The sequence below is a fragment of the Rhipicephalus microplus genome, chromosome 3 (genome assembly GCF_043290135.1).
Source record: "Rhipicephalus microplus isolate Deutch F79 chromosome 3, USDA_Rmic, whole genome shotgun sequence".
NCBI lineage: Eukaryota > Metazoa > Arthropoda > Arachnida > Ixodida > Ixodidae > Rhipicephalus > Rhipicephalus microplus.
In genome coordinates this window covers 117631279-117910589 of record NC_134702.1, presented here as the reverse complement: position 1 = coordinate 117910589, position 279311 = coordinate 117631279, and the positions used below count along the sequence as shown (strand labels likewise).

The window sequence follows — 279311 nt, the reverse complement described above, 5'->3', positions numbered from 1 at the left end:
TTTGCATTTCTGTGGGTCCTACAACAATGGATCTATTCCCATATTTCAAAAACAAAGGAAGGTTTGGAAAAACTCTGCTGTTCTTCAAATAATACTGTAGCGAATGAGCGGAAGACGGGACGGCTGCCAACGTAGTCGTGTCGTTCTCTCGCCACTTTATTCCACGCCTGAAGCGGAGCCGCGGTGGCTGTCCACGTCCGACACACCAAGTGCCTAGCTTGTTCTAATCCTCGCGCAGCTCGAGCTCGCATCAGCTGCGCGAGAGGCGCGGCGCGGTGATTGAAAAAAATTATGATGATGATCATGCACTACAGGGCTCCCCCCCTAGCGCTTTGCGCGATTTGAAGTGTATATAACAAAGAAAGAGAAAGAGACTATATACATGAACGACAATCCGCAAGGTGTCCGTTTAGGAAGTCCATTTTGTCAACGTGTAGTGACCATCGGGAACCAGTGAGTCTCTGGTGGGCTACACTGGGAGTTGCGCAGAGGACGAAGAAGTAAGCGTTCGGAAACTGTATTTGCACACAAGTGGGTGACAGGATGACCAGCTGGGGCTAGCTGTGAGCGCACAGGGTGTCGCGAGTGAGCATTGCAGGTAGAGAAGCGTTCAGGGTGAGGTGACGACGGGTGCACAAAAGCTTATTGGGCCCCTCCCTTCGCGCGAAGCAATTAGAAGTGGCGTAGTGAAGTCTTGCAGACCACCCATCGACAAGCAATGGCTTTGACGGTGCTTTCGCGGGCGTGCACAGCACTGGTGCCGATGTCGGTACGCAGGTGTCGTGATGTGAGTGGTAATTGAATATGGGTGGACTTGACCACTTATGTTGGCAGTGAGTAAGTAGCATTGTACACGTTGGGTGGAGGTGAATGACGTATGCGGCTTGTAAAAGGTTGTGCCTACAGCCCAGTTACACGCCAGCTCGCCTACAGTTTCCGTCAAGAACTCAGTAGGAGGCGTGTCATGGGATCCAGCAGATATGGACTCTGGAGGAGGCTCAGTGGGCGTACCTTGACTTGGCGAAACACCTTCAGTAGTCGGCGCACGTCGGTTCGTGCGCAGGTTGGTATGGAAGATGTGTGCCTGTATGCCAGGCGTGAGATGTGCGGTCTGCTGTGACATAGGCAGACCAGGCACGACGTCCTCAGGAGCGTCGGTCAGAGTCGCAACATCTCGGAAGTTTGGCCGTGGTTGACAGCTTGTGGCTCCAACTTCGCCTGCGAGAGACTGCGAGGGCGAGGATGGTTGCTGCTGGCAGGACACGCAGATCATTGAGGTGAGTGGAGAGGCACCTTCGGGCATTGTCGACACTGAAGCCTTCACGACCGGGGGGTGAATAGCAGGCGTGTCGATGTCCGTAGTCATGGTAGACACCAGGGCGTTCGGTGATGTTGCCGTCGTAGCACCTGACGTGTCAGCCATGGAGGTCGGCCGAGACGAGCCGGTGATAAGCATGCCTGCAGTGTCGTCGGCCGAGGACGATGAAAACACAAACCCCGTGGCTGACTGGTTGCCTTCAGCCCAAATGTCGAGAACCATGGTGGATGGGCAGTCGGGCGCAGGATACGCGTCGCTAGTGGCCAGACGAGAGGTTAAGTATCGTTTATTGGACGTTGTTGAAGGCGAAAGCTTCGAGGTCGGGAAGTCAATAACGGGCGAAAGGTCACCTGTGTCAGACTCCGAGGCGGGCGGCAAAGTGGTCGCCTTGGAGTCTGGTGGGGCCACGGTGTCGCCTGCCGTAGCTCTCGTGGAAAACGTGCAGGTAGCAAGCGTGCCAGAAGGACCATCGGCCGAGGACTTCGAGAAAACGCACTTCGTGGTGGACAGGTTGTCGGCAGCAGGAACGACTTCAAGCACCTCGTCGGATCTGTGACCGGGTGCGAGGATCACTGCGCTAGTGGCCGGACCCAAGGTGGAGGGAGACGTTGCCGGGGAAGTTAGGTTGCGGTCAGATGAGAGCTTCGGGCCGGAGGGTCCAGCACGCTACGACGCAGGGAAAACCTGAAAGTCGCGGGTAAACGGCAGCGGGTGGTAGGTGAGGCCATAGCTGGCAAGCACCGCAGAGCAGAGGTCATCGTAAGGCTGCTGGCTGGAGGTTGAAGTGCCAGAGAGATGACGCAACTCTACCGGAAGGGCGTCTTGAAGAATGGCGTGCATCAGCGGCTGGTCCGTGACTCCATTCAACGCCAGAACGGCATCGAGCTGCATGAACCATACCTTGGGGTAGGTTGATTGGAACGGCGGCACTGGCGGGCAGAGTTGCGGGAACATGGCCGCGGGCCGCTCGGCGAAGGGCGTGTTCTCCGGGTCACCAATGTAGCGAGTGAGCGGAAGACGGGACGGCGGCCAACGTAGTCGTGTCGTTCTCTCGCCACTTTATTCCACGCCTGAAGCGGAGCCGCGGTGGCTGTCCACGTCCGACACACCAAGTGTTGTTGTTGTTGTTGTTGTTCTCCTATTGTTGGTGGCGCATACCCACTGTGGGGGATCGGCCAAGAATCGAGTGGCTTTAAAATTTACTGTTCAGATTTAGAATGATGGAGGTATAACAGAAAGATTACCGATAGCCTATAGGCAAGTGTGGTGCCTAATGTAATGCATACAAATATTTACATAAACAAATTTATTCTTAGAATAGACCAATATACTGATTTTATACGTATATAATTATGTGGACGTGTTAAGATAATGAAACTGGTTAATTAGTCAACCTATTAGTTTCATCAATATAGTCCCGGACCGCCGCGCATACTGTGCCATTAGAGAAACCAGAAATGGAAGCTCCAAAAGACAAAATGACAGGCAGAGATAAGTCCATACCAATGCCACGCAAAGGTAGTTCTAATAGGGTTTTTCGTAATGTGTTAAACCGCCTGCAGGTCAAAAAGAAATGGTCTATTGTTTCCAGTTCATCACAGAATGCGCACAGTGGCGAAGGTGCCTGAGCAGACCTGTGTTTGTAGAAATTTAGATTTGGTACCCGGCAACGCAGCCTTGTGATAGCTACTTCTTGTTTTCGAGTGCGGCAAAAGTCTCTTCGCCAGGGATATAATAAATGGCGATATTCTGTAGAGTTTGTTAGTGCTGAACCTTTAAAGACTTGCATAAGCGTACGTCTACGGAATCGAGCAGCAGTCACATAAGCGGATGATGGACAGTGCGGTAAAATTGGTTCGCTGATTGACGACTTAGGTAAGGAATCGGCTATTTCATTCAGAAACAAACCTTTATGTCCAGGCACCCAAAATAATCGAACATTTCTCAAATGCACAGGTACTAGTGCACAAAACGCCCTTGTTACGTGATTATCAGCACCAACAGAAAGTGCTGCACAGAGAGATAGGGAATCTGTTATTATGACAGCTGATGTAATTGCTGTATCTAGCTTGCGTAAGGCGAGCACTACTGCCAGAAACTCAGCCACAAAAACGGGTATGAAATCGGGTAGTCGAAGGGAATAAATCCAATTTAAAATCGGGCTGAAAATACCAACCCCTGACTTTTCGTCGTATTGCGATGCGTCTGTAGCAATAATAACGTTCGTTGTAATACGGCGCAGGTGATCTTGTAGTAAACCATCCAAAATATTATGGGGAAGTAATTTGGCATTATTAGGAAAAATGTCGTTGAATTGAATTTCCACCGGGGCTGAATTATAACGACTCGGCATGATGTCGCATATACGTAAGTTTAGAGGCTCCAGTAAATTTTGCACAAATATAATTTGTGGCGTGTGAAATCGCGGCCATCTAGCAGCAAAAAATGATTCCGGGGTGGAAATCAAGGCTGTTTCTGAATGTCGTAATGGTGATTCATAAATTCTTATGAATGTCTGAACAGTCAGAAGGCGAATTCTACAAGAAAGCGGAGGGACCCTCGATTCGAGATACAACACATTGTTGGCGACTGTTTTGGGATGGCCAAGGCATAAGCGCAAAGCTTCTCTTTCCAGAAGAATTAGAGGCCGCAACTTGTAAGCTGGAACTCCAGAGAAAAGCACACAACCAAATTCCAAAATGGGACGAACATACATGCGATATATCATTAATAATGTGTCTCTTCTCATACCTGTGCGGTAGTTGCTTAGCCTACGTAATATGCCAATGGCCCGCACACCTTTTCCGGCGATATATTCGATATGAGATTGCCAGTTAAGCGATTTGTGATAAATTACTTCAAGGTATTTAACAGATTCCACCTGTGGTATATCCTCATGATGGTAAGACAGAGAGATGTTCACAGGGTATTGCAGCGGGAAAACAAGGAGGGCACATTTACTCGGATTAAGTAAAAAGCTGTTGCCATCGAGCCAGCTCTCCAATATATTAAGGTAAGTCTGCAGCCGTTCATATAAGGTCTGAATGTTATCTGCCATTGCAAAAAATGCGATATCGTCTGCATAAACATAAGTTGTTATATCCTGTTTACGTGGGATGGTGCTCGTTAGTAAATTAAATAGCACCGGGGAAAGCACCGAGCCTTGCGGTACTCCCCTCGTTTGGGTATGAGTAGATGATGAAAACCCATCTTTAAAACAATAAAATTTTCTGTCTGCGAGAAAATTGTGAACCCACGCTACTATGTATGATGGAAAATCAAGGTATTCTAATCGATCTATCAAAATACAGTGCTCCACGGTATCATATGCTTTAGCGATGTCTAAGATAACTAAAGCAGCATATTTTTTATGTAGCCGAGCTAATTGAAGCCTACTTTCTAAGTCAACGTGGGCATCCCAAATTGAACAACCAGTCCTGAACCCAATTTGACAGGGACTTAGAATAGACCTCATGTTAATGAATTCATTAATTCGAATATTGATGGTTCTCTCAACCAATTTCACTAAGTTTGATGTCAGTGCGATCGGCCTTATGTTATCCAACGTGTATGCATCATTTTCATTTTTTAGCAACAATACAATTTTGTCAAGTTTCCATTCTGGAGGTATCCATGCATTCCCTAAAGAATAATTCACTAGTTCTAGCAAACGATTACGCGATTCCTGGAGTAAACATTTCAACATAGAGTTCGTAATCCCATCTGGTCCGGGAGCCGTCCTCGGTAAGCATAATACTGTCTGATTCAATTCAGCTAAAGAAACTTCTGGAAATTCATGCAAGTTTACCAGAACGGACTGAATAGCCGAAAAATTCGCAGTGAAGCGGCGTTCTAAACCTTGCGCTATGTCTTCTAGAGAGGTGTTCATTTCTACTGGCGTCAAGACACATGACTGCAGCGTTAAAGGAGCTGGTAGTACTTTTCTTGTCCGAAGATAAGCGAACAAAGCACGCTTATTTTTTGATTTAGAAAGATAATCAAAATGTCTACTCTCGTAGTCTTCTTTCACGCGGTTCACTGTACGCCTAAATACGCCAGCAAGGAATTGATAGTCTTTCCAGTTTGTTGGGCTCTGATTAAGAAGAAGTTTTTTCCAAGCGGCCTTTCGTCTTCTATAATCGCGCGTACACTCATCGTTCCACCAACGAGAGGAGGATCGTTTATTGGATGGAATAGAAAATTCAGAATTTTTTCTAGATCCCTCCAGCATTGAACCAATCGTAGATGCAATCTCCTTAGTACTGGCATTTTCAAGCTTGGAAATGGCAGAACGGAGGCAGGCTTGAAATTTGCTATGGTTGATGTATGTGCGTTTTGGCTGATCTAAAGTTATTGTTGGACAAGTAATGTCAAAAACTACAGGAAGATGGTCACTGTTAGTTGCCGAATCCAGAACAGCCCATGAAAAAATCTTGATTGCATTGGAGCAAAACGTTAAATCAAATACTGAGTTAGTTTGACCTCGGACAAATGTTACATGACCTTTATTCAGACAGGAAAGGTTGTGATCAATAGTCCATTCCCACAGTCGCCTACCACAAGAATCTGTCCTTAAACCCCAAGACAAATGGTGTGAATTAAAGTCTCCTGTGAGTACAATTTCCTTTCTACATGCTACCAAAACGCTGTCAAGATAACGCGTGCTTTGCACACCGGAGGGGAAGTAACCATTTACGATTGAAAAAGGGTGGTATCCGGGAAGACACAAGTCTAATGCTAATAATTCACAATCCAAGTCTAACATTCTGAAAGAAATTTTCGCCCTATGGCATAATTTACTTGATACAAGGATCATTAAACCACCACCACGTGATGGGCGATCTAATCGAAAAGAACGAAAACCTGCAAGATGGAAATTTTTATCAGGTGTAAGCCAAGTTTCTTGGACAATTATAATATCAAGATTAAAATTATTGCAAAAGTAATGTAAGTCGGTTGAGGCTGAGAATATAGAACGGCAGTTCCACTGTAGTACCCTCAACTGACAAATGGTGTTGAGCGCAACGCAGAGGCGCATGTCGCGCCCTTGTTAGCATCTTCACGCGAAATAGCTGATTCATTCCGTTTAGATTTGGACTTGAGATCGGTGAAGATAGGGGATCTGGTACGTTTATTAGATCGTATATCGAGTTCCATATCTGTATCAGTACTTGCACTCGGCCGAGGCGAATGTCGGTCTAAGTGCACCTGTGTTCCTGACTGCTTAGCCTTGCCTGCAGATGCAGAAAGTTCGTCCATCACTACATTGCGTAGCTGTGTGGCGTCACTGGAAATTTGTAATACTGCAGGTTCTGTACTAGTCTGTACTGTTTGTCCAATCTGGCTTGAAAGAATTTGCACTAAACAGTCGGAAAGGTTAGATATTAGTTTATCCATTGCCTTACTCACTGCCTTTTCCACAGCAGTTTCAATAGCCTGCGATAGGGTTGAGTCCATACTGGAAGTGCAGCGCGCTGTAATACCAGAAAAGCCCTGTCTCTAACTATGTCAATGGCTTCCCTTCGAGAACAGCGGCGGCGGTCAATAACTTCTAGGATTTGAACCTCCCGGGAACGAGCGGAACAGTCAGAGTTGTCGGCGCAGTGACTGCCCCCACAGAGACAACACTTTTCCACTGTTGCAGTACCATTGCTTGAAGGATGACTCTCTCCGCAGGTGCTACAACGAACGTTAGATTTACATCCTCCCGCACTGTGGCCGAATCTCCAGCAGTTCTTGCACTGAATCGGACGAGAAGCGAGGGGTTCTACTCGGAAGATCAGTGGCCATCATTTTATTTCTGACGGGCATTTTGTGCCCACAAATGTCGCGATAACAGATTCGGTTGGTACCCTCTGGTTGTCGACTAGGCGATTACACCGGTAAATTGAAATTACGCCTGCTCCAGAGAGCCTGTCTAGGGTCTCAGCTGGACTCAGCTTCGAGTCGACTCCCCGTACAAGGCCTTTGGTACATGCAAGGTGTGGCGGAATAAAAGCACTCACCGGGGTAGCAGCAAACGAGGTGCATTTGAGAAGATCCTGCACGCAGGTCTGATCCGGCGACCTACACACGATACCTCCTCGCCCAAATGGGCGCACATCTGTGATGGTCTGGAAATGATTTGAAGTTGTCTTAAGTTCCTTTTGAACCACCTGAGGGTTTGAAAGTCTGATGAAGCCTCCATTCGTAGGTACCAGTGCTACAGGAATGCTGTCGATACCACTGCGGAAAAAGGAGTCTAGCGGTAATTCATTAGACGGCAGGGACGCTGACCAGGCGGATCGCGCCTGGCCAGGAGAAGTAGTCGACATGGGCACTAGAGATATGGTTAGACTCAGGAACAGATAAACTATAGAATCGGACTCTAAGACAGAAAGTTAAAACCACTCAATCCTCAGCCAAGAACACCCCAGCAGGTTGCGCACTGATGACCAAGGCTCGGGATGACACGGGAGCTTCTGGCAATGACCTTGCGCGTGACACGCGTTCGCACCAAGTGCCTAGCTTGTTCTAATCCTCGCGCAGCTGCGCGAGAGGCGCGGCGCGGTGATTGGAAAAAATGATGATGATGATCATGCACTACAATATCAATAAAGCCTACTTTTTTGTCGTGTGTGCACGCAGCCACAAGCAATGAGCCTTTTATTTGAGTCCAGCTTTGGGGTTTTACGTGGAATGGACCAAGAGTTCTTCATTTTGTGTGCACCATATTCCTTTTTTTTTGGGGGGGGGGGGGAAGGTGGGCGCTTCCGGTGTGTACCGGCCAGCTGGTTTCTCGTCTAAAATGTGTACACTTTAAAAATTTAAAAAAAAACGCGCTCGTTATATTGTACAATGTGCTATGCTGCTTCGGGCTGCAGTGCGGTCAGCAGCAACTTCAATAACAATGATGTCAATTAACCGTTATTTGCACGAAAAAGGGGAGGTATGTGAATAAGAAAAAAAAGAGGAGATCATCTTCACACTAGGCGCGACAAAGAGGTACCAACACGTACGCGGAACGCCTGCCAGCCATCCGCCCGGGTAGATTGGTCGACGCCAGCGCCACCGCATCATTTCACGCCAAAACAGCCGCTCTCAGGCAGCTGCTCGCGCCACTCAAAAGCTTCTAGTACACTCTAGCCCCAGTGTTGGCGCATTTTCTGCCGCGGTGTGAACAAAATGCGGTGTAAAAAGTGATCGCTGCCTAGGGTTTCGCCTAAATTTTCCAATGTAGCATCGCGGATGTGACGGGTGAGGGAGAGGTCGGGGCATGTGTCTCGCGTGACCGAGTTGCCGGAACGTGTGGGTTGTGCCGGATCGGTAAGAAGCGTGAGGCTCAGCGAAGAAACGAGCTCCTTGAGCTCTCTGCCCCGGGCCTTCTCGTAGTGTTAACCCCAGTGAGGGCTGGGGGCATTGAAGTCCCCGACAATCACCAGTGGTTGTCGAGCCGCTATACGCAGCGCCCGATGCAAGAGATGCGCAAACGAAGCCCTCGCAAGGGGAGGGGCACAGTACACGTTCAAAATATGTATTGATGGTTGGCCCCTCCGCTGAGACAGCACTGATATCATGCAGTAGTCGTAAGGAAGATCCAGATCGAGGTCAATCTGTATCGCCGTGTAAGCTTTATGCACGAGGAGGCATGTGGTGGTGCCGCCTACATAGGAGCAGTATCCAGAAAGGGATGGAGCAGGGCCAGATTCTTGGAGCGCCAAGACGGCCGGCTGAGAGCCAAGTGAGCTGAGGAAAAGGGAAAGATGTGAACGCTTTCACCTGTTCCCGAAGCCTCCAGGGTTCCACTGTATGATCTCGAATTTAGACGCAATGTTTGAACAGGACGTACGATTGGTAGCCATCGTGACTGTCTTAAGTTTTATATTTGGTCCTCCATATCCCGCTCGGAATCCTCAGAGGCAGGGAGGGGCACGTAGGCCGGATTGTCCAACGGCAGGGTGGTGGTAGCCACCTTACGCCGACGCCGTGGAGCTGCACGCTCCCTGCTCACCGAGCAGGAGCGGGAACGCGATGCCTTGGGTTGAAACTGGGTGATTGCCCAGGCTTGAATAGCCTGGGTAACCTCTACTACTATGCTTTGGACAGAGAAGCTGGTGAGGAGGTGATTAATCGAAGCTTCGACGCGCGTAAGGCGTTCCTCTATGCGCGGGGCGCGCTCCTTGCTAGGGAGAGTTTGGTTAGCGGGCAAGAGAACCTGAGGTGCCCCAGGAGCCTCAAGAGCTTCTCGAGTAGATGCGGCACCGGTTGCGAGTGCTGGAGTACACATGGCTGCTTGAACCGGCGGTTTAATGGGAGAGGGCTTAGCGCGAGGACTAAGCTTGGACGTAGCTGGCGTAGCCGCCTGGACAGAGGAGGCAATACCGGATGGCCTTGCAGCACACTGTTGTTGGGGTTGAAGTCGCTTATTTAAGAGTTCGAGTTGTTTAGTTGAAAGAGAATTTTGCTTTTGAAGTGCCGCAACTTGCTGGCGAAGGGCCGCAAGTTCGGGAGAAGGCGGATCGACAGAAGGGGGTGAGAGAGGCTTAGAAGCAGCATTCCCTGCCCAAATGCTCACCTGAGGTACCGCCGCTGGTGCTTCGAGCGGTGGGAATGCCTGAGTGTCGGCGTGGAGTGGTGGAGCCGACTGATGCAGGTTGGTGCCGCTGTCTGGCTGTGACGAATATGAGGTGGTCCCTCGAGGAGATGTTGAGGGCTGCTTGTGTTTCCGATATTTTGCCGTGCAGCCACTGGTCCCAGTCTCATGGGCGCCGTGGCAGAGGAGGCACTTGGGGGGGCAGTCGTGGGCATTGAGACCTGCAGGTGCAGGGGTTCCACATTTGGCACACTGCGTTGGAGCGGGGTGAGGACACTGAGGTGGTCGATGGCCGATGGTACCACACTTGGTGCAAACCAGGACCGTTTTCTTGTAGGCGCGGATATACGTCGCCACGCAGTGGTAGAAGAGGAAGCGGGGTAACTTCGTGCCCTTGAATGTCACCACCGCCGCCGCGGAATCTCCGAGTTTGCGGACCGCGAGGATAGTACCTCGAGGCCAATGCAGTTCAGACTTAATCTTCTCCGGGCTTTCAGCAGGGTTTATGGTGATGACGCCCTTGCATGTATCCCCTGGTGCCTTGGCATGGCCTCGAACGGGCAGCTGCTGATCCCCCATTTGCAGCTGGAAGTGTCCGAAAAGTCGCTGTGCCATAGGCAAAAAGGTGGTGCTACAGACTAAGACGTTTTGCTCCCAGATCGGCCATACTTGAATTTGCGTGGTAGTCCGGTCGCCGAGGTAGCTGCGGATGGCGTCGCCCGCGCGATCGGCCGGGACGAATGTGCGTAGCTCGCAGAGAACGCGAGAACCGAGCGATCGCGTAAAAACGAGCTCGTGACACGTCGCGCGAACGCCCTGTTTCGTCGCTCATAGCATCGCTCGTCGCTGTCGTGTGATTTTCGCGCTTATGAGGTTTGCTCTTTAAATCGTGTAACATCCAGTCCCGTCCCTGAATCGACGTAAGATAAATTAGCCAGCGGTTGCCGAAGTGCACGCAGAACAGCAGGTCCATTCATCTTCTCTCTCTCTCTCTTTGTTCCCTCTCTGCCCTTTTCCCCTCTTTCATGATATAAGTTCCCAGCGGTCAATAAACGCTGTCTTCTGCCTGGTGACAGCGACTAGTTGTTGTCTCCGGTGGCGTCTCTGCCGCCAACGCAGCAGTGGCAACGAGTTTATGCGACCCACCGAAAACGCTTATGCCGGCGCTAGCACAGCGTCGCTGGCCCTTCAGCGCTGACTGTACGACAGGAGCTCTGCAGCGCCGACTCTGCGCTGAACCCAGTGACGAACATCGCACACAGACTCCTGGAGTTCGATCAGGAAACAGATAAGTCGAACGCTTATCTTGTAAGCGTATTTTGAAGAATTAAGTTACTGATGGAGCTAACAAGAGGGCATTGCTGGTCGCTGCGTTGGGGTCAAAGACGATAGAAGTCTAATGCGGAAGAGTGGCGCCGCGTCTGCCAAACGCACTCAGCTACAGGGTAGTGGTAGCAACGCTGAATGACTCTTATGCCCCAACGCTTGATGAGATCTCGGAGAGCTTCAAGTTTTTTCACCGTAAGCACGAGGAAGGGGACTCTGTGAAAGCGTTCATTTTTGAAATTAGAAAGATTGCCCAAAAAAGCAACTTTTCGTTCATGTTAAACCGAATGCTGAGAGACGGAATCGTATGTGGTGTTCGCTCGAAAATTTTGCAGAAACAGTTGCTAGCGAAACGTGACCTGACTCTTGAAGATGCACAAGCTTTTTATTTGGCTGCGGAATGTGCAGAATACGGTTCGCAGCAGATAGATAAGCACATGGGTGTTTCGATGGTTTTGAACGTTAGCCAACGGCACGCGTCTGATACCATTACGAAGGAGCAAAGAAACGCTCCACGGAAATGCAAATGCTTCGGCAAGTACAGTCACAAAGCTGTTAAATGTTTTCAAAATAACTGTCAATGCTACAGTTAAGGTAGGCAAGAGCACCTGGATCGCATGTGTACAAGGACAGACGGCACCGGGAAAACGCTAGCTTTAACTGCAGGAAATACAGACCATAGGAATGACAGTGACTCTAGCGCATAGCAAATCTGGTCCGTAACTGGTACTGAGCAGCTGGTTACGCCCATAAGGCAGTTTGTCACATGGAATGGTGTTACCATAAAGATGGACGTGGACAAGGGTTATCCTGTCTGCATAGTTGCTAAATCAACGTATGGGACACATCGCACTCATTGGCCTCAGCTGCTAAATACCCATTTAAATCTTTCTTGTTACCTGGGCAAACTACCTGTGTTAGGCACAATGGCAATGAAGGCAAATTATATGTCAGCGGAGGTTGAGTGTAACCTTGCCGGGTTAGATTGTGAAGGTCTAAGCCTGTGTGGACGAGACTGTTTGGAGAAGCTTGCAGCAAAAGGAACGCCAGTTCTGCACGTCTCTACACCACCCAGCGTGGAAAGCCAACAGAAGGCAGCAGGAACTGGTGCCATGATTGCCGAATATGCAGACGTATTCACGGAAGGTCTTGGGTTAGTCAAGGGCCCACCAGCTAAACTCTACATAAAGGACGCTGCAGTCCCGAAATTTTGCAAGGCTAGAAAGGTTCCTTTTGCGCTGATAGATGAGGTATCTGCTGAGATAGATAAACTAGTAGAATCTGGCATATCTCCGGTACCATTTGCAGAATGAGCGACACCGATAGTACCAGTAGTGAAGAGCAACGACGCTGTGCGCATTTGTGGCGATTTTAAGGTAACAATACACCCTGTGTGTGAAACAGAGCGATACCCTTTGCGAGTCATTGATGACATCTTCGAGAATTTGTGAGGCGGAGAAAAATACAGTATCTTAGATCTGCGAGACGCTTACAACCAGATTGCATTGGACGAGAATTCGCGAAAGCTGGCTGTCATAAACACACATAAAGGGTTGTTTTGCTACAACCGGTTGTCCTTCGGAATTGCTTCAGCGCCGGCAATATTCCAGAGAACGATGGAGTCCATACTACAAGAAATATTTGGATTGCAAGCATACTTGGACAATGTTTGGATTGCGGAGACTGCAGACAAGCCCTACGTAAAGCTTCGACAGGTTTTCGAACAATTCAGAAAAACGGCAATAAACTTCGCGCCGACAAGTGCCGGGTTAACGAGGCTTCGGTGGTTTATGTAGGTCACCAAATTGACGCCGCAGGGTTGAACCCAACAGAAAAGAACGCGGAGGCTACCAGACATGCTCTCGCCCCTCGGAATGTTACAGAGCTGCGATCTATTTTGACGATGCCAACTTTTTATAACAAATACTTACCGAACTTGTAGACTCTACTGGCCCCACTGTACCGACGTTTGGGCTACCGGTAGCGCACAAGGCTGGACTTATCTTTTCCGGCAAGGAACCATCGCAGCGTCTCGGCCAAGCCGACGGAAGACAATGATTAAAATGCCGCACCAGGGCAATTTGTTCATGTGCGAAATTACGGAACGGGTGACAAATGGACGCCGGATAGGGTAAAGGCCATGACCGGTGCTCGACTTTTGAAAGTGGAGACTGAGGCAGGGATCGCCCGTCGCCATGCGGACCAAGTACGAAAGTGCGATAAGGAATTGTTTTTGGAGAGCAATTAAACTTGGGAATTGGCAATACCCGACAACGAAGTGACGGCCGAAGACGCTAAGAACGCATCTGCAGTATCACAAACAATACAACGGTCCACGACAAGAAAAAAAATGGCAGCATATTCACGGAGTGAATCATGGAGAGTGGGCCGAAGCATTTGTCTGTCCATTAGTTCTTGCTTCCTTCCGTCCATGCGTCCGTCTGTGTGACCGCCCATGCGTCCATCCACCCGTCCATGCATGTGTCTGTTCGTGCGTCCGTCCCTGCGTTCGTACATGCATCCGACCCTGCGTCCGTTCATGCGTCCATCCATGCATCTGTCTGTGTGTCCGTTCATCCATCTATTCAACACTGCAAGTGCCACTATCTCGCATCGTTTCATCATATAATCCCCATATAGAAGCACCGCCATCCAGCGGACATTCCAAGGACTAAACGAAAGGTGGCACACGCACACTTTCTTACGGCTTGTGCTTCGAGTCTACTTCCCACCTTAAACGACCTCGAGTTCATGGTATATACTAGTTCACTGTATTCATAGCACTCGGCCCAACGCTCGCTAAACCTTTATAAAACCAAGGAGGTTACGCCCAGCGAGTATAACGTACCAAGCTTTTCCTGTCAGATAGTGCTCAATGCACATGCCAATGGCTGCTAATGGGAAATGAGAGACAGTAGAGTTCGGGTTTTACTTTTTTACGGCTTGCGCTTCGTATCTACTTCCCACCTTTAACCACCTCGAGTTCATGGTATATACTAGTTCATTGTATTCATGGCACTGCGGCTCAACGCTCGCTAAACCTTTCTAAAACTAAGGAGGTTACACCCAGCGAGTATAACGTAGCAACCCTTTCTTGTCAGGTAGTGCTCAATGTACATGCCAATGGCTGCTAATGGGGATCGCAGCGTGCGCGTTAACTAAAAGCCGAATGCTGATGTGTCTCATTCCCCAGTAGCAGCCATTGGCATGTACAATGAGCTCTATTTTTTATTGTTCAACAACGCACAGAAGAAATCTCCCATCGACACCACCTTGGAGGTCAAAATGTAACAATTGTTACACACTACGAGTACGAAAGAGGAAAGATGAACGGGTGCCGCTATGAGGAGCTTCACCCCTAAAAACCGGTAGATCATTATGGTTACTGAGGTGGAGGAGGATACAACTTTATTAAAAGAGATTTCATGGGTTTCGAGATGGCCGCTTGTCTGCGGTGACGTCTTGTGCCCATGCAATGACTGCTTTCTGCAGTTTTTCGTCGGGGGACCGTATTAAATTCTCCCATGTCGTTTTGGAAGGAACTGGCAGGAGCTCTCTGGGTGGGGGAAGGCCCTCGCATTCCCAGAAGATATAACTCTAGTTTGCTATGGCATTTTTGTCGCAATTTTTGCATGTTGACTCAACCTCCCCACCTGTGAATATCGCTAAGTTATAAGGAGTGGTTAGGCTGTTCGTTTGAATTCGGCGGAGGATAGTGGCCTGTGCTCTCGTGAGGTTGCTGTGCGGTATGGGATATAATCTCCTGTCATCTTTATACATATTTGTAAGTTCGTTATAGGAGGTAACTGCCTCTCCTATCGGGAAGCCCGGTTCCAATAAAAGCGCGACCCGGTTTGCTGACCATCGGGCCACTTTTTGCGCTTTCTCGTAACCAGGGTTTCCCGAGTGGGCGGGGACCCAGACGAGATTGATTTTGATTCTATCACTCTGATTAAAGTTTCTCAGGACCTTGGCTGTAGTTTGTCCCACACTTCTCCTTACAAAGCTGAGAATAGCGCTCTTGAAGTCGCTAAGGACATTGTGGGTGGTTGGATGCCTAATGGCCAACGCTATGGCCATTTCTTCAGCCTCTTTGATTGATGCGGCTCTAATTGAAGCCACATTTACGATTTTAAGTTCTCAGTCCACGGCACTCAAGGTGTATGTGTTGTGTCTCTGGTTGGCGGCATCTACGAAAACCACGGTTTGGTCTTCCTTGTGCTTTTCACTTAGCCTATCTGCTCTGGCTTTTCTCCTAGCGTCATGTCTGCCTGCCAGGCTTTTTTTTGGGTATTCGTTTGATCTGTAGGTAATGAAGGATCGCAGGAGGTAGTGTTGCTCTGCCTCCCGTGGTGTGTATGGGCTGAAACTTCAGTTTATGCAGGATATGTAGTCCCATCATCGTGTCTGAAAGCCGTGATATAAGTGCTGTTTTGTGTGCTTCGATCAGCTCCTCTAGGGTGTTATGCATTCTAAGTTGGAGGAGCTTCTCGATGCTGGTATAAACAGGCAAACCTAGAGCCCATGTATACGCCTGTAGAATTATAGCTTCAATTTTATCTTTGTCTGATTTCCTGAAATGATAATAGGTGAAAGAGTTTACTATGTGGCTGATTAGGAAGGCCTGAATGAGTCTACACAAGTCCATCTCCTTCATGCCTCTATGTCTGTTGGCCACTCTCCTGAGCAGCCCACCAATTTGTTTGGCGGCGTTCTACAATATTGTGAGGGTTATGGTACTTTGCGTGTTATGTTGAATAAGCATACCCAGCACTCTAATAGTCAGAACCGGAGGAACCGCGCCACTTTTCAACCTAATTTTTATCGGTGCTTGTTTTTGGGCGTCCGTGCCTGGCGTTTTTTTTTTGGCTTTACTGCTAATGATTAGGAGTTCGGATTTCGAGGGGGAGCATGTTAACCCGTTGTGTCTAACATAGTCTTGCACAACGTTGGCTGCCTCCTGTAACGCGTCTTTTATCGCACCGTCCGAGCCACTGTTCTTCCAGATTGTACCATCGTCCGCGTATATGGCATGTTTGATATGTGGTATCCTGTTTAGCCGTTGTGGTAAGTACATCATGGTGATATTGAAGAGTAGGGGCGAGAGGACGGCACCTTGCGGGGTTCCTCTTGTGCCTAGCGTAAACTTTTGACTGCCGACTTCACTTAGTTGGATGTTGGCCGTTCTTTCTCTGAGAAAGTCGGAAATGCAGGCAAATGTTCTTTCGGCTATGTTCAATTGTGATAAGCCATTTAAGATGGCCTGATGCGCGACATTGTCAAAAGCTTTACTGACGTCCAGGCCCAGTATGGTCCGAGTGGCTCGTACTGGGCCTAGGTCAACGATGTCTTGTTGCAGTTGAAGCATAACATCTTGTGTTGATAGATACTCTCTGAAGCCGATTAGGGTGTGAGGTAGCAGATGCTCTTTTTCAATGTAATTGTTGAGCCGGATTATTATGATATGCTCCATGACCTTGCCTAAGCAGGAGATGAGAGAAATCGGTCGAAGGTTTCCCAGTTCGAACTTCTTGCGCGGTTTCGGAATAAAAATGACGGTAGCATGTATCCAGCTAGGCGGAGCTTTTCCATCAGCCCAGTAAGTGTTGAATAGTTTAGTGATCTGGCTGATCAAGTGGTCATCTGAATTTCGGAGCATTTTGTTTGTTATTCTGTCTTTCCCCACTGCGGCAGTGCTTTTATTCTGGTTGAGGACTGCTCTAACTTCAGCTTCGTCTATATTGCTATCTAAAGCTGGATTGATTTCTCATTCGTATTTAGCCGGAGTGGGCATGTCCGTGTTGGTGTTGAAGTATTTGCTTTGCAGTTCCCGTATTAGGTCATTCTCCTCCCCAGGATAGTAATGGATTAGTTTCTGCAGGTTCTTACTTGCATTAGATTTCGTTTGTTTGGTATGTATCAGATGTCTCAGTAGAAACTAGAAGTTTTTGTTAGCTAATTGGCCATTGAGCTGGTCACACATTTGGTGGCAGTGTTCTCGACTCAACGCTTGTGTATAATTCTCTACTTTTTTGTCAATTTGAGCTATCTTCTTTTGTAAAGTTCTGTTGTGTTTTTGTGACATCCATCTCTTCTGAATACTTTCCCTAGCCTCCCACAGGTGTATAAGCCGTGAGTCAGGGGCCGGGTGATCCTCCTCGATCTCGCCTTCAGTGGTGAAGTGGGACACTTTCAGTGGCTCTGAAAGTGTCCCAATCAGTATGTTTTACTCTGAATTTTCCTTTCTTAATTTTACTGTGTAGGAATGTGGTAGCTATGATGTAATGATCGCTGCCTGCATTAGTTTCTGTGTTTTCCCATTTGGCGAATTGAATGTTTTTGATGATTGTTAGATCAGGTGATGCGTTTCGACAGATGCTGTTAACTACTCGGTTGGGGTGCTCGGGGTCTGTGAGGAGGGTCAAGCCCAGCTCTAGTGAGGTTGTCCATAGGCTGGTCCCCTTTTTGTCACAAGACTTATAGCCCCATGCCGGATGGTGAGCATTGAAGTCACCTACTATGAATAGTGGTGAGCTTCTGGCATGTTTCTGCGCCCTTACAATAAGCTTAGAGGCGACGATGCCTCTGTTCTTTGGTGGATCATATGCGTTTAGGATGTACATTATGGAGTAAGTTTTTTTTCTTGGGGAAGATTTCTACAAAGTTGTAGGCTGTATCCTCGATTGCGAGATCTATCGCTTTAGCAGTGAGGTTTCTATGCATCATGAGTGCCATGGAGGGATTAAAGCCTTCCGCCACTGTAGCGTTGAAGGTTGTGTAGCCAACAAGCTTGGCTTTTACGCCAGTTTCCTGTAGCGCAATAACATCAGGTTTGAATGTAGAATGATGTATCCTATATTCAAGATCACATCTTTTAGCTCGGAACCCTCTGCAGTACCATAGCCAGATCAAAATTTGGTCGCTGGCCATCATGAATGCTTAGGAGTTTCTGCACGTGGTCTGTGTATTCTGATTGGGCCTTCCGCTGGGGGTCGTTGATCTAAGCTAGTATTGTTGTTAGGTCCCTCACCTCTAACTAGGAGGGGTAATTGTGGAACAGGGCTTTGGTGCTGTTGCTGCTGCTGTGTCAGTGCGTCTGTGTTAGCTACTTTGAGCTGATTAAGACCTGCCAGCATGTTTTCGATCGCAGCTTCGATTCTGGTGACGCGAGCCTCAGTGAATGCCTGAAACTCACCCTGTTTGGCTTCTAGCTCTTTGAAGCGCGCGTTTATTGCATTTTCTAGCTTGACTATTCTGAGTGTCCAGTTTTTTACTTTTTTTGATTTTTCTTCTGTGGCAATTTCTCGCACTGGGTTAGAAGCTTTGCGCTTTTCTCCTCTAATTCTGTCAGTTTCCATGTTAGTTACCTCATTGTGTGCGCATGCCATTTGTTCCTCAGCCGCGGGTGGGGTAAAGGTCGAATTGGAATTGTTTTTCAGTTGCCTGATCTGTTCATTGGCCGAAGCCAACTGTTGCTGTAAAGAGTTTACCAGCTCTGTCAGTTCTCTCTCCTGATCGTCTTGAGGTCTTGCCGGTGGCTGTGTCCTTGATCTCGAACTGGATATGGAATGGCCGCCTCGAGTTCGGGATGTTGACTGGTTCCTGGTCTTGCCCCCTTGTTTGGTGTTAGATGCTAGCTGAGTAGTTTCCGCTTTGCTGGTTTGCCCTGGATTGTCAGTACTCCAGCCTACGCTCTTTGGTGGGCCGTTGCTCCAGGCGTTCTTGTTGTTGTGTATTGCTGGCATAGAAGCGGACGTCTCCTGACTGGGACTACAGCTCTTCTGTGCAGAGATGGAAGAATTTCTGTTCCTGCTCTTGCTTCTTTTTCGCGACCTCGATCTTGATCAACGGCCGGCTGATTTTGATCTTCCTTCCTCATTGGTGCTGCTGGAAGACATCGATGTCTTCTTGCTGTTATTAGGTTTGACAGGTGTGAAGCATAGCATGCAGCTCCTCCTGCCAGTGGGATGTTTGCCGAGACAGACTACACACTGGGGTGTACATGTTGGATGTTCTCCCAGTGGCGGTGGGGGATGTTCTCCACCGCATCTTCGGCATTTTCGTATGCCAGGGCCGGGCAGCGGGCACACATCTGTGTGGTGCCCAAGCTTCCTGCAGTTGAAGCAGGCCTCAGGTCTGTCCCTGAAGGGATGCACTTCTAAGGTGAAACACCTGAAGTGGATCGTGGCAGGAAGCTTGTGTCCGGCGAAGGTGATGAACAGGTGTTTTGATGAGCCCAGTCTCCTGGCATTTACCATGGGGATGTCAGGGTTTTTCTTCATGACTTGTGCTTGAAGATCGTGGTCTGTTTCGCCCGTGTAGGCCTTGTAAACTACTTCACGGATGGAGTCGTCCGGCGCTGGTACTTAGGTGGCCATTAGCAAGTTCATATTGTACCTCTGACTTCTGAGCACTTCCAGTGAGTGGTAGGCTTCTGCCCTGATTCTGACGGGTGTACTGATTGTAAGAGTATTTTAATAGGGTGAATTCTCATTTGGTCTTCTTCTTCTGCTCGGGCCGGGCCGACTTTGGCAGTGTTTTGGATGGCTTTCATCAGCGTAGCGAGGCCAATGTTCGACAGGTTGATTGGGTGTCTGGGTGGAATTACAATTTTGCAATGTTCGCTTGGCAGCCTCGGCAAGGGCCTCCGGCGTGGAAGCTGCGGCGGGCGCGCTGCTTGCACGACGAGTGCCGCGGTACTGGCGTGTTCAGGCATTGCCTTTGAGGGCTTGGGCGCAGCCGTTCTGTACTTGTGCTGCAGATCTAGGAGGTCTAAGCGACCCTGCGTCGTTTATTGTGACCCAGGTGCCGTCTTCGAGCTCTGCTGGGTCTAGTTCAACGCCTTCTACAGCGTACTGCATAATCTTCCAAACGTGGCGTCTGCCACTTTACGCTGCCTGATGGCTGGTCGCGGGCGAACGTAAATGATTCTAAAAGGCTCACCACTGGCACTTGTGGTTTCCGAAGTCAGTTTCGGTCCATAATTAATCGTCACAGGGCTCAGGGCGTCCCTCGGCATCGTTGCGAGCTGCCGCTCATCCATCTCGTCAACGCAACGCCGCCGGCGTCGATGCTAGGGTAAGCGTCGTGCTCACTTGCAGCCGGTTTACTTTCGGTGAATTTTCGGAAGTGGAGACGTCCATGCCCGAAATATTGATGTCGTTGAGTTCCTCTTCACCTTAGGAAGACGATAAGCACAATTTTGGTTGTTGCACCAGAAGAATTCACACAAAGACACCCAAAACGCAGGAGCTCATTGTGAGCGCCTCCTCACTCGTGAGCGCCTCTACTAAGGTGGAAGAAGTGTTGCAACGCCAGCGATTGCCGAAGTGGACGCAGAACAGCACGTACATGCGTATTCTCTCTCTCTCTCTCTCTCTCTCTTTGTTCTCTCTCCGCCCCTTTTCCCTTTTTCATATTTTAAGTTCCAATCGGTCCATAAACGCTGTCTTCTGCCAGGTGACACCGACCATTTGATGTCTCCGGTGGCGTCTCTGCCACCAACGTAACAATCAACTAACAGCTTATAACGTCTCATGTCACCGGTATAAACCGAGTAATAACTGTTGACAGGGAAAATATCCCATAACAAAGATTTATAACATCTTTCAGTGTGCAACGACGTGGAACACACTCACGAGAATAAAATCATGTGACAACTAGTCCTCTCCCTAAAATGACGTAAGATAAATTAGCAGCTCGTCAAGTGATTGAAATCACATCTACTTGAGTAACGTCTAGTCACGTGAGAAGACATGAACCATTACGTACAGCCTGGTATCGTAAAACGTTCGCACCAAAACACCTATGTAATCCCCGAGATAAAATACCAACAAACACCTGTCACGTGCATGTTCCTGCCATAAAGCACCTTGGTAGCCGTAAAACACGTAGAAAGTTAGATGAATTAAAAAATTGGCAGATCCCACGTACAGTGTGAATTGATGATATGCGTAGCACGAATGATAAATGTGTATATGTCGTTTTAAAATCAGCACAACGTTATAAAGTGGAGTTAAATGATGCTGTACATGACTTCCGTGTTATGGTTGTCATGTTCGAATGTGTCGTTTACCTTCGTTATCTATTCACGTTACGTGATACCAAATTTAGTATATGTGGAGCTATCGAAACGGCTGCGAGCACGCTGTGAACAATGTACGTTGTCATGTTCTTACATAACATGCGTGTCAAGATTATTATGTTTGCACCAGTCATATATTTTGTCACCAATTGACGTCCCGTAACACCAAATTTGGTATATGTGGAGCTAGCAAAACGGCCGTGAGCGCATCATGAAGGGCCCAGTATACTCCAATGTAGCGTTGACGCGTGCGCAAGCTGGGCACAGAGACGCTACGTTAGCAAAACGCGAGCGCTCTATAGTCTGACGCCAGACGCGACCAGCGTCCATCGGCGCAGCCAAACGGCAATTGGCACGAAATGCGACATGCTGCATTTCGCGCCAAGGCGTTACACAGACAACACTGCGTCTCCCTCTTTTCGCGACGGAGGGACGCCGGACGAACCGGGGCGCGCGCCTGCGAGTATATGGTAGGACCGGCGCCTAGCGTGGCAACGCTGGCGTGACGCGGCAAAATGAACGCCGGCGACAACGCGCACCGCGTCACGTCGAAATGAATTGGCGCCTTGACTGTGGCATGTAGTCATGTTCTCACAGGACACGCATCTCATGCTTAGCATGTTTACATCAGTCGCACACACATTCGTCATTCATTGGCGTCACGTAATACCCAATTGGGCATATGCGAAGCTAGCGAAACAGCCGCGAGCGCATCATGAGTCTGGCATGCAGTAATGTTGTTACATTACATGCATGACGTGATTATCAAGTTTGGATATGTCATTTACATATGTCGTCCGTTTACGTCCGTGATTGATTGATTTGTGGGGTTTAACGTCCCAAAACCACCATATGATTATGAGAGACGCCGTAGTGCAGGGCTCCGGATATTTTGACCACGTGGGTTTCTTTAACATGCACCCAAATCTGAGCACACGGGCCTACAACTTTTCCACCTCCATCGGAAATGCAGCGACCGAAGCCTGGATTTGAGCCCGCGACCTGCGGGTCAGCAGCCGAGTACCTTAGCCACAAGACCACCGCAGCGGCGCCCGTTTACGTCCATAATACCGAGCTTGGTACATGTGAAGCTAGCGAAACGGCCGCGTGCGCATCCTGAGCGTAGCATGTATTCATGTTTAAGTGACACGCATCTCATGAGTATCATGTTTGAACCAGTGTCATCGTCATTCAGTCATGGTGGGTAATACCAAATTAGGTATAAGTGAAGCTGGCGAAACGGCCGCCAGCGTATCATGAGCTTGGCATGTAGTCATGGTGTTTCATGACACGCATCTCATGATTATTATGTTTGCACCAGTCACATACCTTCGTCATCCATTCACGTACTTTTAGCTCTTCTAGCTGTTTCAATTCTGGTATAGATACCAAACTTGGTATGGCATAAGTGTAGTGTTTTCAGTTTCGATTTCCTTTTAGTTTATGTTGTTCTTACTTGCTATCAGGTGACTTCTGGAATTATATCCATACGTCTGAATAAAACTTGAGTTCTCATTCTGGATCATTGACGACAGGGGTCGCTTCGTCGTTCTTCCTCGGCTTCCACCACGATACAACAATAATGACGAGGGTGGGACCAACGATGTCAATGACGACGGGGATGTGTCTTTTTCGGTGGGAGTAACCAAGCCTGCACCTTTTCGACGCCATGAGCTGCATCAGGCTCGCTCTGCCGCCCCTGTTCCTGCCTGAACCCAGCCACCCTACCATTTCGTGGATGAAATGGCACCAAATCTTCGAAAACTACCTACTGGCATCCGGAGCATTCGACTTCCCGCCTGAACATCGCAAGGCCCTGCTGTTACACAGCCTCGGCATTGAGGGTCAACGTGTCTTTTCCAGTCTACCGCTTCCAACTGATGCCTCTCGGATCGGTGAGTCAACCGCCGACGACAAACTTTCTGAAACCAGCAAGACCGCCACCGTTCAGCCTTCTGTTTACGACGAAGCTGTAGCGACTTTAACACAACATTTCACAAGCTCAAGCAATGTCGTCATAGAAATGCACCGCTTTCCCCGTAGCGTTCAGCACCAAGGGGAGTCTGCCCAGGAGTACGTTGCAGCCCTACGTGCACTTGCCGCTGCTTGTTTTTTTGCTTCCCCTGAAGACTCGCTTCGTGACCAATTTGTGGAAGGGGTCTTGTCCTAGCACATTGGCAAACACCTATTTTTTTAGGGTTCCACAATTTCGTTCTTCCGAGCAATACAATCAGCGTCAACAAATCGAACAGGCTATTGCGGACCTTCGAGAAATTGTTTCAACCACCCTGCAGCGTATATCAAAAAGCTCTCGCTCAACGCAGCACGATCGCAGTCGAAATTAACACTGCTGTCATCTTTCGCATAGCGACACGCCTCTGCCTGCACCTCGCACCGAAACGCGCCCGCTTCCTGACAACCACCAACCTGCTTCCTGTGTGCGTCCACTGACTTCATCCTCTTACTGCTACCATGGCGGATCCCACCAGCACCGTGCCACGTCCTTCTACTGCCCAGCGAAAGGCCAGAGTTGCTATGATTGTGGGCTCATTGGGCACATCAGTTAGGTATGCAGAAAGAAGCAACAGGGCGTTAGTGCTCACGAGCTTAGCGACTAGAATTCGCCCGACGAAGCTATGAGAATTCTGTCGTTTACCGCATCCAGCCGCGCCGGAATTCATGTCGAGGTAACAGTTGGGTATGCGCTGTTACCATTTCTTATCGACTCGGGCTCCTCGGTTTCCATCCTGGCAGGTGATCTTTTCCATGGGCATTTTGCCAGCCATACGCTGCTGCTTGCGTCCCGTGTGAAGCTGCTAGATTACTCGAAACAGCTTATCCCTGTGCGAGAATGCTTTCTATCGAAGGTCGTATACAAGGAACGCGAAGCATCCATTCTGTTCTACGTTGTTTCGCAAGGCACATCGCTGCTAGGTATTGACGCCATTAGGGCCCTTCAGCTCCAGAATGATGGGTCATCCCTCTGCTGCCTTGAGAATACCGCGTCAGCTACTAGTGCTACCAACGTACAAGCCCCAGGCCAGCAAACAGTTTCAACTGCATGCCTTCCAGCAGAGTTGCGCAGTGAGTTTACGTGCCTTTTTGAATCCAGCCTCGGCCTAGCGAAGGCTTTTGTGCATCACGTCAAAGTTCAACTCTCAGTTCCATCTACTGTAGCAAAACTGCGCCGCCTTCCCCTTTCACTCCGAGCTCCAGTATCGGATGAACTTCTTCGGCTCGAGCAGTTGGATGTCATAAAGCGCTTCAATGCTTCAGAATTGGTCTCCCCGATTGTTGTTGTTCAAAAGAATGGAGGCATTCGTGTTTGTGTCGACTTGCGGGAGCCTAATAAAACCGTAGTTACAGAGTGAGTGAGTGAGTAACAACTTTATTAGTCGAAGGGGTGAGGGGTAAGGGAGGCTAAGCCACGAAGGCTGCCAGGCTGTGCTTCTCGATGACTTCTTCCGCTCGTTTCAGGACCCGTGTCTGGATGTCTATGTCGTTGCTGGAGAGAAGGGCCTCCCATTGTCCCTCGGTGGGGGGTGAGCAAAGGAGGTCGGCGGGCGGGGGATCCTCCGGGCAGCCCCAGAGGATGTGGTTTAACGAGGCAACGTTGCCGCACAGGCAGCAGCGTGGATCGATGGCACCTGGGTGCATGTATGAAAACACGAGGGGGCACGGGAAGGTGCGGGTCTGTAGGCGACGCCAGGCGATCTCGGACCGCTTGGGAAGGCTGCTGTGAGGATGTGAATAGAAATATCGCTCGAGGCGATAGTGCTGAGTGATGTCGTGGTAGGTGACCAGGGGCTCCGGCACCAGGGCGTCCGACTCTGAGTGGCCCACCGCTCGGTCGACGAATCCTCGAGCGCGTTGGTGAGCTGTCTCGTTGCCGGGGTGACCCGAGTGGGCGGGGACCCAGATCAGTTCTATGCGGCACTGCTCATCTTGCTGCAGTAGGGGCCGAAGTAGCCGTAAGGTGGTAGGCGAGACGAGACCTCGCGCGAAATTCGAGATGGCTTGTTTCGAGTCGCTGATTATGACGCTTGCGTCAGCCGAGGTCGCGGCCAAAGCAATGGCCACTTCCTCCGCCTCGACGGCGTAAGGCGTTCTGACGGTGCCAGCCGTAATGGTCGGCCCCAAAGGAGCTGAGGAGGGCGACACGGAAACGACTACGAAGGCGTCCCTGCGTGCATTGTATCGGGCCGCATCTACGTAGGCGACGGCCGGGTGGTCGGCGTACTTTGCGTGAAGCATGGCGGCACGGGCTTGGCGGCGAGCGTCGTGGTGGCCCGCCAGCATATTCTTAGGTAGCGGCTTGATGTAGAACGCCGCTCGAATAGCATGGGGTAATGAGACCAGATCCGGAGGGTGGGAGGAGGTGTCGTGGCCGATGGAGGAAAGGATGTGGCGACCGGTCGGCGAACGGTAAAGGCGTTGCACTTGAGCGGAGCGGTGAGCCTCAATCAACTCGTCGAGCGTGTTGTGTACACCCAAACGGAGAAGACGATCGGTGGACGTGTTGGGGGGAAGGCCGAGGGCAGTCTTGTATGCCCGGCGGATGAGGACGTCAATTTTATCGCGTTCCGATTTTAGGAGACGTGTATAAGGAAGGCCGTACGTGAGGCGGGAAACGACGAAAGCGTCGACAAGGCGAAGTAGATCGTGTTCTCGCATGCCCTCACGCCGCGCACGGACACGGGCGAGCATACGTGCGGTCTGCTGCACCGAGAGCGAGAGCTTGTCTATGGTGTGTGTATTATGGCGGTTGGACTGTAGGATCAGCCCGAGCACGCGGAGATGCGAAACGACGGGGACAGGAGTAGAGTTGGCATGAACCGTGATGGTGGGGTGGGGAGTTTTGTAGCGACGCCGGTCGGGAGGCCGCATGAGAAGAAGGGCCGATTTGGCCGCTGAGCAAGTAAAACCGGCCGCGTGCACGTGGGACGTGACGACGTCGGTTGCGCGTTGCAACGTCTGCTCGATATGGCCGTCAGAGCCCGACGTGACCCAGAGAGCAATATCGTCCGCGTACAGGGTGTGTTTAAGACCGGGGATACGGTCCAGCTTGCCAGGAAGCGAGCGGAGGACAAGATTGAATAGAAAAGGCGACAAGACGGCGCCCTGAGGGGTGCCACGAGGGCCAAGCTCGTACGTGGGAGACGGGAGGTCCCCTATGATGATTTCGGCCGTGCGGGCGGTGAGGAACGCGCGAATGTAGTTGTAGGTGCGGGTGCCGGGATTGAGGGCTGCGAGTTCGGCAAGGATAGCCGAATGGGAGACGTGGTCGAACGCCTTGTGAAGGTCCAGGCTAAGGAGAGCCTTTGTGTCTGAAAATGTGGGTGGGTCGAGGAGATCATGGTGGAGTTGTAAGAGGACATCTTGCGTGGATAGGTGGGGGCGGAAACCAAGCATGGTGTGGGGAAGGAGATGGTGTGCGTCCGTGTACGTTTGCAAGCGAGCGAGAACGACATGTTCTAGAAGCTTGCCGACGCACGAGGTGAGTGAAATGGGCCTGAGATTCTCGATTGTGAGTTTCTTGCCCGGCTTGGGGATGAAAGCCACGCGAGCGTGTTTCCATGATTGGGGGAGGTTGCCGGAGCGCCAGCACTCGTTGAGGAACGAAGTGAGGGTAGCAGCCGAAGGGGCGTCGAGGTTTCGGAGGAGCTTGTTGGGGATGCGATCTGGGCCGGGGGCGGAAGTGGTGCGGAGCTTCTGTAATGCCGCGTAGACCTCCGCTTCCGTGATATCGGCGTCCAGTACTGGGTTGGGGGCCCCAGAGTAGGACGCGAGAGGGGGAGGAGGTGTGCCAGGAGGCAGAAGCTGAAGGTATTTGGCGGACAGGTCTGCCATCAGCGACGGAGTGTCGCCGGGGTAAGCCCGGACCACTCGTTGTAACTGCTGCCGAGCGACCAACTTGGCAGAAGCAGGGTCGAGGAGGTGGCGGAGGAGATGCCAGGACTGTTTGCAGCCCAACTGACCAGAGAGACCCGAGCAGAGCTGCTCCCACTGTTGGCGGGCGAGCGCGGTGGTGTGTTGCTCGATCGTACGATCGAGGTGCGCAATGCGGCGGCGTAAGCGACGGTTGTGACGTTGCTTCTGCCAACGGTTGCAAAGGCCGGTGCGGGCGGCCCACAGGTGGGCAAGACGGGCGTCAGTTGCCGGATAGTCCTTCGTGGTGGGGATCGAGGCGGTGACTGCGTCGAGGTCCTCTAGCAGCTGGTCGGTCCACGTCGAGAGGTCCTCGATGTTGGAAGTGGCGGAGTGCAACCGGCGTTCTCGGAAAGCGTCCCAGTCTGTATAGCGGGCCGTGTGTGGGCGCGGCTTGCTGGGGGAGGTGAGAACTTGAATGGTGAGGACATAGTGGTCACTGCCGAGGGACTGATGCGTGTTATACCAGCGCGCGTCGGGCACGCTGCGGCAGAAGCTGAGGTCCGGGGTGGTATCGCGGCACACACTGTTGCCGATGCGCGTTGGTTGCGTGGGGTCGGTGAGCAGGGAAAGGTTGAGATCGTGAGCGAGCTGCCACAGCCTCCTTCCGGGGCCATCTGCCTTCGAGTAACCCCAGTCCGGATGCTTGACGTTGAAGTCGCCGAGAATAAGAAGGGGTGATTTGGCTGCTTTCGCTGCAGCGGCACGGAGCAAGGCTAGGAGAGACGCGTCTTCAGTGGAGCGAGGGGGGTTGTACACGTTGAGAATAAACAGAGAGGGCTGTTCACGTTGCTGAGGTAGTGTCTCGAGGAAGACGTGATGGACTGCAGGGAAGGGTAGATCGTGTCGATTGACAGCGAGCGTCCGCCGGGTGAGGACGGCCGTCACGGGATGGGGCAGAGGATGGTGAGTTACTTGGTTGTAGGCGACGTAACCCGAGAGGGAGACGTCGGCGTGAGTTTCCTGTAGTACGATGATATCAGGCGCGTCCGAGGGGTCTAGTTGTTGTAGGTGGAGAAGGAGGTGGTTACGCTTGGGACGAAAACCACGGCAGTTCCACTGCCAAATGGTGACGATGGATCGGTCAGCCATTTTTAACAGCGGAAGATGTTGCCTCGACCGGTGTTTGCGAGGTTCGGGCGGCGCCGGAGGAGGTGGTGGTGCGGGCATGGAGGGGTAGCTTTGCTCGGATGCTTCCAAGCATGGCAGTTTGTAGGCTATCAACTGTTGACTGTAGAGATTGGAAGGACGTGGCGGGGGGGTAGGCGGCGAAGTCTGTGCGCAGGGAATTTAGAGCTTCGTGCTGTGCAGTGAGAAGCTGGTGGACGGAGTTGAAGCGGCTATCCAACCGCTCTTCAAGATCCACCAAGGCCGTCTTGATGGATACCTGGACCTCTTCAGAAAAGTGAAGAGATTCAAGGGGAGTGTTGGGTCGACGGCGCTTGCCAGTGCATCCTTCGGGAGTCTGAACGTCCATGTCGGAGGAGGAGCAAATGGTAGAGGGCAGAGAGGATTTCACTGTGATGGCTGATTCCAGCTTCTCTTCAAGAGCTTGCAGTTTCGCTTGGAGGGAATCAATTTGGGTCTTCTGAGCTGCAATTTGAGCGCTTTGTGCAGTGACCTGCTGTCGGAGGGAGGCGTTTTCTTGCTGCAGTGCAACAACCTGCGGCTCCGAGGGCAAGCCGGGGGCGCCGCGGGGCCATGTCGAATTCATGGGCTGTGATGTGGGTTTAGGCACCGCTGGTACGGGGGGCGGAGAGGCAGTAACCGACTTGGGCGGTGGAGCTGGTGAGGGACCACTTGCTGCTTGCTGGGAAGAGCGCACTACCGCTGCGGGCGGAACAGGCTGTTGTGGCGGGGGGTGTGTGTCAGGTGCCGGGGCCTTCTGGCGTTGAGGGCGCTGCACGTAGCGGTGTTTACAGTTGGAACTGTACGTGGAGTGATTCCCATTGCAGACGATGCAGCGGGGGTTGCAAGTGGGTGGCGATCCTTCGGGCGGTGTGGGGTGAGCAGCGCCGCACCGATGGCACCGCTCCTGCCGCGGCTTGGGGCACACGTCGGTCCGGTGGCCGGTCGAGCGGCAATTGTAGCAGGCTTCCACCCTGTTGCGGAACGGAAGGAGGCGAAGCTGGACACCGTGGTAGAAGATCCACCGCGGTAGTTTCGGCTCCATGAGGGTGACCAAGATGTGAGGGGCCTTGCCCATGCGGCGGCCGCCCACAACAGAGAGGGTAGGATTGCTTGCCTGAAGGTCTTCAAGGATGGCTTGGTCCGTGAAGTCGTCGAAGGCGTGGTACAGTATGCCCCTGAGGGCATCGTCTGGCGGTGGGGCGTAAAGGTGGACGGTGAAAGTGTTGCCGGAAACCGTGAGGGAGGTGATGCGGAGGTATGCTTGTGCACGAGCCGAGTCCGCGACGCTGAGCGTAAAAGTGTTGTTGACGGGGTGGATCCGCACCGTGTCGCGAGATGCGGGCGGGAGGTCTTGCAGGAACGCTGCTTGCAGCAAGGCGGTGTACAAGTGCCAAGGCTGTAGCTTGGTGAGTTCTACGGGGCTTTTTGGGCGGCCGACGATGTGAATCGTGTCCGCCGGGAGACGAGGGAGCGGAGCGCGGCGGCGGTGCTGCGGAGGCGATGTATTTACCCGCTTCGACGAGGGCAGAGAAGCCGGCGTGGTGGTGGGCTTAGTTGCGGCGGTGGCAAGGCGCAAGGCTGCGCGGCGTTGCTCTTGGGCGCGGAGGCCTGGCGACTGCCAGGATTCGTCCGAGAGTTCCTCGGGGGACACGTCCTGTCCTTCGACAATATACTCCATAGCGGTGGACAGCTAGGAGATGGGCGACGAGGCAGCGGCGGGCGGCCGGGCGGTCGCTCCGTCTGTCAGCTGATGTGCAGGCGGCCGCACTCGAGCTAGGCCTAAGAGGCCTAGGTCGGTGCACGGCGTGGTCGAAGGCTTTCGAAAGCTCTCCCGGGCCACCCCGGGCGAGTTTCGCAATAAAGTGGGTGTCGAAGAAATCCAGACAATGTGCTCCAGCCACCCGTGAAGAAATTATCCGGATAGGGTCGAAAGGACCGACGCGAGGGCCGAAAATTGGCGGAGCCGAAGTGAGGTGCGACTGCTCTCGACGGTGATCCGCCCACCTCCTCGTAGTTACAGATAGCTCTACCATTCCACACTCCGGAAAACTCCTCCATAGTCTCGTTGGGGCAACTTATTTCTCAAAGCTTGATCTCGCATCAGCCTACCACTAGGTTTTGTTCGATCCCAAAAGCCATCATTTGACCACTTTCATTACTCACGATGGCCTCTTTTGCTTTAAACGAGTGTGCTTCGGGTTGGCGTCCACCCCCAGCTGCATTTTAACAGATGATGTCCAAAAGACTTCAAAGATGCTCTGGTGTTCTTTTCTATATAGATGACATCATTGTGTTTGGGAAAAATGAAAAGGAACACTTGACCAACCTGATCGCTGTACTACGGCGCATTAAGAAATCCGAGCTCAAGTTAAACGACAAGTGCGTATTTGGCGTACAGGAACTTTTCTTCTTGAGACACAAGATCACAGCACAAGGCATTTCTCCACTGCCGGAAAAAATTACTTCCATTATAAATACTCCTGCATGAACTGATGCTACTAGTCTCCGTTCATGTCTTGGTCTGGTCAAGTATTACGCCAAGTTTGTTCCCAGTCTTGCTTATGTGGTTGAACCTATGCGAGTTTTTCTCCGCAAGAACCAACCATTCATTTCGGCAGATGCGGTAGATGCCAGTTCCACCAAAATGAAGTTTCTGCTGTCGTCCAGCCAAGTTCTCCAGATGTTCGATGCGTCCCTTCCGGTCGTAGTGTCCACTTTTGCGTCCGACTGCGGACTGGGTGCTGTTCTTCAACAGGCAAGATGGCCATAGGTTGCGAACTGCTTCCTTTGCTTCGCGAACGCTTTCACCTGCGAAAAGGAAATACGGAGTGGGAGAGCGTGAAGCGCTAGCGTGCGTTTAGGCATGCAACTACTGGCATACGTACTTGTGGGGAAGGCATATCACGTTGCGCACAGACCGCCAAGCCTTGGTCTCTCTCCTCTCTTCACAAAGCACTGGCCGCCGCCTCCTTCGCATCGCACGCTGGTCTGAACAGCTGTTTCGGTACAACTATACTGCAGAGTATCGGAAAGAGTTCAAAAACCAGGTGGCAGATGCCCTTTCTCGCCTTCCAGTTCTGTGACCGTCTGAAGATGCTTCATTCGAGGAGGTTGTGTCTTTTGTTGAATTACCTTGCCTCACCAAGGAGCAGTTACAACAGGCACAGCGTCAAGACTTCAAGTTGGAGAAAGTCGCGACTTATGTCGCCACGACTTGGCCTGCACATAAGACGCTCTGAAGTGAACTTCAGCCTTTCTTCTTGGCGCGTGAAGCATTGTATGTTGTTGACAACTTGCTCCTGCGCGGAGAATGAATTGTCGTTTTGTTGTCTCTCACGCCGCAAGTAATCGCTTCTGCCCACGATGCTCACTCGGGTATAGTTCGGAGAAAATATCGACTAAGAGAAAGGTTCTGGTGGTGAGGCATGGATAGACAGGTGGAACATACCATCCAGAACTGCAGAATATGTCGGATGGTTGACAAAAGTGCGAAAACTGCTGCTACTCTTTTGCAGCCAGTACCCTTTCCAGAACGCTAATGGAAGAAGCTGGCCATTGACATCGTCAGCCCTCTGCAAAGAGCGCCGAAAGACTGCAGATATGTCATTACACTCATCTACTGCTTTTCGAAATGACCAGAAGTTCAATTCTGCAGTGAATTGCATCCCACACCGTCATGAATTTTTTGCTTTCGGTGTTCTCACGTGAGGGTTACCCGGACGTAATAGTATGCGACAATTGGCCCCAGTTCGCCTCTGCGGAGTTCACAAAGTTCCTCAATGATCGCACCATCCGCCTCGTGCACTCTTTCGTTTACTATCATCAAGCGAACGGACTTGTTGAGCGGCTCAACCGTGTATTCAAGGATTTCGTGCAGGTTACAATGTTAGAGCAGCGTCCGCTTCGTCAAGCGGTAACAGATTATTTGGCTCTATATCGCTGCACGTCACATGCAACTACGGGTGTTGCACTATCCTTTCTCCTACACGGGCGGCTACCGAGAACTCGTCTTGACGTTGTGGGCCAACCATCACCAATATTCTTCACTGATCCTGCTTCCGAACTCTGTCGTCGACACGACAACGCGTGAAGAGCAAACAATGTTACAGCAAAGATTACATAGACCATCGCAGGACGGCGAAGAAGACTACAGTGTCAGTTGGTGATTTTGTGCGAGTTAAGAAACCTGCAATATCCGCTATGGGCGACCTCGCGTTTAGCCACCCACAGAAATTTGTCCACCAACAAGGCCTATCCACGTTCCGGCTTGACGATGGACGAACTTGGAACACTTCAAGGTTATCGAAGGTACCTGTGCCATCAGCCGCGTGGAATCCGTATCAAAATGCTGCCTCCGAACCTGCGACCCCGCCTTCGGTGCCTGAGCGACCCAAAGATTGCTTCTCCATAGTGCACTCCGAAGCGTCACCAGATACGCCCGAGCTACAAGCAACAGCGCCAGTTGCATCGAAGCACCCGGGACCTCAACGTCGGGTCCAGCCACCGAGGAACAGAAGACCTCTGGACCGATACCGGCACAGTGTGTAGCTGCTGTTTGCGTGTAAACTGGTGCAGTGACAACTTGAGTGCTACGTAGATTTTAAGCAGAGGTTACAGTTATTCTGCAAGTGTTTTTGTTTTTGGTTCCTGAATTGGTTTGTTATGTAGCAGTCGACGAATGTATGCTGCACAGTTATAAATCAGACACTTTGTGAAGTGCACATGCATGTGTGGTTGTAAATATTTGTATATATTGTGTATTTTCGTACTAATAGTAATCCCCTAACTATTACTTACACTGCTGTTTCTCAGGAGGGGAAATATGTAATGTTTTCAGTTTCCGTTTCCATTTAGTTTATGTTGTTCTTACTTGCCACCAGGTGACTTCTGTATATATATGCCTACATCTGAATCTGGCTTGGGATCGTCGACGACAGGGGTTGCTTCGTCGTTCTTCCGTGGCTTCCGCCTCGATACAACAATAACGTCACTGTATGACAAGTGTAAGTAAGTAGTCATAGCATAAAAATCATGATATGTATGTCATGAAAGTCATAGTTACTGCTTGAATCGTTTGAGTTCTCCTTTGACGTCATCATGGTTACTGAAACCTGGTATCGCCATGAATCCGACGTTCTCCGTATACCTAGCTATGCCACGTATTTCTTGAACCGCAGTGATAAATTAGGTGGTGGTGTTATGCTCCTGGTCAAAGATGTGTTTGAGTGTGAAATACTCGAGGCTTTTTCTGTGGTTACTGACGATTATGAGATTATGACTGTAAAATGTTCTTCGGGTATTTTTTCTGTGGTATACCGCCCCCCCAAATGTAACATGTGCAACTTTTTTACGTTTTTAGACACTTTCCTGTCGTGGGTCAATGAAAATGGTTACAATCTTACTATCGGGGGTGACCTAAACATTGATATGCTAACTTCCAGCCCCCAACGTCTTGAACTTTGCAATATCATGGAATCAAACGCATTTAAAAATGTTATAAAACACCCCACTCGATTTCATGCCCAATCCTGCACACTTATCGACGTCATTATAACAAATAGCACAAGTGCACCTCTTTGCTCGGGTGTCCTTAAGACACATATTAGCGACCATTTGCCTGTTTACTCAATTTTAAGTCAAAAGAAGCTTCAACTTAGGGATGCAAAGCCACCGCCTACCCCATTCCGGTACATATGTCCTAGCACAATTGATATGTTCGCTGCATATATATCCAAGATAAAATGGGACGCTGTTTTCCGTGAAACTGATGCAGACACAGCGTATAATGTTTTCATCGAACGTTTTAGTGAAGCCTACAACAAGTGCTTTCCGCTCAAAGCAAAACGCAGACCACGCAAGGCAAGAAAGCCTTGGATTACTTCGGAATGCCTTCAAGCTATAAAAGTAAAAAATGCACTTTACCAGAAATTTCTAATATCTAGAGACAAAGAAGACTTGAAGACATTTAGAAAACATAGAAATACTACAAACTCCTTATTAAGGAAAAGCAAACTTGAATATTTTAGCAACCTTTTCAGCCCTGAAAAAACCAAAACGTCCGAAGCCATCTGGAAAAAGTTAAACATGTTGCTCCACCCACACTCGGATGATAGCACATACCCGACTAAACTCATTGTAGACAACCGCGTTCTAACTGGTGATGACCTTGCTGAAGCTTTCAATAAATTCTTTACCTCTATTGGAGAGAGCTCACACGACAATAATTTTGCGCGATTCATGGGTTCGCAAGTAGGCGAAAGTGCATTTCTATTTCCAGTGACTACACAGGAGGTTACGGCAGATTTCATGTCACTAAAGAATAGCAGGTGTTGTGACGTAGACGGCCTGGAAATCCGTCCAGTTAAGCATGTTATTCATGTCATATCTCCTATTTTAGAATACATCATTAACTTAATCTTCTCATTGGGCACGTTTCCTAGTCGTCTTCAGATAGCCAAAGTTTCTATTATTTTCAAAGGTGGTGACAAAAATAGCATGACCAATTACAGACCAATTTCTATTTTACCTGTATTTTCTAAAGTAATTGAAAAGTTGTTACATAAACGAATAGTGTCATTCTTAACCAAGCACCACATTATGACGCCTTTTCAATTTGGTTTCACAAAGCAGCGCTCAACAGAAACTGCCCTACTAATGCAAAAAGAAATCATACTCGATGCATTTGAAAAGGAAATATATACACTTGGAATTTTTGTAGATTTCTCAAAAGCATTTGACAGAATCAACCACATTACATTAATTAAAAAACTAGAACACTACGGTTTTCGGGGGAACTTTATAAGTGTCATAAAAACCTATTTGAAATACCGACAGCAAAAAGTAGATATAAATGGCTACGCATCTAGTTTTAAAAAACTGTCACATGGCGTGCCCCAAGGAAGTATTCTGGGTCCCCTGCTTTTTAATCTGTATGTGAACGACTTGACAAACATCGATAACAATACAACATTTATTATTTATGCAGATGATACCAGCTTATTTTTTAAAGACTGCGATTTGCATAAACTAGTTGACAAAGCAAATAGTGTCTTGAAACTGCTGCACATTTGGAGCATAAGAAATTCGCTAATTATAAACACCTCAAAAACAAAATCTGTGCTCTTTCGTCCAATAAATAAGCCCGTAAACTGCGATTTATCATTAGTGATTGGCTCAGAATCTATAAGGATTGAACCGATAGTGAAAACTCTGGGAGTTTTTTTCCACGAAAACATGCTATGGAAGGATCAGGCTGAGTTTGTCCATGCTAAACTTTCTCGTACTGTAGGTATCTTATCGCGCTTACGTTTTCTCTTGCCACAAAAAATTAAACTCTTACTATATAATTCGCTATTTTTATCTACATTAAGCTATTGCTATCTAGTATGGGGCACCACATCGGAAAAGAACTTAGGCCGAATATATAGATTACAGAAAAAGGCTGTGCGCATAATTACAGGTGTTCCTCGCGATGAACATTCCAAACCCATTTTCGAAGCCCTTAATTTACAACCAATGCCTGAGATATACAATACAATTTTAATGAAGCGATATCGTACTTCCTTAAAGAATCACGACTCTTTTCTTACTGATTTAGCGCGTTTGACACCCTATACCTGCCCCTATAGCACACGAGCTACCGATGACTGGAAAATTCCTTACACACGTACTAACTATGGTCGCCAGATGATGAGCTACTTACTGCCACTAACCTTAAACAGTTTCTTACAATAAACCATTTATACTGCTCCGTTCTGTAAATGTTTTTCAACATGTTAATAAAATGCAAATCGGCATGACCTTGAAGTACATGTTTTGATATTGTATAAGAACTGATGATCTCATGCTGCTGTTGCTGTTGCTATGTTGTCAAATGGTGCGAAAGCCTTCGTCAAGCCTTAATGGCTTTTTGCTTTCGCCCCACAGCATCACTGTTGTGACTTTTGTAATGTCTCCTGTGATGTCGGAATAAACTGAATTGAATTGAAATTGAATAGTTTACATTTCATGGTCTTGCAGCTCTCGCGGCGGTTTCGTTCACATTACATGTTGCGAAACTGGTATGGCCTGACATGACTGCGTGGAGAACGCAAGCGACATACCTTAACGTAGAAATCATGATATGCATGTCATGTCGGTCATGAGTAATGATTACACGCCACACTCGTGGTGCGCTTGCGGTCGTTTAGTTAGCTTCACATATACCAAATTTGGTATTACGGGACGTGAATAAATCACCAAGGTATGTGACTGGTGCAAACATGGTAATCATGAGATGCCTGTCATGTAGAACCCTGACTACATGCCACGCTCATGATGCGTTCGTGGCCTTATACCTAGCTTCACATATACCAAACTTGGTATTATGGGACGTGAATGGATGACGAAGGTATATAACTGGTGCAAACATGATAATCGTCAGGTGCGTGTCATGCAAGAACATGACTGCATGCCTCACTCAAGGCACCAATACTCTTCTACGGGAGCAGGTGCACGTGCGCGAGCGTTCGTGTCGTCGCGTCATGATGGCGATGCCACGCCAGGGGCCGATCTGCCTGCCTTATACACAAAGGCGCGCGTCGCGCTGCGTTGCTTAGGCGCATGCGTGTGTGAGAGCGGCGGGCGTCCCTGCGTAACGAAGAGAGGAAGACGCAGTGCTGTCTGGGTAACGTCATCGGCGCGAAAGCACTATGTCGCATTTCGTGCCAGTTACCGCCTGGCCACGCTGACGAACGCTGGTCGCGGCTGTTTATAGAGTGTCAGACTATAGAGTGCTCACGTTGCTAGCGCAGCGTCAAGTCGGAGGGTATTGGGTCATTAATGACGCGCTTGTGGCTGTTTCGCTAGCTCCGCATATACCAAATTTAGTATCAGGTGACGTGAATGAATCACGAATATAAGTGACATGTTCAAACAGGATAATCATGACATAGAAGTCATGTACGGCCTATTTTACCTCCACCTCATAACGTTGTATTCATTTTAAAGTGACATATCAACCTTCCTCATTCGTGTTTCGCATGTCATTCATTCCCTTTTTACGAGGGATCTGCCAATTTTTTTGAGTAACCATCAAATCAATTCACTGGGAAACCGTATTACCTCACAAATTCAATGCCGGAAAATTTTAAGAATCCGTGCAGTACAAGTGAAGTTAGAAAAATTTTTCACGCGCTGCAATCACATCTCTCTTCTATCGTCCCGACGGAAGCGTTGGAAGCTCAGCAGAGAAGAAGAAGGGGGGGGGGGTGTACAAAAGAAGTCCCTTGCGCCTCGTGACCTTGAGCATTTCTTTCTTTTCTTTTATTTGAATACGCGGCTTTTCAGTGCGATCAAGTCCGCACGTGTGGACAAGTGACGGCCTCTCGCGGCAACCCCTGTAACTACCGAGTGCGCCATGTTGAAATTAGCCAATGGCTGATAGATGGGCTTGCTGGGCTTAACTCCGTGATTTGTCGAGAGAAAGCTGTTTTAGCTGACTTCGATAATGTATCAAGCATTCCAGGCTGCGTGCTGCGCTATAATATTTGGCTCGCGTGTTCCCTGTAGCCTCTACTATCGATCGGCGGCACTTTCTGACCTTGCTTAAAAAGTGTTGCAGCACCGTTTAGAGAACCCGGTGGTCGAAATTTCTAGAGCCCTCTACTACAGCGTTTCTCATAATCATCTGGTGGTTTTGTGACGTTATACCCCACATATCAATCAAATCAATTTGCGCCAACCATATTGAGAATAATAGGTAGCCATTTTATAGATATTACAAAGGAGGTTTGAGAAGCATCATTATATCAAATGATGCGTTTTCTAATGAATCTCCTAACCAGTCATCTGTGGCAATTTTTCATGGGTACTAATTTTGTGATCGTCCCGCCGCGTTGGTCTAGTGGCTAAGGTACTCGACTGCTCATCCTCAAGTCATGCGATTGAATCCCGGGTGCGGCGGCTCCATTTTCGATGGAGCCGGAAATGTTGTGGGCCCGTGTGCTCAGATTGGGTTCACGTTAAAGAACCCCGAATGGTCGAAATTATCAGAGCACTTCACTACGGCATCTCTCATAATTATAAGGTGGTTTTGAGACGATAAACCCTACAAGTCAATCAATCAATTTCAAAGGAGGCAGAAATTTTGTAGGCTCGTGTGCTTAGATTTGGGTGCCCGTTAAAGAGCCCCAGGTGTTCGTAATTTTCGCAGCCCTCCACTACTGCGTGTCTCATAAACATATAGTGGCTTGGGACTTAAACTGCACATACAATCATTATCCTATTTTGTTATCGTCTTACTTTCATAGCTAAGAAGACGATACTTTATGGCAATTGCCTTAGCCATTAGGAGTGCCACCTGTATTGTGTAATTCATCTAATTCATCACGAATCCTTAAAACAGAATGGTTTATCTATTTTGGTTATATACTTGTTTTTTTCTTTATAGCGATTTTTATAGGTTTTCATTATTAATAAATGCCAAGTAATCGTAGAGCTATAGGTGGCAACAGCGTGACTAGCAGCCTTGTTCCACGATGAAGCCTGCAACCACTTTTCATTGAGACAGATCATTTCAAGAACCAACAAATATTTGAATAAAAGAATTCGGGTGCAGTTAAGAAATTTTCTAACCATTGTGCTTTTGCACACGCGTTCGCTACTGTATTGTGGAGATCTTTCACAACAAACACGCAAAAATATCGAAGTATCTATAGGATGCATTAGGAAAGTATTATGTAGGATACACTTTTTCCGCTGTAGCATGTATCGGTTGGTTTCGGTATTTCGTATTTTATCACGATATATTTTCAACATGTCTTTGCCAAGCCCTTTACACTATAATATATTGATGACGAACGCTTCCTCACCCAGTTATTGATTGAAAGTGAGAACATCGCATGAAGTGATATTATTTATGCGAATTGAAATATATTGTATCTAGGAGGCTGCATTGCAATGGACACGAATTTCTATAGAAGCTAATGTACCAACAGTTGCGTTCATGGTAAGGAAAAATAGGCGGTCTAAATTTCTGCAGAACTGTATGGTAAACAAAGACTACACAAACATACAGGTGCGAAATATAACAGCAAGAGAGCTAAGATGTTCCGCTATAAAAGAAGTTTCAGTAATAGCCATATATTAGAGTGGGTGTTATACATTTTCCAGGGATATTATCATCATTGAAATTACTAACCCTGATTTCCGAACCCGTCCAACTGTTGCAGCGTTCGCTCTAGGTGACTGCCAGTTAGCGCTCAAGAAGGACGTCAACTACTGATTATCGCCTTTGTTTTTTAATCCCCGGACGAATTCCGCTGAGACATGGTGATGTGATGTATTTTCTTACAGATTTGTAGAGCATGAACTGTACTAGCGCTAGTCTACGTGAATAATATTGATATCTGGGTTCGAACGTTCCAAAACCCCAATATGATCATGACAGCCATCTTGCTAGGAAGCGCAGCCACTGTTACAAATAACACACAACACAAGCGCTTGCGTTGTGTGTTCATTGTAATAGTGGCTGCGCCTTCTAGCAAGATGGATCCTTACCAACTGGCCCAATACAAATTTTTACTGATCATGAGAGATGCCGTGCTGAAAGGCTCTGGAAATTTCGACCACCTGGGGTTCTTAACATGCACCTAAATTTGAGCACATTGGCCTACAACAATTTCACCTGCAATGATTTAGGTGAATGAGGCTAAACAAACTTTTTTCAATTAATCATCAGATGCTAGTTTAGGAGGCACGAGGTGCTAAAATTGAGAGCGCCAAGCCTAAATAAGGAAGAGTATTTATTACGCACAACGCTCTAGCTGGCAGTTTTTGTAGGCACAAAAGTTAGTCAATACAGCATCGCCCGGGCTGCTCGCACTTAAAGCTACATACGCGCATACTTGGACTTTTTTCAGGTCGCGGTCTGTTCCCCGCGTGCTGCCTCAGTGGCCTTTCTTTTTGATGGAGGCGCTGGTGAAAGAGAACTGTCGCAAATATTCAGTCGCATGATGAAGCACGTTGAGTCGTATAACACACCGGGAGATTACTGTCCACAGGCGTCGTCTTCGTTGGTTGTAAGCGAAAAATCGTCTCTGCGTCTGTGACCGAAAAATCAAGTTACCGAGATAGCCGCGCGAGGCCGCTACTTGTTCACGCTTGCGCGCGCGATGACGCTGAAAAAGACGCCCATCTGAAGAAGAAAAAAAATGTGCTCAAGGTGATGAAGCACGGTAGTTCCTTTTCTCGGCCACCTCTCCTTGCGTAGCTTCCCGCGCTTATGTCGGGACGAGAGAAGAGATAATGCAATCGCAGCATGCGACAAACCATTGTAATTTCACTCGCACTGGATTGATTCTTAACATTTTGGCGGCGGTGAGTTCGTGAGACAACAACCTCTTCTAGTGAATTCATTCCATGGTTACTTAAAGAACTGTTTAACGCCCCTTTAACGCATTTCGTTCGACAGGTGTCATGACGAAAACGAGCCCATTCGGCGATAATAGCACGCGCTGGTCCAATCTACTGCGTGCATGTTTGTGTGTGTGCGTATGCATGTAACAAAACATATAAGTATGAAGTTAGCTGTTGAAGGGTGCACTAGGGGCCAGATTTTGCTATCGCGTTTAACTCTTGAAGGCGAAGCTGAAGGGTCCACATTTTTTTAACCAGGCGTCGCTCTAGATCCCCACCCAGCCACTTCTGAGACTCCCTGCTTTGTTGTTACACGCTTGCTTCGAAATGTCCTCGCTTGCCATACATAGAAGATCGTCTTGTAGCCGCAGTTTCATACAGGAACCTATTTCGATTTATATGAACATCGACGGCCACACCGTGGCACATTGGCGTTGCCGCGGCTTCCACAGCAGAACACTCTTGGCAAAATCACCTTCTGCAGCCACATCCACATAGAAAAGGTGAACGCGCTTCGTCGCTGGATGCACGTGATGCGCTCGCATTATGCGTGTCAACACCCCTAGTGAATGAATATTTCAGAACTATAAGAACCTGCAATCGTTCCTGTCCCTTCCTTCATCTATTGCCTCGCCTGCTCTCCAGGTCACCAGCGCCTAATGGGGAATGCAGCCTCGAACACGGTGGTCTGAGCACTTTTTCACTGGGTGCCCTAATACCTGCCACAGCAAGGCAGATATCTACCCATATTCGAACTTATTACGACATATTTAGAAATATTCTGTGTCAATACCCTCCCTTGCAAAAGGTGTGGGAAATTCTAATCAATGCCTCCTTTTATTGCTTATTGTGCCCACACAAATGTTGTTGAAGTAAATCTGAAGGCAGTATTGCTCTATTCAAGAACGGCTTTTCTCGTGCGACACTATTCTGACACGTGAAACCACCAATCAGAATGTATATACTAGAAGATAATTTTTGCACAACAAAACTCTCTTTGGGGAAATGCGACTCCTTCGTGCTTCCGCTCGTGAGTGCAAAACAGTCCCTGCTCACGTAACATACGTATGCCTCAAGTTACAACTAAACTACGTCAGAAGAACAACCACATAATTTTCGTAGTAGGCTAATTCTGAATTGCACTGAACTCTTCCTTTCTGGAGTCCTTCCTGTCTTAAGGTACAAGTTAACCATACTTCGTACCATCAAATTGTGCACACGTCCGCCATGGTGGTCTAGTGGCTGAGGTACTCGGCTACTGATACGGCGGTTGCGGGATCAAATCCCAGCTGTGGAGGCTGCATTTCAGATAGATGCACATTGCTGTAGGCTCGAGTGCTCAGATTTGTGTGCACGTTGAAGAACCTTAGGTGGTCAAAATTTCCGGAATCCTCCGATACAGGGTCTCTCATAATCACATGGTGGTTTTTACTTTAGATGTTAGACCCGCCACATCGTTATACTATGCAAACGAGTGGAAGTTGTAGTAATACAAGATTCCTTTATACTTGTTGTAGTCATAAAACTATGCCTAAGACTATGGTCTATTTTTATACGTTGTCCAGCGCTGCACTAACGTAGCATAATTATGCCACAGAGATGGAGACCTACGATGGCGAAAGCGTTTGGCGTGAGGGCTGGCGATTACATTTAAAAAAAGAACCAAATGACACGATTGGTTTACCGAGTAATGCAGCCCCGCAGGGCAAAGTTGAAAGTGTTCTCTTCCATTGGTGAATTGTGAAGACAACAATTTTGTATGAATGCGCAAGATTATTTCATCATCATCATCATCATCATCATCATCATCATCATCATCAGCCTGACTACGTCCACTGCAGGACAAAGGCCTCTCCCATGTTCCGCCAGTTAGCCCGGTCCTGTGCTTGCTGCTGCCAATTTATACCCGCAAACTTCTTAATCTCATCTGCCCACCTAACCTTCTGTCTCCCCCTAACCCGCTTCCCTTCTATGGGAATCCAGTTAGTTACCCTTAATGACCAGCGGTTATCCTGTCTACGCGCTACATGCCCGGCCCATGTCCATTTCCTCTTCTTTATTTCAACAATGATATCCTTAACCGCCGTTTGTCCCCTAATCCACTCTGCTCTCTTCTTGTCTCTTAAGGTTACACCTACCATTTTTCTTTCCATTGCTCGCTGCGTCGTCGTCAATTTAAGCTAAACCCTCTTTGTAAGTCTCCAGGTTTCTGCTCTGTAGGTAAGAACCGGCAAGATACAGCTGTTATATACCTTCCTCTTGAGGGATAGTGGCAATCTACCTGTCATAATTTGAGAGTGCTTGCCGAATGTACTCCATCCCATTCTAATTCTTCTAGTTACTTCAATCTCGTGGTTAGGCTCTGCGGTTAATACCTGCCCTATGTAGACATAGTCTTTTACAACTTCAAGTGCACTATTACCTATTTCGAAGCGCTGCTCTTTTCCGAGGTTGTTGTACATTACTTTCGTTTTCTGCAGATTAATTTTAAGACCCACCTTTCTGCTCTCCTTGTCTAACTCTGTAATCATGAGTTGCATTTCGTCCCCTGAGTTACTCAGCAATGCAATGTCATCGGCGAAGCGCAGGTTACTAAGGTATTCTCCATTAACTCTTATCCCTAACTGTTCCCATTCTAGGCTTCTGAAAACCTCCTGTAAGCACGCGGTAAATAGCATTGGGGAGATTGCGTCCCCCTGCCTTACACCCTTCTTGATTCGTATTTTGTTGCTTTCTCTATGAAGCACTATGGTAGCAGTTGACCCACTGTAGATTTCTTCCAGAATGTTTATATATACTTCATCTACGCCCTGATTCCGCAGTGTCAGCATGACGGCTGATATTTCTACTGAATGAAATGCCTTCTCGAAATCTATGAAGGCTATGTATAGTGGTTGGTTATAGTCTGAGCATTTCTCTATTACCTGATTGATAGTATGAATGTGGTCAATTGTTGAGTAGCCTGGTCGAAATCCTGCTTGTTTCTTTGGTTGATTGAATTCTAATGTTTTCTTTACTTTGTTAGCAATTACCTTTGTAAATAGCTTGTATACTACAGAGACCAAGCTGATCGGCCTGTAATTCTTCAAGTCCTTGTCATCTCCTTTCTTATGTATTAAGATGATCTAAGCGTTCTTCCAAGACTCTGGTACCCTTCCCGTCAGAAGACACCTCGTAAACAGGGTGGCTAGTTTTTCTAACACAATCTGTCCTCCATCTTTCAGCAGATCTGATGTTACCTGATCCTCACCAGCAGCTTTGCCTCTTTGCATGCTCTCCAAAGCTTTTCTGACTTCTTCAATCATTACTGGTGGGGTGTCATCTGGGTTACTGCTAGTTCTTATAGTATAAAGGTCGTGGTTGTCTCGGCTACTGTACAGATCTCTGTAAAACTCCTCCGCTATTTTAACTATCCTATCCATATTGGTATTATTTTGCCTTCTTTGTCCCTTAGTGCATACATCCGATTTTTGCCTATCCCAAGTTTCCTCTTCACTGCTTTGACGCTTCCTTCGTTTTTCGGAGCGTGTTCAATTCTCTCCATGTTACACCTTCTTACATCGCATACTTTACGCCTATTAATCAACTTCGAAAGCTCTGCCAGTTCTATTTTGTCTGTTGTACTTGACACTTTCATGGTTCGACGCTTCTTAATTAGGTTCTTCGTTTCCTGGGAAAGCTTGCCAGTGTCCTGTCTAACTACCCCGCCTCCTACTTCCACTGCACACTCCGTAATGATACTCGTTAGATTATCATTCATTGTATCTACGCTAAGGTTGGTTTCCTCACTAAGAGCCGAGTACCTGTTCTGCAGCGACACTCTGAATTCCTGTACTTTCCCTCTCAGTGATAGCTCATTGATTGGCTTCTTGCGTATCAGTTTCTGTCGTTCCTTCTTCAAGTCTAGGCGAATTTGAGACCGTACCACTCTATGGTCACTGCATCGTACCTTGCCAATCACTTCCACATCCTGCACGATTCCTGGGTGTGCAGTCATTATAAAGTCTATTTCGTTCTTATTTTCGCCATTAGGGCTCCTCCATGTCCACTTGCGGTTTTCTCGTTTTCGGTAGAAAGTATTCAAAATCCGCAAATTATTGCGTTCTGCGAATTTTACTAGTAGCTCTCCTTTGGCGTTTCTAGTGCCGATGCCATAATCTCCTACTGCCTGGTCTCCAACCTGCTTCTTCCCTACCTTTGCATTAAAGTCGCCCATCACTATAGTATACTGTGTTTTTACCTTACTCATTGCCGATTCCACGTCTTCATAGAAGCTTTCAACTGAAGCGTCATCATGGCTGGATGTAAGCGCGTATGCCTGTACTACCTTCATCTTGTATCTTTTATTCAGTTTAATTACAATCTCTACCACCCTTTCATTAATGCTATAGTATTCCTCTATGTTGCCAGCTATGTTTCTGTGAATTAGGAACCCCACTCCCAGTTCTCTTCTGTCTGCCAAGCCCCGAAATCAAAGGACGTGCCCATTCTGTAGCACAGTATAGGCCTCATCTGTCCTCCTAACCTCACTGAGCCCTATTATATCCTATTTAACAACCTCTAGCTACACGAATAGTACAGCTAGACTTCCCTCACTAGATAAGGTTCTAGCGTTAAACGTTGCCAAGTTCAAGTTCCAAATGCGGCCTGTAGTCCAGAGATTCTTGCACCCTCTGCTGCGTTGCAGATCTGACCGCCGCCATGGTCAGTTGCTTCGCAGCTGCTGGGAACTGAGGGCCGTGAGTTATTTGACGTATGCATGTGGGAGGCAGTGGCCAGATACTGCACCAGGGTGGCCAATCCTTCTCTGGTGAGGGAGTGCGTTCCCGGCGGTGGGTACCTATGAGGCCGCGCCCCAGGCCTCTTAATGCAGTTCCATCAACACGCGGATTTTTTTTCCCGGTTGGGAACTGCGCGGCACCGGGGTTTGAACCATGGACTTCTTGCATGCGAGGCGGATGCTCAAACCACTATGCCATCGCCGTCCCGGATTGTTATGTTCTAAATGTAGGTTTCAGCGGTATATCAGTCAAGTTTGTGGTTGTTTTTATAAAAATGTTTAATTGAAATGAGATTTCTGCTGATTACGCCCTTAATTAAGGGTCTAGAAAGTACGGAGTTGAGCCTCCGATTAACCTGTGCGGTGCTGTTTATTGATATATTAAGCAGACAAAATTTAAAATTGTTTGTGAGGTGATGTTACCAAATTATTCTTTTTTAGTGATTAGGATTAATTTTGGTCACGAAATAGTTCCGGTACTATTACTCCTGTCCTGATGAAACCTGAGCTGCAACAGGTCTACAATTAGGGCTTTGCACGGTATGAGTTAGAAGTTTCCCGGTAGGTTATTAGCAAAGTTAAAAGCTATCGTAAGGGGAAAAAAAAAACGCGTGGTTCAAGACTTTGATCAGACGGCCGTACCTTTCTCCCGAGCAGTGAGCCACCCTCCTCCTCTGAGCGAGGGAAGACGTGGGCGCCACACGTTTATTAGCGGTTTTCGTTATATTCTTTCTAACTCTGTATCTTCCGGTTACCTTAAGCTATCAAAATTATTTTTAGACGAAAAAAACCGGACTGTTGTGTTCTAAAAGAAGATATTAGCTATTTTTCGGTGGCGTTTGTAGCTCCTTTTGAAAATTTGTTTTAATGAAATGAGCTCTTTGCTGGTTACCACCTTATTTAAGGGCCTAGAGTGTACGGAATTGGGCCTTCTGGTAGCCTATGAGGTGCGGTTTATTATTATATTAAGCGGACAAAGTTTAAATGCGTTTGCGAGGTGATATTAACAATTTATTATTTTTAGTGATTAGGCCTAATATTGATGGCGGAATAACTCTGGAACTAATAAACCTAGCCTGATAAAACATCAGTAGCGTCAGGTCTACCCTAAGGACTTTCAACTTTATAAGTAAAAAGTTTCCCGGTAGAATAATAACGAAGCTACAAGCGATCGTAAAAAACACGTGGTCTGACTGTTGTTGTTTCACAGATTCACAGTGTTTACCGCTCCTAAAATTTGAAATTTTCGTTTGTAATAGCAGTATTTTTAGCGGTTGAACTCTTTGTATCCTCACGAACAAATAGACACCACTTTGACCCTCCTAGAACCAAAATTGCTAAAGGTATAGGCAGATATGTGCAGAGCTCACTTACACGTGCTGCTGACGCGGCCGCTCCCGTGGCTCCATCATCCACCAGATTATGTCAGCGCCAAATAAAACCCGAACAGCAGAAGCATTTTGTAGTTGTATGGTGAGCACTGTCCGGTTATCCTAATAAACCGGTAGGCATGCGCGCAGTGCTGTAAAACCAGGTTAGGGCGCTTTTCAATGATGAGGACTGCACAACGTGCACTTACACCATTTTGAGTCCTTGATGCTGCTCCGCGCTCATTTGACACTGATTGCACACAAAATTCCTTGATAGCTATCACACCGTCGCTGCCTGCGATTACAATTTCCGTGCCTGAAAATGGGGGGTCAGCCACCTTTTGTAGCGGAGGGCCCAGTTCCATGAAGCTGATACGAGGGGGGCCGCGAAGAAATTCTGTGCAGTGGAGGGGTTTCTTTGCCAGCAAAACAATATTTGGAATCAAAATCATGTGTAAACTCAGCGTACATGACATTTCACGATATATGAATGAACTGCGATAGGACAAAACGCTTTTAAAAGGGTGTATTGTTCGTCACTTTCAAAACTAATTGGGCCGTAACAACTATTCATACCCCAAAAGAGTAACGGCACCGGTTCTAACTGCGAGTCGCCACAGGTCACTTAAATAGGCCAATATATATTCTTAGCATTTGAGCTTTATTCAACATTCAGAGCGCACAATCGCACCTCACCGGACAATAAAGGTGGCCCACACTAGTCGGTTAACTAACAGCGCTCACTTTATAACGGCGCTGCATTTCACGCGGTTGGAAAAATTATGATCAAGAACTTTTATTTGTGAAACATTTTAGGGAATAAAAATGAATACTTTCTCCCAGATCGGTGTTCTTTATCATATGATAATATGACACTTCAAGTCAAAAGTTTTTGTTTTGTCGTTAGGCTGAAATTTACTGCGAACTGCATGTTTTCAGCGAGTAGTCTTTGCAACCGGGTGTCAATTTTAAGACTCACGAGTGACTCACACTCATTTACGCATGTAGTGTGTTAAGGTAGACACGTGAAAGCAAAGTGATCACCGCGAAAGGTGAGAAAACAAGAACACTAAAGGCTGCCTACAGACAATAGCGTTAGCAGCGTTTGCAAGCCACTTCATCTACAGCTGCACCTCTGGCACTGGCCGCTGGCTACATATGAACTCGAGACAACATTTACGTAAAGATAGAAAGTAATAAAGAATTTTAGTATTATCATAGTTCCTCAATACATTTTTGAGAGACTTTGTTATTATATATGACAATTTATAAGTGATTGTTGCCATTGACAACATCCATTCAGGACCAGAAAAGGCCATTGCTCAACGAGCGCCAACTTCGTGGGGATGAAAATGCGAAGAGAAGAACATACCACTGGCTCAACCTCTGTCTAGTCGCATTGCTAGTCCCACGATTTACAAGTGCCAAACCGTCAGAAGAAAATACCACCCCGGTAAGTGTCCAGGAGGCATCAACATCCGGAAGGCATCTCTAGTTGAAGTGTTATTTCTACCTACTATATAACTAAACACACAATAACTGAAATGTAAACCTTGTGCTTGAAAAATTGAAAGTGGATATATGGCGTGCATAACGTAAATGCCCTTTTTGGGGGAAACATTATGACAGGTTCGCACTGAACTTTCTCGTCACTACACATCCATAACTATTGTGACTTTGCCTAAGGTGCTAAATAGTCGTTCTCAAAGCAACGTTTCTAACGCTGTTTTGGAGTACTTACGCTACCAAACGCTGTAGTATGCACTGACAGTGGTTGACTCACCATTATCGAGCAGCTTTCATAAGTTTCCGTCTTGTTAGAATGATGATCTGTACTGTAGCAGCACCCTGAAAGAAATATGAAAGAGCAAAATCAATTTTCGCGCATTTCTGAAGTACAGTTTCAAAATTCTGAACACACCACTCTTACCGCGAGATGATGCTTGGTAAGCGAGAAATCGCACGAAACGGAAATGTGGGTGGAGACGTCACCTTGAGATTCCCACAGCAAACACCATAACGTAAAAGATTTCGAAGGTGTTTACTGACTTCTGCGATGCTTCTAATTGATAACAATGAAGTACAATGCGATCTGTGCTCGTCATACACCTAGCATGAGAGAAGTTTCAGAAAAGTAATGTTTTAAACTTTCGAAGTCACTAGCCATATAATGGGCGCTAAATATAAAAATTGAATTTTGACCCTATTTTTTCGACTATCAATGAATATATCATAACAAAACATGACTATAAACTTTTTTAAGGTTAATTTTCTCACCTAAAATAAAGTCATTGTTTCTCTTTAGTATCCTTTCATAGCTATATGTAGAGCTTCTTATCGAAGAAGTGCAAGATTAGGCCTGGAAACTAGGCCAGTTAGGTTTTAAAAACGAATGTACTGCACTTTTGTGGTAATATAGTATGCATGAACATCAGATAGTTTCAATTGTTTTCCTTTTGCTGCATACGCAACTTTTATAAGCCTTTTCAGGCCGCACAACTGCTGAATGCTTGCTTTTCACAAGTCGAAGCCAAGTTATAAGCAGCGCTAGGGAACATGCAAACTCGTGGTTTCTGATGCTTTCGATTGGTGAACTTGGGCGCTGAATAGACAGATCTGATGGTGCGTATTTCAATGTGAAAGTGCTCTGAAGCCTATGTGGCGAAAGTTAAGGGGTCGTTAGCCACCTTGATCTTCAGCGGGAAACAATAATGTTTGCAAGAAATAATGTATAATCTTGAACCAATGTAGAATCTGCCCACAGTTGATGTCATTGCTCTTGACCGCTATGAAATGTATCTTATTACTGCTTTTTTTCGGTGACGTAAAAGCCTTGAATAAATGTCCGCGGAACTACCAGCGCACGTAATTATTGCACCAGCTGATTGACATCACAACTGAGTTGTGCATTTCCGAGCAGCTCATCTATCTATCTATCTAACTATCTATCTATCTATCTATCTATCTATCTATCTATCTATCTATCTATCTATCTATCTATTCAACGCACCTTCATGAATGCTGACGACATAGTAACGCCGAACCAAGCACTGCTATAATGCAATTTGGCCTCAAAAATTCCGCCACTTCACTTTTTATATCTATTGGATCCCTGCCTATGTGTTCGCATTTGAATCTCTGTTCACCACAAAAGACAGACTTGCTTCTTTGGTGCTAGAACTGGTGCGTATGAAACTATCGTATCTCTTAGTGATATCTTTCACGTTTATGGAAAAATATGCTTCAAACACAGCCTTTGTAGAAATGAAACGAAAATGACCATTGACTGCAGAGTGACCTGCAAACACGTCGTGCAAAACGGCAGTACGCCAATAATAATTGAAATAACAAGGGCTGTGCGAATAGTGAAATTTCAAGTCAATTTGTATGTACAAATATAAAGCTGTGAAGATGATGAAGATGTCTATTATCGAATATCGCATTCAAAAGATTGTATTGAAAAATTACAGGAGAGAAGAATTGAGATTATATTATGTCGTCTAGTACTTGAGTACACTGAGCGGTGAATGACTGCTATGAAAAGATACAAAATTTCGCCCAAGAACACCGTTTGTTACACATAACCTACCTTCAGGCTCTCTTTCCCTTGTGTTACAGTCTTCACGGCAGTTTGAAACATTCGCTAAAGGTGCACCTGCCGTAGCAGGGGTATTTCAAATAAATGTTTTGAGATACCTCGTGATAAACTGCAGCTGTATCCTTTTTGCAGTATTTCAAAGAATCACCCTTCTGAAATCAACAGCTCATTAAGCATATTTGAGCCTCTTGATCATGAATAATTCAGGAACGCAGACAGTATATTAATATTTTAAAATCAGCGCGTGCTTGCTCTTTCATCAGTGTATCGGTGCTAGTTGCAACGCTGACATACTGTGAGGACTTCAGCGTTTGTTTTAGCTATAGCTACACTGACCAAGCTGCAACACTGCCTCTTTTCACAATTTTCATATTGGTCCTGTTGGGAATATTCGAAAACTTATCTGTTAGCCATTCCAAAATTCAAGAAATAATTCATATAGATATAATTCGATTTGGGATATAAGGTCAGTTATTGGTAGATACATAGTTAGCTAGATAGATAGATAGATAGATAGATAGATAGATAGATAGATAGATAGATAGATAGATAGATAGATAGATAGATAGATAGATAGATAGATAGATAGATAATAATTGTCAGCAGGAAGGTCCTGAACTGGGGATATTTTTGTTAACTTATCGAGCCCCGATGATAGTGTCATTAGAGTTTACATGCACTTGGTACATTGCTCCCTGCGTTAAAAGTAGACTTTGTTTATTAAACTCATCTAGAGGCAGTCTATAACCGTATGCTGTGCTTCCTGCCTTACAAACAGGTTGACACACTGCCATCTATCACTTTTCCGGATATTCCTGTTCACGGTGTAATGCGACCGTCAGATGAGCCCAGCCCGCACATAACAAATGCCTCAGTGACAACACCACAAGATCGACACCATTATCCGACGCCTCTCCGACCCTCATATGACTGCTCATCGTGTCCCTGCCGGACATTGGCACAACGCTTACGAGAAAAGCTCGACTTCTCCGTAGACCCATGCGAAGACTTCTACAAGTTTGTCTGTAACTCTTTCAGGGGCCACAACGAAATGGACAATGTAAGCAAGAACACTGCATCTTTTTAAAAACAATAACGCACATGCAACGTTTGCAAGCAATGTTTAGCCATAAAATGACGTGATAATTTAAGGGTTGTTTTTAATTGGTGGCAAAAAATAATGAAACTGTAATCGGCATAAATGCCAACGAATCTTTAGAATCAGAGGTTGCTATTTTCTTTGCATCATTGTGTCTTACTTCCCATAAATATTTTATTAACGCCATCACCGGTGCGGAACTGTTGACACGTCTATTCATTCAGTACATATAAACCACACAATATAAAGTGGAGGGAACATCATTTTTTCGAGAAATAAAGCTCCACGTGGTTAAAATATGTTCACCTGGAGTATGCATAACATAAACACTATTGTGCTAAGATGCGCCCGGCATGTCGAAGCGCTCACAGTATAACGATAGGAGCATGCACAGTCAAATGGATGACTGTTCCTTGTTGAAAGAAACAAACGTGTTGGCTGTTGATTCGTAGATCCGGCTAGGCTTCAACAGACTTGCTCTTTGGTTGAGCAATTCGGACTGGGTGTCTGCTGATCTGATTAAAATGAGGATTATATTGTCCTCATCAAGATAACTCATGAAATATTAGAATATATTATACATCAAGAGCGACTTGCTCATTTCTTAGTGCGCTGTATGATTTGTACAAACATTTGAAATACTTCAATACATGCTTCTTTTCACAGGTGCCCCCTCTTATCTCTTATAAAATATTGATAATAATTGACTTCATGCTGCGAATTTTTCAAAATTGTTGCCACACTTCTTTGTAAAGTTTGGTTATTGCACAATTACCCATATGAGTGCTGCCGTTAGTAAACCGTGACGATTACCTAAGAACCATCGAGATAATCTTCGAACCTTCCAGTGTTATTACGCGCAGAGCGTGAACATTACAGATTGTCCCAGAACGTACGTGGTTGCTAGCGATAGCAACGCTCGACGCACAAGTATAAAAGCCGACGAACGCAATTTACCACGTGTCAGTTGATCAACCACCGACGCCCTGTTCGCCGCTATCGTGTCTGTGTGTTTCTGTAATCCGATTTTCCATTCAATGGCCTCAAGTTCGGCGAAATAAATAGCTTCGCTTAAACATTCATTCTGCTCCCTTTGTCCATCACGACCCTCTGAGATTATATATATATATATATATATATATATATATATATATATATATATATATATATATATATATATATATATATATATATATATATATATATATATATATATATATATATATATATATTGTGTTGTAACGGTAAGGCAACCTTTATTATGCCCAAAAGACACGATGAAGCGACCACGCCCAAGGCACGGAACTCAGACAAGCCAAGTCCCCAGAGCAGATGAAGATGACGACCACTCATGATGATGAATATGTGTAAAGTTAGTAGATGTGCTTAATGAATGCCTACACTAACTCCCCCCCCCCCAACACACGTGAAAGCGGTCATCCTGACCGCAGTTCTTGGCCGCAGTTTAAAGCGAAGAGGAACGCCGTATGAAAGGCTTCATGCGGGATACGTGGACTATTTCTGCTGCCCTGTAGCGGCGGTCCGTCGGAAGAAGAACGGGTGCCATGCGATAATTCACAGGAGACGTTTGCTCCAAGACAGTGTAGGGGCCAATAAAACTTAATTGAAACTTCTCGCACACTCCAGGAGTGCGAATGGGTGTAAGAAGGAGGACTTCGTCGCGAGGACTGAAAGACACGGCACGATGAGAGGCATAATATTCAAGCTTGCGACCCTGTTGCTTGGCTTCAGTGTTCACGCGAGCCAGCTGGCGGCAATGAAGTAGACGAGACACGTATTCTTCACTTGAAGATGAACATGGTTTGACAGGCGCAGAGAAGAACGAAACATCAAGGAAAGAAGAGGGGAAGCGACCGTGGACGAGGTAGAACGGCGAGTAACCGGTTGTGTGCTGTACAGAGGTATATTACGCAAAAGTGACAACCGGCAAAATAGTTGTGCAGTTTCTGTGGTCGGGTTCGATATATATATATATATATATATATATATATATATATATATATATATATATATATATATATATATATATATATATATATATATATATATACACGCGTGAAAACTTACCTATGAAGCGACCACTACAAGAAGACCCACAGCGAACAAACCTCTGCTTGACTTACAGCACAAACTTTCCCACTGTAATCAAAATCCTTAAACATTACAACATTCTGGAACAAAGTGAACATCTGAAACGCGCATTCCCATCCGCTCCAGGCGTCGTTTACCGGTGACCACGTAACCTCAAAGACACTCTTGTCCACTCTCAAAATAATACATCTCTCCCCAATAATTCATGCCGACTTGTTTAAAACCACGATGTCTTGTATGTAAGGCGATGCGAGAAACACACAAAGCAACCAGCACACAATCGAAGTTTTCGATCAACATATGAGGAAACCTAACAATGCGATTCCTCTAATGTGGTATATCTACTCGAATGCAACGTGTGTAGTATGCAGTACATAGGACAAACAGAAACAACATTTAGGATTCCCTTCAATAATCACATAGCCCATGCGAAATCAGCCCCAAGTCTACCTCTATCAAAACATCTCAATCTTCCCGACCATGCATTCGACAAACTATCAGTAACGCTCTTAGCAACGGGATTTAAATCAAATCAAGAACGTGCACAACGAGAGTCATACCTTATCCACCGATTTAACACCCTCGATAAAGGAATAAATGTGAATCCTGGTACACTTGCAGCAAATAAAGCATTAGAAAACAATAACGGCAATAATGAAAATAGTAACTGAGTTAACGGCACTGCAGCTGCGAAGAGCACTGGACAACTCAAAACAATGCCAAGTGTGACTACTCTTCCTAAGTACAGCTGTCGTCTGTTTTCTGTTTTTACTTTACTACCCAATCAATTGTGCCAAGCATGACATGCCCAACAGCAACCCTCAAAACAGTCGGGAGGCCCCTACTGCACGCGTAATCCAGAAGTGGGCAAGGAATTCGCATTGCGCCCGCTTGCCAGCCACTGCGGCAATACGGGGCACCCCTCTTTCTACGACGAACTGTCGACGGGCGCTGAGTAGTTAGAGACTTAAACTTCTTAAAAAAGCTCTTTTTGCCCACACAAAACCGCCAGAGCAAGGAGGCGCCGCCTGGTCGGGAAGAATGCGTTAGTGAAAGGAAGCATACACAGACCGCAGAGAGCAGAAAGGTGAAAAGGAGAAAGGGAAGAGAGATGGAGGGGGATGTGGAAGAAAGAGTGAAAGCGGGGCACCCGGGGGGAGTCCACCTTATGTTCTTTTTCTCTTTTATTTTCTTTTCTTCTTTTTTTCTTTTTCTCTGTTTTTCCCCTCTTTTTTCTCCCCCCTCTGATTTGAGATTGTATAAAGCTGAACACTAACAAACTGTACCTTCAATCCTGATGAAGGCCAGACTCTAGTCCGAAACGTCGAAATAAACCACGTTGTGACCGCTCACGGAGGTCACGGAGGATCTACTTCACTATATGCAACGCTACAGCCACTCAACCACCATGCCTGTCTATATATATATATATATATATATATATATATATATATATATATATATATATATATATATATATATATATATATATATATATATATATATATATATATATATATATATACGTAGATTATAAAGAGTCTGGCTTCGGTCGCCGTAGAATTAAGGGAAAATAAGTATACGCCTCTAAAGAACTGTTTATTGAGAACGATTCTATCGGAGACCGATCTTCATCAGACAAAATTTCGTAGGCTCCGACGCGCTTTGATGCCATCGTCGAGCCGAGAGAGAGAGATAAAAAAAGAGAGAGATCAAAATAATTATATACATATACCAGTGGCCCAACTACCCATCATGCACTGATAAGCAGCCAAACAGCCACGTCTGCGTATTACGCATGGCACGTGCTTTAAAAAAACGCACCTGGGTCAGAGGCTATACCATCTATTATACACCTATAAGTAGTCAAACGACCATATACATATTGGCCATATGTAACTAGCAACGACGTGTGCGTATTACCAATAGCAGGTTCCTTTTGTAAAGGAAAAAAAAGGAGTGGTCAAACAACATACCATCACGGCAAGTTTTTGGTCCAGGTGGCTGAATTAGGCAAATTCCAGTGATAAAATGTTTGACTCCTCAGATTCACCTCTCATCAGCTTTCCCCGTAGCTTGTAACGAATACCAAAGTACATTCCTCGCGATCATTGTCGCTGTGGTGTTCCACCTGTTCTCCCCATTTATAGTTGCTGTTGAAGCCTGGTGAGGAGGGCTACGTCCGAACGATGTGACAAATTAAAAAAAGAGAAAGAGAGAGAACAAACAAAGAAGGGCTACGCGTGTCAAGGCTCCGCACATGAGGGATAGGCACATGCCAGGCAGCTACGATCTCCGGTCAGTGGCTCAAGCATAATAATTTTATAGTGGAGGTTGTTTTTCAGATTTTTACCTCGGGGGTTGAATGTGTCATTTTACTTGGTTGTCTGGTGAGTGATTTCTTTGAGGGGGGGGGGGGTTAAGGATTCTTAGACAGTGGTCCACCTTCCTCGGAATTCGCGTGCCCAAGCCGCGCGCCCGAACACGAGTTCCGGGCGAAATCAGAAGAAAAATAATAAAAATAACGTATGGTTAGGATAAATATTATCTTGAATCTTCCAGAGCGCGACTCGAAGAAAGTATGCCTGGTGTGTTATTCAGACCAGCTTTTAATGTATTAAATTTATAAATCATGTATAATTCGCACTGTTCACGTTCCATTGTGCTATAGAAACCGCTTTGTAAGAGTGTGACCTTTATAAAATCAAATATGTGGTTTCCGCAGTTAATGAGCCGAGATAGAGGCAGATCCGGAAGTGAATGAACATGTTAACGTTGGTTATTGAAGCGGATCCTAAAGGTTGTGTCCGTCTGTCCTATGTATTCAATACCGCATCTTCCGCACTCTAGATTGTATATTAGATTTGAGCTGTCACAGTTAAGGTTTGAATTCATGAAGCACTTGAAATCAAATTCTGTGCGTTCAGCAACGTCGGTTACCTGTATGTGTTTGCAAACTTTGCACCGGGCTTTGCCACATGGCTGACGTCCATTCATAGACCTCTTATCGGGTTTCGACCGCACAAGATAATCTTCAATGTTTTGGGGGCGTCTCTATATCACTCGTGGAGGGGAAGGAAAAACTTTTGATAGCCGTTCACTCTGTTGTAACATGTTAAAGTGTTTCTTTAGAATTTTGTTTACGTTAGGGGGTTGCTACCAAATGTTAGAACCAAGTTTTTCCGTCCCTCTTATTTCAATTCTTTTTGCTGGTAAAGTAATCGCTGGCGATCTAGGTTGGCCGCTTTTTGTAAGGCGTCGTTCACTATGGAAAGAGGATAATGTTGTTTTAAAAGTACCTTGCGCAAGCTCTCTGGGTTGGCCTCAAAGTCTTGGGAACGGGAGCAAATTTTTTTGAATTGGTGAGCCTGGGAGTACGGAATGGATGTCTTGCAGGGACGAGGGTGACAGCTATCGAAATTAAGATATTGCTGCCTGTCTTTAGACTTTTTGTAAACGTTAGTAGCTAATGACCCGTCGTTTATGGTTACGTGGACGTTCAAAAATTTATTTCAGTTGTTGAGTATGAATAAGTGAATATTATGTCTGGATGAGCTTCGTTGAACGATTCTATAAAAAATTAAGCTGTCCTGTGTGTCTGTCCGAATAATAAAAATATCATCGAGGAAGCATCTGTAGAGAATTAGCTGAATTTTCTGGGTTGATAGAAACTTCGTTTTAAGGTCATGCATAAAGATGTTTATGCATGACCTTAAGGGTTAGGTGCCATGTGAGTCCCCATAGCCGTGCCATTAATTTGTAAGTAGTATTGATTAGAAAACTCGAAGCTGTTGAGCTGGAGAACCAACTTAGCGAGGGTTTCAATAACTATTGAGTTCGGTGAGTCATCAGATTTATGTGAACTATAGACTTCTACTAGTGCTTTGATGCCGTCACTGTGTGAAATATTGGTGTAAAGGGAAGTAACATCAAGAGTTACAAGAAAGGCACCCTCAAAGATTATTTGATCTGTGATCATCCTAATGAAACGGTTTGTATCACGTAGGTAGGAGGGGTGTGTAGGAAGTATGTTCTTAATTAGGTAGTCTAAGTAACTTAATATTGGTTCAGTGAAGGTACCTCTTCGTGAAACTATTTGTCGGCCGGGGTGTCCTTTTCTGTGTGTTTTCGGTAGCATATAAAACCGTCCTGGTTTGGCACGTGCTACAGTACGTGTCCTAGAGAGTTGAGGATCTAATTCTTTGAACTCTATCAGATCATGGAGTGTGGTGGTTATTATTGCTTGATGTTCTAGGGTTGGATCTTTATCCAGTGGTTTGTAGAAAGATGTGTTGGTTAATTGGCGGGTGTTCTCTAGGATATAGTCAGATTTATTTAATATTTCAATTCCTCCTCCTTCATCCGCTGGTTTTATAACAATGTCTGTTCGGTCACTGTGTGCCTTAAGTCCTTCATACTCCTTTCTTGTGAAGTTTTGGGCTGCTGCCGGTCTGTGTGTGTTATATTCCTGAAGTATGTCTTTTTGGATGTCTTCGATGTAGGTATCTAGATGCCTTTCCCGCTGAGAACTTGGTGTCCACTTTTGCCCTGAATTAAAGGTACTTTGGTAGTGGTTTCTTTCTGGGGTTTGTCGAAAAAGTATTCCTCTTGGCGGAGATTCCGTGCGAAGTTATCGAGATATTGTAATAAGGAGAACTGCCTGTATCGGCTAGTAGAGTGGCAAATTGTGAGTTCGCGCGAGATTACTGTCCGCTCATGACTGCTGAGTTGAACGTTGGAGATGTTAATTATGTTTTCTCCTATGTTCTGTTGTAAATTCATAGGGCCTCTCGGCCGGTCGTTTACGGTTTTATGCATCCTACCAAATTGTGGCACAACCAATGGTTGTGAACCTTCTGAATTGTCTGTGTATAGCTCGCGAAAGTTCAGAAGTTTACCCCTTGCTACTTTTTTTTCTCCTTAATTTTTCGAATTTCTGCTGACCTATTTTTCTCAAAACGTTCCAGTTCAGTAACTTCAATAGAGGATAGGGAAGCTTTTGATCTCGTTTGACATTGCGCCACCCTCAGAGACGTGAGCGCCCTTACACAGTGCCCCACGATGAGTTCAGTTAATTTAAGTGAAGCAGATTCTAGAATAAGATTACGTTCTTGAGTTTCCTCTTTGTTAAAGTCATGCATCGACGACCTAAATGATAGCTGACTGCCCCGAGGGGCAATACCGTAACGTAAATCTATTTTGAGGGTTCGCACATGAAGTTCATGGCGCAGACGTTTATCAACATTTTTTCTTAGTTTAAGAAAACGGGGTGTATCGGGTGTAGGGTGCGTCTCGTCTGTGGGGGAAATAGTCAATGGGTTAGAGCGATCAGACTGTCATAACCTAGTTGAGCCACAGTATTTCCGGAGATCGTACCTTTTTGAGGAGAGAGCAGATGTTTGTTCCCCGGGCGCTGGAGTGGAGTCTGATGGCTCGCAGTCCTTTCTGGTCGGTGGCTGGCCTGCTGAAGTAGACGTGCCGTGCTCGGGCTGAGTTTACCTTTGTCTGGTTGAGGGTGGTAGAGACCTTAATCTTCAATGTCTTGGTTCTCCGTCTCGGGGCCGTTGAGATGGTTTTCTTCCCCCAGCCATTGATGTGGCTCTCGCAGTCTTTCGAGTTATTGGTGCTAGCGCGGTAACTTTCGGCGATGAGGTTGCCGTGGTCTCGGTGCGTACAGGTTGGGGTTTTGTTGCCCGTTTTTTCTTCGAATAAGTAGGTGTTCTGATGGCCTGTGCGGTCCCTTGTGCGATTGCTTGGCTGCCCTTTGCCCGGGTACTCGACTTGAGCGCCTCTGAAAATGTTAGCTTTGTTGGCACCGGTGGCTTCTTTCAGCGGTGGGAACGTGGTCCCTCCAGGCTCCCATGTGGTCCCTCTGAGTATGCAGAACCACATTGTAGATGTTCCACGCAAGCAAGAATACGCCAGCGAGGTTCGGTTGTACGCCCTCCGCAGCCAGCACCATTTGTGCCGGGAAGTGGTGGATGGCATGGTCGATAAAAAACACGTTCTGGCGGCTTTTGCCCAAGTTCGACAGCCGGCTATTAAAACGATGTGCCTGCCTGTTTAAGTGGTTAACTTTCCTTCAATTCGGATGCCGGAGACGCGTGTTGAAGCCTCGAGGTAGCACGAGGGCGAAAAATATGGTTCCAATGTCTGGCCTTTCTTTCCTAATAGAGTCCAGGAGCACGGCATACTTCACGAGGGCTGTGTCAGCACTTGTGACGTATCGCCCCTCGGGGCATTCAGCTATCATTTAGTTCGTCGATGCATGATTTGACAAAGAGGAAACTCAAGAATGTAATCTTATTCTAGAATCTGCTTCACCTAAATTAACTGAACTGGTTGTGGGGCACCGTGAAGGGGTGCTCACATCTCCGAGGGCGGCGGAATGTCAAGCGAGATCTAAAGCTTCTCTATCCTCTATCGAAGTTACCGAACTGGAATGATTTGAGAAAAAGAGGACAGCGGAAATGCTAAAAATTAAGGAGAAAAAAAGTAGCAAGGGGTAAACTTCTGAACTTTCGCGAGCTATACACAGACAATTCAGAAGGTTCACAACCATTGGTTGTGCCACAATTTGGTAGGATGCATAAAACCGTAAACGACCGGCCGAGAGGCCCTATGAACTTACAACAGAACATAGAAGAAAACATAATCAACCTCTCCAACGTTAAACTCAGCAGTCATGAGCTGACAGTAATCTCGCGTGGACTCCCATTTTCCCCTCTACTAGCCGATACCATCGGTTCTCCCTATTACAAAATATCGATAACTTCGCACGGAATCTCCGCCGATAAGAATACTTTTTTGATGAACCCCAGAAAGAAACCACTACCAAAGTACCTTTAATTCAGGGCAAAAGTAGACACCAAGCTCTCAGCGGGAAAGGCATCTAGATACCTACATCGAAGACATCCAAAAAGACATACTCCAGGAATATAACACACACAGACCGGCAGCAGCCCAAAACCTCTCAAGAAAGGAGTATGAAGGACTTAAGGCACACAGTGACCGAACAGACATCGTTATAAAACCAGCGGATAAAGTAGGAGGAATTGTAATAATAAATAAATCCGAATATATCCAAGAGGGCACCTGCCAATTTACCAACACATCTTTCTAAAAACCACTGGATAGAGATCCAACCCAAGAACATCCAGCAATAATAACCACCACACTCCATCATCTGGTAGAGCTCAAAGAATTAGATCCTAAACTCTCTAGGGCACGTACTGTAGCACGTGCCAAACCAGGACAGTTTTATATGCTTCCGAAAATAGGCAAAAAAGGAAACCCCGGCCAACCAATTATTTCAGGAAGAGGTACCCTCATCCAACCAATATCAAGTTACCTAGACTCCCTAATTAAGAACATACCTCCTACACAACGCTCCTACCTACGTGATACCAACCAGTTCATTAGGGCGATCAAAGATCTAATAATCCCTGAGGGTGCCTTTCTTGTAATTCTTGATGTTACTTCCCATTACATCAATATTCCACACAGTGACAGCATCAAAGTACTAGTAAAAGCCTATAGTTGACATAAATCTGATGACTCTCCAAACCCAACAGTCATTGATGCCCTCGCTAAGTTGGTTCTCCAGCTCAACCGCTTCGAGTTTTCTTTCCAATACTACTTACAAATTAATGGCACGGCTATGGGGACTCACATGGCACCTAACTACGCAAACACCTTTATGAATGACCTTAAAACAAAGTTTCTATCAACCCAGAAAATTCAGCCACTTCTCTACAGACGATTCCTCGATGATATTTTTATTATTTGGACAGACACACAGGACAGCTTAATTAATTTCATAGAATCGTTCAACGAAGTTCATCAAGACATAACGTTCACTTATTCATACTCAACAACTGAAATAAATTTTCTGGACGTCCACGTAACAGTAAACGACGGGTCATTAGCTACTAACGTGTACAAAAAGCCTAAAGACAGGCAGTAATACCTTCATTTCGATAGCTGTCACCCTCGTCACTGCAAGAGATCCATCCCGTACTCCCAAGCTCACTGATTCAAAAGAATTTGCCCCCGTTCCAAAGACTTGGAGGCCAATGCAGAGAACTTGCCCAAGGTACATTCAAAACAATATCATACTCCTTCCATAGTCAACGACGCCATACACAAAGCGGCGAACCTTGATCGCCAGCAGCTACTTGACGAGCAGAAAGAATTGTAACAAGAGGGACGGAAATGCTTGTTTCTGACATTTGGTAGCAACCCCCCTAACGTAAACAAAATTCTAAAGAAACACTTTAACATCTTACAACACAGTGAACGGCTATCAAAAGTTTTTGCTTCCCCTCCACGAGTGGTATATAGACGCCCCGAAAACAATAAAGACTATCTTGTGCGGTCAAAAACCAAGAAGACGTCTATAACCGGAAGTAAGCAATGTGGCAAAGCCCGCTGCAAGGTGTGCAAACACATACAGGTAACCAACCCTGAAGGGGCGCCTGCGCAAGTAGGCGTTTGGTGTGTAGCGACACCACGGACCCGAGCTAACGGGGGAGTTTCTACTCCCTCCCACGCCTAGCCGTGCGTGGCTTTGCCGTGTCCGGGAAAAAAGGGATCCTGGAGGTTTAGCCGACGCTGAGTGATTGGACCTTTAAGGCCCCCCGGCAGAGGTAACACGCCCCTTTGGCCCCGGCTTCACGTAGACGGCACCCCTGGGCTGACCCACCCAGGGGAATTCGGCAGTCGCATTTTCCTATCTCTCTCTCCCCCACATCTTCGTCTTTTCTCCTCTTTAAATCTATCCTGTCCTCTAATTTCTTCTGTTACTTCCCCATTTTCATGGGCGGCTTGGGTTAACCTTGTGCAACTAGCCAACCTTGGCCTACGCGCATTAGTTTATCGTAGCGGTGTACGGCTGGCGTCTGCATGTTTCTCGTTTCATGAACCTTGTAGCGTCCCCTCGTTGGGCTCCGTGGTGGGTGGCCGCCATCGTTACTGAATAACATTCCTCTATCATGCAGAGAAGTTTTCCACTCCTCAATGATTGTGCCGCTTCAAAGCGCGTACGCACCGAAGAATTTTCCTTTTTCAGCCGACCCAAAGAAGTATTCTCTCGTTATCATGTTGTACACAGTGAGAAGCCCAACAAAACAGCCAGAACAGTGTCCCCGTTCATAGTATCGCGGTCCCTGTCAGCCAAATTGGGTGATGGCTACAAAGTTACAAAAATGGCTAGTGGTGACCTTCTTTTAGAACTCCGTGACAAAACACAATTTGACGAACTAAAGAACCTTGCAACATTCGGTGACATCCCCATCAGCGTAACACCTCATCGAGCCATGAATTCTGCACGTGGAGTTGTTTCTGACACAGACCTCCTTGACCTGACGGAGGCTGAACTCCTCGTTGCTGGAAAGAACAGAATATGACCAACGTGAAGCGAATCACTATACGAAGGAACAATCAGGAAACCCCCACGAAACACTCGATACTGACCTTTGCCACCAGTGAACTACCACAAACAATAGAAACTGGCTATACAAAGACACCGATCAGACCCTACATACCAAACCCCCGCCGATGTTACCAGTGTCAAAGGTAGGGCCATGGCTCTCAGAGCTGTCGTGGTCGACCTGCTTGCGCGAAATGCGGTGCCCAAGGCCACATCTCTTACAATTGTAATGAAACCCTACATTGTGTAAACTGTGACGGAGACCACGCATCATATTCACGTTCTTGTCCTCAGTGGAAAAAAGAAAAAGACATTATTACACTGAAGATTCGCGAAAATATCTCCTTCAAGGAAGCACGCCGAAGGTGTTCGGCTTTTCACGGCACAACTTACGCTGATGCGGCGCGTCAGGGGGCAGCGTCGCATCACCCTCCGCCACTACCTAGGCCCACGCAAAGTGAGCCGTCGGGTGTGGTGGCCACCCCTATGGTGGAAGCAGCCAAACCTGCTCCACCTACCAAGCCAGAGACTCAGGTGACTCCAGGGTCGTCGGGTCGACCGACCACGTCTCACCAGGCGAGGTCGCAAATACGCAGCAGCAGCTCGCGTACGCGGGCGTCCAGTGCTTCACGTGAGGCAATGGACACAAACACGGTACCTTAGTTGCCGGAAACGTGGCGTGGCTCCATAGAGCGCGCTAAAAGAACCAAGAAACCAATAACAGGGCCCGACAACGGCCCTGCTACTTAAGTTACAACTTCCCACTTGAACAGCCACTTCATTTTCGTACGCACAGCACCACTTTCCATCAAATATGGAAACACAGATTCTACAATGGAATGTCAGAGGCCTTCTCACTAACCTCGACGATGTCCAAGAACTTCTACACATTCACTCACTAAAAGTGCTGTGTGTACAGGAAACACACTTAAAATCTAAACACACCAACTTTCTACGCAGTTACATTATTTTCCGAAATGACCGTGATGATGCCGTGGCATCATCTGGAGGTGTAGCTGTTATAGTTAAGCAAGGTTTAGCGTGTAAACACTTGAAACTCCAAACGTCTCTTGAGGCAGTGGCTGTTCGAGTGGTGCTTCTAGGCAGACTTGTCACCGTTTGCTCTTTATACATACCTCCACATATTCAACTACGCAAACATGGATTCCAGTATTTGATGGATGAGCTTCCCGAACCCTATCTTGTTCTAGGCGACTTTAATGCACATAACAGGCTATGGGGCGACTCTAGTTGTGACGCCCGAGGTCGACTGATTGAACAGTTTCTTCTCTCTTCAAGCGTGTGTCTCCTGAATCGGAAAGAACCAACCTATTATAACCTCGCTAACAATACCTATTCATCAAAAGACCTGAGCATAGTATCTCCATCGCTTGTGCCTCTACTTCACTGGAAAGTCATCACAAATACCTACGGAAGTGACCATTTTCCCGTAGTTTTGAGCACATCTACATCAACTGAATGCCCGCTCCAGGTTCCAAAATGGCTATTAAGCAAAGCCAACTGGGAACAGTTTTATACCATCACACATATAAATTGGCCCGACATATGCACTTTAGACATTGAAGCGGCTGTCGACTACTTCACAGCATCTCTGATCAATGCAGCAACAAAAAGCATACCAAAAACGAATGGACATCATCGAAAACGACGTGTACCATGATGGAACTCAGAGTGCCAAAATGCACGCAGGCAGCAAAACAAAGCATGGAGGGTGCTTCGGAACTCACCGACAGCCGAAAATCTTGCCACTTTTAAGAAAATGAAGTCTCAGGCCAGGAGAACGCGTTGGCAGGCCAGAAGAGAAAGCTGGCACAAGTTTTTATCTGGGATTAATTTTCATACCCAAGAGGCTAAAGTCTGGAACATGGTTGGTAGAGTAGCAGGAAGACAAGTGCATTCGCTCCCACTCGTGAACACACAGGGTGACAGCCTGGAAGATCAGGCGAACTTCCTCGGTGCACACTTCGAGCAGGTCTCTAGCTCGTCACACTATACTGAAGCTTTTCTAAGATATAAAGCAAAAATTGAAAAGCAGAAACTGGAATACAAGTGTACAAAATACGAGGCATACAACCAACCTTTCAACTTAGCTGAGCTACAAACATCACTAAATTTCTGCAGAAATTCTTCCCCAGGCCACGACCATGTCATGTATGAAATGTTGAAAAACCTGCCGATTGAAACGCGAAAAACTTTACTCTCCCTATACAATGCTATCTGGCTTTCTTGCACCATACCTACTTCCTGGAAAGAAGCCATTGTTATCCCTATTTTGAAACAGGGCAAGGACCCTTCCTCTGTTTCAAGTTATAGGCCAATTGCACTAACCAGCTGCCTTTGTAAACTTTTTGAAAAAATGATAAACCGCCGACTTTTACATTTCATTGAAACACACAATCTGCTCGACCAATTTCAGTGCGGGTTTCGAGAGGGTAGATCCACCACCGACCATTTGGTGCGTATCGAGGCACAGATCCGACACACTTTTGTCCACAAACAATACTTCCTCTCAGTGTTTCTCGATATCGAGAAGGCTTATGACACAACATGGCGTTTTGGCATATTAAGAGACTTGTCTCACCTGGGTCTGCGCGGTAGAATGCTTTCCGTAATCGAGAGTCACTTGTCCAATCGGAAATTCCGTGTCCGTGTGGGCAGTATTCTCTCGCAAACATTTGTGAAAGAAACGGGAGTACCGCAAGGTGGTGTACTTAGTTGTACACTTTTTATTATCAAAATGAATTCCTTGCACCTGTCCATCCCCCGCATCATGTTTTATTCCACATATCTCGATGACGTCCAGCTTGGCTTTAAGTCATGCAACCTAGCAATGTGTGAGTGGCAGGTTCAGTTAGGTTTAAACAAGGTCTCCAAATGGGCACAGGAAAACGGATTCCGGCTGAACCCAGAAAAAAGCATGCGTGTCTTGTTCTCCCGAAAGAGAGGCATGCACTCAGAACTAGGCATTGAACTGAACGGTCAACGTCTGTTTGTCAATGCGGAGCATAAATTCCTAGGCATAATCTAAGACAACAAGTTGACCTTCGTATCACACATCAAGTATTTAAAAACAAAATATTTAGAAGCCATGAATGTTATAAAAGTGTTGTCACGTACTACGTGGGGTAGTGACAGGCAATGCCTCATGAACCTGTATAGAAGCCTGATTCGCTCCCGCTCAGATTATGGGGCCGTTGTTTATCAGTCTGCAACGCAAATTGCTTTGAAGATGCTGGACCCCGTGCACCATTTGGGCATCCGCCTTTCTACGGGTGCTTGTCGCACCAGCCCCATAGAAAGCCTTTATCTTGAGTCAATTGAGTGGTCGCTTCATCTGCAGAGAACTTACATGTCCTTTGTTTATTTCCTTAAAGTGAAAGCGGATAAGAAGCACCCCTCATACTCTACTCCTAATGATTTCTCGAGCTCAATTCTGTTTCAAAACAGGCCTTCGATGAGGCAGCCCTTCTCAATTCGCCTGAAAAGTCTAGCTGAGGAAACTGGAGTCTCACTTGAACACAGTTTAATGGCTCCTATAGCATATCCGCCACCGTGGCAATGGCAGACTATAGACTGCGATGTGTCCTTTCTAGAAGTTACAAAACATGCGCCTATTGCCCATATCCGAACATACTTCGTGGAACTTCAACACAAATACACACGTCGTGAGTTCTTTACAGATACCTCCAAGTCCAACTACTCTGTGTCCTACGCTGCTGTCGGCCCATCCTTTTCGGATGCTGGCCCTCTACATCCAGGCACAAGTATCTTCACAGCAGAAGCTTACGCGATACTTGTGGCAGCTAAACACATCAAACAATTACAAATACAAAAAACAGTAATTTATACAGACTCCCTCTGTGTGGTAGCGGCTCTGCACAGTCTTAAAAAACAAAAAAACGCAGTCCTTGTCTCACTTTACTTCCTTTTGTGCACACTCTACCCACTCAAACAACATGTTGTAGTGTGCTGGGTGCCAGGGCACCGTGAGATTCAAGGCAACGTGAGGGCGGATCAGCTCGCTGCATCCGTCCACAAAAGCACTGCCCTTACACCCATATCAATCCCGGCCCTTGATCTTAAACCGTCTCTTAAACGAAACCTCAGGGACTACTGCCAGAACAAGTGGGATACACACACACAAAACAAACTACACATTGTTAAGCCACACCTTCGTCATTGGCTGCCAGTATCAAAATCGCGTCTCACAGAGGTAATACTAACGAGACTCAGGATAGGACACACATACAAGACACACTAATATCTTTTGTCCGGTTGTGACCCACCACTGTGTGACAGATGTGGTGAAGCACTAACAGTTCTTCACAATTTAATTCAGTGCAAACAGTTGAACACTCTAAGAAAACAACACTTTCCATTACCCTACCGACAACATATACCTTTACACCCTGCAATGTTTGTCGGTAGGAAACCGCTTTTAGTCACAAATCATTGTTAGCGTTTTTAAAAGAAATTCATAGTTTTCTTATCATATACCCGGGCATTCCGTAGCACGACCTCTCCAGAGAGGTTTTCGCTGCGATGGCTACACAAGAAAGCACTTGCCTCACGGCCGTTGGACGCAAGGGTATGAACGAGTGAGGCACGTGTGCTAATGCCATACGTGTCCACCATCGTTTTTATTATCACTAACTTTTGTCATCTATTCGCACCACACACACCTTTCACGGCATGGTCATGTTTTTATTACTTGTATGTTTTTACCCGCCTTACCGCGAGGAATTTTATGGCCCTTATACAGCCGCTAATCACAATCATCGTCCACATTCCTTGTCCCATGAATTGGCGCTCTTTGGCCATCAAATGGCCCTTGCGCCAAAAAACACCATATATCATCATCATACAGGTAACCAACGTTGCTTAAAGCACACAATTCGATTTCAGGTACTTCATTAATTCAAATTTTAACTGTGACAGCTCCAATCCAATATACCTTCTCGAGTGCGGAAGATGCGATATTCAATACATAGGACACACTGACACAGCCTTTCGCGTCCGCTTCAATAACCACCATTCGCATGTTCATTCACTTCCGGATCTGCCTCTATCTCGGCATATTAACTGCGGAAACCACCCATTTGATTCCATAAGGGTCACACTCTTACAAAGCGGTTTCCCTAGCACAAGGGCACGTGAACAGCGCGAATGATACATGATTTATAAATTTCATACATTAAAAGCTGGTCTAAATAACACTCCAATCATACTTTCTTCGATTCGCGCTCTGGAAGATTCAAGATCACATTTAACCCAACCAAAAGCTTTTTATAATTATCAGTTTTCGTTTCTTCTGATTTCGATCAGCACGTGTTCGGTTGTGCAGCATGGGCACGCGTATTCCGAGGAAGGTGAACCACTGTCCAAGAATCCTTAACCCCCCCCCCTCAAAGAAATAACTCACCAGACAACCAAGTAAAATGACACATTCTACCCCCGAAGTAAAAATCTGAAAAAAACCTCCACCATATATTTAAGGTGCTTGAGCCACTGACCGGAGATCGTAGCTGCCTGGCATGTGCCTATTCCTCACGTGCGGAGCCTTGACACGCGTAGACCTTGTTTGATGTTCTTCTCTCTCTTTTTCTTTTTTTATTTTATCACATCGTTCTGACGTAGCCCTCCTCGCCAGGCTTCAAGAGCAACTATGGTGGGGGAGAACAAGTGGAACGCGACAGTGACAATCATCGCAAGGAATGTACTTTGGTATTCTTTACAAGCTACCCAGAATACTGATAAGAAGTGAATCTGAAGAGTCAAACAGTTTATCACTGGAATTTGCCTAGTTTAGCCACCTGAACCAAAAAACTTGCCGCGATGGTAAGTTGTTTGACCACTCGTTTTTTTTTTCTTCTTTACAAATTGCACCTGTCATTGGTAGTATGCACACGTGGTCGTTTGACTACTTATCAGCGTAAAATGGGTGATATTGCCACCGGCCCAGGTGCGGTTTTTTTAAGGGCACGTGCTATGTGCACGTGCCAAACGGCCACGTGCTACGGCCACGTGCAAACGGCCACGTGCGACGCACACGTGGCCGTTTGGCTGCTTATCAGTGCAGGATGGGTAGTTGGGCCACTGGCATATGTATATTTTTCTTTTTCTCTCCTTTTCTCTATCTCCCTCTCTCGGCTGGACGATGGCATAAAAGCGCGTCGGAGCCTACAAAATTTTGTCTGATGAAGATCAGTATCCAATCGAAACATTACCAATTAACAGTATTTTAGAGGCGTATACTTATATATATATATATATATATATATATATATATATATATATATATATATATATATATATATATATATATTGTAAAATTAGACATTTCAGAGCGCCACTCTTTTATAAAACAGGAGAGCGGTCACGACAATTTAAGTGGTAATGGCGGAACAAGCCTGTGTACCCAGCCAACCAAACGTCGTCTTGTTCACAGACTGAGTGATACACTCTGCCTATCCGAGTAGCACTCATCTTCTTCACTACATTTTTCCTCCCCTCCGGAAAAGAGCCATCCTGGCGACTCGTGGGCAGAAGACAATAGAGGGATCGTAATACGGTTTCGGGCAATCTGTGTGGACGGTTTCACGTCCACGGCGTCGTTGATCATGGGGTTGCTCAAGTGGCTCCACGATGTAATGGACGAGTGAAATTTGTTTAACTACACGGTAAGGACCGTTATACTTGCACATCAGTTTTGTTGAGAGACCAGGGCTGGTTGAAGGAATGCGAAGCAAGACAAGGTCATCCGATGCATAAGAAGCCGGAGGCGTTGGGCTATAGCGGTTGTGTTTCTGGCGTTGCTGTTCAGCACTTGTTAGGGAGCGGGCAAGCTGACGACACTTTTCCGCGTATTTAGCAGCTTCTGACATCGTCGACGACTCAGTAATATTTGGGCGGTAAGGAAAGATGGTGTCTAGCGTGCAAGAGGGCTCGCGACCATAAAGGAGGAAGTATGGAGAAAAACCAGTGGTTGTCTGGACAGCAGTATTATGCACGTATGTTACAAAAGGGAGAGAACTGTCCCAGTTGGAGTGATCGGTTGCGCCGTACATTGACGGCATATCTCCTAATGTACGGTTGAATCGTTCTGTAATGCCATTAGTTTGGGGATGATATGCGGTGGTGTGCGATGAATGACTTGCATTCTTCGAAAAGCGATTCGACGGCGTTCGACAAAAACACATGCTCTCGTCACTCAGGAGCTCACGTGGTGCACCGTGACGTAAAATGATCTGATGCAAATATGAAATGACCGACGTCACTTGCTGACGTAAAAGAGGGTGGTGACGTTTCTGCGTAGCGTGTAAGGTGATTGATAGCGACGATTACCCAGCGATTTCCTGCCGGTGAAATCGGAAGAAGTCCATACAGATCGATACCAACACGGTCAAATGGTCGGGCAGGACAAGGTATGGGTGGTAGTGAAGCTGGAGAACTTGGAGTGAGATTCTTCCGGCACTGGCAAGCAAGACAGGAACGTACGTAGCGACGAACGAAGCGATACATTCCACGCCAGTAGTAGCGGCAAAACAGGTGGGTGTAGGTTTTTAACACTCCAGTATGGGCGCATTGTGGGTCATCATGAAAGGAGGCGCATCTGTCTGAGTGGAGACGTCTGGGAATAACTAGGAGCCTTTGGCGTCCTTCGGAGAGATAATTCCGTGTGTATAGTGAACCATCTCTGATAACGAAGTGCTGTATTTGACGGCGCGTACCTCTAGGGATATTTTGCGAGGGAGTTAGACTGAACAAGTTGATAAGTTAAGCGATCCAATGATCTTTTTGTTGCTCCTGTAGCATTGATTGATTTGTGGGGTTTAACGTCCCAAAACCACCATATGAATATGAGAGACGCTGTAAATGAGGGCTCCGGAAATTTTGACCACTTGGGGTTCTTTAACGTGCACCCAAATCTGAGCACACGGGCCTACGACATTTCTGCCTCCATCGGAAATGCAGCCGCAGCAGCCGGGATTTGAACCCGCGACCTGCGGGTCAGCAGCCGAGTACCTTAGCCACTAGACCACCGCGGCGGGGCGTTGCTCCTGTAGCATGTCGCGGACACTAAGTGCAGATGTGGCGGGGGCAGGCGAAGACGGCGACTTGTCAAAACATCGTAGAGGTGATCGGGACAAAGCGTCTGCATCGGAATGTTTTCGGCCAGATCGGTAAACGACGTGAATGTCGTACTCTTGTAGCCAAAGCGCTCAGTTTGCGAGCCGGCAGGTGGGATCTTTTAACGAGGAGAGCCAACATAATGCATGGTGATCTGTAACCACGCTGAATGGGCGCGCGTAAAGATAGCGTCGAAACTTGCCTATGGCTCATATGATGGCTAGGCACTCTTTTACGGTGACTGAATAGTTGGCTTCTGCTTTTGTGAGTGCACGGCTGGCGTAAGAAACGACGTACTCATCAAATCCGGGTTTACGCTGAGCGAGCACAGCTGGTGTAGACAACATTACATCCAAACTCCTGAAAAATACTAAACATATCTGTGCAGCGTATCTGTGTCTACTATTTTCACAATCAGTTTCAACAGGAATGCTGCCTCCAGATTGGAAGCACGGAAGTGTCGTTCCAGTCCACAAATCAGGTAACAAACAATCACCATTAAATTATCGTCCCATTTCATTAACCAGCGTACCCTGCAAACTCCCCGAGCATATCATCTACACACATATCATGGATTTCCTTGATTCCAATAATTTTTTCATCCTGCGCAGCATGGCTTTAGGAAAGGGTATTCGTGTGAAACGCAGCTAGCTATGTTTGTTCATGACCTGCATGTTAACCTTGACTCTAACCTTCAGACTGACGCCATCTTCATCGATTTCGCAAAGGCATTTGACAAAGTTCCTCATGAGCGCCTACTACTAAAGCTTGCCGCGTTGAATTTAAATGATGACGTATTAGCATGGATTAAAGAATTCTTAACTAATCGTTCACAATCAGTTTTCGTCAACAATCAAATGTCTAACACTACCCCGGTAACCTCAGGTGTCCCTCAAGGGTCTGTCCTAGGCCCGCTTCTGTTTTTGATTTACATTGATGACCTACCATTACATGTATCTTCTAACATACGCATGTTTGCAGACGACTGCGTTATTTATCGTAAAATAAACAACGTTTCGGATAACACGTCTCTTCAAACTGACTTACTAAGCTTACAGGATTGGTGTAACCTTTGGCTAATGGAACTCAACCCTAACAAATGTAGAACTGTTTCCTTTCACCGCCATCGAAATCCGATAGTATTCCCGTACCAAATTGCTGACACAAACCTCGAATTAGTTCCTTCCTATAAATATCTCGGAGTAACCCTTTGTAGCGATTTAACCTGGGCAACGCATATTGCGAACATCATTGCATCTGCTAACAAAACACTCGGGTTTTTAAAACGCCATTTGCGTCACGCTCCTAATAATGTCAAATTACTAGCTTATCAATCTCTCGTAAGGACGAAGATCGAATACGCATCAGCCATTTGGAGCCCGCATCAAGCGTATCTCATCAATCAACTCGAGTCACTTCAAAATCGAGCCACACGATTTATTCATTCTACGTACTCTTACGACGTCAGCATATCAGCACTGAAAACAGAATCTGGCCTATCATTGCTTGCATCTCGTCGCCGCATTACTAGTCTTTCCCTTTTTCACAAGTTTTTTTTTACAGCTCGCTCGGCAGGCCACCATACATTCTTCCTCCGGCACGCATCTCCCATCGCACTGGTCACCCGCAACAAGTTGAGCGGCCGCGTACGCGCACCGTCACTTTTTCGTCCTCATTCTTTTTTCGTGCAGCTACAGACTGGAACGGCCTTTCTAACGAAATCATCGCCATAACCTGTCCTACCACCTTTTTGAGCACCGTAACAAATTACCTTGCATTGTAAAAAAAATGGCTTTCACGTTTTCATATATGTACCCACCCCTTATGTAATACCCCTTCAATGGGGTCTTTAAGGAAATAAAATGAAATGAAATGAAATGAAACTCCGCTAGCATCCATGCGTATTTCCGTCGGGGCAAGAGGATCGAAATGTCGCAGTATAGAAGGTGACGGAAAAAGGTGGCGGAGTGTGGCGAATGCATCATCACTAGCTGATAACCAACTAGAAAGGTGACTGTGTCCGGCAAGAAGGTCAGTCAAGGGTGATATGATGGAGGCGAAGTTGCGAATAAAACGACGAAAATATGAACACAAACCGAGGAAGCTGCGAAGTTCTTTAAGGTGTTTGGCTTAGGAAATTCGGCAACGGCAGGGAGTTTTGTCGGATCCGGAAGATGGCCATCTCTGGATACATCAAGGCCCAAAATTAGCAGTTTTCATGCGCTGATGCAGAACTTCTTCAAGTTTAGATGTAGACCGGCGAAGGTGAGGCACGTAAGCACTGTCTCGAGGCACTGAAGATGCGTTGAAAGGTCGCTTGAAAATATCATGACATCGTCTAAATAACACAGACATGTCTGCCATTTCAGGCCGCGGAGGATGTCGATCATGCGCTCGAAAGTGGCAGGCACATTGCAGAGCCCGAATGGCATGACGTTAAATTCGTATAAGCCATCAGGGTAACGAAAGCCGTCTTGGGGCGATCAGCCTCGGCCATGGGAACCTGCCGATCATCTGAGCGCAGATCTAGTGACGAGAAGAACTCCGTGCCTTGTAAGCAGTCAAGGGCATCGTCTATGCGAGGTAGCGGGTAAACATCCTTGCGCGTGATCTTATTAACCGGCGATAGTCGCCCCAGAACCTTATTGAGCCATTCTTTTTCTTGACTAGAACAACTGGGGAGGCCCACGGGCTGTTATAGAGCTCGAAAACGCCGCGTTACAACATGTCGTCAACTTGCTCCGCGTTTATACGACGCTCAGATGCCGATACCCGATACGGACGCTGACGTAAATGAGCGTGAAGGCCAGTGTAGGTTTCGTGAGATACTGTGGAAGCACGGCCCAAAGTCAGTTGTTGGTGATTGAAGCTGGCGCAGAAGCGCTCGAGGAGGGCGATGATGTCGCCGCGCTGCTGGGCCGTAAAGTTGGTGTCTATGCAGTGCGAAATTGCGTCGGTGAATGATGGGGAAGAGCGTGACGCGCAACAATCAACAGCATCAATAGGTAGTGTAGTCGAGTGGTCAGCAACTACACGTGCACTCGAGGCATCATCGTCATCGGCAAACCCCAGGCACTCTTCACACAGTAACTTGGAAGGCGAGGGAAACGGATTGGAAACATAAATTGCACTTGATCCATCGGGAGTGTTCAGAACGGCGAAAGAGATCAGGAAGCAGTTGCGGCAAACAGCGGTTTCAGAAGGCGTAAAAAGAACAGTTGAGCCACTAGAGACGTCACAGGAAAGCGGAACTAGGGCGGATGAGAACGGGGGTATCGAAGTGTCGGCGGCAACGAAAATTTTTGCAGGTGAAAGGGGTGAGTCGACTGACACAGCGTCGCATAACGGCGCCACCTCTACTTCGGTGCGAGCACAGTCGATGACGGCATCATGAGTGCAGAGAAAGTCTCAGCCTAAGATAATGTCATGGGAACACTGCGCGAGCACTACAATCTCGACGAAATAAATATTGTCAGCAATAGCGACATGTGCTGTCCATGCAGCTAAGGGCGAATTCGTTGCTCGCTCGCAGTGCTCAAAACGAAGTCGTGCAGAGGCATTGTGACTTTTTTAGTCGACGACAAAGTATTTCAGTCATTACAGACACTGCGGCGCCAGTGTCAACCAATAAAAAAAACAGGTATACCTTCAACGGAGACAGCAACGACGTTGGATGGCGAAAAACAAGGTCTTGTAGAGTTCGAAAGATCTGCAGTTCTTGTCCCCGGAACTCCGGCTCCTAGATTTCCTCAGGGACTGGGCGAGGTCGGCGTAGCATAGGGGAAAGGGAATGGTGGTGAGGTGAAGGCGACTGGTGTCTGCTGAAGTTCCGGCGAGGTGATGTATCCATGGTGGCAGGCTCGCCAGATAGAGCAGGCTCCGGTCGTGGTGAGAAATGAGAATTGTGGGGCCGGACGTTGTCACGCAGGAAAAACTCACGCCGTTCACAAAATCGTGCCACGTGACCCGCAATTCCACAGGCGAAGCATATGGGGCGGTTGTCTTGAGTTCGCCAAGGGTTCTGAAAGCGTGGTGGTGGTGGCCGGGAAAAAGGACGGGCAGCCTGGTACATAGGCTCAGTCGGTACGACAAAGAGGCGCGTGGACGTAGGCGTTCGTGACAAAGAAACGTGGGCGTTCGCGACAGGCGGACGTCGGGTTCCGTTCAGTGCTTTGGCATAGGTCTGTGGAGCAGCCACAAGTAATGCGTGAGAGTAATGCGTGAGCAGCCACGAGTAATGCGTGAGCGCCTCGGACACTTGCTCCTGAACTACTCGCTGTATTGATGGCGCTAAAGTAGATGGGACACCTTCGGAGGTATAAGGCATGAGGGACAACTGGTGTGCGATCTCCTCTCCTGCAAATTGCTCGATTTCGAGAAACAAACTAGTGTGGTCTATAGCAGTGCCAGCCGACGTTAACGCGGAGATTGTTGCATATGGCGCGCTGGCCCGACGAGTGGTGTCACGCTGTTTCCAGAGCTCTTCATAACTCTGACAAAGTTGGATCACTTCCGCTACCGTTTGTGGGCTCTTGGCGACAAGCATCTGAAATGCGTCGTCAGTCAGGTCTTTTAAGATGTGTTTGATCTTCTCGGTTTCTGTCATGGCCGAGTTGACACACCGGCAAAGGTCGACCACATCTTCGATATACCTGGTGTAATTCTCACCATTCTGGTGAGCCCTATTACGCAAGCGTTGATTGGCCCGTAGTTTTCGAAACGCTGGGCGGCCAAAGAAGTTTGCAAACGCCGTTAGGAAGGCCGACCAGGTGGGGAGGTCTCTCTCGTTATTACGGTACCACAAACTGGCGACGTCTGTCAAATAGAATTGGACTACAGTAAGCTTGTGCACATCGTCCCACTTGTTGTGCTTGCTCACCCGGTTGTATTCGTCGAGCCAGTCTTCCACGTCCTTGTCATCGGTTCGACTGAAGGTAGGCGGATCACATTGCCGAAAAAAGCCGAGACAGACAGGAGCTGCAGTAGTTGGAGCCGAGGTGGCCGCCTGCTAATCGTCGTCCGTGGACATCGTAGCAACTGGAGGCAACGTACGGTTTCGCAATTACTGGGTTATGCGTTACCCAGCAGCTCCACCAATTAAAATGAGGCGTCTTAGAGTGGCACTCTTTTATAAAACAGCAGAGCGGTCACGACAAGTGAAGTGGTAATGGCGCAACCCGCCTGTGTACCCAGCCAACCAAACGTCGTTCTCTTCACAGACTGAGTCATACCCCCTGACTATCCGAGTAGCACTTATCTTCTTCACTACAATATATATATATAATATATATTGTAACGCGGCCTGAAAGAGCGAGAAAGAAGAAAAGATCGGACGCGCTCGAGCGATGGTGATTCGGCAGTGACGGTAGATCGCTGACATTTTTCATTGTAAATAAACCCATCACATCCGTACCAGCTTTGGTGGAGCGGTGCTGGGTGACTTGCCCTCCTGGACCCCGCAGCAGAAGTTCTTCGAAGAAGCAGACGCTTAGCTGGCCTACCCCCAGACAACATCAGCATGAACGACGATACAGCAATCCCATCGACGTCCTACGCTGCTGCATCTACCAGTGCCATCGACACGGCACAAGGTGGCCGTCGACCTCGACAACCAGACTACTGGGCACCTGAGCCACGAATTTTCTCAGGTAAAACTGACGAAGACGTGGACGCTTGGCTAAAAAATTCGACAGAGTGAGCCGCTACTACGAATGGAGCGCACCGGCGAAGCTCGTGAACGTAGCATTTTTCCATGCCGGGACAGCCTTGCTTTGGTTTGAGAACCGTGAATATGTCCTCCCCACTAGGGTATATTTGTTAAGGAACTGAAGGCCTGCTTTGGGGACACGAGTTCCATGAAAAAGAAAGCTGAGCAAACGCTGTCACGTAAGGCTCAGTTGCCCGGCTAGACGTGCACAACCTACATTGAAGAAGTGTTGAAGCTTTGCGGGATCGTCAACGCAAATATGTCTGACGAAGACAAAGTCGGTCATTTGTTAAAGGCATCGCAACGGAGGTGTACAATTTTTTGATAACAAAAAAAACTTGAACACTCCTTCGACTTTCAGGCAGCAGTGTCGCGCATTCGAGGCGTTGAAGACCCGAAGAATTTTACCCAAGTTTGGGGGCTTGGACAATGTTCCCTTTGTCGCAAGTATGGACGTCGCCACCACCTGCGAAGACATTTCCTTCCTCGTACGTCGGGTAGTTCGAGAAGAGCTCGTACGACTTCAAGCAGGTGGCGTTCACTACCAATGCTCGTTCGCCGCGTGCCCCGAACCACCTCCCTACTGGATGCGAGAGCGTCACGTCAAAAACCGACCACGCACAGAAACTGCAGATTTTACCCCGCGGCTTCCGTTTTCCCCGACGGGTCGTGGCCGCCACCGGATGTCATCATCTCCACGTGCCGCTGCAGACCTCCGACCGTCGTTAACCAGGCCTCTATCAGAAGATTACTATGCGTCATTACAAAATGTTCCTGCGGAGCACGACCCGTCTCCGCGTACTTCTGCTACCTCTGCTCCTGCTAATGTAGGTCGAAAAGTCCCCGTTTGCTACACATGTGGTCTCCCAGGGCATATTTCGCGCTTCTGTCCCAGACGGCTGCCTGCACCGTCACGTTTTTCGACGTATCCGGCTCGTATGTACGAAACGCCTGTGCCGCCACGTTTTTCGACGCACCCGCCTCGTATGCACGAAACCTGGACATCTCACTCGGCCGATCACCGTCCCCGACAGCAATGGCCTAACGAATTTCGCAGCGAAACCCCCGCCTCCGAGAGAAGCCTGACGCCGCCTCCGACATGGTCCCGCCGGTCTCTGTTCCGCGTCGTCAGTCACCTTTCCCGCATTAGCTGGGAAACTAACTGGTGCGACCGGTGGAGGTGCAGTCGTGGGACGGTCAGTTTCGCCAATTCCTCCTTCTGCTGTGGGGCTGATGAACAAAGTGCGTGTGTGTATAAACGGTGTAGATACTCTTGCTCTTGTAGACACTGGTGCTGCTGTTTAGGTTATGAGCCTTCGTTTCAAACATCGTTTCTTGGGTCACAAAGTTATGTTCGCGTGGAATCGTAAATAAACTTTTCGTGGAGTTGGAGGCGAGGCGTTATGCCCTGTCGGTATTTGTTCAGTTGTACTCACGATTGGTGGACAAAATTTCTGAGTTGAACTCACTGTTATGGCTCGCGCAACTCATGACATGATTTTAGGGATAGACCTCCTTCATGAATGCGGCGCTACGCTTGACTGTCGAACTGGAGAGATTCTTCTACAAAGTACGTTGCCCGCTGCAATAGTTGACGATTTTCCGACTCTTCCCGTCGATGCTCTTTCGTTGTCTGAAGATGTGACGATCCCTGGTCGAACAGCAGTGTTTGTACCCGTATGCTCTTCTCATGTCCGCTCAGGACCCTGCACTGGACTTGTGGAGCCTGATCATGCAAACGCCATCAAGAAGAATGTGCTGGTCCCTCGGTCTGTCCTTACAGCCATCGACGGACATGCTTGCTTGTGGACGCTCAACGCAGCGTCAGAGCCTGTTGTTCTAACAGCCGGATTCAAACTGGGAACCTTCGAGGAGCAGGTGACAATTGACGTCAGAATAGTTTCAGAGTCTCCAGCCATCAGTCAGACTGCGCCCAACTACTCAGCCGAGATTAAACGTATGATCAATAAGTTGTTGCCTTCTTCCGGGCAGAATGTCCTTGAGGAGGTGCTTACACGCTACGCGGGAGTCTTAGATTTTGCTCAAAACAAGCGTTGTTCCATGTTGCCCGTATCCCGTATGCACCACCGCATCAACACGGGAGATGCTACACCGATACGCCAGAAACCCTATCGCGTATTCTCATCAGAGAAGCAAGTGATCGCCGATCAGGTCAATGACATGCTGCAGAAATGCGTTATTCAAGAGTCAAGCAGTCCCTGGGCAGCTCCTGTTATATTGGTAAAAAAAAGACAACTCTTGGCGATTTTGTGTAGACTACCGCCGTCTCAACGCCGTCACAAAGAAAGACGTATATCCGCTACCACGCATCGACGATGCTGTTGATTGTCTGCACTCGGCCGCATACTTTTTGTCCGTCGGCCTAAGGTCTGGATACTGGCAAATACCAATGCATCTGTCTCACAAAGAGAAGACTGCCTTTGTCATGCCTGATGGATTATTTGAATTCAACGTTATGCCGTTTGGCTTATGCAATGCCCCAGCTACCTTCGAGCGATTCATGGACTCCATCCTTCGCGGTCTCAAATTGGAGATATGTATGTGTTATCTCGTTGATGTAATTATTTTTGGCAAGACATTCAACGAGCACAACCATCGGCTTAGCGTTGTTCTAGATCCTTCGCGGTCTCAAATTGGAGATATGTATGTGTTATCTCGTTGATGTAATTATTTTTGGCAAGACATTCCACGAGCACAACCATCGGCTTAGCGTTGTTCTAGATTGCGTCAAACAAGCTGGTCTCGTTTTAAACGCAAAGAAGTGCCAATTTGGTGAGCGTCAAGGCTTTGTGTTTGGATATCTAGTCGACAGGGACGGTATACGACCAGACCCGCACAAAATCAGTGCTGTCCGAGTCTTCAAGCAACCGACGTCTTTGAAGGATCTCCGTAGCTTCGTGGGCCTGTGTTCTTATTTTCATCGGTTTATCAAAGACTTCGCCCAGCTTGCTCATTCCCTGACAGAGTTGCTCCGCAAAAACACCCCATTCCGATGGACCATTGAGCGTGAGGCTCCTTTCGAGCAGCTGAAGTATTTGCTTACTTCCGGGCCCCTCTTGCGCTATTTCGACCCGGAGGCACTCACGGAACTGCATACAGATGCTAGTGGTATCGGTGTTTGTGCCGTGCTAGTTCAATGTCACGATAGCCGGCAGCACATCGTGGCGTATGCAAGTCGTACTTTGACTAAGGCGGAGAGGAATTATACGGTCACCGAACTGGAATGTCTTGCAGTTGTTTTCGCCGTCCAAAAGTTCAGACCTTATTTGTACGGCCGGCAGTTTAAGATCGTCACAGATCATCATTCGCTTTGTTGGCTTGTCGGACTACGTGACCCAGCTGGTCGGTTGGCTCACTGGGCCTTACGGCTTCAAGAATATAATTATTCTGTGACCTACAAGAGCGGTAGATGTCACGCATATGCCGCAGATGCTTATCTTATCTTCCATCTCCGACTGTGGATGCTGATGATGATGATTTCGACAACTACCTAGCCGCAATCTCATCCAACTTCCCATTTTTGGATGTCTTCCGTCACGAGCCACAGCGTGACCCTTCGCTGAAACCAATGATTGATGTTGTTCGTAGCTCTAAACGCGCCACGCCATTCGTTATTCATGACGCCCTAATATATCGCAAAAATTACTCCAGCCAAGGTTCCACACTACTCCTCGTCGTGCCAGAATGCCTGCATCTTGCGGTATTCCAAGCCATGCACGATGACATCACGTCTGGGCACCTTGTATTTGCCCGAACGCTTCACCGTATCCGACAACGCTTTTACTGGCCTCGACTCTGGAAGACCACCAAGCACTACGTCGCAAGTTGTGATGTCTGCCAACGCCACAAACAACCTACCGCACCATCGGCCGGCCCACTGCAGCCGGTTAAGCCCCCGATATTACCATTCGAAAAAGTCGGCATAGATTTACTGGGCCCTTTCCCCAAGTCTACCGCCGGCCGCCGCTGGATTATTGTGTGCGTAGATTACCTGACGCGGTATACTGAAACGATGGCGGTTGCTTCAGCCACATCATCTGATGTGTCATGGTTTCTTCTACACTTGATCATACTTCGTCATGGGGCCCCTCGGGTGGTGATAAGCGATCGCGGCCGACAGTTTACCGCTGACACTGTCGAAGAGTTGCTACGGCTTTGTGGGTGTCAGTATCGCCATTCTACGCCATACCACCCTCAGACCAACGGCCTCACTGAGCGCACCAATCGTACCATCATCAACATGCTTTCAATGTACGTCGCAGTGGATCACAAGAACTGGGATGCCGTATTACCTTTTGTTACATACGCCTTTAATACCGCGAAACACGAAGTCACAAGTTATACGCCTTTCTTTCTTCTCTATGCTCGTCATCCCCAAAGTTTCCTTGACACCACACTTCCATTTTCGACGAACGAAAACGCCAGTGTCGCGCAGACATTGTGTCGCGCCGAAGAAGCTCGTCGACTTGCTCGGCTCCGAACTCTTTCCGCCCACGCTCGCGCGAATGACTATTACGACGCAAAACACCCGCCCGTGACTTTCGCTACAGGTAATTTGGTCTGGCTGTGGACGCCTGTTCGAAATAAGGGACTTTGCCAGAAGTTTCCTTCTAAGTACTCAGGACCAGTCGTCATTAGTCAGTGCTTAAGTGACATCACTTAGGCTGTTGCGAAAGTGACAGCTCAGAACCGGCATTCGCGCAAGACGCAAATTGTGCACATTGCCCGATTGAAGCCCTACAACAACCGATTGCTTCTACTCGCTCGGTGAGCTTCGTCTGGCCCGGAGGGAAATGTAACGCGGACTGAAAGAGCGAGGAAGAAGAAGAGAGCGGACGCGCTCAAGCGATGGTGATTCGGCAGTGACGGTAGAGCACTGACATTTTTCATTGTAAATAAACCCATCACATCCGTAACAGTATATATATTTATTTATATATGACGCATTAACAAGGTGATTCTAGGAGAAGCCGACGAAGAGGAAGTGCGCGTGCATTAGAATAAACGCACGGCATCTGAACCATGACGTGTCTCTATTTTGTAGCGTCACACAAGTCGACAGGATCGACCTCATCAACGTGCCATGGCTATGCCAAAGCCTCCGCTCAACATACAGAAGTTCAAGGGAACACCAGAAGACGTCCCCATCGACAAGTGGCTTCTTTTCGACATGAAGGCATCCGAGGCGTCATGGACTCGAAATCCATTGGGGTTTCCCCGCAGAAGTCGACAGCGATGCAACAATGAGCGTCCAAAAGGAACGCACTCATTGAAAAATAACATGATCATCGTTAAAAGAAAGGACTACGGAAAATATACGTGCCCCATGAACTACGCCCAACCATTCTGAAGAATGCACATCAACATTTTGGGCATGTCGGAGAGAAGAAGACGCTATCACTCCTGTCTCCGCAATATTATTGGCCGCATATGGTAAACGATGTTTCCACTTACATTCGCCATTGTAATACATGCCAGAGATGCAAGAAGACGAAAACAAAAAAGTATGGGACGCTTGAATCACTGCCTCCAGCTGAAAAGCCTTTCGACCTCTTTGCAAAAGACATCATTGGAGGATTTTCTGGATATGGCTCGTCAAAGAGGTTTATACACTTGGTTATTGATCATGCGACTCGCTACGTATGGGCGTTTGCTCATAAAAGGGGGAACAGCGACGCCTACATTTCATGCTTAAAAACAAGTTTTTCTTCTGGAAAACCACGGAGGCTCCTTTCAGATCGTGGAACAGGATTTACCGCAGGAAAATTTAAGTAGTTTTAAAACATAATCATACACACCATCTATTCGCCTCATCTCATCATCCACAGTGCAACGGCATGAACGAGCGGACAAACCAGACTATCGTAACGAGACTTAAATGTAAGAATAATGATGAACCACAGAAGTCGTGGACTAAGCTGCTTCCGGAGGTAATTGACGAATACAACAGAACACCCCATGAAGTGACCGGCTATACGCACCTTCCTTCCTGGTGTATGGAATTCCATCTTATTCTACTGTACAGGAACAACGAGAAGAAACTGTCGAAGAAGCGCGAAAAACTGCAGTTACCAATTCCATTGCCTACCACAATAATAACAAAGTCATTTATGATAGAAAATTTCTTCCGATTGAGTTCCAAGTCGGTGACTTTGTCCTTTATGAGACACCATGGCATCCCAACAACGGCAAACTGAGTTTTGTCATGGAAGGACCCTACAAGATTCTACGCAAGGTCTCAACAGTGAGCTATGAGATCAACCGCTCCGTCCTACCCTTACGTAGAAACTCTGACATTGTGCATGTTAGCAAACTGCGGCGTTATTTTGAACCTTCTTCTGAACTGAGACTTTGTCGAGGGAAGGCGGAAGTTTGACGCATTAACAAGGTGATTCTAGGAGAAGTTGACGAAGAGGAACTGCGCGTGCATTAGAATAAACGCATGGCATCTGGACCATGACGTATCTCCATTTTGTAGCGTCACATATGTTGTTTATTTGTTTATTTATTCCTCAAAGGTCCCATAGGGACATTACATGAGGGGTGGGCATGACACGGCACTTGAAAGAAGGGTAACAACATGGTAACGGCAACCGACTATGTACAGAAGTTATGGCGGCACTTCTATATAAGGGGTGCGGCACAATACTAGAAAGGAGGGTATATATATATATATATATATATATACAGCTTCTTGACACTGAAACCAGTGTCAAGAAGCTGTATGACATGCATTATTCGCTACCTAAAGGCACACTGCTGCAACCTCACACTGACGTGCTATGGAGTGAGGGTGAGGCAATTGCAAGCTTCCTACTACATTGCGGTAATTCAGACGAAATTTTTTCAGTCCTTTAGAAAAATTTTCTTTTTTGAAACTAGCTATGTGTCTTACTGAAAAACAATAACATATAACAATATATAATATGCATAGCAGCTACAATATGTAAATGGGAGTCAAGAACTTATAACCGTGTTCAAACGTTATTGCGCAATAGCATAAGCCAAGTGAGAGTGCTGAAAACATGAATGAAAAAATATTTTCAGCGTAAGTATACATCACCCTTCAGATAACATGTTTGGAATCTTGATGTTTTTGTAACACGTGCTTTTCTATTGTTTTTACTTAGTTCACACTGGGTGCAGAAATTAAACGCTTTTCGTTTTATTTCTATTGATATTCAGAAAAGATTAATTCCTAGCATCACACTGACTGGTTACCAGCCCACCTTGCATTATATCGATGGCCGAGATGTATGCACCTTAACAAGCTCGCACAAATCTCTCACGACCTCAGAACGGCCACCTGCAATGCCCAATATGTCATGATCAAAATTTCACCACGCCGCTCGGATCAAAGCAGCATCTTTTATCTTGACTTGTACAGTGGCCCTAAGCCCGGAAGACAGCGCTTCAGGGCCCAGATAAAGAAGTTCGTGAACCTGGTGGGTTTTAAGCCCATGTTTTTGGAGGGCCACTTTAATGCCTACCCGTACAATACCAACAAGGGCGTGGAAATGTGGCAGAACGTGACTGATATGAACTGGACTCTAATCAACGACAAAGCTTTTGCCATTCGGTTGGGCACTTCTCCTGCAGAAACTCCAGCCCCGACTTGACCTTCGTCAGGAATCTCACCAAGGTATACAACCAACTCAAACAATAACTTGGGTAGTGATCATTCTGGTGACGCAGTTCTCATTCGTCCGCAAGACGGCGCGGGAGTTTTCTTGGGCAGGCTGGGACCAGTTTCGCAAAGGGCGCAACGACCGGCTTCTTCCTACAACCCGGCTGATCCTCGAGAAGTGAATAGGCCAGGTCTGAGACGACGTCAGAAGTACCACCAAGAAGATTACTACCGACCTTCAGTTGAAAAGATGGACAGCCACCTTGCCTACCTGCTCAACGCCAAGCAGTCGCTTTTCGCCCACTGGAAAGGGCAGCGCCTCAATATCGGGATGCACAAGATGTCCAACCTTCACTAGACCATAGAGGAGCACTGCCGCGTCCTCGCCAAGGAGCAGTGCGGCGACGTCTGCAACGCGTGAGATGGCCAGATGCGCAATGACAAGGCAAAGAACCTAGCTTGAGCACCTGCTTGACGAGACTAATACCATTACTATCCAGCGGAACGTACTTGTGCGAGCCGTGCACGAAGCTCAGCAGTCCTCTTTAGAAGAAGTTTCGAAGCAGGCTGGTGCTAAAATACCTCTCTGTCGACTCGAGCCTGGCAACAACGTCGCCCGAGTACTCGGAAACGACTAACACTGAACTTGACGCCGAAATCTGCAACGAAGACGTTCGGTGGACACTTCACGGACTGAATGGAAGGTCTGCTGCGGACCCTGACGGAATAACTAATAAAAACCTGCGCAACCTGGATGACCTGTCAATCGACAACCTCACCGAAGTCATCAACGAAGCTTGAAATAGCGGCGAGCTCCCCGACCAGTGGAAGGTCGCACACGCCGTGCTCATTTCAAAGCCCAACTTGGATAACATGCGCCCCATTTTGCTCCCGTCCTACGTTGACAAAAATAAAGTTGTTTCTCTCTCTCCTATTACGAGGGCAAGGTAGCCGTGCATGTGGTACTCAATAACTTGATCGGTGCTTGGAGGACAACGGGCTATACTCACACACCATAATTGGTTTTCGGGCAAAGCTTTCAACGCAAGATGCTATGAAGCTTCTCAAGCACCAAGTCAACGACTGCAGCGCTCGAGACATGCGGGCATTGTTGACCTCGACTCAGAGAAAGCCTTCGACAATGTTGCTCACTCTTTCGTGTTGCAGTCGATTGCCAAGCTTCGCCCCGGAACGAGGTTCTACGAATACATCAAATCGTTCTCCAACCGCAGGAGAGGCACCCTCGGAGTGGGAGACGTCGTCTCCGAGGAGATCGAGCTGGGCACGCATGGCATGCCGCAGGGGTGCTCAGAACGAGCGCCTTTCGACCTTCCAGACCAGCAGACATATACTCCGAAAGCTCGGCCACTCACCGGCTGAACTGGACGACAAGATGAAACAGGTGCTCTGTGGGATTCGCGACCGCGGTATTGATACCGAGGAATATCCATCCCGAGCCTAATCGTGGCAAGTAACGGGCTAGAGCTGCCACACTTATCAAGCAAATCCACAGTGAGGAGCACGGCGACAGCTTTGTCGATGTGGCAGGGTACCACGGGAGCCGTGCATCTGCGCAATCGTCGTCGACTTCAAACAACTTATCACCAATGGCGCATCCGTGCACACTGAAGATCTGACTATCGCCGAGCAAGTGGACTTCGCCCTGGCTATACTGGATGATGAAAGGGAGGTCATCTGTAGTGACTCCAGGTTAGCTATCCGTGCTTTCGAGCGTGGTGCCGTCTCTAAGAAAGCCCTGCACGTGCTTCAATGTAGCGGCCATGACGCTATCAAGCACCGCGTACTTATCTGGTTACTCACAGATGCTGGCCTGGTCCAGGCGCTCCCCCAACCCTCAACAAGTCTGCCCACAAGACCACGCACGTGCCAACTGACGTCGTCTGATGATTCGTGTACAACGGGGTTGCGGAGAACAGTGACGCGCTTTCCACGTACAACGAAATAACAAAACATTTCTAGCTCACGCGAAAAGCATATACACTCCATCATCCCAAACTTAATAGACCACGAGCCCTTACATTCGGACTACTTCCAACGAATAAATACCCTAATCTGAGCTTCCTTCACGCTATTTATCTCGACGTGCTCCCTAATGACGCTTGCCCCGCATGTAGGGACGTAGCAACGCTGACGCACCTGTTCTGGAAATATAAGGCAACGCACACTGAACCCGACACTATTTCAGTCAAGTGGAAGGTGGCTCCCTCTACGCAGCTGTCCGCGGCTCCCTCTCCGTGACGTGGGCTGAATTAACGGCTTAAAGGTACATTCATGTCCACGGTACATTAATGAAGCAGCACCTCCAACAGAGCCCCGCCGCGGTGGTCTAGTGGCTAAGGTACTCGGCTGCTGACCCGAAGGACGCGGGCTCAAATCCCGGCTGCGGCGGCTGCATTTCCGATGGAGGCGGAAATGTCATAGGCCCGTGTGCTCTGATTTGGGTGCACGTTAAAGAGCCCCAGGTGGTCGAAATTTCCGGAGCCCTCCACTACGGCGTCTCTCATAATCATATGGTGGTTTTGGGACGTTAAACCCCACAAATCAATCAATCAATCAGCACCTCCAACAGATGTCATGGGGTCGTGACGTGGACGAGTGGAGCAGACTGCGGGTTGAAAAATAAACTGTTTATTTGCGCCGAACTTGTGGCCACGTAAAATGACAATCAGATTGCAGCAAGGCACTGGCAGTGATAGTGGCGAGAAGAGCGTCAGCCGTCGATCAACTGACATGCGGCGAAGCATGTCGGCATTGGTACAGTTGCCTTAGAACAATATAGTGTTATCGCTAGCGGCAACGTAGGTTCCTTAATATTTCGAAATGTTCACGAGGGGGGCGTAATCTTAACGAAATGATCTACTGCCATCCAGAAGCTTCTTGAACATTGTAGGCGCGCTTTCTGCTGGGAATGGAGTACAACGTAACGGATTGATAGAAAAACTTGTGGAAAGAACGTCGCAGTAAAACAAGCGTTGCAGCTCTGTGTGTGTACAACAAATTATCTGTGTTTTTAAGAAGTGCTATAGTAGTTCTGTTGATTATTGTGATTGAACTGAAAAATAACTTTGTGGGTTAATTCAAATTTTGCTATATTGCTGCTAGCTGCTTATAACATTACAAAGCGCAGCCCAAGGCCTTACTGTGGAAGAAATATGTAAGTGACTATATATGTCATCTCGGAAGGGACGAGCAACTTCGATATAGGTTATAGTGCACTTCTAGTTGTAAAAGACTATGTCTACTTAGGGCAGGTAATAACCACGGAGCCCAACCACGAGATTGAAGTAACTAGAAGAATAAGAATGGGGTGGAGCAGATTTGGCTAGCACACTCAAATTGTTACAGGTAGATTGCCACTACCCCTCAAGAGAAAGGTATATACCAGCTTTATCTTGCCGGTACTTAGCTACGAATCAGAAACCTGGTGACTTAAAAAGAGGGTTCAGCTTAAGTTGAGGACGACGCAGCGAGCGATGGAAAAAAAATGGTAAGTGTAACCTCAAGAGACAAGAAGAGAGCAAAGTGGATTAAGGAACAAACGGGGGTTAAGGATATCATAGTTGAAATCAAAAAGAGGAAATGGATATGAGCCGGGCATGTAGCGCGTAGACAGGATAACCACTGGTCATTAAGGGTAACTAACTGGATTCCCAGAGAAGACAAGCGGGTCAGGGGGGGACAGAAGGTTAGATGGGCAGATGAGATTAAGAAGTTTGCAGGTATAAATTGGCAGCAGCAACCACAGGACCGAGTTAACTTGTGGAACATGGGAGAGGCCTTAGTCCTGCAGTGGACGTAGTCAGAATGCTGCTGCTGCTGATGATGATTATGATGCTGCTGCTGCTGATGATGATATTAGTGACATTCCTTGAGAAAAGTCTAAGACATCCTAAAAAGCTGGGAGTGCAACCACCGATACAATCAAGATGTCCCAACAGCGCAAACGCTGGAAGTTTGAAGTGCTGTGACAGGCAGACCGTTTGCGTGACCGTGAAATAATATTGGGTTTGTTAAAAAGAGACTAGCCTTGGATGCAGACGGTAAATCGCATGTCAAAGTTTAAAGTATAGCTTTCTTGGCCTTTTATACACCGAGTACAACGAGATCTCCTTAGTACCAAGACTCCCTGAATCGGAGCTCTGATTACTTCTCTCAGAAACTTTGTGATAGACTGTTTTATGGGCCGATACCACCAGAGCAGTCACCCTTCAGGCTTCTTTGTATAATTAGGTACGGGGAGAAGCAAGTCTGGCTTGCAATGTAAATGTATAAGGACTACATATAATCTGATGTGAGCCTGCAGACTTCACAGTGTTCTCAAATGGGCAGCCAATGTTAATCGATAGGTCAGGGCTCGTGACTTTCTGGGTGCGCTGAAATAGCATAGCTAGTATACTACTCCGTGTAAGGGAGTCCAAATACTTTTGTCAAGAATAAATACAATGTAATAATAAGATCAACTTGATTGTTCTAACCAGACCTTGCCCAATCACTTTGCAGACAGACAACTCACGTGAGAGTGAGAATCCTCGCGAAGACAATCTACAAAACGTCTGCCCTTTTCTGATAAAAAAAATTTGTAACTGTTGTTGCAATTTTGGGAAGCTAATACCATGAAGTATTTCTTTCACAACAGCTTCTAAATTCCATTCACGTCATCACCAAATTACGTCTTATCGTTCCGTATATACCTGACTCGAATCAGCAATCGTGGCAGAAAGCAGCTGGATTGTACCATGCTTGCTTGAATTTCGCATCAAGGTATGAACCAGAGGTGAGTGTGAATACTCTATTTTTAATGCCAAATAATCTTATAATAATAGATAAGGGGGTAAAACCTGCATAGGGGTATCCTCTTCCTAAAATACCAACTGAAAAGAAGTACTGAAGTACTTACAATGTCGATGTCTTGTAATTGACCGAATCCCATAGCTAAAGGCCTATGGTGCACGGCGTTTTACCAAAAACACGTGGTTTCGATTCTGTACAAGAGAGTTGCACATAGGTACACGCGACACGCTATCGGCTAGTGTAGTCAACTTATACACTTCTTAAAGACCATTTAGATGTTCGATATTATCCTGAGCTCTCAACATCACCATCTCTCGCGCTCCTTGTAACTTTCATCTATGATCTATGCCAAACCAACTCACACTAACGTGGCTGTCCCTCAGAGGGTGGCGTAAGTTCAAGAAACTCTAATGCAGAACACGATGTTTTATCGATTTCCACAATTATACGAAGAAATACACTAGTGGCGAGATTTGGCTTGCGAGCTAAGAGTACTATGCAGCCTGCTTTTCAAGGTACGCACTATTCCTGATACTTTAGGATAATACCTTTAGGCAGCAGTGGCACTGCCGTATCGGATATGCTGCAATAAAAAAAGCAAGCCAGTAGGCTTGAGTAGCCATTCTAAATATTTTATTGTTCTCTTTTGACTTCCGGAAGTAACTAAGAGTGCTGCTACGCTGCTCTGCTCATTCTCTAGAACAGTTAAGTCCAATGCCATGGTAAGCCACTTAAGGTACGGTGAGGAAAAGACGCGCAAGCATCACGTCTTATTTATTCCATAAAAACAGCCTAAATTACGACATTTCAATTATATAAAGCTGAACCGTGGCACGATCGAGGAGGATGTGAGTGGCTGAAAGCTTTTTGCGCTGTTTGTTCGATATAAAGTGATAAATGTTTTCTCCCGTATACTTGTTTTAAGACTTGTGCAGATTTTGCTTGCGATCATTCTGAATAGAAGATTAAAATTATTCCACATAACTGGTCTGTCCAAGTATTCTTCTATTTTTGACACCTGCGAAAGTGTTTCTTATATGGTGTTTCCTATGTAGTGTTTCAATATAGGGTTTCCTATAATTTTGCACCTGCTTTTATTACAGACAAAATATCTCGTCGAATGGCTGGCTTCAATGGACCTGGACATCCTCAACAAGAATAGGCTGGCTAAAGTGAATCCCATGAAGATGATTGTTCGTGGCTCTCTTCAGCTTGGAGTGCCAGCATTCATTTCCTTTTCATTCAGCCCAATGGAGTTTCGTAATAACAAGAGAATAATGGAGGTACACAAAGCGAATCATCATTGACCATATTACACCAAGAATTGGGAGATATGCATGAGATGCGGCTCTTATTTCATTTCATTTCATTTCATTTTATTTTATTCGGACATTTCCGCAGAAATGCCCACGAAGGGGGCAAAAGGAGAGTGTGTCTCCTGACTTGGCCCCTCTTCGTGAGGCACCTCGGGCAGGTAGAGCAGGACAGTACAAAACACCATAACATATTTTGAAATACAATACAAGTTGAAAAACAGTGAATACTATAAATATTACATACATTACATATTTCCTTTACATACACTGTAGACTTGTGTTCTGTTTATTACATTGTAAATTCGCTTCTTAAATTGTGTTATGTTTTTAGCCTCCTTAGCGCTTACATATAGGCTTACACTGTTTCGTAGAACCCAATTTGCCAATTCTGCATACACTCTAAGGCAAAAGGGTGTTAAAAGGGTGTGTGGTTCGTCCATTTGAGAACTAATGGGGCTGCCACAACCACTATTCCCTTTAAGGACTAACGGCACCATGTCTAACAGTTAGTCTCCACAGACGAACTCAAGGGACCAACATTAGGTTCTCACATTTACACCTTAGTGAGTAATCGTTAGTCCTACAAGTCACCTAAAAGGACTAACATTTAGTCCTCACATTTGCACCTTATAGAGCAACTGATAATCTCCACATTTACACCTTACCGAGCAAACGTTAGTCCTCAGAGTTGCACCTTGTCGGACAAACGGTTGATCCACTCAAATGGACTTTTTGTCCCGAGTTCACACATTGGTTTTTGTTTATTTTCCGCCAGGCCTAATTCTTTTTCGCGTGTTTTTCTGCGCAGCAAGCAAGAAATTGCGCAGAAAATAACACGCAAAAAAGTAGTTAGCCACCTATGTGTAAATGCTTTCGTTGTCACGGCAACAACGAACAAGAAAAGTGAGACATCGAAGTCTTATATTTTTCTACATACACATGAAGGTTCTCCACTATTTTGAGTGAATTCATGGTGAAGTAAACAAGTCCAGTCTCGTTGTCCAATCTTGTTCACTCCTTGGGGAGCTCATCCGACAGAAGCGATAGATGACAGGCATTGCAGACACCAGCGCAGGCAGCCTTCTACCTGTTGCGTTCCCACGGCTGCACGTACAATAATATAATAAAAATAGTTAGGCACACGTGACAGAAGATGAAGATGCACGCATATGACAAGTACGTGCACGTTAATATAAAAACAAGCGTTAAAAATGAGACACAATCAACTTTACCTTCACTTCTCGCACAGTCCTTTTGAAGCTGCCTGACGAAAGAGATGGATGACAGGCATTGCAGAGGCCAGTGACACAGTCTTCAGCACGGTGTGTGCCCACGTCTGCACAATAAGTATGTAAAATAGTGAATCACACGTGGCAAAGGAATAATAGAAATGCATATGAAAAATACGTGCAAGGTGAAATGAAAACATGCGTGAGCTATGACATGCTAATAATTTCACCGTGATGTCACACATCGTCAAAGACTCATTTCAATCCCCTTAGCGCAACAGCTTAGGAGCGGCAGCCGCGGCCTCAGCTCCGCGATCCACCGTGCCACTAACAAGTCGGTGAGTCCTAGGCGAGCAACGTCGTTCAGCTCGAGCAAGCGAACGCGAGACCAAGCACGGCGCTGCACACGGAGTGTCTGTCACCAGCGAACTTCGAACAGGAGAGCGAGCGTACGCTTGGCCGCCGGCACGAACAGCGCCGACCTGGTTTGGAGCTAGCGCCGAAGAAATCGACGGTATTGCGGCCCTTTTCCACAAACTCGAGCGAGTGCAGTGCGCAAACGTGAGTCCGCCGCCGCGGCCAACAGGTGGCGCCGAGCTGCTTGCGACCGACTCACGGGAAAGCCAACTGTGATGGCGACCATTTTTCAGTAAATTCTGACGTTAGCGAGAGCCCCGCCTGCCCGTGCTGGGGCACTTACAGCCTGCGACATACTACAACCAAGCTCTTTACGGAAACTCGCAACATGTTTTTGACGGCTCCTACCACAGCGACGAGGTCTCAGCTCAACATCGTTAGCCCAGAGCTCATCGCGGTGGCGAAAACAGGCGAGCACTCAACGAGCGAGCGTACGGGAGGTCTATGGCAATAACGGTCAGTTTACAGGCGGTCGCAAAGCACTGGCGAACTCCAGACACCGAAGCTGACCGTTGCGATATATTTTGTGCGTGCGATATTCAACACGACCGAGCCTGTTGACGGCAAGCGAGATCCGCTTCGCACACGCGACAAGTAGAGTAGTATAAAGAATGATAACCTACTTGCCTTAGATTCCAACGCTGTTTTCGGGCCTGAGTCGGACTGAAGTATATATCCGATAGGCCTGTCGTCTTCTCGGCTGCCATATTCGCCTTCCCTACTGTTGCTGTCGTGTTTTGGTCGTGACTATCTTGAAGCCAGAGACAGCGCGGCGTGGTACGTATCGAGACTTGCTCCAGACTTCATGGGTGCAGCGAAACGCCAAAGCAGCAGCCCATGCTCATCCAAACGTACACACAAGCACCACATCGTAATTCTTAGATCGTCGAATCCAGGCGGCCATGGTCGAGCACTCCGAGCGCGACGAAACGCCAACCATCGCCAGCAAAATATGGGAAAAGACTGAGCCAGCAGACGAGCAGAAGGGAGAAGAAGGGCTGGTCACCTTGGCAACGCTTTTCACGCTGCCTGCAATGGCCGAGCAATTCATTCCTTGGTTTCGTGCGGCACGCTTCCCTCTGTGGTTGCTCCTCAACGGTCTATCCGTTTATCGCGCGCGCCTATTTGGCTCCCTTACTCCTTTTTCGGGTAATTTTGCCTTAGAGTGTAGACACCAAATAACTGGCTCGGACTAGTTTCGGCCCCCTGGCATCTTCCACCCTCCTGCCACGCAGCAGCTGAAGGCCTCCCCTTTATACTAATTCGCCGCAATAAGTGCTCACGCGATCACTGCTGCCACAACGCCGAACACGAGAACCTCGACGAAGAACAACTGCGTTGGTAAAACAGTGTTCCGCACTCGTCTACGTGACTGCTAGCAGCGCAAACACTGCCGAGTGTACGTGCGCCTATCTTTTAGACTAGACGTCGCAGAGTGAACGGTAGCAGAACTGCCGCTGCACTTTAGAGTGCAGAGCACCGCATAGGTAATATGAGACCCACATGTTCGGTTTCTACCGGCGATAAGTAATTGGTTGTCTGCTTTGCTTTTTACAGCAAAGCTTCAATTGAGGCTAGTTGGCGCAGCACTCTAATGTGGTTGTGCTGAACTCACTGTCGATCACGCCTAGAAGGTTGACCCAACGAAGAAAATAAAACAGAACATTTCATAGATGCATAATTTGCGTTTAAAGCACACAACCGCGTGAGACATTTGGGTCATTTCACTTAGCGCAACCACAAACAAAAACATTTACTTTATTCATATTTACATCATAATCACTACAGATAAATATTTGATTTCCTTGGCTTCTTCAACTCACTGTTCTGTCTTATAAAGACGAACAAGTTTTCAAAATTCCCGATTGAGGTAAAGTCTGAACTTGACTTTGGATTTGTGCTCCAGGTTTCACTGTGTAGCCGATTATTGTGCGCATTTTTTGTTCAGTACTTCAGCCGTACCTATTCTGTTGCTGTTTTCATGTGGTCATGCTATAGTCAAACGTACTACTGTCGTTATTCTATATTGAAACTACGCAAAGTGTTTGGTATTCGAAGTCCTTGACACTCGGGACGTGATAAACCAGTTGCCGTTCATCATTACCTTTCTGACAATACCTTTGCCTCCATTACTTGTTACTTAGCCGTCATGGCTTTCGGCGGGTTCGACCTAACTGTTGACTGCACTCCGGGGAGTTTCTAGGGGGTAGCAGCCGTCCTGTGAAGAAAGTGGAGAGCGGTAGATGTCTCTTGAACTGCTGTTACGAGGTGCTGCAGGTCTGGAGAGAGTCTTCCAGTGAGTACCATAATCGATAGCTGCTTTCTGGCCCCCTGACGCCGCAACCTCCAGAAAGAGATTACTTGAGTCTTCGCTGCCCGTGTGAAGCTGTCTCCTTCGACATTCTACACTGCGCGCTCCACAGAAATATGCCACCTCACTTTCTCAGTTTTTCCCCTCTGGCTCAGGTGGCACTCTGCGGGCCTTTCTGTGACAATCGTGTGCGCGAGCGCGGAAGGAAGGCCAACATTGAGTACTCCTCCATGGCTCTGCATGCTTTCACCACCCGCACACCTTCCCCCGTGCTTCGTGCTGCTTTCTTCATCACACTTTCGCGCCTTGCAAAGTTTTGTTCACTGCACAAGCGCCGTTCTTTGTGTCGTTGTCACACCAAAAGTTCTCAGTACGAAAGGTTCTGATGATTTTCTATTTACATCAACATTTGCTTTTTTGCCAGCAGCTGTTTGTCTAGCAATATATTGCAATGTTTTTTTCAACAGGTACTCTGAAGTTAACTGCAAACGTAATGTCTTCTTGCTCTTTTACAGCTTGATTACTTTAAAGACTACACTATATCGCATTATTTCGGCTGTGACGTGACGTATTACACGAAGTTCATATTAATGTATGGTGCGAATCCTCCTTGGGATAAGAAACTTGCTGCGAAGATAAAAAACTATGACGACCAACGTGAGAAGCTTCCTCTTTTCTTGTAACACGAGTTATCGCTAATGATGTTCATGCTTTTTCTAAGACGTGGCTACGTGCGTGTTTGCTATTTGGCTTGTATGAGGACACAAATTTGGATTGTTATGGCCTGGTGACCCATTTCTTGCCTATACTGCTACAGTTCCGTGTAAGCTTCGCTGCAAACAAAAAGAGCCATCTGTAGAATTCAGTGCGTTGAGAAAAATATTTCATCACTTTTATTGTCTTAGTTACGTTTACATTGAAACGTTTTTATCATAACCCTGTGACATCGATATCAACGGTTTTTTGTAATATTGCATGGCTTTGTTTACAAAAGTTATCTTACTAGAATTTACTTTGTATTCATCCGTAAACTGTTTCCTGGTGATGAAAATATAAAAAAATATAAATTACCGTTTTCAGGAAGTTATAATGCTTTTTAATGTTTCTGCAGTTCATTTAATCGAAGGAACCACAAATTTGGAACAAAACTTGGAGCCCATTCGTATCAACGACCTCGGTATCCACACAGCACCATACATTACTTCAGGTAGGAGAAGATTTCGTATTTGTTTCGTTAGTACTTTCAGCAGCTTTATGTCTTATGTTAGTTCAACATGCCAGCGACACCCTAATGAAATAAGCAAGAATAATAGTCATCTTCCTAACAGATGAGCGAATATGCACGGCACGTGGAAACACCTGAAATAATTGCAGAACAACTGAACCATAGCGTTCTCCACCAGCTGATGACTGGCTACAGAAAAGTTGTAGCTTACAGATAGAAAAAATGTTTCGCACAATATTGAACCGGGGGTACTAATTTGGAAACGACAGTGATAGTTGCAATATTAAAAGGCAGGATTAGAACGAAGTCACAGAGGTGACGAATGGGGGTTAAGGCAATCATAGTTCCATGAAGAAACAAACATGGGCTGGGTACGTAGCACGTAAGCAGGATAAACGCTGCTCATTAGTGGTTTCTTCTGGATTCCGAGATAAGTCAAACGTGCAAAGGGGAGAGAAGGCAGATGAGATTAATGAGTTCACAGCCAGAAAAGAATGCAGAAGACCAGGTTGATTGGCGCAAAATAGAAGAGGCCTTAACTGTGCAGTGGGCGTAGTCAAGCTGATGTTGTGACGATAATAATGACGCTGGGTAAAACTACTGACGACCAGCAGCACATCACGACCAGTTTGATATCTTCATCGCTTTGGCGACAAAAAACACAAGCCTAATCACCGAGATTGTGAAAGCATATTGCACAAATTCTTCGACGATATTGATTTATCAGTAATAAATATTATGTGGCATTTAACGTCCCAAAACCACCACATGATTATGAGAGATGCTGTATTACAGGACTCCAAAACTTTAGACCACCCTGGGTTTTCTAAAAGTACTTCAATTGTCTTTTGCAGAAACATTTTTAACAGGGAATCGCTTGTAATGTTCGCTGAAATGTATTTCACCATATTTGTTACACCAACACTCGAATAAACACTTCGAACGGACTTCAATGTTCAGAAGTACGAATATCTTGCACTGCACGTAATGATCAGATTGGCGGAAGGTGACGTCAATACAGAAAGACCTCAACGGGAGACACATATCTTGAAATATTGACCAATCTGGTTATATATTTCCATTTTCGCATAAAATTGCCAAGATTGTTCACCGCTCAGGGCAAACAAGCACTGAATAATCAATTGTTTATTAGGGTGCTTTGCGTGCCGAAGTTTACAATAGGAACACGTAGGAAGGCTGCTGCGGCTTTTCAGGCTATGCTGTTTGAGTTAATGCATGCCAAAAATGGTAGCACTTTTTGTACTCCCACGCAAAGATAAAGGTTTGATTAAGGGCCCTTTATCCCCTGTGAACTGAAAGACAAGAGGTGTTCTCCTGGAAGCGTTATCACCTTATCGCCAATTGTTTCATAATAAACCACTTCCGCAATGTCCAAACATGATCTTAAAATTATCAGCATGTCGTTAATAATCTGTCTATTTTTGCCATCGCAGTGAAAACCCAATAAGCCCAAGTGAAAGGAATTGATCGTGCTCGACAGTCATGCAACAAATGGCAGAATGAGCGTGGGAATGCGTGGCAAAGCACGGAACAGGAAATTCACAGCTCATCTCTCGTATTTTGGCCAATCAACACCTAATATTCATCCCATGGGAGTCACGCGAGACTTAAGTAAACGAAAATATTTCAACAGCAAAGGACGCCTTCATTACCCTGTTGCCTCGATTGCTTGGTGCCTTTTTACTTGAGAGGCCAACTTTGCTGTTAACGTGTTAGCACTTTTGAAGCATTATTCTGTTCAGTGGTGAATTTTTATTATTGAAAACTTCGTGGTACAATCACATGTATAATTCTTAGTGAATGACTTCCAATAAACCCTAGACACAAATAGACGCAAATGTTAAGAAATTGCATATTCACCGCACATTTCAAAACCAAGCATAAAAATTCGCAGTAAATCTTGAGGGACGCACTTGAGAAACCTCGAGTGTTAAAGTGCGCTTTGAAACCTGAAGCACGTCTCCCCTTTGCACTTCGTTTCTGGTCTATTGAAAGCGCTTAAAATTGCAGAAAGCTCCGCCGCGGTGGTCTAGTGGCTGAGGTACTCCGCTGCTGACCGACAGGTCGCATGATTAAATCCCGGAGGCGGTGGCTCCAATTTTAATAGCGGTGAGAATGCTGTAGGCCTGTGTGCTCAGATTTGGGTGCACGTTAAAGAACCTCCGATGGTTGAAATTGTCGCAGCCCTCCACCAACGTGTCTCTCATAACCGTAAACTGGTCTTAGGACGTAAAACCCCACATATCAAATAAATTCCAAAGATCGTTTTGTGGAGAATGGGCTGCGCGTAACTTTAATAAATCTTAAATACGACTTGTTGAAGACAAACTTCAACGGGAAACACCCTTAGCAAGTGTCTGCCTTGACGTCAATGTGATTTATTCACTGACCTATACTATTTAAACTAGGTTACACCTATAACAGGACTATGAAGTTTAATCTAATATAGTATATCCTGAATGCTAGAGAAACTCTGCACCAAATATGTGCCTTGTTTTGAGGGACGTTAGTACGGCAGCGCTATGCTACCGTCATTGTGTAAGCTGTTTTCCTTCAGTGTTTCTTTATTGTTTTCAGACCATTGGATTGATTATATTATGTTGTACACCAACAACAGCTATCAGGCTGCAGACTACATTTACTGCCGAAAAGCAGCCCTTCATGTTCTCGTGAAAATCTACAAGGATATGGGTGAAACAGCGCTACGATATCTGGTTGCCTGGAAATTCTTCACGCACCTCGTTCGCTTCACTGAGCCTTACATATTTCTTGACAATAGGACTGAGAGCGATGCTTGCTTCGAACACGTCACACAAGTTATGAGTCTGGCTGTTATCAGCCCCTTATTGCAGTCGGGTGAGTCTCTTTCGTTGTACACCTGCAGTGTAGATCGCCTAAGCGCCATCGCTCTATTGTTCCAAAAGTGAGCACATATAATCAGTTGTAGAGACTTAAGGCCAACATCTGCTGCATCGCTCCTGGTCACAGCCACCACAGTGTGCCCTGCACTTATGGCCGTTCCTGAAGCCACTGTGACAAGCGCGGCGAAAAAGTGTTTTGTCATACATGGAAGGGGACGAGACATAGCTAAAGTGAAAAATTGAGAAACCAAGTGGACGCACGGGAACAGTTGGAGCATTTTGCTCTTTCACACTAAGCATAAAGAGCTTTCTGTCATAAGTGAAATATTCTTTAAAATACCGTAACAACGGCGGTCTCGAAAAGACACCTATACTACAAGCCGCAAAGCGCTCAAAATAAAGTGCGGGTTAAGACGGCACCAAGATACTCCTGCACTAATCATCATGATTAATTTTAACGTCGTTTTTTAGTTATTATTTTCCACGTTGGCTTTTTTAAGAAGCCGGGTAGAATAAATTAGAAGTTTTGATGAGCTTCGTTCAACAAATGTCGCCGTAAGATAAAGCATTCAGTTCAAAATTCATCACGCCTACGCAGAAATTTTGGCTCGAAATTTTCGCCTTAGTTTTCTGCTGTATCAATTTGCCTGTGATGATGACACTAAACTTATTCAGGAAGTCAGAGTACATTTTAACAATCATAACTGATTAATTTTATTAGTTTTGTTTCTATTCCACGTGTGTGAAATATTGCCATGTTTGACCTACATAAACGTAAAAATTTCGATCGTCGGCGTGTCCGCACTTAGTGTAGTGTTCTCTGGGTAAGTCAACGCTGCAGATCTTAGGTTGTGGACATACTGCGATTGACCGTGTGTGCATTTCCTGTTCCGAAAAATTAGGGGACTCTTTTGTTTCGCCTTTAGGAGTTGATTCAGGAGAGGTGTGTGGTCCCTAGTGCGCCATTTGGCCACCTAGTGTATACCTTGTATTCTATGATGGTAATCGAAAACTTTAAAAAGTGAATTTCTACAATATACTCAGTTGGCGTAAAAGTAGGTTGTGAGACTGAATCTTTCTCATATATCAGTATTCTGTGTATGGAGAGCTTGGTCCTAAACACGAGAAATCATGTGCATCAAACGTTTTTGTACTTGCTAGGTACCCATTACGTAGTCCTAATAGAATACGCACAAGCGTGTGTACATTTAGGGCCGAAGCTCCTTATGCTCCTCCGTATGTATGGAGCAGTACCTAGCCACCGGTGGCACATACCTGCTCTAGAGCGTGTATGTGCCTCAGGAGACGGGAGATGGTGGTACTTAGAGTGTTCACTAAATGGACGCACGGACGGACGCAGAGACAGACAGACAGACTAGCAGAAGGACGGAGGATGAATGGACGCCCGGACGCACGGATGAATGGACCCACGAATGAACGAAAAACGGATGGACGAACTTACGCACGGACTCATGGACAGACAAACAGAAGTATGGATGGACGCATGGGTGGTCGCGCGGACGGAGAGAAGCACGGACGGGCTAACGGACGTTTCGCCCTTCTCATCATCATTCGCTCCGTGGATGTGCTGTGTTTTTTTTTCGTAGAGGTTGATCCTCTTGATTAACATGTTTTGACAGCGATGACAATGTACAGCTGCGCTCACGTCTGCGCAGAGCACGCCAACGCCCGGTTTTTCTCTGTGGGGCAAAACCTCGGGGCAATATCAGGCTCTGACGTGGTCAGTCTGACAACTAGGCCCTGCATGCTCATGATACATCAATCCAGATCCCGAAACTGCCTCAAGGTCTCGGCCCGCAGAGCAAAAACCGACTGCTCGAGCGCTCTACACAAACGTGGCCGTGGTTTTACTTGTACCATGCATATTACATGCTGTATCATTACCAAGCTTGAACGGTATTTTCTTGGCATTTTCAAGCAAAACAAGGTACATTAACTATACTGCTGAGGAGGTGCGTGGATTTGAGGTAGAACACCAGAACACACTGCCTGCATTGCAAATGGCGTGGGCTCGATCATGACTCCGAAGCCAATATTTTACGGGCGAGGCTTCTCATCGCGTCCCTCAATCGTCCTGTTATTGTAGTAACCACCGGTGGCACATACCCCAGAAAGAAGTTCTTATATGTCGGCTATGGCGGTACTTGTATATGAGGAATAAATGGTAAAAAGATCAGAGATGGCGGTACTTGGAGTGTTCACTAGTTAGACAGACGGATGGACACACAGATATACGAATGAACTGACGGACGCGCGGACGAACAGACAGAAAGAGAGGCAGGTGCACGGACGGACGCGCGGATGGACAGACTGACGAACGAATGAATGGAGGACGCATGGACGGACGCACCAACAGTAACAAGTATGGATGGACACACGGATGGATGCACGAACGCATCGACGGACGAAAGCACGGATGGACCACCCCACCAATCATCATGTACTCAGTGGATATGCTGTTATCCTAATTGCTTATTTTATTGCATCTTTCTTGATACTTAGTCACACACAATGCAATTTTTCGCTCAAACCGAACCACGCCCACGCCGACATCAACGCCGAAATTTCTGCAAAACGAGATCTCTAACACTATCGCGTGAATACCTCCTTTTAATACCAGCTGCCAAAGAGCATGACAGCATGCGGACACCAATATCGGTAGTTGTGTAGCACACACGAATGAAAGTTAGTGTCCTCTACACGCGCTGCGGAATGGTTGTTTCATAGCTATTTAGTTATTAAGTGAGTTGGGTAAACAATGCCGGCTATCTGGAGGCCACATGAATTAGTGATGTATAAATACAGAGGGCAACAGCAATACCTTCAAGCACCGAACGGAATCGCACGTTAGGAACAAGACAAAAAATACACGAACACAACCGGCGAAGCCACAACATTGCTAAGACAAACTCAACAAAAACAGGTAGCACATTTTTGGACTCTCTGTTCCGAATTTGTAACAGAGAGTCCAAAAAATATGCAAACTAAAGAAACAAACAAATTTGAACACAGGAAAGTGAAAATTGATAGCGATTACAAGAAATATTATGAGATTCAAGCACGACACATATGGCACTTCGCATATCAAGTGCAGTGGCAATTGTGCCACCTGATTATGTTCGGTGTTGATTGTATATCACAAATAACTAACAATAAAGTATATATTAGATTGTTTAATGAATAAGTAAAAATTCAGTTAAAGATCATAACATTCTGCAACCATACCAGTTTCTTACACTGGGTTCGCAATATCGAAACAGGCGATATCAATTAATAAACAAGTCAACTACATTCTTCACTTGTTCAGAAATATGTGTGCAAAACTTCTGGCCCATCTGGTCATCATAAGTATAAAAAAAAGATGCCTGAAAAGCAGAAGTTGCCGCAAATTGTATCTTGATACAAAAAGCATTTGAAATATGATTGGCAGCTCATCTATTAGGCAGAAATTGGCTTACTAAAATTCTTCATATAATGAGAGCTTAGGAATAATCGGTATTTTAGGCATGTGGCTTTGGTGAACTGCCTATGCGAAATTCAATGAGAAGCACCCGCGTGGCATAATCTGTGGGACTCTAGACAATTGATTCTTTCTTTTGTTTTTAGTACCCATCTGGTGAACTAGCGCTGTGTGAGCATTTTCAGCCTACTTTATGTTTATTCACAATATTGAATATTTTGTCGTTTAAATATAAAAGCTCGACTTGCATAAACAATCAGATGCAGAAATAGGTCACTTCAGAAAAAATTTATTTCTCGACCCGCGTTGACCGTTGGGTCTTAGTTTTGTATAAGTGTCCAACACGACTGCAGAACACCACCTCGAAGTATTGAATAGAGTTGCATATTACGGGCAGCAGAAAAAAATATATATGAAGTAATATTCTGCGAAGCAACAACATTCGCAAAAGGTACTTAAAACGAAAAGAGAACACATTTTCCGGCAGTCAGTATTCGCATCTACATCACGAAAAGCGAAAACAATATAAAAAACAAAAACTATAACCATTCATTCGAACACAGCAAAGTGAAAACCTATGGCAAGTGATGACATGGAGTAACAAGACGCTTGAAGCGCTGTAACACTTACGGCACTACATTTGTGATCGTCTGCAGAAAACACTATCAGTGAATGAGGCGTTTCATTTCGCAATTGTCTGACGATAGAAAGGGTTCAAACAAGTGTTTGTTTTGCATCTCAGCGTGACCACTATTTTTGTATAAATAGATCAGGAAAAGCTGCTAATAGGAGGTGCCGTGAATGCAGATTGATGAACTCCTAACGCTATGCAGCAGAGTAAGCTTAATCTTTCGTAATAGCGCCTCATTTACAGTTTTTCTTTTCCTGCTTTTTCTAGAAGAAGCGACTGTATCATTGTTTAACTATAACTGTTATAGATAAACCTATGCAGTTTCATTTGGATACTTTCTAGTTTGAGTTTATTAGAGAATGTCTTGGCCGCTATTGCATATTTCAATATGCGCCCATTAAACGTCCTGTGGGCTAATAGTTTTATTTCTGTTGTCCTTTTAACCAAGCGTGTCCCGAATGTACCCAATTTTACGTATTTTCTTTTTTAACAATAAATTTATCACATTGATTGCAGCCTCTTTTCTTTTTTTAATGCCTGACTTCGATCCCCAATTTATCCAACGCTGCCTTTCAAAATTTATTTAGGGCGACAGAGAAGAAAACATTATGGTAATACAACATAATACTGTGGCATACTACATTCAAAAACGCTTCCTCTAAACAACTTGCTTTTATCATCCTTTCTTGAGCAGAGGTTCAACCATACATGATAAGAAGAGTGAGGAACATGGTGGACGAAATCCGCAATGCCTACGTGAGGGGCCTGCATGACTCACCCTGGCTCAGCACCACCTTTCGACAAGCTGCTGTAAAGAAGATGACAGATATGCTGTCCTACGTGGGAAGTCCCGGGCAGCGCTTAGACCATGACTATGTCGAAGCACTTTACAGTCAGTATTCATGTTTTTACAAAACTACATAGATAAGAGTGTGTACAGTGAGGGGGGGGGGGTAGGGCAAACGGCGGTGGGAGGGCGCTTCGCACCTCCTCTGTGGATCAATGGCACGTGCGACAAAGCATCTTTGCTCTGTCTGCACTGTTTCGTCATGCTTAACGAGTAGTATTATATTCAGTTTTTTTAAGTTTTTCATAAGTGTGACTTTGGAGCCGTCATGTTTCATTGCAACAAATACCCACATGCACTTTAAACTCTTGAAATCCAGCCACGGAACGCAGCTCATTGTATTTAGCATCACCTTGCGCGTTTCAGCCTTTGCAGATAAATTACGTTTTTTTATACCACCCAATGGTGCCAGAACGTCTGCAGAGATGTTTCTAGAATTACTCTAAATTGTTTAATTCGATAAACCATAATTTTATCAATCAGCTTCAACTTCGACTGAAACCTAATTTTGGCAACAAACGTTGCTTCGCGGCACCCTGAAGAAAATAATGCTTTGGTCGTACCCATTTTACACTCTCAGCTCAAGCGCCGAGTGGCAATGCGGTTTCAGTTCAGTCTCGTGTTAAGCACACTCTATGCCACTTCGATTCACTTCCTGTCAAGATAAATATATAAATCTAGCTATCCACTACGCACATTGCCAAGGCAAAGTCTATTGAAAGTGTGTGCCATGTTTTCCATTGAATATACTGAAACATCTCCTGGTAGCATGATTGAATTATTGCGAGCGTAAGTAGACGAGGATTCATATTTTTCAATTATTTTTTTCAACTCAGTTTAGTTTACGATTTGTTGTTGTTGCGAGAACACAAGATATCACAAGTGTCGTACATTTATTCTTTTATTCTAAATACTGTTGGCCATATTGCGCTCTTGATGGCTGGAATAGTTCACAATACAGAAAAAGCATTGCAAGCGTCATAATAATGTACAAACAACATAGCACAAACAACGCAATAAAAACTAAAAACCAAAAAAATAGTATACACAGAGTCACAGCTTACACAGTCCAGTGACAGAAGACTTTCGTCGAAACCCTCGAGCAAAATCACACCATCAAATATTTCTGGGCTTGGGTTATTCCCGACGTCGATTGTATTAACCAAGAAAGATTGATTGCGGTTATCAACTCTCGATACGTACGGTCTCACAACATAGGGGGGGGGGGGGGGGGGGGTTGAGGTGATACTCTGCCTGGAGGCCGCAATAGAGGCCGCAAGTTGAAGAAGCAGGAAGAACGTCTCCTCTGGCACTGGCAGGAATAAGCTGGTCCGTGGGAGTCTGGCAACGACTATATAACTTTTTACTGAAGAATAATGAAATATAGTGTATAAAGCTTCAGGTAACATACAGCTGAACGGGGTGATGTGAACTTGCGTTTTATTACAGGCGTTTGCGTAACTTGAATGTGGTTTTCAAACACCTCTCCCTTCCAGCAACAAAACAGAAATGACATTTTTGCTGCCTGCCTAAGAGCACTGCTACGGACATTATGCCGTGTGTATGTGCTTATGTGTATGCTGGGATGTCTGTATGACCAAGAATATAAACGCTGCGCCATTTGCGCCATTGCGCATCAAGCCTATTTACATATGCCATACTGCGCCAAACCAACCCTGTTGCACCTAACTCGTTATCGGCACCGTACTACGCCTCAGCACCGAAATTTCACCGCATTGTGTGAAAGCCATCAAGTCCGATACCCGATCACAAGGCTTTTGTTTTCTGTTTTATCAAAAACACAATCGCTCGTGCAGCAGTTGTAAACTATGATTTTAAGGGCACGGTCATGATCGCTGACTCATGAATCCTTTTACCTGCTGCCCTCTCAACGGGATGAACTACTGTATGGCGAAAGGATTGCTTCCTGGCGGCGTCATAATTTCTCGAAGCAGCATATGGTTGTGTTACGCGATATTGGATCTTAATCAGCTAGCGGGGAGCCTCACTTCCTGTAACAATTCAACTTATTATCACATTCATTGCTTCGCCCTTGTGGGAAGACTTTTTGTAACTTCACGGCTGCGTTCATAAAAAAAAGAATGACTGTAAGGGTACTCAGAAAGAGTTGATACGCAGCTCGCAGAACAGCCTAGCAAAGACAGGTGCACAGGACCACTTATCGAGCGCACGTGCGTATTCTCATCGTTTCGACACTGTGCTCCACAATACAAAACTTCTATACTTGGTGGTCAACGAGCGTGCGTTAAGGTAAGAAAGTGACCACTTTACCGCAAAGACGAATCAATGAATGCGATAGCAGCAAATTGGAAAGTCACGCACGAAATTAAAAGCAGATGAAAACGTGCCCCATGCTTCTCACACACAAATGACGCATGAAATGTACTCACAGGTACAGATGCACGCGAATAAGCGTCTCAGAATAACCGCGCGCTTTCTTCAAACGGAGACTTCAACGACTGGAGTGACATTTGTGTGCCCGGTAACTACAACATAATCGTTCCAGGTAAAGCCTGAAGCCAGCCAAGACGCATGATCCTCCCCTTTTCCCCACCGTGAGATTAGGGCACGCGAGGCAGCCCCGCCTCCCCCCCCCCCCTTTCCTCCTCCAAGCGGGGCAAAGTACCCATGGGAGATAAGAGCATGCGCTGCCGCGTAATGCGGTAACACCTGCTCATTGCACCATCTTGCTGGTAATGCTGATTAGTTTCCGAGATGCCCATCACAGCGGCAAGTGGTAGATATAAATAGCTTGCTGTTTGAGTGCTGGAGGACGTGCTCTTTGGTGGCTCAGTGATTAACGCCTCGCACCCACGATTCCTAGGACACAAGTGCCAATTCACGTCCGTAGTCTTTTTCCGAATTTTTATTTCTTGAATTTATATATATATATATTGTCGCGAGAGGAAACTATAGACAGGAACTCGAAGTGGACGACCGTTTACTCAGCCATAGCAGCCATTCCCTTCTTCGCTCTCGTCTTCTGCCACCAACACATCGTGGCTTTACCCTTTTCCCAAAGAAAAAGAAGAAGAAGAAGAAGCATCGTATGAATGCCGCGGCTCCAAAAAACAAAAAAGGTACTCAAAAATGTCTCTGTTCATTGAAATGAAAAAGAACGAGATGAAAATAAAGAAGCAAAAAAGAAAGGTACAATTGTCTTGAAGGCTGTTGCCACATCACAAAGTGATGACTTGCAGTAAACGCGAATAGTAAGGCTTCATCATGGAGACGTGAACCACATTCGAGGAGCGTAGTCTACGAGAACGGTGTGACGTGTCTGCTGGGACAACTTCGTAGTTCACTTCGCCGAGGCGATGAAGAACTAGGTAGGGTCTGAAGTACCAACATAACAGTTTTTCTGAGCGTCTACGTTGACGTTTAGGAGTCAAAACTCAGACTAGGTCACCGGGTTCGTACATTACTGCTCTGTGGTGGGTGTTGTACCAGCGAGCATCTTAATTTTGCCGCGAAAAAATGCGAAAGTGCGCCAGCTTCTGGGCGTCTTCGGCACGCTGAACAAATACGTCTGCGTCTAGGCTAATCGTGTACAGCAGAGTGGATTGCAGCATGGTCTCAAGCATTGTGGTGACGTCGCAGCCGTAAACCAGACGAAAAGGAGCAAAGCCGGTGGTTTTCTGCAGAGCCGTATTGTAGGCAAATGTTATATACGGGAGGATTTCAACCCAATTCTTCTGATCCTTGGCGACATACCTCGAAAGCATATCTGCAATTGTTTTCTTAAGGCGTTCGGTTAATCCGTTAGTCTGCAGGTGGTACGCAGTTGCTCTTCGGTGTGTCGTGCCGCTCATCCACAGGATCTCTCAGAGCAACTGTGCCGTGAAAGCAGTACCACGATCTGTGATGACGACAGCGGGAGCACGGTAGCGGAGGACGATGTTCTTGATGAAAAAGTCAGCTACCTCGGAAGCAGTTGCTCACTGGGCGGCTTGTGTTTCGCAGTGTCTGGTCAAGTAGTCAGTGGCAACCATACTTCATCGGTTACCAGCCGTAGACTTCGAAAATGGGCCGAGTAAATCCATCCTGACCTTTTCAAAAGGTGCGTGAGGGAGCCACAAAGGCTGAAGCAGACCAGCTGGTTTCATCGTTGGATTTTTGCGGCGCCGACAGGCTCTGCATGTCTTGAGGTACTGCCGTACTGTTTTTGTAAGTTTACACCAGTAGTATTTCTCCTTGATCCGCGCCAGAGCACGCGCGAAGCCAGGATACCCTGACAATGCCTCGTAGTGACAAGCATGCCAAATATCATCGTGGAGAGCAGGAGGAACGACGAGGAGGTAAACAGTTTTCGTTGTATGAAAGTGGCGCTTGTAGAGAATGCCTTGGCGTAGACAGAAAGATGACAAATCACGCGCGAACAGACGTGGGGGTTGTGGGTGACGTCCCTGAACGTATTCGATCAGTCGTTGTAATTCCAAGTCTTCGTGTTGCTGCTCAGCCACGTTTAATGATGCGAGAATAACAAGGCAGCTGAAGCCTCCATCCTTGTCCTCTGCAGCGACCTCGACGGGTGCGCGGAAAAGACAGTCAGCGTCGGTGTGTTGATGCGGATGGACGGGGTGATGGGGACCGTGACTGTCGCCGCGGCGGGACAGGAGCGTGATGACTAGCTTCCAAGTAATCCGCAATTTCTTGTGGGGGCTCACCCTAGCGTGGAAAAACGGGCATCTGGGTAGAATACGCGTAGGCCTATTCGTCGGTAGTAACAGCCGCGGTAAATGTGTCCAACTTGGCCACAATGGTAGCACAAAGGACGATTGTCGGGTGCACGCCAGACGGTGGACTTCCGCGGGCCAGGACAAAAATCAGCCTGAAAAGGCAGGCGATGGGCTGGACTTGGAAAGCGTCTGGGGGTCCCAGCAGGTGAATGAGCAAAATGTGCCGTCGACGGCGTAGAGACACGTAGGGCATCCGAGTAGGAAAGCGTGGGAGGTTCGACTTGCGATAGTGGTGAGGAATGAACGAATTGCCTGATTTCGTTACGAACGACGTCCGTAAGAGCAGCGCTGCTGGAAGGGGACGCTGCATGAAATTTCCGAAGTTATTCGCGTACAGCTTGACGTATGAGTTCTGTGAGGACTTGCCTGTTATCACCGCCTGGCACAAGCGAGCACGCACTGGGCATGGCCGTCTGTCGCTCATACTGCGACAACCGCTGCCGAAGCATGCGCTCCATAATTGTGGCCTAACCTATGAACTCTGACACAGTCGTAGGAGGGTTGCCCACAAGGCCCACGAAAAGTTGCTCCTTTACGCCTCGCATTAGAAGGCGCACTTTCTTGTATTCTGGCATGTGGCAGTCAGCCCGTCGAAACAATCGCGACATCTCTTCGACAAACATGACGATGCTCTTGTTCGGCATTCGAAATCGCAAAGAAAGTGCCTGCTCCGCTCTATCTTTCCGTTTGGGGTTGCTGAAGGCCTCGCAAAGCTGCCGATGGAATTCTTGCCAACTGGTGAATGAAGTTTTGTGGTTCTCGCGCCACACCCTTGCCGCGTCTAAGAGGGAGATATACATGTTCTTCAACTCACGGCGATTGTTCCAGTCGTCGATGGCAGCGACCCGGTCGACATTGTCAAGCCAGTCTTCGACATCTTCTCCGGCATCACCATGGAATTGGTTGGGTGCGCGAGGCGTGTTGATGACATAGGGTACGCTAGCGAATGGGTCATGTTCGGTTTCAATTGCAGATGTGGCAAACATTGTCCTCATGGAACTTGCCAAGGGGCCGTACTGAGGTGGTAGTCCTTGAAGGCGGCGGCTGCTTCGATGGATATCAGCAGACTCTGGTGCACTGGCGGTGGTTGCTTCTGGTTCAGGACCAGTAGGCATAAGACGTGGCAGTACAGTACCCAACACCTCCACCAGTCTGTCGAGAGAGAAAACGATAGACAGGAACTCGAAGTGGAGGACCGTTAACTCAGCCACAGCAGCCATTGACTTGTTCGCTCTCGTCTTTGCCACCAACACACCGTTGCAATATATATATATATATGTATATATATATATATATATATATATATATATATAAATATATATATATATATATATATATATATATATATATATATATATTTATATATATATATATATTCATATACGGTGAGTGGCAGCAACGCCGAAACCAGTGATAAAATCTAGCCTAGAGTGTCCATGTGATGGTTATCGCAATTAAAATATCAGTGGCTAGTTGGAGACAAAGCGCGAAGCAATAATGCAATAGCAACAAAATGTAGCGTCATCATATTGAGGCTGTCAGTTCACTCTTTTGTATTGAAACTCACGTAATTCTAAAAAGACTGGTGTAAGGAAAAACAGGCGTTTTCAGGAAAGCTACCTCATTGGCCCAGTCTCTTCACAATAAGAGCGCAGCAGTTGAACACGAGTCCCTGGCTGATGGAATCTCTTGCTAGTGCGCGCGTCAGTGATGGCGACCGCACTCTTACAAGAAAAATGAACAGTTGCTGCTCAAGTAATACGTCCATCCCTGCCCCTCCTCCCCCCTTTGCTTTCTTTTCGTGCTCATTCGTGATGGGCGGAAGTTCTCTCGCTGCTTTGACGGCAGGCATCTGCACATTGGTGATGTTACCACATGCGCCCCCGAAGCGACGGAGCCCAGCTGGCTAGTTTGATCTCTATTTCAGCCGCCTTCGCCATTGCATCTAGTGTGCTTTTACCAATGCGTAGAACTTACTCGCAGGTAATTTAAGTTTAACAGTATACGGGACGTAACAGCAACGGTGAAAATCCGTCGAGACTTGTTCATATGATTGCTACCGCAATATTAAGGCTATTGCACAATTTACCCTAGTGGCTGCAAAATGCAGCATTTGACAAATGTTGCTTCGCCAATGCTGCGACATTGGGCTGCGTTTCACCTAAGTATTCTGACTGCTTTACACTTGCTCTAAAAGGCTTTTCTAGATGCTCGAAAATGCATTTCTCGATGCTCGAAGCCTGCTACAAAGAGCACTTTTGCCTTCTCCGAGCACTGCCCCCGCCCCATGTATCCTATTTCCTCCGTGGTATAACCATGCGACATCACTTGGTTATATATAGCACAATATAAAATTAAGATTACCATAAAAAAAGGTAATGCCACGTAAGTGCGCCTAGTCTAGAGTGCAAAGATTCAGTTCGAGGCTTTCACAAGTGGTCATTTCGAAGGAATGCAGCAATATTATAACAAATTTGGATGTTTGGATTGTGCCCATAACGGCTAACGTAAATAGCACACGAAACAAAAAAGTATCTCACTAGTGCTGTCTGATTACTAAAGATTATTTGGTTGAAATGTGGCATAAACAGAAAGACGGCACTAAAAATACTATCTACCTCAATCAAACACCTAACCACATATGTTGTAGGCATAAAACATCAACATTAGTACACCCATCCGCCTTTCTCATGGCGGACCGGCGCATGCACTCTACCCTACACTCTAAGGCAAAAGGTTGTTAAAAGGGTATGTGGTTCGTCCTTTATGGGCTAATGGGGCTGCCACAATCATTAATCCTTTTTAGGACTGACGCCACCGGGTCTAATAGTTAGTCCGCACAGACGAGCTCAAAGAACTATTAGTCCTCAAACTTACAACTTAGTGAGTAACCATTAGTCCCATAATTTACCTCAAAGACTAACATTTAGTCCTCACATTTGCATTTTATAGAGCAACTGTTACTCCCCACATTTACACCTTACCGAGCAACCGTTAGTCCTCACAGTTGCACCTTGCCGGACAAACGGCTGACCCACTCAAATACTCCAAATCGGATGAACTTTTGGTACCCAGTTCCAACATTGTTTTTGTTTATTTTCCGCCAGGCCCAAAAATTTTTTTGTCTGTTTTTCTGCGCAGTGAGCAACAAATTGCGCATAAAAGAACACGCGGAAAAGTAGTTAGCCACCTATACGTAACTGCATTCATAGTCACGGCAACAACGAACGACGAAAGTGAGACATCGAAATCTTATATTTTTTTACATACACATGAAGTTTCTCCATTCTTTTGAGTGAATTCATGGTGAAGTGAACAAGTCCAGTCTCGTTGTCCAATATTGTTCACTCCTTGGGGCGCTCATCCGACGGAAGCGATAGATGACAGGCATTGCAGAAGCTAGTGCAGGCAGCCTTCTTCCTGTTATGTTCCCACGGCTGCACGTACAATAATATAGTAAAAATGGTTAGGCACACGTGACAGAAGATGGAGATGCACGCATATGACAAGTACGTGCACGTTATTATAAAAACAAGCGTTAAAAATGACACACAATCAACTTTACCTTCGCTTCTCGCACAGTCCTTTTGAAGCTACTCTAACGAAAGAGATGGATGACAGGCATCGCAGAGGCCAGCGCACAGTCTTCAGCACGGTGTCTGCCCGTGTCTGCACAATAAGTATGTAACATAGTGAGTCAAACGTGACAGAGGTCGAGTACAAATGCATATGAGAAATACGTGCAAGGTGAAAGGAAAACATACGTGAGATATGAAATGCTAATAATTTCACCGTGATGTCACACATCGTCAAAAACTCATTTCGATCCCCGTAGCGCGAAAGCTTAGGAGCGTAGGCCGCAGCCACAACTCCGCCAACCACCATCTCGCAAACAGGTCCGTGAGTTTTACGTGAGCGACGTTGTTCAGCTCGAGCAAGCGAACGCGAGACACAACACGGCGCTGCACTCGGAGTGTCTGCCGCAAGCAAACTTCGAACAGAAGAGCGAGCGTATGCTTGGCTGCCACCACGAACAGCGCCGAGCTGGTTTGGAGCTAGCGCCGAAGAAATTGACGTTAATGTTCCCTTTTCCACAAACTCGAGTGAGTGCAGCGCGCACACGCGAGTCCGCCGTCGCGACCAATGGATGGCGCCGAGATGCTTGCGACCGACTGACGGGAAAGCCAACTGTAAAGGTGACCAATTTTCACTGAGTTTCGACGCTAGCGAAAGCCCCGCCAGCCCGTGCTGGTGCACTTACAGCGTGCTACATACTACAACCAAGCTCTTCACGAGAACCAGCAACGTGTTTCCGATGACTTCCAACACAGCAACGAGGTCTCAGCCCAACATCGTCAGCCCGGAGCTCATCGCGGGGGCGAAGACAGGCGAACACTCGATGAGCGAGCGTACGGGAGGCCCACGGCATAGCGGCCAATTTCCAGGTGGTCGCAAAGCACAGCCGAACTGCAGACGCCGAAGCTGACCTTCGCGATGCATTTCGCACATTTCGTGTGTGCGATATTTAACACGACCGAGCCCGTTGCCGGCAAGCGCGATTCCTATCACGCGCGCGACCAGTAGAGTAGAAAAAAGAATGATAACCTACTTGCCTTAGACTCCAGCGCTGTTTTCTGCCCTGAGTCCGACTGAAGTATATATCCGATAGGCCTTTTGTCTTCTCGTCCGCCATATTGACCATCCCAACTGTTGCTGTCGTGTGTTGGTCGTGACTATCTTGAAGCCAGAGATATACAGCGCGGCGTGTTGACGTGCCGAGACTTGCTGCAGACTTCATGGGTGCAGCGAAACGCAAAAGCAGCAGCCCACACTCATCCAAACTTACACACAAGCACCACGTCGTAGTTTTTAGATCGTAGAATCCAGGCGGCCGTGGTGGAGCACTCCGAGCGTGACGCAACGCGAACCGTCACCGGCACATTAAGGGGAAAGACTGAGCCAGCAGAGGAGGAGAAAGAGGGCTGGTCTTTTGAGAACGCTTTTCGCGCTGCCTGCAATCCCCAGGTGGTTCATCCATTTGGAGCGTGTTTGGAGAGTAAGGGCTTTCGCGCGGCACGCTTCCCTCTGTGGTTGCTCCTCAGCGGTCTATCAGTTCATCGCGCGCGCCTATTGGGCTCCGTTACTCCTTTTTGGGTAATTTTGCCTTAGACTCTGCAAAAAAATGTCCCGCGACGCCTGTTTATCGCAGAGAGCTTTGCTTTTAGAAATACTGATTTCCACAGCCTCTACTAAGGCCATCTCAAAACAGCATGGGGCATCACATTTAAATGATTGATTGATACGTGTGATTTGACATCCCACTACCATTATATGATAATAAAAGACGCCATAGGGGAGGGCACCGAAAATTTTGGCCGCCTGGGGTCTTATAACGTGCACCCGAAAGCATAGTGAAACGAGAAATGCAGATGGAAGGCTGGCTTGTGCCCCTATATATATTTGTTTTTTTAACATTTCGTTGACTTCACGTGTACGCTTGTCCTTCTGCTTCATCGCTGCTGCGGCTTCGTTTAGCACAGCTGTGCAACCCCACTACCCGTACATATAGAGACAAAAGTGCGGACAACGTACCTTTCTAAGTGCTAGGGTCTGAAAGACTTGACCGGACTTTCAGGCCGACGTTTACATATCGTCCCATTTGCCACATGTGCCCATCAAAACACCATAACGCTGTTCCATACTCTTGGCTTGTTGTTGTATTGTAAATCGATGTGACACATGGACTGCACGAGGCCGGGCGCCCGAAGCATGGCCGGGAAAGCGGAGAAAGTGACAGTGCCGAGACCCGGGTAGAAAACCTTTTAATACGTACACGAGCATCTCTGTATATACAAATACACAATATCATCTAGGGGCCAGCCAACCGGTTCTGAAACTGGAGCCATAACCGAACACTATATATCACGTCATCCCTCTGTTATTTGAAAAGCATGTGGGGGTAGCACGCAACAAAAAGCATAATGTAACACACTGCAGGTAGCACAATCCATAATGAAAAATAGGAATGTCTGGCTGGCGCTTAAACGCATCAAAGCAAGGCACAAAAAAGCAAGGTTCACAAAAACACCACCACATCAACCCCTCCCCTGGGAGAGTTTGTCCGCATAGTCACTGTCATGTTTGAGTCTGCGGCGCTGTTGCCTGAACCTGTGTAATTTCCACAAAAGGCGTTTGATGGTGTTCACCACTCCACTTGCACATAAGGTGAAAGTTTTAAAGTGCCTCATACAATGCCTCTCACCACCGGTGAGCGGCGCCCCTCTGCAACTTTTGGTAAAACTCCCGCGCGCACACTTCCTATCTTTTTCCAGCATGGAAGTCGACACTACGTCATAATGTGCAGGAGCCTTTTTAAGTGATGTGACAGAGTGCAGCTACGGCATAACGGTGAAGGCTTTTTTTTGCTGATCCGAGGGCATATTGCTGGACAACACCGCAGCACCTGGACTGTCTTTTTGTTCTCGCTTCAAGCATTGTGACAAGCTATGTGAAGTGAACGCAAGAGCCATGTGTGAGAAACCACCCACTTTTGATCTGTCAAGCTGCTGCAAAAAATATCACGTACAGCGGGAAAACAAGCCTTTTTTGAAGCAGAATAAATATAAGATGAGGTTCATTCATTGTTTACGGGGGAGAGAGTGGTATACGACCAAAAAACATGACGTTTGGAGAGCCGTAATGAAAGATATAATTGCAAGACATTGACCCTTGACACTTGAGAAGTGAAGTACACGTCTCAGCCCCGTTTCTGAAACGTACTCAGAGCTTAGATCATAGAGTGCATGAATCTGGCGTGATCAACAAACAAGTAGTCATCGACTTATCTAAAAACATGTCGTGCAATACTCTTGAAATAGTGTTCAAGAGTTCAGTCCATTTTTCAAGGAAGAGTTGACTTCTAAGAGCGGACTTGATTGGGTTCCACAAGCTTGTTTAGGCCGGAACACGCTTGCTAAAGAAAGGTTCTTTAAACATAAGATGTCTTGATCCAACAGATTATGTGGCCTTCCTCAGCATCGAACAATGTAATTGGCATCATTTTGTACTGATGTTTTTTTTTTATTGATGGCCTAATAAGACAGAGCTGTAACTAACCGGCCTATGCAAGCGTTAGGCTTTAAAGTGTAAGCTTTAAATTGGTTATATAGGCATAAACAAGCTCTGAGACAAGTTTCCGTTCATTCCCCACACGCTCATCTCTAGCTTCAGAGAATAATTCTGTTATGCAGCTAAAGTGCTTATTTGGTGCATGCATTTTTTCAACCGCTACATGAATTCAACAGTCATGAAAAATAGACGCTTATATATTCGTTTTAAGTCTAAATCCTGCCTCGCACATTTTGGTGCCATCAGTCGGATGCCTGTGGTCGAGGTTCGTTTGCACCTCCCGATTCTTTACCTAGCTTTATCTTAAGAAGGAGGCGAAAGATCAGTTGACTTTTTGCATGTCAATACCCAGTGCCACACAGGAGCCTGTCATAGCGCTCACCGAACTGCTCTAATAATTGAACACTAATGTGTTCGTAAAACCGACCCAGCACCACTGTTTGCACTCGGCCCGTCGATACATAACCATAACCTGTACCCGCGAAGTAAAGGTAGCGTGAATCGTGTCAAAACGTTTCTCCCCCTTGAGGCGGAGGTGCGAGTTTGGAGCGCCCATGATGCAATCATGACGTGCTATGCACTTTTTCAAGTTTCACGCAACCAGAGATGCATGCATGATTTCGAACTATAACAATGCCACCATTTTTTTCTTCCAGTAATAATGACGTGCTCTCAATTGCTTTTGTTATCAAAAATATTGAATAGGCAATCAAAAGAAATAGGGTTTATTCGCCTCCGAGCAATACTGAGCTCCCACAGGCTCAGCATATTCGCGCAGCGCGCTGGCAATGAGGGAAGGCGCTACTTCTGCGCGTCATGTCTAAGGCCATTTACACAGAGTGGCTCTCCGATACTCAAGTAGAGCCGCTTTTGCGCCCACCATCCGCTATCACGTTTGTTGTGCCGTATTTGTGTGCATTCATCACACAAAATGCAAGCGTGACGAGTCTGAGAACGCAAAATCGGTTAAAGTTTGTTCCTCGCCTAACGTTATTTGTGGTGGATGTAGCCGTAAACTGGAGGTTGCGGGGAAGTGAGGTGAGGAATGATTTAGCCGTCTCTTTTTCAGGCCGATTTTAACAAACATGGGGGGGGAGGGTAAGTTTTTGAGAAGGGTTCACCTGCGAATGGAAACTCAGTTAAATTCGAATTCTGGCAGTTTTGACAAAACACGGAAATAAAAAAGTCGCAAAATCAAAGCAAAATGCAGTCAGTTTCAATGCTCTGGCGGACACGTCTGCGAAAAGTGGAGTACTCAACGTTGGACTATTCACTTTTATGAATCCGCGGAAATCTGCGAGCTTAAATCAGAGGCACACGCTTTTATCGCAAAGCTGACCTGGCTCAGTACTTACCAGGTGGTATAATAAAGAGCTTTTGGCCGTCGCTTAAAGTTCTGGAATCAGAAGGCGCATCAACCAGCAATTACAAGAAACAGAAACGTCATTCTTTGATGAAATGTATTTCATAGCACAACGCGCATGTCCATAAAACAGACGAGGCGTACATAAGCGCATGAAGAGCAAAGTTGGTAATCGAGAGCGACTTTAAACAAACGCTGCGATTGGTCGCACGTGACGGCATCGAGCCAATACCAACGCAGCGCCAGCCGCTGAGAGAGCAAGGAAGAGAGAAGGAAGAGAAGGTGCACCTTCATCTACCTATGTCGCTACTTTGCGAATTTCTAGGGGCGTTAGGTGACGAGCACTCATCACGCCATTTCACGTGCTAATGCTGAAAACACCATAGTTCCCCCGAGACAGACCTCACTAGCTGTAAATTTTAGTGGTAAATAGCCTGTTGTTTCAGCGTTACAACAGATGCTCCTTCGTGGCTCAGTGGCTAACGCCACACACTCACAGGAAAGAGGTCGGAAGTACGATTACGTGCGCCGAAATATTTTTCTGCATTATTTTCTTTCTTAGGCTTTTTAATGCATATAGATCCGCATACATTTATGTTGAATTACAACGGTCACCAACGGTGACGCCGGTGGTCAAATGCAGCCGCGGGTGTCCGTATCGTTGCTGTCACATTAAAATTGCGGTTGCTCAAAAATGAAGAAATCTGTTGGCAATAGATATGTCTCACGGTTTCTTTGTTAGGTGATTCTCGATTGTTTTTTCATCTTCTGACACAGAACCCTACCCTGATGCGCCGCTTCACCTAGATGCACTGTTCCCGACGTGGATAAAGGCTCTAGGTCTTTCTTCTCAGTACATGTGGATTGACACAACGACACTATTGTACGACGAAACTGCCATCGGTCCACATTATGACAGTGATGTCAACCGTATCACGGTACCGACCGCCTCTATGCTCCGTCCATTCATGTATATGTATGGGGTCCCCGCTGTGAACTACGGTGGCCTTGGAACGGTACGCACGCTGACTTTCATTACGCTAAATTTGTGTTGTGCTTCTTTCCATACAGTCATTCCTTGATCGCCATTTCTGTAAATTACTGTATTTAACACACAGATACGACTGCTGAGATGTATTTTTAAAACACTGCTGAAGATGCGTAAGAAAAAGAAATAGCATTGTCTTTCACCCTGAACGATACTAAGTTAGCAACCAGCGTTATTAGTTTCTACACAGCCGCACTGAAGTGCCAAACATGCTGCTTTACCAAGGCGCTGCCAAATTGGTACTAGCTCATGTATTTTGATTTATGCTGAAGTTACAAGGAGCACATATTTGCTGCAAAAAAAGATATCAAAATACGGTATCAGTTGCCGCATTGATACGCAGTTCATAAGCACTTTGGAAAGAAATCAACAGGAAACCTTTCAACTGGATAGCTTGCAAGTGGACAATATTTTCGATTCACTTTTTAGGAAAAATACTTGCGCTTCTGACACGTTATAAAGGCGTGTCTTGACCCGCATGCTAAGGCTTGTATGAAATCACAAATTCTTATCGCCAAATGCTATCCTTCACATTGTGTATATCTGAAGCATGTACGGCCGAAGGAAAAAATCTATATTTCTATCTATTTAGCTATCTATCTATCTATCTATCTATCTATCTATCTATCTATTTATCTATCTATCTATCTATATATCTATCTATCTATCTATCCACCTATTTATCCATCTCTCTATCTATCTATCCATCTATCTATCAAACCATTCGTCTTTCTATCTATCTTTCTATCTACTTGTGGCTCATTGGCAGGCCTTCAATAAAAAGTAGGGTTGTAGGGTGCCGTTATTCCAGTTCTGCAGATCTCACTACACTTTCTTACAAAGTAGTGACGGTGCCCAAAAATGAATGCACACACAGAATGCCAGAAGCTTGTGCGTTAGCAGATCCTACCACCACGATTGACAGAGTGTCACAACAGCATATAGTAGCTTTTTATAAAAAAAAGTAGCGCGGTCACTTTTGGCTGTCATGCATCAGCGAAGAAAAAAAAAACGCCAGGCCTGCGTGGTAGGAGCAGCACAGTCACAGCGAAAGCTACAAGAGCGGCCTTTCAAAGTCTTTTCAGAAGAGTCATTGGGTAACTACTACAAGTACACTTGCTTGGTACCCACTAGGCCTATAATAAACTTTTGGGTATTGGGCCGGAACTCACTATGCTGCATGCTTTTCGTCATTCTTCTGAGAAGCGTGGTATCCGCCAAACACTTACAAGAAATTTTGTGCCGATTGTCCATGCAGTGGTTGACGACGGTAAGGAATTATGGCTGAAGTGGGTATGTGACCCAGTTATTAGGGGAACATGAAGAAGCTTTTGTGACGATTTGAAGCATTGTACGGCTTACTTGTTACGCTATTCGCATTGTGCGACGACTGGTTTTTATTTCACTGTTGTAAAATGCTTTATAACTTGTATTGACGCGACCGCTTTCACGACATCTAGCCTACCTAAGGTAAGTTTGACGACAAGTCACAAGCACAAGTGTAACTCAGTAACAGACTCCTGTGTTTTCGGAAGTTTCACAAATCTCACCATGCACTCTCGAAAGTACAATCTTGCAGGCCGTGCATCTGAATCACAGTGACAATCTGCTATACGGGCCCGCCATAAACAGTGGAAGCCTGTTAACTATATTGGGTCAAATGACAAACCATCCTCGTTTTCAGTTGGCAGAGATCTGATGCCGTAGGGGTCTAGCGGAAATTCTTTTTTGATTATCCTCTGCAATACATTCCAAAAATACACTCCCTCTAAGCAATACAAGAAAACGTGGTCAAATAGTTTCTGGCCTCTTACAAATGATACGGTCCGACCTCCAAGGTAGAAATACACCCCGCTCTTCTAGAAATACCTTGACGTGCAAAGTGCCGGTGTGAAGCCTAAACAAAGGTCTTTGTGGCAGGAACTACTTGCATTTTTTTAACGCTTTTTAGCACGTCCTGCCCTTGACCTCCACTGTATATGGCCTTGTACAGCGGAACAGGTAAAATGGTATCACAAACATCTCTGTACTGCTTTGTGCGTGACATTGAAAATAAGTACTCATTGGAAAATCTGAGAGACAAAAAGCGGACACTTAAGATCACTTCCTTGAGATATCTGCACACAGCACGATTCCAGTGGTCTGTGCCCACTACATAGGCAGGCAAAGCTCTCGTGAGCCTCAGTTGGCACACCGTACGCAGGAATGGATGACTCACGTTACGAAAGAAGAAAAACATGTTTATGAGTTGCCTTATGAATGGGTGTTGTAGTCCCAAGCCACTTTTATCAACACGCCTAAATAGATTAGTTCGGCTCCATCGTTCCCAACTTGAGGTCCACACGAACACCGCGAATACACTATGGCATTTCTGTATATTGGCCCGTGAAAAATGCAACACCTGCCTCACGTACGACAGTTTCGAGACAAAGAACAAATTTCAAATGTTGCTCTCGAGAACATCGACAGGTGATTATTCTGCGACCTACTCGCCTTCAACTGAATTCCGCAAGCCTGTTCTTGCCAATAGCCATTGTTGTCTTTATATTGTCCTAGTGGTAACCACCGGTATTTGACAGGTGACGTCCCCCGCTTCATAATGGTGAACAATTTCAATATGAATGACCACTCTCCGTGCCAAAAACCCAAGCACTTTCCCCAGTTCACCCAACTACCAGTGGCATTGCTGAAACTCGTCACTACATTGATAACCTCCGCTACACTTTCTTTCTCTGTGCAACAAACTGCGACATCATCCGCGTATGCCAGAATTTATTCTTCTGATGCCTGCAAACTAAAACCGTGAATGCTGCTGCTTTCACTTATAGCTATGCATAACATTTCTATATAGACGCTGAAAAAAAAGGACCAAGCAGGCATCCCTGACCGACGGAACGCCTAGCGCTAGTGGGGTCCCCTTATGTATTATTTTCTACTAAACGTGACAGACATTTGCGATATGTCAAAGCAAGACCATCTCTGATTAGCGAACCAACATTCACGTGGTCTAGTATGGCAAGAAGCAGGGCATGAGAGACAAAGTGGTTGTCGAGGGTGGAACTGGTGACAGCTCTCAAGGAATTTTAAAGCTAGTGTCAATTCAGTAGGCCTGCCACCACTTAATTTCGCGACCTTTACGGCATTGTTCGTGTACATAGTGTGTGGAAACAGGCAATAAAGCAGGAAAAAAAGAACGGTGTAGCTTAGTGGTACAATAATAGACGGGCACCCGGCGGACCCGAGCTCAAGCCCCACTGTGTCATTGCATGGTGCAAGGATTTTCTTTCTAATTTCGCGCGTTGAGGTTACGGACACCGGCGGCGGCGGCCGCGGTGGAAAACAACAACTGCACGTAACCCGAAAAGTGATCTCATAACAACTTTCGCTGTAATATGGCGACACAATTAGGGATTGAACCGCACTTGGATCATTCACATTGGCAGAAAGGCAGAAACACTCTTACAGCCGATGGATCACGACCTTGTTCAGTCGATTGCTACAACGAATTCAAGTCACTGTGCATGCATATTTTAAAGCCTTTCTGTATTGTATTTGTGCGGCAAATGACATAATGCTGCTGTTTTTACAACCTTCTACAAGTGTACTTTGCACTGTTCAAGCACGAATAGTTTTGTGTTTGTTCGCAACTAGATACAAAACGCTATTGTGAGCTCGTTGTCAATGCTGGCTTAAACTTCAAGTTTTAGAACAATCCTACGGGTACGTGGGGAATACATATAATAATGCAACTCAGTATCATCACGTTGAGGCTGCAAGGCCTGAGTGTCTATTTCATCATTTCATCTCGACAACACCCCTCACCGCCGTACAAAAAGTGACATCTGTTGCTCTCTTACAGAAACACTCATGGAATAATCATAGAGTAAACGACGATGAGCAGAGCAAGGCGTAAAACAAAATCACAGAGTGAATGATGATAAGTGGAGCGAAGCATCTGTGCGTCTGTATTTCTTCCTCAATGTCTGGCTGTCCGTACTTCCGTCCGTCAACTTTTGATATCGTTCACTATATGAATACCACTAACGCCATCTTGTGATATTATTTCCAAGGACATGTATACACAACGGTATCTATTCAGCAATTCAGGAAGTAGACTTGCCTACATCCATACTACACAGGAGGAAACGACCCCACATCCTAAGAAGCTTCGTCCCTTAAACCCGCAGAGCGATCTCGTTTCACATGTACTACGGGCGTCGATGGAAGCGTGCCTTTTGGTCTTCACCTTTGACAGGAGCCCAACACACCGATTTGGCTGTATTTATTGTTCATGGGGATAACTGGATGGCTTATGGTGGCCGCTTCTCGTGTCGTCATTATAGGTCGACAATGCGAGCAACAGCTACTTATGGCTACAGCAGCTACTACTTTGGGAAAAACTCAGTTTCATACAAACCAGACAGACTTTTGTCGAATGTTTACTTTCAGGCTACTACTTTATATTGCTTGTTTCGTAAATTATTCTCATTTTCTTTTTACCACTAAAGTGTTTATGCTCAAGTACACGAGGATGTCAGTGAATTATATCAGGCCTCAATGCAACATTAAAAAAAGGCCAGGCCTGCGCGGAATGCGCAGCGGCAGTCACAGCGAAAGCTAGAAGAGCGGCATTTCAGAACCTTTTCTAAACACTCATTAGGTAACTTCTGCGAGCGCACTTGCGCCATTCCCACTACGGCATTATTAATAAAAATGTTAGACCAGTAGGCAGGCATTCACTAAGCTGTTTTTTGTCGTTCGTGTGAGAAGTGTGGTATCCGCTAAACTATTGCGCGGAATTTTGCGCCAATTGTTCATGGTGTGGCTGACGACGATGAGGAATTATGTCTGGAGTCGGTATGTGCCACAGTTATTTGCTGAGTAAAAACAAGCTTTTGTAATAGGTTAGAGTATCACGCGACCCACTCGTAACGCTTTTCGTATTGTTCGACGACTGCTTGTTTTTTCGCTGTTTGAAAACGCTTTATAAGTAGTAATAACGCGATCGCTTTCCCGACATCAAGCCTGCCTAAGGGAAGTTTACCAACAAGCCCCATGCACCGGTGTGGCTCAGTGGTATGATACTAGGCTAGCACCCAGCGGACCCGGGTTTGAGCACAGCTGTGTCATTGGTGCTAGGATTTTTTTATAATTTCGTGCGATGGAGTTACGGGCACCGGCAGCGGAGGCGGCGGTATACAGAACCACGGTGCTGCGCAAGACACCAGTTGTGAGATCATAACTGCTTCCGCTCAAAAAACTTAGAAAAAAATAGTTCTCTTAACTATAGTCGTAACGGTAACCTCTAATTCCAGACAAGGAGCCGGGGCACGCAATCGACCACACGACGGTCAAACAGCGCCTTTGATATCTGAAGTAATTTCCGCTGACAGCAGTATTAGTCGTCGGGTTGGCGTCGGCCTGTGCAAGTGGTACAGTTAGCTCATGCATTATGACCGTGGCCTTGCGATTAGCTCTGCAATCCGTAGCCGCTAAGTGACCATCTCATTTGGTGCCTTTACAAAAGAAGTGCATTTTATGAAGCGCTCAACACACTGGTAGTCTTCTAGGGGGGTGGGGGAGGGGGCACACTAGCGCTAGGCTAGCGTCGCTTCACCTCGGTGTGGTACAGTACAGCCCCGCTCACGAAAAGGCGTGTTTGTTGTCCGACGTTACCACCGCGTTGGTGAGCGTTGCATGTGTCGGAGTGAATCAGCCGAGTCTGGTTACACGTTGGCTGTAGCAGTGTGTCGAACTATGATCTGTTTTTGCCCAAAGACTACCCGCGGTGAGTGCGTGCGTCTACCATATGTCGCACTATGCTGGCGCCTCAAAAGGAGTTAAAAACGTGAACAAAAACAAAAGATAACTAGCACGTTATACGCGTGTTGTAGTTATTAACGCCCTACCAAGTGCTTTTTAGTTTCCTGCTTATAAGTGGGTCATATAAGCAGAACGTGTACTCGACAAAGGCTAAAAGAAATTTTTAGGCTCTAATAGGCTGATATAGACATGAACTTCCGAATGGGCACTTATAGACAGAATAAATGTTTGATTTAAACATTTATCTTACATTAGTGTGTCCTCAAATGTTAAATAGGCTCGAAACAAACTGAAGGAAAAAAATAGGCGTTTTGTCTAAAGATCCGGTCTCTAGTTATGAGTGGGGCCGACGCTTGGCCTGAGGTCGCCTCTCGCAGTGTGTTGAGGGCTTCATCAAGTGCACTTCTTTTGTAAAGGCCCCAAATGAGATGGACACTTAGCGGCTACGGATTGCAGAGCTAATCGCAAGGCCACGGTCATGATGCATAAGCTAACTGTACCGCTTGCACAGGGCGACACCACCCCAACGACCAAGACCGCTTTCAGTGGAAAGTGCTATAGATATCAAAGGCGCTTGTGACCGTGGTAAGCTTGATTGCGTGCCCTAGCGCCTTCTCTGGAATTAGAGGTTACCGGTACGGCTATAATTAACAGAACTATTTCCTTTGTAATCTTTATATAGCGAAAGCAGTTATGAGCATACAACTGGTGTAGAGAAACATTGTTTTGTCATACATGTGAAAGCAGGTGAGAAGACATTGGAAAGGTCACCAATATTTAGCGTTTGACGTCCACTTTGAAAGAAGCAGCAGCATAAAGCTCCCATCATTGCTTACGCAATCACCACTTTGAATAGCTCTTGAACCAGCGCAAAGAACATGAATTTTGTGGTTATTTCACGTGCATTAGGATTTATTGTTTTGCTATTTTTATATCTGCACCTGTGAACAATGTTCGGCACATTCTTGGTTGGATATAGATTCAGGATATACAAGTGCAGCAGCCTTATGCACATAAGCTGTTGCATGTATATACAGCGGCAGTGCTCAGTCGGCAGACGCTTGAACTCATGCTATTTAACAAATTTTCCAACAGCCGCAAAGGAAAACATAGTACAAGCACAAGTTCACTAAAAAAGGTCTACAAAAGAAAAACACCTTTCTAGTGCAATGCGTGCTATTCGCCTCGCAGGTTTCATGTGAAAAAAAAAACTGTCAGTGGGAGCAGCACTTAAAAAAACCGTTACTTCAAGGCCACATTCTCCTCAACAAACTTTCATCGTCGAGGAAGTCATTCTTGGATAAAACGTTTGCTAAAATAAAGAAAGGTGACTTCAGTGCAGAAGTTTGTGAAGCATCGGTCGATGTTGATGTTCAATGGGTGAAGATAAAAAACAAGGTGTCCAATTTTTTTGTGCAAAAAACTCTAGGAGAACACGTTAATATAAATCAGACGAGATCTCGGTGAATCATGCATAAAGATTTCAGTGGAAGAGATAACAATTGCGACCGACCTCTTGTCTGGATAGTTATTAGTTAGAATTATGAATGCCAACACGAAAACACCTTTTTGTGTGATGGATGCAACCAGGAAAAACTAGAATTATTATCATCACCTACATTGTCAACTCGTCCTTGAGAGTACTGTAATCTTCCAGATCTCATCACGACCGAGCACTGCGGCTCTCCTCACATAAAACAGCTCATGCACACAAGGCTTTCATGATTTTTTGATACAGAATTACGTCATGAAGCAAGAAGTCCGCGACGTCAGTGGCGCAGCTTGTCGGTAGCGCTCGTGTGATAGCGTATCTTGTGGCGTAATCAGTGGCTACGGCTATCCACTTGTTTCCAGTGAGAGAAGTAGGAAATGGTACAACGAGATCAAGACCGACTCTGTAGAAGGGAACGCTGGGTATGTCTATTGGTTGGAGCGGACCAGCTGGTGGCAAGGTGGAATGTTTGGAGCGCTGGCAGGACTCACATGCAGCAACGTATCGGCGCACAGAACGGTAAAGGCCTGGCCAGAAGAATCTACGCCGCACGCGATCGTACGTGCGCGTGACCCTGAGATGTTCCGCGGTTGGAGCGACGTGAAGCTGTTCTAGTACAGCGGAACGGAGTGTCGCAGGAACTACGAGTAGTAGCTTTGTTCCCTCGGCGCTGGTGTTGCGTCGGTAAAGAATGCCATCGCGTAGAACGAACAAGTGTAGCGACGGGTCTACGTGGGGCAAACATAGACTCTGCATGATAGACCGTAAGTGGACATCGCTGAGCTGTTCTTTGTGTATGTCAGGGAAAGCCGACATGGCGAAGACACAAGGGTCAGAATCACGTGCTAAAAGGTCAGGTGGGTCCACGGGGTGACGGGATAGACAGTCAGCATCCTGGTGCATTAGGCCAGATTTGTATGCCATGTCGAAGCCGTGTTCTTGTAGTTTCAAGGACCAACGGCCAAGTCGTTCAGATGGATCTTTAAGGGACGACAGCCAGCACAAGCCATGGTGATTTGTAATTACCGAAAAGGGGCGGCCAAACAAGTACAGTCAAAATTTTTCGACTGCCCAGACTAGTGCGAGGCACTCATGCTCTGTAATGGAAAACTTGCTCTCCGAAGGAGAAAAGAGGTGACTGACATAAGCAATGACGCGATCTTGTCCTCGTTGTCGCTGGGCGAGAACAGCACCACCTCCACGTCCGCTGGCATGGGTACGAACTTCAGTATGGGCTGACGGGTCGAAATAGGCCAAGATGGGTGGGGAAGTAAGTAATGTTGTAAGGGTGCTGAAGGCAGCTGCTTGGTCAGTACCCCAATAAAAAGGCATGTCCTTTTTCAATAGCTCCGTAAGTGGTCGGGCAATGTCAGCAAAATTCTTCACTAAACGTCGAAAGTAAGAACAAAGGCCGATAAAACTCCGTACATCTTTTGCGGAACGTGGTATGGAAAAATCTTTGACAACTCGAATTTTGTCAGGATCAGGTTGCACGCCTCAAGCACTGACAAGGTGGCCCAGCACAGTGATTTCCCGACAACCAAAGCGACATTTGGAAGAGTTGAGCTGAATTCCTGCTGTCCGGAAAACCTCAAGAACAGCCGTCAGGCGGCTAAGGTGGCCTAAGGTTTCGAATGTAGGTGAAAATACGATGACGTCATCGAGATAGCACAGGCACGTGGTCCATTTGTATCCACGCACGAGAGAGTCCATCATCCTTTCAAATGTAGCTGGCGCAATACACAATCCAATTGGCATAACTTTGAACTGGAAAAGTCCATCCGGTGGGATAAATACGGTTTTCTCACGGTCTCGATTATCGACAGAAATCTGCCAGTATCCTGATCGCAAGTCGATAGATAAAAAGTAGGCAGACCCATGTAGGCAGTCGAGATCATTGTCACTCCGCGGCAGTGGATACACGTCATTACGTGTTACTTTGTTTAAGTGACGGTAGTCCATGCAGAAGCGCCAGTTGCCATCCTTATTCTTGACTAGCACGACCGGCGATGCCCATGGACTGCCGGAAGGTTCGATGACGTCTTTTGTGAGCATTTCTTCAATTTCGTGCTAGATAACTTGTCGCTCAGCATTAGACACGCGATAAGAACGTCGTCGGATGTGGCTGGCGTCTCCAGTGTTAATCCTATGAGTTACAAAGGATGTCTGACCCAAATAGTGGTCATCAAAATCAAAGATGTGGCGGTAGGATTTCAGCAGGTGCCTGATGTTAGCTGTCTGTCCTGGAAAAAGGTCCGGAGCGATCGTCTTGTCGATGGTGGCATCCGCTGCGCTCTTCAAGCATGAGAACGGAGCAGACGACGAAGAAGATTCGGCAACGAACGCCGAAATGACAGCATCTATAAAAAAAATTTTGCCAAAGTCATACCATCTGGAATAACTTGAGCGCACCAGCTGAAGTTTAGGATCGGAAGAGATGCTGTTTTTCCCATGACTGTCAAAAGTGTGTGAGGCATGGCACCGTTTTTGCCCAGCATAATGTCAGCAATAGGTGTCAACATGAAGTCATCATCGGGAACAGGAGGGGCAGGTCTCAGGTTCACGTATGTAACGGCTTGAGGTGCTAGGCGAAAGTGATCTGCAGAACACAGACGGGGTTGAGCTGGTGTTGGGTCATCATGGTAACACGGTAAATCAAGTTGAAGCATGCCGGTTCCACAATTAATAAGGGCAGAGTGGGCGGATAAAAATTCCATGCCGAGGATAAGTTCATGGGAACATTTCTCGAGCACAGCAAATAGCACTGTCGTGGAGCGATCAGCCACACCTATACGCGCGGAGCACATTCCAAGCACTGGAAACGTGCCGCCGTCGGCGACCGGGATGAGTCGCACTGTGGGTTGTGTTAAAACTTTCCTAAGGCGGCAATGAAGTTCTGAATTCATCACTGATATGTGAGCCCCTGTGTCCACAATTGCAACAACGGGTGTGTCATCTACTTCAACGTCAATAAGGTTGCGTCGAGTCGGCAGCATGGTCTGAGGATTTGTCGGGCAAGTGGTCGATGCTCTTTCGTTGCCGATTTCGTGTAACAATATTGCGTTCTTCGACATAAATTTTTTTTTGAATTTCCGCTTGAGCATAGTATGATTGTGGATGGGAATTTTTCCCACAATAAATAGAAATATTTACTCCCATACTTACCTCAAAATGTTCTCATACGAAAGTAAATAAAAAAATACAGCATATTCAGGAGTGAATGATGATGAGTGGGGCGAAGCGTCCGCGCGACAACCCGCGCGTCCATGCATGCGTCCATCCGTCTGTCCGTGCATCCTTCCGTGAGTCCGTCTATGCCTTTGTCCGTCCGTTCGTGCGTCCATCTGTAAGCATTTCCGCGCGCCCGTCCATCTGTCGATCCGTCTTTTAGTTTTTCTGTCCATCCGTCCGTCCATGCGTCCATCTAGTGAACCCTCCAGGTACCATCATCTCGCATCTCGCATCTCCTGTTGAACATAACCACTCTGCACTCTGCCGCGGCGGTCTAGTGGCTAAGGTACTCGGATGTTGACCCGCAAGTCGCGGGATCGAATCCCGGCTGCAGCGGCTGCATTTCCAATGCAGGCGGAAATGGTGTAGGCCTGTGTAATTATATTTCGGTGCACGTTAAAGAACCCCGGGTGGTCGAAATTTCCGGAGCCCTCCACTACAGCGTCTCTCAAAATTATAGGGTGGATTTGGGACGTTAAACTCCACATATCTATCTATCATACCTGCTCTGCGCGTCCATCCGTCCATCCGCCCCTCCGTCTGCAAGTTTGTCTGTCCGTCCGTCCATGCTTCCTGTCGTTCGCCCATCTAGGGAACACTCCAAGTACCGCCGTCTCTCATCTAGCATCCCCTGTGGCTAATACCTGCTCTATAGCGGGTATGCGTCACCGGTGGCTACGTATTACATCGGAGAATGTACAGACCCACGCCTTAAGGAGCTTCGCCCCTAAAACGCAGCATAGGCAGTTACTCGCCGACTTCGTTGCATGCAACCGATTGCTACATGAAAATATGATCTGCCGAAATTTTTCAACTTGCTTCTTTCTCTCTTCTATGCGGCCTTTCTTTCCATGTCTTAAGTTCATTTCAAGAACGTGTATTGCATCATGAGCGAACATTTTTTGATAATTCTCCGAAATAATAAATACATCCTGACAATGCTTGCATAATGCTAGCCGCTATGCGACACACTTTTCAGTCCTGCAAACGTTTTTGAGGGCCTATCTGAAGCTTATTGCAGCTGTATGTTAAATGACACACAGAGTTTTTGTTAGTTTTTTTTCTTATTCCGTGATTTCCAGGCTAGGGAAATGCCAAAATCAAGCTTTGTACTTGGCTGCTTTCTATTTCAAATTTATATGCGCATTCTTCTGTTACGGAATTCAAATGACCCCAAAAACACCATCGCCTTCGTACTCTTTGAGACACTGACGAAGGCCGAGACGTCGAACCACCCTGTACGGTCCGAAGTACCGTCGCAGAAGCTTTTCACTTAGTCCACGTCGGCGTATCGGCGTCCACACCCAAACACGTTCACCGGGCTGGTATTCCAGGAAGCGTCGTCGAAGGTTGTAACGGTGGCTGTCGGTCGTCTGTTGATTCTTGATACGGAGCCGCGCAAGTTGTCGGGCTTCTTCGGCGCGATGAAGGTACTCGCTCACATCGAGGTTTTCTTCGTCGGTGACGTTGGGTAACATGGCATCGAGCGTCGTTGCCGGGCTCCTTCCGTAGACCAATTTGTATGGAGATATCTGCGTCGTCTCCTGCACCGCCGTGTTGTATGCGAAGGTCACATACGGAAGAATGGCATCCCACGTCTTGTGTTCGACATCGACGTACATTGACAGCATGTCGGCGATCGTCTTGTTAAGCCGCTCGGTGAGGCCGTTGGTCTGTGGGTGGTACGCTGTCGTCCGGCGGTGGTTTGTTTGGCTGTATGCCAAGATCGCTTGAGTTAAGTCGGCAGTGAATGCCGTTCCTCTGTCGGTGATAAGGACCTCCGGGGCGCCGTGACGTAGGACGATATTTTCGACGAAGAACTTAGCTACCTCGCATGCACTGCCTTTTGGCAGGGCTTTTGTTTCGGCGTAGCGGGTGAGGTAGTCGGTAGCTACCACGATCCACTTGTTTCCGAAAGCCGACGTCGGGAACGGCCCCAGTAGGTCCATACCAATCTGCTGGAAAGGTCGGCAAGGTGGATCAATTGGCTGCAGAAGTCCCGCTGTCTTTGTCGGCGGTGTCTTGCGTCGCTGACAGTCCCGGCATGTTCTCACATAACGGGTGACGTCGGTGGTAAGACGTGGCCAGTAATACCTTTCTTGTATCCTCGCGAGCGTGCGAGAAACACCGAGGTGCCCTGCCGTCGGATCGTCGTGCAGGGCCTGCAGGAGTTCTGGTCGCAGAGCTGAAGGCACCACAAGGAGGTACTTAGCTCGAAGCGGTGAAAAGTTTTTCTTTTGTAGAAGACCGTTCCGTAGAAAGAACGACGCAAGTGCGCGCTTGAATACCTTCGGGACTTCGGCGGTCCTGCCTTCGAGGTATTCTATTAGGGCCTTAAGTTCCGGGTCGGCCCTCTGTCGTTCAGCGAAGTCGTCGGTAGTTATCGTTCCTAAGAAGTAGTCGTCATCCGGGTCGTCGGGTAGCGGTTGGTCGACAGGCGCACGAGAGAGACAGTCGGCGTCGGAGTGTTTTTTGCCAGACTTGTAAATGACAGTAATGTCATATTCTTGAAGTCTCAGGCTCCATCGTGCGAGGCGACCTGAAGGGTCCTTCAAGGTGGCTAGCCAACACAATGCGTGGTGGTCGCTCACAACTTTGAAGGGCCTGCCGTAGAGGTAGGGGCGAAATTTCGACGTAGCCCAGATGATGGCGAGGCACTCCTTTTCTGTTGTGGAATAATTTGCTTCTGCTTTGTATAGCGATCGGCTGGCGTAACTAATAACCCTTTCAAGTCCGTCAGCCCTCTGCACAAGAACGGCGCCAAGACCTACGCTGCTTGCGTCAGTATGTATTTCTGTCTCGGCGAATTCGTCGAAATGGGCAAGTAACGGAGGCGTCTGGAGGCGATGTTTTAGCTCCTGGAAAGCGTGTTCCTGCGGCGTTTCCCACTTAAACTCCACGTCGGCCTTGGTAAGGTTAGTGAGAGGATCGGCGATGCGGGCGAAGTTTTTCACGAACCGCCTATAATAGGCACACAGGCCCAGAAATCGGCGCACTGCTTTCTTGTCAGTGGGCGGCGGGAAGTCGGCGATGGCGGCTGTTTTCCGTGGATCGGGACGAACTCCAGACTTGCTGATAACGTGCCCCAGGAACACGAGCTCCTCATACGCAAATCTGCACTTTTCTGGCTTCAGTGTGAGTCCGGAAGTCTTGATGGCTTGAAGTACAGCTTCAAGACGCCGAAGATGCTCGTCGAAACTCGAGGAAAACACGACGACGTCGTCCAAGTACACAAGGCAAGTCTGCCACTTCAATCCTGCCAGTACTGTATCCATAACGCGTTGAAAAGATGCAGGCGCTGAGCAAAGGCCGAAGGGCATCACCTTAAACTCGAAGAGGCCGTCCGGTGTTATAAACGCCGTCTTCTCTCGGTCTCTTTCGTCGACTTCGATTTGCCAATAGCCAGTCTTGAGGTCCATTGACGAAAAGTACTTGGCGTTATGCAGCCGATCAAGTGCGTCGTCTATTCGTGGGAGAGGATACACGTCCTTTCTTGTGATTTTGTTCAGGCGGCGATAATCGACGCAGAAACGTAGGGTCCCATCCTTTTTCTTCACTAACACCACGGGGGATGCCCATGGACTCTTGGACGGCTGGATAATGTCATCCCGCAGCATTTCATCAACTTGTCTCTTCATGGCCTCACGTTCTCGCGTCGAAACCCTGTACGGACTCTGACGGAGTGGTCTGGCATTTTCTTCGGTTATGATGCGATGTTTCGTGATTGGGGTCTGCCGAATTTCGATGACGACGAAAAGCAATCTTCGTATTGCAGGAGCAGGGCCTTGAGCTGTTCTTGCTTATCGTTCGGAAGTCTGGGATTGACGTCGAAAGCTATAGGAGGGGCTTGGTTCCTCTGAGCAGGTTCCGCAGAATCGGCGAGGGCGAAAGCACTGGTGGCTTCGACAATTTCTTCGATGTATGCGACCGTTGTTCCTTTGTTCACATGTTTGTACTCATTGCTGAAATTCGTGAGCATAACCGTTGCTTTGCCTCCCCGCAGCTCTGCAATTCCTCTTGCGACGCAAATATTTCGGGTGACCAACAGATGCTGACTGCCTACAACGACGCCTTCCAAGTCAGGTGATTTAGGAGCGCCGACTGAAATAATGACGCTTGAGCGAGGCGGAATGGTGACTTGTTCTTCCAGCACATTCAAGGCATGGTGTCCTGACGGCGTGCGCGGCGGTAGTGCTTCTTCTGTGGATAACGTTATCGACTTTGTTTTTAGGTTGATGACAGCACCATGGAGGCATAAGAAATCCATGCCAAGGATGACATCTCTCGAGCAACGCTGTAGGACTACGAAGTCTGTAGGATAAATACGGCCGTTAATGGTGACTCTCGCTGTGCAGATTCCTGCAGGCGTTACGAGATGACCTCCGGCTGTGCGGATTTCAGGGCCTTTCCAAGCTGTCCTAACTTTCTTTAACTTCGCGGCGAACGACCCACTGATGACAGAATAGTCGGCTCCAGTATCGACGAGAGCGGTCACACTGTGGCCGTCGATAAGAACGTCGAGGTCGCTAGTTCGCCGTCTCGCATTACAGTTAGGGCGTGGCGTCGGGTCACGGCTGCGTCGGCTTGTTCCGCTGCCTCCATGTTGCGTCGTCAGGCCACCTTCGGTAAGTGAGCTTTCACCGTCAGGGCTTTGCCTGTTTGGCGTTGTGTTCGGAAAGCTCCGTCGCGGCGTCATCGTCGGAGGAGGATCTTCGGTAGTTCGTCGCACAGCAACCGCACCTCCACCGGTTGCTGCCCTTAGTTTCCCGGATACGGGCTAGGAGACCGGCCCCGCGTTGGGCCAGAGTACTGCCGGTGGTGCGGTGACGTGCGGCGGCTGGGCGACGGGGAACGCGAAGGGCTTCGTGGTGTCCACCGAGTTCCTGTCAGGTAGTCGGCGATGTCACGTGGTCGTTCTCCTGGCTGTGGACGCGGTGCATTGACGGCGAAGCCACGCAGTCCCATCTGTCGGTACTGGCAACGGCGGTATGTGTGTCCGGCCTCGCCGCAGTGGTAGCAGAGCGGGCGATGGTCAGGGGTGCACCAGACGTCAGTCTTCCTTGGTGCACTGCGCTGGGCCGCTGGCGAACGGTATGACGTCGGTGGGGGTGGTGGCGGCGGTGGCGTCTGTCGACGGAAGTGCGATGGGGCGGCGTTTTGGCGTGGCCGGGAGGAGCGTTGTGGCGCAGTGCAGCGGCGTAGCTCATAGCTTCCGGCTCGGGCAGCGATGCGTGGGGAACTTGAAGCGATTGCCGAACTTCTTCTCGCACAATGTCGGCGATCGAATCCACTTGAGGGTGCGCCGAAGGCAACAGTTTGCGCAGCTCTTCCCGCACGATCGCTCGGATCGTTTCACGCAGGTTTTCAGAGTCACTGGTTTGAGCAGCAGCGCATTCTGGAATCAGGCGACGATTATACTGTCTGGTGCGCATGTCAAGGGTTTTTTCGATGGTGGTCGCCTCGGATACAAATTCTTGGACGGTGTTTGGTGGATTTCTCATTAGTCCCGCGAAGAGCTCCTGTTTGACCCCTCGCATGAGGAAACGAACTTTCTTCTCCTCAGGCATGTCTGGGTCAGCGTGACGAAAGAGGCGGGTCATCTCCTCTGTGAAAATTCCAACCTTCTCATTTGGAAGCTGAACCCGGGTCTCTAGTTGAGCAGCGGCCCTTTCTTTGTGAGCGACGCTCGCGAACGTTTGCAGAAATGCGCCGCAGAAGACATCCCACGTTCGGAGCGTGGACTCACGATTCTCTAGCCAGGTCCTTGCGGTGTCTTCCAGGTAGAAGTACACACGCCGGAGTTTTTCTCCGTTGTCCCAGTGGTTGAGGGCGGCCACACGGTCGTATGTTTCTAACCAGGACTCCGGGTCTTCGAACGATGACCCATGGAAAATTGGTGGTTCCCTGGGTTGATGCATGACCATCGTGGGCAGGGATGCGGCGGTTGTCATTGTCGCTGCAGTCGCGGTCATGGCCTTGGTCTTCCGCGCCTTGTCTTCTAGAATCCCGTACTCCGGTGGTAGCCCTTGCTGTCGGCGGCTTGTTCGCTGCTCCTGGTTGGCGTCGGTGTCTTCTCCGCGACGTGGGCTGGGTTCACGGCTTGACGGGGGCGTGCGGTACATGAACGAAGCAGCACCTCCACCAGATGTCACGGGGTCGTGACGTGGCCGAAGACAGGAGACTTCGTGTTGGAGTTTAACTGTTTATTTGGGCGAACCTGTGCCCGGTAAACGGAAAGTCCAATTACAGCAGCAGTCTCGCACAGATAGCAGTCTCGGACTGATAGCGGCGAACGGAGCGTCGGCCTTCGATCAACAACTGACAAGCGGCGAAGCGCGTCGGCATTTATACTCTTGCCGTCGAATGTTCTAGCGTTATCGCTAGCGGTGGCGTAGCTTCCAGAACAATCTGTACCGTTCGCACAGTGGGCGTGATCTTATCGAAATGATCCACTACAGTCCGGAACCTTCTAGAAAACTGCAGGCGCGGTTTGCGCTAAGAATCGTGTGGTGTTTTGGGACGATAACAAAAACTTGGGAAATGGAACGTGGCAATATGTACTGTACTCGCTGACTGAAATTGAGGGCTAATGAACGCGCTTACTCTCACTGTTAAATGACAGAAAGGGGCCATCTCTTAATAAAGTTGTTTAGGATTGATATGTTGACTGTCTAAAAGCGATTGTTACCAACCTACCAAAGTTCAAAAAAGTGTCTAGAAACTCTCTTTAGACTGCTTTACCAACAATCTGTCAACTCTCTGGCTGCATTTGGCTACCAACTTTAAATAGAACCATGTTCACAGGCTGTCTGGCGCAGTGACGCCCTATCAGCAGTGTTCAATAGACGCCCTAGTAACATTCTCCCAAAAAAAGACTCTCATAGGCTGCCTGGTTACCACGTAATAACACCCTATACACAATGTTCAATAGATGCCCTAGTAACATTATCTCATTAGAAAAATTGCAGCATATGCACGGAGTGAATGATGATGGGTGGGGCGAAGCGTCGGTCAGCCCGTCAGTTCTTCCATCTGTCAGCTTGTTCTTGTTTCCGCGACCATCCGTGCGTCCATTCATGCATTCATCTATTTTTCCATGAGTCCATCCATCCGTCTGTTCGTGTGTCCATCCATTCGTACATCCGTGCATCCCCCAATCTGACCATCCGTCTTCTACGCTGTCTGTCCGTCCCTTCGTGCGTCCATCTAGTGAACACTCCAAGTACCACCATGTTGCATCCCCTGTGGCATATACCCACTTCGCGTATCCTTCCGTCCATGCGTCTGTGAGTCTGTCTGTTCGTCCGTCCATGCGCCCATCAGTGCGTCCATCCAGTCCGCACTTCAAGTACCGCCATCTTCCGTCGCGCATTGCTTTTGGCACATACCCTCTCTAGAGCGGGTATGTGCCACCAGTGGATACGTGCGACAACATCGGAGGATGTACAGACCCACGGCTCAAAGAGCTTCGCCCTGAAACTCCCCTGAATTCATCAAAAAATTCATTCTGTCAGGGAGTAACTTTTTCACTTCGTCCAGACAGTGTTTGAAAATCCCCCATCGGGCGTGCGCTAGAGGACTAGTCAGTTACTTCCACCTGGCCTTATTTTCATTTACATTGTGTGGGGGTGCTGATACCCCCTGTATTGTTGTTTGCGCCTCATGGCGATCGTGTCTCGCGCATAAGCCACATTCAGAGTGACAACTATCGAGCAGTAGGGGGGCGGTGTGCTCGCCAGCGGTTATTACCACCATCATCCACATGGTTAGGACGATGGCGCTGGCAGTGACGCCTGGCGGGAAGCCTTTGTGGCAGCGTGGGAGAGATAAGCGGGTCTTTTTGGCACGTGGCAGCGGGCGCGGGTGGTTGTCCCTCGCCTGGGTCCACGACGCACCGCGAGCAATCTGCCGGGGACCCTTGTGGTGAGTCAAGCGTAGGCGCTGCCGCCTTGTGCTTGTTATGCTGTTATGTGTTGCGTAATTATGTCTAAAATTGATTGAGCGAGTTTCAGCACAATTGATGTAGATTGATTCCGCTGAAGATATCGTCGTTCTAAAAGTACTGAAACAAATGCGTTTGGCTTGGTTTGTTTCGACCCCGTATGCTGTGTCTGTTTCCTCCAAGAGCATGGTGGTGCTCGATGTAAAATAAATGTGTTTGGCTCCGTTTGTTTTTAGCGCATATACTGTGTCTGTTCACTCCAAGAGCATGGTGACGCTCCCTACATCAAAACTACACAAGTGCATCCCCGTTAAATGGTCGTATCACTGTGAAACACCAATAAACAGAGCGAAGGCGTGTTTTATGTAAGTAAGCGTAAATATAAATCTGTGATGACATATAACTTTTGTAATATACAGATTCCTATGCCGATTGATCAATCATGTCTTGCTGTTTACAGATGATTGGCCAAGCGCTTATGGGCGCATTGGACCCACGAGGCATACATTCCCTCAATGGCTATGTGCCAGATCCAAAGGACGAAGTCATGAGAGAATACACGAAGCGGGCACTCTGCTTTCGCGAATCTCGCAGATCTGTGGTAAGTACACCTACTACATGTTCAGCCTGACTACGCCCGATACAGCGCAAAGGAATCTCTCATGTACCGCGAGTGATCTTGGTCCTGTTCTTGCTGCTGCCACGTTATACCCGCAAACTTCTTAATCTGTCCATCTAAATTTCGGTCTCCCCTACACCCACTTGACTTCTTTAAGAATCCAATCTGTGATCCATAATGATGAGCGGCTATCTTACCCTCGTGTTACGCGTACCCGGCCATGACTATTTATTCTTCTTGACTTCGACTATGATATCCTTAACATGCGTTTCTTTCCTGATAGGCTCTGTTCTTTTCTTATCTCTCAGTGTTACACCTATCTTTTTCATTTCATGTACCCGCTTCGTCGTCCTCATTTTAGGTTGAACAATTGTTGTAATCCTCCAGCTTTCTGCTCTGAAGGTAGGCAGCCAAGGATGTAGATTTTGTAACCTTTATCTTGAGGAACAGTGGCAGTCTGCTATTCACGATTTCAGAATGTTTGGTGATTGTGCTGAACCCAATTCTCATTGTTCTAGTTACTTCACTCTCGTGGTTCATCTCCGCCGCTACGGCCAGTCCTAAGTAGACGTACTCTTTTACAACTTCAAGTTCACTGCTACCCATCTCAAACCGCTGCTCTCTTCGGAGCTTGTTGTACATTACTTACGTTTTCTGCTGAATAATTTCAATATTTACCTTTCTGCTCTTCTTTTTTTATTCAGTAGTCAGGAATTACCATTCGCCCCCTGAGTTTCTCATCAAGGAAATGTCATCAGAGAAGCGTAGGTTACTAATGTACTCTTCATTAATTCGTATCCCTAACTATTCCCATTCTAGGCAATTGAAAACCTCATTTAGGCACGCGGTAAAGAGCATTGAGGAGATCATATTACCTTGTATAATGGCAATTTGTCGGTTTCTTTACAAAGGACCATGCCAATAGTCTATCCACAAAACATTTCTTCGAGGATGCTTAAGTGCGCCTTGTCGATGCCCTGATTTCGCAATGTATGCATGACTGCTGATATCTCTACTGATTGAAATGCCTTCTAGTAATCTATAAAGGCAATGTGTTGTGGTTGGGCGTATTTTGAGCTTTTTTCTATCTCCTGATTGACAACATGAATATGGTTGATTGTTGAGTAGCCTGTATAAAATTCAGTCTAATCTCTTGGTTGATTAAATTTAAAGTCTTCCTAATTAATTGCCAAATACCTTTGTAAATAGCTTGCATATGATGGAAAGCAAGCAGATCGGTTTGTAATTCTTCAAGTCCTTGACGTCCATTTTCTTATGAAATGAGATAATACCAGCTTTTAAGATAGTGGTACTCTCCCCTTCTGAAGAAACTTCGTAAACAGGGTGGCCAGTTTTCTAACATATTCTGTCCTCCGTCTGTCAGCAGATCTGATGTTACCTGATTCTCACTAGCGGCTTTGCATGTTCACATTCCCTAAAATGCTTTCCTTACTTCTTCTGTCATTACTGGTGGGGTGTCATTTGAGGTACTGCAAGTTGTTACATATTTGTAGTGGTTATCGTTGGTACTGTAAAAATATCTGCAAGGTCTCAGATAACAACAATAACAAGACTGTTTAAACAATAATAATGCTGGCTCTAACTGGCGTAACATATGGATAATGTGACTAAAGTGGCTAAATATAAAACAATTTGTGTTACCCCTAAGAGTATTCCTCTGCCAAACTATTGTCTAAATAACATTTCCCTAGAAACCATGAAGCACAGAATTCTACAAATACCTTGGCGTCGACATAACCTCGGCACTTTCCTGCTTTTTACATATTTATAAGGTAATTAGCAAGACTGACCGCTTGATAGGTTATATCCGGCAAAGTTCATGTTCTGCACCTTTCTAATTAAAATTAATCTTATGTAAAGCACTCATTAGAAGTAAAATGTATTACGCGTCATCCGCCTAGGACTCTCACTCGGCAACTCATTTCGAATCGCTTGAACTAGTTCAAAATAATGGCGCTCATTTCATTTATAGCATTTACAGGCAAACATCAAGCGTAAATTCCATGAAAAATTCCTTAATATTTTCTGACTTTAGGCCCTTTCACCCCGACATAAGTGCTTTTACCCAAAGTTATTCAAGCATACCAGTTGCGAAACTCCCTATAGGCTCCATGTATCAAAATCCTAACATGACATTGGCCGTGTTATACCTATTGAGCAGATTCTGGCGCAATCTCTTGGCAGCAAAAATAACCAGAAAATGCAATATTTTGAGTTTATTCATTTAGCAAGATTGTAAGTGCAGCCACATTCTACTAAACAGCATGACAGTGGCTAGAACTTGTTCTTAGGTGAGTTGGCGCCTAAGGGTGCTGAACATGCCTTTACTTTGACGCAGTGGTGGAGGCGTGATAAAGGGCAGAGGAGCTGCTCGTTCTATTAATGCTCCGTCCTTTTTCATGTTTTCTGCATTGCGCTAGAAGTAATGTGGCTATAAACGGCATGTTCGTGTGGTCAACGTGTTGTTTGTTTTATCTCAGTGGCACAGAATCCGTCGCCGCTGAACTTCAATGACCGCACAGCAAAAGCGGCGTAATATACGACGCAGAGAAGTCGGTAGTTTGCTAGATTTATGCGGAGAGACTACGATGTTTACATTTTGGCGAAATAGGAAGTGGCAAGGCGTGATACAAGAGGGATGCAGCGTTGATCCAAGTGGATACAACCTGTAAGTCTGCCAATGGCTGGCAACAGACGACGTCGGCCGAGCAGCAAACGCCAGTGCTATTGAAAAAGACTCCACGAACATCACACCTAAAAAAAAGAGCGCTTGCAGTCCTAGTTGCAAGTAAATAGCAATGTTCACTGTTCTGACTTTCTTGTTATCGGGCTTTCATAATTATAAGGTATCCCAGCCAGTGTCTCAGTCATTTCGCGATTAGTGGAATTCAACCGCTGCGTGCAAGACAAAGCAGCCAATTCGGGATAAGTACTGATCAGTAGTGTTTTGCTTTGGTTTGCATCTGTGTCTTGTCTTTGCGACCACAACTCACGTTGTGTTAGAGAGACACATCGTGAACTGAAGCAGTTAAAGGACTCTTCAAACTTCCCGTGAGCATCGGTCTCAAGCGCACGTTTTGAAACGAGCAAACGAGGAATAATAGAAATAATAAGGGCACAGCGTTTAAACCCTAGTAGCACGACATCGCAAGCACTACCTTCGACGAAATAAAACTTGACGCTACAACTCGGCTTTGATTACAGTTTCGCAGAGTGAAAACAGCTGACAGCGGTGGCGGAACAGGGAACGGTGCAAGCCAATGCCCCTTATTGAGGCGACAACTTGAGTGAAGCGTGCGCAGTTGAGCAGTCAAAAAAAAAACGAACGCGCAAGTGGCAATGCCATGTTTTGTATTGTCCCTCCCTGATGGCTCGACGATCTGCTCACCCCCGCTAGGTCGGCCAATGGCGTGTCAGGATTTCGGAATGCAGTTTTACAACTCATATGATTGAATAACTCAGCCTTCACCAAGCTTTATTCCCTAATTTATGTATCTACAGTTAACCTGTATTATAACTATATATCATTTGTTACATTTTTGTCACAATGATCATGTCCATAAGGTTGCAACAATGCACTGCTTTACCAGAACCTGTCACGAATCATTTATTCTCTGTAGGTTTCAAAAGTAGAACTACTTTACCGGCACTATTGTTTTTATCAAGGACCACTCTAACTTTCGCTTGGCCATTGCGGACATGATAACTCCTGGACTTAACAGACCAAATATTTTTTGTGTTGCCTAGCAACCTTCTTGCTTTGTTTTGTCTTACTTTTTAGGTATTGTTAACCACACCACTCTGTAATATTTCAGTCCTGAAGGTTAAAGTAAACTTTAAATGAAATGAATGGAAACTCCGCTACTTTCACTATCCTATCAAGATTCGTATTTACTTAGCCTTCCTTTTCGCCAAGTGCGTATACCTGTTTTTGCCTAACCGTAGTTTCCTCTTCACCGCTTTGAAGTTTCCTCTGTTTTTTACAGATGGTTCAATTCTTTCCATGTTATACATTCATATAGATAGCTTACACGTAATAATCCACTTGGACAACTCTGCCAGTACTTTTTACCTGTTGTGTCTGAGGTTTCGTACTTTGACTTTACTTAAGAAGCTTCTTCGTCTCCCAGGACAGCTTGCTTTTTGTCTAACTACCTTACCAAGAACTTCCCCTGCGCACTCCTTAGTAATTTTCGTCAGAATATTGCTTTTTGCCTCAACGCAACGGTCGGTTTCCTCGATTAGTGTCAAGTATCTGTCTCTAAGCGAGAATAAGTATTTCTTCACTTTCCTTCTTGGGGCCAGCTCATTGATTGGCTTCTTGCGTATCATTTATTGTCGTTCCTTATTCAAGTCTAGGCGGATTCAAGACCTTACCATTCTGTGGTCACTGCATCGTACCTTTCCGAGGACTTCCATATCCTGCACGATTCATGGGTGTGCACTCAGTACAAAGTATATTTCGTTCTTACTTTTACGATTCGGCCTCCCCCATGTCCCCTTATGGTTCACTCATTTTCGGTACAAGCTATTCAAGATCTACTAATTCTATTATTAACTCCTCTCTGTTATTTTGAGCACCAATGCCGTAATCCTCCACTGCCTGCTCCCTAGCCGACTTCTTCACTACCTTGGCATTGAAGTCACCCAACCGTATAGTATGCTGTGTTTTCACCTTGTTCAATGCTGATTACATGCCTTCACACATTTCCACTAATACGTCATCATGGTTGGGTGTATAAGCATAGGCCTCAACCACCTTCATCCTGTGTCTCTTGATAAGTTTAATTACGATACTTGCCACCTGTTCAATCATGCTGTATTATAACTCTGTGCTAATACCTATACTTCTGTGGAAAGAAAATCCTACCCCAGTTCTCTTTTGTCAGCCAAGCCACGATAGTAAAGGACTTGTCAGTTCTGTAGCACTGTATAGACCTCATATATCCTCCTGACTTCACTGAGCCCATTTAACACCCTCAAGTTACCCGAATAGCACATCTAGACCAGCCTCACTATATAGGATGCCAGCGTTAAACTTCGCCGAATTCAGACAAATACTTATGGCGGCCTGTCACGATACAGACATATTTCTGAAGCAAACAGCAGCAGGAGTTGTGGGCTGGGCGCTCCAGACTATTCTGATGTGATCTTTTGAAGTGCCATCGAAACAAACCGCATAGGCAGTAGCGCTAAAGTCCTTCTAGCTCCTATAGAAGAAACTCCATGAGTTGAGTTCTCTAACGCACTGCGCTACGCATAGATGAACTGCTGGTTCGCATCGACGCGTCAAAATTTATATATATATATAGTCCAGTAGATCCTCCGTGAGCGATCACAACGTGGTTTATTTCAACGTTTCGGCCCAGAGTCTGGCCTTCATCAGGCCATGAAGGCTAGACTCTAGGCCGAAACGTCGAAATAAACCACGTTGTGACCACTCACGGAGGATCTACTGGACTATATGCAACGCTACGGCCACTCAGCCACCATGCCTGCATATATATATATATATATATATACATATATATATATATATATATATATATATATATTGTTATGGCGTTTACTAGCCGGCACACAGCGAGTCTACACAATGGCGATAGTAACGGCCAAAACACGGGGTCTCCGCGCGAGCGGCGTTCTCTTTGGGCAGACCCACTAGAAAGCACATAAGAGTTCGACCCACTTCAGTGTTCGGCGGCTTCTGTACAATTACCCCGGGATTGAAGAGGGAGCCGCCTGGCGACCTAACAGCTTGTCACTACGAGTGGGTCATAGTAAGCCTTCAGACGCTCCACGTTGACTATGTCGCGCCCGCGGCGGCGCATGTCCGAAGATTGTTCAATTGGCTCAATAAGATAGTTGACCGGAGATGTGCGCTCGATCACACGGTAGGGACCTTCATATTTCGGGAGTAGTTTGGAAGAAAGGCCAGCTACAGAGGTCGGGATTGAGAGCCTTACAAGGGAACCAGGAAGGAAGGTGGGCTCAGAAGTGGCGGAGCCATCACGAATACTCTTCTGCCGCTCTTGCTCATGCGTCGTAAAAGTCTTGGCAAGCTCGCGACACTCTTCAGCAAGCCTGGCGGTCTCGGAAATAGGTGTACACTCAGATGGATCCGGCGTGTACGGGAGTATCGTGTCGATGGTGTGTGACGGGTGCCTTCCGTACAGCAAAAAGAAAGGTGAAAAACCAGTCGTGCTCTGAGGGGCGGTGTTGTAGGCGTAAGTGACGAAGGGCAGTATGGTATCCCAATTCGCGTGGTTGGCAGCGACGTACATCGAGAGCATGTCGCCGAGGGTGCGGTTAAAGCGTTCGGTCAGACCATTCGTCTGCGGGTGGTAAGCAGTAGTTTTGCGGTGGACAGAATGGCACTCAGTGAGAATGGCATCGACGACTTCTGACAAGAAGACACGGCCTCGATCGCTGAGAAGCTCCTGGGGTGGACCGTGGCGCAATATAAATCGATGTAGTAGGAAGTACGCAACATCACGCGCAGTAGCCGCAGGGAGAGCGGCGGTTTCGGCGTATCGCGTTAAATGATCTACGGCGACGATGGCCCAGCGGTTGCCAGTGGACGTCAGAGGAAGTGGTCCGTACAAATCGATACCTATGCGCCCAAACGGACGGTCAGGACAAGGTAGCGGTTGCAGACCGGCTGGTGACATGTGTGCGGACGGTTTGCGGCGTTGGCAAGCGAGACAGGAGCGAACGAACTGCTGGACGTAGCGGTACATCCCGCGCCAGAAGTAGCGTTGTCTAATGCGATGGTAGGTTTTGAATACCCCAGGGTGCGCGCACTGTGGATCAGAATGGAAGGATTCACATATCTCCGACCGCAGACTGCGGGGTATCACGAGTAGCCACTGCCGGCCATCGGCGTCGTAATCGCGTCGGTGTAGGAGGCCGTCACGAATGGCGAAATGGTGAGCTCGACGACGCAAGGCACGCGTGGATGGCGTTGCGGACGGATCAGAGAGCAAGTCGATCAGTTGGGCGATCCAATTATCCTTTCGCTGTTCGGTAGCGATGATGTCAACATCAATGGCAGAAACAACAACCGAGGATACTGAGCAGAGCACGTTAACTTCAGGCAGAGGGGAGCGCGAGAGGGCGTCGGCGTCAGCATGCTGGCGTCCGTTGCGGTAGAGGACGCGGATGTCGTAGTCTTGTAAGCGAAGAGCCCAACGGGCGAGGCGGCCTGAGGGATCCTTCAATGATGACAGCCAGCATAGTGCATGATGGTCAGTGACGACATCGAATGGGCGACCATACAAATAAGGTCGAAACTTTGTAAGAGCCCAGACGATCGCCAGGCACTCTTTTTCCGTGACGGTGTAGTTTGTCTCGGCTCTTGTGAGCGTACGGCTTGCATATGCCACAACATAATCAGGGAACCCGGGTTTGCGCTGCGCCAGGACAGCGCCGAGGCCTACACCACTGGCGTCCGTGTGCACTTCTGTTGGGGCCGTAGGGTCATAGTGGCGGAGAATGGGAGGAGACGTCAACAAGTGGCGGAGCTTCAAGAACGCGTTGTCAAACTCTGACGACCACGAATTGAGGGGCCCGTTACTTCCAAGGAGCTTCGTCAGCGGTGATATAATCGTGGCGAAGTTTCGTATAAAGCGTCGGAAGTATGAGCACAGGCCCACGAAACTACGCAGTTCTTTGACGGACGCAGGTTTTGGGAATTCGGCCACGGCCCGAAGCTTGGCTGGGTCAGGAAGAATGCCATCCTTGGACACGACGTACCCTAGGATGGTGAGTTGGCGTGCTGCAAAGCGGCACTTCTTCAGATTTAGTTGCAAGCCGGCATTGCTCACACGTGCGAAAACTTCTTTTAGACGTTGGAGATGGGTGGAGAAATCTGGAGCGAAGACAACAACGTCATCGAGGTAACACAAGCACGTGTGCCATTTCAAGTTGCGCAGTACGGTGTCCATCATGCGCTCAAATGTCGCAGGTGCATTACACAGACCAAACGGCATGACGTTGAATTCGTTCAAGCCGTCGGGTGTGATGAAGGCAGTCTTCGGTCGAGCGTCATCAGCCAGGGGTACTTGCCAGTACCCCGAGCGCAGATCGAGAGAAGAAAAAAATTGGGCTCCGTGAAGGCTGTCAATTGCGTCGTCGATGCGCGGCAGTGGGTAGACATCCTTGCGAGTGATCTTATTGAGCCGTCTGTAGTCCACACAGAACCGCACAGAACCATCTTTCTTCGCAACAAGAACAACAGGAGACGCCCATGGACTGTCCGAGGGCCGAATGACGTCGCGTCGGAGCATATCGTCAACCTGCTCGTTAATTTGCCGGCGTTCAGCAGGCGACACGCGGTATGGACGTTGCCCTAATGGTGGATGGGCACCAGTGTCAATACGATGCGTAACAGTGGACGTGCGACCGAGAGAACTTCACCCGACATCGAAAGAAGAACGGTATTCTTGCCACAGGTCTAGAAGCTGGGAACGCTGCACTGACGTAAGGTTGTCATCAATGAATGGGCCAAATACATCAGGAGATGATGGATCAGAAGTAGAAACAGCACTGATGGTACGTGAATCGGGACAACGCGAGTCTTCGGGTACGTCCAGGACTTGTGCGTCGTCGACTGCTTCCACTCTGCCGAGACATTCCCCTCGAACCAAGGTAACAGTGTACGGGGATGGGTTGGTCACAAAAATAGCGGCGTTGCCTTGGGTGATTTGCACGGTCGCGAAAGGTACTAGCAACCCTTTCCTCCTGGAAGCACGGTAGGATGGCGAAACAAGTGCAATTGTGTCGGAGAGACCGGTGCAGTAGACCGATACACCCATCGTCGAGCTTGGAGGCACTATAGTATCGTCTTTCACAAGAATCTTGTTCAGTGTCGAGGGACCGTCTTCTGGCGTCAAATGCGAGAAGGGCGAGAGTTCAATTTCGGCGGCGGCACAATGAATGACGGCGTCGTTGCGGGAGAGAAAATCCCATCCCAAGATGACGTCATGAGAGCATGCAGGATTGATGATGAATTGGGCGACATACAGAACGTCCTGAACGACAACAGAACGTCCTTCATCAGGATGAAGGCCAGACTCTAGGCCGAAACGTCGAAATAAACCACGTTGTGACCGCTCACGGAGGATCTACTGGACTATATATATATATATATATATATATATATATATATATATATATATATATATATATATGTGTGTGTGTGTGTGTGTGTGTGTGTGTGTGTGTGTTGGATGAGACACGGCGTCAGACAGAACACTAGTTTATTCCGACTCTTTGTCTTCGTAATCTTCCTTTCCCCCATTCACCCGTGAAGTGTCACACGTTTCCTCCTCCCCCGAGAGAGCGTCAACCTAATGGGACAATAGTAGCGACGCAGTTTGTTTACGTTCACAATGTCAGTAGTTCTGCTTAACGGTGCTAGGTAGCGGTCGATCTCATAGTTCACTGGAGAGACTCTGCGAGGAATTGTGTAAGGTCTTTCTATGACCGAACTGAGCTTTCCTTTGTTCGGGTGCCAAGGTGTTTCGTAGAGAACCAATTCGCCAGCTTGTAGATCTTGTGGTAGGAAGTTTTCGTCGTAGATGATCTTGTTCTTGTCATGGTAGGCAAGCGCGTTCTTGATTGCACTTTTCATTGCTTCTTGTACACTCTCCGATGGTGCGTCTAAAATTGTGTCTTATGAACGGATTCCATACATGAAGTACGATGGCGTATATTATGTTACTTCATGTGGGATTCTGTTGTGTTCATCTACGACATTCGAAAGATGTTTGACCCAAGACTTTTCTGGCTGCTCATTCATTTTGCACTTTAGCCGGGTTACAATTTTTTTATTCATACGTTCGTTCATGTCATTTCATCGAGGGTGTTGAGAGGACGTGAACAATTGGTGGACACCAATGTGTTTTAGAAACTGCTTGAATTTTCCAGCTGTAAAAGCTGGTCTACCGTCAGATAGGAACTCCTTTGGCTTTCTTGCAGCAAAGATGGCGGTGATGCACGAAATGTATGCGTGACAAGTTTTGTTCTTGTGGGGAAACGCCAAGACATACCGCGTAGAGTGGTCTATCGCCAAGTGAATAAACTTCTTTGTCGAGCCGTATCCTGAAAAGTCACCTATACTGTCCATTGATAAAAGATTAAAGGGTTGTTCTGCAGGTGGTAGTGACTCGAGAGATCTGAATCTCTTGGTTTTCGACTTCTTGCAACGTTGACATATCTCATAGTAACGGATGTAGGATAAAACGTCTGTGATGATTTCCGGTCAATAGTAGGATGATCACAACAAGCCCAGAGTTTTCTTTACTCTGACGTGTCCCAACTGACACGGTGCTTTCTGCAGAAGGCCCAGTCGAAGCTTGAGAGGAACGTACAATTTGCGAATACCTTTACGTGTTACGATAGTGACCCCGTTTTCCGTTGTGTACTTGCAGCGAGAGCGGTCGTTCTGGTAATGAAAGTTCTGGTAATGAAAGGAGTTGAACCATAGGGCTCCGCGAAAATGCGACCGCCTCGATGTTTTTGTTGCCTCTTTGATGTCGAATGTTAACGACACACATCGACAGCTTCAGAGACCATCGAAAGAGCCGGTCATAGTTTTTTTATGTTTTTCCGCCATTGTAGAGCAGCATGATAGGTGAGAACAGTGAATGGTTGTCCATAGAGATAGAAATGCCACTTGTCAACAGCGTCAATTATAGCGAGGCATTCAAGCTCTGTAATGGCATAATTTAGTTCGTGCGTGAGTAGCTTGCTCCAGTGATAGACAATGGGGCGTTCTTTACCAACATGATCTCGTTGCTTCAGAACTGCACCTGCACCTACGTTAGATGCGCCGCAATAAAGAATGCACGGTTTCTCGCAAGAAAAAATTCTCAAAATGGGTTCATTGGTCAGACAGTATTTCATGTTTTGAAAAGCTTGTTCACATGAGAAATCCCATTCTCATGGTGTGTCCTTTTTCAACAGCTTCGTAAGTGGGAATATTTTGTCAATGAATGGCAGTATAAATTGGCTGTAAACGTTGGTGGTGCCTAAAAAACGCTGAAGCTCTTTCGGGGATTTCGGTCTTGGGAATCGCAATACAGCTTCTATGTTTCTTCGTATAGGCGACACTGTACCATGCGACACTCTGTGACGCAGATATTCAATAGAATCTTGGGCACAATTGCACTTCTTCAGTTTAAGTTTTAAATTCTCCATTTTTAGGACATGCAGTAGAGTTTAGATGTGCTGTAGGGGCTCAATAAATAAGTCGAAGACTACAAAATCATCAAAATAATTAACGACATTTTTAGGTTACGTTTTCTGATAACTGATTTCACAGCTGTTTCAAACGTAGCTGGGGCATTTCTTAAACCGAAAGGCGTAACAGGCCACTTATAATGGCCATTCGGCGTGACAAAAGCTGTTTTTGAAATATCCCGTGGGTTCATTTTGACATGCCAGTAGCCTGATGTGATATCCAATGTGGAAAGAAATTTTGATTTTCCCAGGTAGTCTAGAACATCGTCTATACGCGGAATAGGTTGGTAGTCAGGCGCAGTGACAGAGTTGAGCTTTCGATGTTCAATGCATAAACGTGTGCGTCCTTCACCTTTTTTCTCTGCAAAAATGACGGGAGCCGCGTATGGGGGAAAAGATGGACCCACTACACCTTGCTTGAGAAGTAAGCCCACTTGCCTAACAATTTCCTCTTCATTTGCCGGGGAGCATCGATACGGAGGTCTGTGGGTAGGGACGTTATTGCTGAGGGAAATGATGTGTCGTACAACCACGATACATCCGAAGTCTATTTGAAACTTCGAAAAAAACGTCCTCGTAACTGTGAGGCATCTCTCTCAAAGGAGCTTGCTGCGATGGTGGAAGGTGCGTGACGTCAACGGCTCGGAGTGGGGTTGTATCGGCGCTGAAGACCCGCTTTTGAGTTTGAAAGGATTTCTGCAGAGCTTTGTTGTCTTGAAGCAAAGTCACGGTGTGGAAGTCCAGTGACAGATTGAAAAAGAAGGCGTCGGCAACGCCTTGCAAGAATTCAGTCTTCGTGCCTGGTAGAACGTGTGCTTGGACTCCCTGCTTTATCTTCCCTATTTCCAACTGTATGTGTGTGCGGCCCAAAGTTTTTGCGGTTGAAGTGGCTTGTTGGACACTAATGCATAACTTTTTGTGCAACTGCTGCTTGAGTTATTTTTTAAAGCGACTTCGTTGATACAGGTAATAGTCGCTCCTGTATACAGAGTTGCGTTCACCATGTGTCTGTTCACAAGTGCACCTAAACGTAATAATAAATCTTTGGGTTGCCCTCTTCGTTTCCCTAATTGCCAGTTAGAGCAGACACCATTTCACGACGAGGGCACTCATTGTACGTGAAACTGATTTGGCAAACCAGCGGATGCACAATGTCGGCACTCACTGCGAGGGGTGCGCATCGATGTTGCAGGGAGCCATGGTCGCGTAGAATGGGGCTCTCGATCCACGAGCTGCCACTTTGACACGTAATGGGAAGCATCTCTGTGAACAGAGTCTTCCGCTTGAAGCGCAGCAGCAAGCCACTTGGCCGGGCTGGTGAGTGTCAGTCCAGTGAGGCGCCTTTCGATCATCTCAGGTACACCGTTGGTCAATCCTGATACTGCGTGAGCGTCTTTCAAGTCTGTGAGGCGACCAAGTCACGTCTTCTCTTCGTAGTAGTACCTGATTCGCTCTTCTCTTTTGAGCCTGCAGTGTAAGAATTGGTGGAAAAGTTCACTGACACGTGCAGAAAATCGTGCTATTATGCTTGTTTTGATGCCTTCCCACGTAACTTCTGCGTCAAAAGTCTCGGTGAGGACCCAGCGGAATGCCTCACCTTCGAGGTACTCGCTGATGCAGTCGATGCGATTCCGTTTGGACCAGCTGACGTTGCTCGCCTTTGTTTCGAAGAGGTGCAACCACTTGTCAACAGAGATGCCGTCTTCAGCTCCGGAGTATTTCGGCTGGCTTACTGTAACGGATGAGACATGGCGTCAGTCAAAGCACCAGTTTATTCTGGCTCTTCATCTTTCTCATCGTCCTTTCCGCCACTCACCCGTGAAGTGTTATATATATATATATATATATATATATATATATATATATATATATATACTTGTATTTACCAGACAATAATGCCAAGGAATGTATGGAGTAAGTTATTAGACCGCCTATTATCTTGAGCAGGAACCGAACCTGCTACCTTAATAACGCGTTCAATGGTCTACCACTGAGCTTCCACGCACTATATATATATATATATATATATATATATATATATATATATATATATATTCATTTGATAGAGAAAATGTCGAATACAACAAACCTCAATATCTCTATACATAACCTTTGTTGATTACAAGAACACATTTGATGCGTTGGAAATATCACCACTCATAGAGGCACTGTGGAATCGGGGCATCTAGGTAGCCTGTATAGACATACTGGAGGAAATATACAGCACATCCACATCCATCACATCCTCCATAAAGGAAGTGATAGAATCCAAAAAATATATAAGATAGCAAGACAAGTTCTCTGCAGTGCTATTCCCGACGTGTTCGCAATATTTGCGGGGAGTTTTCGGGGTTCTATATTGAAAAGATTTGGGAATAAGAGTTCATTGTGAGCATCTTAGGAAACTTTGATTCGCTCATGTCATTACTTTGTTCAGTAACACAGGGAACCAATTACAACCTTTTATTACTTAACCTGACACAAACAGCAAAAGAGTAGGTCTGAAAATTATTATTGATGGAACAAAAGTAATGTGCAATAGTGTCGGCGGAAAACAGCGCTTTGCGATAGGTGCCGACACAATGGTAACTGTAAAGGAATAACTCTACTTGGGACAGGTAGTAACCGCGGAAGGAAAACCTGACAGTACAATAAGTAGAACAATAAGAATTGAGTGAGCATTCAGCAAGCATTCTCAATTGACGAATGACAGTCTGCCAGTATCTTTCTAGAAAAAGGTATATAACCGCTCTTTGTTGCCTTAATTATCAACGGAGCAGAAACCTGGAGGCATACAGAGAGGTTTCAAATTAAATGAGAATAATGCAGCGAGCATTAGAAAGGATAATCATAGGTTAACTTTAGTAGCCAGGAACAGAGCAGAGTGGGTCAGAAAACAAATGGGGGTCAAGGTTGTCATAGCTGAAATCAAGAAAAAAAGTGGACATGGTCCGGGCATGTAGCGCGTAGGCTGATCAATAAGGGTTGCTGTTTGGATTCCAAAAGAAGATATGCGTGTGAAGGAAAAACGGGAAGTTACGTGCGCACAATGCATTCGAAAGTTTGCGGGAATAAAGCGGCAGCAGTGAGCAGAGAACCAAGTTGAACTCAATCCTGCCAAGTTAAAATACTGCCTATCACCTTGATAAAGTTCGTAAATAAAAAAGCACCGATAGAACGCTCACTGATGGTTTGTCCACTCACATAACTTGGGGCATCGTGCATGGGAAGATGTTGCCATATGCAACATTCACTCGTATTGCAGGAGACTGGTAAGCTGACGCCCTTCGAGATTGTGTATGGCCCCATAGTCACCACGCCTTTAACCGCAATGCTGCCTATAAGTGACAATTCAGGGCACAAGCCTCACATTATTGAGTCCACACAGATAGCCGAGGAAGTGCGAGAAATGTAATTAGTCTGATCACGCCATCACCAAAAGCGACAAAGAAAAATAACAGGTGTGCAATTATTGTCACGGTTAAGAAGTGAGGAGTGAGCATAGCCATCTTTAGTATATGTCTGTTCTATATTCATTCGAACTTAGGTCTCACTAGAACCTTTTGGTGTTTTTTCGTTATACGTCAACGCAGGCAAGCATGCCATATCTGGAGTGACGTGGCAGCCACTAAGGTCTTCGTTTCATTTCACATGCTTTTCCATGCCAAAAACACCTGTAAGATAATACAAAGCAAATTCAGAATCAGAATCAGAATCATTTATTTCAAATCAAACATAGGGTTAGGTACATCGTTAGAATATACAGATGGAGGTCCCGTGATCAAAGATTGAAAAGAGACCTCTTGTGCATGATAACACGTTGAACATTATATACCTAATGGCAATATGGAGACCTTAAATGACATAAGCTTATATGATACAAGCGAAAAAGGACATCAATGAAGAACATTAGGAAAAATCATTGAAAAAGAAAGGGAATGTGGCTAAGTCAATAGGAGTAAGAGTAGGGCGCGAAACATAATCAAAAGGTATAGCGAGAATGCGTTGCACAGGAATAAAATATAGTAGGCACAATATTTATATCGTAAAAATAGGATATAAAGGTGCGGGAAAATATAAATCAGCAAAATATATCGATGGAAAAAACTAGAGCAGTCATAGTGAACATTGTCTTCAGTTAGGATGTGGTTTTGCCTATATATTCGGTGTATTCCTTCAAAGACGTGAAAGTTTACATTTCAGGACCCTCATATGTAGCCGCCCTGTAACAAAGTTGTGCCAGCGTCACCATTCACTAAACATTCTTATTGAAGAGTGGCGGAGAGAGCTTGTATCAGTGAATTCTTATTCGCATGTCTCAGGGTCTAACCATAAATGGCATAAGAACAAGAGGAAACATGCGTAATGTCTGTACGCACACAAAGTGCCTATGAATTCATACATGGAATTTAAAACCAGATAAAAACGTTAAAAACTGTACTGTTTCACTATTTTGCACGTGTAATAAACACGAATTTTATACGCACAAGTATTTTAGGAGTAAAATGTCCACACTCCATGCATTCTAAGAATTACCGCTTTTTGCAGCTGTCCCTAAGTGGCGCGGAAGAAACTTTGAGTGAAGAGCTGGACAGTGAGAACCTGGCCGATTTCGTTGGAACCAAGATGGCGTTTGATGCTTTCGAGTACTTAGTGAGTGAACAAAGAGACCAAAATCTCCCCGGGCTGAATATGTCAGTGCGGCAGCTGTTCTTCATCAGACACTGTGCGAGGTGGTGTTCTGAGGACAACTCAGTAAACCCACCACATGCACCACCCCGTGTGCGTTGCATGGTGCCACTTATGAACATGCGGCCGTTCTCCAGTGCTTTTGGATGCGCGGCCAAAACAGCGATGAATCCAAAGGAGAAGTGCACCTTTTGGTAGTAAAAAAATAGACTTTACTGCATATCTTTCACTGACTGTTGGTCATTTTCCTTCATGGGTGTTTCCTAGTAGTAAAACATGTCCAGCCGATCCTCCGTACCGGGGAATTGGTGTAATGCAAAGCATCCAGCAAGTAGTGACATACTTGTGAGTAAACATGCTCACGACATAAATGTTATATTTTCGTATTACCGTGTAAGCTGCTCGTACAATCGGCTTAGGTAATAGAACTTTATGTGTGCATCAATCTAGCAAAACGGCCGCGAGCTCACCATGAGCGTGGTATGTAAGTAATGTCATGCGACATGCAATTGAACATTTTCATGGTAAGACCTCTCATAAAATTTTGATATACAGCCACTTCGTGCAGAGCCAATCTTAGTGTACATCAAAAAACGAAATGACTGTGAGCCTACTATGAGCATGACACGTAAATAAGGGTGCCCAACAGATGCTTGTCGACGTACGCGTTTTACCACGTATCGTATAAAGTCATGACGCAGTCACGTCATGCAATACCTACTTTGGTGCATATAAATTGGGTGAAATGACTACGAGCTCAATGAGCCTGCCATAACATTCGCGACATACATGCCAATATTTTCATATCAACGCCTGATATATATGATCACCAAACGATGACATCCGACAACCCCAATTTTATTGTATATCTAGTGAGCGCCACGACCGAGAGCTCACCGTCAGCATTGAATTTACACCCTGGTATGCAAGACATAATAGTAAATCTTTTTCATGCCTACTGTCATATACATTATTCATACAGTCGCATCGCGGAATACGAGGTTTTTTTGGTGTATATCAAGCCAGTGAAACGGCCACGAGCTGACTATGAGCGTAGCACGTAAGTCATAGTGCACATGACATGCATGTCATGATATTCATGTTACCACCTCTTGTGTGTGTTCGTCATACAGTGACGTCACGCATTCGATTTTGGTGTATAAAAAGCGGTTAACACAACAGTGAGCGCCCTTTGCCTTTGGCATTTAAATAAAAAGGGCAAACGATATGCATGTAACGAAGTTCATGTTAACACCTGCCTCTTATTTTCGCGATAGTGTCACTTCACGTAATAATAATTTTGTTGCGTATTTGTTAAATTAAACAGCTACGAGGGTCACGAGACGATGACATAGAAATTATACTTTAAAGACATGCTTGTCATGAATTGAACCTTAAAAAAATGCAGTGACACCAAAATTTCAATTCCAGATGTGGCATTCATTCGACTGCTTGGTATGCGGGAGATTTTTCAGCGAAGTGTAAGTTACGTTCGTTATGCAGCAGTTATTACGTTTCAAGCACAAAGAGCGTCCAAGGCTCATCGACACGTTCCCTGCCATGAGACATCGACATTACTTGGACGTGTTTGGATCAATTTCCATCTATGCGCGCTGCCACTCGCGTGACCCAATCGTTTTTAAATTGTCATTCTCAGTGCAGCCGACAGGCATTTCAGTGCTGCTTGCCTTTTAAAAACCGAAATACGGCCTACATTCCTCACTTATTGGGGAGAAAATCTGATATACGATTGCCTATTTATGCGCAAGAGCATTATTTGATGGGCCACCACTGCAAGTGAGAACGAATTGTGCAACATGTCTTTATTGTGAAAGCTCGTATACAAGAGAATAAATAGGTGGGTAAAGTTCGGAAAAAGGCTAAAGTAGGTTTTAAGTTATTGATATTCGAAGTTCCCATTGTATGCTGTTTTTTCAAAGTTAGCAAGATTATATTTTTTATTCAATAGTTTTAACAATATAAACATTGGCAGTTTTGATTTACCTAATTGTACGGAGTTGTTCATCACGTGAGCGAATGTGGCAGTTTTAAAAAATAAATATCCTCAAACCGCAATACAGAATCTTCACTCCTTTGTCATTAGGCCTTTTTAAATAACGACCTAGAAAAAAGGCATGAAAAAAAAACGCTGCTTGTGTCGATTCCGAGATTTCCTGTAAAGTTGTATACATTACCCAGACAAACAGTAAGCTGAACGAAAGTTTTAACACGTATGAAATTTAGGTGAATATTCTTGAGGTGCATAGCTTTTATATATTTTGTGTACTTCATCAAAGTCGGAAAAAGCAGCTGAAAAGTTCAGCGTGGCACGGCGTTTCATTGTGAAGATTCTTTGCTGTGCTTCAAATCAAATTTTCCGGCAAAGCCGATTGCGGAAATTTCATAAAGAAAATACACAAAATTATGAAATACATTTATTAGGCCGACAAGCCATGTTATGTTCAATCTTAAGTGGAAACACTCTTCTAGTTTACTGACACTGCACAGAAAAAGAAAAGAAATGTGGGACTGCAAAATACAATTTGCTAGCATGAATGTTTAGATATGTCTTGTTTTTTTACGTTTTCTCTTTCCCCATTTGTACGCAGTGCTTACGTAAGCACGTGTGGCATAAAAACGTGTACACAGATATCGGTGCGCAGCATCGAAATCGCGCATTCTACAAGACAGTCGCATGTTTTTAACGCAGATAATATACTAGTTGCATTTTCACACGCCATCACTGTAGTGTTGACTAAAAAGTGAAGTTGCTTTAAACAGAAGTGATATATATGCGACATACTATTATTCGCAACCTTGCAGCGCTGTGCGGAGCACTTGTCACCACTGGGCAAAAGCGTGGCACTCGTGTGGCTTTTTAGTTGTCGTCGTAGCACAATGACTCACCATACGCTCCTTGCCCGTAGCGAAGAGCGATACTGACTGCTTAAGCAAAGTTGCATGCTGAGCAGGGAAATCCACGAAGAACTTATGTTTCCGTACGATGCTCATGCGTAGCCACAGCCGTGCGAACACGCGGCTAAAAGCGAGAGCCCATGCTGCCGTTCTTTATTGAATTTATTGTTAATTGTTGAACGCATCATTTCTATCAGTTCACCACAGTGAAATCAAGCACTAGCATGAATCATATACGTACCAGTTTGTGTTTCGGACGCGGGTGAAAGTTGTCGGTTGCGACTGGTTTTCCTGTGTCGCATCATGGGCGCTGATATCGTCTTCAGTTGTCACTCTACAGTGGCGAGCGGCTCGAAAAGGCACAAATGCACACATGTACCCGTTGACAAAATGAATCGGTACGTGCGAGCGACGATCGAAATCTGATAAAACTGCGTCACCGCGCCATCTGACATAGAGAGTGCGCATGCTCGTCCTTTCAATTTCGCAGCCATAATTGTTTACTCTCTCTCAGCGTACCAGTGATTACACGTACCGTTTCGTGCTAGGCGTCGCTTCCTTCATTCTATAAAGAGCTCAGTTCGACGGGTGTCTGGTGGTGGTGAAGTGTATGCGACTCGCTGCACCCTGATTGAAGAGATATCATATCTTTTCTCAGTGGCAAACTGGTGCCACGCACGTCAATAATACTCTTCTTCGCAGTTGAATTGTAGTTGAATTGTACTATGTGATAGGGAAACACGAACGAGTGCATCGAAAACGAAAGGGCGTTGGGCCTAAACAATGCTTCAGTTTGTTAGCATAACAAGGAGCAGGCAGATCGCCCTGCACATGCAGCAAAATAGGCGAATGAACTAGAAAAAAAAGCAGAAAAAAACTATTGCTTTAGTAGGCGAGGTCATGGGTTGACCTTCAAAGGACAAACAAATAGAACACGCGCAAAAGCAGAACACGAGAATTTCGATCGATATTACTTGGCACCGCCTTCTCCACAATTGTCCTCAACCTGCCATGAGAAAAAGAAAGCCTATACGTGTAACAGCAACACATTTTCGCCGCGCAGAACGCGCTTATTTTTCGCCCACTACCAAGGACGCTCACGTAGACATCGACACCGGAATTTCTGTTAGAGGAGCTTTTACCACGAGCGCGTTATGTGAAAACTTCGGCTGCTCCGCGCTGTGTGTGAAGCGAGCCGCGAACACTTCACCGCCACTGTGCCCTCGCTGACCTGAGCACGTCACAGAATGAAGAAAACAACGCCTAGCACGAATCACTGGTACGCTGCAAGAGAGAAAAAGGGTATGGCTGCGTAACTGGAAAAACGCGCAGGCGCACTCTCCATGTCAGATGGCGCGACGATGCAGTTGGTGCAACGACGATGCAACGGGTGTACATACAGTGAACACGTTATCACTTCCGCAGTTTTTCATACTAAGAGCAGCTAGCCGATTTCAACAGATAAGCCTCGCATCACTTGCCGCGGTGACCGCAGTCAGCTGTCCTCACTGCCGCGAGTGTGATGCCATGAAGCTTCGGGCAATCAATGGTGGCGGCGAGACTCGCGAAGCCGGCAGCGGCGCCTGTTTCTTGTTTTCTGCAATAGAAACTTATTGGCGTTCGTTTACTGCAAATTTCTCACTTAACTTTCGAGTGCATTGAACGAAACCACTTACCTCGACACTACAAACTCGTTTCTTTTAAAATACTTCAGCGTCCTTTTAACCAACTAAACGCATGCCACCTTAAAAAGCCTACTTTCATAAATACTCGCTAGAAAAAAATTGGCAGATTCCACGTACAGTAGGAATCGCTAATATGCAAAGCACGATTGAGGAAGCTTGATGTGTAAATTTAAAATCAGTGCAACAATACGAGGGGGAAATAAATAATGCCGTACGTGACTTTCATGTCATGATTATCTCGTTTGGACGTGTCATTTACGTTCGTTATCTATATACGTCAGATGATATCGAATTTGGTATATGTGCAGCCCGCGAAACGGCCGCAAGCACGCTATGAGCGTAGCATGTAGTATTATTTTACACGACACGAATATCACGATTATTATGTTTGGACGTGTCACATACCTTCGTCGACCATTCACGTCCCGTAATACGAAACTTGGTATATGTGAAGCTAGCGAAATGGCGGCGAGCGCACGTAACGTTGACGTGCGCCCACGCTGGGCGCAGCGACACTACGCTAGCAAAGCGCGAGCACTCTATATTCTGATACTAGGCGCGACCATCGTCTGTCAGCGAGGCCCGACGGCAACCAGCTCGAAATGCGACATGCTTCATTTCGCGCTAACGTCGTCACCTAGACAGTACAGCGTCTGCTTATCTTCGCGCCGAAAACATGGCGGGCGCGCTTAAATGCGAATGCGTCATAGCAACGCACCGCGGCGTGCGCCGGCGAGTATATTTCATACAGATCCGTGCTTGGCGTGGCATCGCCAGCGTGACGCGACGAAACGAACGCGCGCCGGGTCCCGTCAAAATGTTTTGGCACCTTGAGCTTGGCACGTAGTCATGTTCTTACATGACACACATCTCACGATTGCCATGTTTGCACCAGTCACCTACCTTCACCATCTATTCACGGGACGTAATACCAAATTTGTCACATGGGAAGCTAGCGAAATGGCCGTGAGCGCATCATTTGTGCGGCATGTAGTCTTGTTGTTACATGACACGCATGTCATGATTATCATGTTTGGACGTGCCATTAACATACGTCATCCGTTCGCGTGAAGTAATACCGAATTAGGTACATGTGAAGCTAGCAAAATGGCCGCGAGCGCATCATGAGCGTGGCAGATGGTCATGTTGTTATATGACAGGCGTTTCATGATTATCATGTTTTCACCAGTCACATACCTTCGTCATCCATTCGCGTCACTTAATACTAAATTTGGTGTATGTGAAGCTAGCGAAACGACCACGAGCGCATCATGAGTGTGGCCTGTAGTCATGTTTTATATGACACGCGTCTCATGATTATCATGTTTAAACCAGTCATATGCCTTCGTCATTCATTCACGTCCCATAATACCATATTTGGTGTATGTGAAGCTAGCGAAACGGCCGCGAGCGCATCATGAGTGTGGCATGTAGTCATGTTGTTACATGACACGCATCTCATGAGTATCATCTTTGCACCAGTCACATACCTTCGTCATCCATTCACGTTACGTAACACCAAATTTGGTATATGTGAGGCTAGCGAAACGACTGCGAGCGTACCTTGAGCGTGACGCGTAGTCTTCAATCATGACTTACATGACATGCATGTCATGATTTTAACGTTAGGGTCTGTCATTTGTGTTTGCCATGCAGTCATGTCATACCATGCCAATTTTTCAACATGTCATGTGAACGAAACCACTGCAAGTGCAGCAAGACCTTGAAATATAAATTATGACAACAATGACATATATGTCAAGATAATCATGTTATGACTAGTCAATTCTACTCGTCATATAGTCCTGTTATGCCATAGAAAATTTGGTATTGATACCAATTACAAAACGGCCAGGCGAGCTAAAAGTCGTAGGCGGCTAGATACATAGGTAGATAGATAAATACGCTCTAAGTCGCCGAAGCTCGCTAAGAAATGCTTCGCATATTACTCGCCAAGTAATTTTAAAATGCCATGAAATGTAAGACATGCATCCCAAATAATGACGTCAGGCAAAGTAAAATGTCTGGTCAGCTTGAAAGATTATATTTTCATTATTTTAATAGTGCTTATTTCCTTTCCTTTTTCACTGCTTATGTTTTTGCTCTATTTTGTAATATTTTCTGTCTTTTACATCATTCATTGTAAGGAAGAGAGAGAGAAAGGAAAGGCCGGGAGGTTAACCAGATATTGGCAACTGGTTTGCTACCCAGCGCTGGGGGCGGGGAAATAGGGGCAAGAAAGAGGGGGTAGATAGAGAGAAAAAAAAAACACGCGCACTCATGTGAAAACGAAAACACACACAGGAAGGGCGTCCTAGCTACAACCATTCAGTAAGGCCGGTCAATCGCGAAAAGTGTAGTAGCGCTTTCAGGGCCTTCTTCAGTGAAGTTGCATCTTATCGATATTGTAGAATTCCTTGCTCCGACAGAGGTTGATTATCGCATTTGCTTAGTTCCTTGCTGAGGCATAGTCGTTTACTACACTCTAGGCAGTCACAAAGAATATGTTGGATTGTTTCTTCTTTGCCACAGTGGCCACAGGCTGCAGTGTCGGCCATCCCAATGCGGAAAGCATAGGCGTTGGTAAACGCAACGCCCAACCACAGCCTATATAACAGGGTCTGCTCTGCTCGGCAAAGCCTCGACGGGTCTTGAAGACTTAGCGTAGGGTCAAGCGAGTATAGTCGGGTATGCTTGACGTGTGGCTGATTCCATTGTGATGTGTTTTGCTAACGAGCAAGCCTGCGGAGCTTTTGTGCAGCATCTGTCCTAGAAAGTGGTATTAGTTGTTTATGATCTTCTGTGTGGGCTGAGCGGGCAGCTTGATCGGCCCGTTCATTGCCGATGATTCTGCAGTGACTGGGTAACCACTCAAATGTAATTTGGTGCCCTTTCTTAGTCAGGTGGTGTATAACCTCTGCTATCTCTAGTACCAGCTGCTCGTGTGGTCCACGGCGTAAGGCTGATAGTAGAGACTGCAGTGCCGTCTTTGAGTCGCAGAAAATAGTCCACTTGCGTGTAGGTTGATCAACGACAAATTGCAACGCGGCACGAAGTGCTGCCAATTCTGCTGCCGTTGATGCTGTTGCGTGAGATGTCTTGAATTTAATTGTCGTGGCCAGCCTTGGTACCACTACTGCTCCTGTAGAATTGTCCGGCTGGACCGATCCGTCAGTGTATATACATGTGGAGTCTTGGTATTTCTCATACAAGAGAAGTAGTGTGAGCTGTTTAAGAGCCGGTAACGACAAATTGGTCTTTTTCTGGACGCCAGGTATGTTCATAATAATGATGGGTTGAGCGAGGCAGCATGGCGGAGTCACAGGTCTAGCGGCTGGAGAGAACGAAGTTGGGGTCTACTCACCATGTGCGGTCACTGTTTTGCAGTAAAATGTGCATGGTCGGTCCACTGTTAGAGAGGCTAGGTGATGTAGAGGAGTTTGAGCAAGGTGTCGTATATGTGTCCTGAGCACTTCAATATTAATGTGGGTCTTGATGAGGTGGTCCTTTGTGATGGCGATAGTTGCCGCTGTTGATGCACTTTGGGGCATCCCTAAACAAATCCGGAGTGATTGAGCCTGGACACTTTGAAGCATTCGTATGCTTGTTTTACTCGCGTTGGTTAACACATCTAGGCTGTACCGAAGGAATCCAAGGAAAAGAATCCTCTATAGTCGTAACACAGCAGCTGTGGACATTCCCCAGTTCTTTCCAGCGAAGAACTTGAACAAATCACAGATGCCTGTCAATCGCCTTTCCATGTATGATACATGTGGTCTCCATGAGAGGTCTCTGTCAATTTTAACACCTACGAACTTGTATGATAGGAGGTGACGTATCCTTTCGCTGTTCATCAGAACGCTGTAGTTCTGAATGGGCTGCGCGTAAATGCCACAAGTGCGCATTTCTCAGAGGAAATTTCCAGACCTCGTTCACGGAAGTAAATAGCAACTTGAGTGGCAGCTCACTGAATTGGCGCTCGCAGCTGTAGACGTGTTACTGCCGACGTCCAAACGCAGATGTCGTCCGCGTACACTGACAATCTGACAGTACTTGGCAGATGCTGATTGAGAGCTATTAGCGTCAGGTTGAATAGTACAGGGCTAAGTATGCCGCCCTGGGGAACACCACGGTGGCTGTAATGTAGCGAAGTGTCACCATTCTCTGTTCTCACGAAAAAGGATTGCTCAGAGAGATAGCTGCGTAGCCACTGAAACATCCGACCGCCCACTCCTACCTCCTTAAAAGCGGTGAGGACAGCTTCATATGTGACGTTATCGTAAACCCCTTTAACATCAAGAAATAAAGAAGCGCTGAGACGCTTACGGCCTTTTTCGTGTTTCACGTAGCTGACCAGGTCTATGACGCTATAAATTGATGACCGGCCACGGCGAAAACCCGTAATAGCGTCCGGGTAGATGTTGCGATGCTCCAGGAACCATTCTAGCCGTCCTAGTACCATCCTCTCCATCACTTTGCCCAAGCAACTAGGCAGTGCAATCGGGCGGTACGATGTGAGCACCAATGGCGACTTACCAGGCTTCAGTAATGGAAACAAACGGCTGGTCTTCTAGTTAACTGGAAGGGTTATTGTCCATAGGCTACTATATTTTTTTTCTAAATCATTCCTATAGAGTGGATATATGCCATAGTGTCCACAAGAACCGTGATCATTGTTCTTTTTTTTCGTGTATTAGGTGAAATTTCGCGCTGCATTTCATTTTTTTGTGAATGTTCTTTAGTTCGAATTTGCAGGAATATGACAAAACTGATAGTTTTAATACAAAAGTCCAATAGACAGGTTTAGTTCGGGCACTGTTTATCAATGATAAGAATTACTCTTGCACAACAATGCCAATGCATATAAATTTGTGAAAGTGAAATATAAAAACAAAAATCTCCAACGATCATGCTGGACAAATTTCTCAACACTTCTTATTACAACGAATGTAGAACAGCTGACGGGAGAAATTGCAGGTTAGTTCTTCTTCGTCTGGGGAATACGCCTGAACACCGCTGCTTGAAACGTTCAAGAAATTAAAATATTTATATGGTATAGCAATGACGAACACATCCTCACACATTTATACACTGAAAGTGAGAATATCGACGAGTTGAATAAGATCTAGTTAAACAAGAAATACTCAAGTATTGATTATTTGATTGATATGTGGAGTTTAACGTTCCAAAACCAATACACGATCTTGAGGGACGCCATAGTGGAGGGCTCCGGAAATTTCGACACACTGGGGTTCTGCAACGTTCACTCAAATCTGTTCACACGGGGCTAAAGCATTTTCGACTACATCGAAAATGCAGCCGCCGCAGCCGGGATTGGTTCCCGCAATCTGCGGGTCTGCAGCCGAGTACCTTAACCACTAGACCACTGTGGCGGGGCAAATACACTTGTATACAGCTGCAAAATATTATAACTGCAAAAGAGCTTGGAAAATTTGGAAAACTTGGAAAAGAGCTTGGAAAAAAGCTTGGAAAGAGCTTGGAAATTTAACACCTGTTAGTTTTTTTCGTGATATAATGACGTCACGAAACACCAATTTTTCACGTATTACGCTTCTGCGACGCCCACGAGACCATGAACTACCATTCATACATGAAATGACATACTTGCCACAATTTTCACCTTGAGGCTGGTCAGTTGTGTATGTCTTCCCTTTTGTTCGGACATACAGAATATCATATTATTAAGGTAATGAATAGCTGCAGGAGTGCCAACACTCTGGCGAGCAAAGTATACCATTTATGGCATACTTGTGACTTTTCTAATGCTAGCTGTAATTTGTTTGCCATACAATCGTGTTATGCCATTTCAGTTACCGTATACGTCCTATAAACCAAAGAACCATGATAGCACAAAGTCGAGACTCGAAGTCTGGTGAAAAAATCACGCCTTTTATTCATGTTTCACGGCAAATGTCTACGAAAGACGATGTCTTGTGTCTGGGGAGAGTGAACCAAACGTTTATTTGGTGTTTTGCGCGAGAAAACTGGTGAATTGTGTCCTGGGGGCACTGCGTTAGAGTGTCTCGATTCGTGAAGCGGAGGCGAACGAGTGCATCGACGCCCGTGAGACACGAGTGCTATGTGGCTGTTATCTTCAAAAACAAGGGGTGGCGTGCGCGCCTGTCTCAGAGGCGATAATGTGTATAGAGCACAGCGAGGGGTAGGTGGCACCACCATGTAGTCTTTGAAAACCGTTGTGAAAAATTGCCTTTTTGACCATAGCGTTGCATTATCAGCGCAGCATGATAAACGCTACAACCCCTTAATATTACTCATGTGTGCCTTAACTAGTGAAAGAGACACACCACAGAATACAAACGCGTTCTTATTGGCCTCAGATATGCACAATAATTGCTTTATGATTCACAATCGCACAAGTATGAATGCGGAAACTTAAAAATATCGGTGTGCGCTGCGGATGGGGTCAATTTTGACCTTTTCGGATATCGTTTTATAGACAAACAGACAAAAATACAGACAGACCGGTCAAACATTTAATTGCGAAGCATTTCCTAGTGAACTTCGGTGACTTCGAGCGTATCTATCTATTGATCTAGTCGCTGACGTTTGTGTGCTTTTGTGGTCACTCCTTTCACTTGGCATGAACAACAATTAGCATGGGAGGGTAAGATAGTTTTACGAATGCAATGCGCTAGTCAAAACATGAGTAATCTGAAAATTGTGTCGCGTACGTCGTTACACTTCCCACCAGACAGTGGCACATACCCACGGGTAGGTATGTGCCATAGCTGATTAAAACTTAGTATCTAGTCAGCAACGACGAGAACACACATGGACAATTTTAACGGGCGAGCGTTAAGAAATACCCTACGTCGGTAGCGTTGACCTGAAAAATGCAAAGAATTGATGTCAGCTTCCCAGCTGGAATCGTACTCAAGCAGTCTGCGTGGCAATGAAGCGTTTTACCACAGAGTTACGCCAGGTTTCAGAACTTTTTTAGGGGCGAAGCTCCTTAAAGCGGCACCCATTCGTCCCTCGTCGTAGTCGTAGTGCGTAAACAGTCCTACGTTTTGACTTGCAAGGTGGTGCCAGTTGGAGATTTCTCCTGTGCGTTGTTGAACAATATAAAATTCGCAGGCATGCGCGTTCAGTAAAAGCTGAATTCTGCTGTCTCTCTTTCCCCATTAGCAGCCATTGGCATGTACATCGAACATTATCGGACAAAGAAAGGGTCGCTACGTTATACTGGCTGGGTGAAACCTCCTTGGTTTTAGAAATGTTTAGCGAGCGTGGGGCTGCAGTGCTACGAATACAGTAAACTAGAATATACAGTAAACTAGTGTATAGTATAGTGGTTAAAAGTGGGAAGTAGACACGAAGCAAGAGCCGAATTCTCTTGTCTCTCATTCCCCACTAGCAGCCATTGGCATAAACATTGAGCCCTATCTGACAAGAAAGGGTTGCTATGTTATACTCGCTGGGCGTAACCTCCTTGGTTTTAGAAAGGTTTAGCGAGCGTTGGGCCACAGTGCCATAAATACAGTGACCTAAAAGATACCATGAACTCGAGGTGGTTTAAGGGGAAGTATAGACACAAAGCGCAAGCCTTAAGAAAGTGTGCGTGTGCCACCTCTCATTTAGTCCTTGGAATTTCCGCTGGATGGTGGCGGTTCTATACGCGGAATGAAAAGATGCAAGGTGATGGTACTTGGAGTGTTGACTTGATGGATGAACGGACACACAGACAAATGCATGGACGGACGCACGGATGGCTGCACGGACGGATGAACGCATGGACGGACGCAGGGGTGTATGTATGAACAAACGCACGGACGGATGCATGGACGTACGAACATATGCGCGCACAGCCAGGTGGATGGAAGCACGGACAGTTACACAGACGGACGCATGGACAGATGGAAGCAAGAACGAAAGGACGGACAGATGTTTCGCCCCACTCTCTATCATTCACCCCGTGGATATGCTGCCATTTTATAAATAGACGCTTATTCTCGTGAAACGTCAACATTGGTTGCAGTGCTGCCTACTCAATTTTTAAACATTACATTTGTACTCTCTTGATAGAGCCGTCATGTCGGGTTAACGTCAATTGTGATTAGTTGCCATGCGCTGAAGTTAACTTATGTAGCATTGTCCAGGGCCAGCATCTTCGCGAGCATCAGCGCTTCATATCAGCTTCTTATGTTGCTAATACGCATGTTCCAGTTGGCATCATTGCGTAAGCGCATACAACTGGTTATATAAGCATCTGCAACTCTTCTACATAGTTCTGTGCGTGCAACATATGTAAATATAATAAGCATGAGCTCATGACGTGTCGCTCAATCAAATAATTGAAACGCGGTAATCTCCTCTCTGCATACGTCGATTCTCAGGTACGTGGAGTCTGCGGAATATTTTACGTCGAAGTACCCCAAGAAAGATTATCGTCTTTAAAACTTGGTCCATTGCCATGGTCATTCTAAGTAGGTCGTGAAAGTCGGAACGGAATGTGGTCTGAAACCCATTGACATAGACATCAACAACCGCGTGATGATTGAAGCGTGAATAGGTAAGGGGGGGGGGGAGAAAAAGCGAAAACTGCAAAATTATTTAGAAGTTTATTTTCAATAGTGGTATTTTTTTTGTTACAAAAATTAGTAGATTACTTCAATAAAGGTTCGGTCTTTGGTAGGTGGTTGAGCGTCATTTCTTTTTTCGTTTGGCTTCTGGAACAGCAGCCACATGCAGGCAGTCTGGTGATATGGGCCAACGGATTTGGGAGCGTATTTAAACTATATGCCATCAGAAATTGTGTTTGGTTTGTCGTGTTGTTTTATTCGGCAAAAAATGAGGTCAGCGAGGCATCGCTCACCTTTCCGTGGTGGTTTTGTGTGTACCTTCACAAGTTCATTCTTTATGTGCACTTTAGAGCTCAACTAGCTCACAGAATGTACAGATAGCCGCTCCTCTGACAGCCGACTGCTTTCCCTGGCGCACGGCTGGCGTGCCCTCACCTTTGGTGACTAAACTAAACGCGACAGGCAAAGCAACAAGACACTGCACTCTGCGGCTGTCAAAGCTTTGTTTTCAAAACTGTTGTATCGCTGCAGTGGTTTTCACCGATTGGGAAACGTGAGTTTTCAAACTAATATACTATTGTGCCCGTGAATAGCTGTCTCACCATTGCTTCTGCGAGGTGTCTTATATTGCAAGTGCGTCATTTGGATAATAAAGCAACTTTGCTTCCTCAATCTTTGTTCTTTTTTTTCTTTTCTCTCTCGCATGCAATTAACAAGACACTATTAGGGCGCAATAAATTCGCGTAATAATAAAGGCACGTAGCAGGTCATCAGTTGGCAAAATTCCGATTTCGCTTCATGTAGGACAATTGCGCGATATCGCAAGCACTTCCAGTTGTGAAGTCATACTTTAATAATACTTTTTGCTGTTGGTTATCCACTCCTCATGTGCATAACGACGGTGGCAGCTAGCCACAGACATTTGGATCCATGGGCTTCTATGGAAGTTACGCTACCAGTTTACATATACTTTGCCACTTCTCCGAAGGCAACCCTTATGATATGCGAAGCCACAGCGTTGCGCACACCTTTCGCCCGGCTGAAGCGGGCGTCGACGGGGGTTCCGGACCGACTGTTTGAAGCGAAACTTGGTGTAGCGTTTGCTCGAGTAAACGACGTCGCCATTCGTGAACGCGCTAGGCTTTGCTAACCTTCGCAGCGCTGGCTACTGTGTGTTTACGCGTGTTCACATCAGTGGAAGTTTGAGTGGGCGAAGGAGCGTCATCTTACGGCGTCCTCTCCGTCACAGATAAACTAACCGAGTGTTACATTTTGATGTGCGCTCGAGTGTTGCCAGATGTAGAGATGATGAAGCGAAGGAGAGGTGACACGTACAGACATGCTTCAACGCGTACGATAGGTGCGTGTCAGGTTTGTAGTGCCCTCGTTTGCGGGCACTACACCATTATGGTCCTTCAGTAGGCACTCGACCGCACCGCCTATTTGGGGGCCGCCTAGTGGTTGCCGAACGGGAGTTTGACCACGTGCTGCAGCTCGACATTGCACGCCCGTCGTCAAGCGCATGGGCTTCTCCACTGCATTCGGTGCCAAAGCATGACCCCGGTGACTGGCGTCCTTGTGGAGACCATCGACTGCTGAACTCCATGACTGCCCATGACGGCTATCTTCTACCTCACATCCAAGATTTGACATCAAGTCGGGACGGCTGCACCATTTTCACCAAAGTAGACCTTGCAAAAGCATGCCAACAGATTCCCGTCGAGCCCCCTGACATACATAAAACCACCATCACTGCGCATTGTGGTTTGTTTGAAGGCGTGCCGATGCCGTTTGGACTGCGCAATTCCGCTCAGACCTTCCAGCAGTTCATTTCTAAGGTCACACGAGGCCTTCCTGCTGTGTTTGCGTACCTTGATGTTCTCATCGCCAGCCGGACGGCTGAAGAACATGAGCAGCATCTGCGTGCTCCGTTTCAACGCATACAGCAGTTGACCTCGTTGTGAATGCCTCCAAGTGTGTTTTCGGCACGTCCGCACTCGAGTTTTTATGCAAAGGTGTATATAACTCTTTTTCAGACCTCGGGATCATTTGCTGGCTCTCTAATGAAGACCTACTGTCTATGGAGATGTTTCCATTCATCCTTCACTACAAATTGACACCGCGAGCGTAAATAAATAGCGTACACAAACTAAACTATCACCACAGAAGGAAATAAGTCTGCCTCTCGAGATTTCTTTTGTCAATGCCCTCTGGTATACAACTACCTGTATGTTTTATTATACATAAAGGCAATTTTGGTCATGTTTCAAGTGAAAATGCATACACACTTTTAAGCTGTGTCGGGTATATAGATTTAGTATATACAAGATAAAATTTATTGGGTTTATGCACAATTGTGATTATCTTAGTATGAGTGTTGGTAGTTTTGCAGTAGAGAAGTACTGATAGAGTGGAGCCCGTCGTTATCGCTTTTTGCCTATTCTGTAGATATTGCATCATTGTTCTCTTACCACTACTGCCTACAGACCTTCTTAAGCTAGCAGCAATATGCACACAAACAAACAAACAAACAAAAAACAAACCCACTGGATCACATAATTTTCTACACACCTTGGTGCTTTTCTGGGATAGTTGCGTACTGCAGGCAACGCTTTTATTTAGACAATCCCATTTGTTTGGTTCACAATACGTTGTGGCGGTTTTGAAAAATGGGGGCCCTCCGCTCGCTGAGCACTTCCAGCGACCGCCTCTCCACCTAGGTGAAACAAAGCCCGTCGTATTATTTCCTAACGTTGTGTCAAGATGGAACGTTCATAAATGTGAAAAAAACTAAATATTCTTTTATATGCGAATAATAAATATTGACTGAAACTCGCTCAAAATGACGCATTGCTTAACTTTCTTTTTCGGTATGTAATTTTGAGTACATTGAAAATATCTTCGTGAATTTAAGACATTTGTAGGTAGTGACCCATTACTGATGCATGACGGATGTCGATGTAATGTGAGTTTCACGATATGAGTTGGAAGTGAATTCGATTTTCTTACTGCACGGGAAAAAAAATCTGATTTCAAACACTGCTGTTTGACAGTTATAGACTCGTAGTTTTGGCTTTTTGAGTAATGAAACCTTGTTATGAAGGTTCAATTAAGGGCTCTTTTTTTACAGAGAAAGCTGTTATCAAATAACTTTTTGGACCAGCGCAGTTGCATGTTTTCCGCAGCCGCCTCCAGCGGTGTTCGTAACCACATCGCGCGAAATTCACCAATGGTACAGTGCGGCTCGAACCCGGGTCCGCTGGGTGCCAGCCCAGTATTCCACCACTTAGCTGCAGCGGTGCTTGCGAGTTATTGGCAAACGTGCCTTAGGCAGGCTTGATGTCCCGAAAGCGATCGCGTAATTACGACTTATAAAGCGTTTTAAAACAGCGAAAGAACAAGCAGTCGTCGCACAATGCGAATAGCGTCATGAGTGGGTCGTCCAGTACTCTAACCCATTACAAAAGCGTGTTTTTTTTGTTGGGCTAATAACTGTGGCGCATACCCACTTGAGGCATAACTTCTCATCGTCGTCAACCACTGCATCAACAATTGGTACAAAATTCCTCGCAGTAGTTCAGCGGATACCTCGCTTCTCAGAAAAACTACGAAAAATACCATAGCGAATGCCAGTCTACTACCCTATCTTTTATTATTAATGCCGTAGTGGGCATTAAGCAAGTATTCTTGCAGCAGTTACCCAATCAGTGTTTAAAAATGGTTTTGAAAAGCCGCTCTTATAGCTTTTGCTGTGACTGTGCTGACTGTGTTGCTGTGACTGTGTGAGGCCTGCGCGCCTTCCGCGTAGGCCTCGATTTTTTTTCAATTACGTTAGGTTCTGTTGAATATCGTATAGCTACTGTAGTCTACTTTTATACCATGCAGGAAAAATTAGTTCAAGGTTTTGGTCTTTTTTCGTGCAATGCAGGATTACCAGGGCTTTATGTCTGTAGTCTCTTTTTTTTTGTCTGACGCAGGAATACCGGGGGTTCAAGTTCAGCCCCATACACAAGTGTGCTTGCCAGTGTTTACCTGCTGTACACACTAAAAAGAAGACGTACTGCTTGTCACTGAACATATTCTAAGTGGGCAATGCTTCTTTTCTTAGGTTGTCGCACACTACTGATGTGTATTCGATTATTGCTAGGATAAACGTAATACAAAGTAATACCTTATTATCTTGAAGACCTTGGAGGAAAGTAGATCATAATATTTTTTTGTGTTCAAAACCTTGCTCGTTACATAGAAGATACCATGGGAGATGAAGCCTAGGTGTTTACAACAGCTTGCCTACTTCAAACAAGATTTTTTTAGATTTAGGCAGTCGCCGAAATTTGGTGGTGAATGCTTTCTGGTGATCTCCATGAGACTCGTTTGTGGGTGATTACTTTTTGTTTGCGAGGATTTACAGTATATTTTAACGTATTCAAGGTTTTTAAAGTTAAACTTGGTTCTGAGTGTAAACAGGAGTGATATATAAATTCTCCAGTCGCCTGCCAATCTTTAAATTCTTACAGGCACTTTATCGTTTTTATATATTACGTATTAAAAAAATATAGTGACAAACGCCGATACTTGTTGAGCACCTAATCAGACAACTGCGGGACTTTGAGCAAACGTTTTTAGTTGATACACCTGGCTGTCCGTTGTTAAAGTAGGCATCTACCTCTAACACTAGTGGAATGTTTCCAAGTATGCTTAAACCCTTTACACCAGCTCTTAACACTAAATAAATTCAAATGCTGTTTGGAAGTCTACCGAAAATTTGCGTCAAGTACAGAGACTGCCAATCTATGATAGTCTAAAAATGATGAGTGGTGTCAAACATAGCTGTTCTTATTGATTTCCCTTCAATGAAGCCATGTGACCTATTGTCAATAAGGCTGTTTTTTTAGGAATGACAATGTGTGCGTGAAAGTTATGTCCTAAAGTACTTTTAATAACAGAGGAGCAAGGAGACTGGCCTGTAATAGATTACTCAGGGCAAGTCGCCACCTTAAGGCATCGGAATACCTACACTATACTCCCATTCTTTTGGCAATTGAGCTGCTGATAGAGCTTTTGATTATGAAAAAGAAGTACCATCCAGCGGACGTCACTAAGAAGCTATTCATTTTACCATCAATTCAAAAACAATTTTGTTGCAGTTTCAACAGTGGTGCAATAACCCACTCTTTGATACAAAATTGTAACTTACAGATGGAGTGTCTTGCCCAGCATTGAAATACTATCGCGATCTTCATCCCGTACAAATACATAGCAAAAATTTTGTGAAAAGTGAATGCTAGTTATGTATTATTAACACGTAGTCAGCACTCGCCGAAAAATTGAAGGGCCTTTCCGCCTTCACAATAAACGCCTCCAAAATTTAGGCGGAGCTGCGTTATGAATGTTTTTCAATGTCACGTTGCCGTAGTAATCTTTAGCGTCTGCCTTACTGTCCCTAAGTGTGAGACGTATGTGACACATATTAGATGAGTTTGTGAAAGTGGGGTGTTTCCACCGTGTTTTTCTTGAAACTTGCGCTTTGCGTGCAATACCAATAACTCGCGAAATAAGGCACGGTATTGAATATTTCAGATATTAGGGCAAAGCTCCTCCTATTGTAGCCTTGTGACGCGTGACGCGTCGTGCGTAACCGAAATAACAAAAAACGAGAAAGAAAAGAAGGCAGTATATTCTAAAGAGTAGATTAGACGGCGCAGTCTCATTTAAATACATGCTAACTGCAGTTGAGTGAGGATATTATAGATGGCACTCTACCGCTACTCTCTGACTGGCTGCTGTGCCAGGCACAGCTACGCGGGCTGCACCTGGGCACGCGAAAAAAGAGAGCCTCTCTTAGTCTCCTGGATAGTCATTGTACGTGGCGTATCGTTGGCGGGGCGTCGACGAAGCCCACCAGCGGGTGCGTTGAAGACGCTTGCTCACAGCTTCCCTTGTTTGCATTTCGGCTTCCTTGACCCACGTGCCATCTGCATTCTCGAACGAGATTGGACGCCTGGACACATGGACGAATGGACAGGCGGATGCTTCGCTCCATTTATTATCACTTACTCCGTGGGTAGGCATTAATTTTTTCTCTTGACATGTACATATAGTTTCATGCTCTTTGAAATGAGAATATTGTTAGAAGCAGCTTCATTTCTATGATACTATACTCTCTTGACTGAAAGAAATAAGCTGCTTGAAGAATAGCCTGCATAATATCGCGACACCAGAAAGATGGTAGACCCGCAGTACTAGAGCTAGCAACTAAAAATAAACCTAAGGGCACATTCAACCTAGAAACCTCACAACACATGCATAAGACATCAGTAACGTCTAGTACTGTCACCAGGTGAAAGAAACAATGCACCGTCGTCTTCCTTTCATCGTCATAAATTACTAGACTGACTGCTCTCATCTTCGTTTATTTTACTGACGCCCAAGGGGCGCCGTTGTAATTGACGAGCCTGTTCTACTGAATTCGAATCACACAGACATGGCCAAGACAGTACGGAAACCAGTGGCACAGTATTTTTGTTGCAGCACGCCCCCAACTCGAGTGACCTGAAACTTTACGTGTTTCAGCCAATTGACTGGTCACCAACTGGCAACACATATTAGAGACGCTCACTAATCGCAATTTAGATACACTCCTGCTAACTAAAAATAAGGTTTCCGAAGCGGCACTTGATTTCGTTACCTCTCATATATGCGCAACGAAAATCGGTGAGAACCCCTAACTATGCATATTTCTAACAAATTTTTCTAAGACTCTCTAGAAAGTATTAACCATCCTTATTCCAATTAAACTATCATTGCCAGCTGGTGCATTCATATGAGAGACAAGGAGGAGGAGGAGGAATAAATGAGGAAGGACAGGGAGGTTAGATTCAGGTAAACGGCTATTCCCTGCTTTATTTCCTTTTTTGCTAACTATTCCGCTGTCTTTTTTACACACCTTATTCGGCATGTGGGCTCGTCTTTTTTCTTCCCTGAATTTATCGGTTGCCGCTCGATTTATTTGTTGAAGAAAACTATACGAAGCGTATACAGTGAGACATCCGGGAAACAATCGACTTGCACGTATTTCAGTGCGATTCCATTTTTTGTGGTGTCTTGGCCAAGGCTGCAGTGTCGCAGTGCGTGGTTGTTGCCAATGAACTTTGAGCCCGCAACGTATCCTGCTGCGCAGGTACGCTCAGGTGATTCGCGCTCTGTTGCGGAAGACATTGAAGTCACTCGCTGGCATTTGCTCCATGTCACCCTATTGTCGTATCAGTGGTGTGTTCTAGCGTCGAGATTCTGCCTAGGAATTTTGGAGCCCTTAGTGCACATTTGTGATTGTGGCGTCGAGTTCTCACCCTCTCTATAGTTGGAACGCGTATTTCTTTGCTTGAAGTACCACTCTTGTAGTGTGCCTACATGCGTCAACCACATCGATGCAAGCCATATCATGCCAGTCAGACTCTTTGTAAAAGGTGGACAAGGACCAAAAGATGAGGCCAACGGTCTCGGCAAATAAGCGAAGACTGGCAACGCCTCTACCAGCCAACTAACTCTCCGATTAACAAAGGAGACATCCGCATTATGGCCAAACCTTCCGATTGCGTAACAAGGCCGTAGACCTCCCAAAAAACATCCCCAGCATGACTTCCATAAGAAGATATTAAAAGCAAAGAACCGGGCTTCTAAAGGTTTTCGGCTTTCATTTATCGTGTGCCAATTGCTTTCAAGGCCTTTTTTTTCACGGTTCTTGCTTTTCGTGAAATAAAAGCGGACTAAGGCTTATAAGCGGCCACGAGCAATGGGGACAATAAATTATTTTGATGATCGTGACGAATTGGGCTTCTTGGTATGGTGACACACTAACTAATAGCGGTACAGGCTAACCGCAAAGAAAAAGGAAGAAACATTCGAGACAGCGTAGCACCTTTTTTGAGGCACCTAGCGCTGTGACGTCTCGAATGTGCATATATCATTTTCTTTGGCATACGCTACTGTTTATCACCACAACAGATTGTTTCAATTATTATGAGCGCTGCATAATTACCGCGCACTAGTAGGATCGTGGACATCGGAAAACTTTATCAGTAGCCATTCAGTGTTGTTATTAACATTAACCGCGGCCGCTAGAAAAAATCAATAAAAATTACGGCAGCTTTCTCCTGTCATTCCCTGATTTGTCATGTGTCCTGGTGATTGAAATTTCCGATGATACCAATATTTAAATTGAACCCACTCGTTTCTTAACATCGAGGTTGCATTAGTACGCACACAAAATAATGAGATCCCTTGAAGCCTTGAACTGGGTAACCGATAATAGGTGCTCAGGTTACCCAATATTGAGCCGCCCAGACCTCCCGACCTGCTTTTGGCATCAGAAATAGAAAGTGAAAAGCTTCATGGTGTATCGTAACAGACCTGAGAGAACAAGCTATCAATATTCATGGTGCTACATATGCTTTCCTTTGCAATGAACTTAACCCCCCCTTGAAAGACTGAAGTGGTGTTCAGAACTTGGTAACTACAAATCATAGGTTCATACTTGTAGCCTTGCATGCTCGACAATAAAGAAAGCCAAAGACAAATATCATTGACTGCTCATGGCGTGATTAACCTGGAAACCATATCAGGTATGTAATCTAACCATATCCGTCACACAGGACAGGAGTAGCATATATTTGTATGCCACGAGCCGTGTTATACGCGTATGCGCCACAGGTAATTGACAGCTTCTTTGCCCTTTACTAATACCCTGTGAAAAGACAACAGAAAGATGCATTCGGTACTCCTGACATGCTTGTTGGCTTCATTGACGATGGCCCCAGTTAAAATAGGGATGATGGATGTAATCCCCATAATTCAGGCCATCACGACGACACGTTGAAGGACTGGGCTGCCTTCTCACTTTCTGGATAACTTCGGTTTATTTAAAGGATGACACCTATTTACAAACAAAGGCCGGGGTGGCCACTAAACCGACCGCACACTAAGCACTGACCTGTATTAATATGAATGTTGGCGTTACTTGCCGAGCCCTTGATATACTCCAAACATCGACACCTACTTCTCGATGTGGTATCAACCTTGGATTAGAGTCTCCTCTATATAAGCAAGACCTCTGTCTCCGATTCCCTGTCTCCTTCTCGAGCACCAAGCTCGCCTTGTCTTCCTTTCTCTTCATTACATACCTCCCGTCTCATCTGAGACAGCCTCGTGAGACGAACCCCTACTCGATCCTCCCCCAATGGAGCGAAAACTGCCCTTTCCTCAGAGATGGGTCTCCACCTCTGCGTTCCCACACTTTGTTATCCTCCAAACATCGGCTTTGCTATCCTCCGAGCATCCTCCGAACTCCAAGATTTCATCGACGTACAGCCCCAATGATACTTTCGTGCGACAACAAGCCTGTCTAGACGGCCGGTCGGCTGTCTAGTGTTAGTAGACACGATTATGCTGTATATCCCCACGTATTGTTACGGCATGGCGCCACATTATCTTGTCGGGAGCCGTGTTGCAACAGCGACCACTTATTTCCCAGTCTGGCTCACCGTGAGAGCGCTACCGTCGTGCGGGTGACTCCCCGGCACAAGGGGCTGTGAACAAAGGCTCACGAGCTTTGACGACAAAGACGCGTTCTGAGGTCAACAGCTCAGTCCACGTCTGAGCAGCCCCTTTTCATTAAGTTCTGTTTTCGTCGGGCGCCGTCTACTGAATGGCCATCCTTCTCATGCCCCAAACACCACTCCTTTCAACCCAAGAATGTTGTATGCACGCTTGTTGTACATACAACTTCAAGAACCATATGGGAAAAGGGGGGTCGCACTAGGCGCACTGCCGACACTTCGCGTCTTGCGTAAACATCATACAAAAGTACGTAAACAACAACAACAAAAACGTCTTACAAGGGATTCACTATAACGTAATTACATCATTACAAAGCACTATCGCACAAGTTACCCTTCCGAAAATGTTTGTGGTCACCCAAATGCACAAAGTCACGCAGAAGGTCATGAGGAGAGGCACACTCGAAAATAAAAAAAAATGCGGAGAAACGTACTCGAGTAGTCACACCCACGCACTGGTTGTATCGTAACTCGCAGGTTGAACCCTGTCCCGTACATTCCTTGGTGCACCATGGAAATTATGAACATTCAGACATCATTCTCTTGCTATCTTCTTAAATTTAACAAACTTCCATACTAGTACTTCAGAGCAAGCCCATTTTGTAGTAGTAGTCAACAAAAAGAAAAAAAAAGACCTTCCAGCCGTCTCCCTGGGCTTACTCTACAGATTCCCGCTGTCCAATCGCGACTAGGCATCGGTGACCTTATTAAGAGATCTGTTTTATGTGACAAAAAAAGAGATTTCCTTGTGTAATGCCAAAGCCCAACGGGTCAGGCGAGCACCAGATCATATGGATAGGGTCAGGTACACGAGCGGGTTACGTGCGATTACTATCTTAAGGCCGCATGTCCGACAGGCTGAGCATCCATACGACGGTAAACACCGCTCTTTTACTTGGCAAACAATCTAGTTGCTGAGGACTGATATTATTTCTGAGAAACGTAATAGGTCTCTCGTCTCTGTTTTTCCCTTGAGCAACAAGGGCGCCTGTCAATAATGCTATCCCGTTTCTCAGATGCGGGGCACTTGTCTTAAATACGACCTTCAGAGCCAGCGTAACAGAATCGAAGTATTTTTTATCATTCCAGCTCCCTAAAAAATAGGTACAAAGTGGTTCGTGAGGTCCGTAAACAGGCTCACTAACTCTGACTGCGCGGGTATCTGTTTTTGGTAATGTTTTACATGTGCCATCACACTGTGCAGGTCTCTCTTGTATAGGACGCAGAGTGTTAAATTGCGCAACCACGCCTACCCTATCAAGCTTAGGATAGTGACAACTGTCAAATATGTGTCCGGGATAGCTGATATGCGTTTGTGGGACTGAATATCTTTCCAGGTTCATTGCAAGGTCCATTGACATTATAACACCCAGAACCAAAGTTAGTGTGAGCCAAAATTATGCTCTCCGAATGCACTTACTTGTTTTCTGTCCTATGAACATACCCCGCTCACTGTCCAGTCCGTAATCGCGTGTAATCCGCAGTGAGCTTTATTTTCGTCATTTTCTCACGGAAATCTCGCCCTTTTCTCACTACCTGAAGCCTGTACTTGCATCGCAGCCTCGGGGAATAAAACCTTTGTATTTGGCCACTCTGGCGTCTCATCTGCTTTCATTTCATCTTTACGATCGACCGCCTCAACGATAGCCTGCTCCGTTCCTAATATATGAACCGCCAATTCCGCCGACCTTGCTTGAATGTGCTTGAGTTTGTCCTAAGTGTTTGGCCTTAGTAGAGCATCTACTCATGAAAGTTTATTTGCGATTAAACACAGTTCAATCAGCTCAGGAGCAGCAGCTCTTTCAGAAGTGTTCAACACTAACGGGACATACATCAGGTCAGCCTGAGCAGCATGCCCAAATGCTCCTCTCTGACATACTTTTCCTATTCGCTTGTGTTTTTTACAGCGAAAATGAAGTTCTCTCTGAGAACGGTTATGCTAGATCCTGAATCTAGTCGGGCCTTAAGTGTGCTCCCCCGCTTACTAACTCAACCCATGTTAATCTTGGTGTATTAATCAAGTATGTGACAGAAACTTTGCCTCCTGTCATAGTTTCGCACACTGCCCTCACCGTTAAACTTTCAGGCAGGGGTACGTCTTGCCCCTTTCTGCTGCCGATGTTTCCGGTGTAGTTTGCGGGCATTGCCATTGATAGTGTCTGCTTTCCCTGCAAGCATAGCATTGAAGTGTCGTCTTTTTGTTTCCTGGCGCTGGCCGATCCACCGCGTGGTGATTAAACGATTCCCCTCTCTTCAATTTAGCGGCGTTGGTTTTCTCCCATCTGCTCTGTGCTCTCGTCATATTTCTGCGCAAGCTTCGCTAGAGGCTGGGGCCTGAGGCACTCTGCTGTCTAATTCTGTAGGACGTGTGTCCGCATGTCTTCATTCATTAGCGGTTGGACGTGGTCTGAAATCAATAACGCACGTAGGTCCTGTAATGTTATGATCTCCCAACTACAGTGGTAATAGTCGAGTAGGATCTCAAGCCTAGTGACAGACTACCCCAACCGTCACATCTCACTCCCGACATGTGTGAAGATGGCGTTTGTATTCCTCGGGGGTAAGCTTCAGTTCCTCGGCTTGGTCTGCTACCAATTCTGAGATTTCTCAATCAGAAACGGCATAATGATAGCAACCTGAACATCTTCGGGAATACCGCAACATTTAAGCATATGTTCAGTGCTGCGGAACAACGCAGGCACCAGATCATCGGAAACCGGCATTGGTTGAAAAACTGCTCGCAGCCAATCTGCATACCATGCCAAACCAGACCTGTCACTCCGCTCCACCTCATCTCCTGTCTGAGACTGAAGCTTCATTTTTTCTAGCTCAATTTGGAGCTTCAATCTCTACATTTCTAGTTCCTTCCTTCGAACTTGAACAGCAAGATCAGTGCTTTCACTAGAAACCACAATTGCGATCTCAATACGATCTGACTCCTGTCTCATTACGATGAGACAGGAGTCAGATCGTAATGGTAGTTCCTTCTGCCCTCTGACTTCTCGTCACCTTAGTCGCCATGGTGCTCGCGAAGAAAATGGAACAGAGACCCACATGTGGTTCACTGTGCGTAGATGAGTCGCCACACCACGTCCGGGTAGAAGTTCTAGTCAGAAGGCAGTGGAACCAATTTTCTGCTGCAGTTGGATGTACGTGCACCACTCAGTCTATCCATTCATAGGTGTGCCGGTCGCTGGTCACCCACTGGCTTTATTCATAACTCCAGTCGTCGTCAGCCACTCTGTGTGAGAAGCCGATGTCCAAGCGTAAGAAGTTGTCGCTCTCAACTCTGGCTCAGTTGATCGCCCCGGTCAGTGTTGCGCAGACTTTAGGTTTCTTGAACTGCATATTTTCATGTCTGCTCTGACGTCACCTGATGATCTTCTTTCACTCTCACTTTTGGCTTTCGATGTGTGTGTGTGTGTGTGTGTGTGTGTGCCAGAAAGGCAGGATGTCTCATAGTCCTCCAGGAAGCCGCCGCGACATGCTGTCGACTCGCCAGTAAAGGTAGGGATGATGGATGTAATCCCGATGGTTCAGACGATCACGACGACGCGTTGAAAGACTGGACCGCTTGCTGACTTCCTGGCAAACTTTGGTTCATATACACTGACACTTATTTACAAACAAAAACCGGGGTGGCCACTAAACCGACTACACAGTAAGCACTAACCTGGATTATTATTATCGTCGGCGTTAATTGCCGAGCTTTTTGTGTTCCCAAAAATCTACACCAACTTCTCGATGTAGTATCAAACTTGGATCAGAGTCAGCGCTAAGCACTCACTCTGACCCTCTCAACGTAGTATCAACCTTGGATCAGAGTCTGCGCTAAGCACGACCTCTGTACCCGCTTCCCGATTTTGTTCTCGAGCACCAAGCTCCCCTTCTCTTCATTTCTCTTCATTAAATACCCCCCGTCTCATTTGAGACAGCCTCGTAGGACGAACTCTACTCGATGTTCCACGAATGGAGCAAACAACTGCCCTTTTCTCAGAGATGGGTCTCCGCCTCTGCGTTCCCACACTTTGCTATCCTCCGAACGTCGGCTTTGCTATCCTCCGAAAATCCCCCGAACTACATCATTTCATCGACGTACAGCTCAATGGATACTTTCTACTCGATGCTCCACCAATGGAGCAAACAACTGTCCTTTCCTCGGAGATTGGTCTCCGCCACTGCGTTCCCACACTTTGCTATCCTCCGAGCATCAGCTAAGAACAACTCCATTATTTTATCGACGTACAGCTTAAATGATACTTTCGCACAACAACAAGCCTATCTAGATGGCCGGTCGTCTATCTGGTGTTAGTACACACGATTCTGCCATATATCCACAAGTATTGTTACAGCATGGCACCACAGTATCTGGTCGGGAGCCGTGTCGCGACAGCGGCTACTCATTTCTCAGTCTGGTTCACCGTGAGAGCGCTACTGGGGTGCAGATGAGTCCCCAGCACAAGATGCGGTGAAGAAAGGCTCACGGGGTGCAACTAGAAAGACGCGTTCCCAGGAGGACGGCTTAGTCCGCGTCTGGGCAGTCTCTTTTCATTAACTTACCTTTTTGTCGGGCGCCGTCTACCGACTGCCCATCATTCGCGTGCCCCAAACATAACTGCCCTATCGATACATGGTGTTATAAGTGCATACCTGTACAATTACATGTTCGAGATTGAAGGAACAGCTTGAACAGACGTTGATAACTTAAAGAAAAATTAAAAAAAGGCTGAAGTTTTGACTCGGCCAATAAAAAGAATCAAAGTGAGACTAGGAAAAAGAATAAAAAAAATGAAATAAGGATTCTGCCATGCAGAAAACAATTGTTCTCTTTGGCGTAAGGTACACTACTTCAAAGCCACGTCGTGTCTTTAAACTGCTCTGAGAAACCGTCCTATGTAGACCTAATGTTGGTGCATCTTCAACTGTGTTTGCAGCTCCTTTCGCAACAAATCAATAAAGGAGAAATGTAGTTCCAGTGTAGGCACTGCTTTGATGAAAGTCTAATAACCATTGCACGTGCATTCCCGTGATTCACCATTTGGTGTTCAAGTTGCTCTAGCTAGTCCAGTAGGCTTACGAAATAAGCTTATGATATTTGCATCTTCACTCCTTAAAGTGCACATGAAAAAACAATAGCTTTGTCTGCGCTACACCGAGATTGCTGATGTTACATGACCGCATAACTTATTCTTTACGCGCTACATGCATTCATCGTTCCAGGTAATCCCAAAATGTACGCACAACATCATACTTTAAAACGGCTTGATCAACCTTGTAACACTTGGGTCAAAGACTAGAAAATGCAGCACAGATAATCACTCACCGACTGCGTCGCACGAAATTGATTCCCACAATGGGTAAAGTCTGCCAAATTTCTTACCCTCATTTTCATGGGATGTGCCAAATCTAGTTAATATTTTTACGCTTCTATCTACCACAGGGAATGATATACTTTTTTCACTCTTGGCCTCTAACGAAGCCGCTACCTTTCTTATTCGTGGAACCACACCCAATCATCGAAGCCAGTGTCTTCATGTTCTTCTAGCCGCTAGACAAATAAAACTAGCCCACTCACAATGGCCTGCCGTACGCAGTTTGTTAAGCCTAAAATAAATACAACCTGTGCCCCCCCCCCCCGAATGCTCCCATCCTAGAATATATTTCCGCAAAAGTTTCGAGCAGAGCGGTTTCTATTGTTACCAGGAGTTTAGCCGTGGCCACGTTTGTGTAGAGCGAACTAGCAGCCATTTTACAGTAAAACTGGTATGAGACCACAACATGATTCACGCGCAGCGCCGTAGTTGTCCACCGCAACTGCTAGCGTCCGTAACCACTATCACATAAAATAAGAAAAAGAAACTCAAATAAGAAAGATCAAAAATATGTGCTGACATAGTGAAATTCAGCTCGCGTCCACTGCGAGCCACCCCAGTATTCTACCGCTGAACACGCTGGTCCTTAGGATTCATTCGCAAACATGCCTCAAACATGCCGTTCGCAAGCTTACCTTAATAAAGCGCATTAGAACCGCAAAAATAGAAGCAACCGTCACACAATGCGAATTGCGTAACGAGTCGGTAGTCCAATTCTCCAACAAATTAATATGCTTGTGTCTTCATCGCTTATCAACAGTGGCACATTCCCACTTCATGCGTTACTGTTCATCGCTGTCAGCCACTGAATGCAACACAAAGTTCGTTGCAAGTGTTTTGCGGATACCACACTTCTCAAAAGAATGATGAACAACTGACTGTACTGGTATTATTGCCAGTTTCAAGGTATCATTGAATGCCTATTGCAAAATGAGTTGTTAAATTCCCACAATGCAATAGTTGTTCATCCGACTACTCTTGCAAATGAGTGTACTCAATGCATGGCAAAAATAGGACAAATGAGTACATTTGCCGATCTATCTCGATTCTAGCTACAGACACAACTGCGAAAGCAAGGTGAGGAGTACACAATAAAATTTTTTACGCCCTTATGGGTGTAGAAAGGGTGTTTTCAAGATTTACACCCTTTTTGAATAAATGTACCACCCTTTTCTTTGCTGGTACACCCTCAGAGAAGAGTGTAACTGGCAAAAGGGTGATAATATGCCGTTCGTGAGGGTGTTGAAGAACAGAAGGGTGTACACCTATAAATGTTGGAATAAAAATTGTTCCATTTAACGTGCCAAAGTTCTCATATAATCATTAGAGACGCTGTACCGAAGGGCTCCGAAAATTTAAACCACCTGGGGTTACTTAAGGTGCACCTAAGTCTAACTACGCAGGTCTCGCACTCTTTCTCGTCCATTAAAAATGTGGCCGCCGTGAACTGCCGGGATTCAATCCTGCGACTTGCGGGTCAACAGTTCAGCACCATAAGCACCAGACCACCGGCGCGGGAGTGCACGTGCAAGAATCATGTTGCATCCATGCTTGCAAATCAAATACCACGCATAGCGCAAGGAATGCATGCCTTTCCTAAGATAACAATGTCGTAGGGATGAAAAAAATGAAGCAAATGATTGAGGCATTGACAAATTTTACAGAACACTAAGAATAATTGAGAAAATGTAAAAGAGACTAACTTCTTCTCGCACTGTATGATTCGACATGCTTTGCCGTTTTATATCGTCCACATTATATGTGAATAAATGAATGGGCTACTGTCACGATCTACGGACAGCACATATTCAGGTTTAGAAGCAATTGAGACAAAAAAGGTTGAATTTATTACAAAAAACCCCTGCTCGGTCAAAAGCCGTTCGAGTGCAAGTTGTTTTCACAAGATTATCGAAGACGAGACGTGCTTGGTCGAAAAAGAAAACAATGCAGTATACCTTCTGCAACCATGCGGGAGCACGGGAAGTGGTTCTTTAGGTGAAGAAATAAAGGTCAGAGAATGGCACGGTCAGTGCACGCAGCGTCTTTCCGAAGCGAAGGGGAGAAGGGTACGAGAGGAGGGAGAGACACGCCTCTCGCCCCCCCCCCCACACACACACATATATATATATATATATATATATATATATATATATATATATATATATATATATATATATATATTGTGGGACACTGCGATCCACGCCGTAAAATTTGTATTTGCTATCTATTCTGTTTGACATCCCCTCGGGGGGGGGGGGGGGTGTATGAGGTGATCAGCAGGGGGCACTGCAACCCCCGTCGAGTTAAAAAACTTACGTCGAGTTACAGTGCCCCCTCTCTATTTCTCTATGTACCTATAGGGATTTACATTGCCCCCTAAGTGACCAAGGGCCGCCCCCGCCTCCCTTCCCCGTGGTGGGCACGCCTATGCATAGGCACCATCAATCATTGCAATAAAATTTTGTGTGTAAATGTGTGCGTCAACAATAGTACATTTCGTATTCAAGAACATGAGTGTTTTAGGTGATTATTACCGCTGTTCTTCATTTGTTAAAAATGCATTGTACCTGCAAGCGTTTCAAACTTCGCGCGCGAAAGTCCTGTGTTAATTTCTAATTTTGTTTTTTCGTGAAGATAAAATTATTTTGCCTTCTTTGTTTTTATGTTATATATATTTCCGTTTACTTTTTATACTTAGCCGCATCACTAAAGCATTTTATTGCGCCATTGTACGTCTGCGGAGCTGTAACTCCGAACTTGTTTTGGCGTGCTTGCTCGCTGGTCGGGCGCTGCAGCTTGTCGGTTCTGCATCGTTTTTTCTCGTTTTTTGAGGTGTGCTTGCGCGCTGCGTTCGTGTTTTGTGTTCTGCCGGTGCTGCCTATTACGAAGATGAACTCTACTCAAGCGAGGACGTGTGGCGTCGCATTTTAGAACACTCGCCAGGTACGTACCACATTCCTGCTGTCGGTGCTTTGTCAACACCGAGAGCGTGATAACGACGCCATGCTACGTTTTTCGTTACATGTAGGCGATAAGTGAAGTTTTTTAACGTAGCGAACCTGTTTGTGTGTGTCATTTCATCAGGATGTAGGCGTTTTTGTGGGAAGTCAAGCGTGGGCGAGCTTTTTCTTTCGATTCAAGCATGCTTCGGTGTGTGAAGCACATGGCGCGTGCGTGCGCAGTGGGAATTTGGCGGCGGGTTTGTGCGAGTTGTGACGGCGCTCGCCTCTGTCGGCAGTGGTGTTGGCAGGGAGCCCTGCTCGCGATGGACCAATATTTTGGTTAAATAATTGTTGGGCGAAGACGGCGTTTGTTAGCTGTAAGCGTTGATTACGCCTAGGGCGCGTATGTTTGGATATCTTAACTTGAGGATTTTTGTTTTTTTTTTTGCATGCCTGTTCATATTGTGGTTTTGGGACGTTAAACCCCACAAATCAATGTTCATATTGTGTGCTACAGGAGTCAACGGGTTCATATGTTGTACGTTTCATATGTTGTACGTCCAAAGCAGTTTGGAAAGTTTCATATGTTGTACGCCCTTTTTTTTAAACTGCGGTCAGAAATTGCTGCGGGTAGCCGAACGTATGCCGGTGTATGCATCCACGCCGGCACGCATCTTTGAACTACCGTGTTACTCAAGTTCGCGTGCAGCATGCTGCCTCGTCTTAGGTACGGCTCGCAAGGCTTGCACGTATGTACGCTTAGGTGTTTATGCAGCCCGTTTAGTCAAATCTGAGCTTACGTTATACACCTGCAACATAGGTTGTCTGATGCATTCGGAACCCATGAATTTTGAGCCGTTCGTTAAACTTAAACTGTATTTCCGAACAAAATTTTCATGGCTTATTGGGGCCGAATAACTGTAGCTTAACTGTACAAGCCCTAATTCGAACAGTAGTTCATGCGGTAGAGCACATTTTATTTTATTCAGCTTGTTTTCGCTATGCTTAGATTTCATTATTTTGTGGCGGTTTATTAAATATTGTATGTGCCTCGCCCAAACTTTGTGTTCAAACTTTGCTAAGCAATTTTACTTGTACGAACAGTAAGAACAGTTTAGACCATCACCTCCAATGGCATTTAATAACAGATTACAAGCTTATGCCGATCTGGCCAGAAACACACATGAAAATATTGAAAAACCACACACTGGCCACGAATAAAAGCACAGTTTTTGTCACTTGTAAATAGGGCTTTTGTGTGGGGGCCAAAACGTCATGCTTTCAATTAGGGTCACCATGTTGTTTTGTCTTCGCATCAGATGACAAGCTTCAGTAAATTCTATAGGCATGCGCTACAGTTATAGAAGGGATCTGTGGTGTTTGGAGAAACGAATATATCATTTAACGCTCAAAATTTGCAATAATGTTATACATCATTGTATGCATACATAAGGCATGCACGTGTTGCTGTGAAAATGGAAAATTGGACAGTATGTTCATCTGACAATCATTAATATAGACTGCATGTTTCCAAGCTGTTGGCATTGACGCAATTAAACAACTTCAGAAATCAGTCTAATCAAACGTTTATTGTGTATTGCTAAATTGTGACCAATGCCTTCCAGTATTCTTGTTACTAGAGAACGTTGCAGAAGCTTGCATGCTTTATTGGGATGGTATTTAGCTCAAGATGGGTGCGTTGTATTAGCATTTCCACATTTTTTTTTCATTATTTATTAGACAGCCTGTAATGAGGGGTATGTTAGGGATGAGTGAGCGGCACTGCCTTTCTAGCCACCTGGAATCATTGAATTAACAGCCATAATTTAGCAGTTGACAATAGTAATTTAGTGAAACCAATTTTTTATGTTATCGGCATAATCGTCCTAATGTAGGCAGCCGAAAGAAAGTTACATTAGTTGTGTTCAAACTAAAATTCGTAATATATCTTTATGTGTTACCTCCAATGGATACTTGATCAAAGCGCATACCGTCATGTACGCGCTGCCCTATTATTGAATTGGCATGTATACGCACTATGCCAGAGCGCTATTCAAGTATATTTTGTGACACATCTGTTATGTGAAAAATGCATATTCTTTCGTAAGGTTGCAGCTATGTTCGCCAAAAACATTGAGGATGTTTTTGTTGTAGCATGTCTGGTTTTCGTACATCCTACTCTTTTAAAACACAACGTTCCAGATCATTCTAAATTTAGTTCCAAATTCTGCTTCGCTAACAGACACATCAGTAAATTGTTTTTTTGTTTCTCTCGCAGTCTATACATGCTCGTCGTAGGAAGAGAGTGTGGGAGACGTCTGGACTAGCCCATCATCAAGGCTGGCTCGTGGAAAATTCGACTGCTGGTGCACATCAGCGGTGCATGGCTTCTGTTTCTTCTGAAAAGCGAGCTGCAGAGAGCCACCTGGTAGCTGTATTCAAGGAGCACAAAGGATCAGGGTGTTCAAAGTTAACCCTTTTGTTTTTTTTAAAGAGAAGTCAGCGCTGTAAGTTATGTACGTAAAGCCATTTCTGCTGATAGCTATGTATCCAGGAGGATGCAATGTGAGACATTAATTATCACTGTCAGCGGTGCCATTAAGTTTTATTAATCAACTTAATAGTGACCACAGCAGGAGATCGTGTATGTGTTAAATATTTGAGCCAGTCACATTTCTACATATTATCACTTGTAAGAATTCTAGCATGCCTGTGCTCAGATGTCCTGCTGGAAATTTAGTTGCGGCTTGCATTATTATCTGTGCAGGACAGTGAGCACTAGCACAGACTCTGATTTCATGCATTTAATCTGACCGTCGGTGGAAGGCATGGGCAAACATTAAAATGGTTACTCTTGCTATTCGCTGGCGATAGCAAGAACCGACTGCTCGTTCCGCTATGGAGTGATATTTTGCTGAACCTCACTGCCTTGCATGCGTAATCATGAAAAGCAAAATTAAACTTTCAAACGGGATATCTAGGAGCATAAACATAATCAAAAAAGTTTTCCAAATGGGACTGTGTAGAAACACGACTGCCTCCAACTTTTTAATGCAAACATACCTGCTTATTTGCGTTACTAAAATTTCAATATTTTTGGTTGATAGGGCAGATGACAGCATTATTTTATTACTTTGTGTCCCCCTGGACACAATCTGCCAAGGTGTTTTTCTGTTCTTAAGGCTAAAATTCAATGTAACTAGGCAGTGCATTTAAGAATGTGTCAGTGCTGCTTACTGAGCTCTTTATTGGATATTTTGGTTTTTCCAAGATCTACTGAGTGTGTTGCTCGCCAGACTTGCATGTCATGTTAATTGATGCCTTATGTGCAATTGACCATTTAAAAGCACTTTTTGTGTTGTGATAAAAAGTAGCACATTAATGATTTTATCTTCAGTGTAACCTTCACTGAATATTCTATTTTAATATATTTTTGTCACTGTAGTTATTTCATTGCCTTTGGGAAGTTTAATTCATAAGTACAATCAAGTGTTTTCCCACTGTCATGCTTCATCGTAACTAACTTTGCGAATTCCAAACCATGTCGGATATTTTACAGTGATACATACTCATGTTTAACATTGTTAATGATAACTGATAGAAGGCATACTAGAATATTGTAACGCGAGTCCTTGGATCGGGGGGTTGAATGGTGAATTTTTTCAACTACATAGTAATATCTGCTTGCTTTATTTCATGTCAAGTGTAATGATAAATAATATTTACCGAGGTTAACGTGTTAAAACCACGATATAATTATCAGGGACAGTGGAGTAGAGGGTTTAAGATATTTTGACTACCTGGGGTTCTTTAAATGCATCCACGTCTAAGCAGACAGGTGTCATGCATTTCCTCCTTAATCGAAATTGCAGCCACCACAGCCATGGTTTGATTTTGTGGCCTTCAGTTTAGCAGTCAAGGGTTACTTGAAGCGTATATTAATTGTGGGCTGTGGTCTTGCTTCCATGATGCATCCTAAGTACAGCAGTTTGTTGCCAACCAGGCATCTCTACTAGTGCACTGGTGTTGTGTTTTTGCATTCATAAATTACTGCAATATTTAACTATTTTATCAAGATGCATTTCTGAGCAGCTCTGCGAAGTGTGTGCTGGTGCTTACTACATTCCTAATTTTTTGCAAGAGGTAATGATTGTTGCATGTATTCTGAGTTACATATGAGGTTACGAATTTTCCTTCGTTTATACTCTGTAAGAGTGTAAAGCCGAACAATCACTCTGATATACTTTGCATATTGTACATCAGATGGCTAAATTGTGTGTGGAGAGCTTATATAAACAGCCCTTAGTGTTTCGAATGCTTTGAAAACTGCCTTAGGATCAGAAAAAACTGTTGTCAAGAGTGGGATAGTCTGAATGAACAGTGGAAGTTCCTCAGATAGGCTGGTTGATGTTTCGATAGGAGGACTTATGTTCGTCAAAAGTGTCTCATCCTTGGCATGTTAGCTTTAAGGGGGTTAGTAGAGACGTCATCTCCTGGTGGTGGTGCGTGTCTTTCTTGGCAATTGCCACCGAAAAAAAAACTAGAAAGCAAACAAGTGCAGTCCTCACTTCATTTCAAGTTGGCTGGTAGCAATTCACAATGTTCTCGGAGGGTAGAGAAAAAAATTGAAGCAAAAAAGGGGAAACACGCAAAGTAGGAGCGGTGTGCTGCTGCTACAGACACGAAAAAGCAAAGAGCTTGAAAATTCGAAGCCAGCAGACGGTCCCCGCGTTTGGCCATCACAAAGGGTTGCCGACGATAAAGGCCTATGCTGTTCTCGAACATGTATGAATGGGACTCATAAGAAAGCGGTTAAAAAAAGCGCAAGAGAGAAGCAGGCGGCTACCTTTAAATGCTAAGATGTCAAAAGTAAGCGACACCAGATGTGTTCGGAAGAGAATGTGTTTAATTGGGAAAGTCATTGGTTAAAATATGCTTTCGCTATCCCCGTAGGTGGCCCGCTCAACAGAATTGCCTCAAGAATTTGGCGGCATGTTGGCAGAGAAATAGGGAAATTCAGAATGCAAAGGAGTTGAGCATCAACGAAACACAGAAAGAAAGGAAAAAATGAAAAAAGGCGGGTTGGAGGTAGGTGACACGCTAGCGTTAACAGATGAGGAAAGGAAAAAAGAGACGCAGAGAAATTTGTGGCTTGACAGTGACTTAATGGTGCACGGTAGGAGTGTTTTTTGAAGCGACAAAAGAGGAAAGATAGCTGTGGTCGAAAGGTCCTTGAAAATAAAAACTTCGTAGTTGTGTGTATATAGGCACATGTATATCTATATTTATAATTTAAAAAATTTTGAGAGAACATCAATAGCACAACTTGTAGTCTAGGAGCGATTCCATGTAATACCGGTTATGTCTATTTGAAGGTTGAACCTTTCTCGTTTCTAAATGCTGTCGTAATTATGCTATGGCTTTCAGCGATTCCAAATTGCGACGTGCTACATTGATTCGTGATCGGTCTAGGTGCTTACATTTGTGTATCAAATATCATTCCATGTATTTCCTCTCTCATGGTGAGCAGAAATTTGTAGAACATAAAGCTTTGCTTGGTTGAAATTGTGGCCCTGTTGGTTGAAGTGATTGGCTGCTGCTTTTGGTAAATTGTGTTTTGTGTCTGCACAGTGGCCGTTCAGTCTTACAAGAATTGGCTGCCCAGTTTTGCCTATATATTGTCTGCAGGTGGCACACTTAAGACAGTATATTAGGTTGTTCGAAGCGCAGATGAAGATTGATGGGACCTTGTGAATGTAGTCAGATTCTGTGCTTTTTAAGTTGTTAGCCAGCTATATATTTTTACAGGTGGAGCATCTGGGCCGGCCACAGGGACCAAACGTCCTAGTGTTTGCTTTAAGTTTTGCGGGAATTCGCAATGCGTGGCACGTGGCATTTGCAACGCTAACTTAAAGACATGATTGTTCACGCAAACTTATACTAGGACGTCTGATCCCTGTGGCCGGCCCAGGTGCTCACCCTGCAAATATATACAGCCGGCTACCAACATAAAAAGCACAGCATCTGACTACATTCACAAGGTCACATAGAGCTTCACCTGCACTTTTAAACAACCTAATATACTTTTCTGAGTGTGCCAGCTGTGGAAAACAATATATAGGCGAAACTGGGCCGCCAATTTACGTAAGACTGAACGGCCACCGTGCAGACACAAAGCACAATTTACCGAAAGTAGTAGCCGGTCACTTCCACCAACAGGACCACAATTTCGAAAAAGCAAAGCTTTACGTTCTACAAAATAATTTCCGGTCACCGCGAGAGAACAAATACATGAAATCATACTTTATACACAAATTTATGTCCCTACACCCATCAGGAATCAATGTTGCACGTGGTAATTTGGAATTGCTGAAAGCCATTGCATAATTGCGGCCGTATTTAGGGACTAGAAACGTTCAACCTTCAAATAGACATAACTGGTATTACGTGGAATCACTCCTAACCTACATATTGTAATAATATTATCACTCTAAATTTTTAAAATTTTAATTATAGATATACATGTGTCTTATACACACAATTACAAAGTTTTTATTTTCCAGAACCTTTCAACCACAACTTCCTTTCCTCTTTTGTTGCTTCAAAAAACACTCCTACCGTGCACAAATAAGTCATTGCCAAGCCACAAATTTCTCTGCGTCTCTTTTTTCCTTTCCTCGTCTGTTAACGCTAGCGTGTCACCTACCACCAATCCGCCTTTTTTCTTTCATTTTTCTTTTCTTTTGTGTTTCTCTCGTTGTTGCTTATTCCCTTTGCATTCCGAACTTGCCTATTTCTCTGCCAACATGCCACCAAATTCTTGAGGCAATTCCGTTGAGCGGGACACCTGCGGTGATAGTGAAAGCATATTTTAACCAATGACCTTCCCCTATAAACACGTTGTCTTCCGAACACATCTGGTGTCGCTTACCTTTGACATCTTGGCATTTAAAAGTAGCCGCCTGCTTCTCTCTTGCGCCTTTTCGTAACCTCTTTCTTATGACTCCCATTCATAGATGTTCCAGAACAGCATAGGCCGTTATTGCCGGCAACCCTTTGTGATGGCCAAACGTAGGGACCGTCTGTTGGCTTCGAACTTTCAAGCTCTTTGCTTTTTTCGTGTCTGTAGCGGCCACTCATTGGCAGCACACTGCTCCTACTTTGGGTGTTTCCTTTTTTTCCTTTCTTTTTTTCTCCACTCTCTGAGAACAGTCTGAATCACTACCACCCAACTTGAAATGAAGCAAGGACTGCACTCCTCTGCTTCATAGTTTTTTTTTCAGGCTACGATTGATAACAGGGACACATGCCACCACCAGGACATGACGTCCTTACTAACCCTCTTGAAACTAATATGCCAAGGATGAGAAGGCTAGGCACCTTTGACGAAGATAGGTTCTCCTAACGAAACTTTGGTCAGCCTATCTGAGGCGTTTCCACCTGTCGGCCCTCATTTTGATTTTGTTGTGAAGAGTGTGTTTTTGAGAAATGGATGCTGATGCTGTCTCTATTACCTAAAAAGATGCTGAAAAATAAAACTTGAAATTTTAATATGTGGTGAAGCTTCATGGGGTGAGGGCTGATCTGTTAATCATCTTTCTTCAGCCGCAGACCTTACCTGTTCGAATATTGGCGGTAAAATTCTCTAACTGTAGTATGTATGAAATATCAAAATAAATGTGTTTGCTTTCAGTTGAGAGAAAACCTGTGTTGTGCTACATGTACTTGACATTTATCTTACGCTAATATATGTCTACTTTTAGGAAGTGGGAAAAGATATTTATTAATAAGTGGAAACGATGTCTACCAAAGCAGCTCTGTTATTTTTGTATAATCAGAAAGTTTGAAATGAACTACACGAGGCTGAACTCGCATGGTTTCGCGATACCAAGTGAAACTGCAAATTAAGTTGCTGAAATATGTATATGTCTACATCCTGCATGAGACGTGTGCACTGTTACGGGTAATAATGTTTTCAATATAATGTGTTTCTGTGTCTACACAAACGTATGCATACCAAGCACTCTTGCTGTATCAACTCACTGAGCCACCAATTGATATACCCGAGATGCTTGCTATTTAACACTAAATATTTGTATTTAATTTTATAACCATAACAGGCAGTCTAAATTTCTATAGTCGGCTTTACAAAGAAGGCTTTGAGGAATATCATTGCAATTCAGTAAGCTTGCTTACACACACACACACACACACATATATATATATATATAAATATATATATATATATATATATATATATATATATATATATATATATATATATATATATATATATATATACAGATATATATATTGAGATCAAACAGACAATATTGCCAATGAAAGTATAGGGGAAGTTATTAGACCGAATTGTTGTGTAAATGTGAAGAAAGAAATGTGGGTGAAAAGATAACTTGCCATGGACAGGAACCGAACCTGCGACCTTCGAATATTGCCTTACTCGAAGGTCGCACACCCTTTCAACACCCTCTTAGAAGGGTGTTGAACACCCTAACATTTTGCTGAACACCCTTTGTGTAGGGTGTTCAGCTAACACCCTTTCAGTAGGGTGTATCTGAAAACACCCATGGGGTGTTCCTCTGGCGACAAGCCAGTTTACACCCTTAAGGGTGTAAAAAATTTTACTGTGTAAGTGCGCTTTCGGGTTTTCGTGCTGCATGCCTTTTCTCTTTTTTGGGGCATTGTTAGGTGAATAGGCGGAAGCAAACGGTGTCACAGCACAGTAATAAAAATTAAAGAAGAAAAGAAAAGCCCGCTTGTCCGAACATCGGCAGCCGGTATACCACCCACTGTTTACAAATTTCACGTCACATGACACGTCTGGGTCATAGTAATTTAGGTTTTCGCGTTAGTGACATCGAATTTACAAAATATATATTTGGAAAAAGAAAATCAAAACCACCGTAACAGACACAAAAGATGTCTTCATGGCCAGAAGGCGCACTTCTTAGACGGGTTCATGCGAGAGCCTGGTGCACATCCGAAAGCGTCCGAGAATTCGGCCATGTTCATGGTTGGCACAATGCAGCGGGAGGGGTCTGGGGCGTACCTTTCGGTAAACACATACCGGCTCGCACACAACTTGCTGCAATAGCCAATAAAGAAAAGACGCTCGGCAGTAAGGTTGACGCCCGGAAGCGTCACATCCCGTTCAACAGGCGGTAAGGAAGTGAAGGCCGCGTAAGAAACTGCAGTGCCAACAAAATCGGCCAAGTTCTCCGAGTCGATGATGTCGTTGAGCACAACCTGACGGGCTCTCGTCGTCAACTGCGAAGGTTTCATAAAAATTTGGCAGACCCAACGTACAGGGAAAATCGATGACATGCGAAGCACGAATCAGAAATGTTGATATGTCACTTTAAAATCAGCACAACGTTACGAGGTGGCGGTAAATGATACCCTATACGACTTCCGTGTCCTGATTATCATGTCTGGATGTGTCGTGTACCTTCGTCATCTATTCACGTGATACCAATTTTAGTATATGTGGAGCTAGCGAAACGGCAGCTAGCACGCTATGAGCGTGGTATGTAGTCAAGTTTCTACATGGCAAGCGCGTCAGGATTATCATGTTTGCACCATTCATATATTTTGTCATCCATGGGCCTCACGTAACATCAAAATTGGTACATGTGGAGCTAGCAAAATGGCCGCAAGAGAACCATGAAGGGCCCAAATACTCCAATGTAGCGTTGACAGACCCGCACGCTGGGCACAGCGACGCTACGTTATATCAAAACGCGAGCACTCTATAGTCTGATGCCAGGTGCGACCAGCGTCCGTCAGCGCGGCCCAACAGCAACCAGCGCAAAATGTGAAATGCTGCATTTCACGCCGACGCATTACCCAGACAACACTGCGTCTCTCTCTCTTCGTGACAGAGTGACGCCGGACGCGCTGAAACGCGGATGCGTCAAAGCAACGCAGCGCGGCGCGCGCCTGCCTGTATATGGCAGGAGCGGCGCCTGGGCTGGCAAAGCCGGCGTGACGCGACGAAATTAACGCTTGCTGGCACGCGCACCGCGTCACATCGAAATGTATTGGCGCCTTCACTGTGGCATGTAGTCATCTTCTCACATGACACGCACCTCATGATTATCCCGTTTGCACCAGTCACCTACCTTCGTCATCCGTTCACGTGACGTTATACCATATGTGAAGCTAGCGAAACGGCCACGAGGGCGTCATGAGTGTGGCATGTAGTCATGTTGTTACATGACACGCATCTTATGATTATCACGTTTGCACTAGTCACATACCTTCTTCATCCATTCAATACCCGTAATACCAAACCTGGTAATACCAAACCTAGCGACACGGCCGTGAGCGCATCATGAGCGTGCCACGTAGTCATCTTGTTACATGACACGCATCTCGTGATTATCATGTTTGCATCAGTCACATACTTTCGTCATTCATTCACGATCCGTAATACCTATTTTGGTATAAGTGAAGCTAACGAAACGGCCGCCGGCACATCCTGAGCGTGGCATGTAGTTATGTTGTTACATGACACGCATTTAATAATTTTGATGTCGGGGCCTGTCGCTTGTGTTCACCATGCAGTCATGCCATAATTATGGTTAACAATTGATAAGGTTCAGGTTGAAAGCACCGAAAATGAACACGTACATCATATAAACCAAATGTTTATATTGTCACAAATCGCATAGACTAGTAAATGAGGAAATCATGTGTATGCGAAGTAATACGGGCATCGCTTAGCCATGGCGAAAAAATTGAAATGAGAGCGCACTACTTAGACGCGGACAGAAAGACAGGAACAAGCGCTTCAAAACGGTCATGAATCACCAACTCGCCCAATCAACCATATTGACGAAAAATTGCCTGAAGCAGTGGCACAACATTTTAACGTACCAGGTCACATCTTCACGATCTCAAACTTTATGTCCTTCAGTCAAACAGAGAAGGTTAACCGGAGAATCAGAAGGGGCTTTTCACATCACACCATAAGGTACACACATAATGAAAGCCATAAAAAACCATAATTGAAAGAAGCATGTAGCGCCTTTGTTCTTGCCTTACGATACAGCTCTTGTTCACTCAACCAATTAGTCATGGTGGCATCTCCTTCAAACTCACTCAAATTTTGTAGCCGGTCTCTGCGCCTAATTGGCTTAGATATGGGAGAGGACAAAGCATATACGCACAAGTGCTAAAAAATCAGTTACAGACTTGAACATTTCAAGTAGGCTGGTCGAAACATTGGCGCCTGCACCCACGCCCTCAATACAAAGTTTTATTGATCATTCCTAGTGAATAAACTGCAAGCTCTTTCATGTAAATACTGATTTAGCAACAGTTCTCAACCTAGTTGACTGTTTATAATTATTAGGCAATAACACCGCACATTTCGCCAAGTGTCAAAGAAGCCCATTAAAAACATTAAACTATCTCCCGCTAAAGGAAACCACGCCTGGATGCGAAGCAGCAAGGAGATGGTTCCATTGAGCGGGGGACGGTTTACTTTATCGTGAGCTTGTGCTAGTGCTAACAGTGACACTGAGAGTGGCGTTGACACTGGCGCTCATCACCGAGTTACACGAGACAAACCTGGGGAGGCGCTAAGCACACAGTGTTGAACCAGTGTTTGCTACTGGAACGAGTCAAATGCTGCAATGGTATATGTATTTGCCATCAATAATACCACTGTCTCAAGCATGCGCGCTCAATTTTTTTTTTCGAAATTGCTGGAAGGTACATTCACGTTAGCCTACCAAGCGAAGAAACACACACTCACTGCAGCTTTGTGCGACTCTCTCAAGCAAAGCGTCCTTTCCGTGTACTTTTCTAGAAACTCGGGTGTTACCCATTCTTGCGGCGTGCCATCCGCACCATAGTTGATTCCATCCACGTCGTAACCGTGCATCATTTCGTGGGCAATTATCTGTGATACAAAAGCAATTCAAAACGTGATCCGTCAAGGCTATTGTAATTTTAGCTATAAATTCATACAGTAGAAGTTGTATAACCAACATCCGCTTATATAACTACCAACACACATATCCTCCCAAAAATGTTACCACATACATAAAGTTGTTAGTGCGTACTAAAAAAAATAAATGGAACATCCCGCGTACACCGAGTACATGTTATGCGGAGCATGCGGAGGGAAGGTGACTGTGTTTCAATTTTTATATTGAGTGAAAAGTTACAAAATATTGTCATAGATATGTACACATCTCACATGCAATAACGTATGTTAAATAATCTCATCTGATTTAGATAATCAGATTACAGTTGCGTTTTAATGCCAACAGAAACAGGAGTACTAGCAGCATCAGAAGCAGTAGGATGAAATGTAGCGTGTGTGCTCGTGAGGTTGGTAGCCCATGACACCGCTACATAACTCAACTTCAGTGGATTGCGCTGTACTAGAACTGACGGCAACGCAACATGACGGCTTTATAATAGAAGTATATATGTGATGGTTACAGAATATCTAGCACTGCAAACAGAACTGAAGTTTTAGGAACATACCACTTGCGTCAGGTATATTTTCACAGCGATTCCGCGACCTGGCATGGCCCTGTTGTAGAATACCTGATTGCAACACAGAATACTTGGGTTTGATTTCAGCTGGGAATATTTCTTGCACTCATTGTGTCAACACTGTCGATGCTATTTTAGCTTAACGCTATGCATTTCAACTACCAATACGTGCTCTTGCTGTTCCAGTGCAGGTGTAAACCATCAGACACTTGTGGCGCGTACCCGCAAACCTGTGGCACACACCGGCCTTTAGTACATGGTCATGATTCACTCGTGTCTGGCGGGAAAGACGTGACGAGGTAAGTGATGGCATTTTCAGATAACTCATGCCGTGAACAACCAGTTATTTTCGTTGAACCATATGATCCTCCCCAACTAATTTTGGTTTACTCCAAGTTGAGCGAAAGATCACGAGGGCATTCACACGTGGGGGGGGGGGGGGGGGCTTGATAGATACATTGGGTAAAAGACACGCTAAGAGCCCTCGCTGTTAGCAAAGAAATCGCAGCTCAAACAAATGAGAGTGCTTAGGACCCTTTGCTTCAGAAAACGCTGTAATATTGTTTTTGAAATACACTCGCTCCTCGGGCCAACGACCCTCGCACCGACACGAGGACAGTTCTTGAGATAATCTAATAGCCTGTGCGAATGACAACACAAACCGAAGGTCTTTTATATATTACCACAGCCTTTACACGAGAAGTGTTCTCTCCAGGGCACCCATGAAGCTGTTTATTAAAGTTCAACGCTCTTTACATTTTATGGTTTGAGATACTACATTCTGAGGCTTATATTTACCCTAAACGCGACGCCACACGAAAATAGCTCAGCGGGTTGCATACAGTTTGAACGTCAAAAGCGTTTCACTAATATGCCACCCGCCCTTCTTCATGTTGTACACCTCCAAACTCTCGCTTCCAGATTTTTCGTGTCCACCTAGGACGCCGATACGCGTATGCAACGAGTACAAATTTATGGGTCCTCATAAGCACTGACCTCTTAATGACATACACTAAAATCACAAAAATACATACTTCAGCAGCCTTGCAAGCCATTCTGGCCGCCGGTCCTCTAGAACTAATTAACCATCGAGGACGTTAGTACCGCTGAGCCGTTGAATAAACTCAGGTTTTGTTCGCCTGCCAGCTTCTTCGTAACATACGTTGTCGCCCGTCACCAAATGTTTCTTAAAGGTACACTAAAGATAACGATTAATTCGACGTTGACGTTGAAATGGCGGACCAGAAACTTCGTAGTGTACTTATGTGCTAAGGAAGAGCTTATTTTTTAATAAAATCTTGTTTTAGTGCTCCACATCGGGTTAGCACACTTCAAATTACCCGCCTCAAGAAGCGGACCGACCAGACCGTCTCACGCCACTGTTGCCATGCGCAACATTTCCCGGCTTAACAGCTCTAGTAGCAGCAGACTGAAAGCAGTGGGAGCCACACCTGCAACGACAGCCATCGATCAATTTCCCGCCATACGTTTCAAAAATACAGACGTTTTTCTTTCCACTGCGCCCACTAGATGACACCACTTGTTCCGTGTAACCATGCGAAAGTTAATTTTTGAATCAGTCGTGCCATTTCCCGTTGTAGCGCCCAGCGCTTCCTTTTCCCATGAATCAACCAGAAACAAACAAGCCGCATTTTATTGCGTCTTTGAATGTACGGAACGTTTTTTATTTAGTGCAGTCAGATCGATTACTAGTGATTAATTTAGGTGGTCCGTCTGATGTCATCGGGACCATTTTGAAATTGTCCTACTGCGGCGCTTGTGTTCTTGTGCATTTACTTTAATTTCTCGGTAACTGGAGCACTGTTGTTGATAATATTGTCACTTTAGGTGTTTTCATACATTCAGTTTTCACTCTGACGTAAATGTTTGACTTTACTGTCCCTTTAGGTACCCACAGGACTATAACAAGGATACTATCAATTTACGTTGAGTACAAGAAAAATAAAGTGTACAAGGTACACTTCTCAATCATATATGCGTACAACACAAGGACGCGTAAGCCGACAGGATACCCCGACTTCTTCTGTGCGTTATGCGCGTGTCAATCGAAGCTTTCTCGAAACTGTTCCGCTTTTCAAGCTGGATGTGAAAGCATACCATCAATGACCGAGTCACTATGCAGCGCTCATTATTTTGCGATAGCCCGTCGCGCCGCACACCTCAGAGCTACGCCATCTAGACAGCGCTCTCGGACCTGTTACGACGGCCGCAATTTCTGCGTTTGGTAAACAAAAATTGTCAGATCCCACGTACAGTGGGAATTGATGACATGTGAAACACGAATGAGAAATGTTGATATGTCACTTTAAAATCAGCACAGCGTTACGAGGTAGAGGTAAATTATGCCGTACATGACTTCCGTGTCATAATTATCATGTTTGGCTGTGTCATTTACCTTCGTCATCCATGGACGTCACGTAACACCAACTTTGGTATATGTAGAGCTAGGAAAACGGCCGCGAAAGAATCATGAAGGGCCTAATATACTCCAATGTAGCATTGACACGCGCGCACGCTGGACACAGCGACGTCACGTTAGCAAAACGCGAGCACTTTATAATCTGATGCCAGGCACGACTAGCGTCCGTCTGCGCGGCCCTACGGCAACTGGTGCGAAATGCGACATACTGCATTTCGCACCGATGCGTTACCCAGACCACACTGCGTCTCCCTCTTTTTGTGACGGAAGGACGCCGGACGCACTGAAACACGCATGCCTCAAAGCAATGCAGCGCGGACGCGCCTGCGAGTATATGGCAGGACCGGCGCCTGGCGTGGCAACGCCGGCGTGATGCGACGAAATGACCTCTGGCGAGCACGTGCACTGCGTCATGTCGAAATTTATTGGCGTCTTGACTGTGGCATGTAGTCATGTTCTCACATGACACGAATCTTGTGATTATCAAGTTTGTACCAATCACATACCTTCGTCATCCATTGGCGTCGAGAAGTACCAAATTTGGCATATGTGAAGCTAGTGAAACGGCCGCGAGCGCATCAACAGTGTGACTTGTAGTCATGTTGTGACATGACACGCATGTCGTGATTATTATGCTTGGATGTCCTTTACCTATGTTGTCCTTTCGCGTCATGTAATACCGAGTTTTGTAAATGTCGTGATTATTATGTTTGGATGTCCTTTACCTATGTGGTCCTTTCGCGTCATGTAATACCGAGTTTGGTAAATGTGAAGCTAGCGAAACGGCCGCGAGCGCATCATGAGCGTAGCTTGTAGTCATGTTGTTACATGACACGCATCTTATTTTTTTCATGTTTGCACCAGAATCATACTTTCGTCATCCATTAACGTCCCGTAATGCTAAATGTGGTATAAGTAAAGCTAGCGAAACGGCCGCCAGCTTATGATGAACGTGGCATGTAGTCATGTTTTTATATCACACGCATCTCAATATTATCAAGTTAGGGTCTGTCGCTTGTGTGCGCCATGCAATCATGCCATACGATACCACTTTTGGAACATGCAATGCGAACAAAATCACCGCAAGAGCTGCAGAACAATGAAATTTAAATCATGACATTCATCACATTCATGTCATAGTTTTCATGTTATGGCAACTTAAATTTGTTTTTCGTACAGTCATTCCATGCCATACCAAGTTTGGTATCGATACCATTATCGAAATGGTATCGAAATGGATGGATGGATGGATGGATGGATGGATGGATGGATGGATGGATGGATGGATGGATGCATGGATGCATGGATGCATAGATGGATGGATGGATGGATGGATGGACGGACGGACGGACGGACGGACGGACGGACGGACGGACGGACGGATGGATGGATGGATGAACGGGTGGGTGGGTGGGTGGATACGCTTAATGTCGCCGAACTTCGCTAAGAAATGCTTTGCAATTAAAAGGGTGCGCTTACACAAAAGGGGGTCTGGTTATAAATGGTTCACAAGCGGGGTTTGTATCAGCAGTTTTCGGCCCGCCACTCAAGCTGGTTTCAAGTTTTCGGCCACCTGACTAATCTTATACACCGAGTATCTGGACTCACTACCGATGGTCACCAGTGCCGCAACCCACAGGTATCACAGGCCGCCAGCCGCAACTGTTTTGACCGTTAGCCTATCAACTGAATCACCGGAGGGCACGGTCTGTGGAACAAGATGTGAATCCTGATTGGTGAAAGTTGAGAGAACCAAGAGAGACGTACCTGGATTGACTCCAGAGCAGCTCAGCAAATTTTCTTTCTTTCTCAGGTATACCTCTGCATTTTCAATCCTATTCTCATATTACGCGTATGCATCACATGCTACTCACTGTGCCAATGCCTCCGTAGTTCAAAGCAGCAGGACCTTCGAAATTGAAAAATGGATGCTGAAGCAATGTTGCGGATACAATGAGATTGTTGATATTGGCCCTATAGAAAGCATTTGGTACAGTTTCGTCGAAGATGAATGTCCTCGGGTCTTTCCATGGTCGATGGGCCGAAGCTTGTAGAGCGGCTCTATACGCTTCGAAAAACCTTTCCGTATCCACATCCGGCACTGAATCTGTAGAATTTATTTCAAATGAATTTGCCATGTATTGATCAGGGTGTTGTCGTCTACTAGCCACTGCGCCATGGACACGCCAAAGAAATTAACAAACGCCTAATTACTAAACGAAAAAAACTACTAAACGCATGCACATGTCAGGTAGAGATAAAGGCAGACCCAGAAAGGAATAATCATATATATGTATAGGCTGATTTGCTTTCGGGGCTTCCTCTGTATCGGCGTGTATATTGCTATACTCGTTCACTTGATTCCACCAAGTTTGTACTCTTAGCACGCAGTTTCTGCGGTAAAAAGAAGCGTCAAAAGCTAGAATGCCTTATCATTGAACAATGTATAGCTTTCAAGGCTGAACTGAAGTCCAGTCAGGTCATACTGTCTTTAGTTTCTATTTTATATGCGTTAAGATATTGGAAATCTTTACGAAAGCTCTCTTTTTAATTATTATTAGGTATCGCCAGGAGCAAGGTGTCGTACATGCAACATTCCTAAACACATTCTGAGAAAGCATGGGCAGGTTTCGAATATTTTCACTTAAACTGACACCACTGCTCCGACGCTCAAGCGACTGAAAAATTTAACCCCCTGTCAGAAATCTGAAGGGTATTCTGCAGTTTATTTTAAAACATCTTGAGTGACAAGCCTTGGTTTGTAGCTATCTGCTTTTCATTGACCTTATGAAGGAGGGTGGGGGACAATTAAAACTTCGCAGGCCACTATCCCATGAATTGCTGTAAAAGAGCGCCCTGACGACTTTTGACCAGACTTCACCTATATCCTAAACTTTTCACGTGTCTGAACTGCGCGTTTATACCGTTGAATCTATTTTTTAGCCTTTATCACTTCTTGTGAATCTTCACCTCCTAGCTATAGGCTTCGCCACCAAATGAGGACGGGGAAGCAGAAAAAGGCGTGACAATGGACGGAAATGATGCACTTATTTGGTCAACCAAAACCATATATGTATATCCAGAATTATTTTTGTTCACCTTTGTCTTTTTGTTTATTTGGTTTTTGAAGAAAACGTGTGTTGTGCGTGTGCCTAAGTTTGTGCGCGTGTTCTTTCGGTGACTCATTTGACAATCTTTCCCTTGAATCCTTTCAACCTTTTAACCTTTTTTCTTTCTCTCTTGGATCGGACAATAGATATTTAAAAGCGCGCTGAAACCTGGTACTTCATGTCTTCGGGAAGACTGGTCTGAATACCCAATTCACGAAGACCGAATGTTTGACAAATAAACAGTTTTAGAGAAGTGTATACGTTTCCATATATATATATATATATATATATATATATATATATATATATATATATATATATATATGCGCGGTGATGGTCTTCTTGATCTTGCATATCATAGAACAGTAGTTTGGGACGGCTGGTGACTTAGTAACTTAGTATTGACATATTTGTTTGCACGTGCGAAGTGGATGCAGCCAGACGTGAGGACAAAAAAGCACAACACAACTCCTGGGTCATGTCCTCTAATATGCGCTTAATAATTTGTATTCTGCCAAGAAATTGACGTTCCCGCTAGAGTGGCAATACTTCCGTTGTTCAACATCGATAATGCACGCATTCCTGAACAATATCAGGCTGCTAACTCACGTATTCAGACTTTTACACTACGAAATGGAACTGCAGAGTGCACCTTCAAAATCGCCGTGTGCTATCATAGTATTTCGCTGTTGCTGTCCCTCGATATTGCAGAAACAGAAAATATAGCTCAAATATACTGTCTGAATTTCACGTTAATAATACACTGCTCTTTTCTATGGTATGTGACACAGTATGACACATAAATGTGTATATATTTTGCAACAGAAGACCAGCCTACAGGACATACTGATTGAGTGAGTATAACCAAACTGAACTGAAATGGTGATATGAAAATTAATTTAGTTGCGACTAACTAAACAGTGCCAAAATAATTTACCGCCATACCTATAGTGTTTATGACCCACAGCCGTCTCTCAGTGTACTTAAAGTGGGAGGTCAATTATACGCACCCAGAATTGGAATGACTCTTTTTAAGAAGTTTTGTCGAGTTTCGCCACATGAATCATAGGATAGTTATTTTGATTTAACTCCTTACCGTAATAGTCATCTATCTTAGCAGGGTCGAGCCGCTGGCCAGGACTTCCGAGGTGGGACTGCATGTTGCTGATCTTCTCGATTGCAACTTCCCGCGCGACGCCTGTCACCCAACTCGAAGTGTTCAGGGCTGTCCGGAAGGCCTCGCGAATTCTTCGCACCATTGATGTTGCCATCTTCACTGCGTCAATATTTGTCACTGGTTTGCGTGTGTCAAAACGAAAACAGAGTTCTTCGTTAATTTCTGGCATTGAGTTCAATACTTATGCACCAGATATGAACGCTTAAAATATGGCCGAGCAGTGGGTGAAACAGTTTACATGGAATTCCTCGTACTTCACGCATCGCTTCAGGATCATCCATATGCAGTAGAGGCAAACACTACGTATGACCAAGAAGACTCGCGTGATAAAATATCTTTCTGAGTCTCATAGGCTTATTCAGATGCTGCGAAATGAGCATGCTTATATTTTATGACATTGTCGCATGGTACTAAGATTATCATTGAATGAATAGATTATTGCGTATCAACTGTAAGAACGTTCCCAAGGGTAGAGATATTTGCAACAGATATACCTGCAGAAATCCACAGAAGGTAGACACAGAAGAGTTATAATGAGACACATCAAGTGTAGAATTTCTTCGGGGCATAGCATTGCTGGGTATAACTTTTATCACAGGTAGTGCAGTGAAGATTACACATGAAGGAGGAAGGTACCTGCTTATGTTAATTCAATACCCTCTGCTAAATGTGTTTGCTTGCCTTGCATAGGGTTGAGAGTGTACACACATAGTGCAGATGATGGGCTGCTGTGCTTACACCAGGCATTACCAAGTAATGAAACCTAATAGTATTCTTGTAACAATAGTACTTGCACAGTTTGGGTGTTCAATTATAGTAACTAGAACAAATGTTACCCGTGTATATTACCATCTGGAATGTCAAACTGAAAATAACGTTATCATTGTAAAAAAAGAACACGCAATAGAGGACTTCGGAAATGTTGACCAGCTGATGTTTTCGACCATGCACTGACATCGTAGAGTAGATGGGCTTCTTGCGGTTCTTCATGTCAAAAGCTAACCACAGTAACCACTTGGCCACCACGGCACACATATTATAAAAGGAAACAAAGCAGCCTGAGATTTGTCATACGCATCGATAAAGCACCAGTCGGTGCTCAAGTAAGAAACGGAGTGCAAATGCTCTGTTGCAAGAAACATGGAGAGGCTGTCGGTACAGTAGTCCAGAGCAGCGAGGAAAAAAAATAAGTAGAAGGTGTATGGCATTATGGGATTTCAGGGTTATAAGCGAATTTCCATAAAAAACAATGTTTTAGTTGAATCAAATATTTATTTCATTGCCTAATCAGGATAGGAAAACTCTATAGCAAAAAAGCAATAAGTTTTGATCTCCAACCAGACAAAAAAAACTCAAGCTCGCAAAATTTATGACTGAAACAATGCTGCTACGTAGTACCACATATCTGGTAAAAAAACGGAAGTATGGATACTTGCTTCATAGGTAGGGGTAACAGTGCCACTGTAGGGAATGTCACATGTTCCTGCTCTGGGCAAATGAAGCAACTGCTCATTAGCCATTCTACTTCCAGAGTGCTAAGCGCGCTGCCGGAACTTATTATTCTCAGAATCCTTTTAGAATAAAAATGACTTTGACAACTGGTCTGCAAAATATTCATTGCAGAGATCATTTGTTGGAATAATTATCAACAGTGTGATGCATTATTATTTTTGATCGAAGGACAACATTGCAAATGAATTCCTTTTTTTTTGGTCAGGTTGTTCACCCTCACTACCACACACAGTTGCAAAAGAATGTTCTCGCTGATACACAGTTGTATCGCACACTGGGCACCACACTAGAGTACTGCCACAATAGTTACAGTATCTAGTGCAGGGTGATTCAGCATGTGACCCTTATTTCTACATCCTTACCTGGAATTTGGCAAAATAAAGCACATGCATGAAATTCCTGGCCCCGATTGTAATACCTATAAAGTTTCATGTCTGTATATTTAGGATAGTGGATGTAACTTGTGAATCATATTCAAAAGTGTATTCTGCAAATTAAACTCTGCAGGTTTCGAATCTTCGCACGTTGATAATAAATAGTCGTCATCTCTACACTACATCAATTATTTTCATTTAAAAGTTTTGAATTGCGCTTTATTGCATGTGACGACCAGTCTACATAGACGAGCGAGCTGGCATTACACCACCGTAAGCTTAGCGAGCTCTATGCTCATTACGCCTTTCACTGTCTTCACACCTAATTTTTCCTCTTGTCTAGAGCCTCTCGGAAATGTCAGGCTGGCAGACCCAGAAAGCTGTTAGCAGAGTTGAAGACCACAGTCTATGACAAGTGTGTAAAGCTAGTGGCCTATGATTTGGACGCTTATATATTACAGGGAAGTGCTTTGAAAGGAAGCATGTGCTTATCTCGCAATGGGGATGGTTTCTACATCTTGTGCTTTTAACGAGAATGCTTCAGTTGAAGGTATAAAGCACACGAAGGTCTCATTGTTTGCTACAGCACCAACATTTGCAAAAGCAAGAGAGAGAGAGAGAGATAAAGATGCAAGGAAAGACAGGGAGGTTAACCAGATGCACATCCGGTTTGCTACCCTGCACTGGGGAAGGGATGAGGGGAGAAAAGAGGTTGCAGAGAGATGAGAAGGTACACACAATCACGAGCACACTCGGGGAGCACACACAGTCTACAGGCGGTCGCTCAGGTTTGTTGACTTTAAGTAAAGTAGCAGTGCTTTAGTCGCTTTCTGCGCAACTGAGGCAGATGCCCAAGGTCCTAGTATCTTCTGCACACAAAAAGGTCCGGGGTCAAGTTGATTCAAAACCATCCGGAGCTGGCATCGCTGTGTGTCGTAGCAAGCGCAGCTGCACAGGACGTGTTCGATGGTCTCTTCAGCTCCGCAGTAGTTGCATGTAGGAGTGTCTGCCATACCAATGCGAAAGGAGTACACCTTTGTAATTGCAACACCCAACCAAAGGCGGCATAACAGTGTCGCATCGGAGCGGGAAAATTGTGATGGTAGCTTTATCTTGAGCGAAGGATCCAGTTCATAAAATTGACACCTTTGGAAGCTGGTAGACGACCAGAACGTGCGTGTGAGATCTCGAGCCAGCAGATAAAGTTGTCTTGCTGCATCATTCCTTGATAGAGGAATCGGGGCTACACGGGTTCCTTCATGGGCTGAGCGGGCTGCATCATCGGCTAATTGATTTCCGGTAATATCGATATGTCCAGGCAGCCATTGATATATAATATCATGCCCTCGTGCTAGAGCTTCATGATGGCAATGTCTTATTTCTTGTACCAATTGTTCATGACTCCTCCTACGCATGGTAGACTGCAAACTCTGAAGCGCTGCCTTCGAATCACAGAATATGACCCATTTTCCTGGACGTTCTTGAACGAGATATTGTAAAGCAGCCCTTATAGCAGCAAGCTCTGATGCCGTAGGTCTAGCCATATGCGACAACTTAAACTTGATTGTCATTGCTGCAGCCGGAATTACAGCGGCACCTGATGAGCTGCTGGACGAGACGGACCCATCAGTGTATATCTGCGTTTGGTCCAAGTAAAACTCATGTAATACTAGCAGTGTTGCTTGCTTCAATGCTACTCTGGAGTGATTGCTTTTCTCTTTGATACCCGGAATTTCTAGACGTACTTGCGGCTGGTCGAGGCACCACAAAGGACATGCCATTCTCGCAGCTGGCGTATATCCTGATGGAATGCTGTTTAGGTGCTTGGCTATGACGTCTGAAAACGAAGCACGTGGTCTTCCGGAGGGTAGAAGGGCCAAGTGGTGGTCAGGGACACGGCTAGCATGTCGAATGTGCGCTCTGAGGCAATCCAAAACTCTATTTGTCTTGACCGGATGGTCTTTGGCAAGCATGACGTACTTCCAAAGTACATATACTTTGGCAAGCATGATTGTGGCATGAGTAGAAGCGCATCGGGGCAGTCCGAGGCAGATACGCAGTGCCTGACCCTGCAAAGTCTCCAATGAATGAGTATTGGATTTGCAAGTGTTAGTACCGGCAAGTTGTAGCGCAATAGACCCAGAAATAGGGCCCTGTACAGCTGTTGCATGGAGGCCACAGAAGTTCCCCATGCTTTCCCGCACATGAATTTCATTATATGCACAATGGATAGCAGTCTCTTCAAGTACGCACAATGTGGGCTCCACGAAAGACTTCTGTCGATTATTATGCCCAGGAAACGATGCGTCCGTGCATATTTGACACTCTGCCCATTGATGTAAACAGGGTATGGCGTCATTGGTTTGCGTGTAAACGCCATCAACGCGCACTTAATAGTTGCGAAAGCAAAGCAAAGGGCTTTGCAAAAGCAAAGCAGTAATCAAACATATAAAGATAAAACCTGGGACAATTTTCAGTCCATGCTAATCTCTACACTTTTGTGTTCATTTCGTACGTATACCTCGATTTATACAGCGTTCATTAAGCGCCCAGCTTTGACAGTTCTTCGTTTGCAATCGTCCTGTGGTGTTCTTCAGCAGCATCTTTAGTGGCGGAACAGCGCCGCAGCAATTTTGTAGCTCCTTGTCGATCTTGGCATCAACTTCGAATATAAAGCTTCCTTTGCGCTTACGGTGAAACTGAGTTTTTTTTTATTGCAAAGAGTTTATTGGCGAACTTCGGTGACTTTGAGCGTATCTATTTATCTATCTATCTATCTATCTATCTATCTATCTATCATCTATCTATCTATCTATCTATCTATCTATCTATCTATCTATCTATCTATCTATCTATCTAGCCGCCTGCGACATATAGTTCTCCTGGCCATTTCGATAATGATATCAATACCAAGTTTTGTATGCTATTACATGACTGTGCAAAGAGCACAAGTCACTAGTCATACCATGAAAATCACGATATGTATGTCGTGAATGCCATGATTTGCATTTCATGGTCTTGCTGCTTTTGTGGTGGTTTCGTTCACATGACATGTTGCAAAACTGGTATGGTATGACATGCTTCATGGCGATTACAAGGGACAGACATTAACATGAAATACATGTCATGTGGGTCATGTAAAAACATAACTACATGCCACTCTTATGATGCGCTGGCGGGCTTTTTGTTAGCTTCACATATGCAAAATTTGCTATCACGCGACGGGAATATACGACGATCGTAAATGATACGTCCAAACATAATAATCATGATATGCGTGTGATGTAAAGCATGACTACAAGCTACGCTCATAGCACGGTAGCGGCCGTTTCGCTAACTCCACTTATAGCAAATATATATTCAGGTGATGGCAATAGATGACGAAAGTAAATGACACGTCCAAATATTATCATCATAACATGTATGGAAGCCATGTAAGGCCTATATACATCTGCCTCGTAACGTTGGGCTGATTTTAAAGTGACATATCAACCATTTTCATTTGCACTTCGCATATCATCGATTCGCACTGTACGTGGAATGTGTCAATTTTTTTATCTCCGGATTTACGGCTTTGCGCGAGGTTCACGATAAGCTGTACCCAGGCTTATGGCAACGACTTCAGCTATCACAAGTAATAAATAATACAGAGGGCATTAGCTTTCAGGGTGGATATGTACCACTGTAGGCGTCAACATGGTTGCATTACCGTCAAACGGTTGTACAGCAGCCAAACACAAATATACATTGTAAAAGTTCTCATACACAAATACACAATAAACTATGAACTACATCTCTAAAGATATGTATTGCTCGATAGCTGACTCGATAGCTGACTCGATAGCTGACTATGAAAACTCGATAGCTGACTATGAAAAGTCGCAACTTGGCGAATTTGATAAGACACCATTGAATATAAAAACAGCACTGCAGTCTTAGAATGACGACATTAACACACAAATCTCTGTGTAATATTTTCGTCAGTCTTTGTCTGTAGAGCTGCCCCACCGCGGTGGTCCAGTGGGTAAAGTACTTGGCTGCTGATCCGCATGTCATGGGTTCAAATCCCGGCAGTGGCGGCTGCATTTCCGATGGAGGCGGAAATGTTACAGGCCCGTGTGCTCTGATTTCGGAGCACGTTAAAGAACCCCAGAAGGTCGAAATTTCTGGAGCCCTCCACTACGGCGTCTCTCATAATCATATGGTGGTTTTCAGACGTTAAACCCCACATATCAATCAATTGTATGTAGCGCTGGTCTGGTATTCAATTCTGCCAGATGTGCGCTGTGATCCGGAACACTGCGAGGGTGTCGCGAGTACTGAGAGACCCAAATCTGTAATTCCAAACAAGGTGATTAAAGTATACGCCATCGGAATTGAGCTCTAGGCAAAGTAAGGAAAAAACACATTTTTTTTGTTTTTGAAGTGTTGTGAATCGGTATCGTGTGTGAGTCACCTTGCAGTCTATATGTATACATCAACGGGCTTATTTTAGCTTCGCCAACTCACAGTTATTTGTTCTAATGTGATGCTTTTTTTGTTGCAGTGATTGTATTTTAGTCAGAATTGCAATCTAGCCTCGAACAGAATTTTTGAAAACAATTTGGGAACCATATTCTGGCCTAAAACGGATTTTCCGCGGGTCCGCGTCGAGCATACGTCAGACAGTGTACCAGCCTTCCAGAATCTGGCGCCACACTCGTCTAATAATTGTGTATGGCACTTTGAATCCACCACTCGATATTTCAATGGGAAGCGAGCGCTGCCCAGGTGGCACGCCTACCCTTACTCTATACGCGCATACATTTCACACGATGCGCTGCTCTGGCGAGTTGCCTGCGAACCAGCTAGTAGGACAGAGCCACCATGAGGTGTACTGTAACGTTTACTCGCGTTTGAAGCTTATTGCCGCTTTTCCGTTCCGATTTCTAGATTTCTCAACTTATCAGCGCATTCTCGAAAAGCTCTGATTTGTACCTCGAATATTGTCGCTAAAAGCAAAATAATGCAACATGTTTTTCTATGTTACTGTATGATGGCCTTCTGTTGTCTACTTACGAGATTTTAAGAAAAATCGAAGATGTGGTTTTTTATTATTCACATTTCAGTGGAGTACACTTTTGCCAATATGAGAAATTTTAGGCAATATATAAAAATTTACATTTGCCCTGCGGCAACAATAATTTATGTACCTAATGAACACACTATATCTTTAAAACGTGTCAAGTTTTAAAACGCTGCTTGCATTACTTTCGGAGAAAAAAAATTGGGGAATACGTAACTTCTTTTAAACTGTCGCAAAAGTAGACATTTTTAAAAGCTATTTTCTTCAGGTCTACAAACTTGAAACCGTACGAATTCATTCTTACTTAGACATGAATTTCAGGTAAAAAATATCTTCCTTGAAACAAGAATATTTTTCTTTTTATAGCATCTGCAGTTTTCGAAAATGACAGGTGACGAAATAGGTGCCTCCGTGTTGGTGAAGTTTGATATTTTTTGTCTTGTAAGTTATGCCGTTAATCATGAAACGAAGTTGACTTTCGGGCTACCTGGTGAGAGGTGCATGAAATACAAAATACTCAATAAAATCTAAAATATCAACTTTTGGGCCCGTGTCGATCTCTCGTGGAATCACCCAGTTACTAACTGTTTACTAACATAGGTAGTAAACAGGTCGCAAGGAGTTAGTAACGGCTGCAGCTAGTTACTGCTTACTCTCGTAGGTAGTAAAAATGTTGCAAAAGGGTAGTAATGGTTCGAGAAATGTTGTAAGCACTGCAGTTACTACCTGTTTGCTTGCAGTTGCTACCATTTTACTAACTTTTTTCCAAGAGTGAAGAGACAGCAGTGCTGCGTGCAGTAATTACAACCACGCATCTACCCAATTATGAAAAGTAGCCGGGAGTCTTCGCGTTCCTTCTTATCGGTGGCTGTCTTTCTGCCATCTCGGCATCCGCGGCCCAGGCAGGCTCGTCGATCGCAACAACGTGCACCCAAATCTGAGCACACGAGCCTACATAATTTCCGAGAAACGCAGCCGCCGCAGCCAGGATTCGATCCTGTGACCGGCGGGTCAGCAGCCGAGTACCGAAGCCACTAGACCACCGCGGCGGGGCCAGTCTTACTTTAGCTTTTCAAAAAATTTGTTCGTCTATGTATTTGTGGGATGCGTCTGACTCACTCCAGCGTTTTTTTCGTCAGCAAGAGAATGAAGCGTTTATTCTGTGACAAACTCACGCAAATCACAAGCTTTGTGTACGTGTAGCCTCTAAAACACCCAGCTTGGGGCAGTTAGTATTCAAGCATCTGCATGGTGAAATTGTAAGAAATGCAATGCTACTGGTTCCTAATATTTAAATTGACCAGGCATCAGTAGTAATACAGAGAAGTGAAAGATGGGGGAACAGAATGTTGTACATTGCAAGGGCTGCCGAAATTACGCAATCACGAATGGATATGAAAGCATTACTAATGCGCAGATGGAGTGAACGTGCAATGTATCGCATATTTATCTATTCAACCTCTATCCTGTTGCTGCCGACATGAGAATATTGCCACGTTCCATTTCACAAGTTTTTGTTATCGTTCCGAAACAACACACGATTCTCGGCGCAAACCGCGCCTGCAGGTTTCTAGAAGGTTCCGGACTGTAGTAGATCATTTCGATAAGATCACGCCCACTGTGCGAACGGTACAGATTGTTCTGGAACCTACGCCACCGCCAGCGATAACGCTAGAACATTCGACGGCAAGGGTATAAATGCCGACGCGCTTCGCCGCTTGTCAGTTGTTGATCGAAGGCCGACGCTGCGTTCGCCGCTATCAGTCCGAGACTGCTATCTGTGCAAGACTGCTGCTGTAATTAGACTTTCCCTTTACCGGGCACAGGTTCGCCCAAATAAACAGTTAAATCCCAACACGAAGTTTTCTGTCTTTGGCCACGTCACGACCCCGTGACATCTGGTGGAGGTGCTGCTTCGTTCATGTACCGGACGCCCCCGTCAAGCCGTGAACCCAGCCCCCTTCGCGGAGAAGACACCGACGCCAACCAAGAGCAGCGAACGAGCCGCCGACAGCAAGGTCTCCCACCGGAGTACGGCCTGCTACAAGACAAGGCGCGGAAGACCAAGACCATGACCTCGACTGCAGCGACAATGACAACCGGAGCATCCCAGCCCGCGATCGTCATTCATCAACCCAGGGAACCACCAACGTTCCATGGCTCATCGTTTGAAGACCCGGAAACCTGGCTAGAAACATACGACCGTGTGGCCGCCCTCAACCACTGGGACAACGAAGAAAAGCTCCGTCGTGTGTACTTCTACCTGGAAGACACCGCAAGGACCTGGCTAGAGAATCGGGAGTCCACGCTCCGAACGTGGGATGTATTCTGCGGCGCATTTCTTCAAACGTTCGCAAGCGTCGCTCGCAAAGAGAGGGCCGCTGCTCTACTCGAGACCCGGGTTCAGCTACCAAACGAAAAGGTTGGAATTTTCACAGAGGAGATGACCCGCCTATTCCGTCACGCTGACCCAGACATGCCTGAGGAAAAGAAAGTTCGTTTCCTCATGCGAGGGGTCAAACAGGAGCTCTTCGCGGGACTAATGAGGAATCCACCGAACACCGTCCAAGAATTTGTATCCGAGGCGACCACCATCGAAAAAACGCTGGACATGCGCACCAGACAGTATAATCGTCGCCTGACTCCAGAATGCGCTGCTGCTCAAGCCAGTGACTCCGACGACCTGCGTGAAGCGATCCGAGCGATCGTGCGGGAAGAGCTGCGCAAACTGTTGCCTTCGGCGCAGCCTCAAGTGGATTCGATCGCCGACATTGTGCGAGAAGAAGTCCGGCAATCGCTTCGAATTCCCGAAACACCGCCGCCCGAGCCAGAAACTATGAGCTACGCCGCTGCAGTGCGCCACAACGCTCCTCCCCGTCCACGCCAAAACGCCGCCCCGTCACACTTCCGTCGCCAGACGCCACCGCCGCCACCACCCCAACCGACGTTCTACCGTTCCCCAGCGGGCCAGCGCAGTGCACCGAGAAAAACGGACGTTTGGCGTGCACCTGACAACCGCCCGCTATGCTACCACTGCGGCGAGGCCGGGCACACATACCGCCGTTGCCAGTACCGACAGATGGGACTGCGTGGCTTCGCCGTCAATGCACCGCGTCCGCAGCCAGGAGATCGGCCACGTGACATCGCCGACTACCTGGCAGGAACTCAATGGACACCACGAAGTCCTTCCCGTTCGCCGTCGCCCAGCGGCCGCATGTCACCGCACCCCCGGCAGTACTCTGGCCCAACGCGGGGCCGGTCTCCTAGCCCGTATCCGGGAAACTAAGGGCAGCAACCGATGGAGGTGCGGTTGCTGTGCGACGAACTACCGAAGACCCTCCGACGACGACGCCGACGCGACGGAGCTTTTTGAACACAACCCCAACCAGGAAAAGCCCTGAAGGCAAAAGCTCACTTACCGAAGGTGGCCGGACGACGCAACATGGAAGCAGCGGAACAAGCCGACGCAGCCGTGACCCGACGCCACGCCCTAACTGTAATTCGAGACGGCGAACTAGCGACCTCGACGTTCTTATCGACGGCCACAGTGTGACTGCTCTCGTCGATACTGGAGCCGACTATTCTGTCATCAGTGGGTCGTTCGCCGCGAAGTTAAAGAAAGTTAGGACAGCTTGGAAAGGCCCTGAAATCCGCACAGCCGGAGGTCATCTCGTAACGCCTGCAGGAATCTGCACAGCGAGAGTCACCATTAACAGCCGTATTTATCCTACAGACTTCGTAGTCCTACAGCGTTGCTCGAGAGATGTCATCCTTGGCATGGACTTCTTATGCCTCCATGGTGCTGTCATCAACCTAAAAACAAGGTCGATAACGTTATCCACAGAAGAAGCACTACCGCCGCGCACGCCGTCAGGACACCATGCCTTGAATGTGCTGGAAGAACAAGTCACCATTCCGCCTCGCTCAAGCGTCATTATTTCAGTCGGCGCTCCTAAATCACCTGACTTGGAAGGCGTCGTTGAAGGCAGTCAGCATCTGTTGGTCACCCGTAATATTTGCGTCGCAAGAGGAATTGCAGAGCTGCGGGGAGGCAAAGCAACGGTTATGCTCACGAATTTCAGCAATGAGTACAAACATGTGAACAAAGGAACAACGGTCGCATACATCGAAGAAATTGTCGAAGCCACCAGTGCTTTCGCCCTCGCCGATTCTGCGGAACCTGCTCAGAGGAACCAAGCTCCTCCCATAGCTTTCGACGTCAATCCCAGACTTCCAAACGATAAGCAAGAACAGCTCAAGGCCCTGCTCCTGCAATACGAAGATTGCTTTTCGTCGTCATCGAAAATTCGGCAGACCCCAATCACGAAACATCGAATCATAACCGAAGAAAATGCCAGACCACTCCGTCAGAGTCCGTACAGGGTTTCGACGCGAGAACGTGAGGCAATGAAGAGACAAGTTGATGAAATGCTGCGAGATGACATTATCCAGCCGTCCAAGAGTCCGTGGGCATCCCCCGTGGTGTTAGTGAAGAAAAAGGATGGGACCCTACGTTTCTGCGTCGATTATCGCCGCCTGAACAAAATCACAAGAAAGGACGTGTATCCTCTCCCACGAATAGACGACGCCCTTGATCGGCTCCATAACGCCAAGTACTTCTCGTCAATGGACCTCAAGACTGGCTATTGGCAAATCGAAGTCGACGAAAGAGACCGAGAGAAGACGGCGTTTATAACACCGGACGGCCTCTTCGAGTTTAAGGTGATGCCCTTCGGCCTTTGCTCAGCGCCTGCAACTTTTCAACGCGTTATGGATACAGTACTGGCAGGATTGAAGTGGCAGACTTGCCTTGTGTACTTGGACGACGTCGTCGTGTTTTCCTCGAGTTTCGACGAGCATCTTCGGCGCCTTGAAGCTGTACTTCAAGCCATCAAGACGTCCGGACTCACACTGAAGCCAGAAAAGTGCAGATTTGCGTATGAGGAGCTCTTGTTTCTTGGGCACGTTATCAGCAAGTCTGGAGTTCGTCCCGATCCACGGAAAACAGCCGCCATCGCCGATTTCCCGCCGCCCACTGACAAGAAGGCCGTGCGCCGATTTCTGGGCCTGTGCGCCTATTATAGGCGGTTCGTGAAAAACTTCGCCCGCATCGCCGATCCTCTCACTAACCTTACCAAGGCCGACTCGGAGTTCAAGTGGGAAACGCCACAGGAACACGCTTTCCAGGAGCTTAAACATCGCCTCCAGACGCCTCCGTTACTTGCCCATTTCGACGAATTCGCCGAGACAGAAATACATACTGACGCAAGCAGCGTAGGTCTTGGCGCCGTTCTTGTGCAGAGGGCTGACGGACTTGAAAGGGTTATTAGTTACGCCAGCCGATCGCTATCCAAAGCAGAAGCAAATTATTCCACAACAGAAAAGGAGTGCCTCGCCATCATCTGGGCTACGTCGAAATTTCGCCCCTACCTCTACGGCAGGCCCTTCAAAGTTGTGAGCGACCACCACGCCTTGTGTTGGCTAGCCACCTTGAAGGACCCTTCAGGTCGCCTCGCACGATGGAGCCTGAGACTTCAAGAATATGACATTACTGTCATTTACAAGTCCGGCAAAAAACACTCCGACGCTGACTGTCTCTCTCGTGCGCCTGTCGACCAACCGCTACCCGACGACTCGGATGACGACTACTTCTTGGGAACGATAACTACCGACGACTTCGCTGAACGACAGCGGGCCGACCCGGAACTTAAAGCCCTAATAGAATACCTCGAAGGCAGGTCCACCGAAGTCCCGAAGGTATTCAAGCGCGCACTTGCGTCGTTCTTTCTACGAAACGGTCTTCTACAAAAGAAAAACTTTTCACCGCTTCGAGCTAAGTACCTCCTTGTGGTGCCTTCAGCTCTGCGACCAGAACTCCTGCAGGCCCTGCACGACGATCCGACGGCAGGGCACCTCGGTGTTTCCCGCACGCTCGCGAGGATACAAGAAAGGTACTACTGGCCACGTCTTACCACCGACGTCACTCGTTATGTGAGGACATGCCGGGACTGTCAGCGACGCAAGACACCGCCGACAAGGCCAGCGGGACTTCTGCAGCCAATTGATCCACCTTGCCGACCTTTCCAGCAGATTGGTATGGACCTACTGGGGCCGTTCCCGACGTCGGCTTTCGGAAACAAGTGGATCGTGGTAGCTACCGACTACCTCACCCGCTACGCCGAGACAAAAGCCCTGCCAAAAGGCAGTGCATCCGAGGTAGCTAAGTTTTTCGTCGAAAATATCGTCCTACGTCACGGCGCCCCGGAGGTCCTTATCACCGACAGAGGAACGGCATTCACTGCCGACTTAACTCAAGCGATCTTGGCATACAGCCAAACAAACCACCGCCGGACGACAGTGTACCACCCACAGACCAACGGCCTCACCGAGCGGCTTAACAAGACGATCGCCGACATGCTGTCAATGTACGTCGATGTCGAACACAAGACGTGGGACACCATTCTTCCGTATGTGACCTTCGCATACAACACGGCGGTGCAGGAGACGACGCAGATATCTCCATACAAATTGGTCTACGGAAGGAGCCCGGCAACGACGCTCGATGCCATGTTACCCAACGTCACCGACGAAGAAAACCTCGATGTGAGCGAGTACCTTCAACGCGCCGAAGAAGCCCGACAACTTGCGCGTCTTCGTATCAAGAATCAACAGACGACCGACAGCCACCGTTACAACCTTCGACGACGCTTCGTGGAATACCAGCCCGGTGAACGTGTTTGGGTGTGGACGCCGATACGCCGACGTGGACTAAGTGAAAAGCTTCTGCGACGGTACTTCGGACCGTACAAGGTGGTTCGACGTCTCCGTCCACTTGATTACGAGGTTGTCCCCGACGGCATCACGAACTCTCAACGACGCCGATCGCGACCTGAAGTCGTCCATGTCGCGCGCCTCAAGCCGTTTCATGCACGTTAACAAACTGAAACAGTGTTTTTTTGTATTATTGTTGTATTGTAATTTATTCATTGTACTTTCTTGCATTATTATTGTACCTTCATCTTTAGTTAAAGCATCGGGACGATGCCTTTTTTCAGAGGGGGGCAATGCCACGTTCCATTTCACAAGTTTTTGTTATCGTTCCGAAACAACACACGATTCTCGGCGCAAACCGCGCCTGCAGGTTTCTAGAAGGTTCCGGACTGTAGTAGATCATTTCGATAAGATCACGCCCACTGTGCGAACGGTACAGATTGTTCTGGAACCTACGCCACCGCCAGCGATAACGCTAGAACATTCGACGGCAAGGGTATAAATGCCGACGCGCTTCGCCGCTTGTCAGTTGTTGATCGAAGGCCGACGCTGCGTTCGCCGCTATCAGTCCGAGACTGCTAGCTGTGCAAGACTGCTGCTGTAATTAGACTTTCCCTTTACCGGGCACAGGTTCGCCCAAATAAACAGTTAAATCCCAACACGAAGTTTTCTGTCTTTGGCCACGTCACGACCCCGTGACAATATCTGCTTGCGCAATCACGGTTGCCTTAATATTGCATCCTCTTTCCTCGAGTAATACGAAACACGCATAATTACACTATATATATATATATATATATATATATATATATATATATATATATATATATATATATATATATATATATATAAAACCGCAAGAAGTTTAGGGTTTAGGGGTACAATAAGAACAAACAAAACCGCTACTGCCAGAAGAAAATAGGATGGCCGGTAGGAGAGCTAATGTGTTGTTGACAGAACTGCCGATTAAAAGGTATTACATTGTGTTGAGGGCGCTTGTCCACAATACTGAGGTATGACAATTAACACGAAACATTGCCACTAATGACCCCGCCTTCACAGTCAGTCTGACACTTTCCGATATGCTGGAAAGTAGTCAGAGTAATTGCTTTCTTATGGTGGTTGCTCATAAGAAATAAACATGTCCTGCTTTGGTATTTCTTTTAGTTGTTGCTCTTGCGTGACAGCACAATTATATTGAAGACCTAAATTTTTTAAATAAAAAGTTTTTAGTGATTCTGTAGTTCTTTCTATCGTGTCATTCTTCTTAGTTTCTCATATACGAGTTTACATAATCACGTCTCGAAAGCAGCAGAACAAAGGAGCACACCTACCGTGATGCAAGTAAGGGGCCGCAAATGCGAGCTTCATCACTTTTTGGACGTCCGTGTAGCAAGTGTCGGTTAAAGCATCGTCGTTCAGAAAGAACGTCGGATTCGCAAACGGCACCAGCTGTCTGAACAGGCTCCATGCAATCAGGAAGCGAATCCCTCCTGCGTTTACAGTTTCGAACAGTCCCGCGACAGTGTAGAGTGGGTGCGCTGTGTACATAATCGAGTCGCCACCCAGGTAGGAATTGTTGGTGTGTTTGGCAAAAGCGGAGGCCCATTCCACTGAAAGCCGCAAGAAGACAAGCGTACAGTATGGCAGTTGCTATGAAAACCAGTGGTACTCACGAAAAGACAAAACACGCAAGAACTTGCGTCACGAGTTCTCTCTGTTGCCAAAATCAGGTATGCAGCTGTTTCTATTTCTTAATGCGCTTCAACAGAATAACACGCTCGTGTATAAACGTCTGAGTTCCAGTCATGCTCTGTAGACTTTGCATCGCTCAGCCTAGAGCACCGACTTCATCGACAGTAAAGGTTCAATTTCTCGTCGTCGATTGTGATTTTTAAGCGTTTGCAGATGCCACCCACCAAACGTGGCGCGAGTTTCAATTACACGTAGGAGTTGTAAGAAATCAGCATTGCTATTTTTCGGGGCATGTCGGTAAACGGAAACGTAAAAAAACATATTGAGGGCTAAGAAACAAGGAAGTATGGGAGACGAAAAGACAATGCGCAATGTGTTGTCGTCACCCTTACGTTCCTGGTCACTAGCTCTGGATGTTTTCAAAGTAGGTGCTGAGAGATTTGCACGTACCTCCGGTTATGTACGGAGCTGTCAGCTGCCCCATGTCTTGTATTGATCCAACCACAACCGGGGAATAGGTGGCACTATTGCTGAGGGCAATGCTGTCAACTACAATATACAAGAAACACATTTCCTTCTAAACAGAAGACATTCGTGTCATAGTTTAAACAGTTAAGAATGCATCGATAAAATTGGTGCATTATTCAATATATTTGTGTCATTTCTTATCTTACTACAGTAAACATCTGTCAATTCATCGTCCAAACATCCCATGATTCGGATGTGTTCTGTTGTACTGGGAAGAACATACGCTGTCTAATGACACCGAACTGTCGCTAATGCGGTCGTTTTTGGCTGTAACTCACCTAACTCGGACAAACCTCGGAGTGCAACGAGCACGAAGTGCCGTACGTGTGACGCGCAAGGCAGCCAAGGCAGCTTATTGAAATGGGGGCCTTCAGAATAGCGTCGTCATTATTCGTGATTGCTTTTGCGAGCAGAGCATCTTTAATGGCATATGCGATGCTCAGCCGTCCAAAGTCAACTTTTGCCGTAGGTTGCACGCACGTCTTTTTAACAGCATGGATGCTACGACGTGTCTTTAGTGACCACGGTTTTGTCCACAGTGGATGCTTGAATGATTTGCGCTGTTTGGACTTAGTATAACGCGCGCGTTGTCGCCAAACTCAAACGTAGAGATGGTGAATATGATAACCTTCATCCGTGCTCCAATGAAGAAAACTCATTTTTTACGCACGTGCCGCACGCAGAATTTCGCGCGTGTTCTTGCCGCTAGTAAATTTGTCTTCGAGAGCCGAGTGAGCATGCACATGCAGCACATTTGGGAGGTTATTGTTATTCTTATACATCTAACTGGCAAGTGTACAGCCATGTCACTTTTAATTAAATGGTCAGTCTTCTGCTGTAACAAATTACTAAAACTGTGGCACCAGAAACAAGTAAACACTGACTATTCTTGTCGCAAATGTCACCGGGGTGCTTGCTTGATGGCAGCAGCATGCATGTGGTCTCTTAATTATTGCGGAGAAAGTTTATTTTTTGTGTGCGCGAGCTTGTGAGGTACACTTCACCGTTGAGAAATTCGTTGTTTACGATGTCCGAACAGCAGCGGGATGACGTGGATAACATTCAACGCGAAACACTTGTATTGGTAACCACGGAAAAAAAAATATGCTGTGCAAATATGCAATAGCAAAACAAATTACATGACTGGCAGCCCATGTCTACCAGATAAGAGACAGGGCAGGAATTAGCAGTAATTTGACTTCTGGCTTTTCTAGAAACTAACTTTTTACAGAACGTCTTCCTTCATGAAGTTGTATGGCTAATGTCATTAGTATAATTTTATTTAGTGGACTCGTAATTACCGTGGTTTCACGTGACACAGCCGCAGTAAGTGTAGTCTTCGATAAACACGGCTGTACTAGCTTTGTCATCGCATGCTTTGACGCAATTATCTTGGTCCACCACACAGATAACTAGCTTAACAGCAAAGCGCACGTATTTGGGAGCGAACAGACGACGAACTGAAACAGGAGGGAGGGAAGCCTTCGAGCAACGTGCTAGTAGGTAGAAATTGACTTTTGTGATCATACACGTCACCTTGGTGATGAGCTCTTGCCACGTGGCGTTAAAAACCACTCGGCAGGATCAATTCTCGCAGGACACACATTAATTATTCAGAGCTTTATTTACTGCAGTTATTAAGCTCTTAAAATACACTAGAACAGCTCCTAATTATCTTCAAAGAATATTATTAGTAACAATTTCTGGCACTCTTTTTGCATGTGTCCGCTTCTGCACGCATTCTAACTACAAATGAATAAACGAAGATGGGGCTGGTTCTAAGGCAGCATCCAACTTTGTCGACCACATTTAAGGGGCACCATGTACAGTAATCAGTGAATGGCACTGCGCGCTGATCAGTAGATATGCCCTTTTAATAAGCATTATCGGATTGTTGAAAAATAGGGGCCGTAGATTAGATCATTGCAAATTCCAATAAATAAAGCCCCATCTATCGTACATAGCACCGTCTGATACTTATTTGGTCTTTGCCAATCTATTGCTCACAGTTATCTGTAAATAATATTTTCAGTCAATCAATTGGAATACTTTCTGTGAGAGAACATATATTACTCACTTGTTCTCTCAATTAGGCTAATATATTCAGCAAGATTGACAGCGATCTCATCATGGAAGCCGTACAAATTCAGGAAGTGTATGTATATCTCAAATAGCTCATTTTGAGGAAGGCTTCTCGTTGTTATCCACCACTGTTCATCACTTTCGCTGTAAGCCATCTGCAAAAAAACAGTTTATAATATTTACTTTGACAGCTTCCTGGTGCCTTCACAGTTCACAGCGTGAAGGAAGTCTTAGTCACATGGTTACTGCATCCATCTGCGCACAGCTTCTTCAATTGAGCTTGCTCCGCCAAAATGGCCACACAGAGTAAATTCGATGCAATAGCCACTAATGCATCCTTGCGAAAACAATCTAAAGACTTGGTTGTAATACTCAGAAGAGAAATCTTGGTCCAGCACCAGCGTACATGGTTCACATTTTGAAGCAGTTAACATATATATACACTGCTTTGCAGACAATCAATACCTGTTTTGCCTGCCAAGTTCCGCAGAAGCCAGGTCATAACTTTCTGCTTTGTGTTTTGTTGAACTTTTCAGGTGTCGTTAACACGGTGCTTCACCCATGACAGTGCCTAGTATTTAGATCGCAAGTAATAATCACGATTTCCTGCCAATTCAGAGACATAACGTTGTTCCTTTTTTCTCAAAGACAATAAGGTGCACTTTCTCTAAGAAATGTAGAAATGCATGACTTGATATTCGGTTGCTATATACCATAAGTCTATAACTAAAGCAGAAGATAAAAAAAAATGTTCTTATTACAACAATGGGCATATACCATAAGTGTATAACTAAAGCATAAGATAAAAAAATGTTCTTATTACAACACTGGGCATATAATGTCAATTCAGAATATTCATTGTACAAATAAACACAATTACCAGCGTGGTTTCTGTTCGATTTTTTATGGTTTCATTACTTCCTAAAGGCGAATACAGATCAGGATTATTGGCCGCGAAACCACTGCTTATTTTCTCTGACACAATCAGGGGAATGTTTAAGCGAAAACAAACTAAATTAGTGTTTCATATGTATATGAATAGAAGTAATGTTAATAAAGTAGAGAACAAGTTTCAGCTTCATTGGAAACTGGCAACAAATTTTACCTTGCTTGAAATAATTTGGGCTCCGACTGCAGCAAGTTGCGGGATTTTGTCGTGGGTGCCGGCTGTAGGCTAGAAATTCTACTTGTGACGTAGCTTAATGAAAACTCTGCACATTCCCCAGCAAAACAATGTCGACAAATTATAAAAAAACTTACTATAAAGCGTGGCCTAAATGACATCCTTGCGCCAGTGCGTAACATGACCGCCCCTAATAATACATGAAAGGATGTGAAGAGAGAGATATACTCGAAACTAGAACAGGAACAGCTTGTAGATGTCACATTGTACTCATAACCCCAAGTGTCTTGACGATGAGAATAATGAAACTCAGAAGCTAGGTCATCGTTTTCTTTAAGTCGGTTGTAACATATACGGTCATAATCTCATCAAACTCTCGTTATAATGCTGACAAGCGCATGGCGGTTATGCATGCTGTGGGTTCCATAACAGACCTCTATTTCACGCCTTAAAACGGCATGTGTTAGTTCAGCGCTGCGGAGAAAGCAGAGGAAGCACACACGGGTGCAGATAAGTCCACTGTAAAAGGTAACACCGCTTATTGTGACCACACTCCCCGCAGCGCCACTGTGCCTTCTTGGCGGCGCATCGCAGCGTAGGGACGCATGCGCACACGGACACGTGAGATAAGCTTTATGTCGTCTGCTGCATCACTGTAGCGCGCTCTTCTGAAGTAGCGAAGCACTGATCTTGCTTGTCTGTAGTAGAGCAAAAGCGACGTGTTTGTGTGCACCTGCGCCGCTTACATTCGATACGCGACTATGCTGACTGCACTAGCACTCGGCAGAGAGCTGCCCGGTGGAGCTGTGTTTACCTTGAAAGTCGACACCACTGTAGAACCAAATGCGCACCGTGGTTCCACGACGTATGGAATCTCGGCTGCGGTGGCTGCAGTTTTGATGGAGGCGAAATTGCTGTAGGCCCGTGTGCCAGATTCAGGTGCACTTTAAGAAACACCGGGTGGTCGAAGTTTCCGGAGCCCTCAACAACGGCGTCTCTCATAATCATGTGATGGTTTTGGGACGTTCAATCTCACATATCACTTAATATATCAAGCCAGGTAGCATAGCCATTTTGTGTACACCATGACCATAGAAATCAAGTCATCCCGTTAATGACAGGGAGATCATGATTTCTATGTTACCACATGTCACTTACATTATTTATACAGAAATGTCTCGTTATAGCAACACTGGCATAGTGTACATATTAATTAATATGACCTCAAGCCGAACGAGGGAATTTTTTTTTAGTTTCAATTCTCGCTTTCGTTAACGAGATTTCTCGACCAACACACTTGATGGCACATGTGTGGACGTTCTCAAATAGCCATTTTCATTCTTATCTGGCACACTTTTATTAGGCGTCCTCCCTGTGTGATCTCAGTTTTTATCAATGATCACAGTTCTCAGTAATATTAGTAAAAATATAATTAACAATTATGAGGCAATAGAGACACCGTGAAGGAGGTTGCTAAAAACTTTAACCACCTGGTGGTATTTATGTGAACTGACATCACGAAGTAAACGGTCGTCAAGTTCCTAGTCTTCAAAACCAACACAGGTTTCCCGAACTGGCACAACCGTTCATGGTCACTCTTTTTGCAAAAATGCTTTCGTTTGTATCCTGAGCTTTCACATATTTTAGGTGTTTTTTGTATTGTCATTAATTAATTCGTACCATGATTATTAACAACTGACTTGTGCGATTAGCCACACCTAATTTCTGTGGAGCGCAACGTACAGCAAATATTTGCGTGGAGCGATAACTTTGAGACAAATATAATGATACTTTATGTTACAACCTGTATTTAAATGTTCCTTCTTGTCGCAGTTCAAAAAGGCTATAAAGTTACCCATTTGATCAGAAATGGCTTACCGTACCAGACAAGAAATGTGCATGTGCGGTGCATGTCACCGTTTTTTTTCTGCCAGAAGTACACGTCATCCGCACCCATAATAAACACTGTGACCACCACAACCAATGCAAGCAACTGACAACACATTGCTCTTAGAATAAATGTATCGATTACTTACATAAATCTGCCGTTTCTTTCTGGCAAAAACTTCATCGTATAGTTTTATAGCAATGATCACGTGTACACCAAAGTCAAGGGAACACCGCACTATCATGTCCTTTGGATCGATGGTGTTCAGTGCTGTCCAATCTCTCAGGTCCAGATGTACAGAAGCCAACCAGTTCAGAAGGTCATCCCTCTGCGTGAAAAATACATTCACAAATAGATATAATAAATGATATCTTATACTCCATACTTGTCACGCGTCTTGCTATTCTGTCACGCATTACTCGAAAAGAGGAAATAAAAAAAACATTGTCGCTTCTCTTGTGCATAGTGCTCTTATCTTAAGTGCATAGACTTGGGAAAATATTTGTAAGAACAGGTTTGTGCCAGCAAATTTTGATCAGGCAATGCATGCACAATGCAGGAATTGGCGAAGCAAATGAATTGACCATGACCTCCGTACTAAGGGTGAACCAGCGAAACCTGAAAAGTGCGGCTCCGGTGTATAGCAGTGGTCTGAATCCGATGCTGCATTGAAGCTTTACACAACAATTCGTTACTGTTAGTGCCCTTAACGAGATTTATTGATTAATTTCTGTGGTTTAACGTCCCAAAACCACTATATGATTATGAGAGATGCCGTAGTGGAGGGCTCCGGAAATTTAGACCACCTGGGGTTCTTTAACGTGCACCCAAATATTAGTACACGTGCCTACAACATTTCCGCCTCCATTGGAAATGCATCCGCCACAGCCGGGATTTGATCCCGCGACCTGCGCGTCAGCAGCCGAGTACCTTAGCCACTAGACAACCGTGGCAGGGCCCTTAATGGGGTTAGACACACGTTGAGTTTGTGTTTATTTCACACGTCGCACGTTGTGCCTCACATGATAGCGTTCGTGTAATAATTGGCTAAATGCATTAATCGCAGTGGTTGTTCTCCAAACCACAGACGTGGCCGCCGAAGGCAAAGTGCCGCTGGAGAAATTACCACCGAAAGCCATCGTTCGCCGGGCGAACGCGCAATTATCGCGTTGGCGCTGTTTAGCCCGCACAGCCACTTGTTCGGCGTGGCGTTGTTGCAAACTTTTGACACGGCGAGCTAACAAGGTGCCATTGCTTGCAGGATCCACCCGCCACCGGCGCTTGCATATCCGTTTAGAATTTAGCGGGGCTTGGAAAGCAGCAGAATAATTGGTTCGCTGCTGCGATCGGCACTCGGCCTCCCGGGCCTGTTTTTGTTTCCGGACTGCGGCATCGGCCGGTGATTGCGAACTCGGTCATCTTTAGACTGTTGGCGCTCTGCTAGAGTCGTCCCTCGCTTGCACATGTCGAACTCTTCAGAAGAAACTGATGTGTGCGTGCAAGGCGCCATGGCTGCGACGGGATGAAAAACGACACCCATAACGCAGCCAATGAAGCACATGCTTGGGTACGACGCTGAAAACGATATAACCCATAACACAGCTCATGAAGACCAGTCGCGAGACCAATGCCGTATAGTTAGTTTTTATTTTCTCCTAGTCACATAAAAAAGAACACAGTGAGCTCAGTGTGGGCTGCCTTATGTTATGACGATCATGATAATGAGGCCATTTCCTTTGTAACGGGCGGGCACACTTTGGCACCCAAGCCGATAGTAAAAAAATACAAAGAAAATAAGAAAATAAAATACAGACTGGGCGGGTTGCCGAGTTAAGAACCCTCCTGAAGTTCCCGGAAAGTTATTTTCCTCAATTGTTTTAGGCGAGTTTTGCTGCGCCTCACTGCGGCGTAGTCCACCACATCACCTGTGTCCACAAAACCCCGTGCGGCAGCGAGATCTGTGTTCGAACTGGATGGGCTCAGTTGCGGGCACTCAGTCACGATGTGTGCGATGGTCTCGTCAGCCCCACCACACGCGCGACACACCACACTCACGAGTTCACCGTCGTAGACTTGCTTACGGACGAGAGTACGCAGGGCCCCTGCTCTCGCCTCAAACAACAGCACACTTCCAAGGCCATTGTCGTACAGTGGGACTGGAGCAATGGTGTCCTTGTGCTGGCGGTAGAGGAGGAGACTTGACTTGTTCACTTGTGCCTGCCTCAACTTCTCCTCCTCGGCCTCCTTAATACGTTGGTGAATTTCCTTAGTGTGCCCCGTTGGTTTTCGGCCGCCAATGGCACCTGGAAAAACCCAAAGTTTTTCTCAAGTTGGTACACTCGTCGTACCCACTTGGTGCGCATACATGTCGCCATGAGGTAGTCAAAAATTCGTCGAGACCACCTCTCGCGGGCCATGTACATCAGGTAGCAGTGGAACGTCAGTTTGCTGGCCGCCTCACGCACTTCGAAGCTCGACCAGTCGATGTCGCCCTGGACCACCTCGTTCGACACCATGCCATTACCGCCCAGAGCGATGCGTCCTACTTCCCGCTGTCGCCGCTTCAACCATTCCCAGGTGGCAGCTGACATAAGCACGACTGCGTCCACAAATGTCAGTCCAGGCACGTGGACGAGCTTCCAAAGGTCACGTACCATTAAATACCGGTCGCAGCCCCACAAACAGCGGCACCGGAGGATGTTCTGAGCCCGCAGTCCAGCTTCACGCGTCTTCGCCTCATGTAGGCTGTACATGTCCGTCAATGTTGATAATTTTACACTCAGGTACCTGTATTCGGTGCAGCTGCTGACTTCGGCATCTCCCAGGGTCACAACACTCTTCTTGGTGCACTCCCCCACAAATCTGAGAAGGGCTGTCTTCTTAACGCTGAAGCAGAGGGCAGGTGATTTCATTCTGGCAGATGTCCAGCAGTGCCTGCATTTCCTCGGTGCTTTCTGCCATGATCACGATGCCATCTTCGAAGGTTAATCCCGGTAGACGACACCTCTCGTCGATACCGCTGGTCGTGTGGTGGAGCCGAAAACCAAGGCTGGAGCTAAGAAGCTTCCTCTCGAGGCTTGAGACGTAAAAATATACAGTAATGGTAAAAGTGGGCAACCCTGACGCAGGCCTTTCACTACTACAATGGGGTCTGACTCAACATCCCCGAAGTGTGCCACTACAGTGTTGCCTCTGTACATACGTCTCACGGTCGAGATGAGGATCTCTGGAAGGCCCAAGTGGTTCATGCAATCAAGCAATTCTGCCTGCGGGACACTATCGTAAGCTTTCTCTACATCCAGAAAACAGCACAGCAGAGATCGCCCTTCAAGCTTCGCTGTTTCGGCACACTGGGTCAGAGTGAAAATATTATCCTCCAATCTACGACCCGAACGAAACCCATTTTGTAGTTCCGTCAGCAAGTTCTTCGTCTCAGCCCAGCTACTTAGCCATTCCCTTTAGATACCTGAGATTGCGCGTCGCGCCATCTGTTGGAAGCGTGGCGAAGCGACACCTGGCACTGCCATGCTATCAGACGCTTTGCACATCTATCGCAGCGCTTCGTAACCCGAGTCCGGTTGGAAGATGGTTTCGCACTTTTCCCGTTCTACAATTTTGTGCGCTTTCGAGTAAAAGGTCCGGAACCCTACTCGACACTCTGAAAAATCTACAGCATGCGCATAGTAGGTTGTAAAAGCTACTTCATCAGTACGTACTATCACGATGTAATGAAACACGAACTGCGGAAGGCGTTACTTTCGAATCAGTGGAACTTCGGCATCTCTTGGCTGTAACATGAAGACTTAGTACTATAAGCTGGCGTCGACGTAGCGCTAGATTCCCACTCCAACTTGCACTCATGGTCCGCAGGTGTTTACCGTATGCAGCCGCTCTAGCACTCGATACACACGCACGATGCGAAAGTTTCAACCGGATCAAAATTTATAGTCGTACGATGACGCCAGCTTCAGTCATTGATTCGCCTAGCGACAGCCAAGGCATGTTGCAGTTCGACCAATCTGAAATTCACACTTTCCGCGCCCTTCAAATTTAACACGCGCGTGCGCGTTCGTGTGTGCGTGCGTGCGTGAGTGCGTGTGTGTGTGTGTGTGCGTGTGCGTGTGCGTGTGTGCGTGCGTGTGCGTGTGCGTGTGTGCGTGTGTGTGTGTGCGTGTGTGCGTGTGTGTGTGTGTGCGTGTGTGTGCGTTCGTGTGTGTGTGTGCGTTCGTGTGTGCGTGTGCGTGTGCGTGTGCGTGTGTGTGTGTGTGTGTGTGTGTGTGTGTGTGTGTGTGTGTGTGTGTGTGTGTGTGAGATGATGCCACCAACCCCAGAGACGACTGCAAAAACACCAGCCACTGGTGTCCTTCTCGCTAGACCTAATATCTATGAAAAGCATTGTTCAAGGTAAGCCCTTAAGTTTACACCATCCTTTCTTCGTGCTAAGCGTCTATAAAAACTACAATTTCTCAAGGAACGGCCCTACTTTTCACACTTTTAAACACGTACCTGGCTGCGCCCTGATTTTACGAGGGCAACGCAAGCCTGGAACATGCCAGCAGCTTTTTGCCATGAACTCTGACGGGTTTGTGGAACACGGGTGGTGTAAGCAGCTCCAATTATCATACTCTTCATGGACCTATCAATCTGCAAATACAAAGTGAACAAATGGAAGAAACGCATGCGATAGTGTATTTTCGCTTCGTACAGTTTTGAGCTCTCTGTAAAGATTCCCATGGGATAAACTGATGGCGGTATCTGCGGCTACCGCATGCTTCACAAACATTTAGTTGCTTGAGCGTGTAAATCAATGACAGCAATATCTAATAGTGGTAATATTGTTATTCTTGTTAACAGAGCTCTATATTACCGGCTATTAGAGAAGACTAATTCAATCATGGTGCTATTACGGGCTGAATAGATACGATTACGATATAACTAATACACACAATTTAGCATTGTGTTGGTGCCTTTTTTCATAAAGTGAGAGATATGCTAGGGCGGTGTTAAAGTAAGTTGTATAGCAAACAGCCAATCTGCAGCGGTACATGGCACACTATCGCAGTACAGCCTAACATTTTTTTTTTCACTTGTATAGGGCAGCCATCCCTATGGATGGCTGAGTACTAGACGTAATAAAGCATCAGGCCACTCCCATTCACGTGCTTGCAATCAGTGAGATAATGACCCGTATCATTCGCAACAACGTTTAGACAAGAACAAATGACCTATAGAATATAGGTCTTGGATTCTTCTTTCGCTTTGTCACGAGAAGTTCCATGACGACACGTCAATGAGCTCACATAGCAGGTATACTGTATATCATACCACCAAATCAAAGTTTTCATTATCAAGAGGAAGCCGCAAGAAAGCACTGGCACGATTCTCCGTTGCTGTTTGACTACGATACGTGTGGCATGAGAGTTGCCCGAAATTGAACTTCAAAAATGCTCCACATTCCTTCGAGTGGTTCTAGGAATCCACTGTATTATAGGTAGAAAAAAACGTCAAATGAGGATTTCCGTATTTAGGATGCGTTAGCATGACGTGCCATAACTAAAAAACTTCCCATTTACTTTAACTGTGCCGGAATCATATTAAGGCAAACCGATCTGTTCTATTGTACGGATATTATATGGTGGGCAAGGCGAACTCCTGCTATATATTCGGAAGGGCGATGAATCCATGGATGGATGAAAAAAAAAACCTATTATGGTTTTTGATGGCTCTCACTAAACACGTTGTGGGCTACTCCCACGTCGGGGCACAAGCATGAAGTCTCTCTGCTTTGTTGCGGGCCCTTTGTTCTACCATGAACTGCTCTTCGAGTTCGGATGAAGTAACAGCAGCTTCCCGTTATTACGGTGTAATGAATTTGCTACTGCATAACGGCGCAAACCAGCACAGCACATGTTATAAGTTCATGATGAAACAAGCACCAAAAAGCGAAATTATATGAACATGCAAAAGCGGCAGTCATGTGATAAGTTATAACCTAAATGTAGCATAAATACAAAATCAAAGTTACGAATGTACAATATTGCGGGAAGAGAGCCTAAAAAAGTGGTCAAAAAATTTCCAGCGAATATCGCAATTAGAAGATAATCATTTTTGAAAATAGCAGGATAGAAAGTTGGGCTGGTTGCCACAATCACATCCTTGAAGACAGAGCTCCAGAATATGTGGACCATGGAGGAATGAACACTAAAGAGAAGCCCTCAAGACGCATTCCTGAAGCTTCCACCTCACAAACACACGCATCGCATCTTAGCGAAGGGCAGGTAAACAGTTCGCGATTTTTGTCGCGTTGCTTCACAACGTATGCGCGCATTGAGGAAGTCATATTAATTTTGCAGTCTTGCGTTTTTGTCGGGCCCGTGACGCTTTCAATTCACGCATGCTACTTCTTCTATGGGTTCTTTATGGAAGCTGCGCAATGCCCAGCGGGTGTCACTTCTCGTGTGTACAGTCGTCAGCAAGCCTAACCTGAACTCTCCAATGCATTACCGGCACCACTATGACTACTTCAAGCCGCAAAGCGATGAATGCTGCTGCCAATTTAAAACATCGGTATGCTTCAGAAGTATGTCGGCATGCATTGGTAAAGTCCTGGCATCAGAACCCAAAGATACGTGGCGTTAGCGTCAAACTATATTTCAGGAGACGCTGCGGAGCATTTGTGTGAAATGCTCAACTGCTTCTGACTGATTCTTAGTATTTGCATGCAAAGTTCCCAGATCCACGCTCTATCTGTCCTAAGCTTTCACGCACCGAAAACACGACGTGATAGCGTGACACATTGCAGTGTACGGCTCCAAAAATTTTGCCAGTCTGGTGTTCTTTACCGCGCACTGTCCTAATTAGGACAAGCGTATCGCATTTTGCCTCCATCGAAATGTTTCCACTAACACTTGGACCGAACCCAAGTCCTTCAGATCAGCAGCCGATGGCCATAAAAGCTGCTGCACCACGGCTCATGGAATGATGGTTCAGCTCTTGTGGACCAAGCCAATCGTTCTGTCAGGTTCTTTAGAAGATATCCCTGGATTGGCCATGGATCAGCCATCTGTCATAAGTGTGCTATTGAGCTAGATTGTATTCCCTAATTAAACTGCTCAGTGCGAAAATTTATCAACTGAGTTACTAATACTAAAAGACATATATAAATATATATATATATATATATATATATATATATATATATATATATATATATTTATATATATATATATATATATATATATATATATATTGTTGAGACGTTTATTGGCGGACGGTTGTCGACGATGCTTAACAGTGACAGTCAATGCGGGTACCGACTCTCTGCACGAGCTGCTCTTCTTCTTGCTAAAAAGGGCAACCCACTAGAAGGCGCTGGAGAGGACGACCCACTGTTCGAAGGCTTCACCACAACTACCCCGGGTACGAAGAGGGAGCCGCCTGGCGACCTAGCAGCTGGTTACTATGAGCGGGTCGTGGTAGGCTTTGAGGCGCTCCACGTTGACAATGTCGCGCCCTCGACGGCGCATGTCCGAAGATGGTTCGATGGGTTCGATCAAGTAATTTACAGGGGAAGTGCGTTCGACGACACGGTAGGGGCCTTCGTATTTGGGCAATAGTTTTGAAGATAGGCCAGTTGAAGTGGTAGGGATCGAGAGCCAGACGAGCGCTCCAGGGAGGAACATGGGCGCAGGAGTGCTGGTGTCAGCGCGAATGCCTTTTTGCAGCTCTTGATCATGCGCTGTAAAGGTCCTTGCGAGCTCTCGACACTCTTCAGCAAGCTTGGCTGTAGCAGAAATAGGCGCCCACTCTGACGGATCTGGCTTGTACGGAAGTATAGTGTCGATGGTGTGCGACGGGTGCCTTCCATATAATAAAAAGAAAGGTGAAAAGCCAGTAGTGCCCTGAGGGGCGGTGTTATATGCGTAGGTGACGAAGGGTAGAATGGAATCCCAATTTGTGTGATCGGCGGCGACGTACTTGGAGAGCATGTCGCCGAGCGTACGGTTGAAGCGTTCAGTAAGGCCATTCGTCTGCGGGTGGTAAGCAGCAGTTTTGCGGTGAACAACGTTGCACTCTTTGAGAATGGCTTCGACGACTTCAGACAGGCAGACGCGGCCTCGATCACTGAGCAGTTCCTGAGGTGGACCGTGTCGCAGCATGAATCGTTGGAGCAGGAAGGAGGCCACATCGCTCGCTGTAGCCGCGGGGAGAGCGGCAGTTTCGGCGTATCGCGTGAGGTGATCCACAGCAACAATGGCCCAGCGGTTACCGGCCGACGTTAGTGAAAGTGGTCCATACAAATCAATGCCAACGCGTCCAAACGGCCTGGCAGGGCAGGGTAGAGGTTGCAGACCTACCGGCGACAGGTGCGTTGAAGTTTTGCGGCGCTGACATTCTATGCAGGAGCGAGCGAATTTCTGCACATAGCGGTACATGCTGCGCCAAAAGTACCGTTGGCGAATGCGCTGGTAAGTCTTCGATACGCCGGAGTGCGCACATTGCGGATCAGTATGAAAGAATTCGCATATGTCAAAGCGCAGACTGCGGGGTATGACTAGTAGCCACTGGCGGCCGTCACCGCTGTAATTGCGTCGGTGGAGAAGGTCGTCGCGAACGGCGAAATGGTGGGCTTGACGACGCAACGCGCGAGTGGATGGAGTGGATGGATCAGTCAGCAAGTCTATCAGTGAGGCAATCCATTGATCCTTGCGCTGTTCAGTAGCAACGGCATGAATGCTAATGGAAGAAACGGCAAGGTGAGACGCTGAGTCGTGGGCATTGTCGTCAGGCAAGGGAGAGCGCGACAGGGCGTCGGCGTCAGCATGTTGCCTTCCGTTGCGGTACAGCACGCGGATGTCGTAGTCTTGCAGGCGAAGTGCCCACCGGGCGAGACGGCCTGAGGGATCTTTCAATGAGGACAACCAGCATAGTGCGTGATGGTCGGTGACTACATCAAATGGGCGACCATATAAATAAGGTCGGAACTTGGTAAGGGCCCACACGATTGCCAGACATTCTTTCTCAGTGACGGTGTAATTAGTCTCGGCTTTTGTAAGCGTACGGCTTGCATACGCCACGACATATTCCGGGAACCCTGGTTTGCGCTGCGCAAGGACAGCGCCGAGACCGACACCACTGGCGTCCGTGTGTACCTCTGTAGGGGCAGTAGGGTCGTAGTGGCGGAGTATGGGAGGCGACGTCAGTAAACGACGGAGCTTTGTGAATGCGTCGTCACACTGTGATGACCACGAATGGAGAGGCCCGTTACTACCGAGGAGTTTTGTCAGCGGCGATGTGATAGACGCGAAGTTTCGGATGAAGCGCCGAAAGTAGGAACACAGTCCTAAGAAACTGTGCAGTTCCTTGATGGATGTCGGCTTGGGGAACTCGGTCACGGCCCGAAGCTTGGCTGGATCGGGGAGAATTCCGTCCTTGGACACGACGTAGCCGAGTATTGTCAACTGCCGAGCTGCAAATCGGCACTTCTTCAGGTTCAGTTGCAGACTGGCGTCACTCAGACGCGTTAAAACATGCCGCAGGCGTTGAAGGTGCGTTGAGAAGTCCGGAGCGAAAACGACGACGTCATCGAGGTAGCACAGGCACGTGTGCCATTTCAGGCCACGCAGGACGGTATCCATCATGCGCTCAAAGGTGGCAGGCGCATTGCACAGCCCAAACGGCATGACGTTAAATTCGTACAAGCCGTCGGGAGTGACGAAAGCGGTCTTCGGTCGAGCGTCCTCAGCCATAGGTACTTGCCAGTACCCTGAGCGCAAATCTAGAGATGAAAAAAATTCGGCTCCTTGCAGGCTGTCAATCGCGTCATCCACACGCGGTAGTGGGTACACGTCCTTACGAGTGATCTTGTTGAGACGTCGGTAGTCCACACAGAACCGCACAGAACCGTCCTTCTTCGCGACGAGAACGACAGGAGATGCCCAGGGGCTGTTAGAGGGTCGAATAACATCGCGGCGTAGTATGTCGTCCACTTGCTCGTTGATTACACGGCGTTCTGTGGGAGATACGCGATATGGACGTTGCCGTAGTGGTGGTTGTGCGCCTGTGTCAATGCGATGCGTAACAGTGGATGTGCGGCCGAGAGAAGGTTGAGAGACATCGAAAGAAGAGCGGAATTCTTCCAACAGGGCCAGAAGCTGGGAGCGCTGGACCGGCGTAAGGTTGTCAGCAATGGAAGGACCAAATACATCAGCGGATGATGAAACAGATGTAGAAACAGCACTAAGCGTATTGGAACTTCGGCAGTGCTTGTCATCAGGTTGATCCATGACTTGTGCGTCTTCGATGGGTTCCACGCTGCCGAGACATTCCCCTCGCACCAACGTAACACTGTACGGGGATGAGTTCAGAACAAAAATAGTGGTGCTGCCGCGAGTTACTTGCACGGTCGCGAAAGGAACCAGCAAACCTTTTCTGGTGAAAACACGATGAAATGGTGAGAGGAGTGCAGCGGTGTCTGAAAGACTTGCACAGTACGCCGACACCGCCGTGGACGAGTTTGCAGGCACTTGCGTGTCGTCCCTGACGAGTAATTTGCTTGCAGTAGATGGACTGTCGGCCGGCGTCAAAGAAGAGAATGGTGTTAGCTCTATTTCTGCTGGTGCGCAATGAATGACGGCGTCATGGCGGGAGAGAAAATCCCATCCTAGGATGACGTCGTGAGAGCATGAAGGAATTATGATGAATTCAACGGCATACATCACGTCCTGAATCATGAGGCGGGCTGTACACATCGCTGTAGGGTGAATGCTTTGGGCGCTGGCTGTACGGAGGGAGAGCCCGGAAAGTGGCGTGGTCACTTTGCGCAGTAATCGGCTAAGCTTTGCGTCCATCACGGATACGGCGGCTCCAGTATCTACAAGGGCAGATGCACGAACACCATCCACAAGCACGTCTATCACGTTCGATGGTCTTTCCTGAGGGCTTCCGCAGTTCGACAGCGTCGCAGCCCTTGCCTCGTGGACTGCGACGACTAGTTTTCCTGGTCACCCTCTAGTGGACGTGGCCGCATCGGCGACAGTGAGCGACGTCGCGGAGAATGTGAGCGGCGGGTAGATGGAGCGGGGCGGGACGACGGTGACGTAGGTGGCGGTTGGTCATAAAAGCGGCTCGATTGGCTGGGAAAATTGGAGGCGACTTGCGGTCGCTGCATACGATTGCAGTAGCGTGCTACGTGCCCGACGCAACCACAAGCAAAGCAGATGGGGCGATTGTCCGCAGTGCGCCATCGGTTCGCGGGTCCCATCCATGTCGAAGAACGCGATGGGCGAGCCGGCTGCTGATATAACTGCATAGTGGGCGGCACACGGGGCACGTGGATGACGTCGGTATATGTAGGCGGCACAGTTTCTCCGAAGGCCTGGGGTCTGGCGATGGTTTCGGTGTAACCAAGAGGGCCAGTCACAGGAATCGGTGGGGGTGGCCTGGCGACAACTTGGGCGTAACTGAGTGGTGTAGATACTGGAGGGGGCTGGTGATATTCTGGAACGACCTCCGCGATTTCCTGCTGAATGGCTCGGCGGAGGGGAGGCAGAAGTGTGCTTGACGACTGTTCAGCACGTTGCGGGGAAGCAAAGGCCAGTAAAGAGACCTGGCGGGCAACTTCTTCACGCACGAATGACTTGATTTCAGCAAGCAAGGCGGTGTGGTCCGGAAGTGTTGACAAGGCCGAGAGATCAGCGTCACGTGAGGGTGGTCGACGGGTCATCGAGCGCTGCCGTCGCAGCTCCTCGTAACTTTGGCAAAGTGTAATGATCTCTGCCACAGTGCGAGGGTTCTTGGCCAGGAGCATGGTGAAGGCATCGTCGGCGATGCCTTTTAGAACATGGGTAATTCTGTCGGCCTCTGACATGCTCGCGTCCACTTTCTTGCACAAGTCAAGAATGTCCTCTATGTAGCTTGTGAAGGACTCACCGGTCTGCTGTGCTCGTTCACGTAACCGCTGTTCGGCTTGGAGCTTATGAACGGCAGGACGGCCGAACACGTCGACGACGGCGGTTTTAAAAGCGGACCAAGTGGGGAAATCGGATGCGTGGTTGTTGTACCACATGCCGGCCACACCCGCGAGGTAGAAAACCAGGTTGCCGAGTTTTCCTGCCTCGTCCCAATGATTGGGGACGCTGACGCGTTCGTACATAGCAAGCCAGTCCTCGACGTCGGTGCCATCCGCGCCGGTGAAGACAGGAGGGTCCCGGATGCGGGGAACACCGGAACATGGCGTCGGCGCAGGAGGAAGCGTTTGCTGTGCGGCGTCTTGGTGCATGGTAGAAGGCACGGTGCGGGATCGTAGCTCCAGGGGCATCAAATGCTAACCGAAGGTGTTAGAAGGGCCCAGCACTCTCCACCAAATTGTTGAGACGTTTATTGGCGGACGGTTGTCGACGATGCTTGACAGTGACAGTCAATGCGGGTACCGACTCTCTGCACGAGCTGCTCTTCTTCTTGCTAAAAAGGGCAACCCACTAGAAGGCGCTGGAGAGGACGACCCACTGTTCGAAGGCTTCACCACAATATATATATGAGATCTAACAGACAGTAATGCCAAGGAATGTACAGGGGAAGTTATTAGAACCAATGGAATGTAAAATAAGAAGAAAGAAAAGTGGATGAAAAAATCACCTGAATATTATTGTGTTAAAACACGGAAAAACGAGCCTTTCGGTATACACCTCTTTCCCTTATTTCATTAAACGAGGGTCTCGTACTGGCAGACTTGGTGTCATTAGGTTGTATACGAGGGACCATTATTCAGCTGCCCGCTCATATTAAGTTCACGTGCTACGTGACGCCAAACATGTGCATAAAAGAGTGTTTTCACACTCGTCGCTTGGCTTATAGATGGCGCTGACTGTCACTCCTACTTCTAAATTCACATATAAACCCAAAAAAGTGGATGGAGCGAAGGCCGCTGGGGTAGCTCAGTGGTTAGAGCATCGAAAGCATTATTCAAAGGTCCTAGGTTCGATTCCTGCCCATGGCTGGTTATTTTTTCATCCACTTTTCTTTCTTCTTATTTTACATTTCATTGGTTCTAATAACTTCCCCTGTACATTCCTTGGCATTACTGTCTGTTAGATCTCATTATTATTGTGTTAAAACACGGAAAAACGAGCCCTTAGGTATACACCTCTTTTCCTTAATATATATATATATATATATATATGCCCGCTTTCCACTTTTCTTTCTCCACATTTACATAACGATTTGGTCTAATAACTTCCCCTATAATTTCATAGGGATTATTGCCTATTAGACCTCCAATATATATATACATATATATATATATAAATATATAATATATATATATATATATATATGAATATATATATATATATATATATATATATATATATATATATATATATATATATATATGTATATATATATATATATATATATGTGTGTGTGTGTGTGTGTGTGTGTGTGTGTCTGTGTGTGTGTGTGTGTTTGCCTCATGGTGATAACAATTTCAGACGGGCAGGTGTCTTGTAAGAATCTTGTAAGAACTTTGCCAGGAAGTCTTAATTTTTGAGCTGTCATTCTTCTGAATGGGGGTTCCAGCTACTCTTTGAAAAGGCAAGGGTTCTGGCGCCCCAGCCTAACGAAGGCAATAGAATTGTATGTGATACGGCGACGATCGCTTGAAGCTGCTGATTGAGCGGGCCATCGATAGTCATACTAGAAAAAGAATTGGCGTAGTTGATTTCTTTGGCACGTAATATTTAAGAGTTATCACTTGTTTTCTTGCAGCCTCTTAGTTTTGTTAGGGTTTAGCTCTCGGATAAGCATGTAATATATTCTTCCTCCGTAGCCATTTATATATTGCCATAGGAAATTACCATGGCTCCGCGCGACGCGGACGTCGGGAAACAAGAGAAACGCTAACGGCACGACTACGAGCGACGAAGCCAGCCGCAATGCACGAGCCGGCCCTGCATACGCACGGTGCTCAACCGAACGGCCAACGCGCGTGAAGAAGAAGAGAGCAAGGGTGCTCGAGGCAGAGGCTCACGAGGACTACCGACCTTCGGATCTTCTTGACTGCTGTGCGTCGTTCACTTTGAGCGCAAGTTCGCCCTTAATAAACCGTCTAAATAGAACATCCTTGTTGTAAGGCTGGCACATTCATTACAATATGACATCTTAGTAATAATAAATTACTTCAACTCCTGCACTGGTTCTCGTTATTAATGTGAACGTTGGCTAGCTATTTTTGCGCTGTAGAGAATAAAAGTTACTTTCATGCCGTAAAGTGTCCCAATTGTTAAAAAGGTAAAATAGAAGCACGCTGTTTTTTTTTCAATTAGAAGGTGACTGCTTCACAATAAAAGAAATCAGCAATCTCACCAAGAAAAGGACCCAAGTAAGAGAAAACACCACTTAACAAACGTGCCATTTAAGTCACCTGCTATAGCATCTTCACTAATCTTTACTTAGCAGCGAATACATTCCGCTCCAAGAGTACCTTCCTAGCACATGAGGTCTTGGAAAACCTTTGGAAGTTATGAATTAGTGTGGATGAAAGTTGAAATAATTTACACGAAATGCTTGCGGTACACTCGAAATTTGTTTTTCAAATCAGGCCCTCAAATTCAGAAGAACGATGCTGACATTTTTTAAACTCTATAATCGAAGTTCTTTTGCGAAACTTGATGCCGATAATTTGCTTGTAGATCAAAAAGTAATTCATATGTTTATGGTTTACTGTTCTTTTATCCTGCTTCTTTTGTTAAGTCGTGTTATCATTGAAATAGACCATAGAAGTGATAGCTGCGTATAGCGTATAGCGCAAAGATACCGAATCGAGGAGTACCTCAGAAAAGGTGTCGGGTCCCGGCCACTTGAACGAGCTACACACATAGCTGTAGAAATCTTCACAAGGGTCGGCAGTTGGGTTCAGCTTCTGACGCAGCCACTGGGCCAGGTAGTGGCATTGTTCGGTCATACAGACGGTGGTGTTGGCTCCAGGTGATGGTGAAACAGTCTCCGGAATAGGTGTCGTCGTCACCTTCGCTACAGTCGTAGGCATTACTACTGTCGTCTTGGTAACCAGAACACGTGGCGTAGTCTCCCGAACAGTCGTCATAGAAATCGGGACACTCGACGTGGTCACACTAACAGGCGTTGTAGAGACCCGAAGACGTGTGTTAGTCATAGGAACCGGTGATGTGGTCACCTGAGTAGGGATCGTAGTCAGACGAATAGCCGTCGTAGTCAGCTGGTTAGGTGTCGTCTTCACCATAATAGGCATCGTAGTTTTTCGAATAGTCGTTGTAGTAAGTGGGACACTCCTCGTGGTCACTCGCACAGGCATCGTGGTCACCCAAACAGGTGTCGTAGGGACTCGAACAGGCATCGTGGTCACCTGAGTAGGAGCCGTAGTCTCCCGAACAGTCGCCATAGAGACTGGAACACTTTTTGTTGTCACCAGGAGTGGCGTCGTAGAAACCGGAGCACGCGTCGTGGTCAGTTGAACAGGCGTGGTGGTCACGTGATCAGACGTTGTGGTAGCTCGAACAGTTGTATAAACGAGAGCACTCATCGTAATATTGATTGTGGCAGGCATTGACCCTTTAATCACTGGTACGACGATACCATCACCCGATGATCCAAGTGAGCCGGGGGTGCGAGATTCTGATCCTGGCTCGCCCTGTGTAATAAGCAATAGAAATGAATTTCTTCCAGCTGGCATAAAACTGTGATCAGCAGGCGTTATAGGCAGTGACTTTTTTTATACTAAATAATTCTTAAACGTGAGTGCTTGACTGCAGGCCCCTGTCGTAATCCGGCGTACTGGGGGCGGCTATGACAGACAACTACGGCAGACAAGCGTACGCCGTAAGGAGCTTCACCTCTAAATATTACACGTGAGTGGAAAGAAAAGTTACACCATCTCCCGCTGAAAGGAATTATGTACATATGCAGAGCAGCGGGCGCTAACGCTTACGCTGAGGTTAGTGTTTACGCTAGCCCTTATCGCTGCTGTTTGCTTTTAGTTAACGCGCAAGCTGTGCATTTTCATATATCGTCAGTGTTAGAGCTATCGCCCGCTGCTTCGCACCTACACACAGATGGTTCTCTTTAGAAGAAGTTGTAATTACTATTTTGAGCGTCCTCCATCATTTGTCGAAAGAAGAGAAAGCGATTTAGAGATGAATTGGATAATTCATTGCAAATAATAGACCACGTGCTTCGCTATATTATATGATACGCGTATTCTCGGGAGCCTGTATTCATCGATCGCCTCGTTTTGTGACCATGCTCCAAAGGTAATGCAGGGTCCCTTTAAAAAGTACGTCGTTATCTTCGGCCCCTATTATCCCTATCTCCATGGAAGGCCGTGAACTCCCCTATTGGCGCCAGACGAATGAAGGAAAGTTTCTTTCAATGGTTTTGGTGACATTTTTCGACGTTAACACATCTTCCTAAACTACACGTGTATGTTTCGGGGTTGGAGTTTAGTATTTTTATTTCAGTACAACTCGCGCCACCATTTAATTGTCAGGGGTCGACAAAGGAATTTATTGATATCCCTAGCAGCTACTATTAGGTCTGAAAACTGTAGCATTTTGAGCCTTTGCTAAATGCTGATCCACCTTTTGAGGTTTGCTAAACCCGATGTAGCCAGAACAATGAAAGCAAATACTATGAGCTTCAACCACGTGTCATGCTTGACTATAAAACTCGCAAATATTTGGCTCACTAAGTAAAAAAACGATGCGCCTCACAATTTCGTTAAGACTTAGCAAGCCTGTCTATATAGGTATCGTATGGTATGACATACTTTATTGGAGTCCTCAAGACCTGCCCTTAAGCTAACGCACTTCGGCATCGGGGGCTTGAGCGTCAGCCTAACCACCGTATTTCTGGTCTTCTGGACGACCTGTGCGGGAGGGAAACCTCGCTGTGACTGGCTCATCACCACCAGCCCTAACAGCCTGTGAGAGGCACTGGACACTGCCGTAACACATGTTCATAAACTATTTATAATTGACACTCTAAATATATCCAACTGCAATCAATGACGGTCCACACTACTCCGCATGAAGAAGGCCAAATTGCTTTAGCTAAATCACGCATTCCCACGAACTCTCAACTACGCTTTTGTATACTGTCGGGCCGACTGGCCCATAACTGCAGCACGCACGGTGGAAGGAGGTCTCCCTTTATGACCAGGTCGATCCTTCAGCATCTGAAGCGAAAAAGGGGACTCGGGCAGTTGTGCAGTCACATACGCGTTTTCACGTGTTTAAGGTTTCGCTCATTCCCTTCACTAGACGTTCTCGCTAGATCAGCAGGTGATATTCAGTCCGGGATGTTGGCGGAGCTCACATACCCGCAACCGCTCCTCCCGAATCTACTCTCGAGCCGTCCTGTGCGTGGCATGGTCGGTGTAACCCAATGGCCTTACCAACGGCCCTACCAAGGACCCCTGACCCATCCAGCCACCACAATTTCTCCGCTCCGTCCGCCTTCACGTCACGGACCAATTAACGTGAGACACGCACACCGGGCACCTCGACCCAAGGTCAGTCCGTAGCAGCCGCCACCCACTCTAGTGCAGGAGGCGCAAACAGGAACAGTGTGGAGGTCGGGGTCTGTATAGACGTCAGTGCCTAAGCAGACCAGGACCCAGCCGCCCGGGAAATGACCGGGCCCGGCAATGGTGAGCACATACCAATCACCGGCCCACATTCTACCGCCCCCCGGGGTCCTCTCACTTTACGCAGGTCCTGGAAAGCCTACTGCGGCCCCTGCGTGGACAACGGCTCGTATTCAAGAGCAGCCAGGCGCGTCGCAGAGGCGTCGACGCCAGGTGTATATATCTTCAAATTATCCAGCCACCGGTAACCAGAACAACAGGAAACTTTCGGCAAAGCAGCATATGCCCAAAGAGATAAAATAAAGCCACGTTTCTTCCCACCCGGACAACTACCAGAGAACCAAGCTACCACCGCTCGTTCAAAGTGCTCCCCGGCTGATAACAGCCACGATTTACTATAGAATACGCTGAGGGATTTTCCGGCTCTCGTCACCCACGCTGATAAAGCCGTATTGGTGATGGTTTTCATTAAAGTAGTAAACGTCCTGGCACTTTTAGATACTGGCTCAACTGTTTTTGTTTGCAGGGATCGCCTCACGAAAATTGCGAGATTAGAGCCCTAGCATATAGAAGGGTAAACACTAATCTGCGCGTTGCTTCTGCTCATGCCGTCTCTGCTGCACTCGAAGCTTGTTTAGTGGTTACATTCGATGGGCGGAAATTTCGTCAACGTCGTCTACTCTTACCCGGACTTTCCTGCCCATGATTTTGGGACGAAATTTTACAGCCAAAATGCGTATCGTGCCTGATATCCGTACGGGCACCTACAGCTATAGCATCACTGAAAAACAGCTGACGTTTGTGCCTACTTCACCTGAACACTCGTCTGATCTCCTTGCAACAACTGTGCATTCGTTCTTTGAGACCACAGACGACTTCTTAGTGTTATCGAATCCTTCAAAGCGCCATCATAGCTAAAATTTAAAATTGAAAGAGCCCTATAGCGCTTTGCGCCAATGTTCACTAATGTTCCCGGCAACGTCAATGTATTGGAACACAGGATCGACACAGGTGACGTATGCCCTATCCGTTTCAATCCCCGTCTCTTAAGTGTACCCAAGCGTGAACTTCTGGACGCTGCTTTTAAAGAAACGCTCGACGCTGGGAGCTGTAAGAGCATCCAACAATGCATGGGCGTTACGATATGTTTCAGCTCCAAAGAAGGACGGCTTTACGTGATTGTGTGTGTTATGTACCACCAGTAAACACCGTCACGGTTCGAGACTCGTACCCCTTTTTATCAATCGGCTCTGTTATGTACTCCGATGGGGCCGCCAAATTCTTCACTACCCTTGACGGTAGCAAAGGATTTTTGCAAATCCTGTTAACTGAATCTGATGCTGAGAAAATGGTATTTACTTGCCAAAGAAGACTGTTCGAGTTTACGAGGTAACCTTTCGGATTGTGCAATCCACCCGTGACATTTCAGCGCGTCATAGACATTGTGCTCATAGGCGCCCAATTCAACTATGCAGTGGCCTACATCGAAAACGTGGTAGTCGCTTCGGAAACCTTCGACGAGCACCTGATTCACATAGCCACCGTATTGCAACGAATGCAGGAAGCAGGTACTACTATCAACTCCAAGAAAGTTCAGTTGGTCTCAAAGAAAATCAACCTTGTAGGTTTTATTGTCCAGCAAGTCACAATACGACCAGATGAACAGAAACTCCAGGCATTACTGAATTATCCACCACCAACGGGCGTCAAGAGCCTGCAACGGTTTTTCGGGTATAACAGGCTTCTACCACCCCCTCATTACTCACTGCGCTGATCTCGCAAGGCCGCTTCACGAGATCTTGCACAAGGGTGTACATTGGTCTAGGACTAACGTGCAGTAGGCAGCATTCCAGGCTTTGTTGGAGGCTATCGCCGATACATAACGGCTGTGGCTCCCTGATCTAAACTTACCCTTCTTTGTGCAGACCGAAGCTATATAATATGGCCTTGGAGTAGTTTTGCTCCAGGAACATCAAGAGATGCTTTATCCACTAGCATTAGCGAGCCACATGCTCTCGGGCGCATGAGGAACTTCACCATAACAGAGAAATAGTGCCATGAAATCGTATTCACGATGAAGAAATTTGACATGTACCTGGACGGAGCTTCATTAACGATTCAAACCGATCACGAGGCACTGTCATGGCTGTCGAAGCTGAAAAATCCATCCAGTCATCTGGCCCGGTGGGCTTTTTCACTTCAGAAATATAATTACAAAGCGGAGTACAAGAAAGGCTTTGGCAACAAAGCGGCTGACGCGCTTTTCCGAGCGCCACTGCCTGCAGATGGCGAACCAGCCACCAACGCCCTGATTGTGACAATGCCTGCAGATGCATGAGGAACACTGGACTCATGGCAGAAGTTTTTTTGACGCTCACAGAAGCGACGACCAGTGCAATCAAATATGCAGGGGCCTGGCCGTCACTAGTGCCAACGGGAAAACATGGTCCACAAACACCTATCGCAGCTACTTGCAAGCCGAGGACGGCCTGTATCTGCGTTATGTACCTTCACTTGATATGCATGAGGGCGAGCCCCTAATATGCATTTTCGTTCCTCGGACTCTACACAGACTTTTCTTGGCGTACTTTCATGACACAGGCTTCGCTGGTCACATTGATGGCAGGAGAACTTTTCAAAAGTTGTGTCGTGTCACCACATGGCTGCACATGAGAAAGGACGTGACCTCACACGTTCACACTTGACCTACCTGCCAGAACGCAACACCGACAAGACCGAGGCAAACTACCAGGCCTCAGGCAATTTGTGGAAAGCGAATACCCATTGGATATCGTTGCCTGTGATGCAATGAGCCCATGTCCCAGATCAGCAAAGGGGTGCCGATACTTGTCAGTAGTCTCTGACTCTTTTTCGAAATGGGTAGAATGGTACACGTTACGCTGGCTGGATTAAAAAATAATTTGATAATGCCTGCTGCGGACGTTCACTCTCTTCGGTTTTCCAAAGCAGCTAACAACAAACTTCACATATTTCACAGGCAGAATATTTGTGGACACTCACAAAGTTCATGGTGTGCACCATGAAAGAACGACACCTTACCACCCTCAGGCATACGTTACTGAGCACGTCAAAGAAACCCAAAACAATCTTGGTGGCTTTCACTGACCGGCACAGGAACTGGGTTGCCCGCGTACAGGAAATGGCATTCGCCACGCGAACAACAGTGAATCTTTCAAGTGGATTCAATCCGACAGCTATATTATTAGGTCGCGAGCTTAAATTCCCCATCGAACAAGTGCTCACCTATGACTTCGAACCACCACGCTGCAAATACACAACATTCGAACAGAATCACCACGATGCGAGGGTCCCTATACGTGATTGCAAAGCGAATTTCTAGGTTAGCATACCTTCTCAAAAACAAACGAGTTTGTCGGGTAACAGGCCCTGTAAACGTGTGTGACCTCAAAGTTTATGACGAGCACCCACTAGAGACGTTAACACATTCCCCCACTATCGTCGACGATGCTGTCCTGCTTATGTATTGCTTGTCAATCAGAATGTGGTGCTTTTTTGTTGTCCTCCTGTAGTAATCTTGCGCGTTGCAAAACACCCGCAGCATGTTCAGTGCCTGCTGGCCAGCGACAAAGCACAAAGCGGACACCCGTCATGGAACACCGCCACAGGCTGCTGTGAACACCAACCGCACAGTGTGCAACGTGCACAGTGTGCACGTTGCACACTGTGCAACCTGCGGGACAAAAACAGGCCACGAAAAAGTTATGTGATGTGTGACCTGCGCGCCAGCTCCATTCGGTGCAACTCATGACAAAGGCATGCGGCAAGTGGAGATGTGTTGTAGTGCCTGACAAACTGCGTAGACAGTGACATGCCACTAATAGTGAATTGTGGTGCCCGAGGAACTGCGCACCCTAAAACGAGACTGCTTCGTAGTTCACTTTTATTGTGCACTCTAAGCCAAAACGGAGCAACAGGGGTATAGGGGTTGCTCCTTTCAGGGAGCAATTGCATTGCCACTCCCATTACTGTCCTAAAAGGAGTAACTGCAGAGGGAGGAACCGTTGCTCTCCTTTCAGTTCCTCCTTCGGGGGATGAACAGTTACTCCCTCCAGTTCCTCCCTGCAGACCAACAGTTACTCCCACCAGTTGCTCCCTGCCGACCAACCATTACTCCCACCAGTTGCTCTTCTAAGAGCAACAGTTACTCTTTACCGTTCCTCCCACGTGTTCGCAGTTACTCTCTGAAAACCAACTGCACATGCTTCCAGTTACTCCTTGGGGAAATGAGTATTTATCTCGAGTATGCTTGTCACACGCTTAACACATGGCGAGAGCTCCTTGGAAGAGCACTGCTTGGGTGCTTCTAACACAAAAAGTGGACAATATTGAAAGGAAAATAAATGCTTTATTGTTCTTTTTATGAGGCGACGTTTGACCACACGTAAAAGTAGACTTCGCCACACCACAACCAGCACTAAACAAACACCATATTACATCAAAGGTTTTCTGCGTCATCCGTGGAAAAACAATCTTGAATTTCTAGCATAGGGCAGTCTGTGTCATCATTGGTGAGAGAAGGGCAACTTCTCCAATTCTGAAGAACTCAAGTTTCGCAGCTGATGTTTCCATTAGGCTAGCGCAGCAGAACGTCACCGCAGGCATATGTGAAGCATCTCATTGCTGCAAGAAAAAAAAATAGAAGTGTGAGGTTAAACATGCCAGAATCAATTCATAACAATGAGTCACACACACTGCAGCAGCGCTTACATTCTAGGATGTCTACTGCAAAACGAAATGTGAAAAAAAGGAAGGTTCGGCCAAACGTTACTTGGCAAGCCATATAAATGCTGATGTGGTAGACGCTCTTCACATGATGTCTCAGACAGCAATATTCTGGAAGAAAATGTGCAGCACCTCAACAAGGCATATTTGTAGTAGCTAAACATACCCTTAGGTTCAGTTAACTTGTTTCCTATACACAGCTGAGTGACATTTCTATGAGCCCATTCACCAATGGGCATTCTAAATGAGGTCATGTGTGTGGCAAATAACACGTACTATCCGCTCATGTTAAAATACCTATTTAGCTCGTGCACATAGTTGCTCTTGATTCTACTGTTCTATCATACGCTGCTGCGTCTTGAATTGTGCAATACCTGTAGGCACAAGCCAAGCATGCAAAGCCTGCTTGAAAGCAACCATTTGCAGAGGTTACATGATAATCTTCAGTATATTTCTTTGTACCTGACGCAAACGGCTGGACAAAACTATAGACAAATAAATGTAGACCGTGCTACCTTCAAAAAATGCTTTAAATTTAGAAAACTAGGGTGCATTTGTTCACTCGGTTGACGAGTCACAGCCACGAGATATGTAAACGAAGCAATATATCTTAAGGCATGCACAGATATTCTGATTCGTTGTTTGACAGTGTCACAGATAGCTTGCCAATACATGTATATTTGAGAGCAACAAGAACTAAAGCTTTTATTAGTTCAACGTCTTGTTGGTTCACAGCCAAACAGGTTACTGCTTGTTAGACAAATTGGAATAAGCGCACCATGGTTTCCAAAAAAAAAATCATTATTAGAAGTTAGCTCCCGGTGTGAATGTCTGCCTATTTATTTTGTACTGCCTTCTACATGTGCCACAAAGACATTTGTTGAGGATGTGCTACCAGTCAAGCCAAGATCGCATACTTGGTTAATGTGATGGAAATACAAACATTAGAAACACTGCCACCTCTAGTAAGAGCACAACACTTCAATATCTTGGACTAGCAAAGAGATGCACAAGAAAGTTAAGCCCACTCTTGCGGAACTTTGAACGCGAATATTTCAGAGTGGGGGAGGTCAACATGCTGTGGCACTTTTAAACCCACGAAACATCTGCAGAAAACAGGGTAAAGGCAAGTCAAGAAACACTGTTATGAAGGCCTGCGCATGGACAGCTTTGTGAATCTAGGCCCAAGTGTTATGCTTTGTGCAAGCCAAAATCCATGTAACTAGGGAAAGCATACTTTTAGGAGTACCAGCGTAAAGAAATCTTGGCAGTTGGCTTTTTAGTACAAACAGCAATCCCTGCAATGAAAACATAAACATTTTATCTTAACGGTAACAGTGTGAGCACACACACGGGCCAGCGGAGCCATGTCGAATTGTCAGTGCCAGTGTAACCATGTGGCATAATGAACTATTCTCTGGCCAACACATGCACAGTTTGCCCCTAAAAAGCGATGCTTTCATATACGTAGTACAAAAAGTCTGCACTTACCAAAATTCACTTGCTTTCTGTACTTTAGCATCCTTGGGAGCATCTTTATCTGCAGTATAACCAAATTTGTGTCATATCACTGAAAAAAAAGTAACAGACATGCATCAAATATTGTTTCATTTGGTAGCAGTGAAGTCAGGTTAAGAACAGCCAAGTGGGAATCAGCCTAATTATGTGCATGCAGCAAATCCCAAACGGCGTTATTGAGGTTGTCGAAATTTTCATCGATTGGTATTAACGTCGATATGTGACTTCAACGGCATGCCAAGTTTTCACAGCGCATAAAGATTTCATGATGCAGAATAATGACAGCGCTAACGAGAACATACAGCATTTATGATTGTCTTTTACAATATTCAGTTTTACTAAGGTTTTGCATCACTAAAGAAATCTGAAAGATTTGGGTCATTCCTCCTCCAATTGTTCTGTCAATATGTAAACTGCTTGCTTGATGGTGCGCTTATAAAATAGTACGTTCAGCGCAGAGGTGAAGCAAGTGACGCAGTGATGTGGGCAGATTTTTTTTTTTTTAGGCGTGCGGGGAGGGGGGGGGGGGGGGTCCGCTTATCTGAATAGGCCGGGCAAGCGAATATGGCCGTCAATTTGGGCTCCCTACGCCCGGCCTAAAAAAATTCTGTGCGCAACCGCCTGGCTATGCCAGTGAAGTGATGCGACAATGATTTGTTCACTTACTGATTTACGTACACTTTACATCTCTAAAAAATGCGGCCCAAGGCCCCAACACTCAGCCGTTAACATTACATAAAGCCAATGGTAGAAAAGTGCCAGTATGAATACAGCTACAACCCCGCCCCAATGTTTTTTCAAGCGAGGTAGTGTTGCGGAAATGAACTTTTAACTGCAAAAGTACACTGGCACTGCAGTGGTGACAGGGGAAGCAAGATGGTATGCAGGCGGTAATCGAGGTAATTTAGTCCGATACGGCTAGCAATGGATACGGTGAATAAGAGCAAATCATTTCTCTTTCAATAGCGCAACCACTCAACAATGTATTGTAAGAGCATTAAATGTTGCTGGAAATGCCACTCACCTGCACGCTGATGCATGCACAGTCCTTTGTCCGACGAGCGAACAGGCTTGCAGATAGCTGAAGACGTATTTACGATGTGTTTGTTCCACCCAGCAGCAAAATCCACAACTACTTCGCGCTCCATAAAGATAAATATACACTAACCTTCATCACGAATAAGTAGAAACGCAAATCTGCGACACACACACACGATCAAAACATAGCTCACAAGCCCGCACGTCCATGTGCTCGCCAACCACAGACCATATGAAAATGAGTAAGTAGTGCGAACGCGAACCTAGTTGCGCCGAAAAAAAAAAACGTCGAGCAGTGGCAGCACAGGCGTCAGCGCAATAATTTCAGTGTGTTCTCCTAATACAATTATAAAAAAAACTGAGGTACACTAAAACTCATAAATGAATATAAAAAGTTGAGTGTAATTTTTATTTAGTGCTAGTCAACATAAACACTGAATAAAAATTACTTTGTAACTTACATCGGTTGCTACACTAGTGCCACAATTGTCGTGCGGGCGCAGATGGCGCAGATTTGTCATTCTGCCCTCAAAGTACACGGTGAAGCGTGCTACTAAGTGTATAGCTGATGAGAAGCGCGTCTGGGTCCGCTTTTTTTTTTCTTCTCTGATATATCTGGGCGGGGGGGGGGGGGGGGGCTCCTTATGCACGTGTTTCGGTGCTTGATCGACTTTGACGCCCTTACTTCGCGGACGAACGGCGTGTCTAGGCTTTTTTTATCGTTGTTTTGCACGTGTTTCGGCGTTCGGTCCGCTTTGACGTGCCAACTCTCCATCCTGCTGCTGCGTGTGTTAGGTATTTGCCGTACTGTATTCTCAGGCCTTCTGTGTTCAGCCAGCGCTGCTATCTTATTATCTACGGATGCTAAAATAAATCACTGTTTTGGTTTGGTGAAGTTTGGCACACAGAACAAACAATAATCTGGCCCATGAATATCAATGTGGGCGGCATGCATATTTGTGTGCGGTGTCCTGCCGGGGAGTAACCGTTGCGTGACGAGAGCATTTACAGCGGTTCCTCCTTCCGTTGCTCCCTTACAAACTTAAGATGAATACAGTTGCTCCCCCATTCTCGAACAAGTCGGCCATCTTGTTCCGCTTGGTCTTTTCGGAGAGTAACAGTCGGTCTGAAGGAGTAAAAACAGCCGTTGCTCCCATTTTGGCCATTTTTGGCTTAGAGTGTGGTGTTCATTATTGCCTTTAAACACTCAGTGGGGGGGGGGGGAGTGTCGAACTGATGGGCCCTTATCTGCAGCATGCACAGTGGAAAGACAGCGAGCAGAGCACATGCGCACCGCACATGCGTGGGACAAGCGTCAGCATCTGAAAAAATCGCCATCCCACGTACATTGGGAATCGCTGATATGTGAAGCACGAATAAGAAAGGTTGATATGTCACTTTAAAATCAGCATCATGTTGCGAGGTGGAGGTAAATGATACCGTACATAACTTTCATGTCATGATTGTCATGTTTGAATGTGTCGTTTACTTTCGTCATTTATCACGTCACGTAATACCAATATTAGTATACGTGGAACTAGCGAAACGGCCACGAGAATGCCATTAGCGTGGTATGTTGACATGTTCTTACATGATACGCATGTCAGAATTATCATGTTTTCACCAGTCATATATTTCGTCATCGATTGACGTCACGTAACACCAAATTCGTTATATGTGGAGCTAGCAAAACAACCGCGAGCGCATCATGAAGGGTTCAGTATTTTTCAATGCAGCATTGACGCGCGCGCACGCTGGGCACAGCAACGCTACGTTAGAAAAAAAGGCGGCATATCCACAGAGGGAATGATGGATAGTGGGGCGAAGCATCCATCCGTTCTTTCGTTCTTGCTTTAGTCCATTCATGCGTGCATCTGTGTGGCCGCCCGTGCATCCATCCGCCCGTCCGTGCGTGCGTCTGTTCGTGCGTCCGCATGTTCATCTGTGCGTCCGTCCCTGCTTTTGTCCATGCATCCGCTCCTGCGTCCGTCCATCCGTCCGTGCAGCCATCCGTGCGTCCGTCCATGCATCTGTCTGTGTGTCCATTCGTCCATCTATTCAACACTCCAAGTAACACCATCTCGCATTTTTTTATCATATATTCCTCAAATAGAAGCACCGCCATCCAGCGGAAATTCCAAGCACTGAACGAGAGGAGGCGTACGCACACTTTCTTATGGCTTGCGCTTCGTGTCTACTTCCCACCTTTAACCACCTCGAGTTCACGGTATATACTAGTTCACTGTATTCATGGCACTGCAGCCCAACGCTCGCAAAACTCTTATAAAACCAAGGGGGTTATGCCCAGCAAGTATACCGTAGCAACCCTTTCTTGTCTTCTGTGCGTTGTTGAACAATAAAAAATTCGCAGAGTGCGCGTTTACTGAAAGCCGAATTCTCCTGTCTCTTATTCCCCCTTAGCAGCCATTGGCATGTACATTGAGCACTATTTTTTTATTTTTCAACAACGCACAGAAGAAATCTCTCACCAGCACCTCCTTGGAGGTCAAAATGTTATACTTGTTACAGACTACAATGGCTACGAGGGACGAACGGGTGCCGCAATAAAGAGCTACGTCCCTAGAATAAAGTTATACGGTCATGGCATTAAAATGTCCGAGAATTTTCAGTCATGTCCACCATGCCGCACATGACCCGCTGACGTCGCCGCCAAGCTGCAAGCTAAGTTTAGCCACAGAGAGTCAAGTCGAAGTGCTCGCCCTTTTTTTTTCTGCTCTCGTGTCAAGATTGCTGCATCTTTCGCGAACGCGACTGTGTTCACCAGACTTGACTCGATGGAAAACTAATACAGCTTTACACGTGGAGAGCGTTCCTTGTTTTCTGCATTGCTGTGGCAGCCAACGACACAATACTTCGGACCTCGCCAACGCTTCCGTGGGGCCGCTTTTTACATCGCGGAAAGGCAACTTCGCAGAGCGAGCATTTCGTTTTTGCGCTCAAAGCTGACGGCATGGCACCTAGTTTCGCCGCACCGACTGCAGAACGCGTTGCGCGGGAGCGTGTATTGGACGCGTTCCCGTTTCGGCAAAACACACTCAGTCGCCTGCGACCTCTCCCGCGTGTCTCCACAAGTGTTCCGGATCTCGCCGCCAGAGCCAGGCGCGGCACTGTCATTGCTTCGCTAACTTGAACTTCAGTCCCTTATACGTGGAAACACAGACTTTTCGTTCGGTGTGCGTGCATAAAGTAACACTATGTGACACTTTCACACGCATGTAATTTAGTTTTTTGTATAGTGAAGTAGAATATGATAATTTGGACGGCGCAACCAGCAGGCCGTGGCTGCTGTCTCGGCCGTCTAGAATGACATCGATGCCCGCTAGGATTTCTCGCGGCGCCACTGTGCCTTTTCCTGTCATGTGCGTGTGCGTGTGCTTTTCATCAGTGCGTGTGCGTGAGTATGTGTGTGGGTTTTGCGAATTGAGCCACCGCCACCTGAAGAAACTTCGTCAAGGCCTGGAAGCTCTACCGCATATATCAACGGGCAGCCGACGCTGGTTGTGTTGTGCGCTGTGGTGGCACACATCGCAACCGACGCTGGCATTCGGCAGTTCGTTCGCTTTGGCGTTGCAGTTTTTGAGCATTATGGTGCTTGGATGAGAAACGACGAATGTTGCATCGTTCTGTGTGCTGTCGGGCTCTTCAGAGTTGTGATGTGCGGTGCTTGTGGTTGTGCTCGGGTTCATTGGTGAGTGACCAGATTGCGAGCAGCTCCGGTGCCAAGGAAGTGTTATGTCCACATTTCTGTGGAAACCGTGAATCTAGGTCGCGAGTGTATGTATTGTATTTCTGACTGACCAAGGCGCACAGAAGGCATAGATACGGGCTATCATAAGGGAAAGTTTTAGCCCAACAAAACATGAAAAAAGTAAATATACTGATTTTCATTCGTTTCTTGTATTGAGTTGCATCTATTACCGTGTTATTTCCGTGTTATTTCGTGTCAGTATTATCTTATGCGCGCGTTTTGAGGGACGCGTACAGGCCAATACCATAAACGGGAAGCCTAATGCTGCCACCTTTTTGTCATTCGCAGATGTTCTAAATATTTTTTTAGCCCGAGTGATGTCGACTAGAGAGTCAGCGACGGTGAGAAAGCAAACCTTGCGCACACAAGACGCGCTTTTTATTTTTCTGGTCCGTGTGCACGCTTCTCAACAAGTGTCCTCTCGGTACAAGTACCGTGCCCTTGTGGGACGTGAGACGCCAAAGCGAGCGAAGCCGATGGGCATCTCTTGCAAGCCGGATTATTGCACTTAAAGGCTCATTCACACCAAAGGCGGCGCGGCAAAGCGGCGAAGCGGGATTTCCGAAGCGGCGAGAGCGTGAACCTGTTCAGACCGCATGCCTCCTTCTGTGGCCGCGTTGCAAAAGAGGCGGGCATCTCGCGATTTTGTGCACGCGTTGCTATGACGTGTCAGTGCTTCTCCGAAACGTACACCCACGCCAACGCCACACCTCCACTGCGTGGCGTTCTGATTGGCTGCGGCAAAGCGGCAAGCCTCGGCAGGCGGCAAAAAATTGCTCCGAGAGCGATCAGCCTTGCCGCCTGGTTTTTCTCCCGCTTTCGCCGCCTGGAATGGAGGTTTTTCCCGCTTTCCGCGTTGCCGTCTCGCCGCTTTGGCCGCCCCGCCTTCGGTGTGAACGAGCCTTTACAGTTCTAATAAGCTACTCTACTGCACGTGTGGGGCAATCTGCTACGTTCTTTCACCAGTATACTGGTCTGTACTTAAAGAGATATCCCGCACCAACAAACATGTAGCTCGCGACATGTCTAAGCAGAGAACGGATTCTCATTGCTTTGCTCCCGATTGCCGAATCGGTTACCGGGGCGCTCCGAAGGCGTTGCTTTTTGTAGCTTCCAGGGATGACGATCTCCGCTGAAAGTGGAAGCGCAACCTCCAGAGGGCTGACAGGCCTTTGACAGAAACTTCAGCGGCGTGTGAACATCATTTTCAGCCAAGATACACCCTGCGCGAATATGTGCACGTTATAAATGGCAGTGAAGTGCGTATTCCCCGAAGAAACTCCTCACTGGTTCTTGATGCCACGCAAACGTTTTTGCCAGGTAGTGCACGAAGTAACTAACCTCGTAATTTTACATTTGCATGAACCACGAAGCAAACGCGCGTTAGAAGTAACCACATCCGCAGCTTTGCAGGAGTCCGCAACAGCCCGACAACGCAGCCGAAGCAGGCATGAATGGATGGATGGATATGGCTGTACCCTTTAGATCGGGCGGTGGCTAGCGCCACCAAGCCGTAATACTTAATGAACCAAAAGCTAGATTTATTATTTTTTACCTTTGAATAGCGAGGTTAAGGATTCGTACTTTGTAGTGAAGGGTTTAATTTTTCACTCATGCCTTGACATTAGCCACCAATCAGATAACCTCCTTCTAGTTATTTCTACCCGCTTAAAGTCTATTTTGCCCCTCCCCCCTGTCCCTAAACCCCAGTGCTTTGAAAAACTGTGCGCCATCATCCTGAACTATAGGGTGAAGCCCTTTACAGAACACTATCAAGTGTTCGGCAGTTTCTTTTTCCTCTACACCCGCACTGCAAACCTTGTCTACCCCTTCGTATTTGGCCCGATATGTCTTGGTTTGCAACACTGCCGTCCTGGCCTCAAACAGTAGAGAACTACCCCGAGTATTATCATAGATCTTTTTCTTGGCAATTTTCTGCTTAAAAGTTCGATATATCTCTAGTGCGGGCTTCTTAATCATGCCAATTCTCCACATATCGGTCTCAGCTTCCTTCATCACACACATGAAAAGTAGCAACGGTTCCACCTGGTGGCATCCGCGTGAAAGCTGACACCGTAGCCAAGCCGGTCGCGCCACTAGATCATAATCTAGTTCACTATAGTTTTAAGTGCAAAGCGTTTCTTAGCGAACTTCGACGACTTTCATTCTATCTATCTATCTATCTATCTATCTATCTATCTATCTATCTATCTATCTATATATATATATATATATATATATATATATATATATATATATATATATATATAGTTATAAACTTCGAGAATAGTGCAGTATAGGAAACAAAACAATAAAATATTTATTTAATCCTAACAGTTTCGGCTGGTGGACCAGCCTTCTTCGGAGGATGTAAGTGAAATGATACAAGTTCCCGTAGCAGAGGGTCACCCTCACAGTTTAAAGACCCTCCAAAAAAAAGAGAGGGTGACTGTGAGGGTGACCCTCTGCTACGGGAACTTGTATCATTTCACTTACATCCTCCGAAGAAGGCTGGTCCACCAGCCGAAACTGTTAGGATTAAATAAATATTTTATTGTTTTGTTTCCTATACTGCACTATTCTCGAAGTTTATAACTTTTATTACGGTAGCCGGAAGAAACTCTCATCATATATTTCATCTATATATATATATATATATATATATATATATATATATATATATATATATATCTAGCCGCCTACAACTTTTAGCTCTCCTGGACGTTTCGATAATGGTATCAATACGAAACTTGGTATAGCATAGAATGACTGTATGAAAAACAAATTTGAGAAGTCATAACATGAAAATCATGACATACTTCTCATGAAAGTCATGATTTACGTTTCATGGTCCTGCAGCTCTCACGGCTGTTTTGTTTACATGACATGTTGAGAAACTGGTATGGTATGGCATGATTGCATGGCGAACCAAAGCGACAGACCCCAACCTCAAAAATCGTGACATGCGTATCATGTACCAACATGACTACATGCCACGCTTATGATGCGCTCGCGGCCGTTTCGCTAGCGTCACATATACCAAACGTGGTATTACGGGATGTGAATTGATGACGAATGTATGGTACTGGTGTAAACATGATAAACACGAGATGCGTGTCATGTAACAACATGACTACATGCTACGCTCATGATGCGTTGCGGCCATTTCGCTAGTTTCACATGTACCAAATTCGGTATTGCGCGACGCCAACGGATGATATAGCTAAACGACACATCCAAACATTATAATCACGACATGCTTGTCATGTAACAACATGACTACATTCCACACCTATGATGCCCTTGCGACAGTTTAGCTACCTTCACATATACCAAATTTGGTATTACGTGACGCCAATGAATGGCGAAGGTATCTGACTGGTGCAAACATAATAATCAAGAGATGCGTGTCATGTGAGAACAAGACTACATGCCACAGTGAAGGCGCCAATACATTTTGACGTGACGTGGTGCGTGTGCTCGCGGGTGTTCATTTCGTCACATCTCGCCGGCGTTGCAACGCCAGGCGCTGGTCCTGCCATATATGCTCGCAGGCACATGCCGCGTTGCGTTGCTTTGACGCGTGCGCGTTGTAGCGCGTCCGGCATTCCTCCGTCACGAAAAGAAGGAGACGCAGTGCTGTTAGGGTAACGCATCAGCGCGAAATGGAGCATGTCCATTTCGCGCTGATTTTGAAGCATGTCCGTCAGGCAGCGCCGAAGGACGCTGGTCGTACCTGGCGTCAGACTATGGAGTGCTCGCGTTTTCCTAACGTAACGTCACAGTGCCCAGCTTGCACGCGCATCAATGCTACATTGGAGTATATCGGGCCCTTCATGATGCGCTCGTGGCTGTTTTGCTTGCTCCACATATAAAAAATTTGGTGTTACGTGACGTCAATGGGTGACGAAATATATGACTTGTGCAATCATGATAATCCTGGCACGGGTGTTATATAAGAACATGACAACACACCGCTCTAATAGCATGCTCGTTGCCATTTCGCTAGGTTCACATATAATAAATTTGGTATCACGTGACATGAATAGATGATGGCGGTAAACGACACCTCCAAACATGATAATCATGACAGCGAAGTCATGTACGGCATCGATTACCTCCACCCCGTAACGTTAAGCAGAATTTGAAGTGATATACCAACATTTCTCATTCGTGCTTCGCATATCATCGATTTCCACTCTACGTGGGATCTGGCTTTTTTTTACACAGCAGTGAGCATGACACAACGCGGCGTAGTGGTAGAGTACCCGCTTCGTCATACGTAGGCGGCAAGTTCTAACCCCGCTGCGTAAATTTTTCAAAACTTCTTTTTACGATATGTGCTAGGATTTACCTTACCCACGTAGCAATTCGTTTGGGTGGTAAACTAACTTTTGGTGACGCTTAAGATGTTGCCGCTGTTTCTTGCTTCAAAGGTATTGTTAGTGGTAGCATGCTTGTGTGATCATGAACTGAGCGTTCATGATTACACAAGCATGCTTTAGTTATCACTGAAAGCTATTCTATTACTTGACGTATTAAACTTACACCTGAGGCTATACGCCGAGGCGTATAGTTAGAACACAGCTATGTTGCTTTGCGGCGTTAGTGGTAACATGCACGCGCTCTATCGTACTCCGCAGCAAGGACGGAGTGCCACCTCTAATTCACGCCTCATCGGCACACAAGAGTTGCATATATTGCTAACTTCACTTGAGTAGCAGAGAGTTCGCAGTATCTTTTACTCTGCATTCAACGAAAGAGTATCTTCCGCGGCCAAATCTGACCTACTTTACCACGGAGTAAAAGAATTCTGGGGAGAGTAACACAGTCCCTCTGCTCTTGCACTGTACCCCCTCAAGTTCTGTGAGTGTAAAAAACTTCAGGTTTTCAGTGGTGCACATTCAAGCGATGAAATTGTAAATCCAATTAGCAAATCATTATCAGAAGGACGACTCTTAGTTTTCGCAATTCGACCCAAAGGCTGCTTGGGATGAGTTCTACTTTACTGCAACGCAGTTCCCACGGCTTTTGTTTCCTGGTAAAAGTTGCATAAACGCACTCATGATTTTCATGCGTTCATGAGCATTAGGCAACGTTCTCTCTTGTTTCGTCGTCCGTCTTTTCAACAAAGTCTCGGAACTTTGACTGATGACTGTGTATTCTCAGAACCTACATACATTTGTGCACTCAGTCAGCCGGTAGTTACAAGGCGCGTTCGGAGCTACAAATCACCGTCTCGACAATAATTGATTTTTTGTAAACACAAGAATACCAATTGTGTAGACCATTGAGCTACATAAGCGACATAATACAGTATATTACTCTATATTAGACATTTCTGTATTAAAAATAATACGAGTGTACGATGCCATGGTGTGCTACTGCACAATGCTCTCAATCCCATCAGAGCTAATAATGTAGCCGGGAGCTGGCCCCATGTGATGGCTCCACTGAGAATCATGCGATTGCCCGTTACACTGCATTGCCAAGGCAACCTAAGCTAGTGATAATTGCAAGTGCCAAAGGACATGGCTAGTTTTAGCAGTCAAATTTATATGATACCAAACTCCGGAAAACGGACAGAAAATCGGATGTGGAGAACCATAAAACTGTTGATCGGAGCACGTTATTATAACCACTACCAAACTTACAGCAGCTTCTTTCGAAAACACAGCAAGCACCTCTGGCGATGGCTTGAACCGTCGTGAAAGAATGTCTTTCCTGTTCAGCGTTGAGATCTTCCGGCATGTGAGTGGGCATGAAGGTGAGGTTCAGGAACACAAGACATAGCTACACCGCCTGGTCTAACTGTAAAATTCTCGTTCACTGTACTGTCTCTCGCACACAAGAGACCTTTAAATACAGTTGTAGGAAATCATATCTGTAGAGAGGGTAACTGCTGGTGTTGTGCATTGGTACACGTGTATCACATTCATGCCCTGCTCTTTAGCAAACTGGGTTTTAGTCGGTTACTATATAGTTGTTTCCGCCTCTGTCCTCTTTCGCGTGGCCGAGAACTGAGTATGTGCGAAGGCGAAGTTTCTTAATTTTAATCAACATTAAGCTATATAACGGTGTAAACTGTAAAGTTCCAGGTGTGCCTAAACAAGAAACGATGGTAAAAAATGAAACGTACTGAAATTAACGTGCACTCCCCATCATGACACACATGATTATCTCATTGCTAATATTACTAGTGACTCAATTTTTTATAATTTGTATAACTAATGCCACGACACCTAAAGAGCGTTCGTCACCACATATCATAAACTTTTCTATTTTTTCAGTCAGACACTCCATGAGTACTGCAAAATGAGCGTGAGGAATAGCTCAAGTTTAATGTTTACTCACGCTGCAGACAGTGCCAGGAAAATAGGTCACCCACAAGCCGTCCAGAACAACCACGTTTTTTCATGTGCAGACGTGACTATGCTATCAAAGCCAATAAAGCTTGCTATAAAAAGCTGAGTATTAATCATTTCGCTGCTTCGCTTCGCATGTATTGTATATCTGTGCTCTGCATTTATTGTTCCTCTGGAACATTAAACGTAAAAACGGCTCTTACCTGAAGGGTTGTCCAGGATGCCGAATCAATTAAGACATAATATAATATGAGAGCCACGAAGGTCAGGATTCCAAAAACCGCAGAGATCACGCAGAAGAATACGGCAAACAAGCTTGTGATGTTCTCGTTGCTCCCCTGTGCAGTATTCTGCACAAAGTTCTCAGTTGACTTTTCGAAGGGCAGTTCATACCACGGTTGGCTGAGAAAGACCTGGGTGAGAAAGTGCATTTCAAACTGCGATGAACAACTGTGACGGCTAGCACGCCTCCAAATTTTTTTTCTGCGACAAAAGCTCATCAAGATCAATGTCCACATTTATAATCACTGGAAAGGCAGCAGCCATACTCTGATTTTCTGCGTAAAATCTTGAGTTACGATACATAGTAATGTTGGCCTTCTGTGTCGTAATTCCAGCAAAGGCCGGCGGTGCAACATCACTTGAGGTCTTCATATTTCGGCACATTTCCCACATCTAGAAAAAAAAACACTAAAGAAACAGCAGCTCACGGGTCAGTACACTAAGAAACCAGTAACTGCAGCGTGTCATCATTCCACTTGAAAGAAGTGGAGTGTTCGAAGAGCTCATTTGTTTCTTAGAAACAGCCAACACAAATAACAAACAAGGGATAACATCACAGGCAAAATTATTCGTTGTTTCAACTCTATTGCAATGATCCTCGCCGAGGAGGAAAAAAAAAGAAGCAGACGCAACAGCGTCCTTTGCATTGTTGCTGGATCAACGTCACTATTGGCAACAGTGACGTCAAGCCACTAGAATTGCGCGACCTTCCCAGCCGTGCCTCATGTTGTCGCTCCCGTCGAAATGACGACCGCGCACCACCGGCAGCGGGAATCAGAAAGCAACCCAAGTTTTTTTTTTCGCTGGTTTTAATAATGAATTGAGATTGGTACGCATTAAAAACCTTTTCTCATTTATTTTGGCAATTCACATTCATGTACAGCGCGAAAGCGTTGAAGATTAGAAAATTGACGCATATTTAGTGATGGTATGAACGAGAAAATGATTGAGTGATTAATTGATTGATATGAGGAGTTTAACGTCTCAAAACCACCATATGATTATGAGAGACGCCGTAGTGGAGGAATCCGGAAATTTCGACCACCTGGGATTCTTTAACGTGCACCCAAATCTGAGCACACGGGCCTACAACATTTCCACCACCATCGGAAATGCGGCCGCCGCAGGATGAACCAGAAAAGAAACAGTCATTACGGAATCGTCTTGATATACACGCGGATATGTAATACATCTTAGTTGCTTTTGGTTACCTGGCCTTTTATGGTTAACTCCTCGTGTCACGTTGATCGAGGGGGGGACTGTGAACTTCTACGAATCGGCCTATGAGGCTGCGCATGGCTTCACCTACCGCACTACTTTAGCATCGGACGAGTTCCCCTCGCCAGGACGCAGAGGTGCTGCTAGCGCGCATGATTTTGAACTCCTTTACAGTAGAGAAGCAGCCGCCTGCTGCCTCGTTCCAAGCTCGTCAGGATGCAGATAAACCTTTTCTGACATTTGCAAGCTAACTACTTCCATGGTGAAAGGAGGACGTAGACAAGACACACGAGGAAGGAACAAAACCTTAGTGCCAATAACATAAGGAGAGACGAGCTCGCGCTTGTCCAGATTCAAGGTGCTTGATGTCCCACGCTTTTCGATGTTCTACACGTAATGTCTCTTGACTGACGCTGAAGTATACGCAGAAATAAATCACGTCACACAACCCCAATTCAGCGTTCCTTAGTTTGACACACTCATGCGAAGTGCCATCTTTGATGACCGAATTGTGGCCGCGATCGGACAGAATGGAAAGACCTATCAGCGCCGTCAGTTCACTTGCCGCGATAATCATGCCAGACGGCGGGAGTTCGGTAGCGTTTTGCTAGATCCAATCAATCTTCATTCACTCACTCATTCACCCCGTGACAAACAAATCGCGCTAACTATAGCTGTGGTGTTGCAGTTGTGCACAAGTTGAAAGCAAATGCTTTAGACGGCTCGTCTCTCTGTCACTCAGAAAGTGTCTAATAGGCCATCCCCATGGCCATAAAGTTTCCCAAAATTAACTAGAGGGACTCTGGCGCTGCGATCGTTCAGCGGCCATAGGAATTATGGGTAGTACACATTTACCTAGTCTTCGTACTTGCGGCGGCGAATCGCTCTTGCGGCTTCGTTTATTGCTGGTTACGGTTTTGTTTTGAAAGAAAGAACGAACCATTTTAAACTTGGTGACTTGATTCGAAATGGTAAGCCTAAAAGAATAAGGTTGTGAAGCGCAAACGGTGAAAATTTGCTAATTTATGTTTTCATAAAAAAACAACTCCAACCACACGAACACACACGGAGCCAGAAGCAGGCCAGAAGTACAAAAATTAGACAAATGTGTGTACTACCTATCATGCTACTGCTCGCTGAAGTGCCGTGTGTTGCAGCTCCCACAGACACTAGTGCCAGAGTTCCCTCTAGTGTATATTAAGAAACACTATGCCCATGGCCGCTCGATGAAAAACAGTTTTTTTATTCAGAGGCGATGCCATTAGGAAGTTTGGTGTCTTAACAATAGCATTGGTAGCTCGTACAAAAATCTGTAGACACACAGGCTCTGTGACTGTGTTCGAAACGCTCCAATCATTAAGTGGGGACAGTTGGCAGGAAACACGGATGGTACCCGTTTTCTTCCCAAGGTAGTCGAGGCACTCGTAAGACTGCTTCTCTGTCGAAGCGTTCCTTCCCGCCTCTCACTGAAGTGATTTTTTTATATTTTTTCATTTCACCGAAGGATCATCCGTTGCGCACGGACGCTGTGTGAGGATGCATACCGGATATTTGGTGATGCAGCGTTCTTAGTCTGGCGACACAGCCCTAGCTCTGGCCTCGGTGCATCAGCTTATCAAATATGGCTACGCAAGTAGCAAATCTCACTAATAACGACAAAATGTACCTCATATTCATCGGCAGCGTAAAATGAAACAAATCATTGGCTGATTTTACCACTCTTTGTGGCTGTCTGCGCTGTGAGCATTTAGCAGGAGCAAGTTTTTAACGAAAGGGTGTGGTCGCTTCTGCATAGGAGCTGCCATGTTTGTTTGTAACCACATTTACCACTGTGAACCGACACATATAGTTAAACGCGTAAATTGACCCAAGGTCTGAGTCAATCTTGCTATCCACAGAAAAAAAGCACTGCCTCCATTGCTCCTCGCTCCAGCGCCCGCATTTTCATTGGCACTCAAAAATGCACAGACATGCAAACGTCGCTCGACGAGACTAACAGCTGTTTATGGAATGAAAAAACTTTATTTATTTATTTAAAAAACTTTATTTTTCAAAAAAAGCTTCATCACCTGTTTATTAACCACAAAATTCGCGGTGCCAGAGGAATAGTTGAGATGCGAGGAGGAAACGCGTGCATGATGCTCACGAAGGAGAAATACTGCGAGCCAGACGCGCTTTCGCTCTCACCGATTCAGCCGAATCTATTCTCACGACTGAAACTCTTCAATCAGCTTTCGACGTTAATCCGAGCCTTTCGATGCATAAACAATAGCCTAAAGACCTTTTCCTGAAGTAAAAAAAACTGCTTTTCATCATCGCCAAGACTTCGGCAGACCCCTGTTGCAAAACATTGAATCCTAACAGAAGGAAGTGCCAAGCAACTTCGTCTGAGTCCGCACAGAGTTTCGACGCGCGATCTTGAGGTAATGAAAAAAAACCTTCCGACGAAAACCCACATGATGACACCATTTGGTCATCAGATAGTGCATGGGCTTCACTGGTGGTGCTAGTGAAAAAGAAAGGAACGAACTCTTGGCTTGTGCACCGATTACTACCGCCTGAAGAAAATACGAAGAAAAACAGAATTCCGTAGATTGACTCCACAATGCGATGTACTTTTCTACGATGGACGTCAAGATCGGCTATTGGCAAATCGAAGTCAATGAGAGCGACACAGAAAAGACTGCCTTCATATCGCCGGGTGGCCTTCAAGGTCATGCACTTTGGTCTTTGCTCGGCACCTGCGACTTTCCAACGAGTCATGGATACAGTACTGGCTGGCTTCAAGTGAAAGATATTACCGGTTTACTTGGACGACGTCGTGTTTTTCTCGGGCTTCAACGAACACCTCCGGCACTTGGGTTATGTACATCAAGTAATCAGGCGCTTCCAACTCACCTGAAACCAGAGGAATGCCGCTTCGCCTACAAGCTCCTGTTTTACAGGACGTGAGTGCACTCATACCCGCAAAAAGCAGCTGCCATTGCTGGGTTGCCACCTTCAATCGACAAATAGCCATGCACCGATTTCTCAGCGTGTGCGGTCATACAGCCGCTTTGCCAAGCATTTTCATGAGACCGCCGAGCGACTAACGCAGCTCGCGAAGACCGACGGGGAATTCGTATGGGGAATGGCGCAAGTGGAATTATTGCATGAACTGAAACGACACCTTCATATCACTGCCATACTTGTACATTTTGACGAATACGCCGATACGAAAATCCGCACTATAGAGTTTTAGAATAACGCACCGCGAGCCCTTGTGATGCGGTCACTGCCACTGCACATGCGTCGTAACGCGAGTCGGCGTTCGCGTTCGCGGACCGCACGCAAAGAAACTGAAATTGCGTGCGGTGATCATGGCCCGCATGTGGGCCGCAAGCGCTGGTTTCGAGGCTACGGGCGGTGATGGCGGCCCGCATGTAGCCCACAAGTGCTGGTTTCGAGGCTACGGTGTCGCTGCGATCATGCGTTGCTGTTCGGCAGGGCAAACGCTATTCTTAAGCTCATATGGCGCCCACTACGCCCGGAATGTCCGCAGTGCTTGCAAACGGTATTCTAAAACTCCCTACTGACGCATGCGACGTAGGTCATGACGCAGTTCTTGTGCAGAAGACTAACGGAGAAGAAGGCGTTATCAGTTTTCCTAGCCGGTTGCTATCGAAGGCAGATGGCAACTATTCTACAACAGAAGCAGACTTTCTTACGATCATCTGGGCTACGTAGAATCTTCGCTCCTACGTATATGAAAGTCCCTTCAAAGTTGCGAGCGACCATCACGCCTTGTGGTGGGTAGCTAATTTGAAGGACTCTTCAGGGCGTCTTGCGCGACGCAATGTGAAGACTTCAGCAATTCGACGTTACCATCGCTCTCAAATCCGGACAAAAGCACTCTGACGCCGACTGCCTGTCTCACACACCTGTTGACCCACAACCACAGAATGACGAGGGCAATGACTACTTCTTGGGAACCTGAAACGTCAATGACCTCACCGAACGACTGCGAGTGGACCCTCAAATCAGTGGCCTTGTGTAATACCTCGAGGGCAAAGCTGCCATTGTTGTAAGATAATCGACCAGGGGAATCGCACCGTTTTTTGGGGGGAATAGCATCCTCCTCAAGAAAAACTTCTAACAACATCGGGCCAACTACCTTATGTTAGTACCCTCGGCGTTACATCGAGAAATTCTGGACACTCTGTATATTGACTCGACGGCTGGGCGCCTTCAACTTTCACGCAAGTTTGTGATACAGGAAAGGCGCTACCGGCCCTGCTTTACTGCCAACATCACCCTCTAGGTAAAAAGGTACCGAGAGTCTCAGCGACGGAAGGCACCACCAACTAAGCCAGCTGCACGTGCAACTATCGAACCACCTCACCATACGTTCCCATTAATAGGCATGGACTAAGCGGGGTTGTTCCGGACGTCGACTTCCGGAATCACATTGATTGTCCTTGCTAATCTGTACCCCACCCGCTTCGCCTAGGCAAAGGCACCGCTCGAAAGTAGTGCTGCCGAGGTAAAAAGTTCTATGTTTAAAACATTGTCCAGCGCCTTAGTGCACCATAGGTGCTCATTACCGAGAGAGGTATGACATTCACTACTGACCTAACTCAGGCTTTCTTCGAATACAGCCAGACAAGCCGCCGTCGTACGGTAGCGTACCACACCGAGATCAATGGCCTCCCGCAGCGGCTAAGCAAGGCTATCGCTGATCGGCTGGCCACGTACGTCGACGTCCAACACAAAGTGTGTGACGCCATCTTTCCCTACGTAATCTTCGCGTACAAAACATTAATTTCTATGCAGCGGTAGTGTAATGCGCATACAAAACTGTAACAAATGTGAAGTGGAATTGGTGTTTGAAGTGTTCGAGAAGCTGCAGGACTGTCGTAATCATTTTATTGAGATTAAGCGCCCGACGCGGACATCATGAAATATTTTGGCACTTACGTGGGCACTACACTTAACGCTGGAAACTTCGACGGTACTTGTATAATTGCCGACGAGCTTCACTGTTTGGTAGTTGATCAGCGGCCAATGCTCTGTTCACCACTGACCGTGCCATAGCGTTATGCTGCAATGGGACTTTCTAACTACCGCTATCCACCCTCCCCCATTCCGTCTAATACGAGCTGTTGCCTTCGTTAACATTATAACCCAGGTAAAAATATGTGTTGTCTCTTCAAAAAAAGTTCCAACTCCGAGTGTGCGCCTGAATTGTTCTTTTCCAGCCCCCGTTACTTACTGTGCCCCACTTCTTGCAGTCACAATTAACCGTCACTGAACCTGCCCAAACGGCTGTTTTGTTACGCTTGTAAAGCTTTTTGTTTTTTTTTTTTCGGTGCTAAAGTCATAACATCTCAATGATCCAATATCTTCAAATAACACTTGCGATGCTCTCTTTGAGAAAATTAATCTATGAAATGAACTTGAACAAGTGAGAACTAACCATGGCTTGTGATGTTATAAGCTTTCGACTGAAAGCGCAACCAGGTGAAATTACACATGTTCAGATTTTTTGGCTATACTGTATTTATATTGACGACAGAAGAAATATTATACTCAATTGCACACAAAGAATCGCAACTGCATCGCTGTCAACTGTTTTTCACTTTGTGTGTGACAATCTATAGATGTCATGTTTCACGTGATGGGTATATTTCGGGCGTGATGAACATATGTCCAAAAATAAATTGTCATTACGTGCACTCTTCTTACCTACAATGAATGAATTGTGTTTTGATACGGACCTTTTTAAGACAAACACAAAGCCATCAGTTCAAGTTAAAATCTAAGAATATTTTCAAAAAGGTGGCAACATACACTGATGAAATGCAATAACTGGAGTTCCGCTCCTATTACGTAGCCACGACAGCGCAAGCAGACGCAAAGCCTGCATGACGACAGCATTAGGTCACAGACTAGTATCAACATTGGCTGCCTCGTTTCCCATTATGGTCGCCAGTAACAAGTGGACACGCAACCAGTGTCACTGCTCGTTACGTCACAGCTACGAAGGAAGATTTAGACGGTGACTCATTCGCAATTATTCCTTGAATTCTTGTTTTGGTAGTTGAGCTGTCGTTAAGCGTGAATCACCAACTAGCACGAATTTTCCCCTTGCTTGACAGAAATAAAGTTGGGGGACTTTCAAGCTTCGCATTTAAGAGTTGAACTTGGTAGCGAAATCCTGCCCTTAGTGTGCGACACACACGCAAACACACACACACACACACACAAATGCGCGCGTGCCGCCGGCGTGGTGGTGTAGTGGCTAAGGTAGTCGGCTGCTGACCCGCAGGTCGCGGGATCAAATCCTGGCTGCGGAGGCTGCATTTTCGATAGAGACGAAAATGCTGTAGGCCTGTGTGCTCTGGCTTGGCAGCACGTTCAAGAACCCCTGGTAGTCAAAATTTCCGGAGCCCTCCACTACGGCGTCTCTCATAATCATATGGCGGTTTTGGGACGTTAAACACCACCAATTAATCAATCAATCACCAACGCGTGTGCGCTAGCACGACGTATCTATTGCAATGCAATGACTGTAGTCTAGGCACTTTCCTCTGCTAGAGCGGCGTTCTGCTGTAGTCGAGACACGTTTTTCACAATGTCTCACAGATGGCACACAGACACACACTTACGTGCGTGCGCGGAAATTGTACATACAGGTTTTTGATCTGAAGCAAGAGTCGCATGGCCTCCAAGATATACGCCACGCACTCGCCTCATCAGAGCATGAAGAGTCTCATAATGCCTCAGAGATGGCAACACAATATTTAGCGTTTGCTGTTTGCTTGATCAACGCCTCTTGAAAGGCATAATATGTTTTCCGCTAGATGGACAAAGTTGTCCTTTTTTAGAGCTGTTTGAAAGTTCGTTTGTGTTTTTAGCGGCGATGGCTGCATCATCCCGGCCTTTTTTGACGTAGTTTGATGGTCTCCCAAATACGCCTACAAATCGCCGAATGGGCTAGCTTTCATTGAGACGAACAAAATAAGCTAAGGCGACTACTTTCACTACATGGCATTTGTGTAGCGTTTTTCTCAAAACCGCTGCAAGTAACATCGTGTCTTTGTGGTAGGACAATTGCTTGCCACGCCAATGGCCAAGGTTCAATCAGCAATGAGACCGAAAATATTATTCTTTATATTATTTGCTTCTTTCCTGACTTTTACCCACAGACAATTTTTCACTCACAACCAATGGTGCCGACGCCGATGGCGGAACTTCTGCGACACGAGCTTTCTAACGCTATCGCGGTAATACAGAGTACAACAGTCCTTGATCCTGGCGGAAGTGCTCTTAAGCGCCGGGCGGCTGGATTTTAAACGGCGATGACGTATTCGTGAGCTTCGACCAGCCGATCGCAGCGTCATTTCAAACAACATAATCGCATAAAACCTTTACCTGGTCTGTAGTTCTCATAGCTGAAAAATCTGTTGATTGTTGTATCGTGGAAACAACGTCGCTTGTACTCCCGTCGGCTGTTTGCTTGCCTTCTTGCTTTTTTAAGTCTCCTTGTCTTGTCATCAAAGAGAAAAGTAGAGTGGAACGGCGAAAATCACTGCTTGTTCTTGTTCATCTATCGATCGTGGCGCATACCCACTATGGGGGATTGTCACCCGGCCACAGCCTTCTTTTTTCTCTCAAATACTACCATAAGCCATCGTGCATAGTATAATAGGTGGCAGTTTTACAGTCAGGAAATTATTAACATTTATTGTCACCCGGCCACAGCCTTCTTTTTTCTCTCAATGACTACCGTAAGCCATCGTTCATAGTGTAATAGGTGGCAGTTTTACAGTCAGCAGATTATTAACCTTTCTGATTGCTTACCACTCGGATTGTCTGAGTGTATTAACATAGTACTAGTTAAAAACTGATATTGATTTATTCACGCAAGAAAATTACTATGAATACCACTAAATTTTTTTTGCCGAAAACAGCGTTTTGTGTTTTCGCGAATGATTGTACCTTGCCAGTCATGCTGCATCATACCCAGTCTGCAGAGTTATCACGTTGCAAAACATTTTCACTGATAATTGCCATGCAGAGAGAAGCTATTCAAACAAAAACAATGCAAGCAGAATACTGCTCGAATTGAGGTAAGGCAAGTAGATGACAGTGCGCGGATATTTTGCAGTGCAGATTATCACTGCCTCAGACTCACTTACCGGCCTGCGACCCGCCTTCATGCCCCAGCACTGCGAACGCGGCAGGCGGCCGCTAAAGCGCACTCAATTTGAATGTCTCCAGTGCCTGCAAAATAATGAATATTGTATTTCAAAAATAAAAGCAACAAAATTTCCTTAGTACACTCTGTTTTGTTATTATTCATGGGCAATTAAACTTAGGCAGATGTTCTACCCAAATCTCAGAGCATTGCCTCCGAACGACATTGGTGATGCCTTGTGTTCATTTCATCGCAACAAAAATCGTCACATATGCCATATTTAATCTCTTTCGTGATTTACATATGGACATCCTCGAAATATGCACAGCCTCAAAAATTGAAGAAAAGCATTAATCGTGAACTAAAAAAGAAGACCTTGAGCCGAAGAAGTCCCACGTGAACCGGGACCGAATTTATTGGAAGCTTCGACATTCCAACCTATGGAATAAAATTCAGCAAAGCAAGTGTCAGTGTATTACTTAATTGGTAATGTCCATCATTATTACCATAAATAATTATACCCTAAGGGCCCCCTTGAGGCATAGCATAAAGGGTTAGAACGTTTTACTGAATACAAAAAAACTAATAAAACTAACAATACTGTAGAAATACAGGAGCAATACTTTTGCAGTTTGTGAGAACAGACGCGTATAAAATACACTTATACAAATATGCCGTGGTAGAGTAATAGGCTTTCAAGTTCAGGTGAGCTGTAAGTAGCTGTTTGTTTGCGCACAAACCACGCTGTGAGACTATGGCTTCCAGAACGTTATACCATTCCTTGATGGTGACAGGAAGAAATTACTTATTGAATGCAACAGTCCTACTGAAATGACGCTGGAGGCTTCTGCAATTAAATCGTCGGTGAGAGTAGCGGAATAGAGAAGGTAAGAGAGAGCCATGGAGGTGAGAATAAGTAATAAAAACTTATGAAATAAACCTATGCAATATAGTTTATGTTGACGGAATTGACGCCTGTCAGCTAGACTCTGCAAGTCTAAAGACTCCTTAATAAAAGCGATGCCGGATTGGTGATGGTAATTGTACGTAGTAAACCGGGCAGCCCTATTTTGAACAAGTTACAACACATTATTTCGGAAGGTTTTGTGAGGACTCCAAATATAGGAGGCGTATTCGAACTTAGTAAGAACGAAGGTTACGTACACAATTTTGTGAACTGCCCCACCATGGTAGTTTAGTGGCTAAGGTACGTGGTTGCTGACCCGCAAGTCGCAGGATAGAATCGCTACTGCGGCGGCTTGCATTTTCGTCAGAGGCGAAAATACTGCAGCGCCATGTGCTCATAATTCACTGAACGTTAAAGAACGCCAGGTGGTCGAAATTTCCGAAGTCCTACACTACGGCGTCTCTCATATACATATTGTCCTTTTGCGACGTTTAACCCCACAAGTCAATCATCAATCAATTTTATGAACTGTAGGAGGTAATAGGCATAAAGTTCCTCGGATGTAAACAAGCTTTTTTGATAAGTCAGCAACTATACGTGTGTGATGTGATCCGATCATTTTAGAGCATTCGAAAAATAACTTCAAGGTATCGGTAATTCTCTACATATGCCAAGTTCGTTGAGTTTAAATTCCAGAGGTATTTCGAGTTCGACTGCTTGCAAGATACGTACATGTATGACTTTGCCTTTGGAAATAGTGGTCGTGATCAACCAGATTGCACACCCGTTTTCATCTAAGGATAGGTAATTTTGTAGAATGCTTTCGAGAGTGTGAAGAGTGTTCGGAAGAGTGTGACAACTTGCTTGTTTGATAATGCAGATAATAGGCATGAGTTTTATAGCAATGGGAAGCAATTACTCGTACAAAAAGTTTCGTTTTCGATTACCAAATACGATTTTCCTCCTTCAGGGGTTGCATTACCTAAGTGTGTGCGCCAGAAGTCCGCAACCTGTTGCCCACGTGGCAGCATTAGGCTCCACTCTGCACGACGTCAAAGCCTCCTGCCCCCACCCCCTCCCGCCGCTTTTTTTGTCCCTCTCTCTCTGAAGGCGGATGCAGCAGCTTTGAAATAAAATGTGGTTTTCGCATTTTTGCGACTTGCATGCAGAAAATAATAAATGTAGTTCTACAAACTAGTGTCAATTCACCGAATTGTCGCGCTTCGCCAAATCATCCTTTAATATTAATCATACAAGTAGGAACTTAAAGCCGTGTACGTTTTGTTCTGTGAAGGAAACTGCAAACAGAATCAGAAGCGCCCCCGTGACTGAAGCCGAGAGCCGAAGCACCAAATCTAAGCATATTGTCAGTTGCGACGTTCAGCCCTAGCTTAGCGAATGAGAAAATAAGGAGTCTTTTATTCGGAACGTGTGACGACAAAATGACAAAAATGGTGTTTTAGTTATTTCACTTGACTGAAAAAACTACACTGGTGTGATATTGCCAGACCAACACTCGTTATTCCTCGAAAATTCTGAATGTCGAACTTCTGTCCATGGATGTTACCGATTCTATGGCGTCTGTACGGAGAGAAACTTTCTCTATACTATCGCAGTCATACCGTTCAATAAAAAAAACGAAAGTATTGGCCTATGCAATGCCGTTGAAATAATGAGTCCGCAATTTCATTCACTTTTAATCCGCAATTGCTAGGTGGTCATAAAAGTTTTAAGAGACTCAGCTGTAGAGGAATAGCAATAGAACTTTTTAATTTTTATGATCGTGTATATGATGATGGCCTCACAATCCCACAGACAAAGATTGCGCTACATCACCTTATTTTTTGGCAAAGTGTGTTTGCCTCAGTAATTCTCAGATTTTAGTATATCAAATATGTTTAGGAAGTTGCTTCCCACCACATGTCCTAATCTACTTCACAGTATCAACAGCTCACTTAATCTATGCAGTTCAGATTGAATTACTCCTCACTAAAAGATACTGTCTAAACAAGAATGATGATAAGGGGGAAGCTGAGACCTACTTTTTCGTCTGTATCCTGCAATGGATATTAGCCAAAAATTTAGAATCTACACCTAATTGATTCGGTAGTATGGAAAACCTTATCAACAAGTGATGTCGCTGCGGGCAATGCGATCTCGCACCTGTCAAGACAAGTGTACTTGTAGCACCAGTTGGTTTAGGAACGGGGTTAAAGTTTTCACCCCACAAAAGAATTTTCAGTTTTTATTATGTATGTGAACACGCACGCAAACAGCCACATGAAACACATCACGTGTATTTAATACCCTTTCTCTTGAAAGAAATTTCTAGCTAGCTACTGATTTATGGAGATGATCAAAATGTATTCTAGCAACAGCCCCTGTTCAGTGAACTTTGAATCTCATTCATCCTGTGTCATTTCTACCCAGTAAAATTTTACCTGCACGGTTTTGGTTTCGGGCCTTTCCTTGTGCAAACTTTCTGTATAGTTAGGAAAGAAAGTTTGCTTACATACACTCAAAAATTTTTACACCCATAAGTGTGCATTTGTTTTGTCCCATGGGCAACACCCTTCTAGGGTGTCTAGGAACACCCTAAACAATAAGGTGTTTAGAAACACCCTGAACCGTAGGGTATATAGAAACGTTACACCCTACTTTAATAAGCGTCTATAAACACCCCTAAACTATGAGTGTTCAATGAAGCTACACCCATGCGAGTGGGGTGTACACTGAAAATCCCCTTGAAACGCTGGCAGTTTTATGGATGAGCATACTTGATTAAATGAAGCGCAATTAACACGCAACAAAAGCAGAGACACAGGAGGTGACGATTAGACTTGTGTGTTGAGGAGAGCCGTTCATAGCACTTCATTCTATCAAATACGCATCACCAACTGGCCCAAGCCTCAATTGTTCTCAGGGAGAAGCATGTATGAACCTTCTCTGTGGCTGACAAAATAAGGTGCCATGGTCTTGAATGAGCTGCATGAGACCAGTGTATATATGTGTACGTAGACTGGGCCGTAAACGACAAAGACGCGGAAGGCACAGGCACAGGCACAGGCACGCACGCACACACACACACACACACACACACACACACAAGCGCAACCGCGCGCGCGCACGCACGCACGCACCACACCACAGTAGTGCAAGCAGTAACCAGTTGCGTAAGGTTCAACCGAACATAACGCCGAAGCATAAAACAATTAAGCCCATATGTTAACATCTGTCTTTATTAAAGAAAAACTGCAACTCTGAAAAACAGCACTCTGATGGCATTCTGCAATGTTTTGAAATATGTCACGTGACCAAGTTTCTTTCTCTTCATACTAAATGTTCATTGTTTTGAACAAAATAAGTCTCCACAACATTCAAAAAACATTTGGGCTAGTCGGGCAAACGACTGAGACGTATGACGTTTGATTGACACCTACACAATATAAAAAAAAAACACGTAGAAAAGGTGAGCGAGTTTCTAGAGTCACATCTGCAACATATTACATCTTGCCGTATAAATTTCGACATTAAAAAAAGAGAACATTCGACAAGGTAGTGTAATTGAGGTTGTATTAATGTAATGTCAGTGTTGGTACACTTCTAACTGCAAAACCACTCGTCACTGCTGCTTGCACAATCATCTTCAGCTGCTAAGACGACTGGTGCTTTTTGAGAGAAGTGGGGCGAAGCTGTTCTTTCTGTATAGGAAATTCAATCCCGGAAACCTAAAACAAGTACACAAGGAAGAATGACTGAAATTTCACAAAGAGTGCAACATACAGTGTACACCATGCATAACTAACTGATTTCTTATGTGTAAGTGTAAATTGAGTGCATAGCAAACATATTCAGTGGCATCGGGCTCCACTGCAGTGAGAAATGCTAGAAAAGGTATGCTGAGCAATAAACGCCATAAAAAGCACGCTGTGGCAGAATAATTATACCTTTCGTGCCGTATATGAACCTCACTTTACCCTTTCAGCCCTCTCGCGCAGCAAATAAAAAGGTGCTGCTCCAAGTTGATAATGTTCCATTAGCTGCATGCAACGACCAATCTAAGTGAATGTCAAGTTCTATGCTTAAGTATGCATCAACACAGCTGCATGTGTATTTCTGCAGATCTACCATGGTACTCATTTGATTAGTTTATTAAAATGAATACAGTACGACGCGCAACAACACATACATATTTTATATGTATTGCACAAAAGCACAATGCCACTTAATATATATGATGGTATGCGCATTGAGAAGGTATTCAGTGCAGGTAACTTGTAAAATTAAGTAATGTACAGTTACGTATTAAAATGCAAATGATACTAGTGTTCTTGAACTGGCTCACATTGACACGATTATATAATGAAAAAATTGGCTATTAGGTCATTCTACATCAGACGTCCCAGCCATTTTGGTGACCACCGCAAATGTATTAAAAAATCGCGCTGATTTTACTGCAATAAAAAGGGTAACTGCTAGAATATTTCGCAGACAAATAATTTATTGATGACGTGGCTGGCTCCTGCACTTCCCGGAATCTCGTATGGATGTTTGGGAAAAAAAATCTTTCATAAGTATCTCTTCTTCCGTGCCAAATTCGGTCTACAAGTTAAGTGAAGGGCTTGTGTGAAGTGTTTGAAGCTCAGTAATATTACCATTTTTGACCACATACGCCTCAAATAATGTAGCCAAAATGTGTAATATCTCCATTTTTCTATATCAATACTGCACTTTGAATGGATATCTGAGGAGTTAATACTTAATCCACATAAGGTATATTTGAAGGAAAAAAATATTTTAGACCTCTCAAGCTGTCACACTTTACGAGAAAAAATCGCCAATTTCACAAAATAATTGTTTTGTCTATAATGAGACGCAACTTGCACCATGCGGTGGTTGAATTAAAATAGACTTTGTACCTAAATCGAAGCAAATAAACAGTTCTTTTCATGTGCCAAATTTTGTCATAGCAATTTATGTTTTGAGAAAAAGATCACATCATATCCACGGAGTGAATGATGATGAGTTGGGCGCAGCGTTCGTCCGTCCGGACGCACAAAAAGATAGACAGACAGTCTGACGCCAGCATGGACAAACATAAAGACGTACGGACTCAGAGACAGACCGACACACGGAAACCCAGACGGATGGATGCACAGACGAACGGACGAAAGCACAAATGTACGGACGAACGATTCGCCCCACGAATCATCATTTTTTCCGTGTATATGCTGTGAAAACCACAACGCTATCTATTGTGCAAGTCATCAAGTGGCTACATAATACTAGTACGACTACAGAGGAAGGAACGACCCACGGCCTCAAGAGCTTTGCCCCTAAATGATTTTTGAAGTTCCAAGGTCCCCATTTGCCATTTGGTCATCTGGCAGCCGACGCCTCGAAGTTCCCCATTGCCGTTGATGGGAAAATTAAAAAAATATATTTTATTCCTTGAAATAAAAATTGTAATGATGAAACTTGTCACATACACTTTTATTTGCTTTCAATTTAGGTAAAAGGTGTTTTTTATTGGACCACCACATGGTGCAAATTGCGTCTCAATACAGACAAAAATGACAATTCTGTGAAATGAGTGATCTTTTCTCGTAGAGGTTAACAGCTTAAGATGTCTAAAAATAATTTTTCATCAAAATATCTGTTCTTGGAAGTAAGTAGTCACAGCTCAGATATTCATACAAAGTGCAGTATAGCAATGAGAAAATGCAAACTTAACACACTTTGACCAATTCTTGCAGACGTATGTGGCGAAAAATTTGTATTATTATGGCTGAGTTTCAAACACCTTACATAAGCCCCTTTACTTAACGTGTACCAAGCTTGGTATAAAAAAAGGTGCGGAACTTGTAAAATATTTTTTTTTCACAAAAACCACTCAAACAACAGTCTACAAAGTTTGAAAGACAATCACGTGACCAAAAACTTTTTCTCTCCAAAATAATCAAGCAGTTCACTGTTTTCAGTGCATTAAATCAGCACATTTTTTTTTTCAAACACATTCGCCATAGCCGCAAAATTGGCTGGGAAATGTCGAATAAAGTGACCCTGTTACCTTCACTCAATGATCATTGCATACTGCTAAATTAGGGCCATTTGTTTCAATCAAGCTGTCAGGGTGAGAAAGCATAACTACTTCCCAATGCAGCGTAGGCTGTTCAGTGGCTGTGCGTGTTGTGTTCCCAGATAGATATGCTGCCCAGTCTTAAATTTTGGCTGCAACGCATGCTTGGATACCGAGCAGTATGTATAACATTAAAGTGTTTTTGTGCAACAAAAACTGGCAAGGTTCCTTTTGGCGTTGCATAAGTGGTTGCCAGACTGGAAGACTGAATATTAAGCTTCACATAGCGAAAATACCTTTAACATCTGAAGCACTTAGCGAAGTTAAACGCCAAAGCGAAGCGATGGCAATAAAACTCTGAATAACAAGAATATTTTGAAAGTTACACATGATGGAAACAATCTGAATAAAATGTGCTCGAACGTTAGCAGTTATGTTCAAACAAGCGTTTGCGCTGTTCAAGTAGGCAATTCGACCACACACACAGACTAAAGGTCTGTTCAAACAAAAGTCCAGCTTCAGTGCTCGATCCGCTACTAAGGCACGGCTGTCGGCAGTGTCACGCTACGTTGCGGGTGAACGAAAATACCGGTGAAGACAAATTTAACGAAATTGATTGAATTAGCAAGTAGGCTAACTTCGCGAGGCGCACCTAACGCCAAACACTATGCTGTGTTGTCACCCGATGCATCAACCCGAGTTATCACGGTAGTGTTACCGCACAAAACAAAAAAGAACCGAAAAGAACGACGTGGACACCACGCCCTTGTTTTCCGTTCTTGGTCTTTTTGTGCAATAAGAAAAAAAAGAAAGTAAATGAACTACCGACATGCCCAAGCATATGCGTCTTACATACGGTTGACGCTTAGAGCGAACAGGCGCCGTCCCCACACATGTATTAATTAGTAAACTAAAATTGATGTGCAGCACGAGCGGGCCCCGTTAAAAACGGCTGCCAACAAAGGGCACCGCAAAAATCTCTTCAATTTTTTCGCTGAACCTCAGCGGTGCACGCTCACTCTGCTTTGTACTCCAAACAATCTAAACAAACAAACAAAAAAACTTGCCCACAATCACACTTCACCATCATCCACGTGAAACAGTTTGGACAAATATTCTCGCTAAGTAAACATATGCTGATTTCTTATCAACTAGTTGAAAACAAAATTGTTTGAAGGCGTTATTCTTGTGCTAACGCAGTTAACAAAGCGCTGAACGGAACAACGTGAGAGCGGTACTCACTATTTCACTTCGAGTGCTCCACAATATGAATCCACAGGTCCAGTCTTCAGGATGCTGCACCTTCGCAATAATCAGCACTGATAGAACACACTGGTGGAGCACAGAGCGCAGGCATATTTCAAACTAAACACCGACTAATAAACTCTATCGATCGAGAAGTCACGCGCACCACACGCACACACATGGGAGGGTTTATCGCCAGCGCACGCAGTGACATGTAAGACTATGTCGACCCCTTTTCCGCGCTGTGCGCCCGACGCGCAGCAATACCGGGCAGCCAAGGAGGAAGGCGGGCAGCCAAGGTTGCCTAGGCGACGAGACTTGATGGCGCCTTCTGGCGCTCTCAGACCGGCTAGATGCGGTTTAACGCTAGCTCCGGCCATCTGCTGATAACGCGGGCACTGCTTTTTTTTTTTTTTGTGTGGCAGCGATGTGTTGCGTTATACTCGTTGCTTAACAGTGCATCTGAAATGCAGTGAACTTTGTGACGGTGCAGTGCGGCCAGCACGAGCTACTAGTCAAAACGCGCATTTGTAATATTCAGGAGCAATGTTTAGCGCACCTTCACCGACCTAATGTAGTGAATTTTGGTAAAAAAGCTAAGCTGATGCGTTTTGCTTAGCTCTATAGGTCTTTAGGAACTGCACATTCAGGGTCACGCAGGCGATATTTCATCAGCACTTTCAATTCGGTAAATACATTGCAACGTTGCATGCATCGGCCGTCACACTATTCGGTGAGAACATATTGCCACGTGCGTACTGCTAGGAAGACGAAGACGACAGCGCATACGCGCATCTGCACGCTGTTATGCAGCAAGCAATAACAAGAAACATGAGGAACGCTCTGGCACGCAGTAAATAAAAATACTGACCTGCTGCTACTTTCTCAACCTGTTAAATACTACTTCTGTCTTCACGTTGCGGCAATAGATTTGTGCTTAGCTTGCAGTCCTTGTAACAAGACCACGGCTGAGAATATTTCATCAATGCTGTTTTCTCACTACCTACAAAGTCAAGGCTTTGACCTAAGCACGTCTGCTAGGGAAGTTACATAAAGTAAAAGAAGGGGATCCACAAAAAAAAAACGGAGAGAGAGAGAGAGAGAACTAGAGAATGCGTTTCGGCTCCCCTGAGGAGAGCTTTGTCGCAATTCAGTCCACAAGGCTCCAGTCATTGTGAGCAAGGCTGCGTCAAGGTCACCGAAATGTCCTTATTCTGCATTTTTCTTTATGGTCGGTGTCCTCTTCTTAATTTCCAAGACGCACTCTTAAGGACACATGAAGATGAACATTCGCTACAGTAATAAAATAAAACGTGCCTGCTAAAAATACATGAAGTCAATGTTCGTTTTTAAGGGACCTGATGGCCTGCTGACGTAGTGGTTATGGCTAAACAACTGTGCTGTTGTTTTTTTCTTTGCAGGTGGTGGTTGTTTTATCTCCAGCTTTAAAAGCTTCGGTCTTATGGGGGTTGGGGGGAGGGAGGAGTGTTCTATGCATGGCTACACCAATGTGCGCAACATTAGCTTGTTCAGGTAAATCAGTGTACTTCGTGGGTGTTGACTAATCACGCAAATGACACAGATGAAAGAAACAGGTACAGGAGAATTGGCCCTTACTCTATTCAACAAGCGTCGCTCCCATTGTATCTTCCATCTTATAGTAGTTTGCGTGCTTTATCAATGAAAACTGCGTTTCGGTCGCATTACTTTCTGCTTCAATACATTACTAGACTCGCAAGCTGCTAGTAGTGGGAGCCTTGCTGGTATGAAGATG

General features: G+C 46.0%; 1 protein-coding gene and 1 long non-coding RNA gene across 18 annotated transcripts; both read right to left on the bottom strand.

Moving 5' to 3' along the window:
- Positions 1 to 150920: 150920 nt before the first annotated feature.
- On the bottom strand, positions 150921 to 277828 carry LOC119171733 (neprilysin-2). Of its 17 annotated transcripts, none has more exons than XR_012894352.1 (14): positions 277535 to 277822; positions 269308 to 269392; positions 259831 to 260040; positions 239384 to 240220; positions 229060 to 229197; positions 224702 to 224881; positions 221538 to 221697; positions 219383 to 219481; positions 218572 to 218850; positions 203435 to 203632; positions 201103 to 201335; positions 196037 to 196183; positions 168898 to 169042; positions 150921 to 152146 (listed from the first exon to the last, which is right to left on the bottom strand). XR_012894352.1 is itself a non-coding variant. In XM_075890179.1 (14 exons), exons 2-13 carry the CDS (start codon positions 269326 to 269328, stop codon positions 168945 to 168947), a joined length of 2430 nt encoding a protein of 809 aa, XP_075746294.1. In that variant the 5' UTR covers positions 269329 to 269392; positions 277535 to 277822; the 3' UTR covers positions 150921 to 152146; positions 168898 to 168944. The 17 variants fall into 17 exon arrangements, 16 of the variants coding, with proteins under 16 accessions (XP_075746294.1, XP_075746292.1, XP_075746296.1 ...); XM_075890179.1 differs by lacking the exon at positions 201103 to 201335 and adding an exon at positions 196777 to 196839; XM_075890170.1 differs by lacking the exons at positions 150921 to 152146; positions 168898 to 169042 and adding exons at positions 192588 to 193542; positions 268541 to 268655 and having other exon boundaries at positions 277535 to 277823.
- On the bottom strand, positions 246541 to 250088 carry LOC142803894 (uncharacterized). Its single transcript, XR_012894351.1, has 2 exons — positions 249480 to 250088; positions 246541 to 248507 (listed from the first exon to the last, which is right to left on the bottom strand). It is a non-coding gene; the product is annotated as an uncharacterized LOC142803894 (long non-coding RNA).
- Positions 277829 to 279311: the final 1483 nt, after the last annotated feature.

Bases quoted from the DNA above. Each gene is read 5' to 3' on its own strand.
- LOC119171733 (XM_075890169.1), bottom strand. From the start codon at position 269,328: ATGAAGGCGGGTCGCAGGCCG. The intron at 229,198-239,383 runs GTACTCCTCGAT...TTGTATTTGCAG, and splicing joins GACCCGACACCTTTTCTGAG to ATTGATAGGTCCATGAAGAG. The intron at 201,336-203,434 runs GTAAGGAGTTAA...TAAATTCTACAG, and splicing joins TAAGATAGATGACTATTACG to ATTCAGTGCCGGATGTGGAT.